Source organism: Ochlerotatus camptorhynchus, unplaced genomic scaffold (assembly GCF_037179485.1).
Source record: "Ochlerotatus camptorhynchus isolate MF236.1 unplaced genomic scaffold, CSIRO-AGI_Acam_v1.1 ptg000298l, whole genome shotgun sequence".
Classification (NCBI taxonomy): Eukaryota; Metazoa; Arthropoda; class Insecta; order Diptera; family Culicidae; genus Ochlerotatus; species Ochlerotatus camptorhynchus.
In genome coordinates, this window is record NW_027040786.1 from 1006949 (window position 1) to 1221888 (window position 214940).

At 39.2% G+C, this 214940-nt stretch overlaps 4 protein-coding genes across 5 annotated transcripts; 3 read left to right on the top strand and 1 right to left on the bottom strand.

Moving 5' to 3' along the window:
- Nucleotides 1-21708: 21708 nt before the first annotated feature.
- Nucleotides 21709-23450, top strand: LOC135706934 (uncharacterized). Its single transcript, XM_065228618.1, has 7 exons — nt 21709-21736; nt 21804-21944; nt 22004-22102; nt 22162-22293; nt 22468-22692; nt 23029-23133; nt 23196-23450. Exons 1-7 carry the CDS (start codon nt 21709-21711, stop codon nt 23387-23389), a joined length of 924 nt encoding a protein of 307 aa, XP_065084690.1. The 3' UTR covers nt 23390-23450.
- Nucleotides 23451-23916: 466 nt separating this feature from the next.
- On the top strand, nt 23917-25385 carry LOC135706936 (uncharacterized). The gene is made up of 3 exons (XM_065228619.1): nt 23917-24265; nt 24332-24681; nt 25374-25385. Exons 1-3 carry the CDS (start codon nt 23917-23919, stop codon nt 25383-25385), a joined length of 711 nt encoding a protein of 236 aa, XP_065084691.1.
- A 12025-nt stretch (nt 25386-37410) lies between these two features.
- Nucleotides 37411-38299, bottom strand: LOC135706954 (uncharacterized). Its single transcript, XM_065228643.1, has 2 exons — nt 38144-38299; nt 37411-38087 (listed from the first exon to the last, which is right to left on the bottom strand). Exons 1-2 carry the CDS (start codon nt 38211-38213, stop codon nt 37411-37413), a joined length of 747 nt encoding a protein of 248 aa, XP_065084715.1. The 5' UTR covers nt 38214-38299.
- Nucleotides 38300-56491: 18192 nt separating this feature from the next.
- LOC135706940 (homeobox protein Nkx-2.1) lies at nt 56492-178500 on the top strand. Of its 2 annotated transcripts, XM_065228628.1 has the most exons (7): nt 56492-57614; nt 57782-58020; nt 64043-64093; nt 94323-94477; nt 116171-116266; nt 167451-167537; nt 177534-178500. In XM_065228628.1, exons 1-7 carry the CDS (start codon nt 57337-57339, stop codon nt 177999-178001), a joined length of 1374 nt encoding a protein of 457 aa, XP_065084700.1. In that variant the 5' UTR covers nt 56492-57336; the 3' UTR covers nt 178002-178500. The 2 variants fall into 2 exon arrangements, with proteins under 2 accessions (XP_065084700.1, XP_065084701.1); XM_065228629.1 differs by lacking the exon at nt 64043-64093 and having other exon boundaries at nt 56494-57614.
- Nucleotides 178501-214940: the final 36440 nt, after the last annotated feature.

Sequence of the window (214940 nt, forward strand, 5' to 3'; positions counted from 1 at the left end):
TGAAACGCCGTTAGATTTTCTTCGTCCTACGGATAAACGTAGAAAAAGGGGATTCGCTAGGAGCGCTTCTTTTGTTTTGAGAACAATGAGCGTAAATATTCTTATAATGCGCTCTAACAGGATTTATGTTGTAGCTAATGAACTAACGCATCGGAACAAACCCATTATTGATTTGTGCACGGTGAAATCATTGATATTATTGATCTTTTCTGATCGATAGAACGGAAATGGGCGATTACGACGAACTAGCGCTCTACCCTGTCAGACGCTCTGCAGAATCCAACTCCACCTTGCGTACTAGAGCATCTCCACCGCTGTTTCTAAATAAGTTTTGGAAACTCAGTCAGCATGACTTCCGCCTGTGACCAATGCGCTAAACCAGTTAAAGGCGACGAAGAATCCGTCTCCCGCATGGCTGTTTGTGGCAGGATGATTCACCTGAAATGCGGCGGCAAAAAGTTGAACAAAGCATTTTGAATATTGTGGATATTGTTCACACTAGCCCGAACTTATTTTGGATGTGCAACGAGTGCGCGAAGCTGATGAAATGTGCTCGGTTCAAAACTGCTGTTTTGTCGTTTGGTAGTGCGATTAATTCCTCGATTAATTCTACAATCGAGAGACAGGAAATTGCACACACTGAGCTTAGGAAGGAAATGACTAGGACAGCAGATCACTCAGCTGTCGAAATGAATCGCATTGACAACTTCAACACACTTGGGTTCCGGCGATCTTATGCGTCATCCGCCATTAAAACGGCTCCGCGATGAAGGCTCGCTCACCAGTAAACCACTTGTTGGTGGTACTAAAGCAGTAACGGATGACAATGTCTTTACCGAGGTCCTTACTGTCCTTGAACCCACCGAGCTGTTTTGGCTGTACCTTTCTCGTATACATGTACAGTGCGATGATCCGATGATCCGATGCTAGTTAAAAAAGGACCTAAAATCAGCCGTATGAGTTTTATATCGTACAAAGTCGGATTGGCCGGCAAACTACGCGAAGTTGCTCTTACATCGGATAAATGGCCGAAAGGAATTTTGTTTCGTGAATTTGAAGACGGTTCAAAAGCATGTAGATGCCTCATTTGAACAAGCCGGTCATCACGATCTCTCCTGTTCCGGGACCTTCAGAGTTCTCAACTAACATCTCCGAACTAGACCCAAAATGCTGATTCAGAATTGAAGTCCTTGAACCACCTGATCCAGTCGCGCTAGCTGTTTCCCGCCATCAAAGTTGTTCTATTTCCTGCCATCAGCGTCGTTCTGAACCTACGGTTGAGTTCGGTGGTGGGATCTCCCAACCATCGTCTTCAGGCAAGTATGCATACATTAGTTACAGTAATTTTCCTGATCAGCTTCCGTATTCCAGTGCAATGCCTCAAGCATCATCCAGTTGAGAAGCACTTCTGATACTGCTCATTCACAACATCCGCATTACTGTTCGAACAATCCTAATTCATCTCCGGGACGCACAATAGACCGCTCTTTGAAAGCTCCTGCATCCTCCAGCCAAGTCGTGTCGATTCCTGCCAGCGCTCAGCATAGTCGTCCTGAACCTGTGGCTGGATATGAATCAGGAGTCTTCCATCTTGCCTCTACAGGTAAGTACAATCAATATATTGACTATTCACTGCCTGATGCCAATAAAATTTTCAGCAATTCGGACTATCCCAACTAACATTTTCAGCTTTATAAGCCAACTTTTCCAGCGTTGTGCTGTAAAGTAGCTGAAACAAAGCTGCAGATACAACAAAAAGCAGAAGCTAGCAAAATTGTTTTGGAGAGCGTTTACTCAACTTTTTCACAACCATTATTCAATTTGTCAGTCGTATGAATAACATAACCCAATAAACGCTAATGTCACTTCTATGCAAATATTAATCAACTTTCATCTTTAAGCTTCAAAACAAAGCTAATAAAGCGAATATATTACTCATTTGATGACTTCTACACAACCAACCACTCTTGCTGAATAACATAAACATCAATAGTGCTTTTTCAACAACTAAACAACCTGTACTCAACTAGTAAACTGTGTTAGTGCTACTTTGAAAGTTATTTTACAGTCAACTAGGTTTATTTTTAGATTTGTGTAGTTTTACCGCTTTTACTCTGCTCCTTTACAAAGCTGAATTAACAAGTCGAGAAAAGTGGTTCATAAGCACTATTATAAAGCCTCTACTCAGCAATCTTGTTGTAGAAGGGCATGTAAATTTGTTTACGTCAGTTCAAAGTGTTGGCGTAGCGAAGTTGGTAGCGTCAAGGTTTGCCAATACGGTCATCTCGAGTTCGATTTCAGGTTCCGGTGCAGGTTAAATAATTTGGTGGTGTGCCAAAGATATCTAATTAACAAGATATCCCACTAATCAATTCCTCATACAAGGCATATAGTTACCACCCTTATGTGATCGCAGTGCTATCTGTTGAGTGCGCATTGAAACTATTGAGAGTTCCCCGTAAAATTTACCACCAGGGCTCAATAACTGACAGATGTCAACGCGGACGTTGATGATCAGCCGAGGGAAGAGGACGATATCATCTTGCGATAGCAAGATTCTTACTTGTTTGTGATTGCTTCGATTTTCAATCATTACCACTTTAAACGCAACAGAAACACTTGAAAAGACAATCACACATCCAAGCGCGCATCATGATGTGCTTGTAATATGTTTTGCTTTCGAGCAAAAGAGTTTCCAATATACCACCGGTATCAGTAAGATGCAAATCTCTAATAGTAATTGATGATTTGTGGAGCTGTTATTCAACATAATCTTAATAAGCATATAAGTAAACATGGGAAAAACCTCTTCCCTCTCTCTAAAGAATTACTCCACTGCCACTGGAAATGCAACGTATCTACATCATTGCTAAACGTAATAAAATATGCCGTCTTCTTTGGCCAACGCAGCACGCATTCTATTCAAAAAATACGTTTTAATCTCGGTTGGAATAAACATTACCTTCCTATTTTTTTTAACGTATAATGTATTTGACAAAGCCGCCAAATTGAACATTCTAAATTCGCTAATTTCATTTTAATTTCACCCTTCTGTATAATTACGGATTGGTGAAATGGGCTTCAATCTTCATTCGGAGTTTTTCCTTGTGGCCATCAAATTCATCGTCTTGTTCCTCGGCGGACCTAAGATGCATTCGCGCCCTGATTCGCACTTTTTTACGTGCTTTCAAAAACGGGCTAATGCCATTTATTCACACAATATCCGCAAGATCCAGAATGCACAAGATCTCTCCCTCCATGAAACTAAACTTATGTGGTCGATCCGCGTATCTCCCATACAAACTTTCGAGAGATGGTCCACCAATGGCTGCCTTCTCTGCCACGTCCTGTGCCATCTCTCGCATATCTCTCTGAATGAGCAATATTTCTTCCCTGGTCAGCCTTGCTAATGACATGCTGACCAGGTTCGATAACTGCAGTATAGACTTGATGTGAAGACTTACGTTACCATACACTGCTTCGATTTTCATCCAGAAATAATCCTGGAAATTTGTTGTGTGTTTAATTTATTTTCAAAAAAGCTGAATAAAAGCTTACCTCATCCATTTCTAAAAAAATCAACACGGATGGACGGACGGGTTTTGTTCTGCTGCTGTCCTGGCTGGTGTAAAATAATTCAGTCTCAGGTTCACCTTGCTAGTTTTATAATTTTATTGTAAATAATTAAGTCTGGAGCAGAAAAAAACAGTTTCAGGCTTTTTCAGTGGAGTGAAAAGGTAAGGAAAATTCATCATGTTTTACGAATATCAGTTGCTGTTTGCCAATAAGAGTAAAGAGTAACACCAACAATCAATACGAAACTAACGATTTTAAATTGGCTCACCACTTTAGTAGCCTATTGGTCCCAAGCAAACGATTAACGTACCCTATTCTAGTCGAAATTCTAGTACTACGCAATGTTTGTTTTGATTCGCTATGAAAGTTTGACAGATAAAATGAGGGGTTATTGGTTTTTCCTATGTTTCGAGGGGTGATTCGACAAGCTTGGGACCCAAGATAGTACCAGAGGTGAGCCAAAAAGTTGAGCACGTTTCTTCGGGACCTACTTGTCTTAGAGTTACCTCTATGGTAACACATTCGTCGTAGATGCAAAGCTACTGTTTATAAACATAACAATCGAATACTTGATCGAATGTAGACAATCATAGAAGTGGTGTCAGAATTAATAGAAAATTCTGGTGGAAGTGTGATTGGAGTGTGTCGAACTGTGTTTTTGGAGTGTTAAACACAAGGTGGCAGAGTGAGTTACCCCTTGCTTGAAACTGTAACCGTTATAAAATCGTAAAAATTAAATTTTAATTAATCAAAAGTTAGGCCCTTTTCAAAAGTTGGTCGTGAGCAAGAATAATAGCAGGAATTGTGAAAAAATGATAGAAATATTTTAGACCGCCAGGTTGTATGAAAATGCCCCATAGTGGGAGGCTCGAACAAAATTTCTCTAAAAACTTGTGTAAAGATTCTTATTTGACTTAAGCGCCACTAACGGCGACCTCTCCACTTAAAAACCCTCTTTGACAACATGATGGCGCTGGCGTTGCACAAATTACACTAGACACTAAGTGCCGGTAGCGCCAAGCGGCAATTTTCAACAGAAAGATTTATCGATACTAGCGCCAAATTGGTCGAAAGTGGACAATTTATAAAGGAAATCAGGAGATGCTAGCGCTACGTAACGGTGACGTTCCCACTTATCTTTACACAAGTTTCTGGTGGAAGTTGGACGTCTGTTCTCTGTGGTAAAATAAACATAATAAATTCCTCAAAAAAAAAAAAATGTGAACAATGTTTAAACTGGCGTCAATAGAAAGCTGTGTAGTGATTATTGGATAATCGGGTAAAGGTTGAGTAAGCGCCTTTCAAGTTCACACACAACTAAACAGTAGGATAATTGCTGAATAGAAGCGTAAATAGATATGCAATAAGAGTTTGTCCCAACCGTCACAGTCATAAGTAGCTGACTAGGTTCGCCATATTTGCTTGTATAGAGGTTGAGTAAAGGTTTCCTCATATCGTGTAACATTTGAATACAGCTTGAGGCTGTATAAATGAAATGAGTAAAGCGTTTAAATTGCGAAAATTGTTAGTTGAGATGTTAGTCATTGTGATGATGCCTCTGTAACTCCCAATCCTGGGAATCCCAAAACGCGCCGTATAAAGCCACATGGAAGCCAGCAATCCCTCCGTATTATTCCTGCCATCAGCAACTTTCGCCGTCATAGTCGTTTCGGACCTGCTGTCGGATGTGTGATCATCTAAATTGATCAATTGTCCTGTGCAAAACGTGGCTCGATGCTCGAACGCTTTCCAGTCAAGTCTTCGGTACTGACTGCGAGGTCCATCGTTGCGATCGGAATCCTAACAACAGCCGTAAATCTACTGGTGGAGGTGTCCTTGTAGCTGTCCGAGGCGGGTTGGAGGCAAACGCCATCGAGAACGATTCATGAAACTATGTGGAGCAGGTTTGAACAGTCAACAATAGGGGTAATCGCACACTATTTCTATGCGCTCTGTACATTCCACCTGATCGAGTCCGGGACAATGAACTCATCGGTACTCACTGTCGGTCAGTTTTCACAGTTATCAAAAGTGCCACTCCAGTTGATGAGATATTCATTCTGGGTGACTTAAATCTGCCAGACGTTTCGTGGAGTCCATCTCATAGCGGATTCCTGTATCCAGATCCTAATAGCTCTACATTTCACGCAGGAGCTATTAGCCTTCTCGACAACTACAGCGCAGCAACGCTTTCTCAAATTAACCATGTAGTTAACGAAAATGATGGTAGTTTGGACCTCTGCTTCGTGAGAACTCAGGGCAGGGCTCCATTTATTTCTTCGGCTCCTTGTACACTAACTAAGCTAGTTCCACATCACACTCTTCTAATTGTCACTGTTGAGTACAAACTCGTGCGTGATTTCGACGATTATCCTGTTGCGGTTTCTTATGACTTCCGTAAAACTGATCACCGTAGCATCATAGATGTATTGCCTAGCATGGTATGGGAGAACATCCTTGATCCAGATGACGTCGAGGCTTCAGTGCAAACCTTTTCGCAAGTCCGGAAAATAACTCACCACAAAGTTTCTCACCCTCCCTGGTAAACGAGAGAGCTCCGTAGGTCAAGTCAATCAAGAGAGCAGCATTGGAAAGATTTGCGAAGTATCGAACACTTCCTTTGAAACTACATTATGTGAGCACCGACAAACCGACATGAATGATCATACAAATTACAAAGAAATTTCTAATCAAAGCACAAAACTGATATCTGCCACCGTGTTCGCGGAGAATATTTATCCTAGCCACGAACACGCGTACAAAACTTATTAGTTGGTTCGTGTCTAAGCTATTTCGGACAAATTATTTTTATCTAGATAAATTTTTTCTATGGTTTTGACAGAAGGGATCACTGCACATTTGAATCGGCCGTTATGGATTCTCGATCAAGAGTTAAGTTTAAGTTTCATATCGGTTTGTCGGTGATGTGAGGCTGAATCACATGTACCGGCGAGTCAGTCGTGAATGCTTTCAAGTTTCCAACGAGGCATCCAGCGGAAACTTAAGCTACACCCGAAATGCTTTTGGAACTACGTGAACGAGCAACGCAGGGAGTCCAGCCTCCCATCGTCTATGGAATTCAACAAAGAAGTTGCTGCCACCGTTCAGGATATATGTAGCCTTTTTTCCGACAAGTTTGCCAGTGGATTCACTAATGAGGTACTAACTGACGACCATATTACCCTGGCTGCTAGCAACGTTCCAGTAAATGATCAAACGCTGGGTGTAAATGATGTTAATGCTGAGATGATTTCCAAAGCCGCGACTCTGCTCAAGTCATCCTTCAATCCTTGACACAGAGACATTGAAGAGAGAAGAGACATATTGCTCACAAAAAGGGAAGGAAACGAGCTGTGGATAACTATCGAGGAATTCCATCGTTAAGTCCCGTATCGAAGCTACTCGAGCTAGTGATTTTGGAACCGTTGCTGTCCCATTGCAAGCAGTATTTGAGTGCTGATCAACATGGGTTTACACTGTCGACCGCTCTACAACCACCAACCTGCTGTGTCTCACATCGTATATAACCGAAAGCATGTCGGATCGGGTTCAAACGGACGTTATTTATTCAGACCTATCCGCAGCATTCGACAAATTAAACCATGGTATTGCGATTACTAAACTCGGCAGGCTTGGTGTATGCGGTAATCTTCTGAGTTGGTTTCGATCGTATCTTACCGGTCGCCAACTACAGGTTGCCATAGGAGATTGCAGATCAGCAAGCTATACCTCAAGGAAGTCACCTGGGACTGTTGATTTTTGTACTGTACTTCAACGACGTGCATCTGGTCATCGGAGCTCCTCGGTTGCAGATGATCTAAAAATTTTCTTACAAATCCGGTCCATTGCTGACTGTCACTTTCTTCAACGTCAGCTGAATGTATTCGCTAGTTGTTGAAGTTTAAACAGAATGGTAGTGAACCCAGCCAAATGCTTCTTCCTTTAGCGGAAATGCCTGTGTCATCGGTGAACAAAGATTTGTGGCAATCCTGAGACAAATCAGGGAGGTCCGAAGTGAAAATGTTATACAATATAGGCACAAGAATGCTACCTTGAGGAACTCCTGCTCTAACAGGTAGTCGATTAGATTTGGAATTTTGATAATTTACCAGTTAAATAATTTTGAACTAGTTTCATAATATAAAAGGAAAATTAAACTTTTCAACCTTTATGCTAAATTCTGTCGAATGCTTTTCTATGTCTAGAAGAGCAACTCCAGTTGAGTAGCCTTCAGATTTGTTTGAACGAATTAAATTGGTAACTCTTAAGAGTTGAATGCCCATGGCGAATTCCAAACTGCTCATCTGCAAAAATTAAGTTCGTATTGATGTAAAGCATTATTCTATTTAAAATTATCCTTTCAAAAAGTTTACTTATTGAAGAAACCAAACTTATTGGACGGCAGGTAGAAGCTTCAGCTGGATTTTTATCCGGCTTCAAAATTAGAACAACTTTTGCATTTTTCCATTTATCAGGAAAGTATGCCAAATGGAAACATCTGTTAAATAATTTTACCAAGATAGACAACGTATTCTCTGGGAGTTTTTTGATGAGGATATAGAAAACTCCATCATCACCTGGAGCTTTCATATTATGAAACTTTTTAGTTATAGACCTTACTTCGTCCAAATCAGTCCCCCAGGAATCATCAAAAATATTTTCCCGAGACAAAATATTCAGATCAAATCCCGAGCAACCTGATTCTCAATAGGACTAGTAAGACTAAAACTGAAATTATGGGAACTCTCGAGTTGCTTAGCAAGTTTCTGAGCTTTTTCCAAATTTGTGATCAAAATTTTACCACCTTTTTTAAGCGCTGGAATAGGTTTTTGATGTTTTTTTTTTTTATAATTTTTGTGAGTTTCCAATAGGGTTTGGAACTCGGGTCTAATTTAAAAACATTATTTTCAAAAGTTTTGTTCCTCAGGGCAGAGAATCGTTTTTTAATTTGTTTCTGCAATTTCATTTTTGGTTTGCAAAGGAATGTTTGGATCGAAGTTAAATTCCATAAATGGTAATTGAAAGTAGAGCTGTTGGGATTACAAATTATTTCTTGGGATATTTCAAAAGATACTGGAAGGTGATCAGAACCGAAGTCAGCATGGGTAACCAATTGGCTACAAAGTTTACATGAATCAGTTAAGGTGGTTCGCTGTGAGATCCTTATTCTCGCTACCACTTCGAAACTTTAAGTGCACAAATATCAGCATCCACGACACGTACTACAATGAAACTGTTACTCCACGTTTGCTGCACTGCAGCATACATGCAGTAGCAATTTCAGGTGAAATGGAACTCTAATTTCCGAGTTTGGTGTATTTGAAAATTGGAGGTGGAAGTGCATTTGTGGACTCTACAAGGAATCACCTTAAGACCAAATCAATAGTTGTGGGATTTCTTGCAGAAGAAAAGCATGTTGGGCTGTTTGGATATTGAATAGTGTAATAACCTACAGAACAATCATCAAACAGAATATTACCACAAACGAAGTGACAGACTTTGGTGACTAACCTGCTATTGTAATTTTTCAGTGTACCACATGGCAACACTACTACTGGATTGAGCTAGCATTTTCATCAAATGTACTAGAATGTTTTGGTTCTATCTCTTTCACTCTACTCAAAACTGGAATGCATAAAAAATGACAAAATGATATACACTCTTTGTACACTGTCAAAGAATCATTGTACACAAAATCAACTTCGTGCAAAACCAAAACAAAAATACTATCCCATCTGGTGGATGATGGCACATGCTTCTAAGAAAATTCTATTACAGCGAACCACATTATTTTAATTGATTTCTTCGCCAGTAAGTCGTCTGTCACTTCGTTTGTGATATTACCATTGGTATTAATTAATCATGTTTTGTTGTTTTTGACATCATCCACATCCAGAGGGCCAGTCACTTCGAATGTATGGGAATGGTAGGAAACCATTTGGAAATGCATGAAAATTTTCAGTTTTTATTCATTGTCGTCTTTATGGGGAGTTTTAGGTGCACAAAAATTGCACGAGTACATTACTATGGTGATAAGGTAAACACTCGTTTATTTGTTTCCTTCTGTGAAAGCATGTTTAGTCACAAATCGTGGATTTTCTGATATTCTCCATACTGCAAAAATGATTTTCCTACCACTGAAGGGGCGACATCTCTCGGATCTTCAGTATAGCTACTACTCAAATCATATAATTAAGTCACGAAAATATTATTCGCAAATTTTACTCCAGTTTGAATAACATCAAACATAGAGTTAGATTTAAGCATATCAGAAATCATGTCAATTAATGTCTTCTGTAAAAATTCCATTTTAGGGGCAGTAATTCCTAAGTCAAAATTTTCAAAATTTCCGTTACAATTACGTTGGTTACTATTTTGATTTCTACCTACTGCAATAGCAGCATAGGTAACTCCGTTAACTCGCTGAACATTGTAGGCAACGAGGGGAATAGGTGTAGATGAAAAATTTGAAGCAGGGGTGATATTTGTACCTATGGGTACGAATGTAGAATTTGTGCCTCGCTGACCGTTGTTAACAGCAGAGTAATTTGTACCTGGTCGGAAACGTGGATTTGAACATTTAAATTTCTTAGGATCTTCCTTCACAGGACAGTCGTCCGTTCCATGAGATGAATCACCACAATTCATGCATTTAGCTGGCATGTAGCAATTTTTAGTTCCGTGACCCCATCCCTGGTACTTACGGCACTGGGTGAGGTTTTGGAAATTTCCTTCAGTCTTCCTGAAGTGTTCCCACTTTACTCGGACATGGAGCATAAGGCTCGCTTTTTCTAAGGCCTTAAGGTTGTTTAGTTCACTAGACTAAAAGTGAACTAAATAAAAATCATTAGAAATCCCGGTGCGCGAATCGCCAGGACGGGATTTCATTTTCATTTTGATTACTTGGAGTGACACAACTCCAAGTAATTTTGCCAGTTCATCTTTGATCTGATCCAGGGATTCACCACTGGGCAGTCCTTTCATGACAACCTTGAACACACGTTCATTTTTGGTGTCGTAAGTAAAAAATTTGTGCTGCTTCTCAGCAAGATACTTGAGAAGACATTTAAATCCGTCTAAGGCATATATATTCGACGTCCAATTTGTAGTGAAAACTTAACTTTCACGAAGTTCAAAAGTTCTATGGAAATCGGAAGTGGTTATCACAATAGGAGGAATATTTTCCTTCTTGGCATTAAGCCGGTAAAGTTTACTAGAATTTTTCTTGGATGATGGATCATTCTCATCGTCCGTGAGCAAATCAAATTGATTACTCAAATTAATTTCATCAGAAGGGGGATCAAGAGATTGCCCCTTTCTTTTGCGTTTAGGCACCATGGCGGCAGTAATTTTTTTTTATCCAAATCGACTTCCAAGCAGATTACTATAAGAATCTGAAGGATCGAAGAGGAATTTTCCAAATCGATATTCAAGAAGGATTACCTCGGGTAGAGTCCAAACAAGGATTGAAGAGGAATAAGAATTGAACAAGGTAGAAATTTTACAGGTTGAGCACTGAAAAGTGCTGTTTAAATTTGTTGTAGCTTTAGGTAGTAGTAACACTTCCTTCAGCAAAAAGCAAATAGATCCGCACGGCAATGGAGCACGATGCGGATTCAGCAAACTTTTTACTGATTTGTCCAACTCTTCCTTGTCCTTGGGTTCGTATTTTCTCAAAGATGAAAATAGAATATCACCGGTGATCCAAAGCCTGTGAAACAAATTGGTCATAAGAGGCTTCCCTGGAAACTTTACGAGTTCGGTGCTCTCTAAATGACCTGATATATTTGTTTCTTGCTTCTAATGCTTCTTCTGAATAAAGCCCCATATGCAAGTCCATCGAAGCAATAATGTCAGCACCATGGATAAAGTTCTTCGAAGAGCTGGACAGTTTCTAAAGTGTACTGTTTAAAGATAACTGAATCGATGGCAAAGCCACATGCCAAGATAACACTGAACCTTTCAATTAATTCCTTGATTATGCCTGTGATCACAGCCACTTCAGATGGACTCTCGAAAAATCGACGTGCGGTGTTTGCGTCATTCGTACTATCGGATCCTTGTTTAACCGTATCTACTAGAATTCCCAATTCCCGGCGAAGTTGTTTATGAAGTACGTGCTTCCGCTCACTGTAGTCATCTTGCTTGGCACTCCATTTATTGATGTTCATTTTGTAAGTAACATGTAATAAGCACTCGAAAAAAAGATTTTTTTTTAATGCAGTACCGGGATACTATACGCATAAACGGATGTATTTACTGGCCGTTTGATTGCAGATGTAACTGCCATTTTAGATGGTGTGGCTCCACATGCACAACATGTAGCCATGGATGAAGTCTCTATCAACATATTTCTAGCTTTTCCGTCAATCATCGTCATCAAAAGTTTGTGGTGTATTTTAATCGAATGCTCGTCATTAATCATGCTAATTGTTGGATTAAGCGTTGCTATTTGATTTTCAATATGATCTTCTTCCTGTACCAACGAAATTTTAGTTTCTTTAACAAACTGAATCCTTAATGGTTTACAAAACCGCGTGGATGCTGGAGCTGAGTTTGTCCCTAAAATCTCAGATCCATCCAACTCCCTTAGTTGCAATGGAACAATTGCCGTTAGTATCATAGATCTGTCACTAGAGTTTTCATTGTTGAAAGCCTGCTTATAAAGGGAATGTCCTCCACTGCCATTGCAACCCCATTTATGCAAAAACTCAAATTCGTTTATTGAGGTTAGGATCCATGGTTTGACCTTCTATCAACGTTGTCACTAAGCGGTTTGCATCAAAATTCAGCAATGGTCACCTCTGCACTTTCTTCGTTGATAGTAATTTAGTCAGAAGGTGGATACGATTTTTTCTTTGCATCGAGAATATCATGATACGATGGGAAAATATCACCATGATGGTGTTTCGCTACTGATTTGATCAAACAATACTGCGCTCTACTGAGATCTGCTTCAACGGTGCAACGGTGCCGAGAGAATTGAATCTGTTCAACACCGCTTTCTTCTTTTTGCGTTGCGTACATTGCCTTGGAATGATCGGTTTCGATTACCCAGGAGACTTGAATGTTCAACCCCGGCCGCTTCGTAACAACCTTATGCTAAGACTACCTCCACATCGCCCAAATTATGGAGCAAACGGTGCGATTTGCGGACTGCAGAGAGTATCTAACAGAGTTGAATCTGTCTTCGACTTTCATCTCTCCCGTGATGCGCTTCGTCGAAAGTTTTCTTCTGCTTTCGCCGGCAGGAGTAACTGGACTATAAGATATATGTGTATTTTTATGCTATGACCATGGTTGGATGTATTTGTTTTACTATAATTGATAAGGTTAACATCACAAACGAAGTGACAGACGACTAACTGGCAAAGAAATCCATTTAAATAATGTGGTTCACTGTAATAGAATTTTCTTGGAAGCTTGTGCCATCATCCACCAGATGGGTTAGTTTTTTTGTTTTGATTTGAACAAAGTTGATTTTGTGTACAATGATTCTTTGACAGTGTGCAAAGAGTGCGTATCATTTTGTCATTTTTTTATGCATTTCAGTTTTGAGTAGAGTGAAAGAGATAGAACCAAAATATTCTAGTACATTTGGTGAAAATGCTAGTTCAATCCAATAGTAGTGTTGCCATGTGGTACAACCCAGTAGTAGTGGTGTTGCCATGTGGTACACTGAAAAATTGCAATAGCAGGTTAGTCACCAAAGTTTTCGAGCCGCTCCGTCTGTCACTTCGTTTGTGGTTAACATCATTGGGGCTTCATCCAGCCTGTTGATGTAGAACATCAATAAACAATAAACAATAAACAACAAACAATAAACAATAAACAATAAACAATAAACAATAAACTCTGTTTTAATATCTTGTTTACAAAACTAAACCATTTTGACAAATTTTAAAATTCTTCAAGTGCCTATTCACAAGTTTATTACTCAAAAATCTCCCTATTTACTCTGAGAGGCTACAATTAAGTAGCCTGTACTGCTGATGTTTACTAAATTCTATGACTCTCTGTGAGTTCTCTTTCGATTTTTGTTTTGATAAAAAAAAATTATACATAAATAAACAAATGAAAATCCTCTCAAATTAATACAACATAACGAGCATAACGAGCTGCAGAGAGTAGGTATGAATGACAATAAGCGTAAAATAAAAATAAACTACCCAGTGATCATTGAGTGCGCAAAAAAGGATAAGCAGCGCCACTCCAGATCGGGTGAGGAGTGTGCCACCATATATAGGAAACCGTCGCAAGGCATCCTCTCATCGGGTGTCGTCGACATCATCATCGTCATCGTCATGGTCCAGGATCGGCACTTGGTATGGTGGCAGCCGCACTACGTCGAATGTTTCCGTTCCTAGTTGTTTGGCTGCGGAGAGAGGAGAAGGTAGCAGCAGCATGCTACAAAAAATCAAACTCCTTAAGATAAGTACTGTTGACCAAACCCATCATCCTTTTCAGATGACAAATCAGGAGTGTGAAGATGAGAGAGAGAGAGAGAGAGTGCATTTTGAGCTGAATACAAGCTACCGTAGATTGGTACCCTCAGGTGGTGTGACATTGTCATTAATTTAGGATTTTTTGGATTGGTTCTCATACGGTACATAATTTTCTATCAGTAACTTATTACGTGTAGATAAGCTATTGATTCAAATTTGAATCAAACATAAGAATAACTCCAAACGACGGTACCGCTGAATGCCAAAGCGGAACGGTTGATCCCATTCATCATTCACTTGGGCTCTCCACCGACAATCAGCTGGACCATATTGGCACGTTGATGATGGCGACCCAGTGACGATAATGATGACGATGACACTGATGTTACGATGAGATCAGCAATGTTCCTCACTGAAGTGTCGACGAAGCACGCCAATACTCCAGATTAGAGCACTTCCCGCTCCACCACCTTCCTTCCTAACAAACAGCGTCCATCCATGGGTTGGTAGGTAGCAATTCCTACAATTAATGAGTGCTGTTCTTCTCGCTCGCATTCTTTCCGGCGCGGTGACCGCTCTTCTGATGGTGCGACGTTGGTCTTTCGATGAGAAAAGGGAAATCCTCATGACTGCACTTTGTGCTGGAAATAGACGAGGCTACGGCACTCAGAGATAAGAGCTTTTTACGGTTTAGCTTGTTTATTTGAGATTTCCAGCGTGACGGACGGACGGACGGATGGGTGGATGGATGGCGAAACGAGTCGCAATGAATTTGATTTCTTACTTATGCAAATTTGAGACACTCGAGAGACGCACAAACCGGTAGCGTCGATAAACAGCAAATTCCGCGACTTCAACCCTCGAGTGCAATTGACGTTTCGACAATTGCTTGCAAACGATACAACTCTATGATATATATCTATACCCCGGAATCACGTCGCACTGACTTGTGACATGGTTGTAAATATTTAATGAGAGCATTTGCAAATGTGTTTAGGCTTACCAAGCTGTTATGATGAGTCTCTAGAACTTAGATGCTGATTCACTACACGGATCTAGTTTGAAACAACCAACAACAGACTCAAAATCTTGTCGACATTAGTTGCTTTAAAGTCACGTGTTTATTTGAATCAAACTGCTTTATTTTTTAGCTCTATTCCGCACAAAAACGTGAATATATCCACCTATGGTGAGATATGACCTTTCTCACTTATTTAAATTTCGGCAAAATTGCTCAAGTCCTTGAATGCGGAAGAGTATGATAATTTATGAATGATATTTGGTCAGGAAACATTCGGAATATGCCCGGATCTGGCCAATGCGATTGATGCTGCTCGAAAACATGGCACGGATGATCATGAACTTGCTTTTTTCTGCTTTAACGCAGGGGCGCAGCGTGACTCGGTGACACCCAGGGCGGATGGTTTGGGTGTCACCCCTGTCCGTCAACTATTTGTGTTCACTGAAAAAATTGCTTCTTATCATTTATACGAAAGTATTTAAACACTTTTATCCATTTATCAATATTTTAAAGGGGTAAAAGAAAGTTACCCGTCCTAATTTAGTAAATGTTAAAGATTGTACATCTATGGTTCCCAGTCTGGAGTAGGCATATACTCTTTTCAAACATTCGCAAAATTGAAATTGTTAAATCATAATTTTCATAATTATTCAACTTAAATATACCACAATTATTACAAAAATTATTTATGCATGAATTTATGGAAATGAATCTTACAAATAATGGGTTGTTAAGAACCATTACCCTTCAAAATAATTGCTTTCTCCATACATTTTCGGAGAGAGGACCATATTAGAACCTTTTTACTTATGGTTTGAGTACTTTAATGGTAATGGTTATGGTAGTCAGCAGGCATGGAAAATCATTTACATTCATTTGCCTCTAACTTTTTTCATCAACAGCATTCCGCAAAATGATGTAAATAGCTTTTGTAGGTTTTGTTATTAACTACAACTTTTGGTCATAACTCAAATCTGTATCTCTTATGCATAACTAATAGCAAAACCTACAAAAGCTGTATACATCATTTTGCGGAATACTTTTGAAGAAAAAAGTAAGAGGCAAATGAATGTAAATGAATGCACGAAATTAATGCAAATGATTTTCCATGCCTGGTAGTCAGCAAGGTTCATCAATAGTTTTGTATCGTCGGTCAACTCTACGTGGAATATATCGCAAATTGGTTGCCAATAAATTACTGATTACCATTTTGCGATATATTCCACGTAAAGTTGACCGATAATACTAAACCATTAATGGACCTTACTGGATACAATAACCGGTACCATTAAAGTTCTCAAACAATAAGTAAAAATGTTCTAATATATTCCTCTCTCCGAAAATGTATGGAGAAAACAACTATTTTGAATGGTAATGGTTCTTAACAACCCATTATTTGTAAGGTTCACTTCCAAAAATTTATAATACATGAGGTACATGTAAAGTTCCATAACCATTGCAGTTAAAGTTTAGCAGGGATTATAAACAATTTTTAACCATTTTCGGTAAGGTCAAGTTATGGTTCGCGTTTATGTGGGACACCTTCCTATTGATGAATTTAAGCAAAGGTAAAACCATAGAGGTAACTCTAAGACCACTGGGTCCCGAAGAAAATCATTATTATTTTTGGCTCACTCAGTACCAGAACAACGGTCCCAAGCAGTCCCAAGCTATTTCACTCACCCCTGCATGTTCTGCATGAATCCACACACCCCTGATGTTATCTGTCAAACTTTCATAGCGAATCAAAACAAACATAGTGTAGTAATAGAATTTCAACTAGAATAGGGTACGTTAATCGTTTGCTTGGGACCAATAGGCTACTAAAGTGGTGAGCCAATTTAAAATCGTTAGTTTCGTATTGATTGTTGGTAAAACCAACCGGTGGAAACTAACGATTTTGAATTAATCATGTTTTGTTGTTTTTAACATCATCCACATCCAGAGGGCCAGTCACTTCGAATGTATGGGAATGGTAGGAAACCATTTGGAAATGCATGGAAATTTTCAGTTTTTATTCATTATCGTCTTTATGGGCAGTTTTAGATGCACAAAAATTGCACGAGTACATTACTATGGTGATAAGGTAAACACTCGTTTATTTGTTTCCTTCTGTGAAAGCATGTTTAGTCACAAATCGTGGATTTTCTGATATTCTCCATACTGCAAAAATGATTTTGCTACCACTGAAGGGGCGACATCTCTCGGATCTTCAGTATAGCTACTACTCAAATCATATAATTAATTGGCTTACTACTTGACGAGCCTATTGATCCCAAGCAAATCGATTAACGTACCCCATTATAGTTGAAATTCTAGTACTACACTATGTTTGTTTTGATAAGCTATGAAAGTTTGACAGATAAAAAGAAGGGTTCGTGGATTTTCCTATGTTTCGAGGGGTGTATCGATTAGCTTGAGACCAAAGAGAGTACCAGAGCTGAGCCAAAAAGTTGAGCACGTTGCTTCGTGACCTTCTGGCCTAAGATTAAACTCTATGGTAAAACTGGCCATGCGACACCTAGTTTTCAGATTTGCAATTACAAAGCTGATGATGTACTAAAAAATATTCCATACGATTTGACAGGTAGCAAAACGTCATAATCATTTTTCACATCATTTCCATCTGCTGGTCGACCGTCACTTAAATTCATCAATTGGCGAATCAAAGCAAAGCCAACACTGGTCATGCGACACCTAGTTTTAAGATTCGCAATTACAAAAATGATGATATACAATAAAAAATGTCATGCAATTTGATAGATATCAAAACGTCATTTTCATTTTCACCCACTTACCCTCTTACCAATCGTCACTTTGATTCTTCAACTCCTGTCAAATTTTCTTTTGGGAATAATCCTCAAAATTTACTTGTCCGTTTTCTTTTTAGCTGCGTACCAGGCTTCAAAAGCAAAACTTTCGTTACTTCTGGGACCATGAACAAACAAATTTACCAGAAGGAGTACCTACGAAAGAGACTATTGCCTCTTCTGGAGCAGCTAAGGTGGATTGCCCAAATGGCGTCGCAGTGGTTCCCAAGTGGATGAATCCGGCCAATACGTCGTAGCTAAGGCCAATTGAGGAATACTGGTCGATTTTGAAGCACATACTGAAGAAAAAGAGTGGAACTGCAATTGACCTGAAGGATTTCAAGCGGAAATGCTCGATTACTTTTTCGAAAGGACGTATCAGCTTTTGTAAACAATACATTTGATCGTCGATTTAGCGTATCAGGTAGCTCGCACACGCATTTTCAATATGGCTGCCAATGATCTCGTTTTTGAATGGTCATGTGATTTTATGTGTCGCATGATGAGTTGTTGCTTATACCAGTTTCCGACCACTTCCCGGGAATGAATGAAATTCTATAGGTGTCCGTCTTGCCTCCACTTCCCCTACAAGAGGCAGATTAGTTTATTGAAAGCTGGTACACTGAACCAAATTGTCCATACATGAATGTATGATTATTGCTTCACTTGAGCCCCATACGGATTATTTTTCTATTTGAGACAGATTATCATTCTCTGATTCAGCTCTCAAAGCACAGAAGAACCAACAATCAATACGAAACTAACGATTTTAAATTGGCTCACTAAAGGGTGATACGGTCAAAATTTGGTCAAGGGAAAACGCGTGTAAATCGGTGAAATCGTTTATTTAAAAAATCAAATTAAATTTCTTTTTCAAGTTCAATTAGTATAAAATTCAGGAAAAATATTCAGTTAGGCTTCCGCTTTTCCAAATCCGAATTGTCGGGCCTTACGCTTGACCCCTGCCATCAGATTTTGTACAGCCACCTTGTCCACCTTCTTCGCCGCAGAAAGCCAGTTTGCCTTGAACTGCTGATCGCCCTTAGCAGTTTTTTTGGTCTTCTTTAGGTTCCGCTTGACAATAGCCCAGTATTTCTCAATTGGGCGGAGCTCTGGCGTGTTGGGAGGGTTCTTGTCCTTGGGAACCACCTGCACGTTGTTGGCGGCGTACCACTCCATGGCCTTTTTTATCATAATGGCAAGATGCCAAATCCGGCCAAAACAGTACGGAACAACCGTGTTTCTTCAGGAAAAGCAGCAGACGTTTATTCAAACACTCTTTCACGTAAATTTCTTGGTTGACAGTCCCGGAAGCTATGAAAATGCTGCTTTTCAAGCCACAGGTACAGATGGCTTGCCAAACCAGATATTTCTTTGCGAACTTTGACAGTTTCATGTGCTTGAAAACATCTGCTACCTTTCCCCTTCCTTTTGCCGTATAAAACTCCTGTTCCGGAAGCTGCTTGTAGTCGGCTTTGACGTAGGTTTCGTCGTCCATTACCACGCAGTCAAACTTCGTCAGCATCGTCGTGTACAGCCTCCGGGATCGCGCTTTGGTCGTCGTATTTTGTTTATCATCGCGATTTGGAGTCACTACCTTCTTGTAAGTCGATAGCCCGGCTCGTTTTTTGGCTCGATGCACGGTTGTAGACGATACACCCAGCTTATTTGCGGCATCTCGGAGAGAGAGGTTAGGGTTTCGCTTGAAACTACCGGCAACTCTCTTTGTCGTCTCAGCGGCTTCCTGTTTTCGATTTCCCCCCGATCCAGACTTCCTGGCTGTCGACAAACGTTCCCCAAACACTTTAATTACATTTGTAACGGTTGATTTGGCAACTTTTAGCGATTTTGCCAACTTTGCGTGCGAGTAGCTCGGATTTTCGCGATGCGCGAGCAAAATTTTGATACGCTGCTCTTCTTGCTTGGACGGCATTTTGACAACTGAAGAGTGAATTCCAAAATCAAAATAGGAGCAACATTCTACACACACACACCTTCAAAATGAGGGGTGTTCAGGTTTTTTAAATGCAAAATTGAAAGAAATACGTCAAGTTGATATTGACCAAATTTTGACCGTATCACCCTTTACTTGACTAGCCTATTGGTCCCAAGCAAACGATTAACGTACCCCATTCTAGTCAAAATTCTAGTACTACGCAATGTTTGTTTTGATTCGCTATGAAAGTTTGTTCCCCATCAAACAGTGGATTCACCGGTTTGGACTCGTCATACACGGAATCGAACCCAATCTCGTGCTGTAGGAACTTGTGCAATTTCGAATGTTGGCTCGGGTTGTTTGTGGCCTCGAAAAGCAGTTTGAAAATGTTGTCCAAAATCTGCTGGAACGAGCTCATCAGCTAGTTGGTCTTGAAGATATCACTGGAAGATAAATTTGGTTTGTTAGAATCGTATTGCTTGAAACAAAGGACCTCCCTCCCAGTAACTTACTGAAGTCTACGAATTTGAATCAACCAGCGGATGTTTTTTGATTACACGTTTCTGTCGATGGCCAACTTGGCCAGTTTGTACCACTCCACTCGTTCGGCGACTTGCCGTAGTACGAAAGGGGAAGTTCTGCGTTCTGGTACTTGTGGTTCGCGAATAATCCACGGGCACTGAAACATTCGAATCAAATGGGAACAAAACGAGTAGATAATTTTTTGCCACATGAATCCGAAAACTTTTTTCTCGTTCGCTTTTTGGTGACACTCCCCGTGGTATGCGAAAAAATGGTAAGGCCAAAACGCAATGGGAAACCGAAACGATATGAAAATGAATCACATGACAGTTGTTGTATGATTTTCGTTATGGGGTTCACTTGGATGATTTTAGTTCATTTCTGTTCTTGAGTTCATTTATTGTTAATACCTTTCAAAATTTGAACGGTACTTCATTAAGTGGTTGATATTTTCTTTTATGATATGTATGATGCATCATCCCATTTAATGTCAATTATCAGTCAATCGGGTATCTCATATTTACGACATGGTAAATTCGCTCAGTGTACATATAATGGTTGATACTGGGTGGAAAATGCGCTGTGGCTTTTTGCATGTTGAATATTAGGGCAAAGTACGTAAAGTTGAATTGATGACTGAGTACTGTTGATATTTCAAAGAAAAATATTGCTTTGAAAAATCGCACCCTCAAATCTTAAGTATTTTTATTTTAAACTCAACGTTCGCTAACTGAAACATGCTTACTTTTCTCTAAGCTAACGGTATTCGCTAATTAAAGTGCATTTCAAGAGCAAATTTTCATTAGGTCGTAAGTAACAATGTAAACAAAAACGAGATTTACGTGCGATACGATAGCTCAAGCGTACATTAATGTGGATTTAAATTTTCATGGTGATGTTTTGATAGTAAAACATAAAATTTGCACATTGAAAAATCGACTTATGCCACACAACCATACAACAATACTACTTTGCGACATTGGTCGGTTTACCTGTAAAAAGACTTATGTAACGCTCATAACGTCTCATCGTTTTCGACAATTTTATGTCAAAACGTCTTATAAACGAAATTCGACTTAAGTCACCTGTCAAAATCAGAAGGTAAATAGAGATTGCTGAAGTGTGATTGTGTCTGTGATTTATTTTCATCAGGAAAATATTTTGCTATGGGAGCAATTTTCCTGATGAAAACATTGTGCATATACGTATACGCGACGTCGCTCAACATAGTTTGTGTACGATAAACTTCGGTAATCTCTATACTCTGGTCGATCCAATTAAAATGTCAATTTCCTCTTGCTGATGCAGCTACTCTTTGCCGTCATCCAGCTGAATAAATCCGCCACCGTGAAACGACACGGATCAATAGATTCAACTGTTTTTTGACCGTCAACAAGAATGGACGGTGATTCGTCAGCTCAGAAAGGTAAGCTTGACTGTGTTCTCTTGAATAATATATTATCTAGTTTTCAAATTCATTAAACCTATTTTAGTGCCGTTAAATCGTTCATTTGGAGCCGAGTTCAAGAAATTTCTATTGAAGCCTTCGTGCACAGTAGCACAAACCGGCATCCTCAGATCGGGTTCGCGGTCGGATGCTAGTTCTACGTTTTCTGATATCGAAATAAGAAATAGTAAGTTGGTTTTCATACCCTTTTTAATATGTAAGTTAATGTTAATGCACCTATTTTAGGTACCAATGCTGGATCATTTGGTTCGGAGATCGTCCCCAGAGCGGGTTCCCGGTTGGATGCAAACCGTTCTGTGATTTCTGCTATCGAAACAGGAAATGGTAAGTTGATTTTCATACCCTTTTTAATATTTTAGTTAATGTTATTGCTCCTATTTTAGTTCCCAATACCGGTTCATTTGATTCGAAGATCATCCCGAAATCGTGTTCCCGGCTGGATTACAACCGTTCAATAACCGGACTCGAAGAAAACATCAATAAGGATCATTCTAATGCACAGTCTGTTCAAAAGGGTAAGTGTTGATACTTTTATATTACATTTTGTGCTTAACCCATGTCATGCTTTAAAAGAGGAGAGCGGTTTCACATTCTTTGAAGAAAAAAGTACCGTCAAGTCGCCATTCACCGTGCCTAAACTTTCCTCAATTTCTCGTAACAAATCATCCTAATCATACATTTTTTTTTAGCGTCGTTGAACTATCCATTCAGTTCGGAGTTTCATAAATCGCTGTCTAGTTCTACGCGCTCGGCATTCCAGGACTTGAGCAGCATTGAAACTCCAAAATCGCTGTCTAGCTCTACGCGCTCGGCATTCCAGGACTTGAGCAACATTGAAGCTCCAATGTCGAATTGGCCTGGTAAAACAATAGCTAATGAATTGAAACGATATGCAGGTCGCATTGTTGAAAAGGGTAAGAGTAGTGTTTCAATTACATTTATTATGTCGCGCTCTAAGGTGGGCGGGGGTGATAAAAGATGTGACAAGAAATGCACTAGGTATTGGAAAAAACGTGGGTGTTAAATATTTTCTCAATTTCGCGTGGCATAATTAATGCATAGTCTCTATCTCGGCCTCTGTACCCCGTTCAAAGTACAGCCTATATGCGATATATGTAGAGTATCTTGATACCAATCGTCATCCATATCATTTCCAGCGAAAGTTACGTGATATAGGTTGTTGTGTGAACGGGGTATAAGATAAATACAGTATTGCATATTAAATTTGAATCTGACTAAAACATTTCCAGTGTCGAGTGGTTCATTCAAACCAAAACTTGAAAAATCCAGGTTATCCTCTATTAAACCTGCATTGAGGAATCTCAGTAGGGTTAACACTGAATCTGGTCGGAAAGGTAATTTTTTTTTTTTTTACATTACTAATATCTGGCAGAATATCTAATGTAGCCAATTTCAGTGTCGTTCGATGGTTTGTTTACGTCAGAACCCGACAAATCCTTGTCAGTATCTACGCGCTCGGCAAGAGTACGTTCGCAGAACTTTGAAATGCGTCATGGATCCAATTCTCGTCGCCTTGCCTTGCCTGGAGAGAAAATCGTGAAATATTCGATATCACAGCCGGCCTTCAAAGTACGGAGAGGTAATTATTAACACTCTCCTTTTTATTATTAGAACCACATTAATTAATTAAACATATTTCAGCGCTGTTCACTACCAACAAAAGTACAGTTGGTTCAACACCTAAACATGTTGACCATGATAATTTTTTGTCTGCAAGCTTAGATGTTTCCTTCAACCAAATCGTCACATCAACGCCGAAACACTTGCCGAAACCGTATATGGCTCCTATCGATTACTCAATTAAATCGTCCACTGAAGCAATGGACCTATCAATAAATAATTCAAGCCCAAAAGCACTATGTTTGGTACTACCAACTCTGCACAACACACCACAGCAAGTACAAACCTATATATCTCCGATAGACTTGCGTTTAATCAAAGCCAGCCCTGTTTTGCCGAACGCACCGGAATGCACACGGAACCGAGAATCATCAAATCTTTCAAATGTTCACGGAAATCTTCAAAATTATATCTCTGAAGAGCAATATCCTTCGGAAAACAATGATGGGCGGAATGATGTCCGCAATCATGCACTTTGCTCTAAAAACAATGAAGAGATGTACGGCGCTCTCGAAAATCAAAACTTTGAATTGCCCATCGCTTTGGAACACAAAGTGATGCATGTTGACAACAACGAGATGCATAGTGATGATGAAAATGTTTGCTCTAAAACAAGCTCCGATGATCCTGATTGGAATCCTGACAACAACACTTTCGATACTAATGAGAGTGCGGATGGTGATCCTACATTGCTCAATGATTTGACTATATATGAATATTTTCAAAACTATAACACAATTGTCAGTGATAATGAACTTGACGATGACTCGGATGGTGAGGTAGACAAGGCACGTAAACGCTTGGCTGACAACAAAGATATTCATTTGCCACCAAAGCGATTGCGAAGTAAGTGGAAATGATTTGATTTAAATGTATGCGTATGAGTAAAAAAATATTAATTTGTAATTTCAGGCGAACCGATACAAAATGATATACAAATGGACAAATTAACTGGAAATATAAGTATTCAGGCGGTAGAGAACATGGAAAAAGAAACTGTTCAAATGAAAGTTTCTAAGACTCGACTCAGAAACTTAAATAAGTGTCAAAAAGAGAAAGGCCTCGAGTATACTCGGCAGGACGGTAGGATCGTTCCCGCCCGAATGATTAAGCCTTCTTGCAAATGCAAGCTTAATTGCGGCAGAAAATACCCGGACACTATTCGAGCGCAGCTTTTGAGAAACCTACTCAAGCTGAAAACATCAGGTCAAAACCAATTCATTGCAAGTCACATGTCAGTAAAAAAAACTGATCGTCCAAAGGTAATTTCCACTAGATTTTGTTTTGAAATACCTATTTCTATTTGAAACATGAAATTTAATCTTGGTAACAGGTGCAACAATTAATTCATTATGATTCGACATTTGGTTCTAGATACATGACCAAATACAGTCAAGGTTAATAGGGACCGAATACACGTAGCATATGGGATTTGGAGCTAATTTGGGGCCAATTTTGATTGTGGGGAAACCTAGAGATGACTTCCTGATGTCTTTTGGAAAATTGATTAGCGGATTTTTAGCCACTCTTAGGCAAAGTTTAGCTTTTAGTAGGGCACCAGCTGGTCTTCCGGAAGATCCGGAACAACCGTAGAATTTATCAATTAATGAAACTGGTCCTAGAGCTCCGCGGATTTTTCGAAACCATTTATAGAATATCTTATTAGAATTAATTCAGAGTTTTAACCGGAATATAGATCCTTGGAGCCACGGGGTAACCCTCCGGAAGATCCGCAACAACCACAAAAATAGTCAATTCGTGAAACTGGGCCTAGAGTTCCACGGTTTCTTTTTTTGAAACAAGATATAAATGTCCCATTAGAATGCACCCCGATTTTTAACCGGAATATGAACCTTAAGGGAGGATACTTTGGAAGATCCGGAACAACCGTAAAAGTGATCAATTCGAGAATTTGGTCCTAGAATTCCGCGTTTTTTTCCGAAACCATTTATAGATGTCGCATTAGAATGACTTCCGGGTTTGACTGCAAATAAGGACGCTGAGTGCCACGAGGTGACCCGAGAAGTGACCCACCCCATCCAGAACAACCGTAAAAGAAGTCTACTCGTGAAACTGGTCCTAGCGCTCCATGGTTTTTCGAAACCACTTATAGATGTCTCATCAGAATTAATTTGAATCCTGATGAATGTGGGCGTCTTAGTGGAATACCTGTATAATGAGAGAGAGAAGGATTAGTAATTTCCATTAAATTCCACTACCTTATTTGCTTATCCTTGACAGATACGCGTATTTCGTCTACAATGTGCAGACTTCTTCAGTGTCTTGTACTAATACTCGAGTTTTACTACAAGACACTAATACTCGAGTATTAGTACAAGACACTGAAGAAGTCTGCACATTGTAGACGAAATACGCGTATCTGTCAAGGATAAGCAAATAAGGTAGTGGAATTAAATGGAAATTACTAATCCTTCTCTCTCTCATTATATTAATTTGAAATTTAGACCGGAATATGGACCATGGGAGCCATAGAACAACCTTAAAGTTGGCAATTCATGAAACTGCATCTAGAGTTCCTCGGTTTTTCGAAACCACTTATAAATGTCTCATTACAATGAATTCGATGTTTATACCGGAATATGGACCCTGGTTGTGACGGGAAGATCCTCCAGACGATCCAGATCCAATACAACCGTAAATATTGTCCATTTGTGAAACTGGACCTAGAGCTCTGTGTTTGTTTAGACATTTATGGGCCATGCATTAATTATGTCACGCCTAATTGAGGAAAATTTAACCCCCCCTCCCCTCCCACTTTTGTCACGTTTTTCCTATACCTAATGCATTGCTTGTCACTATAGATGACTCATTAGAATAAATTCAGAGATTTGACTTAGGATTTGACCAGAATATGGACCAGATGATCTGAAACAACCAAGTGTTCTTTATCCAAGATCCTGACTGTCAGTGGGTGCAGAACAAGTAACCAACTTATTTGGGTCAATTTTTATAAGTTCCTTCCCAGTTGCCTTGTTGTTCTCTTCGGAGTTGGTATGTCTTATTCGTCCACCGTAGCGATAAAGCCGTTTCTCCTGCTCGCTTGGCTCTCTGCCTCTGAGAAATTCAGGTGTTCATCGTAGTGCTGCTTTCACCTTTTAACCACCTCAAAATACCTCCATCTTTATTCCTACACCTGAAATCGGAAATGGTCGGGACAAAAGTGGCATTATTTTTAACGTTGCTCGTAATCATAACAAAATTTATTTTGTTTGAATCTATCTCCCGTTGAATTTATTGATTGTCATGTCGATCAGAAATTTTGTTGAGGAAATATGACCTACACACCCTATACAGTAAACTTACTGCTACGTCTCCTTCTATAGATGCTGACAGGGCTGAAAAAAATCACTAAAATTCATCAAAGTTCACTTTGGATGAAACATTCATTTCATAGTGAATGCAGATGATTTTTTCAACCCTGGATGCTATACAACACAACATAACGTATTTTTAATATCATTTAAAGGTGGTCAATTCACGACGTGCGTATTCTAGAGAATACTATTTGCCTGCGGTCGAAGGACCAGTCAAGGTCTGCAAAGACATATTCATGGCAACTTTGGACATTCGTGACAGGAAAATTCGTACAATCGCTGCAAAAAAAATCGCCGGTGCTGGTATATCTGCTGACGATGGTAGGTTGAAGAATGGATCACGCTTGACCGTCAGTACAGAGCATATGCAATATATTAAAACACATATATTATCATTCCCGGCTTATACGAGCCACTACGGTCGCGCACGATCTGATCGTCTTTATCTATCAAGTGATCTCAATGTGGCAAAGATGCATCAATTGTATCAGGAAAAGTGTTCCAGCGATGGCTATGTACCAGTGGCCTACAACACATATAGAATTATATTTAGTTCTATGAATCTGTCTTTTCGCAAGCCAAAACAGGACACGTGTGATCTTTGCGATAAACTGCGCATTGAAATTAAATTGAAAACGGATGAAATTGAGAAACAGGAGATAGAAAACAAACTGGAAGAACATCAACAGGCTGCTCAACGGGTCTACGAGGAGAAGAGATGTGACATACGACGATCGAAGACCGATTCCACGGTTCGAGTTGTGTCTTTTGACTTACAAAAGCAGCTTCCAACACCCCACCTAACATCAGGTAGAGTGTATTATAGCAGACAACTTTACACATTGAACCTCACTATGTTCGCGAGTTGCCTGGGAGAAAATGCTGCTTTTTGTTATTTGTGGGACGAAACAAAGGCCCGCAGAGGGTCGCAGGAAGTCGGATCCTGCCTTATAAAGGATTTGACATCAGTGCCATCTTGTATAAATCATGTAATCTACTACAGCGACCGATGTGGTGGTCAAAACATGAACAAAAACATCGTGTTTTTGTTCAGCTTTTTTGCCGAATTGTTTGGCGAGCGTGGCCGATCCATTACTATTGAACATAAGTTCATGTGCACTGGACATTCGCATATGGAGGTGGACACAATCCATGCAGCCATTGAACGATCAAAGAAGAAAACGTCCATAGACATAGAAACGCCTCGTGACTGGGCTATTTTCATAGCTTCAGTTAGACGGTCCATACCTTTCAATGTTATCGAAATGGATCAAGTGGAGTTCAAATCAATAAAAGATTTATCTAGCCGTTATAGAATTCCTCGGCGAACTGTAGCTGGAGACAGTGTAAAATTCAAACAGATAATGGTATTTAAGTACTCCACTGACCATCCTAGAGTCGTTCTATTCAAGTATGACTTATCTGAGGAGCAATATCATTCAATGGAGCTGACAACGCAGGAGAATCACCGTAATGCTGAAGATTTTGTACTAAGTCCAATCGAAACACAGCCAATACCGCTTCCGGCAGCAAAACTGGCAGATCTAAGAAATTTAATGCCGTACATCAAACAAAAACGCTACTATTCTGCTTTTTTGACAGGCCTTCAGGAGCCTAAGCGAGGAAGAAAACAGAAAATCGGCATTGAAGATCATTTTGATTCGGATTTATATGACTTTGAAAGCGATGCCGAAAACTGATGTTAGCGTTAAGTTACTACAACAGTACATACCTAGTTGCTTGTTGAAATCTAGTAAATAAAAGAAATGCGATAAAAATGTATACAACGTCATTCATTTTATATTTCTCGTTATTTTCACAAAGAATGTTAAGGAAACACTTTATATATTATCAGTACAGTTGAAGCCCGGAATAACCTGCTAGCGTTCGGTCTGCCTCGTTCGGTCTGTTGAACATAGTGTCGAGAGTAGTGCGCTATAATCGCACAATGACGCGCTAACGGACCTCGAAAAGCCAAGTCAGTTAAGGCACAATATCACTTTCTTTTTCTTTTCCCTTTTCTAATGTCCATTGGTCTCCTTCTTTCAAATTCTTTTTTGCCGGTGGAGGCATTTCCGGAACAACCTCATCCAACCCCAGCAACGCGTTCTTAAACTACTCGTCCAAGTGGATCTCAATATTTTCCTTAATCGCGTTTTTGCTATTTTTCGGTTCGTGCCGGTTTCAGTTTTGACAAATCCGGTTTCGAAGAAGTTTTCTTCGTCGCAATCAACTACACGATGTTCATGGTTCTGCGAAACATAAATAGGAATGCCAACAGTCTCGCTAGCACATGCTTAAACTTTCTTGAGGTCCTAAAAGAAATGTTTCAACAAATTGTTCCATGGCAAAGTTCGCGTTGGAGGAATAAATATTTTTCTAGTTATAAACTAATAAAAAATAAGAAAAACGCTAAATTGAGAACGTCCAATCCGATTCAAGTTTGAGTCCATGCAATTTCCGAAATGTGTGGATAGCCATCTAGATACTAAGCTGACTACCAACTGGAGCACCATGAAAAACGCCTTGCTCAACATATCCCAGAAGTGAAGTGGTTCAATTTCCAAAACATCTTTTCCAACGCACATAGAAGCCCGATCCAAAGACACCAATTAGGTGCAGCATATCATCGGTACTATCTGAAAATAGATGTTTTTAATTAGGTCTAGGTTTTTAGCCAGAAAAAACTGCAACATACCGTACACAGAAAAAAAAGTTGTTACTTCCAAACAGCCATTTGATGTAATATTGTATCTGCTTTATTAATTATTTCATTACATCATTATTTGATACAACAGCTTGAATTACGTTGGTCGATATTACATTTTTTTTGCTGTGTACGAAATTCCCAGCATAACATCGAATCTTCAACAGGATCCTGGTTTTATGTTGTGAACAGTTGAACGGCTGACACCACTGATGGTCTATCTCACCAAAAGATCTATATCAACCGAACCATTTTCAGTCTCCGTGGCATGAATCAGAACGATCTAGGGGTAGATTCAATTGAATCTACAAAAGGAACATCACAAGCAGCATCTTACGATGTGTACAAAGGTCCCTGATGGATATTTACTGGTTCACTGCACAAAAACACATAAAACAGTTACACAACAGTTGTCGCTTGAAGGAAACACAAAATAAAACAAAAATGAGCATAATTTTTATGCTAAAATTCTTTTGACGTAAGTAACATTTATTTTTTTTGTGTTTAGCGAATCGACGAAACCAACATGACGTAAGCAACATGACAGCTTACAAAATAACGTAACCCACTCAACGTAAGTAACATGTCAGTTTATAAAACAGCGTAACGCCTAGACGAAAGTAACGTGCAACCTATCATAGTGACTTATGAAAAGGTCGTATGCGCGTTTGGTGAACCAATACGTCGAATAATCTTATTTTTTACAAAACTCATATTATGATCAAACTTAATTTGAATATTTACCACAGCGATGCAAAAAAATAGCACAAATTATCGTTTAGAAGTATTTAGTTAATATAAAATTGATTTCTTTTTAAATAGGAATAAAAATTAGTTCTAAAATCATCGGAGCCGATTTTCTCAAGTGAGTTGAAATGTTACTTACGACCTAATGAAAATTTGCTCTTGAATTTCATATGTCAGACGGTTTGTCAAGGGTGCACGACGTTAGGCATACGGTCGTTAGGCATACGGACGTTAGGCATACGTACGTTAGGCATACGGACGTTAGGCATAATGTACGATAGGCATAATGGACGTTGGGCATAAAGGACGTTAGGCATAATGGACGTTAGGCATAATCTACCGGATGAATTCCAGAAGGATGATAATGGAGACCGTCTATTGATTGCTGACTTCGGTGACAATAATGAAAGAGCCTTAAATTTTGGAACTCATGAACGACGTCTTGGACAGGCAAAGTATTCCCTAATAAAAATAACCATAAACGAACGATAACCCAAATCATTGAACTATTCCACAAATGGTTTGGATGATACCCAGAACACGTCGTTAAGCAAATTAACCATACAATTTTTATTAGGGTTGGGTTACAGATGGTACGTTTGCACAGTTTGTTTCGGCAACTCGTCACTGTTCATGGAAGTATCGCTCCTTTACATCAGCAGACGGTTCCGCTAGTTTTCATTCTGATGACAACAAAATCAGAATCGTTGTATCGAAAAGTATGGCAGGAAATCCTGGAAGCAGCAGGTATGTTTTTTTGTTGTTGAATGAAAAACCACAGAATTCACCATTCTTGATTTCATGAGCTGTTCTTTGGCATCATATTTTATTCAACCTTGGCTGTTTTTTTGTTATTGAATGAAAAATCACAGAATTCACCATTCTTTATTTCATGAGCTGTTCTTTGAGGAAAACCTTTTCTTCTTTGACTTTTGCAATATGTGTGTAAGAATATATTACAACAAATGTGTGATTTTTTTATTTCTAGATGCGATTGATTTCAAGATATAGTTCAAAACTAAGCTGAGTTTTCATTGTAAGATTACTTAACCACTATCGCTACTAATCATGGATCTAAGTAAATATGTAGATACGTCACTTATGATATGATAAATAATGGATTCCAAACTGTGCTTATTAAATAAACTATGTTTGTTTAACTTGTATCATTTTTTATTCAACGCTAAGCCTAATTTAAGCATTGTTTACAGGTTTACAGGTTAAGCAGGTTTCTAGAGTTGCACAGCAGCAAGGTATTTTATGCCTAACGTCCATTATGCCTAACGTCCATTATGCCTAACGTATATTATGCCTAACGTCCATTATACCTAATGACTTTATGCCTAACGTCCATTATGCCTAACGTCCGTATACCTAACGTCCGTATGCCGAACGTATTTATGCCTATGGGGTACACTCGTTTGTCAAATGCATTTATCGTGGTGCATCTGCTTTTTTGTTATAATTTCGATACTGTACAATTTAACTGACAATTGTTTCAGCTAGCGGGCTTTCCGTTAAAAAAATTTCAGTTAAAGGTCCCACACGAATTGCCGGTGAAAAAGTGACGTCATTTGACATTGGGCGCTGGAAAACTGATCGTTCGCGGACCGCTCCGCCCAAGTAACGATTGCAATTTTTTTGCGGCGACTGACTACCCAACAAACATTGAATGTTTAATAAGAGCTTATTCAGGCAAAAATAAGCTACTTCAGCTAAAATATGGCTTATTCAGCTGTTAATCAACTCAAATTGTTTGTTGGGTACGCGGTCACCCATGTTTTCATTTCGTTCGTGGAAGTCGTTTGTTTTTATCCGGGCCGCGAAATTGGCCTCCGATGGCCATCTTCGGGAGTGAATGGTCTTCCGACGGGACCAAAGACGGAACGTGTCAACCAGAACATTTATACTCAAGGTAACTAAATTACTTTTCAATTAAAACAAACAAACAATATAATTTGATTATTATTTTTTTTCCTTGATTTGTTTTCCGTCGATCTTGTTTTCCGTACTGAGCACCAATGCTACCGACGCCAGGACGGCAGCTCCCACACCTGGATCCTACCTATCGACCCATCAACTCATGAACCGCGGACCAACGGCTTCACTTCCCTTCCGAAGGAAGGCGTGATCAGAGATGTTGATAATTTTTGTAAATATTTTCTTTCAGCTGGCTGCTTTCTACTATTCTGGTTCTACGGAGCTGGAGCTAGAAATTTGGATATGGAATCAAGGTATGAATCCACGATAGTAATTTTAATGTGGCCGCCGCGAAATTGGCCTCCGATGGCCATCTCCAGGAGTGACGCGTTTTTCGGGGTTAAACCTAATAAAATCTAATCAGTTACTAGATACTTCCCCCACGGCACCCGTGATAGGCCTGAACCTGAATGATGAGGTATCACCAGGAATATCGTCTGATTTTGGGTAATTTGTAAGTTTGTATGTTATTATTGTTAGTTTAAGATATGTAAATGAAAAAAAAAATCAAATATTTTAGTTATAAGAATTATTGTTGTATGAATATATAAGAGATTTTTAAATAAAGTCATGTGAAGGGTTCAACATTATTTACTTTTTATTATTAAAATTGCAGAAAGAAAGAAAATGGTGGTTCACAAACTACAGCCGCCGGGTAGCGCGCCGGGGCAGCGGGGGGCGGACAAAGAGTGACCAAAGCGGCTTAAACGATCAGTCTTTTGACAGGTATCGTTTTCGCCTCACGCGCTCAAATGTTGCAAATATGCGCGCCAGCGAAGCGGGGGCGCACAAAGGGCAACCAAATGCGCCACGGGGGCGCTCGGCCCAAGTCCACCCAGTCCGCCAGGCGGTCCGTGGACGCGCTGCTGGTGACTCGCCCGCTGTATGTGGGGTCTTTCACAAGGGCGTCATGATAATTTTCACGGTTTGCCAAAGGTAGCAAACACTCACTATGACACTGTTTAGTCCAATATAAATCAGATAACTTATATAACTTATATAACTTATAAAGTCTGAGCTCTGTTTCGGAAATTTTCCAGATCGTCTACTTAAAAAGTTCTATAAATATTCCTGATAGGACTTCGGCATATGAGAACCATTTCCGTCATATGCGTCAAAAACAATGAAGATAAGCTGCTATATCCAACATTCATGCAACAAATTATTTGCACACGTTCTTAATTGGCAATCTAACGATAGCATAAAGCACCACTTGTGGCAAATCGGAGAACTAGAAAACTGATGATGGGTATCATAATTTTGCACGGCGAGGTATGAGAGAATAGGCGAATCCAATAGAAACTAAGCGATCGTTTCAGTCTCTGGTGGTGAATAAGGGAACCATCAAAAGAGTGATGATGGCTGAAATTTTCGCCGTGTAGCATAGGAAGAGGAAAATGTTTTTACCTTTTCTGATTAATTTATCCATCGCAGGTGCTTGTAATCATCAGTCACATGGAATATTTTGTTTTCTGTATCGATTTTGCAGTGATCCGGCTGGTGCTTTCACATATTTTTGTTAAGAAAAGTGAAGATTTATGAAACTACCACAGCGGTTATGATGTTCCGGATTTCTAATGTGGTGTTATTTGAGCTGTAAATCCGTTCAAATATGTGAAAATGATTAAATAAGATCCCTCCCGATGGAAATATGCAAGATACGCATAACAATATGTGTTAATTTGAGATGTAAAAAAATTTAATTTTGATGTAAACAAACGGTTTGGTTGACGTTTCCTCTTATAATCGCCTAGCGCACTCTACATTGGCGGTGCTTAGAAACAGCCTATATTAAAAACGCTTTTATTTAACAAATAAAGAATTTTCTCTACATTTGGTTGTGCATACGAGGTTAGAAAAGTTTGAATCTAAAGATCTAAACGAAAACTAAGAAAAAAATAAAAATTTAAAATTATACGTCTATAAGATAGCTTTTGAGGTTTCTTCCTCCGTAGCAGCTTCACAGCAAAAAAATAATTTTGATATCACATCAAAGTGGATGCACTTCAATCGTATCAAAAATATGGTGTCATATTACTTGCCAAAAAGGACAAAATTTTCATTAATACAGTGCATGAACTGACGTTACACCACAGAGAACAGACATGGAGGCTCGAACAAAATTTCTCTAAAAACTCGAGTAAAGATTCCTATTCGACTTAAGCGCCACTAACGGTGACTTCCCCACTTAAAAACCCTCTTGGACAACATGATGGCGCTGGCGTTGCACAAATTACACTAGACACTAAATGCTAGTAGCGTCAAGTGGCGATTTTCAACAGAAAATTTATCGATACTAGCGCCAAATTGGTCGAAAGTGGAAAATTTATAGAGAAAATCAGGAGATGCTAACACCACGTAACGGCGACGTTCCCACTTATTTTACACAAGTTTCTGACCGAACTTGAACGTCTGTTCTCTGTGGTTACACTGCTTTTACTGCATTTGTTTATTTTTGTAGCCATAAAAATTACATGAGATTTTCGACATGATTGAAGTGCATCCTCTTAGATGTAATATTAAAATTTATTTTTTACTGTGTTTGAAAAAAATGACAAATATTTTTTTCGGATAATAAATGCTTTTCAAGATTTCTTTCCTATACCTCAACGTGCAAAATTTTGAGACCATCATCATTTTTTAATTCCTTCTATTCGCCACGAACGCTATCGTTAGCAGGGGTTTGACATATAGTTGAATACACGTACTCAACATCAAAACAACAAAACATATCATGGTACCGCTGACAACGTTGCAGATGTTCGGTACGAAGCAAACTTAAGGTGTTTCGCTGTGAGATCCTTATTCTCGTTACCACTTCGAATCTTTAAGAGCACAAATATCAGCTTCTACGACACGTGCAACATTAAAACTGTTACTCCATGTTTGATGCACTGCAGTAGTCATGAAGTAGGAATTTAAGGTGAAATGTAGCACTGATTTCCGAGATTTGTGTAATGGAAATTTCGAAGTGGATCTGCATGTATAGCCTACATGGTGGCCATTTCACAGCAAAAAATAAATTTTAATATTACATCCAAGAGGATGCACTTCAATCATGTCGAAAATCTAATGCAATTTTTATGGCCACAAAAATAAACAAATGCAGTAAAAGTAGTGTAATGTCAGTTCATGCACTGTATTAATGATAATTTTGTCCTTTTTAGCAAGTAATATTACACCATATTTTTTACACGATTGAAGTGCATCCACTTTGATGTGATATCAAAATTAATTTTTTGCTGTGTTTGTGGACTCTACAAGGAATCACCTTAAGCGATATGACAGTCATATCCATCCCCTGATCGTTAGATCACCAATTAATAATTGCAGTAGGCTGCGCGTCCGATCAAACATGACGTTGATTTTTTTCTCTGAGTTTTTTTTTATGCTTATTTGGTTATTAATCCGGTTAACATTTTCAAAGATGGCCAAGAACGCGATTATCCGTTTCAAAAGGAATCAAACCATCTATGCAGAAGAAGCCCTGCGAGAACTGCATCCCATCCCCACGGGATACTGGCTGTACTGACTGTGATTTGCCGCTGACATACGGTTTCGAAAAAGAAGAGGAACCTTTATTGGAACGAAGATATTCCATTTTTCGTCGTATTCGCGTCAAGAAATTGCAAGTTACTGGACCTGATACTTGGCTACCTTCACTCGGATCCACCAATCGAGTCTAAGGGAATCGAAGGATTTGTTGACTGGACGAGGGTTTGTGGATTTGCCAGTCCCTTGTCACGTGATTACAGACCAGATGGCCGTTTTGTCCAAAGGTCTTCAATGAAACTGATTCACCCTGCTGCAAAAAACCATCAGGCATAACTTTACAACCTGTAAAGTATCTGCAGACATTGGTAATCCTTGCACTGATGGTGGTACGCCTTTCACATCACATCACATCACGAGCTAAATTAAGAATGCAGTTATAAAAATTCTACGGCGGTTTCGGAAGACTGATTTAAAGGGGGTATGCCAAGTTATGCCGAAATAGTAACGCACATCAGGTTTAGACAATTTTCCACTTTGGATTTAAAATATTGTTCAGATTTTTTGGATTTGCATTCCATCTTAATAAATAGTGAATTTGTTTTTTATCCAGGACAGAACCAGGTCCAAGCCAGTGCGAAACCGAACTTTTTGTCAGTGAAAACCTGAACCTGGGGTATGTTTTAAAAACAAACGATCAAACGTTTGTCAGAAAACAGACAGACACAATCTTGATCCCCGATCCAGGTTGGAACTGAATCAAAAACAAATCCGGCATTAGGCAATCTTCATGACCTTCCAAAAAATTAGGGAATCATATTTCAATGTTTTCCAAATAACTGAAAATTCCAACATAACTACATAACCAATCCAGTTCGCCACCGACGCATCGACAACGATGCCGAAGCGGGTATTCCTACAGCTTCCCCATGCCTTCAGGGGCAGAGTCACACTCCGTCGACGATGCGTTATTGCGTTTTCCCCGTCGTCGTCATCATCATGTGATCATCAGCGCTAAAAAGACAAACAATCGCGTTCCGACTACCGATACGAGCACTGCGTCGTCATGCTGTCGAAGCTGCCGCCGCCATTGTTTCAAGGGTAAATATTGGAATGTAGCAAAAATAACAAACTACTTGAATACGCCAAAGCTGACTTTCACGTGAAAAACGAACTAATAGGTACCTACCTAGTGAGAGTAGCAAAAGGGGGAAATGTTGGTTGGTGCTTCTTCTACATTGGCTGATGGCTGGCCGGGGGATGGGGCGAACGTCTGATCGAAATCCCAATTACGCGCACGTTTCAGCAAATCGAAACAGGGGTTGGCCGTACTATTTTAATATTAATTTGAAAAATATCATTTTTATTACCCGCCTGTGTTTGTTATACCTCCTCCTACACTCCCTTCCATAAATAGAGAAGTAGCAATGAACGACAACACAAATGGCAAACCTGGTGAGCGTGTTTAGAAATAATTTGGCAGGGAAAAAAGTAATTAACATTCAAGTGCTGGACAAACACAAACAGTAGCAAATAGCGAAGGAAATATTGTCTATTTGCCGTCAGTGGTCGAATTCGTAAACAGTTCGGTTTAGTTTTCGTGCATCGATAGCGCACGAATGGTTATTGTATTTCTGATTGATGTAACATCAACAGTTGATTGGTAGAATATAGCTAAATATCAATTAAATATAAACTTTTGCAAGTTCTAGTTATTATAAAAAAAAAAACTATTCAAATCGAACCTTTTTCCGTTCAATTTCCTTGGTCAAGAACGATGGTCTTTTTAGAATAGATTTCACTTCGCTGTCTCTTACTATGCCTACCGGATCCTTATCCCTGCCTTCGAAAGTTCTGATTTCTGCTCCGGTGTCCTCCAAGCAGCTAACGGAATTATTAAGTGTCTCCTGCAATCGTCGAACAGTATCCTCATCGGGGATCAACTCTCGTTCTGCGTTGTTTAGTTCGACTTCCTTCTGTTTGAGTTTTTCAATTTCCTCTTCGATCTCTGCCATCTTCAAAGAATGTAGATCCTCATCTGGGTCATAAACTATGTCCAAGTTTTTCGAACTCTTCGCAACCGGACTGTCATCAGCGTTCGCGGCACGTTTCAGCTGAATCAGACAACGATCCATTGAGAAATGTTTGGCAAAATGGGAGGAGAAATCGCAAAACTCCTCTCGATCTCGCCAAATGCTTAGTTTGGCATCGCGCATTTGACTGTATTTATCGGCAAGTTGGACTTCTTGCTTCCTGTACAGTTGCTTCCAACTTTCGAATTGCAGTTCCACCATAGATTCCTGGGCTTTCATCGAGTAGTACTGTTTGAGGTTATGTTCGTAGTCGGTACGATGTTCCTCTAGCTTTTGGGTGCTTTCGTCCAGCAACTGCTGCAAGCGTGTGACTTCTGTGGAATATGGAGAAATCCATTATTTGATTCTATACTCATCTATCGAAGATTACCCTCATTGTTGGAAGATTCAGCATCCATGTTAACTGACAGGTTTTTCGTTTGTTCCGACGGTAAACACATCACGGTCACGTCGAATTCCCAACACGTGCTTTGAACGATCAACTTTATGAACGGAAGAAAGCACAGCTCACTTGATAGAAATACAACTGAATTCGCGAACGGAAACGAACAAAATGAACAGGTAGGGGAAATTCTTCTCTACCCGATTGTGTTTTAGGTTTGCGAATGTAGGTTTCGGTTCGCGAGAAAATGGCCTTACAAGGTTTGTTTACAAAATGGAGATGAGGCCTTTCAATGGTTGGTCTTATATTCTAATACAGCTACAGTCAACTCTCCATTTCTTGTTGTTATATATCTCAGTATTTCTTCTTATCTCCCCTCTAGGTTCCAATACAGTTTGTACTTTATTGGTGGTAAGCTATAACTCGGATTATCTTTTAATACCGAGTTTATTGGGTTGATCTGAAAAACGTTTTCTAAGTGTCGTGTTGATTAACTCTTATGTCGACATCGAAACAGTTAAACATGTTTGATGGGATAATACCGGTTGGATTTTACCACAATCTTGATAGAGCGAATATCTCGATCATTGATATGTCGGGTACAAAATATATCTCCATGTATCGATGAAAAATCTAGTTTACTTTTCTTTTTCTTTTTTTAAAGTATACAATCGAGTTTTGTTTTGGATACGGAATAAACAAATAGATCCAATTTCAGTCCTACTAAGCACAATCCGCGCTTTACCTCTCTTTTTTGAACGGGTTTGATCAAAAAATGGAATATTTCTGTCAAAGATGACTTCTAAATTTATGCACCTTTCCATACGTACCGTTGAATAGGATAAAGAGTCACAAATTGTTGAGATATTGTTTAAAATCTAATTCTTTTTTTTTTGTCTCTTTATTCAGGAGATTTTTAGTCGCAGGTAGAAAATCTAATACTGCTTCTTGATTCTAAATTCGTTCTACAAGTTTCAATTCCGTCCTAACGCATTGGAACACCATTAGATTTTCTTCGTCCTACGGATAAACGTAGAAAAAGGGGATTCGCTAGGAGTGCTTCTTTTGTTTTGAAAACAATGAACGTAAATCCAGAACAACATGTGAAAAGGGCAAACAAGCTTTTTGTAAACAAACCTTATTATGCCCTTTTCTCGCCACCCATATGACACGAACGGAAACCTTTAACATCACCGGGTAGGGGACACTTTCCCCTTCCCGATGATATTGCTGGTTTGCGTGGGCGACCCTCGGTTGGCGAGAAAAGGGCCTAAATCGCAACTCTCCTGACCGACGCATAGCTTGATATAAAGAGAGAGAATGCTCTTTTAGTATAAAAATGGTTTATACGTGACATAGCATAAAATAGAAATATACCTGAAATGCATACGTACGATTTATTCAGAATGCTTTTATGGCTTCTTTTTTAGTGCGTGATCTTAATTTTTGTTTACATATAAAATAAAAGCTAGTTATGAAGAATAGTTTATTCATTGTGACTATGGCATGACCAGACACTCCCGGGTAACTAGCTCAATAGCATGAGACCCCTGAACTGTGTCGCAGGGCCGGCATGTTACTGGGTATTCGGAGGGGCTACGCGGACAAAGTATGAAACACAGGAAGATTCACATTTTCTAACACTTTTATTTGCCCTTTTCTGTGGCGTGTGGGTGTGGGTTTTCACATATATGTGGCGTGTATGCGATGGTTTAAAATGTTACGGTACTCACTGTTGCAGCAGATTCTTCTTCGGCGTCGCGACGCTGGCGTTGGCCCACACGGCTGCTCCTGCACTACCGTGTGGCCGGAAACTTGCGGCGCGGGCTGCAGACAGTGTTGTTGTCGCTTTGGGAGAATGGCGGATCTGGTGGCGTTCATCAGCCACATACGGCTCAGCAGGCGTTGCTGGCTCGTTTGGCTGGCAGGCGTCTTCCGTCGTTGACTAAATCTGCTGACCGTGGCATGGCCACCTTGGTCGAGCCGAGACGGGACCCTCCTTGGCAATTAAGGCCACCGGCCTGAGGGAATCGTCCCTGACGGACGATCGAGGATCATTTACTATTAGGCTCGGAAGCCATCTTGACTTCCGAGCCGAGCCGTGTAAAACCGTTTTGCTTACGATACGAGGTGTACATTAGGGTGCTTCATTCTGAAAAAAGTGATGAATTTCTGATGGGCCACCCTCCAGTTCGATTCATAGCCCCAAAATATGAACCTGTGCAAAAATTGGTAAAGATTGATGAAGGTTTAGAGGTCGCGCCAATGATTTGAAATTTGTATGGGAATTACTATGGAAGAATTTAAAAAATCGCTTATATCGCTATAACTTTGCTTCTACTTGTCCAAATGTCGAAAAAATTTAGTATGTTATTGCTATGGCAATAAACAAAAAGCCTACAGTTGCTACGCTCAGTTTTGCAGCGTATCAAGAATTATAAAAATGTGAAAAAATGGCAAAATAGGGTAAATTGACAGATGAATATGTACAAGGCAACAACGCCAATTTCATCGCAACAACAACAGGCTTGTTGATCATTGTCATGACAACCACATATTTTTTTTTTTTTCAACGTTTGGACAACTACAACCAAAGTTAGAGCAATGTAAACGAAAATCAATAATTTCCCATACTAATTCACCAAAATCTCCATACAAAATCCAAATCATTGGCGCGACCTCTAAACCTTCATCAATCTTTACCATTTTTTGCACAGGTTCATATTTTGGGGCTATGAATCGAACTGGAGGGTGGCCTATCAAAAATTCATCACTTTTTTCAAAATGAAACACCCTAGTGTACATGTTGTACAAAAGCACAAGAAGTCCTGAACGGAGGTAGGCTTTCCAGCCCAAACCCCACAAGGGGGGGGGGGGGGGTTGTGTTATATATGCACTACACTTCACAATACCGGTCTACACGGAGGCCTGATTACTACTGCCAATTAGAAGGTTTTTTTCTTTTACAACATGGCCACTCGCATGCCTTTTGCCGATCATTCTCCATTTTTAGCTTAATTGTCCTCCCTTTAGTATCGTTCGAGTGTTTTTGCAGCGGTACTAGCCCTCTCGCTCCTGTGTGTTGCCTTCTGTCTTTTAAATTAAAATACGTGAATTTTCCAAACAACAACAACTCATACAAACGAAAATCCACGGATTGTAACCAACTGGTTACATCATAACATAACAGTTTCTTTAGAGTGAACCAATAAACTAATCAATCACAACTCCCAGCACAGATTGACGAATCTACAGAAATTCCACCACGGCCTGGCCTGAACGTAGCTTGAGATCCTTGTTGAGATCAATACCAAGGGAAGATGTAAAGGTTCTGTTACACGGTGAACTTCAATATGTTCTCGCCTTCTACCGTGGAGCTAAGGACTGCGAGGTGCATTAATCGTGGATGCGTTGGACCTACGAAATCAAAAAATCATCTCAATTACCTTACCACAACAGACACTCATTCATAAAACTTACCGAAACCTATCAGAGATAAACTTCTGCTGATGCTTAATAGAAATCTTGTTTGTCCTGAACATTCTGGACCGAATAGCACAACTTCCATGTGTCACGCTTCGAATAGAGCCGTCAGTCGAAAAAAAACTTTTCTCCATATCCCACCATATGCAAATAGGCTCGAATAAGATCTATCCCACTGTCCATCTCGGTGAAGCTGGGATACATGGCCACCAATGCGCTCATGCTCCGGTTAGATTCCGGATCACTTTGTTGCCGGTTACGTTGCTGTTGCTAGTTGACTTGTTATATTTTTTCTCTGATTTCGGACGAGTTTGGCACTTGGTATATACACAGAATAAATTCTCCGTCTTTATTAGGTTTTGCACCGTCGGGGTTAACCTCAATCTGATGACAGTTTAGTGGTACTGTTTACGTGGACTTAGCCGATTTTTTGTTGGGTGGATTTTCTCGATAATTTTTCAGACTGCAGTGAGATGTACACAGCATTTCTGCAATGTTCACGAGCAATATCCTTGCAACGCGCTGTTCCTCGACAATTTTCAAGTTAAAATTCAGAAACTTTAGAAATTTTTTTTTTCGAAAAAACGACTAAGTGCTTGTAAACAGTACCACTGAACTGTCAAAAAGGTTCAGCCGTTTAACACTGAGTTCATTTGTGACGTCACGCTGCAGAACCTAATTCGGACTTAGCAAATTTTAATCGGAATAATGTATATATATTGGTTAATCGTAGAATGCTTAAAATTTATTCTTGTTTCGTTTTGTAATTTTTTTTAGTGTACCTCGCACAAATAAAGCCCTACAGTAAAAGTATGGACGACTGTCACCACAAAACTGAAAAAAAGCTGTTCCAATCGAGCAAAGCAGTGCATTTTAACGGTTCGATTGGAACAACTTTTGACAGACGTCCATACTTTTACCACAAACGAAGTGACAGACGACTAACTGGCGAAGAAATCAATTAAAATAATGTGGTTCGCTGTAATAGAATTTTCTTAGAAGCTTGTGTCATCAGCCACCAGATGGGCTAGTATTTTTGTTTTGATTTGAACATAGTTGATTTTGTGTGCAATATGATCTTTGACAGTGTGCAAAGAGTGTATCATTTTGTTATTTTTTTATGCATTTCAGTTTAGAGTAGAGTGAAAGAGATAGAACCAAAACATTCTAGTACATTTAGTGTTGCCATGTTGTACAATCCAGTAGTAGTGGTGTTGCCATGTGGTACACTGAAAAATTGCAATAGCAGGTGCGTCACCAAAGTTTTCGAGCCGCTCCGTCTGTCACTTCGTTTGTGCTTTTACTGTAGGGCTTTACGCATAACTGGTTCCAAACGTAAACAAGCCATAAGAAACCTACAGGGTTTGTTTACGTTTGGAACCAATTTCATACAAGAATGATCAGTAGGCTGATTTGACAGCACATTCACCCCAGGAACCTATACGTGGACGTTGAAGGAATTCCTGCAATCCGAACTGATCATGCCGTAAGAAATCAGCGAAGAATTGGAGAGTGTTGCTTTCGATTTTGGACAAGAATCCCAAAACTCGGATCACCATCAAGGAGCTACTGGAGACGGAATGGATGACGCAGGAAATCAATTCGTCATAGTTCAATTTATCCAAAATCACCTCCTGCGAACCTTCTATATCTTCTCCAGCCAGACGGGACTGTCAACGTCACCGCACTGCCTTTCGATGGTGAAGATGACCATGAGCATGCCCACATGGATGAGCATTTCCAGCCCAAAACGCAAACCGGTTGGACATGAGTGTTTCCGATTTGAATGAAACATTTCTCACGTGTTCGCTGCTACTAATGGTTGCATTTTTCATTTAAATATGATTTTTTCCTCCAGAGTAACTTTTAAAAAGGGCGTATTAAAAAATGGATTATTTTTTTTTTTCAAAAAATCGTAACTTGAAAACTATTGATCTTATCAAAATGGCATATGAGAAGAAGTTTTAGGTAGTTAAATTATCTTTGCGGAAAATATGATACTTTCATGGACCCCGACGAGATGCTGGGTAGTGGTAGTGGATCCTGTAACAGAGCTGTGCGAATCATTTAGGGAAAGATATTTTATTTAATCTGCTTCCATTTGTACTTACTTAGTGGTGCCGGTGGTGTAGTGGTAAGCGTGATTACCTCTCACCCCAGCAGGCCTGGGTTCAATCCCAGTCGGCGTCGCGCCGGGATTTTCTGAGGCAAGACAAGCCACCGAGGATGACCTTGAAACGAGGAAAAAATTGGTTAGGTAGGGGAAAGGTAGGTAATGTCGGCCTACATGTCCCTAATTTGGGCCCATCGCTAAAAGTCTGCTATTTATCAATTTTATCTAGATGAACGCGTCATTAGGACGGTACTAATAGATATTTTTGGTCGCTATTGAAAATTTAGTCGATTGCTGAATTTATGTATGGGCCCAAATTAGGGACATGTAGGCCAACATTACCATTTCCCCTAGTTATTTTTTTTATCTACGTGACTCCTAATCTTTTATTCACTGTTCTCTAATTTGAAGTGGTTAAGACCTAAGGGAAGAGGTGACAATACGGGGGCGAAAATGAACCACTTTTCTGTCAAACGTGAACCAGCTCCTGATTGGACGATTTCATGTGCGTAAGATAGAGATAGAGATAGATAGAGATAGAGATAGAGATATAAATAAAAGAGGAAGAAGCCAATTGTCACCTCTTCCTCTTAGGTTAAGACTAGGATTATGATGCATGGTCATGATCGGTGTTATTGCTTGATTTTGTTGCGAATGAATCCGTTTTTGACTGACAAAGGGGGCACCCTTGCAGGGTGTTCCTACTCTCTGAAGGGTTTAAAGATCGGGACCTTACAATTACCTTACCTTACGCGATAAAGACAAGAATGACAACTGTATCACTAACATTTAGGCTCTAAAAAATTTAATTTACATCAATTACCGTGCTTCGGAATTTCGATTTGCAAATCCGGTCTCAACAATCCAAAAGTTACTAGCTATTGGGGCAGACCAATGAAACAACAGCTTCTCTGTTCTTGTTCTTACTTTCTGCACACGATACCTCTACACAATTCAAGAGTTTATTGCATTCTAAATCTTGTATCCCGATCAACAAATCATTCGTTGTTGTTTCCTATTTACCTTTCACCATACATCCCACACCACTATCAGTTTGCGTCCCATCTTCGACCATCCAAACATCCCATTCATTGACGGCAGGCAAATCTTTACAAATCCTTTAACGATGCCATTAATCACTGTCGGATCTCTCTCATCGTACATACATATATATCTTGTTGCCCCGGATTGCACTTCAAATGTGGCATGTAATCGCTTTTGTTGACATCGTTGTACTTGGGTGTTAAATGAATTTAAATGCGTTTAAGCAGTAGGTACGTACGTATAGAGATGTCCTGCTGTTGTGTCTGATCTGGTGATAGGTACATAGCTTGGCCGTTGAGCAAAAATCAGACATTTTGAATACTAAACTGCCTTCAGCTGTCGCCTTGTCGTGTTTGATGTTGAGAAACCAGCATGGTGGAAGCATGACTGCAGTTTGTAACATATTTTCAGCGGAGCCAAACGCAAGGCTGATTCAGTCGTTGCGTTGAAATTGTACTACATTTTACAGGAAGGGGACAGGCCACTTCAGTGGAGAACAATGGCACGTAGTGGAAAAAAAAAATCCTCGATTTTCAAGTGCGCTAATCTCGATTTTCAATCGGCTTTCTAGCTGCGCGCTCGAATAACGAATGGGTCGGACTTATTGTGCAGAGAGAAAAAAAAATCAGTCAGCAGCATGTGGACCATTACGTACTATATGAGTTAAGTGGGCTGCAGAAGCGAGTGGAGTTTTTCCTCCCCTTCGACTGGTCACAAATCGACAGCTGGTCTGTTAGGAAATGGTATTTCTTTTTGTTCTCCTAAATTTATGGGAAATATGGTCGAAATTACGCGGAGAAGCCGTTTGGGGTCAATCTGTTTCGTTTTGATTTTGGAAAAGGTTGCGAATTGGATCAACTGGAACGCAGCTTGTTGTTGGGGAAAATCCTTAATGATCTGGCTACAAAATATGCATATCTCATGCAAGCTTATCATCTACAAGTATCCGTTAAAAAAACATACAAAGAACTACTGGTGTCGAGTGGGAGTGCGGGAGGTGCTCCCGACATCAACGCATCAAAAACCGACTTTTCAGTTTCAACGTAAAATTTTGCATGCGAAATACCATCAAAATCTGCAGGACTTCATATTCAGATGCCTGCGGTATATAATTCATGTTTGATGGCCTCATAATTGAACCTCGAATACTGAGCTGTACAAACGTTGATGACATTATAACTCGATGACAACAGACATTCGAGAAGGTAACCTTAGTAAGATTACCTTCTCAAATGTCTATTGTTACCGACTTCTAAAATAAAAATATAATCACTGCGCGTCTCTAAAACCATTTTAATAGTTGAATTGTACTTACTCTGAAACAAAATTTATTTGATAAGGCTCAAACGAATTAACTTTACAGAACCGTCACTATATTACAATACATCTTAAAACTATAGTTAAAAGATACAACACAATAAACACTTTAACTTCCGCTATCCAAAAAGCCTCCCCCGTCAGAACTGGAGCCTTCCAGTGGTTTCATTGTACGGCAGTTACGCCATCCAGAGCGCTTCCATTGCAGCAATGGACGCAAAATGTGGTCAGCACTCATACACTTATCACTAAACGGTTGCTTTCCAAAGTCGACGACGCATCGTCCGAAAGAACTGCTGATGAGAAACAACTGCTGATGAGAAACAATGAGGAGGACCACACAATGGTTGCTGCCCTAGAAAACAGACGATCGCGTCGCATACATCGAGAGTGACGTGCTTTTGTCGACAGCCTAGTGAACGCTGCACTACGTTTTTTTCATCAGGAAAAAAAAAACTTCATAGCGGAAAATTTTCCTGATGAAAAAAAATCACTGACCTAATCACACTTTAGTAATCTCTATTGTGTGGTCTTCCTCATTGTTTTTCATCAGCAGTTTTTTCGGTCGATGCATCGTCGACTTGGGAAAGCAACCGTTTCGTGATGAGTGTGTGAGTGCTGACCACGTTTTGCGTCCATTACAATGGAAGCACTCTGCCCCCCGTTAGCGATACTGCCATACAATGAAACCACTGGAAACTAAAGAGCCTAAATTTATAAAGAGGCGACATGTCAAAATTGGAACAATCGATTGTCTGTCAAAGTCATAGGAAAAGTCATTCCAATCGAGCAGACAGGTCAAATTGATAAGATGTCTCTTTATAAATTCAGGCTCTTTACTGGAAACGGCTCCCGTTCTAATGGAGGGGACTTATTTTATAGCGGAAGATAAACTGTTTATTGTATTGTACCTTTTGACTATAGCAAAGATGAATACTAAGATGAAACCACAGACAAACAGACATAACACATTGAATATTTTTCACTGTAAAACATCGTCGCTAAACATTACCGCCATCTGTTGAATACACTGTGGTGGGTAGTACGCTGAACAGATGGCGCTAGTGTGTAAACGTCAAATGCAAGGGAATTGAGTATGCGCGCCACAGGTGGCGGTGCTACCAACTACGATACTTTTAAATGGACCGTTAAATGCTTGTTCGATAAAAAACTTGCGAGAGTTATGTCTGTTTGTCTGTGATGAAACGGTCGGAAGAAAAACTTTCAATTTTAGTGTCCTCTTTCACGGTCCCTTTCATCCAATGAATACCCCCAGTATGCAAGGTAATTTTGTGGTTTTGCTGCCCCCTCGGTACAGATGAAATTTTGGGCGCTTTTTTATCAACACAATCACACCAAAATCAGAGATGTCCCATTTTTTTGATTATTCGATTAACAACTAATCGATTATTTTTTGTTCGCTGTGCTGTCATTTTTCCACCAATGAGAGTGCAAAACTTGTTTGAAACGATCGGTGATGATCCTCTGCAGAAGTAAATGCTTATATCGGCATGATATAACTGATTACAAATATTTTACTGTTTGGTTCGTTAATCGATTAATCGATTATTCGAATGAAAATCGGCCATCACTAGATGAAAGTGAAACGTCATTTCAAATATAAGGACCGTACATAAATAATGATACAATTTGAAAGGGACCGGGGCTAATCACAAATTACGTCCCCACGGTAACTGAAATAAACACGAGTGTTCACCGGTTGACTATAGTTTTAAGATATATTGTATAGTAAACAAGAATCCTCGGCTCTGTTAAGTTATTTCGCTTGAAGTTTATTATATAAATTAATGACAACAAAAATAAATTAATTTTGAAGGACACTCTACAAAAACTACAATTTTAAATTAGACAATAAACAAGTAATGTTTCCAGCAGAGTTTTTCCCGAGAACATTTCTCGCCTAACTTTTCAAAAGGTCCTAAGTAACAAAGTAAACAAATCGAGTTTATAAATGCACATTGTAACATTTGTACCTAAGAACATTATGCACACACACACATTCAGATTAATGTCAATTGGATTGAGAATAGAAGAACTATAACAGTGATGATGGTTTCAAAATTTTCCACGGGAAAGTATACGAATGCAATCTTAAAATGCTTTTATTTTGCAAATGGAACATTTTATTTAAATCTGGTTGCTGCTACAGTGGTAGAAAAGCTCAAATCTATGTGTACACCTAAAAATCTGAAAAGAAATTAATTTTTCTGTATTATTTGTCTATTGAGTAGTCCTTAAGTTTTCTACTAACATAGCATCAACCAGATTTAAATAAAATGTTCCATTTGCAAAATAAAAGCTTTTTAAGATTGCACTCGTATACCTCACCGTGTAAAATTTTAAAACCATCATCACTCTCATAGTTCTTCTATTCTCCACGAGTGCCAACTTTGATTTGCCAATACACCACTATATGCGCTAGGTGATTATGATAGGAAACGTCAACCAAACCGTTTGTTTACATCAAAATTACAATTTTTACATATCAAATTAACGCATATTTTTATGTATATCTTGCATATTTCCATCGGGAGGGTTCTTTCTTTATTATTTTTCACTTATTTGAACGGATTTACAGCTCAAATAACACCACATTAAAAATCCGGAAGATCATAACCGCTGCAGCTGCGCTGGGACATTTATATAAATCTTCACTTTTCTTAACAAAAATATGTGAAAGCACCAGCCGAATCGCTGCAAAATCGATACAGAATACAAAATATTCCATGTCGATGATAAGGCATTTTACGAGACAGATCGAGTCAGCTGATTTTATTCTGTTTACTAATTTTGACATTTACCTGCGGGCCGAATATCTTCATTCGCAACTACACGGCCATCAAAAGTGACTCACGGAGTGTGTTTAGCTTGCCTACTTTTGGGTAAATCCGTGGCAAGCCCATACACTCGTGAGTTACTTTTGTTGGCCGTGTAGAGAATCAAAACAAAAATATCAGACGTAAACAATAACAATGCCACGAGCGGCCCGCTAGGAACTGTCATCAAAACGTCTCGTAAAATGGCTTATTATGGATAAATTAATCAGAAAAGGTGAAAACATTTTCCACTTCCTATACGCCTTTTTAATTTACCATCAACGTAGAGCGCGCCACGCGAGTTCGAGAAGAAACGTAAACCAAACCGTTTGTTTACATCAGAATAACTGTTTTCACAACGCAAATTAAAGCACTTTTTTAACTCAACATCTTGCCAATTTCTATCGTTAATTGTCTTATTGTACGATTTTCCACAAATCTGAACTGATTTGCACCTTAACTATTCACACACAAGAAATCCGGAAGATCATAACCACTAAGGCACTTTTCTAATTTTCCATTTTTCGCAACAAAAATATTGCTGAACACCAGTAGGATCTTTTCAAAAACGTAACAGAATTAAATTTTTCAACTGTAGATTAAGTTTTGCAGCATCTTAAATGAATCAATTTATCACGAAAAGTAAAAAAGTGTTCCGCTTCCTATGTTTCAAGGAAAAATTTATGCTCACAACACTCTTTTTGACGTTCTCCTATTCACCACCAGAGGTTGAATCGATCGTTTAGTTTCTGTTAAAAAGGCCTATTAAAGGTCTTTAAAATTTCAAAAGTTGATTTGGTTTAAAATAGTATCAAAAAAGATTTTGTCAATCTTCAACCTCGTTTTTCTCGAAAAGAGTGAAATGTTAGATAGGACCCCTTGAAAAGTTAGGCGAGATTTAGATTATTTTCAGTAGCTTTAAACGCTGTCCAGACTGGAGAGTTATAACATGTTATAACGGTTGTCAAATAATTTTAACACAGGAACCACCATCAAGATAGCGCTATAACATGTTATAACTCTGTAGTCTGAACGTACTATACACTCAGAAATGTAAGAAACGGCTAGCTCACTGGTACTCTTACCTGTCTCTAGGGCGGCTCATCCACTTATTCGGAGGACTCACAACCCAACACTAAAGCGAAGTGGACAACACAGTTTCCTAAGTCGACATGCATGGGCTCGTGTAGTTGGAAAAGAATAACATACAAAATAGATATCATTTTCTTAAATTTTATTGAGGGACATATCACATAAATGGGATGGTACCGGTGCGGCCGATCTGCAACGTTGGGGCCCTTGGTTACATGCGGAGAGATAGGAAGGAGGGTTCTGTTTCATACCTGTTGCCCTGCAGGGGCTTGGAAGGAAGAGTAGAGCTGTTCGAGGTTAGGTGCTGTCTCTCTACCTTAGCCCGCAGACGGATGGGAAACTCATCGGCATCAGTAACAATAAGCGGGGGCGAACCCTCCGGACCTCACTGTACTTCTGCCTCAGAAACGTCCGTTTCACCAAACCGAACGCGTGTGGTACAACGATAGTAAGGGGGTCTCGTTGGCCACTGGCTAGTAGGGTGTTTCATTTTGAAAAAAGTGATGAATTTTTGATAGGCCACCCTCCAGTTCGATTCATAGCCCCAAAATATGAACCTGTGCAAAAAATGGTAAAGATTGATGAAGGTTTAGAGGTCGCGCCAATGATTTGGATTTTGTATGGAGATTTTGGTGAATTAGTATGGGAAATTATTGATTTTCGTTTACATTGCTCTAACTTTGGTTGTAGTTGTCCAAACGTTGAAAAAAAAAATATGTGGTTGTCATGACAATGATCAACAAGCCTGTTGTTGTTGCGATGAAATTTGCGTTGTTGCCTTGTACATATTCATCTGTCAATTTACCCTATTTTGCCATTTTTTCACATTTTTATAATTCTTGATACGCTGCAAAACTGAGCGTAGCAACTGTAGGCTTTTTGTTTATTGCCATAGCAATAACATACTAAATTTTTTCGACATTTGGACAAGTAGAAGCAAAATTATAGCGATATAAGCGATTTTTTAAATTCTTCCATAGTAATTCCCATACAAATTTCAAATCATTGGCGCGACCTCTAAACCTTCATCAATCTTTACCAATTTTTGCACAGGTTCATATTTTGGGGCTATGAATCGAACTGGAGGGTGGCCCATCAGAAATTCATCACTTTTTTCAGAATGAAGCACCCTACTGGCTAGCCCGTCTCGTACGTCGGAGATCAGGATGATGGAAGGGTCTTCGTCGTGTCGTTGTACCGTTCTCCTGCACTTCTCACGCGGCCGGGATGTGGTTCTCCGTCCTCAAAAAACCTTGGGGCACTTGATCTTGGCCGGTGGAACCGGAGGCGTATCGTAGTCACGTGTTCACCCAACCTACGACGCGGGGATGCTTCTGTTCTGTCCCGCCGGATGCTCTAAACTTGACTGGCGTGGCTGGGAACGGGTTCAATGTTCCGGAATACGTGGGGTAGCCGCACTGTCTGACCCGGAACCACGAGGATACTCAGAAGGCGTCCGTTCGTTTAAAACTTGAAGCAGCTGGCGCCTGCCGGTAAAACGCGGCTACCACGCAGCGGGTATAAAGTGGCAACTGCTGGCCTTGTAACACGGCTGGTTCGGTACCAGGAGAAACTCGCTGATCGTGTTCTTCACCGAGGTCACAAACGCGGCGGAATACACTCGCGGTCGGTCTCAAAGACCTTTAATTTTCCGCACTAGAAAAATACTCCAGATTTTACACGGTCCTTGACGTCTTCACTGGTCGGGCATCCAAAATCCACTGCTTGATCTCCTTCTTTCCTTCCTCCTCTTTCCTTCCTCCTCTTTCCTTTCTCATTATCCATTATCTCGATCTAGATGCGGCGAAATCGCTTTTCGCCCGAAGCGGTGGAGTAGCGATTATCCATATCCTCTCAAATTCGGCAATGATGAGGTAGAGATGCGAACAGTCCAGGCGTTAGTAAATTTTAATAAAGGGTGATACGGTCAAAATTTGGTCAATATCAACTAGACGTATTTCTTTCAATTTTGCATTTAAAAAACCTGAACACCCCTCATTTTGAAGGTGTGTGTGTGTAGAACGTTGCTCCTATTTTGATTTTGGAATTCACTCTTCAGTTGTCAAAATGCCGTCCAAGCAAGAAGAGCAGCGTATCAAAATTTTGCTCGCGCATCGCGAAAATCCGAGCTACTCGCACGCAAAGTTGGCAAAATCGCTAAAAGTTGCCAAATCAACCGTTACAAATGTAATTAAAGTGTTTGGGGAACGTTTGTCGACAACCAGGAAGTCTGGATCGGGGGGAAATCGAAAACCGAAAGCCGCTGAGACGACAAAGAGTGTTGCCGGTAGTTTCAAGCGAAACCCTAACCTCTCTCTCCGAGATGCCGCAAATAAGCTGGGTGTATCGTCTACAACCGTGCATCGAGCCAAAAAACGAGCCGGACTATCGACTTACAAGAAGGTAGTGACTCCAAATCGCGATGATAAACAAAATACGACGGCCAAAGCGCGATCCCGGAGGCTGTACACAACGATGCTGACGAAGTTTGACTGCGTGGTAATGGACGACGAAACCTACGTCAAAGCCGACTACAAGCAGCTTCCGGGACAGGAGTTTTATACGGCAAAAGGAAGGGGAAAGGTAGCAGATGTTTTCAAGCACATGGAACTGTCAAAGTTCGCAAAGAAATATCTGGTTTGGCAAGCCATCTGTACCTGTGGCTTGAAAAGCAGCATTTTCATAGCTTCCGGGACTGTCAACCAAGAAATTTACGTGAAAGAGTGTTTGAATAAACGTCTGCTGCCTTTCCTGAAGAAACACGGTTGTTCCGTACTGTTTTGGCCGGATTTGGCATCTTGCCATTACGGTAAAAAGGCCATGGAGTGGTACGCCGCCAACAACGTGCAGGTGGTTCCCAAGGACAAGAACCCTCCCAACACGCCAGAGCTCCGCCCAATTGAGAAATACTGGGCTATTGTCAAGCGGAACCTAAAGAAGACCAATAAAACTGCTAAGGGCGAGCAGCAGTTCAAGGCAAACTGGCTTTCTGCGGCGAAGAAGGTGGACAAGGTGGCTGTACAAAATCTGATGGCAGGGGTCAAGCGTAAGGCCCGGCAATTCGGATTTGGAAAAGCGGAAGCCTAACTGAATATTTTTCCTGAATTTTATACTAATTGAACTTGAAAAAGAAATTTAATTTGATTTTTTAAATAAACGATTTCACCGATTTACACGCGTTTTCCCTTGACCAAATTTTGACCCTATCACCCTTTATGTGCAAACGAATATGCACTATTTTGAGCTTTGAAAATTGTCATTATGATGTAAACAAACTGATAGGATGAAAGTTTTCTCTCAAAATCGACTAGCGCACTCTACATTTATGGTGCATTAAAGGAGCCTATTGGCAAATCAAAGTTGACACTCGTGGAGAATAGAAGAACTATGAGAGTGATGATGGTTTCAGAATTTTTCACGGGGAGGTATGCGAGTGCAATCTTAAAATGCTTTTATTTAGCAAATGGAGCATTTTATTTAAATCTGGTTGCTGCTCTTTCCTATCGAAGCGAGTTTTGCTATACATAGCCGGTCACAGCTTCTTACACCCCCCTCTTCCTCCTCAAATTCTACGTCATTTATGAATGTTCCTTTATTCGATCTTTCTCCTAAAAGGGAGCAGGCTTCGATAGGAGGACTACCCGCGATAAATTTCGAAACGGTTCACCATAATGAATATTTTATTCATAATTTCGATGTTCATTCACATGACAAATGCTCCAACACTAACTTGGCGAAGCAATTAGAACTATGCCTCAAAAGCCGTAGTGAACCGTATCGGTTCACGAAACCACGCGGTTTAGGTTTCTCATCGTCGGATTATCGAGAGTGAGGTTAAGAAGATGCTGTTTTAAAGAGAATCGGATTACCGAAAGGATACTGCACTGAAATTCTGGTGCCACAAATTTCTAATCCTACGTAGGGTCCGTTAGACTAAAAATCGTAGCATCGTTTCTCGCTGACATCGCAATATCGCTAATGACGCCGGAAATCGCTTCGCGCGCTTCGGTTTAGTGCAGGTGCCACTATAAGTGAAACACAAAAAACAACGCCCCCTCCTCCCACCATAGCAGACAGTGCCACTCAATACTCCACCCAGTCAACCTCAATGGAGCCGACCGATTTCAACAAATTTGAACGCAAAGTTTCAAGAACTGCGCACCGAATTCACAAAAGAATGATACTAATATCCAAATGTAGTACATCCTCGAGGCTTCATTCGCTGAAAAACGAAGCGCCGCTAAACCTCCCATAATAAAGCCATTATTAAAAAATTGAAAAACTCCTGCATACACTTTCAGGTAAGTAGCAAGGTAGGTAGAAGCAAAACCAACCATCACATCGTCAGTCAGTGTTTCAGTGAAGAGTATCCACGGGCAACGGGACGCGGTGTACCTACTCCGTTCAGCTAAAGATGTAAAGGCGTAACAAAAAAGATTCAACTTCATGGCTCTGTGTTTCTCTGTCTCAGTCTCTCGCTTAGCTTTGGCTCTACGTCCACTGGTCGACGAAAAAGAGTGGCCACTCCAAAGCTCGCTAGACCGCGCTGAAGCGTACTTTATTGACACCTAGTTTTCGTTCATATCTCATTGCTTGATCGCCAGTCATCCGTGCTTCCTTCCATCTTTGCGCGCTCAATGGCAACCATGGATGCCCACCATAATCATCATCATCATCACCACCAGTCCAGAGCAGAGCGTGGCAACGAGTTCCGGCCATGGCACGACGACGACGACGATGACGACGACGTTGAAGGCGACGGTACAATGCGAGGAGAATTCCTATTACCCAGCGTGGACATGGACAAGCAGAGAAGTGATGAAAGGAAGAGGATGGACTTGTGGGAGGAGGATCCCGGTGTATTCGCCAGTGGCCGAGTGGTTCTAAAGTCTTTTTTGTGCTGACGCTGTTGAAACTAACTTGTGTACCTTTCGTTGCTCCGATGGTGCTCATTACTGGCCTGTGGTCGCGCTCACCACTTCCTGCTTTGCACCCTTCCGTCAGTGCTTCTTCAGTATCCATGTCCGTAATAATGTGAATGAGCCTCGCGTGTGAAGAGTCCACTTGAGTATCCTTTTTCACTTTCACCGCTGGACCAACCGACGGGCGAACGGACACGCTAGTGGTGACCTGATGGCTCCGAGAGTGCGAAGTGGTTCCTCAACGTGCACCGTCGTCGTCTTCTTATGAGGTTATCCAACAGCTGTGAGAAATTCCATTAGACAAGTTGTATGAAATTGTAATTAAAATATTAGCACTGAAAAGAGTGCCGGTGCCTCTTCCTGCTACTGCCCGGATGCCTGGAAAATCAATAAATCGACCTCTTGACTCGTTTGCAGTAGCAGCGCTCCGCAAAAAAAAATGCTTTATTTTCTACTTTCTGCTCTCAAACGGTATCGCGTCAAAGAAAGGAAAACAATAGAGACGAGTGAGCGCAAGCAATTGCAAAATAAGCTTCTTCTTACTCGCACCTACTCGTAGCTCGGCTCGACTCGCGCCTGCTCACTATATGCTATTCAGCCAAACTGTGTGACAACGACGATGACGGGGGAGAGCTTTATTGTATTACTCCACTTACACACTCTTGAAAAATTGTTACTGCACACATATTTCACTCTTCACAGTCGCATAAATCGAATCATCATTGAGATCACACAGAAAACCCACTCATGGCGCAAGCGAGTGAGCAGGATGGAGATCTCAAGCCGGTGCAGACGCTCAAGACAATCGCGCTTCCTATGCTGCATCGCAGCACAGCATCGGTCCAAGGGGGCGGGAATGCGGGGGTGGGTTTCAGAGAGCCTACACAGAACAGAGAAAAGAGCGAACACAAAACACAATAACAATTTTTGGTTGGATAGTTGTCATTGAAAAGACACGCCTCTCGAGTGTCTTGATAAGGGCACTCGAAAACCAATCGGATGGTTAATAAGAGTGGCGAGAGAGAAAAATGAGAACTCGTAGCATATGCGGGAGCGAATGCTTGGTTGTGTGGGTTCCTTGGTGAGCAGAGCGAGCGTGCGTTAGTGCAAGTAAATGATCAATGGCTGAGAGAGACGGAGAATCAGTGGATGGAAGATGGAACGGGACAACTGATGGCACGGTGGGCGTGGCCCAATATGAACAGTGTGCGTGAGTTCAAACGCAATGGATGCTTCAGGTTCGCGGAAGCTGGGGTGAGAATGAAATAGGGAGTTAATGATCAATGAACGCCGGAAAAGATGCAACGCTGTGGAATGAGTCCTGTGTGCGATAGTATTGGTTTGAAGTCGTAAATCATCTGGTTGAGATGGCCTCTGAATGATGCGCGCTTTCTTTCGCAACGTAAGAGCACTTGGGTAAGAGCGAGCAGGCGCGATATCGAGCGATACAGGAATGAGCAGCAGTAGCTTGTGTTTTTCTTCACTTCCCTTCAAGTGCACGGCATAGAGTTTCTAGAGGGCTATCAGATGCAATGGTAAAAAGCATACTCGTCAGTATATTGTAGACCTCTTAATACATTTGACGGATCCGTGTCGAGTGGAGTATTTTCGCGCTCTCTCACAGTGTGGCGGAGTGTGTTGTTACAAACCCAGGTACCCGGGCTCTGAGCTTCTGCTGTGTGGAGTGTGTTCTGTGCCGTTCTCGGCGGGTCTTGAGTTATCGTGAAACGCCGTGAATCGAGTTGGTCTCGTGTTTAGTGTCGCGCGCGCGTGTCGTTGTGCAGTGCCCCAAAGAGTGGTCCATTATCATCCATCAATCGGTTATTTATTGTTATTATTGCCACTAGATTGCAATTGCCAAGTCAAAGAGCGACCCGGTCGTCACACGCGCGGGGGACTTTCTCGAGTGGGAGACTTAAGTTCAAGTGCTGAATTATCGTAACTCTTCGTAGTGAGTGTGCGGTTCCTGATGTATTTGTCCATTTATTATCACGGTAGGATCCTTGATTGATACTTTTGCGCGGAGAGAGCAAGAGTACTCGTGACCAGTGTTTGCTTGTTTTATGTTTCCTGAAACATGCTCTCAGTCAGCGTCTGAGCAGTTGCCCCAGATTCAAGGATTACCAAGTCAAGGTCGGTCCTTCAGTGAAGTGCTCGTGACTCCAGAACTTCCCAAGCTTGAACCTGATGACTTCCGAAAACGATTAGGAACCATTTGAGACATGACCCGACAGTGAAAGTGTGTAGATAACTCTTTAAAACAAAACAAAAATACAGTGTATATACTATTATCGTTGGTGAAAAGCGTACCCGTAGAGTAGCAAACCCAGTGATTGCCAGTGTGCTCCAGTGTTGATCAATTACGCACGGTACATGTCCACCACACTTTCCAGTGTATCTGGAGTGTATCCAGAAGATTCAGAGCAAGAGCATGGACTGTTACCCGATTTAAATGGAGTGGATCTGGTTATGAGCTTGTCGCCGAAAGGAAACCATCATCATCACCATTTGACCAGTCTACAGCACCTGCAGAACCTTCAGCACAATTCTCTACACAGCCATTCGACGCCTTTTAGCGTCACCGACATCCTGAGTCCAATCGAAGAGTACCGCAAGCTGGAACTCAGCGCCAACCCACCGTCCCCATATAGGTTAGCATCATAACTCTACGGCACCTTAACTTCCCCATAACACCTCTCACCCCTGATCGCTTGCTTAAACTGTATCTACCTTGCTCATCCACCATTTCTTCTTCTAAATGCATCATCCAAACGATCACCTGATCCAACGACACACTAACGCGTAGATCCAATTCCAGCGGCGGGAGCAGCGTAAACTCGCCCAGTGCCCTCGGTTCCAACACAGTGTCGGTGTCGGCAGCGGCCGCAGCCAGCAGTATGGCCAACCCGTACGCAATGGGTCCACTGTACCACAGTCCGGGCGTGCAGAGCTATTGCGGTCCAACCGATAACCTCTCGCTGGCCGGCCACTACACCGATATGCGCAACTCGGCCGCCGGATGGTACGGCTCAACGGCCAGTGATCCCAGATTTGCAAGTGAGTAGCATTTCAATTATGTTGTATGGGAGATGTCCACTTGGGAATTTATGTTACCGAAAATGTGAATCTGGGGGGGGAGATGGGCGAGATTTAGTTTTAGATGTTTGGAGAACCTGGTTTGGTGAATGTATGAATATTTATGAGCTCAAAGTTAATCCCAAAATTATAACATTTCGAGCAATTGTGAAGATGTGCAATAACAGTTTATGATCCTTACATATAATAAAATTTTACTTACATTATTGATTTCGGCCATTTCAATATTAAAATCATAAGCTTATTTTTCTGAGTTGGTTAGAAATGCTATTTTTCTGTATAGAATCTCACAGGCCATCATTTAGATTCAATTTAATGGAGTTCAATTATTGCGTTGAACTACGTTCAATCGAGGGGTGCGTTATTCCCAATTTGAATGCGTGGTTGAGATTTTTTGAAATAATACGTAATTTTTAATACGTTTTTTACACAGTTTTGTTTACACTAAATTCTGTTTTAACGCGTATGGGTACTGTATTTTTAATATCACCAGATTTTTCTATTTTTTTTAATGACCAAGTTGTCTTAAATTTGGTTGAAAATTGAGATCACGCGATCAAAAATAGAGACGAAAAAAAAAATCGTGTAAAAACACGTAAATAAAGAGTATTTGAAATCATCTTGATTGAGATAGGGGCTGTCCATGTCCATATACCACGTGGACAGTTTATGAGAGGATTTAGACCCTTCCCCTCCCCCTACGTGGGTCAGCCCCATATGCGCATTGTTCTCTAGTTTGCGTTTTAGAAATGTAGCCAATCAAAATTACTCACTTAGGGTAGATGTACCACTTATGGCTATACGTTCCTGTTATGGTGTGTTCCAATTATGGAATATGGGATTTCTTTAGGTCATAATTGCAACTCACCATAATAGGAACGTACACCTACCCTACATATATTTTATATTTCTGTCATCGTTTATTTAAAATTGGTTAAAGATACGAAGCTCCTTAAAAATATTGACATAAATTGCGACTGAAATTAACAAGAAGACTTCTTGATAATTTTTTTTGTTCGTTTTGATTTTTCTAAAAGTATTGTAAAAATATATAGAAAATTAAAAAAAATATTTTTACATCAGATTTGACTAGTGCCCTCCACGATCATCTAACATTATTACTTTGTTTCTAACTGGATGTAATATTTAATTAAAAATGAAAGTGTCCGAAATTTGAATCGTCCGAAATTTGAATCGGAAGGGTATAAAAATAATTTTTCTATCTCATCATGTATCAAAGTTGGATTTAAACCAAATCCAAAAGTTTACATTTTACTGTTTTGTAATCCAGGGATCGAATTCCATACACCTAAGAAATGAATTAAAATCCGAACATTTCTTATAAAACGTCTACTTTTTGTATGAGCTGTACGGATTTCGGTCCTCCACGGATCTTGTTCAAGCAAAATTTAAGATAAATTATCTGTGTACCGAATGCGTGATAATGTTTGCACCATCGTACAAATAAGGTTCCCGTGTCACCTGTGCGTACAGTGCAGGGTGGCAAGTGAACCAGGAAAACAAGGAAAATGTCGGGAATTTTGTTTTTCCAGGAAAAACCGGAAAAAAACCGGGAATTTTTAAGTGAAACCAGGAAATTAATAATTTACAGATGCATTTCGGTTTGAAATGATGACGTTACTATTTATGTGTGATGCGTGCAAAATAATATATCTGTATATTGCCAGTTCAGAGAAAATTAGCATTTGTCGTCAAATTTGACTACCGAAACTGACAATCGTCACTGACAGCTGCTTTTGGGATTTTCGAACATTGAACCAAAATCGTTCCTTGACGACCGAGTTGTAGACCTTGTTCGCATGACAACACATCAAATATGAAAAGAAACATTCAAAACAACAATTCAGGTGGAAGTTCGCAAGATAAGTTGAAGAAATTTTGAAATATTTGAATAGAAAACTGCTTTTCAGCGCACTGGCAAAAGAAGATCCTCTAACCAACCTATGGACTACTACACTATTTCATTTCATGAGGACACCATCTCCACAATTATTTAGTATATTTTAGTGTTACCTGTGGTTCCAGTATAGCCTGATTGATACAATTGATAATCCAGCGGATCGAGTCGATTGCATCAAGAGGGTTCGATCTGTTTTCAACCGAGGCTTCGGATAATGATAGTTATTATCCGGTTGTGATTATGTTTGACAGCTGCGGATGTTGCTTCTTCTTATTTGTGAAATGTCGATGCATGCTAAGATATATCCGGAGAACTTTGAGATTAGGGCGTAATTGTTTTTGTAAAAAAACACGCCAATTTCTCGTGAATAAAAAAGAACAATATCGCGAACAAACTATACTAAATGATAGAGGAATAATTCCTCTACCGGTTTGTGTTGTTAGTTTTTGAGATTGAGCTTCAATTCGCGAAAAATCGGCAAATGACGTGTTTGTTTACAAAAGCAATTACGCCCTAATCTCAAAGTTCTCTGGAATATGTGAATCAGCAATATTCAATACACTTTGATAATCGAGCAGAAAAGCATCAGAGCTTTCGTTGCTGCTGATATGACAACGCAACTTTGCTTTATGTTCTCAGGCTGTGTTCCAATTGGTGAATTTTCACTTAAATTTGACACTTCGAAAAGAAATTAAGATGTTCAAAAATCCCTCTGTTGTTGACCTTCCTATTTTCGAGAAGGTGTTTGTAAAAATTGATTCCTAGTCGGTACAATAGTAGGTTTATTTGAAAAATTTTCTTCTGTCAAATTTAAGAGAGAATTGACCAAATGGAACACAGCCTCAGTACAAACACGATGCAAGCTCATATAAATCAGTGCACGGTCCCTAACCTCACAATTTGGTCTTGTTGTATCCCTTTCATTTAACACCAAATTAAAATGATGGCAACAGATAACTATGAATGTGCACCGAAACAAACCACCCGAAATTGTCAATTTTGGCATCTACGTGCACTGATCTATCACAAATCTTGCTTTCGGTGCTGGATATGTACGTGATTGACAAGAAAAAGTGCGAGCTTTCATTAGATTTCGTTGTTGAATGAAAATTGTTACCCTTTTTTACTACTCTGAACGCGATGCCTCCGGCAAAATGTCTATCGGAAAATTGGCTATGTTTGAAAAATCATTGCTCTACAAGTTATCGATGGATTTTAAATCAATTGATACCGAATAAATTTTTAATGTATGTTGTTTCAGATAAGGCCATTAAATTTGAAATTTGCCAATAAATGGCTGATTTTTCAAACATTGCAAGTTTGCCGTTACACATTTTACCGAGGCTTCGGGTTCGAAGTGTTAATGACATATAAATGCCAATATCGCCAATAAGGACCAATGTACCCATTTAGTTAAACCAGGATTAAGGCTTGAGCGGAGGTCAAGAAATTGGCCTTAAGCCGCTTGATCACAGTAGACGTTAGCTTAGTGGAAAACCTTGGGCTGAAACAAATACTCAGTTAATGGATATGTATCTGTCAAAATTTAATTCCAATTTGTTGACATGGTCCACTCTGAATGCCTTGGTTTTCTTTGCATGCACGTAACCTACAGCTCATACCGTAGTAGGCTGTGTATAAAAGAAAATGATTTACTTAGTTTGACAGTTGCACCATGACGAAGTGGCAGCGTATTCGTGATTTGTCCCACGCGCAAATTTCGCAAAAAGACATTTCAATCGACGTGGGAGTGTCATAAGGGTTTTAGACCGAGAAAAGAAAGGACAACTATCCGCGAAGGTGGCCACAGGTCGTCCGAGGTCAGCTCGTGTTCCGCTGCAGGGTTATCGCTGCTATCAAAAGGAAGATTCGGGTGAATCCAGTGCGTTCAATAAGGAAAATGGCAAAGGAACACGGGATCAGTGACTCTACGGCACGGAAGATCGTAAAGGAAGATTGCGGGGCGAAGTCGAGGGCACGGAAAAAAGCTCACATGATTACCAACCGCATCCAGGAGCTACGACTCGAAGGATGCAAGAAAATCTTGCACTTCCTTAAGCGAAAAAATCCGGTAATTCTGTTCACCGACGAGAGCATGTTTACCGTCGATCCCGTATCGAATTCCAGAACCGACCGGTATAATAGTTCTGTTCCAGTAAAAGACGTGGCCGACGAGCACAAGAACGTGTATCTGACCAAGCATCCTGCCCGGTAAATGGACCCGGTGTTCATTCCAGAAGGCGACAGGGTCAACACGGAGGTCTACATCGGGATTTTAAGTAAGTATGTTCTTCCGTGGATCAAAGCACAGTACGGTCCGAAGCCAAATTTTGTATTTCAACAAGATGGGGCTCCGTGCCACACCTCGAACCGCACTCAGAAGTGGTTGCAGGAACATCTTCCGTTCTGGGCGCCATCCAGCCCCGATCTTAATCCGCTGGATTACTCAATATGGCGCGTCATGAAGGCCAAGGCCTGTTCTAAACGCCACCTGAGTACAGCAAGCCTCAGACAAACATTGACCCGTACCTGGAGGGAAATGGATCCAGACTACATTATTAGAACCTGCCGTACATTCCGGAAGCGTGTGGAGACCGTGATTGCAGCAAGTGGAAACTCGATCGATGATTAACATAGTTTAAGACTCTGGAAGCATCCCCCCTTTGAATAAATAAAAAAAAACTCGAAAACGAAATTTTTGAGAATTTTTTTAATTTTGACATTGCATTACGCATACGGTAGACGATTATATTTTGTCATTTAGGTGCATTCAGTCATTGAGGTGTTTTTAGTCTTTCTTAAATCGTATTTGTTTTTATTAAGGTAGTTATGGGGTTTAATTAGTGATTTTGACTATTTTGAAACATCAGTATGCGCCATAAACAAAAAGATGGAAGAATCGTTATAAATTTTGAATCGTAAAGACTCTGAAAGACTTGAGTTCAAATCTTATCCCGGCAAGTCACAAGTGACCTAAAATGTGTTAAACAAAACAAACAGAACTTGAAGTCAAGTTGCTTTCATTTAAAAAGTCTTGACTATGAAAGCACAATCTGATATCAGACTAATGTACCAACAATTTAAATCAAAATGAATTTTCATTATGATAGAAACTGCAAACTTTAATATCGATTTGCTTTCATTTTGTTAACCAACTTTGTTCGGGTAGCTATTGTTCAATCTTAAATATAAATAAAAACATATCAAAATGGTGAGCCGCAACACCGATACCTTATTTGTTTATTTGTTAATTAATATTTCAACTGACGATTTATGTCTAAATCAATAAAACTTAAACTATTATGATCAAAAAAAAAGAGGCCAAGTAGTCGATGATGAAACACGTCAGCTGATAAATTGAAGTCGAACACACCAAAGAAGTATAGTCGCTATATTCATAGTCTGGCGGATAGAATCTCGGGAACCAATTGAGCTGTCAAATAGCGGAACCAATAAAGAAAATCACCACCAACAACAGAAAAGAGCACATACGCTATTGCGAACAAAACTTCGGAAACCCTTTTCTTGTGACTCAAGGCTCACCTACGCAAACTAACACCACCTTTGGGCTAGGGAAAGTTTCCCCTATCCGATGATGCTGGTAATTTGCGTTTGATTTGCGAGAAAAGAATAATCAACGTTTTGTTTATTAAAGTTGATAGTACCTTTACAATTGTTGGTCAACAATATTTAAACATTTTGCCAAAACACATTGGCAAAACTCTGTCAAAATATCAAAAATCTTGCAAAACAGTAAGTTTATCTTTTTGTCAGAAACTGGTGGCAGTGGCATACTTCCATCCTTGTTCGTTCACGTAAATCTATGTCTTTGTTCGTTGAAAGTAGATACATTTTAATAGAACTCTACTATGCCATGTGAAAACACAGATCAATGTAAAATTGAAAGCAAATGAATGGATTGTTAAATGTTTTCGTGTCAAATTAATATTTGATTGCTGTATATTTCAACTTAGGCTGGGAAATACATCAATGTAGCACATGTAAATTTACAAAGTTTATACTGTGTAGAATAAAATTACTTCCTGTTTTTTCGCCTACTAGAATACCAACACTACTGGCAATACGATATGGATGAATCCTCGAGAATCTCAAGTATGTAAATTCCATCCTCGTATATCCTCGTACTCATTGTACAATGAAGACCATTTTCACTTCATCGATGACAATAACGTTTTGTCTGTTATATTAAATTGATCACTTTGTGCCAAGCAGTTTTTTTTCCAGGCGTTTATCAAATATATTGTATTAACAATATGGTCCACTTTTTTGTTTTCTCAGCGACACGACTTTCAGACAACACTAGCACCCTTGCGTCAAGAAAGGCAGCTAAAGTATTAAAAAAAATACGAGGGATGCTTCAAAGCTTCATCAAAGGAGTGAAACCAAACTAGTTTTAAAAATTATTATCATATTCCAATGGGCGTCTTCAAATGTTGTCAACATGCTGATCATTTTTTCCCGATTTTAATAAATGTATTGAAATTGATTTCTTCTAGTGTAATAATTGCTATTAACAGACCCCTGGGATGTAATCGAACGCTTGCTGTCGACCTTTACTGGCGCTAGATGATGTTGCATTCTAGTCCGCTGCTGAGTTGTTTATGTCATATATTTGCTTTAATGTAATTCGTAAAATTTTGATATTTGTTGATGTCCAAGATGTATTTTCGCTGATATTTAAAACGTTTCTGAGTTGCAAAATTATAAATAGGCCATTATGTTGAATTAAAAAATAAAAAGATACAAGCAACACAAATTTCTCTTACATTCAATGTAAGGTTGGATTTATTACATCCTCTGCATATGTTTCATACATCAAATGTAATGGCAGTTTTTGAATTGGACTGCAGCGTATAAGTAAATTTTTTTAGAATACATAATTTAGTATAAAACCTTCACGAGATGATTTCACAGACGCAATGCATTTGGCGAAACAAACATAGATAGAAAATAAACTAACATAAAAATTACAAAATTATTTTAAAAACCTTCCGTCGATCACATTATAGAATCTGATCATGTTGCGAAACATTACAAATTCTACATACTTTTCATAAAAATATGTTATATAATCTTACGTTTCCTGGTTGGGTGTATAATTCTGAAACTGCTTTAAAATGTTTAATTTGAATTAAGGGATAGAATAACGTTTTGATCTTTCTAAACGAAACGCTAATTTCACTGGATTTTCTTATGAAAATACTTCGCTGAATGCATTCAAACGATTCTTTAGGCTTTCAGCTTCAAATCGATTATATTTTTACCACTGAGAAAAAGCAATCTAGCAGGGTTTTCTTGAAATACAACACACGCACTACAAAATGCTGCTGATTTCGAGTTGCCGATGAAAGCACAGCTGTTTAACACGCAGCTCAAACAGAAAGGTTACCTAATAAAAAGATGTTGTCCATAATAGTCGCTTTAACTAGAGAAGATTGAGCTTTGTAAAAGCGTGTGAAAACAGGTTCTGAAAATTCTTTCGATTGAAATTGTTAGAGCAGCTGGCAGCAAAAGATTGTTAACAAACCAATACTGCAAATGTGTGCGTTCCTTAGAGAAAAAGGCTATAGAAAAGATGGGCACTGCTTAAGTTGCTGAGAATACGTAAATTCCCCTATTATTCTAATTTCCGAAAAAAAAATTCACGTATAAAAACATTTTTTGTAAGTCATCATGGCATAAAGTTGGATTTAAAAAAACACAAAAAATCGACCTTTCGGTTTTGCTGATGGTCCAATTTTTTTTTCATGATGAGATAAAAACAATATTCTACAAGGAAGGACAGATTGTGAGGCTATCCTGAGGCAAATTGACCTGAATGTTCAACCCCGACCGCTTCGTAATAACCTTATGCTAAGACTGCCTCTACGTCGCACAAATTATGGAGCGTACGGTGCGATTTGCGGACTGCAGAGAACATTCAACAGAGTTGCATCTGTTTTCGACTTTCATCTTTCCCGTGATGCGCTTCGTCGAAAGTTTTCTTCTGTTTTTCGCCAGCAGGAGTTAAGATATTGACTATAAGATATACGTTTTTTAATGTTTTTTTTATGTTATGACCATGCTTGAATGTATTTTTTTTCCATAGTTGATAAGGTTTAAATCATTGGGGCTTCATCCAGCCTGTTGATGTAAATAAATAAAATAACAAAATAATAACAAAAATAACAAAATATTTCTACACGTAAATTTACTCAAGAATCTAAGGAAAAAACTGATTTCCTTGGATTTTTGATAATTTTCCCCCATGTTTTTATGAATATAAAAACGTGCCGAACAAAAAAAAATATTTTCGGGCCATTATCTTAGATTTTGAATTAGGTGCAATTAATTGGACCATGGGACTACAGGGAAAGAATTTTGGGGTGATGCGTTGACCTGTAGAGCGGTGAAACGTCATCACTGCACATTTTGGAACGCTGATGATGAGCTTATTGCGGCGGTACCAATCCACAAACAAATCTAGCAGAGCTTGAAGACGATGACAATCCTCAATCGAGTGAACTATGACGTATAGATTAAGATCATCTGCATAAACGAGCTTGCATTTGACTCCCAACAAAGCTGCTACATCATTGAAGAATAACGTAAACAAAAGTGGACCCAGGCTACTTCCCTGAGGTACTGCAGAGGTGCTGGTAAACGTAGAAGCGACACAAGATCCTAGTCGTACCCGAAGAGTTCCTCCACTCAAGTAGGAATGTAACCACGACGTAAGTTGCTCAAACGCTTCTAGTCGGGAAAGCTTGCATAACAAAACCTTCTGGTCGATTTTGTCGACTTGTGCCTTAGCCTCCATGTACCGATCTACCGGGAATAAATCCATGCTGGTCAGTTAAAATGTAGTTCTTCGAGCGATTCAGGACAAATTCGCTCAAGATGATCTCAAACAGTTTGGATGCCGTCGAAAGACTGGTGATACCTCGATAGTTCTTAATATCCCGTTTATTGCCAGCTTTGGAAACAGGAAACATATACGACTGCTTCCACAATGTTGGGAATTTTCCCTGCTTAAAGGATGCATTAAATATGGCTGCTAAAGGTTCTGCCAAGGCAGCTGAGCAACGGCAAAACACCACTGCCGGAATTCCATCTGGACCAGGAGAGAGTGAGGTTTTCAGTCTCCTTGCTTCTGAAAGTACCATATCCCGAGTTACTTCGAATGTGCTCAGTTCCACTAAGTCACTAGGCGCATCAGAGGGAGCAGATTCAGCTTCAACATCACTTGTCATATTTTTATCGAAGACAGATGCAAAGTGTTTAGGAAACATCTCACACGATTCGCTAAGAAAAGTGGACTCTTTCCCATTGAGTAGCATGTTGGACGGTATACTCGAATCTTTCCTTTTGCTGTTGACAAAGCTCCAAACATTTCGGGGGTTACGCCGCAAATTCCACTGGACTCTGACGACGTGTGATTTGTACAAGGTACTGTTAAGTTCAATGTAAGCGATACTGGCACGCTTCGTGTCAGCTGTTCTGTGATTACGTAGTTTTCTCTGGACTGCGTTACGCTCACGCTTCAGATAATAGAACACCTGGACATCACGCAGTTCAAATGGAAAGGTAGCCGAAAAAAAAGAGGCAGCCGACAATATAGCCACACTCATCTGGAGTTTGGAGCCTTGTAAAAACGTTTTCAAACCGTTTTGGACAATTCTGTGGTATGGGCAGCAAGCAGCAAATAAATGTAAACAAACAAACACATCATATATGTGCGTGATTCTGAAAAATTACTAATAGAAGTACGAAGGTTGCTTAGATCGATGAGAATACGTAAATTCTCCAATATTTTTTATTGCGCAAACTTGATTTTCTATGGATTAAATTCGTTTTGTGGATCACGTGCAATATATTTATGGGTAATGCGTACAATTTCAATGCTTATTCTTTAGAAATTCAGCAGTTAATTTTGACAATTGTGTTGCAAAATTTTACATAAGATTTGGATCTTATTGATTTGATCTATAGATAACGCACTAATTTTTAGGTTTTTTAAAAATTTATTAATGTTATATTCAGCCGTAGGCTGGTTCATCACTACACACTTAGAAAAATTAATGTTAGTTTAGGTGCTCTGGGACTGACATTATTTTGACATAAAATTGAGTCATAATAGACGAGAAATTCAGCTCAACTAAACTTACTTTTCGTCGAGTACCGAGCTTTTCAGGTTCGGAGAACTTAATTTTACATAACATGTTTGCTTACGTCTCATCCCTTATGCCAAGGATGGATTCCGTCACGTGTAAGATTACGTATTTCTAAGTGTGTACATTTTTTTTACGGATTTTCACCGTGGATCATATGTGTGTGTTTTAAGGGGAAGCTAACCGGCCCGAAAATTAAAAAAAAAAAATCAGTGCGTCAAAAATTACATCAAAAAAATATTTTTCCTATCTTATCATATAAAAAAAATTGGACTCTCAGCAAAACCGAAAATTCGATGTTTTGTGGTTTTTTGAGTCCAACTTTATGCCATACTGACTTATAAAAACTGTGATTTTTTTTTAGATTTTTGATTTTTTTTTCCAATATTTTTAGAAAAATCAAATCGTATTTTTTTTTCGGAGCGGTGAGTTTCCTGTTAAGGTTCGTTTTATAGTTTTTTAGAAACATCAATTATATTCTATATGCAAACATATATTTTCCGATAAAAACCAAGGTTTGAAAAATAAATAATATTTCAAGTCTTCTGATTATTTTACAATTTTAATACATGGAAGAGTTTTCAAGAATCCAGAATAAATTTTTTTTTTAGAATCTGAAACGTTACATGTGTCAAGAATCACAACTTACAGAAACATTCAAAATGCCAAATGATTTAACAGTTCTATTATAATATATTTCAAATATTTGAAACATAGAAATATGTTATGCTTATTGCATATCATTTTTTTTTACAAGATATTTGGTTCGAACCAAATTTGAAACTTTAGGACATTGACACAAATTTCGATATTCCGCTTCCATTTGGGATTGTGCCACCCTCTTATGGCACCTGGAGCCGCTGTAAAAACTTAATCTTAATCTATGAGATCTTATCGCATTTTCGATTATTCGGTGCTACATTTCATTGCCAAATCCAACAGATGTCTCATTGGTGCTGGAAGAACCTAAGCTTGGAGAAGTTTATCCAAAATCGCTTCCTGAAGTTCCATCGAGTTCGTCACCAATTGACATGGTCGGAAGAAATTTCGGAATAAAAATAGTTGGATTTAAACTAGAAATTTAGAAGAAAATCTAAATTTTACCCACATTGCATCCGGTTGTAATCCGAGTAGCCCACTACCTTTGCAAAAAGTTACAGCAACTTGATTATTACGTAAATAAGTCGTATAGAACTTTAAACATCCCGCTTCCGACAAGCTCTTGCTGTGGAAAACGCTGTGGCAAATTGATAGCTAAATCTATTATCTGACTGTCAGATTTTCCGCAACACATCACTAATGTCCCTAACAGATTCAATGTGTTATGTCTCAGAAGTATATTAAAGCTGTCAAACCCCCTGCATTCATGTTGAATCCAACATGTCTTCGATTTTAAAGTTCTGGGTCTTAAGGGTTTGATGTTTTTGTTCTGAGACCTACTCTGAATCAATGTTAAAATTAATAAGATGCTTAGATATTCCACTTTTCATATGGTTCCAGAAGGGTGTTCAGCAATGGGCCTTAATTTATAAAGAATTGCGTGATGTCAGTTGCATCTTTAGGGATGGATCGAAAGCATAAGTACTGTAGTTACAAAATAAATCATCATACACCCATATAATTTTTCTTTGGAGCTCGATATATCAGGTAGATTCAAACATACAATAATGGTTTATTCTGCAATACTTCTGTTTGTTTTTCGCTAAAACTGTGCAGGTATAGAATATTCAATATATTGTATGACTTTCTCAATCATCATTTATAAGTTGTAAAAGGAGAATTTTGAGTTGGACAAAATAAATCAAACGCCTGATTTCTCATTGAAAATTCTTGTTTAATTCAACTTTCAACTTACATTTTAACACTCTCAGTATTTGGTATGACCACCCTTTGCTTTCAACACTGCTTCCAACCGTCTTGGCATACTTTCGACGAGGTTTTGTAGATATCCTGAATCGATATTCTCCAACACTGCTTCAAGTGCTTCAATATATTTTGTTGGAAATCGATGCTTTATCCACTTTGTTGTCCAAGTAAGACCACAAATTCTCAATTGGGTTGAGATCGGGAGATTGGGGAGGCCATTCCAGCGTTTTGATCCGATTTGATTTGAAAAATGCCGTTGTTTTCTTCGCTGAGTGCTTTGGGTCATTATCTTGTTGGAGAATGTAATTGGATTCCAGGCCAGTTTTCAGTAGCGAAACTTCCAGATTTTCACTTAACAAGTCAATGTACACATCTGCAGTCATTATTCCCTTTATATGAGCCTAGCTCCCAACACCACACCACACAAATGCTCCCCATACCATGGTATTTCCGCCTCCGTGTTTAACCGTCTTTTGAATGTATGGTTTCTGAAGAGCGTCACCAGAACCTTGCCAAACCCTTGATCGCCTTTTCTGTCCAAATAACTCAAATGTGCTCTCATCCGTCCACAGAACTCGTTTCCAGTCCACAGTCATTCCAGCGTACTTTTTAGCAAATTCCAGTCGCTTCCGTTGGTTCCGCTTGTTGATAAAAGGACGCTTCGATGTCAAACAGCTTTTAAGCTCATTAAGTCTCCGGCGAACAGTACGTCGACTTACATTGAGATCCATCGATTCCACAATATGCCTCGACGAATACTTCGGATTCTGCTTAGCCATTCGAACAATTCTGATGTCATCACGATTACTTGTCGCACGATGACGTCCTTGTCCGGATAAATTCCTCACAATTCCTCGTGTTTCGTACTTTTTCTATTTGAGCTGAACAGCTCCAACTGAGATCGAGTACTTTTCGGCAATTTTCCGAAAAGAAATTCCTTTTTCACGATCGCGAATCACCAAATTTCTAGCATCGAGCGAAATCTGCTTTCCCGACATTTTTCACTTTTCAAATGACGCAAACAAAACACAATGGTGCGATGCGCACGCTTCCCCGAACAAGAACTGTCAAATATTACGCCGCGATGCCAAATCTTCAGATTTTGTTTTTATTCGATGGCTGAAAAATAAAATCTTAGGAGTGTATGATTTATTTTGTCCAAGCACAAAAGTGAGCATATATTTAAATTTGTAACAAAAATAGCAGAATATTATAACAATTTTCATTGAGCTAATTGAATGCACCATGAGAAATACTTGAACTTTTCTGAATATACTGCTGAAATTGCATGCAAAATAGCAAAAATATGATGTAATGTACTTTTTTGGGTTGAGCGTATAATTTATTTTGTCCAGTACTAGATAACAAATGAAGTTTTTAATCCATCCCGAAACTATATAATCAATCCCAAACATATAAATGCATAATTGAGAAAATTTTGATTAGAGATTTAAAAAATACCTAAATAAATTGATGTTGATTCGAGGGGCCGCAGCAATTTTTGTTATATTGTGTAATAAAGGTATTAATCAGACTTGGAAGGGATGCTATCTAACATGAAGCTTTATAGTGTGATAATTTATTAGCTAGAGAAAGGTCTGAAAATGGTAGGTTGATAGTTCCTACCCTAAGACAGCAAAAAAAGGTTATCTTCCATTTAATTCCACTTAATTAATTTTGGTATCCATGACAGATACGTATTTCGATTACAATGTGCAATCTTCATCAGTGTCATTCCCACTAAAAAACTTATCAAAATATAATCCCTTAAGTACTCATCCCCTAGGTAAAAAAGTCAAGATCATAGGTATAAAAATGAAACTACAATGTGTAGAATCGGAACCTACCTAACTAATAAAAAACCAAAGATTTAAGTAAACTAAAGTTTACTTAAGTTTACTTAGTTTACTTAAATTTTTGGTTTTTATTAGTTAGGTAGGTTCCGATTCAACACATTATAGTTTAATTTTTATACCTATGAAGGGGGTTAGATTTTGATAATTTCTTTAGTGGGAATGACACTGATGAAGACTGCACATTGTAGTCGAAATACGTATCTGTCATGGATACCAAAATTAATTAAGTGGAATTAAATGGAAGATAACCTTTTTTGCTGTTTTATTTAAGCATTCCGCTAACAACCCAATTTCATTATTTCATTAGTTCCTACCCTCTTCAGACCTTTCTCTAGCTAATAAATTATCACAATATAAAGCTTCATGTTAGATAGCATTTCCAACCAATTCTGAAAATCGTAAACTTCACGTATGAAGCCACATAAAAACACTTTGAAGGTAATAGTGTTGAATTTTAGCTAGAACTGCTTGCTTTTTTCAATCAACAACCTCAACAAGTGCAACAAATTGAGTTTTGATGAAAAATATTAAATATGATAATATTACGCAATATATTTAAAATTTTCACTGGAAATCATATAAAAATGGAGCCTGTCTTACGTTATATTGCATAAGGCTTTGACATGAGATTTTTCTGAAAATATATCACATTTAATGTAATTTTAACCCAAAGATCATTGGTAACCAAAATGAGATAACAAAATATCGGTTATCGAGATGAACTAAATAAAGCCATGAAGAAAATATTCCATTCCAATCACATACTCCTAACTGGAGCACTGACATGAATACTTTCCCCCATCAATCGTGAATGCCTTCGCTCGCTGAATGGAAAGCATCATTGGATCACTGGATTTGATTTTTTCTATCGACCTAATTGGAGTACATACCCCCGAAACAAAAAGGAAAAGAAATATGTACTTCAAATGGAACCGATTTTGTTTACTGCCCAATCTGTAGATAGCAGCCATCAGCCACCCGAACCCATCTATTTCACTAATTTACGGGCGACCGCACAAAAGTAAAGGTATGACGCGAGCCTAGCCGATTTACAGAACTGAAAAATAAAAAAAATATAAATTATTATTATGAACCCTGAATCTCAGGCAGGCTTGACCCGCACTCGTTTGCTCTCTGTACAAGAGGTGGGGGTACTTCACAACCAAGTCGATAGCTTTATTCGCTTTTTTTCTATGCTGTTGTCTGAACAAAGGTTTCCAGCAACACAACATGAAATGCGTTTCGTTTGCGCTGATAAAAAGATTCGGCAGAATGCGAAGAATATCAATATCACACATCTATTTCTGGCCAGCAACGCAAAGCAAAGCCCGGTAGTCACCCCACAAAAAACGGATAGAATGGTGCTGCTGAGCTCATGTTTTGCGACGAGGCGAGCGGTGGTTGAACGTGAATTGAATGGTGCTGAAATTGGAGATTTTTATTACAAATACCAGATAATTGTCTGTGTACGGTTCTCGAGTGTAAACAGCAACCACCAGACTCAGATCTAAAACTATTTCGATAAAACCAAAGGCGGCTATGGCGGTCTAGTAGTCGAAACAAAAGAAGTTGAACGGGAATCTGATTTGGGCTGGAGATTGCTACTTAAGCACAACAATACGAGAAACATAACGAATAAAGGAAAAAAGTATCCGATTACCATACACGCACAAAGCAGAATGCTATTAAGAAGTCAAATTTAAGTTAATTTCGAGCAAACAGAAAGTCCTGGAAGAATGTTGGCAGGCACATTGAAGGAGAGGGATATTTGATACGCATTGGCTGAGGATATGGAAAGAAGTGAAAGTTCTTTCTGGTTGAAACGGAATATGTTTTGTGTGGTACTGTTGAAGTGATTTGAATTGGCCACAACGGGAGTTGTCGGAGGCAGCGTCGGGAAAGAAATCGGAGAACGTGTGAATAGTTGTGTAAACATACTTAATTGAGCCACTTGGAAGGTGACGAACGAGTTATTTTGCCTTCCTGTTATTGTCATCTGCTTGATGGTGGCCTTTTTTCTGTTTGTTCCTGAACTCCCATTGATCGGGTGTTCTTAAAAATGTTGGCAGTATTAAATAGATATTATTTTAAAATACCTAAATCTGCCGTATATCTGTTGAGTGCATCTCTAACATTGTGGTTCTCTGGTTCTGTCCAAACATCTACTTCTTACGGCAGCTCTGACAAATCTAAATTTAATTTTAAATTTAGTCCATTAACAACTAAATTTAAAAATAAATTTAGATTTATTATTATTATTTTTTATAGACCGCATTTTTAATTCAATTTCAAGCTAGACAAATGGAACTCGTTCTTATGGTTTTAAAACATTTCCTTAGTTGTTAATGGTAGACTTCCTAAGCTTGTAACCATTCTTACATTCGTGTATCTTGTGGTACGCAGTTTTAATCTAAAAAAATCCTTGACCGATTTCGATAACATTTTTATTAACTAATCTAAGTTGAGATGTATAGGATAATCTTGCTGAAAAATTTATTCAACTATTGTAATAAGTGACTAAACCACCCATATCGTTAAGCCTAACTAAATCAGTCACATTATTTCGAAATGGTGTTATAGTCGAAGTCGGAAGGAATTTGACGAACGAAGAGTCGTAGCTGGTGAAATTATTACGAATCTGACTCCGACTCCTAGGTTATAAGCTCGAGTTTAGAATAATTTAAGATCTTCATTTTATGAGCTAAATTATGAAATTCTATTCAGCACATCGCAACTTCTTTACTCTTGGAACAACTGGCATGAGAAATGGTTATACATTCTTATGAAAACTATTTAATTTACTGCTACTACTATATTCAGGCTAAGGACGTGGTGTTTTGTGTTGTACGAAGAAGTAGTCTCCATTCTACTTGATCCATAGCTGCAATTAGCCAGCCATGCCATCTGCGAAGGATTCACAGCTCGCCTTCCACCTAGTCGATCCACCTAGTCACTATCAGGATCCATTTTCACTGGACTCGGAGGTGAACCACCGTCTGGCTGAAAATCTCCTTAATAAAAAAAAACCAACCAACCAACCATTTTATGGGTCGTTCTCCGACATACTTACGTCGTGCTAAGCCCATTGTAGCCACCTGATTTTTGCGGGGTGGACAATGCTCCCGATGCTTGTGGTTCATTTGCCTACTCCACGTTCCGTCTTCCATCTGCACTCCACCGTAGTTCTTACGCAACACCTTTCGTTCGAAAACACCAATATTTGATCCTCCATGTTGATCCTCCACGAGCATAGTGAGAAGAGAATTGTGCTGGCCGATAGGCCGCGACTTTATATATTTGTTGGAACTCCGTTCATAGTGACTATGTGACTACTACTAGGTTTCATATAGGAAGCTTGTTTAAATATAGTAAGTTGAGTTTTTGAAGCGTTGGGAGAAATCTTCCATTTTTGTAAATAAGAAGAGAAAATATCTAAACTTGTATACAGTCTGCTGCAAATAACACGACGACTTCTTCATTTAGCGGAAATGCCTGTGTCATCAGCGAACAAAGATTTGTGGCAGCCCTGAGGCAAATCAGGGGGGTCCGAAGTGAAAATGTTATACAATATTGGCCCAAGAATGCTACCCTGAGGAATTCCTGCTCTAACATGTAGTCGTTCAGATTTGTTATTTTGATAATTTACCTGCAGAGTTCTGTCAGTTAAAAAATGTTGAACTAATTCCATAATATAGAGTGGAAAACTAAACTTTTTCAATATAGCAATCAAACCTTCATGTCAAACACTGTCGAATGCTTTTTCTATGTCTAGAAGAGCAGCTCCAGTTGAGCAGCCTTCAGATTTGTTTGAACGAATCAAATTGGTAACTCTTAAGAATTGATGAGTAGTTGAATGTCCATGGCGAAATCCAAACTGATCGTCTACGAAAATTGAGTTCGTATTGATGTGAAGCATCATTCTATTTAAAATTATCTTTTCAAAAAGTTTACTTATTGACAAAAGTAAACTTATTGTATGGTAGCTAGAAGCTTCAGCTGGATTTTTATCCGGCTTCAAAAATGGAACAACTTTTGCATTTTTCTATTTATCAGGAAAGTATGCCAAATGGAAACATCTGTTAAATAATTTTACCAAGAAAGACAAGGTACTCTCTGGGAGTTTTTTGATGAGGATATAGAAAATTCCATCATCACCTGGAGCTTTCATATTTTGATTTTGTTTAGTAATAGATTCGTCCAAATCAGCCCCTCTGAATCATCAACAAATATTTTCCCGAGAGAAAATATTCATATAATCCCGAGTAACCTGATTCTCATAGGACTAGTAAGACCCAAACTGAAATTATGGGAAATTTTACCACCTTCTTTAAGCACTCGAATAGGCGTTTAGGTTTGGAACTCGGGTCTAATTTCGAAACATTTTTTTTTAAATTTTTATTCCTCAGGGCAGAGAATCGCTTTTGAATTTGTTTTTGCAAATCTCGCCAGATAACTTTCATGGCAGGATTGCGTGTTGTTTGATATTGCCTTCTACGGACATTTTTCAGACGGACCAAGAGCTGAAGATCATCGTCTATTATAATTGAATCTTGAATCGCATCTTTTTAACCTCGCATTTTGGTACTGAGGCAGCTCTTGCTTCAACTATAGAAGTAGTCAGAGATTCAAGCGCATAATTACCATCATATTTGGTTTGCAAAGAAATGTTTGGATCGAAGTTATGTTCCATAAATGTTCGATATTGCTCCCAATCAGCTCTATGATAATTGAAAGTAGAGCTGTTGGGATTACGGGAAGGTGATCAGAACTGAAATCAGCACGGGTAAACAATTGGCTACAAAGTTTCATGAATCACTTAAGATCAAATCGATAGTTGACGGATTTCTTGCTGAAGAAAAGCATATTGGGCTATTTGGATATTGAATAGTGTAAGAACCTGCAAAACAATGATCATACAGAATATTACCATTGGAATTACTATTATTCCATGAGCATTATTCGTTTGCACTATTTGCTCATCATATTTTTCAGGTTTTCGATGCCATTAGATTACAAGTTTAAGATATACAATCGCTGTTCTAACGAACACGCTAAAAGTAACTAAGTTCCCCCAAAATTTAAAGCAACACAAATGTGAAAACCTACAACAATCAAATTCTTCAAAGAAGATGAACAGCAAATAAACTAAATCGCTTGAAATTGAAAGTAGATCGTCATTTTAATACTTTTATTACAAAGAAGAACTTTCAGGCAAAATACTGAAAAAAAATCTAATCTAATCTAACACCAACACAGCCAGTTCATGAAAGCATCCTGGAAAATGATAGATATACCTCCATCCTTTTTCTTGTCTATTTGGCATATTTTATACATCAGAGATGCGCAAAATATATCAAAACGGTCAGGCCTACTGTGCAGCATTTAAGGGGCAAGATGATTCAGAAACATCGGGCCTGTTTAAATCAAAGATTTAAACACGATGCTTCAGAATCCAATAAATGGATGAAACGTGGACATCTCGTACCGTAAGTTCCGTTGTTATAAATGATTGGTCGTTGGGAGCATCTAATCTAAAAAAAGTTAAATTATGCTCCATTTTCCTCGAGTGGTTGGGACATTAGCACTAGCTCTTGTCTTAGCCCTATATGGCTTATGGTTATAGCGCCATTATTCGCTTTCTGAAAAGAAAATGTGTATAAACTTAAAAAACGGGTCTCTTATCAATCTACATGAAACTCACGCTTAAACTCACAATCACTCGCAAACTTTTCCTTTTGTGTGTCTATATTTACCGTAACTAGGGATAGGAAAGGAAACGTTGATGTAGTACTTACTCAACGAGAGGCCACCGAATTAGTGACACCCTCATAAGTACTACGGAGTTAGGGACGTTAGGGTACGGTATTATATCAGGATACGCCTCAACCAGGCGATACAACCTAAAGCGTATGATTGTTTTTTTTTTATATGAATATGATTGTTTTTTTTTTAGGAATTTGATAATAAACCCACGATCTTATGCACAGTAAGCAAACGCAGCAGCCGCTAAGCTAGCCGAGTTCCTCAATTTGTTTTCTTAGTACTTTATTAGTGAAATTTATATGGAGCATAATTTTACGAGCTAAATAAATAAAAAGGAAGGATCTCACCCGAATAATGAAGCTCCGGAATAAAGTTCAGAAAAGTTTCTTGGATCTTGATTTTGGAAAACCGCTACTCGTTGCCAGCCCTCGGAAAGAGATGCATGCGTTGTGATTATCAGACCTGTGCTTTCTCTACTGATCTCTCCATGCTTCTGAATAAGGATAGCCTAAAAGCAAACAAGAAGCGCTCATTTCCTCTCACACTCGACTTCGTATGCTTTTTCTGCTGGAGAGATGCGAGGCAAGTGTGTGCGTCGTTCTACCATGTTATACATAAAAATCAAGGCAAATGCTTGCTTGTGTAGGTGAAAGCACAGACAGAATGTGCGATGCTCATGAACAGATGATGATAGGAAATGGAACTAACATTCATTGTAATAGATTTTTTGGTTTGCGTGTAGAATCCCGATGAAATTCATTGAGTAAAACCCTGGTTGGAACATTTTAACGCAACATCCGAAGAAGTAATATACCTCATGTTACCGGTTTACAGGGAACTCCTACCAACGTACATAGGTGGCAAATAATATTGCCCTAATATTGGCAAAAGCTGACACAGGGGTGGATGATTTGCTTTCTTTTCTGAAACAAATCTCTCTTTCGGGTTTTTTTTTCGCGTGGGACAATCTCCACACTGAGAAGTTATCAATATTCCGATCACATACAAGCGATTTGCGATTGTAAGCTGATTTGGGACTGATGTTTGTATGTTGTAATATTTGCTTACTTCGCAGTTGTGGGTCACCCTCTGCACTGTTTATTCAGAATATAGATTGATATGAATCCATTACATTGGAATTGCTTATGTTTGCAGTTCTTCCATCCTAATTTAAAGAATGTCTTAAATGCCAAAATAACATTGAATGTACCAAATGCCAAACGAAAAAATGTCTATAAAACACCGAATAACCGTAACCATTTTTATCAGGGAGATACGAATCAGCTAACAGCTGAAAGTCTCTATAATAAAGAAATCAAATCAATCAATCATCAGGGGACTGATCAGTGAAAGATGAGGATACGTCTCATTTTACCTAAAATACGACTATTTTTCCACGCAGTTCAACTATTTTTTTTCCTCTGTTCGGGACATAAACCACTGCATGTTGTATTACTCACTATTGAGAGATGATGAAGTAGTCGGTTTTGATACAGTTTTCATTCATGCCCTCATCGCAAGGAATCGATTCTAATTGAAAAGTCCCGCTATTTATACCCTTCACTCCGGAACACCCTCCAAAGGCACGCCCCTTTGTCAGTCAAATTGGATTCCTTAGCAACAAAATTAAGCAATGAAACCGATAATGAACATGCATCAGAACCCTAACCACCTCAATCTAGGGAACAACGAATACAAGATTAGGAATCACATAGATGAAGACTATAACTAACTCATTTTTTCCTTGTTTCAAGATCATCTTCGGTCCAGGCAACCCGAGGACTAAGATTTGTTCCTTTGATTACTGAAAAATCCTGTTCCCCTAGTTTGAAGTAGTCAGGACTAGGAATCGGTGGTAGATCTTACATCCCGTAACGTACCACGAAAAGGCGATAGTTGTAATGAACGTAATGAAAGTACTCAAATACTGAAATTTATCTTGACGCACTTTATTTGCTAAAGTACGACTGTAATAAAATGGACTTAAAAGTAGCAGGGTGTATTGAAAGTAATAAAAGTTGTAATTAATAGAATTAATTCAATTATAGTGTAAGTGCACCTGTATGGCCATAGATTGCGAATTTGGCCAAACCTCAGCAAAACGATTGAATCAGAATATTCGTACGTTTTGTGGGCGATATGTATGTGTACCCCAATGAATATGATTTGAATCAACAATCTTTAACAGAACTCAAGTCCTCAAACTTGTAAAAAACGTTAAATATCGCCAAAACATGGTCAAAATAGGAGCATGGCCAATATAGATGCGTTTCCCCTGCCTCTTGTCTGAATCCGAATAGACCTGGTACGAGAAACGGCAGAAATATTCGGTGGATCTGGCTGGTGTTGTTAGTTTCTGTGAGTAAGATAGCGTTTGCCACAAATCTTCGATTGAAGTGGTTGTTCACAAAATCAGATACGTCGATTTAAATAGTTACGCTTGAGTTAAATTATTGGATTAATTCAATGGAATTAAATAATTGTGATATTTTTTATTTCAGATGTTTAAAAACTCTGCCTTGAAGTTTAAGTAAGGGAGAGTTTACTGTATTAGGAAATGTCCTGGGATATAATCCACGATCTTCTGCTGAGAGTGCAGAAATGGTTGCTCTTAGGACACCGAGCTCCTTTCTCATCAAAACCACTACGAACGACGAGCTATTCAAATGAAATCGATTTCAAAAATCATGTGGTCGTACATATGGTAAGCAGGTGGTCGGAATTAGAAAGCGAAGCAAAAAATAATCAATTTGAGAAATCGATGCGACCCTCGCTACAATGTGAAGGAACCTTGGATTGAACTTACGATCTTCTTTACATCAAGTAAAAACGGTCGCCATTAGGCCTTCGAGTTTTTTATGTATCAGAAAAGAAAAAAATGCAAAAGTGAACTTGACCTCTTCCGATTTCGACCAAATTTGGAGAAAAAGTTATTTTAGTCCTAATTTTTAAAATCCATATTTTTGGGCCGACCGATCAGAGGAGCATTTTCACATTTTCGTGATTTTCAAGAAAGCACTACTTTCTTTTATACATATCTCCGGAAACAATGAGGCTACAGATAGCATTCGGTATAAGTAAAAGAATTAGTCAAAAATTCTAAATATTTATCTATTATGTCTACAGTGTTGCCAAATTATTTAATACACATTTTAAATCATCAAAAGTAAAACGGATAAAGATTTTTTTCTTTTTTACCCTTTCTTATTAATACATGAAAATATTAAGAAATTTTTCCTGAAAACATCGTCATAGCACAATCAGCATTTCCATTATTTATGATTGCTAAAGGGTGTCCACAGTTAAATTGCATATCTTAAAAAAAAACTGTAACATTTTGCTCTTTGGGTTAATTTTAATGAAATTTTGGGTTAGATGGCCTCAGCGTGTATTGTTTACACTGCGTGAGTTTCATTGTGAAATTTCTAGTAGTTTTGAGAATAGAGTCGAAGGAACAGTGCGTGCGCGAGAAAATTTTACACACTCACCTCCACAACCCCATCTATCGCACCGAGCCATCGCAAAGATGTTGGGGATCCAACAACCTACACGGTAAAAAAACATCATGTTCATGTAAAGTGATTTGCTGTTGAATTTGTGCAAATCCCTTGGAAGCACGATGAAATCAACAGCAAATCACTTAATTTTAGATTGTATTGCACATCGTTGTTAATGTGCTGTGCTTTGAACTCGAAATGTCAAGTCTACTGATATTAAAAATCCATAAATTTAACTTTAACTAATTATCCTTGGATTTCATGTTTGCTGAAGAGACGAACCAGCCAACGGCTGAAAGTCTTTATAATAAAGAAATCAATCAATTAATGTTTGCTGTGCATGGATTTAAATAATATATTGCCTTGTTCATACTGCAAGCCTTGTTATATGTTATTCAGAATATGACTACCCAGATCACGTGTCCAAGTGATATTGAACAACATTACAAGGCTTGTAGTAGAAGTAAAATTGAGCAATCAATTTGATAAGTTTGACAATGTTTCGCAATAGAACTTATCTGAATAATACACTATTATTTATTGAATACAGCAACAATTTCGTAATACTCGCGCTCTAGAATGTAAAATTATTTCGGGTGGAATTGGATAATTATCGCTTTCTTGCTCTTAATTATTTTGTTGTTGACTTGCCATCTTCGCGAGTAATGTTTGGCATAAGCGTTTTTGACATTTGCTTCCAAAAATCAAAACTAATCAAATACAATGGATGAAAACAGTGGTGCCAATTCAAATGATAATCATTTTGATATAAAGGTGTTATACAGTACATGTTTTTCCACGACAAATCACTTTGTTTCAAAACGCGAATCACTTGAAAATCAATGATAAATCACTTTGATTCGTACTGCCGCATGACAGACTGAGTCAAGTGCGAGAGTATTTGGATGAGTTGGGACAATTTTTCACCGTGTACTGTTTCTCCACACTGCTGTATCATGGACGATGAAACATACGTAAAAGTGGACTTCAAACCAATTCCGGGAAACCAGTATGTGACTGAGAGAGACAAGTTCGATGTTTCAGACTCGGTTTCAGAGTCCCTCAGGAAATAGCAAGTGTCGAAATTCCCCAAGAAATTCACGAAAGATACTGGGCTATAATGAAGAACGAACTCCGTAAACATCCTAAAGTTGTCGCTACGGAGCAGGAAATGCTGAAATCATGGTTAAAAGCAGGAAAAAATATCGATGCAACCGTTATATAAAACCTTGTGGGTGGAATTAAGAAGAAAGTTCGGGCATTTGGTGAAATAAAGATACGTAAACCAAGCCTACATATAGTTTTAGATTCCCTGAAAATTTCATGACAATCGGTTTGGAGACTTATTTTCGGCGAGTACTTCTAAGTGATGCAATTTAACTGTGGATTAGTTGTGGATAAATTTGTAGAATTTCGATAAGTAGTTCTAAACTATAAAATCGTGAAACCCAGAATTTTGTCAGTTGAAAGTTCGGTAAAAAATACCCGAAGTTTGTGACATTACCTAAGCGTAAGTTATCGTTCCATCAAGCGTATCGATTTCCCTAAATCAAATCAAACCGGTCGTCCATTAAATGCCCGCAACAATTTCGACCCTAACGTCCAGAAGTTCATTATGATTCCAACGCTCAATCGAATTTTTATTGTTTCTTTTCCCTGGAAACAAGTCTCCTTCGGGGCAATTTTCCGTAACCACATCAACACCCTGCCGGCATTTCCCCCTCGCAGCATAGCTACCAACCGATAATGATGCGATGATCGTCCTCACACATAATTTAATCTTGGCAATGATATTAACATCAGCAACAACAAAGGACCAGTTTCCAAAAAGAAAGAGGGAGGGAGGGAGCCGAATTGATACAAATCTTGCACCACTCCAAACTGTGCGTTTGAGGCGTCCTTCGGTTCCGGTCGCAGTTTTTTGTGCATGCTATAGACAAGGGTAATCGGAGACCATTCGTTGCAGGGAAAATGAGGGTTCCGGTGACGATGTTTATATGGAGGAAGCAGCGCCGCATAAAGTGATAGAAATAATATTATTCCAATATAATAATTCAGTAGGCTGTTTTTAAACACCCGTGTTTTCACGGTTGAGAGCGCGAAACTTCCCTGAGGCGCTTGTTTCGCCGCCACCGCCGCCGCAAGAGGGCTCTGATTGGTGTTGTTTGTATACAACAGCTTGCCGAGTGTTTGCAATGACGACGAGCGACCCCTAGGCGCTAAGAGCTAACATAACCAATTTGTAAAGATAATAATCCGATAAATGCAGGTTTGCAAAAAGGTGGCAACCTTCGGGTTCGTTGTGTTGGTAACGGCCTCTATCTTTGATCGATCGAGATTGATTGAAGCCTTGAGACAAGAGCAGTGTAGCAGAAATTGACCGACCAGGTAGACTGGCACCCCAGCAACTGTCAAAACACGTGCAAAGCTTTCTTTGGGAGTTTTTCGAAGAATTTCAACTCTTTATTCCGTTCGAAAAGATCGTTCTGTTGTTGGGTTGCTTTTTGTATGAGTTAATATGCGACGGTTGTTTATTCGAAAAACACCGGAGCTCTGAGAAGCGAGAAACATAGCAGAGATGAAGAGAAAAAAGATCTCGTAATCAAAACAATACCCCGAGAGATATTTTATTCATATTCACACACATAATCATCCTCACGTTCGAGACATCATCACATCGGCCGTCGTCGTAGCTTGATGGACAATTGTTTATCTTTCAAAATCAGAAAACAGAAATAACACTGAACTGAAGGTTGAGGCAAAAGCCTGTTCGCCGTCGTCCCCATCAGCTGAGTATTGTGGCGGCGGGTTGAGGAGGTCGGACAAGTCCGGCTGCACAGGCCAGGTAAAGCTTGAAATAATAAGACAAATGCAGCAACAACAAAGGAATTCCTTGGTTCGGTGGAACGAGGAAAACATCTACTCCGAGCCAGTCAGGTTGGATGTATGGTGGACAAACGAAAGATTGCAAGATGAGTTCAGCAGCGAAACGCAGCAGCACTCAGAGATGATTTTGAATGAAGTTATGGCAATTGTTACAGGTGCTCTGTGGCACTGCCGTTATGACGGTTAGTAATCATTTAATTCAAATTAGATACTTTAATAATATTGATTTAACAACGAGTAAAATGAACAGGACATACCTGGAAACAACACAGAGACTCCAGGTGGGTCACAATAAACACGATTTCTTATGGCAGCAGAACTTTTGTGTCACCACATGGTAAGACATGACAATAAATCTTTTACTTCAAACAAGTAAAGGATATGGTTTTCATTGAGATTGGTGTTGTCGTGCAAAATTTTCATGACATTCAGGTACATGTTAGGAATTAACATAAATATCGTTAAGCTGTAGGATTGCAGTTCTTAAACTTTTGTTGATTGAACACAGATGATGTAAGGGCAAAATGGCTATGAAATACCAAACATTTAAGGCATTCTAAAATAGTAAAATACGATAAATTGCGCTAAAACGCCAAATCAGTCCAAAGGCGGTGCTAAGTGTGTGAAAACAGTCTGAAAATACTATAACAGGTATCGAAAAACATGAGTAGTATCAATACGACATAAATGATTATAAGCTAAAAATAATTTCATATGAATATGATAACATATGGAATATACCTTGTTTGGACAATTCGCTGAATGACGAATTAATAGTCTTCTTTCCTTTATTTAACGTCGGTCTCTGTTCCGCAATCTAGTGCCAATCACCGACGGACATCGATTGCCATCCATTGACGGCAATCGAATGTGCAGGAAGGCAGCTTCCACACCTGCGTAGGATATCGCACCCATTCAACACACATGGGCCGGGCCCAACGGCTTTACTTCCCTTCCGAAGGAAGACGTGACCAGAGATTTTTATGCCTCAGAAAAATCCCACCGACCTCGGCTGAGAGACGAATTAATAGCATAGAGGTAACTCTAAGACTAGAAGGTCCCGAAATAACGTGCTCAACTTTTTGGCTCAGCTCTGGTACTCTCTTCGGTCCCAAGCTAATCGATTCACCCCTCGAAACATAGGAAAAAAAACAATAACCCCTAATTTTATCTGTAAAACTTTCATAGCGAATCAAAACAAACATTGCGTAGTACTAGAATTTCGACTAGAATAGGGTACGTTAATCGTTTGCTTGGGACCAATAGGCTACTTAAGTGGTGAGCCAATTTAAAATCGTTAGTTTCGTATTGATTGTTGTTAATAGTACCATGCGGTTTTTTTTTATCTGTGCATAAAACTCACCACTCCTATTTCACTAAGATTTATTCCACTGTACATGTAGAATAACGACTATGATTGAGGTGAATTGTCACATACACCATTACACAATAACGTGTTAAAACATTTCAGTACACGGTTAGAAAAAAGTACCCAAAATTAAGTTCTTTTCACTCATCTCGGCACTATAGTGCAGGAACGCAAAAGTAGGTAAAGCGGGTTAAAATAAATTTCATTTACTTGTGTGCAATTCGTATGGAATTTTCCACTGGCTTTTTAACCAAAAGTAAGTTAGTTGTACCCAAAAGTAGGTAAATATGATTATACTCAACGTTGGGTTCCCACACTTTACTACCCCTGTTGGGTGGTTTTGCTCCTCCGTTTTTGACAACATTAGAAGGAGAAAAGGAGACAAACTAGTCAAAAGTAGGTAAAAGTGAAGTTTCCGTTGGGTACTTTTTTCTTACCGTGTATGTTAGTAACGCACCAAACGATACTCGGAATCAGCACTTAGTAACGGTTTTTGTTTTGTTCATAATTGATGTCCGTAGCGGAAAACATATTCTTCACATTCTTGTGTTTACTTGTCTCCAATAATTGAAAATGAAATCAAAAGTTCATCGGAAACGGGGCAAAAAAGCAGCTAAGAGGTATGCACTAATTCATCATTGTGTTCATTATAATTTTATGACTGAATTTAAAAAAGCCGTATCAGTTGTTGTAAACGATGTTTGCAATTTGATTATTCGATTCTTCGCACGCAGCGTAAATAATTACGTTTTTTGGTAAACTCAGGTAATTATGACAGATTCTGACGCAGCACGGTATACTCTATAGAAGGTGAGATATTCCGGTAGATGTCATTTGAATGGTGACGTCGTTCTTATCTTTTGCGTAAGCAAACGAAAATATGAACCAAGTCGATATTTTTAATTTAATCTTTCAGGCATAACATTTGATAACGGCACAAAAGCATTTGTAAACAAACTTTGTAAGGCCCTTTACACGCGAACCAAAGTACGCCCACGTAAACCAACAACATTATCGGATAGGGGCAACTATCACCTTTCCGATAGTGGCATTGGTTTGCGTGGGCGTACTTTGGTTCGCTTGTAAAGGGCCTTAGAAATTGTGTTTACAAATGCTTTTGTGCCGTTATCAAATGTTATGCCTGATTTTAAGAATGAGAGCCTTTTACTGAACATAATGAAGTGATGTTATGTGTCTGAAACGTATTTTCACTGTGAATTGCACCTTCAATCTACTGAAAGATAACAATGAGGTCATTTTTCGACATTTTAACTTGATGTTTACACCCAAGAGAATATTACTTTGATTATGTAAACCATTCTGACGCAGCAGGTTTATTTCTTTTTTCATTCGTTTTGTTTTCAAAGATCAAAATGTCATGATTACCTGTATTGCTTAAAAATTTCATTACGCTATTTAGAGATACGGGATTAAATAGAGTCAATGCTCCTTATTTGGGCCTATGAAAAATCACAAGAATTATCATCAAATCTGAGTTTTAGCGATAGGCCCAAGTTACCCTAATAAAAATTCGTCAAACCACAATAAATAGGGACATTTTGTGTTACAGGTATACCTCGATATAACGTAACTGTCACTTTTGACTTCCATCGCAGATTTCTCGCAAACGATCATTCAAACAAGCAAAGTAATAACACCATCGGACAAATGAGATAATCACTCATCTATTGATAATAATTATGTGTATGATTCAATTGTTATTAGGGAGATATTGACGATGGAAGTCAAAAGTGATAGTTACGTTTTATCGAGGTATACCTGTATTCAAATTTTACGCACTTTTTGGGCTTTTAACCCAAAATCTACCGATTTTTTACCGTGTATATTTTCCTGAAATGATCATATTTTCCAAACATCATACGTGGCTTTGATTAGAGGTGACGTTTTCGTGTTATTATTTTTTAAAAAATGTCAACAACGCCATTTTGAAAAGTTTTGCATGATCCAAAATGGTCAAAGTTCAGATCATAAAGGCCCACCCACATTAGATCCGTTTGCGTTGCGTTGACGTAAATTTGACAGTTAGACAATAGATTTAGCTGTCACTTTGCCGCAACGCTTCCGATCCGGATCTAATGTGCGTGGGCCTTAAGCGAACGATGACCCGCGTTTACTCAAAAACAATTAAACAATTTTGCTTATGTCTGGAGGTCAGGAGGCGTGTTGCTTCTGCTAGCATGTCAAAACATCATGCCAACGGTCGCCTCACGCCACACGGCATCGAGATAATTTTTAGACATATGGGAAATGGCTCTAATGTTGGTCTATGGATCTAAGATTGGGCCCATCGCTAAAAATCTGCAATTTATCAATTTTATGTAGATGAACGCGTCATTGGGACGGTACCAATGGGTATTTTTGGTCGCTGTTGAAAATTTAGTCGATTTCTGAATTTAAATATGGGCTCAAATTAGGGGTATTTAGGCCGACATTACATCCATTTCCACGTGGCCGCCAGGTCGGGTGAATTACCCTGGGCCATATAAGCCTCACTTAGATATCTGCCGGGATGAAATGGGCAGTCTATGTTAAGAGATACATGTTTACAACATCCATTATTATTTTTACACGAGACGTAATTCAGCTTTGACGTGTCCCATGGAACGTAAACAAACATGGCATGTAAAATTAAGTGTCCTGAAACTGAAACAAATGCAACACGACGAAAAGTGCGGTTGATTGAATTGATTTTCTCGTCCTTTTGAACTGATTCTTATGTCAAAAGGGCCGCTTGCATGTGTAGATTTCAGGGCACTGAAATTAACATGTTTTTTTTTTCGTAGCGAGTATTTATCAATTTTATCTAGATTAACGCGTCATTGGGACGGTACTAATGGATATTTTTGATCACTATTGAAAATTTATGTATGGGCCCAAATTAGAGGCATTTAGGCCGACATTACATCCATTTCCTTTATTACTTTCCAAAAAGGACAAAATTATCATTTTTGAGTCGGTTCACTTAGTCCTAAACAGAGTAACGATATTTGGGGTAAGACAGACAGTGGGGGGTAATATGGATAGCTGATTGTTTGATGGCTTAACTATTGAATAATAGGCTTTACGACACATCCACTCATAGTTTACAATATTTAATGCATTCCAGAATATCCTACATGTCACGGGAGCAGTAAAATGTAAAAATATAGTCAAAAAACAAAAAGTAACAATCGAGCAGCGAAGTGATGTAAATTTCAGTGTGCAATTCTTAAGGTTGTAATGCACCAAAATAGTAAAATGCTAACAACATTGTTTGATATCCTGTTCCTGGTTCACACAGAAAAATATCTGAATTTTAATTGTGATGTGAACATTAATTCACGTGAACTTGTATTTCATTTCACGCAAACGAGCAACTTTTTATTTACCTTGATTTATTTTCCATGCTGAGTACAAATGCTACCAATGCCAGGGAAAGGCTGCTCCCACACCTGGACCCAACCTATCGACCCATCAACTCATGAACCGGGGACGAACGGATTTACTTCCTTTCCGAAGAACGAGCAACTTGTAAGCAATGTTATTTACAAAGATGGGCTTTTGACGGTCCATTCATATGCATCATATTGAACAGAAATTTATACAATTTTTTTGAACTACTGTATTGTAGAAACATTAAATTTACACGACTGTCACCCCCAGCACCTGTTTGTTTCATTTTTGATTAAAAAGAAAGTGTTAATTGTTAAGATCTAATAATTGGTATTGGTATACAGCCAACTCTCCATTTCTCGATCCTCTATATCCCGATATTCTTCTCTTTCTCGATAATTTAAGCCAGCGCTTGCCAGGACTCTGAATCTCAGCAAGGATTTCATTCTAGCCCAATTTTATTCACCATTATGAATTTTAGTGCAGAATAGATGAGAAATAAACAAAATACACCTTGAAACATGTTAATCGATCAAAGATACATTTATTTAAAAAATCAAGTTTAAGAAGGTTAGCCAGGCCTGATTTAAGCACTTCCTTCAGATTTCCGCACATCCAGTTCTCTATATCTTCATATTCTTTCTATCTCGATCGTTCTCTACGTCGATGATCAAATAATATATTCTGGAACATATAACTCTCCATGAGTCGATGGAAAAATCTACTACCATAGTTTTTTCTACGTTTGAAGTAAGCGATCGAGTTTTGCTTCGGATACTGTATAAACAAATACATACACTTTTTGAATCCGATTTGTTCCTGAATGTAGGCTAATAAATTTCTGTTCTGAATGTCGATCTCTCACTGTTTCGATGGTCCCTTCAATATCTAGAAATGGAAAGTTGACTGTATGTATTTTCCTTTAGTATGAGCATATTGTTAGTAAAATTCTTTATTAATTGACGATAACACAATTACAATCCTAAAGATATCCGTTTCACCCCGATTTCCCTTGTATTTCCACATATTTGAGTGCTTATGTTTATGGTTATCTTTATTTTTGAGATTTTCAACCGTAGGCTGGTTCATCTCTCAAAACCTATTTGAGGATAATTTTAGTATGGAAAGTAAATTTTTTCTCTTTTTTGTGAATGCTAGGTATTATCAATACATTCAAAATTTAGAGTTTCATTTACTCTAACATATCGTTTTCTCATTTTTAGTATAATTCGTGTCCCAAAACGGGTGAAACCTTACAGGGAACGAAAAAAAAAAAAACTAATAGGCCGAATTTTCATATTTTTGTGTACTGTGCATTTGTGTTTGGCATAGACTAACCAGTACTGGGAAAACGAAGACAAATGCCCAATTTAGTAACAAAATATATATTCCGAATTTCAAAATGTTATGCAGTTCTAAGAAATCCAGCATGAATTGTGAAAAGTGAGGAAAAATATAAATTGTTATATAAATTTTGAACTGAGTCCAGAATTTTGTTTATCGAGATTTGAAACCATTTTTTAAATAATTTCTAATCTGGAACTACGAAAAATACTCCAGATGAAGTACGAGGAGATTCGGAAGAGAATTTGTAGTTAATTCAGAGGTTAATTTCAAAGAGAGTTCTGAATTGAACTCCAATGTGAATTTGGGGAGGATTTCAAGGGAATTGTGAGGCAGTTCCGAGTAAAATGTCAAGATAATAGTTACGATAATTTTACAAGGATTATAGATTGATTCCAGGTGAATTTAAGCAGAAATTTAAGAGTATTCTGAAAACAATTCAAACGACATTCTAAGGATAATTGTAAAGTAATACTGAGGAGAATTCCAAGTAAATCGATTCATGAGAGTAGCTACAACTGTTTTGTTTGTATTCCTGAAAGGGTTGCAAGAAAATTTCGAGAAGTTTTTCAAAGAATCTAATTCTGAGGGTAGTTTCAAAGGATTTCTAATGGTGATTCCAAAGGAATGCATGAGGATTATTTCTAAAGAATTACTAGCATTTTTTCAAGAGATTCTGAGAAGGATTCCAAGGTATTTCAGAGGACAGATCGAAAGCAATTCTCAGGGGAAATCCAAACACAAACTGAGGGAAATTTCATAGAATTTCTGGTATCATTACTATATAATTATAACTAATTATAAATATTGTATAATTATAAATTTGAATCAAACTGAAATGAGTTCCTACGGAATTCTTTGAAGAAAACCAAGGTATTTATTTTCAGAGATATACCAATGGATTGGTGAGGATTTTCTACAGAAAAATAAAAATATAATTGTCGAGAAACTTGAGCGAATTCTAGTGATAATTATTTGGAATTCTTAGAAAACTGTAAAACGAATTTCAGAAGTTTTCAGCAGAGTATTATCAGATTGTTATCAAGAAAATATCAGAGAATATCAGAGAGATTCCCAAGATTATTTTAGGGGAATTTTTGAAAGAAATTTATGGGAATTCTAAGAGGACTCTAAAAAAAACTATTGAGAAAATGTCAATGGTAGCGGTGTTAGTGGTGTAGTGGTAAGCGTGATTACCTCTCACCCCAGCAGGCCTGGGTTCAATCCCAGTTGGCGCCGCCGGGATGTTCTGAGGCATAACATCTCTGATCACGCCTTGCATGGAAAGGGAAGTAAAGTCGTTGGTCCCCGGTTCATGAGTTGATGGGTCAATAGGTAGGGTCCAGGTGTGGGAGCTGCTTTCCTGGCGTCGGTAGCATTGGTGCTCAGAACGGAAAACAAGATCGACGGAAAACAAATCAAGGGAAAAAAATGCCACTGAATTCTTTCGAATAGGTTTAAGCAAATTTTCAAGATTATTCAAACATAGAAACAAATTCTAGATATCGATACATAAACCAAACTCAAGATCCAACATTTGAAAATGTTTTCAAGATAGTGGCTTTGGAAGAAATGCCTCCCTCTAGTAAACTTTCACGTCTGTACCCCTTAAAGAAGATGTCTAACTACGCCAATGGCATCGTGTTCCGAAAAATCGAGAAGCGTCATCCTCAAACGGCATTGGTGAGTTTCACCTTACCACGAGGAGAAGGAGGCATTAGATTGATCGAAATCAAACCACAGTGCGTTTTCATGATACAACTAAAGCAATACTTCGAGGAGAACACCACACGGCAGTTTGTGCTGTTGAAAACCATATTATCAAAAAAAAAAAATTTGAGTGATTAACTACACCCCCCCCCCCCCTCCCCCACCAATCGTAATAGCAACGACCGGTGCAAAACCTGGTTGCTTACTAAAATAGCAACGCCAAAAGTTGTTAAACTAGCAGCCTGAATAGCAACGCACCGGTTCTGGGGGTCTCCAAGCCATTTTTTGCCTTTTTCTCCATTTGTTTTTATTTTTTGTTATTTTGGCGATTTTGTAGGGTGGTTCAAAGTATAGATTTAGAATATTTGATCGATTAAAACTGCTTTCACGGCAGCACTATATCTTCCAGTATCCTGTATTTTTTTTCTTCGCGCCAAACACACCAATGTTGCCTGCTTGCGGTTTGACCAATACAATTGGCACATTTTTTGGCGTTTAATGAAGTTTACAGAACAAAGCCTGTACATGTTTAGAATCAATAACCTAATTTTTGACTTTTACACAGATTTGCCAAACAGAGAGAATTTAGTTGAAGTATTTTTGCATCTTGAATTTCAGTTGTTATTCTGAGTCAATCTTAAAAATCCCTGTATTGTTCATATTTTCTGAAAATTGTTCTATCTTTGAATTACTTTATTTAAGTGGGGTTCATCACATGAACATTGTTTTGAATTTCCTAAAACAGGTGTAAGAGTTGCTATGATTTTCAAAAAAAAAAATATCCAAGCTTTATTATTTATATTAAAGACAAAAATGTAAATTTGTGAGGTAAATCGTATCAATAGTTACTGAACCGACATTTCCTACCGACCACCTGCTAGTCCAGCCATAGCATAATGATGTATGTACGCTCACAGCACGGCAGCTTCGCTTAAACTGCGCAAATATTTTACCGCACTTTTACGTGTGTGTATTTAAATACCTGGAATGGCATATTGCAATTGCAATGCATGGTGCTGATGCAAACCCGTGCATTGCTCGGGTTGGAAATCATATGCAATCAATGGTCACGGTAGCGAAATGATGGCGTTTACTAACCGACTCCACAACTTTGTCCCCTTCGTTCCGTTCGTTGGTGGCGGTTGTTGTGGAAATAACTTGCGCAAAGGTTGCAATCTCGTTTGTTGAACTGTCGCCAACAATTGCCGCCACCGTGCTGGGCAGCAATCCATGGTCGATGTACAGTTTTACAAATTTGCTTTTTAAAAAGGTGTTTTCGGAGCAAACTTAACGGTTTCCATGCGGAAAGTCGGCCAAGTTTGCGCTTAATGCATTCCATTACGAAACAGATTGAGTCGTGAATCGTTAGGTTTATGATAGGTGTTTTTTTTTAGAAATTCACCCGATCTTTATAATAATAGCTTGTTCGTAACAATTAGAGTATTATGCTAGTTATAACCATCAATACAACAAATACCGTGACCACAGACCAAGAATTGCTGCTGACAGCTCACAAAGCAATCTATTTAGCATGTAAACACAAAGTATTCCTCTTTTCATTGAGATGATTCTCCGGAATCATGATAAATCATATTTCGTTCCAGCCTCAAAAAGTATTGAACTTATTTCTTTTCACGCTCCACACTGATGGTTCCTGTCAGCCGTCATTTTATTTCTGCCAACCGATCGTACCTTACCTTCATCCTCCTCTTGATCCATTCCATCACACGAAGCGACGCGGCATAAATTAACGGCAATTGCACATGGTCTAGGTACCATGGTAGGTACATACACAATTTATGGCAAACTTGGATTCCTGTTCGCCTCCGCTTTGTGTACCTACTCGATGGCAGCTGGGCCCCGGGATGAATGTAGAGGTACAGAGATGAATAGAGCTCAAACCGAGGAAGAGAAACATATAGGCCGAACGAGCGTGAACGATAAAAAAAAAATCAAAGTTTACCAAACACTCGAAAAAATAATAATGCAAATTTTCCGAATCCTCACCGCTGTGAACCCGTGTTTAGGGATTGGGCCGATTTGTAGGCATACCGTTTAGTACGTATATGCTTCCCGCTAGCTAGGCGGTTACCGTAGATTGCTGCGACAACAGTTATATAACATTGATTTACGTATGCAATTTTCCAACAACGACGACGTCAGCTGCTACTGCTAAACAAAGCAAACATGGCGGATTTACCTATGCAAATTCTTGCCCTTCGACACTGCCTGCTATGCTGTGGGGGGAGCGATCCGCAGTCTGATACGGTACAGCTACATATAGTAAAGGTTGACAACTTAAAGCATACTTGATCCCGGAAAAACCGTGAGAAGTGTGTTACTGGAATGATCTCACAAGATCCCACTTTGCAGTAATTAGAAAATCTCACCCATTCATCCGTGATCATCCCGCTAACTAAGTCTACAAGGTTGATTACTAACGCTAATCCGTCTCCATTCTCTCTTTCTTTCTTTTTTCTCGCACAGTATCCCGACTGATGGGTGGCTCCGCGGGTGGTAGCATGGGGCATGCAATGTCCAACATGGGCAGCCTGGCGACGTGTAGTATGACGGATACGAAGCCAATGCAATTCCCGCTGGCCCAGCGACGGAAACGGCGGGTGCTCTTCACTCAGGCACAGGTTAGTAGAACAGGACCGTAAAACGAAGATCCGCTACTGCTACCGACGAACCGTTTGTGGACTAATTTAGGGCGGTTTCTTTGCGCGATTGTACCCTGATTTACGCCGGTATTATGTTTTCGGTTAACCAGAGAGGAAAGACGATTTGGTAGGGCGGCGCAACGGAACGGAAGAAAACGCCAATTTGGCTGATCTGAAGTGGTTTCAACAGCAGCCTCTCGTGTTTGTCCTCGTCAGCATGCGGGTTCATTGATTTTGATTTTTGTTTTTTAATATGCTTGGAAGTGTTTTGAACGCGTTGCATAGACGGCTTTTTAGTAATGTGAGGATGTGGCTTTAATTCGATATTAAATTCAAGAACGAAACATTTGAATTATACATATGAGGTTTGCAAGAAAGGAGTTACTCTATATTTTTATTTATTTTTTTATTATTATTATTATAGTCACTTTAACGCTCTTGGGTCATTCGTGACTTGTCCGGGGGTGAAATTTGAACTCGTGACTTTGGTGTGACACGTATGGATGCTAACCACTACGCCGGGGTCGCCCCCTGACTCTATATTATTGATTAATCCATTTTTCAAATGATTTAAAAATAACTCCTCCGTTTACAAAAAATCATATGGTGAATCAATCCTAGGTGATTATTTTATTTATTTATTAATTTTGTACGGTAATCATTCACTCATTGGGTGCTTTTTAGTTGAGAGTTCGCAAATTGGGTGACATCCCAACTTTAAAGTAATTACTGCGTTAGAAAATTGTATCACACTAGACATGACATTTTATTGTTGTTACTTGGGAATCTTGAGTGAGCTGATTTAGCTTAGCTTAGACTGACTGCACATATCTATGGTTGCTACTCCGTGATTTATCAGAACCAGCGAAATTACACAATGAGTCAACTGAAAGAGGTTGGGAGTGACCTTCCATTCTCATTGTACAAGTTTCAGTAATTCCAATTTATAAAGATCAATAACGGTGCCGGCCACGTCCTTGCAATCAGATGGTAGTTTTGGAAACCGTGTTTACCTCTGTGTCCCCACACAGGTCACAAGGGGAATATTTTGTTAGTAGGTTGGGTTCATTGGATCAGGATTGACCTTGATAAGTGATGCGATTGTAATTTTGATATAATGTATTGATTTCGGAAATTGTCGCGAATAAGACTGGAATGACTGTAAGGCAAATGATTTGACCCTATCAACTCAGTAATGAAAAGGGGCATTCTGCTAAGCAAAAATGGTTGGCCAAGACAATCGAACCCCTTGCATAACATAACATTACATAACTAATGTCCGGCGGCATGAAGCTATTCAAATGAAATGATGTCCCGCGTAAAGCTTGTCATATTTTACAGAGAAAAACATTTTTTCGCCATTTCAACCGAGTTCTATCTCACTAACGATTGTCTACGTACGGGCAGTGATGCAAAATATCATGACCCTCACGTGACACTCGTCTTCGCATCAACTGACTATCGCTGACAGATCGTTTTGTCACGCAGTGAGAGTTAGAGCCATGGCAAACAACAATCACCAGTAATGGTCGCTGCTTATAAGCAAAACGTTACACTCGCTGCTGATGATGAAAGCACTACGAAAACAGTGAAGACTACTGCAGTACGATCATGAGAAAAAGCGAAATGACAGAAGAAAATGAAAACAATGCCTTCGCATTCCAAGTTCGTCTCGGCAGGCGCGACTGTGTGAGTTACAAACAAAGCAGGCAACATTAAACGGAAGTTGTTGGGCTCACTCACCAACACACTCACATAAGCAAGCAAAGCAGCAACTGCTTCAAAACGAGCACAGATGAGTGTCGTGATTGTCGGGAATGACCAGATTGGTGATGGATCACAACAGAAGACGACATTCACCAGTTGCTTTTTACTTCTTTCGTCAACTTGATGGATGGTCATGGAGAGAGCTTCGACGAGCACATTGATATGAATGTACAAAGCGTTACTACCATCAGCTGTTTGACGATCGTGATTGTGATAGGTCGCAACTCTGCGTACAGGTGACGACGGTCATAAAATGAGTATGAGCATGCGCATTAACAACCATACAATTCAGTAGCTGCTACTCAGTGATTGACAAAATCTATCCAAATTCGCACGAAGAACCATGTAAACAGGGCTCGGTATTAGCAATTCATTTTCAGTGTCAAAAGTCCAGTAAATCATTACTTTTCAGGTCAATAACGGCGCAGGCTACGTCCTTACGATCGTCGAGTAGGGAAAGGATTGTTAGTTTGACACACGTTGCTAATAGAGGAAACTCATGGGGCATCGTGGATAATCAATCTTCAATCTCAAAGGAATTCTTCGGAGATTTTCAAGGGTATTCTGAGATGGATTTTTGTTTTGAGAATTCTGAGAAAATACCATGGAAATTCTGAGGAGAATACGAATTGAATTTCCAATATAATTCAGGGGAGAAGTCCAAGATTATTCTAAGCAGAAATTCATGATATTTCTTAGGTTAATTACATGGACATTCTAAGGAGAATTCAAGTAAATTCAAAATAGATTTATGGGAAGAATCTTCATGGAAATCCCGGAAGAATAATTAAAAAATCAAATATAATCTACTTTCACTAGTTATGTTTTATTAATTCAAACGTGAATTATTTACATACCATTTACATAGTTGAAGATGATTAACTTCCGTTGCAGTACGGTAGTGTGAAAATTGTGTATAGAAAGTTGAAAGCGAGCAAAGGACATTTTTTTGGAAAGGTACGAATCAGGTAGGTGCTTACGTCAGATGGCGATTTGAGTGTGAAACAATTGATAGAAATGTTTCCGCACATCGAAGGTACATGAGGAAATCGGCGATCATCCCTTTTTCCAGTGTGGTGGGGTGAAACACCTCTCACTATCCCTCATTAAGGGATGAGTTTGGTAAAAGGGATGCTCTACCCAGTTCGTACCTTCCTCAAAATTATTTTTGTTAAGCTTGTTTTAAAAGGAAGTTCAAGAGAAGTGGAATAATTCTTAAAAAAGTTCTTGAGATCATTTTGAAAAAAAATATGTGAAATATTCTAATGAAATTATCAAAGTTATATAAAAAAATTTAAAGAAAGTGGAATAATTCTTAAAAAAGTTCTTGAGATCATTTTGAAAAAAAATATGTGAAAAAAGATTTCAACGGCAGCATCAAATTCAAGATCTTCGGATAAAAAGGTTGTCGTTGTAATGATCTATTTAGCCCTATTTAAGCTGGTTTATTTTGGTTTATTGATTTACACATTAATTTTAACGTATATCACTCAATCAGTAACATTTAAAAAAAAACTTTGGGAAAATCCGGAAATTGCTATTTAAATGAATAACGCAATCAAAAGGAAATGATTCAAATCTATTCAAATGCTCTTTATAAAAGATTCCGTTGAGAGTTTCGATATAATTAGAGAAATTCATGAAATGTGATTTTAAGTTCCATGACAAAAAACAGTTTATTTCAATATTAAACCTTATTTGAGTTTCTGATTCATCATATAAATGTCACTATTGGTTACTTATTTATTATTTAAAAGTCACTATTTGGTCACTATTTCCGTAATTTTAGTCACCAAAGTCACTACTATTATATCTCATCAGCACTACCAGCCCTGCGTTCAGACTATGGCTGATATCAGGTAATATAGGCTATCTTGCAATGAGCATATACGTCAAATTTTCACCGGAAATCGTAGATATGGCTTTTGATATAAAGATAGCCTATATTACATGATACCAGCTATAGTCTGAACGTACTATTAAAGTGACTATGATAAGAAAAAGAGCAATACAAATTATTCGTCAAACACTCATCTGTGTTCAAGTGTATCAAGATCCAGGAGTAGACACCGATCCTCATAAGGCAGAATGAGCTGAGCACGGTTGCGAAGGGCATAACGAACGAATTTCCTTTATACATCTTCAATCCTCGCTATCCAAACCGCTTGGTACGGGCACCATACCACCCGAGCAGGAACGAATATATCGATACCTTAAATTGGTATGGATTAACCATACATAAGATGAAGAGCTTTGAGTGGGTTGGTTTATTTCCTTTAAATTCCGTTATAATTGCTTATCTTTTGATAGATACGCGTGGTGTTGAGTACTTGGCACTGATGAAGTCTGCAAGTAGTAGACGAAATACGCGTTTCTGTCAAAAGATAAGCAATTATAACGGAATTTAAAGGAAATAAACCAACCCACTCAAAGCTCTTCATAAAGGGATTCCGTTAAGAGGTTCGACAAATTAAAAGGATTACTTACATAAGAGTTATTTTCTCCTACTCGGGCACTGCGCCTAATTCCAGGATTGATTGCATGAGAGAGCAATACAGAGCTTTAAGGCAGGTTAGGTCACGAACCTCGTCATCTTCTTCTTCATCGCATTTCAAGCTTATGGTTTATTGGATATTAGCTTATTGCGTGCTCTCAACTTAGTGTTCTAGATGCATTTTCACAGTTATTAATTAAGAGCTTCCGATGCCATTTTTGCATTAGTACAATTGTGTGGCAAGTAAAATCATAATTCTGCCCAAGGAAGTCGAGAAATTTTCCAACCCGAAAAATTCCTAGACCGAACCGGGAATCGAACCAAGCCACCTCCAGCATGGTCTGTAGCTGCGCCTTTACCGACTGAGCTAAGGGAGGAACCTCGTGGGAGATCTTAAAGATAAAACCGAGTTGCCTGTTAGCTTTGGACATGATGTCCGAGCTGTGTTGCTCAAATGTTGATGCGAAGTCAAGCATAATTACAAAGCCGGTGGTGTAGTGGTAAGCGTGATTACCTCTCATCCCAGCAGGCCTGCGTTCAATTCCAGTCGGCGGCGCTGGGATGTTCTGAGGCATAACATCTCTGATCACGCCTTCCTCAGGAAGGGAAGTAAAGTCGTTGGTCCCCGATTTATCAGTTGATGGGTCCATAGGTAGGGTACAGGTGTGGGAGTAGCCTCCCTGGCGTCGGTAGCATTGGTGCTCAGCACGGAAAACAAATCCAGGAAAAAAGCATAATTACAAGGACATAAACTGTGTCCATGTGCTGCAGAGGTTGATTATCGATCGTATAACCAAATGCAATTGAATTCTACGATGAAGTGTGATACCTAATATAACATTTGGGAACACTCAAGATTAAAAAATCATAGAGCACCACTCTTCAAAACTGTCGATCAGTTGCTGCAGCCACAAGCAAACAGCGAAGCAACGCACAGTCACGTAAATCATGACATATTTCGATTTTTCTTTGAGGAAAACATGTTTGTGAAATAGTACGATTGATCTAACCCGATTTAAAAAAAAGTATAAGCATAGTTTATTATTGGAATTAAACAAAACTATGTTAAAGAAATCAAAGCCCTCATGCATATGTTTTTATAGTATTCAATTGGATGAAAATAAGCCACAGTTGATCTGACGCTGCCTATGAGTTTCAGCACCGATTCCTTGTCGATAATTGTGGCCACTTTTGTCCGGTCTTTTTCAAATTCTTCGACTGAATTCGCTGCGTTAAAGTATTTCCATAGATATCCCTTGGAGGGACCCAAAAAGTTTCGATTGACCGGGCCTCTGGACTTCGGAGGATTCATCTCTTTTGGCACGTATAGCACATTGTTTGATTTGTATCAAGCTACCGTGTCTTTCGAGTAGTGCATTGACACCAAATCAGAACAAAATAGAATGGGTCATCATTTTGACGGATTGTGGGCCGCAGACGCCGATTCAAACACTCCTGATCGTAAATGTCAGTGTTCATCGTCTCCTTCGTCACAAATGGCTTTGACAACTTGCCACACTCACATATCGCTTGCCAAACCATGGCCTTCTTACCAAATTTTTCGGTAAAAATTTACTTATCGTCATCGTCAACTTCCTGACCATCACGGACTGTGCAGTATTGGTCTCCCGGAAGCGTATTGTAGTCAAATTGGACGTTCATGCCAATTTTCCACACAGCAGGTTGTCATATAGCTTCCGGGCCATCGGTTTGACGGATGCGGCTTGTTTCTGACTCCGTTTCGGCTTCTTCTGTTTCTTAAACGTTTTTACCCGTTTCTTGCCGTGGCACGGTGGACGTTACTCTTCGATGTTCTGAGTTTTTTGGTCAAATATCGAACAGATTCACTTATTGGCGAAAGCTTGATGATCTTCTGGTCCACTTTTCGATCCCGGTTTATGGTCAAATTTCGATGTGTCCTCGAAGATAACTTTTTCACCGACCTTCCGATGGCGGTCTGGACTGCTCCGATACTTACTTCCTCCATTTTCGCCAATTTCCTTACTGATAGGGAAAACGCCTCGCATTTTGTTGATTTAAAAAAAAATGCACTTTTCACACTAGCTTGCTGAGCAATAAGTAAACAACAACTCACATCGATGGACAGCTGATAAACTTCATCGGGGTAGAAATGGTAACGAGTTGAAAGTATGCTTATACTTTCTGGGGCACCCTATATTGGTAAGATAGGATTCAAACCAACAACGAATGAAGCTCTGAGGCACGCCAAGCTTTGCCAAAAGTATTGCGTAGTCAACCCAGTCAAAATCAGCCCCAAGATCCGTGTACATCACGTCTAACTGTCATCCAGCTTCAATATTCCGTAGGCATGAGCAGATGAAAATAAGAAATTTGGTTGAAACCGATCTCTTGGGGTGAAAGCCGTGTCTTCAGAACAGGCGCAAAGAAGCCTCATTTGTTGAACAACTTTGATAAATAAGTGATAAGTTCAGAAGAGCATTTCTTCAGTACGCAAGATGGGACCCCGTCAGAATCAACAGCAATGGAGAATTTCAGCTTCCTGATGGCAGATTCGACGATTTCAATAGTAACCGTGATAATATTGAATTAAAGCACATCGCTGGTAAAGGGTGATACGGTCAAAATTTGGTCAAGGGAAAACGCGTGTAAATCGGTGAAATCGTTTATTTAAAAAATCAAATTAAATTTCTTTTTCAAGTTCAATTAGTATAAAATTCAGGAAAAATATTCAGTTAGGCTTCCGCTTTTCCAAATCCGAATTGCCAGGCCTTACGCTTGACCCCTGCCATCAGATTTTGTACAGCCACCTTGTCCACCTTCTTCGCCGCAGAAAGCCAGTTTGCCTTGAACTGCTGCTCGCCCTTAGCAGTTTTTTTGGTCTTCTTTAGGTTCCGCTTGACAATAGCCCAGTATTTCTCAATTGGGCGGAGCTCTGGCGTGTTGGGAGGGTTCATGTCCTTGGGAACCACCTGCACGTTGTTGGCGGCGTACCACTCCATGGCCTTTTTACCGTAATGGCAAGATGCCAAATCCGGCCAAAACAGTACGGAACAACCGTGTTTCTTCAGGAAAGGCAGCAGACGTTTATTCAAACACTCTTTCACGTAAATTTCTTGGTTGACAGTCCCGGAAGCTATGAAAATGCTGCTTTTCAAGCCACAGGTACAGATGGCTTGCCAAACCAGATATTTCTTTGCGAACTTTGACAGTTTCATGTGCTTGAAAACATCTCCTACCTTTCCCCTTCCTTTTGCCGTATAAAACTCCTGTCCCGGAAGCTGCTTGTAGTCGGCTTTGACGTAGGTTTCGTCGTCCATTACCACGCAGTCAAACTTCGTCAGCATCGTCGTGTACAGCCTCCGGGATCGCGCTTTGGCCGTCGTATTTTGTTTATCATCGCGATTTGGAGTCACTACCTTCTTGTAAGTCGATAGTCCGGCTCGTTTTTTGGCTCGATGCACGGTTGTAGACGATACACCCAGCTTATTTGCGGCATCTCGGAGAGAGAGGTTAGGGTTTCGCTTGAAACTACCGGCAACTCTCTTTGTCGTCTCAGCGGCTTCCGGTTTTCGATTTCCCCCCGATCCAGACTTCCTGGCTGTCGACAAACGTTCCCCAAACACTTTAATTACATTTGTAACGGTTGATTTGGCAACTTTTAGCGATTTTGCCAACTTTGCGTGCGAGTAGCTCGGATTTTCGCGATGCGCGAGCAAAATTTTGATACGCTGCTCTTCTTGCTTGGACGGCATTTTGACAACTGAAGAGTGAATTCCAAAATCAAAATAGGAGCAACATTCTACACACACACACCTTCAAAATGAGGGGTGTTCAGGTTTTTTAAATGCAAAATTGAAAGAAATACGTCAAGTTGATATTGACCAAATTTTGACCGTATCACCCTTTAGTATCTCTGACAGCTCCATTCCCTTATGAACGGGTTGTGAGCTTGACAGTATTTTCTAATAGTTTTAGATCATAACTGCTTTAAGTGCCGTAATTGAGCATTGGTTTTGAAATAGCTCCACTTAACGGGACAAAATCGGCTAATGCGTGGTTCGAAATCATAATAAAATAGACCCTAGTAACGTCTATTGAGGGAGGCAAATAAAGAAACAGCCAATCTCTCAGGGAGAGTGAGTAAACCAGCGTATCGATGATGAATGCTTCCGGGTTCGAAAATCTAGTCAATCGTCGTGGTTTGTGCGATGTAAGGGTCTCGGTGGCCTAGTAGGGACTACTTTTGCAACCTGAGCAAAACATCGGGGATTCAATTCCAGGCTCCTTTGCATTATAGGGTCGTTAGTATCTTATCGCTTTCTGTCTTAACATGGCATAAGATAAACCGTAGTTTGATCAGTGTTATTCGCGCTACTATTCTCACTCTCCATAAACGATGCAGCTTTTGTTCTACTTGTTTTCTGCGCATATGATGTTACGATTTTCATGTGCTTCCTGTTAGCTCATTCATATAGGTCTGCAAGGTCGCTAAAGTGTTTGTCTCCCTCACACACATCACAATCAAAAGGTCACTTACATCGAGCAGGAACGCAATATCATGAAACATCCTTCCACAGGCGTTCCGAGAATACAAAAGCCGATGCACACACATAACTGTAACCACAGATGTTCTCAAAAGCTATAAAGTAGACCCTTTTCGACGAAACTCAAAAAAGGGGAGGCATGAAGGTTCCGTTCTGAACCCGGTGAGAAGCGGAGATACGAAAAGTAGTGGACAAGCTACAATCAATCGGCTGAACTCTCTAATTAATCTACTAAATAGAGGCAATTTTCAGTATTAGATTTATTCCTGATGTCACATTCTATGGGGTACTTTCATGCATGCTGGTAAGCGGTTGTTGATGCTAACGGGGGTGGTTTCTGATTGATGATGGTGATGACGGTGGTGGTGGCTGGTCTGAAATGGTGTTTGATGATGGCTACGAACTGTCGCCAGGCGGTCGTGGCAAAACACCCGACTACTGAACAGTGAACGAACGGTATTGGTCGGTTTAACCACACGGTGCGGACTACGCAATGGCTGTTGTGGTGAGCTGTCACATCGGGTAGAGCTACAGAATGGCTGCTTGTGCGAACTACACGAAGTGAATAGCCGTGCACGATGGCGACTCGAGCGGCCACGATCAAACTACACTATCCGCTGCTTACCGGGGGCATTACTATCAAAGAGTAGTCCAAAACGAAAAATGAAAAGGCCCACTCGTTGGACCTAACCACCATTGATTAGTCCCCAATGTGACGTCATCTACTTTTCCTCTACCGTTACAACAAAACATCTATAGGAATTACCTATAAAATGCTCAGTAAATATTTAAAGTACGCTCCCTAAAATAGAGAAAACTGTACATTAAGCATTTGAAAATGCTCCTTAGTTTGCACCATTTTGAAGTGTAATTGTACCATATATCATCGGAAAAGCTACTGTAGAAAGGTTAATAAGTACCATGAAATCAGCTGAAATGTTCAGTAAATCATTGTGTGCATTTGTTATCGATTAGCTATCAGTTCCTGCACGGGTAGACAATAACACCTAAAAGAGTTATTGAATTGGTATTAGAAGACCTTCAAAACAACAAACCATGATATTCTGGCAGATAAAAAAGCGTCTGTTATTAAAATAACTAAATTATTTATTAGTGTCGTTATTCGTAGAACATTTTTGAGCTATTATTTTTGGTATTTTACCTCTTATGTCATCCTCACTAATACCATATTAAGGTTGCCAGTTATGCTATTTCCATACCTGAATTTGGTATTAATAAGTTATTTTTTTCCTGCTCGGGTAGGCAAACTTATTTACCTAAAACATTAATTGGACATTAGTGGATCAGAACAATGATTTCAACTTGTCATGTCTGCTAGTGAAAACTTAATCTAAACCCAATTTTTAATTTTCTATTACAATTATGAACAAGAGAAACAGACACCTGTCTCAGGAGGGTTGTTAAAGATCACTTTTGTAAAATTCTCGCCTATTTCAGTTTCATTTGGGTTGTTGAAATAGTTTGTACCATTCCATATACCCCCAAACAATCAAGATTTTGAGATTCTTTCTATCCATTTTTAATTCGATCATACATAACCTTACATCACTGGAACGGGACATCGTGATCCGATCCAATAGGGATAAACAATTTCGAAGAACGAATCTTCTTGAACAAATATTTGGGCAACTTTTTCTTTCTGTTGTTTCTCTTACTACTCCATCCCTCTGTGGCAGGCAGGGGCAGAGGACGACTACTGTTGCTGTCTTCGAGTTTAAAGTACCCCTCATTCTGTGTCAACCGAACTCGGAGGAGACTCCTGTATACGGTCTGGATCAAGCTTCTCGCTGCTGGCTGACTGCGTCTTTCGCTCTCTCTCTCTCTCGGTATATTTGTAAATACTTTTATGCATGTTTCATGTTCGTTTTCCAAACACTGGCAGTCGTCAAATATTTGAGATGAGTTTCTGTCCCCCCTGCGAGATGAGGGTTTCAGCAGCGAGTCCCCGGTCTGTTTAGTGCTCCCGTCATCGACGTCGTTGCCGTGATTGTTCGAACCGCTGAACGGGAGATTTGTTTTCCAATCAATTGATTCTTATCCTAAAAACAAAATACCCAGCGGATTGCGAATGTCAATCGGACAAATCAGCGAATATTGATCTTCTACCGGTAAATAAACTTGGAATTTGGTCACGTTGTGGAAGCGTGCTCACACTTGGCAGGTATCTCAATATGCAGGTATTTGGCCAAGCACACCTGTTTGACTGGTAGCGGTTGTCATAGTTCAATATTATCATTATTAGCTAACGGTCCGTGCCGATGGTGTGCCTATTTAAATTTAGGCGCGTGACAACTGATGAATTATGTAAAATGCTTGGCTTGGGAGCTCCTGCGGATTGTATGGTAAAGGTTGTACGTGTGTAGACATCCAACTTATACTTATGCTTATACTTAACTAACGCGCCAGGATCGAAGGTGTATTTTTGTTTTATTTTGGAAGTATAAATACTCTTCAGGTATCCATTTGATATGTGAATGTATGCATGCGGGGTATATTATTTATTAAGGCGACCACATAATGCACTTGTATCCGAGCAATAACGAGTATCTCGATACCTTAAACTGGTATGGATTAGCCGGACATAAGAGGTAAAATACAAAAAATAATACATACCACACAAATGGTCCCACAATACCATTCCAATACCAAATTAAGCAAATGTAATATCTAAACAATACTACTCAGGAAATCTTTTGATATCAAAATATCAATTTTTGTTATTTGCAAAGTATTTTGCATGCAATTTTTGGCATTATTCTTTGGTATTTTACCTCTTATGTAAGGCTGATCAACACCAAATTTTGGTGTCAGGTCAGAACTCATAAGCTATTTTGTCCTGTACGGGCAGCAGCCGTTCTTGAAATGGGTCGCTAAATTTACAATAGAAGTGTAACATTTCATCTCCAACGCCAAATTTGTTGCATCTTTTGATAAAAACAAATCTACAAATTGGTGCAGACCTTCCCAATTTTAATGAAAATAAAAACTCTTTTTATGGATTGATGTACAGTACTTGTTGGCTAACTGGGATAAAACCGTAGCCCAGTTAGCAAATTTCACTCGCTAACTGGGCTGGCTTGTCAAACGTCAAAAAAACACCGACGGGAGCTTCAATGGATTGTTTGATCAACGTTAAAAAAAAATCATGTGTACTGAATTGATACAGTGTAAAGTTTGTTATTGTTATTTTCACAGCATTCAATCTTGCTAGTTTAGTACTTTTGCTCATAACGCTTTTAAGTCTTGATTTCAGTGTGAAATGAAAATAATTTCAAATTTATTTACATTATCACTTAATATTCCATTCGACTGCCCCTCACCAATTATGACAACTAAATGTCAAACTAAATGGGACGACTATTGTTGACGTATAACTGCTCTTTAACTGGACTACAGCCCAGTTAACGAACGCCCAGTTAAAAAGCAGCCCAGTTAAAGATCGCCCAGTTAGCGAACAAGTACTCTATACCTAAACAAATACGTTTCACAAATGCACACAATACAAATACAAATACAAACAAATACATTTTTGCAGTGGTATTGAGTACTTGGCTCTGATGAAGTCTGCAAGTAGTAGACGAAATACGCGTATCTGTCAAAAGATAAGCAATTATAACGGAATTTAAAGGAAATAAACCAACCCAATCAAAGCTCTTCATACATTTTATCTTTTAATATATTAACTAATAAATAAACGCGAAAGTTTGTACCCGAACACTAACCTTCTTTTTTTGGATCGACTAAGAATAGATTGGTAAAGAGAAATAGTGGGTAGGTTAGCAAATGATACGCCAGTGCAAAGTCGGGGAATTCAGATAGTCTTCTAATATAAAATTTCATATGTGGCCGACTCAACTCCACTTACATTTGCCAGTTTCTATTGATATATGGCATCTATTCTACAGCTCAGCATTTAAAATTCCGCCGTATTTAGCTCGTATTGATTCTGCATCTATGTCGCTGTTGATCTCATCGTCTGGCGCTATCTATCTGGAGAGATATTGGAAACTTCCACCTTTATCCACAGCTTACCTAGCTACCGTAAAGTTGATACGGCCAGACAAGACTCCATTACGCAACACTTTGCACTTGAAAGCCTCTTACCGCTCTTCGGTGAGGTTGATGATTACATCCGTGATTGAGTCGATTGAAGGCTTCATCGTAGTCAATCAATATCATAGGAAGATACGAAGCGTATATAGCAATAGGGTACGCCCAAGATCTTCCCGTAATGAATCCTGAGGCTCCTGTATTCAATTCACGATACATAAGCACAGAAAAGTTACAACAATACGCAGTTACATGATGTGTCACCAATAGTCACACACACACACACACACAACCAGATACAGGACCTTCACTAAGATGGTGTGCAACAAGTTAGCCGGAAAAGTAGCAGTGTTCTAGATATTGTAGAATAATTGATGTAACATTTGCGTGGATAGAATTCTTGGACATTTGACCTACCTGAAATATTGAAAATTTTGAAGGGGATTTTATGAAGATATTTTATCTGCTTTGGAATAATTGCTGATCTACCTGTTATCTTCTTAGAATATTTGAGAAACATGATATTAATGTTATTTCAAATAACAGACTAAAGTGGTAATTTTTATACGATAGAGAGTAGAGTTGATAGTTCCGTTAGAGTACGGCAGTGTGAAATGTGTATAGAGAGTAGAAAGCGAGCAAGGACAAGTTTGAGGAAGGTATCAATCGAGTTGATCATCTCTCTTTACCAAAAACCCCTGTTGGAGAGGAATGGTGCGGGGTATCTCCCCCGCCATCACTGGCAAAAATAGATGATCACCGATTTGCTCATGTACCGACGATGTGTTTGAAACAGTTCTATAGATTGTACCGCACTCAAGTTGCCATCTGAAGGGAGGCATCTAGTCGTAGGTTTGGAAATTGCAGTTATTGTTACCTCTACCACGGTGTGCTCCTGTCATCGTCAACTTGACGATCTCGAGGAGACACGGGAAGGGTAGTTGCTGCTACTGTACCTTTCGACCAATGGCAGTAATTGATGGTAAGCTCCCATCTAGAGTTATGTACTTTATTTAACTATTTTGTTTGTATTACTTCTGCGTGAAGTTAACGAATCACATAGTTGAAGATGCTAATTTCAAATAACAAGATGAGGAGATGAAAGTATACAGTTGATAGTTATGAAAATTGTATATAGAGAGTAGAAAGCAAGCCAGGACAACTTTGAGGAAGGTACGAATCGGGTTGATCATCTCTCTTTACCAAATTCCTGAGAAGAGAGCTGATCAACCCGATTAGTACCTTCCTCAAAGTTTTCCTTGCTCGCTTTCTACTCTCTATACACAATTTTCACACTGCCTGGTCTATTGAAAAATCCGGAACATGCGCAAAAGTGGTAAATTATTTAACTGGTCCTATAGCTAAATGATTTTTTGTGCATTCATTTGTGGCAAATATGCAACATATTGATCTTCTTTGAGATCCCGAACATCCGTTAAAGTGGTCAATTCATGAAACTGGTTCTAGAGCTCCTTGTTTTTTTTTTTTTATACAAGCACTTGTTGATGTATTTTCTGACTGAATTTGGCATTAAGGCCAAATTATGCACCCTGGAGGCCACAAACAGGTTGTCCAGATGATCCGGATTATCCATAAAAGTGGTCAATCACGCTTGCGACAACGTATGAAAAATCCGCGAAGATTTTCATATATTTTTGGACAACTTTGCTGTGACCTTGGTCATCTGAACAACTTTTCAGTGAATAGTTATTTCCCAGAATGCCAAAGTCTTGAGATATGATACATGCACAAGCTCTTACATACACTAGCACCGTAGTAGGTTCCACACTTATTGTCCATCATTTTAAATGTCTTGGTTAGCTTACCAAATATGTAGAAGACTGTATGTTCCTAGTAAGTCACGATCTTGTGATAAAGCACATAGTAAATATCACATATCAAGAACAACATGTGAAAAGGGCATACAAGCTTTTTGTAAACAAACCTTCTTATGCCCTTTTCTCGCTCCCCATATTACACCAACGCAAACCATTAACATTAGCGGGTAGGGTAAGCTTTCCCCTTACCGATGATGTTGTTGGTTTGCGTGGGCGACCCTCGGTTGGCGAAAAAAGGGCCTACAAAGGTTTGTTTACAAAAAGCTTGTATGCCCTTTTCACATGTGGCTCTTGATATGCAATAGCACCATAGAGGTAACTCTAAGACCACTGGGTCCCGAAGAAAATCATTATTATTTTTGGCTCACTCAGTACCAGAACAACGGTCCCAAGCAGTCCCAAGCTATTTCACTCACCCCTGCATGTTCTGCATGAATCCACACACCCCTGATGTTATCTGTCAAACTTTCATAGCGAATCAAAACAAACATAGTGTAGTAATAGAATTTCAACTAGAATAGGGTACGTTAATCGTTTGCTTGGGACCAATAGGCTACTAAAGTGGGGAGCCAATTTAAAATCGTTAGTTTCGTATTGATTGTTGATAGCACCGCGTAACGCAACTAACCTGTTCTTCATGTGAAAACCGGAAAAAAAACATTGTTGAGGACTGTATTTTCCATGAAAGTCAGGTTCATGAGGTATAAATAGCACATAGTAAATCTCATATATACACTTACGCTGCCTGGTGACTGAACTCTGAACTTATATGTGCACCACCCGAAAGACCTTACCCAAGTAACCAAAAGTTCCGATAAAAGGCTATTTGTGGCTTAAGCAGCTTGGTTGGTCTATAGAATTCTAAGCAGCCTCATTTTTAAGTCGTTATAAGAACTTGAAAGTTCCGGTATCATAATTGAAGAGCATTCTAAGCAGCTTCTGGCGGAACTTGAACGGAACTTTAAGAAAATATTAAAAAAGGTTTTTGTCCTCTACACCAAAATTCTATATTTAGTTCGCACTTTTATGAAAGTTATTTCTAAATGCAGGTATTAATGTGCATTGATTTATCAGCATTAGTAGTAGTAGAGAATTGGAGCTGTTTGAAGAATTTAAACCCAGTCCTTCTGCGTGAGAGTTCCAGCACGAACCACTGCGTCATCTGAGATATAATAAAGAGAGCTGTTGTCCCGCCTACTGTTGGAGTTTTCAGTCCAGCTAACTGACTTGAATACGAAGCACAACACCTTGATGAATTTTAAATTGGTGTTTGCCCGCATCGTATTCCACGCAGTGGTTTGCGTTCGTAGATCGCATGTCGAAAACACGGGTTCGAATCCAGGAAATTACTTTTTAATTTTTTTTATGTTTGGATAGAATGTTGATGCACTGCAAAAATATAAGAATTATGATTTATTCGGGCCACTGATCATTTCATAATTACGTACATTAAATTTTGTTACTAATAAAGACTTGTGCGGATTGCTTCATGTGGCTTGAAAGTTCTGTCAGAACTTTATTGGAACTTTATGGAACTTGAAGGTTCGGTCGGAACTTTATTTGAACTTTGCGGAACTTGGAAGCGATTTTAATCGTTGAATGCGGAACTTTTGGTTGCTTGGGTAGTCACCTGAAAATGTTTGCCTAAGACAGTAACTTCCTATATCGCCAGGATCACGGGGTATTCCATTCTGGAACCAATTAAATCTAATCCCACATGCTACGTGTATTCCATTTACGCGATTCACTCGTGTAATTGGAATAACTCTAGAACAACGTACTGCGGACACGAGACTTCTGTTGTGGCGACGGTGTGGCATCATACAACATGCCAAAAGATCATGTGGATGTAATGTGGCATAAGGCGAACCTCGACAAGCCACTCCGCCGCCATATCAGAAAATATCTTGACTAACATCATGTTTACGTTCGCCACATGCAATGTTTCAGCATAATGTTTTGACATGCCACATCGCCGCCACAGTAGTGGGGCAGCGGGTGTCTGACATTAATCGAGGTGCCCACTCGTGTGCATGTTTTGCGGCGTGAGAGGAATGTTGTCATGATGTTTTGACATGCCTGCACAATCCACACCATGGACAGTGGACGACGCCTCAACATCCCGACCGATTAAGAAAATCCAGTCAAGAACATGGGGGGTACTAGCCATTATATTTTGTTGGAAATCCTCTGAAAAAGTTTTCAGGAATATAGTATTTCAATGGTTATACTTCTTAAGAATATATGTATACGCAAAATTAGGAACCTGGCAATACAAAATCTCCCCCAATAACCCACGTTATTCGATGTAAAAAGTTAAGGTTCACTTTATCCAACAGCCTTTGACCATCCATATTCAGTGTCATTACATGTTGCTGAATATGAACCATTCGCCAGTGTTATACCAACAATCAATACGAAACTAACGATTTTAAATTGGCTCACTACTTGACTAGCCTATTGGTCCCAAGCAAACAATTAACGTACCCCATTCTAGTATAAATTCCAGTACTACACTATGTTTGTTTTGATTCGCTATGTAAGTTTGACAGATAAAATGAGGGGTTCGTGGATTTTCCTATGTTTCGAGGGGTGCATCGATTAGCTTGGGACCGAAGCTAGTACCAGAGCTGAGCCAAAAAGTTGAGCTCGATTCTTCGGGACCTTCTGGTCTTAGAGTTACCTCTATGGTTATACTGCGATACGCAGATGTATCATGAACAGAAACTAACGCACACAATCCATGCAGAATGCTAAACACGAATATAAAGATTCTTTCGATGATACCGTCAGTAGTAAATCGTTTGTGTGAACGTATTTGATCATCGATGAAGCAAGATTTATTTTCTCTTATTCTTTATGTGCCATGATTCGTCATCTCGCCGATACAAGGAAATCAGTCTAGTTTACTGACACATGGGGGTCCAACGGTTACGAAAATACACGTGAATTATTCAGTGAACAGTGAAAACTTCAAACACTGGGATCTACTATGGGAAAACATATGTTTTTGTTCATATCTATCTAACAATTCACCACATCACTATGCTTTTAAAAATGAAAGCATTGATTGCAGCAAATTTCCTCAGCTACAACTTTGTTCAAACCCACTTTTCAATCAAATGTAAGGAACAAAAGTTATTGATGATTCAAGTCACTGATGTCTTATGATTATGCTCATTCAACTGTTCAGGCAACATTGGTGTTTTCTGCTGCGAAGAATAGAGCACAAATTTCATGGCTACTATGTCACACTGTAGAATACAGTGTTGTCCACAAAACAGCTGCTTGATCATGCGATAAGATTATCAATCTCTTAAACAATTAATTAAATTTGACATTTGGCTGGAAAACAATATTCCACAAAGTTGTAGCTTAGAAAATTTCCCGTAAGAATGGTTATAGAAATTTTTAAAAAAAGAATATGGAAAATGGGTAGAAGACAATGAACAAAAAGTTTGGTTTCCCCATAGTAATTTCCATATAAACTTCAAATAGTTTGTGCCACGTCAGTTTCTTACCAAATGAGTTTAAATTTTGGGAGGCTAATCAGAAACCTGATTTGAAACCGTTTGAGCACTGTGGAGCGAAAATTTCAAATTTTGCATCAGTCTAGTGATTATCTCTCACCCCAGCAGGCCTGGGTTCAATGTTCTGAGGCATAAAATCTTTGATCACGCCTTCGGAAGGGAAGTAAAGCCATTGGTCCCCGATTCAAGAGTTGATGGGTCGATAAAAAAAAATCTTTTTTCAACGAATTCAGTATTTTTTATTAAAAACATAATGTTTATTCTTCAAAAAAAACGTCGATGAATATTGGAGAAGGGGCCCTGGTCAGCTGTACGACGCAAATTAGTCGCGATGCTCTCACAAGAGCGCTGGACGGCACTGAAATCATTCTCATTTTTTGTTGAACACCCGTTAGGTACCAAAACTGCATTACAGCGGGATTTCGATTTTGACAACACAGCTGGTTCATCTCAAATCGTTGGGGGATATGAATAAGCACTAGCTAAATGTATTATTTCATCACATTTTCAAAAAACGTTGAAATGCTTTTTATGAATTAATTTGATATTTTACAAAATATTTCGATAACTGAATAATAATATCAAAACAAGGTTTTATACCACAAGCATACCGAAATCTGGTATCATACCACATTAAGAGATTCATTTGTTATCGATTAGCTATCGGTTCCTGCTCGGGATGTGGCACTACCCGAGCAGGAGAAAATAACTTATGAATCTCAAATTCAGGTATGATAATAGCATACCTGGCAACCTGAATATGGTATTGACGTGCCTGACATAAGAGGTAAAATACTAAAAATAATACCTCAAAAAAGTTCTACGAATAACGAACTAATAAATAATTTACACGCAGAAAAATTGATTGTTGTTTCAGGGCCCAATGTACTTTTTTATTGATTCAATCATATTGTATCACTATTTCAACAAAACATATTTTTTAATAAAAAAAATGGTTTATAAAATCAACAAACAGATTATTGACTCTACAACCGGTTTGAGGATTCAAAAATATTTTTTTTTTAATCAACCGAATAATATATTTGAATCAATACCAATAATATATTAGGCCCTGGTCAAAAATATATCCATTTGAATTTAAAAATCATTTCTCTGCGTGTAGTTATTATAATAACTGACGGATAACAGACGCTTTTTTGATGCCAGAATACCATAATTTGTTATTTGTAAGGTATTCTAATACCAATCCAATAACTCTTTCAGCTCTTATTGTCTAAAAACTGAAAATAATGTTTTGTTATTTTGATATTTATTTGACATTTTATAAAATATTTCGATAACTGAATAATATCAAGCAAAGCTTTATACCACAAGCAAACCAACATAATGTATCATACCACATTAAGATATTCATATGTTATCGGTTAGTTATCGGTTCCTGCTCGGGTATTATTGCGCAAAGGCAATAAGTAAGAAAAATGGCTCAAGGATGATTTGAAAACGCTATCTCGATATTTCACTAACTATTTAGGTGATATTTCTGATACTTACGGTGTCTTTCAAGATGCAGAGACTCTCGCTGGTCTCATACACGCCTGTATAGTGGTGCAGCGTTATGAAATGTGCGGTGTGACGCGATAGAGCAAAATTATATTCTAGCGTTTTACTCCGGCGACCATAAGAAAGCTAAATATGGTAAAATTTTCCTGTCCTAGAAAGTCGTGTCCCACAGTGTAACCAGTAACATGGATTCATAACTAGAAGATGAATCAGGACAAAAAAAATACTTTGAACATTCAAGAAGAAATAACTTCGAAAACATTCCGTCTTTGTTTTCGTTTTTCGGCAGCAGAAGCACCGCGTTTGCTCACGCGCACCAGCCAGGGTGACATCCACTTAAAATTAAAACGAAGCAAATATTTAAACAATAGCACGTCTCGTTCGTCAGTTCGGTTCCGTCGTTGCCGTCGTTTTGGTTGCCGAGTTCGTCAATTTCCAGAAGCTAAGATGTTGACAGTTGTTAAAAGGTGGTTGATTAATAATCGAAGCCATAAAAACAACAAGAACGCACTGGGTCCCTCTTGCCTCATCCCGCCACGTGTTTTATTTCTACCGAAAGTGAGGCTGTACTACTATTAGGTACTACCGCTTCGAGCCAACGACCTTGAGTTCCATTTGAAACTGGCTGAGCTCTAACTCGAGGGAGCCGTGTTTGCACATACTTTCATTTGTTAGTCCCTGTCAGCTCTTGGTAAACATCATCCTCCACCACCACACAGCGACCATCGTCATCTCCGTATAGTCAATTCATCAAAATTCAATTAATTCCCTTCCCCAGATAATTACTTGACATTTTAGATTGTTTCATTATGGAATTAAATTTCATAGGTCACCTCCCTTCAGTTCATCATATCGTTTGAAATGTTTGGTCATATTAAATCCTCGTAAATCTGTCTCTCATCTATCTTGGTAAGGGGGAGGGCTGCTTGCCAGCATCAATGTCAGGAATATTCGCTACTCGACAATACCCCAGCGCCGTCGGGTTCAGCCAAGTTTTCATTATTTATGGTGATGACGACGGCTACGACGACGATGATGACGACGACGATGACGATGATGATGATTTATTTGCACAGCACACAGCATCCAGCCGGGACGACGGACGTGGCGGACGGACGGTTTGCCTTGCCAACGACTACGTTAAGCCATGCCAAAATGACGAGGTCGACGACGAGATGGTGGATTAAATTTACCATCGCATCCGAAAGCTGCCGCTATTTATGTGCAGACTGGAGAGCATGTTGGAAAATGGATTATTGTTATTATTATTACATAAAGTATAAATAAAATAACATTACATACACACGAGAAAGTCTACAGTAGCAGCAGAGCGTTTCTCCTGACCCCATTGCATCCCTAACCAGCTACCGTATTTCGGGAAAGGAATCCTTTTTCCTTTGGAAGGGAACCCTGCGGAAAGCTGTGACACACCGGAGGGACCAAGAAACATTTATATAAACAAAAAGTTGGTCCGAAAAAAATACACTCGCTTGGGAATATCTATTTACAAAGCACTTGAGTTGAAATGCCAAGTTTCATCAACAAACTAATATAGCAAGAAAGGAACCAGAAACGTTACTGCTTGCTCTTGATGCAGAGCCAGAGGCACGCGGTGGCCATATTGGTATTGGTTGTGAGCCGTAGCTAAGGCAGGTCCCTATTGACACACAAATACCACATCCAAATGCAACGAACGAAACGACAATGGCACATCACCAGACGAACGGAACGAAATGAGTTTATTCTACACGACGACGACAACGACGGACCGGACCGACTCTGGTTGCTCCATTATTGGTTCTAACCTAACCTCATCCGCCATTCCGTCCACGCAGAAGGATGGAATTTAATTTCAATTTTATTAACGTTCAACCTATTTTGTCTTTTGGCTGAAGCACAGTCTCATTCTCCGTTCTCTGTTGCAGGTTTACGAGCTGGAGCGAAGATTCAAGCAACAAAAGTACCTGTCAGCGCCCGAACGGGAGCACCTAGCCAGTTTAATACATCTCACACCCACCCAGGTAAGTCAACACAGAATGGGAACTGGCTAATTGTGTATTCAAAAGACATCTGGGTAGGAATTTTCGATCAACTGTGGTACAACCTGATGTGGACGGTTGGTGAATTGTGGATAAGTAATGGGAAGGAAAACTACCATGGAGCTCCATGGTTTCGCGAGCAAGCCGGCGTTATACCTATGGCAGATATGGCTGTACTAACGTTGTACTTCTTTAATCTAATACGTCGATTGTGGTGCTAGACTAAAGGAGTACAACCCGGTACTACAATCATGTCTGTCACAGATATTACTCAAAATTTAATTGAAGTCTTCGATACAAAATGATACAGAGAAAAGCAGTTAATACCTTGTACAGATATACATTACCACTGTAGGTACTCCTTTAATCTAGCACCGCAATCGACGTACTAGATTAAATAAGTACAACGGTACTACTCTGTAACTTCTTTTCCTTTATTTAAGGACAAGGTTGATAGAATTCACAAATGGCTCGGGCTCGGTAGCTTAATGGTACCCGTTTCTGCTTACTGTGAAGAAGGTCGGAAGTTCAATCCTTCGTCCCCTTCCTTTCAATTTGTGTCACTATTCATTATTATTCTATCCCCATTGCAATTCTGTCAGCAACGCTTACTGAACGTATCCTAACCTTTACCCTCCCCACTAACATATTTCCAAGCCGGCGCCGGTGGTGTAGTGGTAAGTGTGACTGCTTCTCACCCCATCAACTGTATTCCAGATGCACTTCCACGGTTATTAATTGAGAGCTTTCTATGCCAACCAATGCATGAATTTGTATATTGTGTGGCGGCAAGCACAATGATATTCTATGTTCAGGGAAGTCGCGAAAATATCCAATCCGAAAAATGTCCTGGTCCGAACTGCATACTTGGGTAGTGAGCCAGACACCGGACAGTTTTTATCGCAGTTCACTTAAATGAGTGATTTTTTTCATGAATCCGATTTCATTGGAATGAGAAATTTTCAAGAATCAGCGTGAGGAGTAAAATAGAACATTTAACCTATTTTTTCGGGGAAATTACCAGAGTCTGATATTAGCTAAAACTCATCATGACACATAAAATCACGTGTGTATCGAAAGGCAAGAGCAGTGGCGGTCGTATTGATTACCTCAGGACCATATTGGACACAACCGGATGCTTCCTGGAAAGGGATAACAATTTAATACAAAACCAATGTTATACCTCTAATAGTTCACATTTTTACTGGTTTGTAATGCAGTCGAAATTCACTGGTTGGGCTACCACCTCGACCCAACTAACGAATTCGATTTGTTAGGTGGGTCTAGTGACAGAGGGCTGCAATTTCTTGAGGGGTAAAGGGTGGAACGGTCAAAAATTGGTCGACTAAAATTTTGTGTATTTTTTTTTTAATCGTCCACTTAAAAAACTTGAACACCCCTCGTTTTGTAGGAGTTCGTTAATTCTCTTACGCCCGTTTCGTTAAACTAGTTTTCGTAGATAAAACATATTTTTCGTAAAATGTACGAAACATTCGTATTGCCTATCCTCTGACACAATGCTAATATTACATTTTATTTGTATAATACACGAACTAAATTTCGTGTAGAACAGCACATTGTTACTCTTCTCACCTTCCTCTCGCTCATTCAAATTTCTGTTGCTCCTGTTGCTGATGGCAGTGAAGTGATGGTTGGAAGTGGCATTTAAATGGAGGACCAGAGGGAAATTACTAAGCACGGCAAAAGTGGCTGGCCGCCTAATATGTAAAGTGATAAATTGATTGATATTTGTCTGATTTTGCCCTCGACGATAATACGGAGGGCCAGAATATTAATTCAATGAATAGCTGGAAACAAGCAGAAGAGGTACGTTCGTACAAAATGCCTTCCTACATGCAACGATAACCAGAAATACAGTTACAAAATTTGCATTGCTCTTTGTATAATTTTCGTAAAATGCACGCATTTACATTGGCGTAGCTAGAAAATTTACCTGTAGGGTCAGCCTACAACCTACCAAATATCCAGTGAACTTTACTAATATCTTGGACTATATGGAGGTCTTTCGAATATTTCCGGATGTCTAGAGAAAAATCTACAAAACTTAGGTTTTACTAAATTTCCTCAACTTCTACGAAATTCCCTGAATTTATTCCAAATTCCATATTTTTTTCCATTTCTTTAAATTCTACAAAGACCTATGAAAATCTTTGCACTTCTGGAAAGACACCTATGACATCTAAAAATATTCTTGAACACTTAGAAAATTCCTTGAATTTAGCGAAGTTCCCATAACCTCCAAGAAGTTCATGGAGCTTTTTTGGTGTAAGATCTCTGAAAAACTGCAACGAAGTTCCCTAAACTGAAGCGAAGATCCCTGAAGTTCTTAGAAGTTTTTTGAACTATGTTTAGATATTTTAAAAAATTCCCTGAACTTTTTCAAAATTCCTTACACTCATATGAAGTTTTTCGCAGCTCCTCAGAATGCTACGAAATTCGAAAATCTTCATATCAATAAAGAGCTTCCCTAAAATAAAATAATGTTCCTTTAACTTCAACGAAGCTCCTCAAATTTAAATGAATTCTCTACTTCTACGCAGTTTTCCAAACTTTTCCAAGTTCCTTTTTCTACGAATTTTTCTGAAGGTCGATGAATTTCCCAGAATTTCTACCAAGTTTACTTAATTCCTACGATTTTCCGTGAACTTCTGTTTGTAGTTTTACGAAGTTTCCTCAAGTTAAAGAAAAATTCCTGGGCTCATGGTCAATGTGTAGAGCCTGAAGACGTCTTATTGCCATCGATTTGATATAATATAATTTCTCAAAAAAAAATTTCTAGTCCAGAACATAACAAAAGTAATCAACATTAAGGACTTTAAAAAATCTTTGTTGGTGGTCCAATTTTATTAATCAGTGTTAAATAGTAGCATTGAACTTAACAAGCGTGACAAAATACCGGTGAGTCAAAAACAAACACCAAATATTCTGGAGGGGGCTTGATCCCCCTGGCACCTCCATTAGTTACGTCAATGCGCATTTACTTTTTGGAGTATACGAATCTTTCGTACTTTTTTCCATACACACGAAACATTCGTATTTATTTTACGAATCATTCAATCACAATCAGTAGCGAGTGTGGTATTTTCAATGAAACTAGGTTCATACAATGTACGAATCTATTCCGTAGCCGATAACAACGAATGGATTCGTGAATCAAACGAACGATTTCGTTATATAAACTAAATATTATTTTCAGTGCATCATCAAGTTAGCCTGGATACAACCAGGCATGGAAAATCATTTGCATTCATTTCGTGCATTCATTTACATTCATTTGCCTCTAACTATTTCATTCCGCAATATGATGTAAAGAGCTTTTGTAGGTTTTGTTATAAGCTACAACTTTTGTTAACAAGTCAAATCCGTATCTCTTATGCATGACGAACCAGAGCGAACAGAAGCCACTACTGTTTTTAAGTGAATGTATTTTACATTCACTGAAAACAGTAAAAATTTCTGCCCGCTCTATTTTGTGATGCATAAGAGATACAGATTTAAGTTATGAGCTAAAGATGTAGCTCATAACAAATCCTACAAAAGCTCTATACATCATTTTGCGGAATGCTGTTGATGAAAAAAGTTAGAGGCAAATGAATGTAAATGAATGTATGAAATGAATGCAAATGATTTTCCATGCCTGCTTACAACACGATATAGCTGCGTAGTCTAAACAAAGCAAACGATTCAAATTCTAAAATTAACGTCACCGATTCACTCAAATTGAAGCTCGAGTCAACAAATCAACAAATTAGAGCAGATACATTTTTTTGATAGCATAATTAACCTAAATTTTGAAGCCTTAGCCAATTAGATAGCGTTTTATAAGAGTTTCGGCTGTGTAGCAAGTTGAAATTATAGATACCAGGTCGGACTCGATTATCGGTTATTATTCTTTTTTTCATTCTTAATTATTGAATCTTAAACCATTCCCAGAATCTAGTACCTCAAATTATATTATGTGAAAATCCATCCTATTATAAATTGAATTCAAGTTACAAATATGTTAATAAAACTCATTCTTAAAATTGAATAACAGTTTGAGCTTAATCAAGCGAACATATGTTTCTTCAGCTCAAATATGGTTAATTCAACTTTTAACCGAGTTTTCGGTTTTAACCTTTGAAATTATTTGACCTTTCGCATAGCTCTCCTCAGAAGTCCATTGGAATTCTCCTCAGATTACCTTGGAATTCTGCTCTGAATTTTCGGGAAACTTTCATAATAATTTGATTAAAATTTTTCAGCATTTTTCTTTATTTACCTCAGAACACGATTTCTTCAACATTTTTCTCGGATCTTGCTTAAAGTTGTTTTGTGAATCTTGTTCAGTATTCCTTTGAAATTATTATCAGAAAACCCCCTCACAATCCTCAAACAATTCTCATCAGAATCACCTAGGAATTCTCCTTGAAGTTCTCCCCACTACTCCCTTGTAATTCTTCTAAGAGTGTCAGGACTCAATCGTATTCTTAGTAGGATCTTTCATTTTCGTAAATTTCGTTTTCGAGTTTCTTATTTATTCAAAGGGGGGATGTTTCTCAGAGTCTTAAACTATGTTAATCATCGATCGAGTTTCCACTTGCGGCCTCCACACGATTCCGGAATGCACGGCAGGTTCTAATAATGTAGTCTGGATCCATTTCTCTCCAGGTACGGGTCAATGTTTGTCTGAGGCTTGCTGTACTCGGGTGGCGTTTAGAACAGGCCTTGGCCTTCATGACACGCCATATTGAGTAATCCAGCGGATTAAGATCGGGACTGGATGGCGGCCACACATTCTTCGCCCAGAACGGAAGATGTTCCTGCAACCACTTCTGAGTGCGGTTCGAGGTGTGGCACGGAGCCCCATCTTGTTGAAATACAACATTTGGCTTCGAACCATACTGTTCTTTGATCCACGGAAGAATATATTTACTTAAAATTTCCGATGTAGACCTCCGTGTTGACCTTGTCGCCTTCTGGAATGAACACCGAGTCCATTTTTTTGCCATCGGAAGCCACCAATCCAAACACCATAACGCTAGCAGGATGCTTGGTCAGATACACGTTCTTGTGCTCGTCAGCCACGTATTTTACCGGAAGAGAACTAATATACCGATCAGTTCTGGAATTTGATACGGGATCGACGGTAAAATGCTCTCGTCGGTGAACAGGATTACCGGATTTTTTTCGCTTAAGGAAGTTCAAGATTTTCTTGCATCGTTCGACTCGTAGCTCTCGGATGCGGTTGGTAATCATGTGAGTTTTTTTCCGTGCCCTCGACTTCACCCCGCAATCTTCCTTTACGATCTTCCGTGCCGTAAAGTCACTGATCCCGTGTTCCGTTGCCATTTTCCTTATTGAACGCACTGGATTCACCCGAATCTTCCTTTTGATAGCAGCGATAACCCTCAGAACCCGAGCTGACCTCGGACGACCTGTGGCCACCTTCGCGGATAGTTGTTCTTTCTTTTCTCGGTCTAAAACCCTTTTGACGGTCCACCGGGACACTCCCACGGCGATTGAAATGTCTTATAGCGACATTTGCGCGTGGGACAAATCACGAATACGCTGCCACTTCGTCATGGTGCAACTGTCAAACTAAGTAAATCATTTTCTTTTATACACAGCCTACCACGGTATGAACTATAGGTTACGTCATGCAAAGAAAACCAAGGCATTGTATGCACAGGTGAAACGGGAACCTTATTTGTACGATGGTGCAAACATTATCACGCATACGGTAGTTCCACAACCGACCGATCGTCATGCACATCACTGGGGTTTGATACGTATTTGAACAACACACCCTCACGTACCTGAAAATCGACATGTTCATTTGGTTGCTCAGAAACCTTTTCAAGCAAATTTTCATTCCACGTCTGAGCTGACTCAATTGGGTTTGGGTTCGGTTTATTAGATATGATGGAAGTGGACGGGAAAACAGTAGCAACCGCATTTTCATCTCCTATAGCCACAGCACCTGGATCAGCAACAACAGAACCAACACTGCGGGAGAGCGCGTCCGCCATAACGTTGACTTTGCCCCGCCGATGACGAATAGTCATATCTAATTGTTGTAAATGCAACAATGCGGAATCGGTGATCACCGTAAAATGTGAGCCCTCGATATAGCCTTTGAAGGCTTCAATGGAAAGAAGAGCTGTTAGCGCTTCTTTTTCACAAGCATGATAATTCTTTTGCGGCGTTGTCAGCTTATGTGAATAGAAGGCTATCAGCCTTTCAAAAACATTCTGAATCTGCGTAAGGATCCCTGCAACTGCCACATCACTGGCATCAGTCTGTATAGTAAATTCTTGTGAGACATCAGGACAGGCGAGGATCGGTGCTGAAATAAGCTTCTCCTTGATTAAATTAAAGACCAAAAACCCGACTTTTTGTTGTACCTTTGGGGAAAGTGTGTATGGATACTGGCGAACAGGAGGTTTTCCCTTCCATTCGTCCGCTATTTCAATATGGTGTTGGATTAGAGGTGTCATGGTCAACCTATCTGAGCAAGCCCCTTGAAACAGCTTTTTAATTTCTTCAAGCTGGACGAGTTCAGAATCACTGAAGTAATTTGATCTGGTTCGGCCCTAAGAGGAGTCCTGTCATCTACTGTGGCACAATTCTTAACGGTTGGCCAGATTCGAATTTCGCCAAAAGTCCAAGCCGGGTATGCAGTCAGCCGACAAAGTTCTGACTACTAAGGTTTGAATTATCTTGATAGGCACAGCAAAATTGAACGAAATGGACAGCCCAAGTAACAATTTTGGTTTTATAAGGGTTCTGTAGACCATCATTTAGACTTGTAGCATGCTTTAGAACCTCCATTAAACTTGCAATGTTACTTGGGAGTTGACCTAGAACTTCTAATTCTGACCCATTTGTGGAACGAATCACTGTAGGGCGGTCTAAAGCTTTAAGCACAGACAAACAGACATAACACTCACAATCACATTCATCGCAAATAATGTTTTAGTTGGGAATGTGCTTGCATTTGTCATTGTGACGCCACTGAAGCATTGAGCAAGCCACCACATTTTGAACTTATCAGTGATGCCAGTTCTTTTTCACGTCTAGTTAGTAGATGTCAGCTCTTGAAAACGATAAGTGGTCAAGGCATTCCACTGGAGACACATACCACATCTGACGAATACAGAGTTGTAGCCGGTGCCAGTGATGTAGTGGTAAGCGTGACTGCTTTCTAACCCCAATGTGTCCGGGTTCAATCCCAGCCGAGGTTGGTGGGATTTTTATGAGGCATAAAAATCTCTGGTCACGTAAAGCCGTTGGTCCCGGCCCATGTGTATTTGAATGGGTGTGATATTCTAAGCAGGTGTGGAAGCTGCCTTCCTGCACATTCGATTGCCGTCAATGGATGGCAATCGATGTCCGTCGTTGATTGGCACTAGATTGCGGAACAGAGACCGACGTTAAATAAAGGAAAGAAGAATACAGAGTTGTTGAATATTACATCAAAACTGCTGCAGATTAGTCATTCGGTTCCTAATATTACGTTGTACGATGTACACAGAATTCGAGAACAAATCATGTTGATGACTGTAATATTCTATCAACTTTTACCAGTTATTAATGTTCAATACTTCACCATGAATATCATTGATTGATACATATTATTTATTTTTTTCTGTGTACACATTAAAGTGATGAGCGGTGGTAGAAAGGGCACTTATAAGTGATGCATTACCTCGTTTAAAAACTTGTTTCCTGCAAAAGAAAAAAACACGATAAGCAAATACAACAAATCCCTATAAAAAAATCTTATCTTCTGTGAATTTTTCCTACGGATCCGTATTTCTGCAGAATTCAATCAATTCTATAGATCTTCGGAAAATTTCATAGAACAGACATCACTGACATCCATCTGTTTTGTTTTTATTCAACACAGCTGCCGCATTGACAGAACGAGGGAAAAGCAACTAGTGAAAAAATTTCATGCACGAGGGATGCTCCGGTTGCAAAACAATGTTTGGGAATGTGGATGATAGATGGTGCTAGTGCGCATGCAAAATACGCTTGACGATATTTTTTGAAGAATTTTCTTCTAAGAGTTATGTCTGTTTGTCTGTGCTTTAAGCTTCTGGTTGTTTAACTTGCGAAAGACTTTTTCACTGATTAGGGTGAGTTGGCTACCAGAGTCCGATAACCCTTAAGAAGGCATGCCATAGATTTCGATTTTTGCATAAGGTATGTTATCGTGGGTATCGACTAAGGAAATATTGAGAACCTGAGATTCCTCATCCGTATATAGATCTCTCTGAACAGGTTCCCAAAATTCCGGAGGATAGAAATGTGACGGCACTGGATTTACGTGGAAATGGTCGGCGGTCTGCGATTTTGGACCGTCTGCAAGCCGTTTTTTCGGCAGTAGGACTATTTTGAGTTTCAAATCCTTTGAATCCACAAACCAAGCAAAGGGAACCTACACTGTTCTAACGAATGTTTTGTTTGTCGACAATAAAGGCATTCATAGCTACGAGGAGGTCGATGTGTTTCAATAAGGGTTTTTAATGTTCTTGTAGGTTTAGAAGGACCTTCCTATCAGGTTGCTTTGGGAGTCCTGATGATGGAGGATTGTTCGATTTTTTGGGATTTCCTTCTTGAGGTTAGTAATTATTTGATCCCTGCTGGTTTGATTTAAAAGGAAGACGGTTGTTGGAATTCCTGGGATCACCTCTTTATGGTTGAAATTCCGTAACTGAATTGGTGGGGTTCTCATTCCAGAAATTTTTAGCATACAGTGAAAAGTTTGACGCATCAATCACGTGCCCTGCTTCTAGGAGATTTGGAAGACTAAAGATTGGCTTCCAAAGAAGCATTTTCTTATAGTCCGATCTCATATTCCTTTTGAGGATATCCAGCTGTTCCACATCGCTCATGGGTACGATCATGGACCTAAATATTCTCTCCATATCGTAATAATACTCCTGGAAAGTTTCATTCCGCTGCTGGCGGCTTTGGTAAATCCTTTTCCGTACCAATGAATCTAATTCCGGATGAGCGAAGGTTCTTTGAAGCTCATTGACTTGATGTGTCCAGTTGAGTGCTGGTCCACAGAACAGATGAAACGCTGAATCAAGTAGCTCAGCCTCAGAAGTCCGTTTTGATAAGGCTAGTTTCGAAACTAGACCCAGAAATTCATTCAGTTTGAGTCCCTGATTAGTACTCGCGTATTTCTCCAGTTTCCACTTCGAAACCGGTAACGATTAATGACTATAGTTACCTCGCGGAACGTCAACTGGAAAAGGGTAATATCCCGGCCACGGTCCAGCTGTTGTCACCAAAGGATACCCTGCTGAAGTAACTGTCACGGACTCCGAAACATCCGGAACTGGTACTGGTCCAAAGTATGGTGGAAAAACTGATCCTAGGAACCGAAGAAGACACCCAAGGAATTGTCCCCAAAGGATACCACCCTGTACTGACAACAGTCGGAAACGAATGTTTCGGAATAGTACCCGTATATGTGGTGGTACAACTCGTTACTGTGTGGTTTGAACTAGTCGTGACCTGCGAAGTCTGATAATGATTCTCCCGGAAAGCAGATTGAACTTCTCTAAAACTCTGGAGTGAATAAAGTTCCTGCTCTAGTGTTATAAGTGCTTTCTTCACATCACCGGTCTGTATTCCTTCCGGATTATCAGGGTCCAACAAGCCTAACCTGAGTAAATAATCCATAATCCTATTTTCTTCTCCGGTGAGGGGTTTTTTTGTTACATTCCCTACTGGTGACTAAACAGTAGTCTCCACCGATGGATTTCCTGTTTCATCAAGGTTGCCCAATTCATTGTCCTCCAACTCGTTTGTTAGAACTGTCCGCATTCCATAGAAGTATCTATTTAACCGAGACAGAACCGCTTCTTGTATTCTACCGATTTCGATTCCATCCTCTTGCCTAATATAATCTTCTAAAAGAATCAACCGACTACCTATATGCAACAATATAGACTGACATCAAGGTGGCACACCCTTGGATGAAATCCGAATCGTCTCAAATTCAGTATAATGACCCATTCAGCCCAATCCGATTCGGCTATGTGACCTTATAAAAATCCATGACTCTGGTACTTTGTATATTATGGCGCTTTACAATCATAAGAGGACTCGATTCTTTAAAAAAAAGTTATTCAAATTGATTCTAAGTATCTCAAAAATAACGTGATATTGCAATAATTATGTTTACTAAATACAAAAAAACCGGGAATATTTTGTCATATGAACCGGGAAAACCGGGAAAACCGAAAATTTTGAAATGAACATTTACTGGCCACCCTGTTCTTTGCACATAATATATTATCTGTTTTTAACTATTGTTAACAAAAGTTTGCTTTCCCCTTGGAAACTTCGTATCATGCTGAAAATTTTGGGAGTTGTTTTGCAATATTTAAGTGAAGAATTATCGCTTACTCAACGTAGATTGTTGATAAATACCCAACGACTTGTAGGAATACAACGCAAGGTGCAAGTTATTACATTATATCTTTGAAAAATTTGATTTAAGTTCATTTTTTATTCACGCTCATCAACCCCACGACAAACTAAATCGTCACTACAACTAAGCCATCACACCTACTATTACGATAGGGAGAGTAGGCGTTCAAGCGTGCGGTGCAAATTAGCGACGCTGTAATTTATTTGACAGCTCATTTGAGCGGTGACATACGGCTGGGCTGGATCAGTTTCGATTTCCCAAATAGAAGGCAAAGGAACCGAACCGAACACCGCTTCGTATTATATTATAACCGACACACAAAGCCAAACAAATCAAACAATAGCCAAACCACCGCCCACCCAGCAGCAACAACAATAATCACTCCTCAACAGGATACGAAACGAGACGATTAGAATCGATTAACCCGAGAGGAATGGGTCTCGCTTGTCAACGCCAGTCGGCTCTGGGAAAATAATTACACCCGGGGCTATCACACAACTCCGATGATGCCGTCGTCGTCGTCGTCGACGCCAACCCGTGTTTGTGAAATTGGCGTGGTTTTGTTTACACGCGAGCGTTTAAATATTGCACGCGTTATTATTTCCAACAATAGAGGGATAACTGTCAAGCCCACCATATAAGAGGACGTTTTCACTTTTTTTTTTCCTGCTGCCAACCATCAACAGCGGGAGAAAAGCTTCCTCGTTTTCCTTCCCGGACACACTGAATTGGGAAAATCAACACATATCCACGTGCGCGTGTGTGATGTCCTTATCCGACGGCATCTGTTGTTGTTTTGTTGTTTGTGTTGTTGTTGTTGTTGCTCCTGCTGCTGTTAGAGTTTGCGAAAACACCGCATGCTTCTGTTTGACATCGAACGTGTCCGCGTTAAATTTTAAGAATGCCAAAGATATTTGGTTTGTGTCGGAAGCAAGGCGAGAAAGGTCAATTCCCAATCGAAAATTGTACGCAGAGTCGGTTGGGGTAGACGAATGTATGCGAACGATATCGATGGGGGAAAAAACTTTAAATTGGAAAACGTTTTCCGGTGAATCAGTTCCGAATGGGAAAAAAGGGAATGCGATTGAGAGGGAAATAAAAACAGATAACGGAACGGAACGGGATACGTTTTCCAGATGAATGGAAATGCCATCACAAAAGGAAAACGGGGGAGATGGGTTGGAGAACTGTAAATATGGAATGAAAGGATTATGATTCAATATTTCTACAAACGAGCGTTTGGGAATTGGGAAATCTTCGGATAAATTTTTGATTATTGATGTATGATTTATGATTGAAAGCAATCAAGTTCTACATATTTCACATACTCTCGGATACTAAAACGGCATTTTGATCTGATTTTTCAATACAATTGTAAGAGCTTTCTCAAATCTAAAAAGAGAAATGCTGTCATAGGACATTACAGAAACTGACCGATCTGACTATACATTGGAATTGAACGGCCTATTTAAAATTAAAGTTACGAGTTGTGTTCCAGACACTACCGCATTATACGCGTAGGACTATGAGATTGTCTATCTTCTAAATGTTCTCTTAACGTTTCAAAAGTTCTCTTCGGAAAAATCTTGAAATTAACTCCACAATTCTCTACCAATTCTTAATAATTCTCGCAAGAATTCGACTCAATTTTTCCCCATAATTTTCTTTTATATTCGCTATGAATATTCCTCCAAATTCCCTACCAATACTCTTTAGAATAACCCTAAAATATTCTGCAGCATTGCCTTGGAAATAAGGCCTGTACTCGAAAAAAATGCACCAGACAAAAGTGTTCGCCAAAAAATTATTTTAAGTCGGATTTTCTTGAAACTTTCAGGGAATGAACTAATACATATGGATTATGTTTCGGCATAATTACTTTATTCAATTTCCTATCCATCGCTGAAAGCCCGCACTTTTCCCTTAAGACCCTTCATTACATTTTGTTCAATGGTGGAGCCGACCTTTTTGGTCACTTTCATCCATTCTTTCTTCAACTCCAACGATTTTCGAACTTTGGCCTTCATTATGGCCCAAAATATTTCCACCGGACGAATCTCTGGTGAATTTGGGGGGTTGGCGGTTTTTGGTACAAAAACAACGTTATTGTCTCTGTACCAATACAACGTCGACCGCGCGTAATGGCATGATGCCAGGTCCGGCCAAAATAATGTCTCACCTCCGTAAGACCGCAGGAAGGGCAACAGACGCTTCTGGAGGCACTCAGTGCGGTAAATTTCGCTGTTGATGGTACCCATTGTGATGTACAGTTTACTCAGTTTACCGCATTGGCATATGGCCTGCCAGAGCAAGTATTTTTTGGCGAATTTGTCCACATTCTTCTTCCTTATGTCTTCCGGAACATCAAACCGTGATTTGGCAACGTAGAACGCCAGCCCCGGTATCTGCTTTGCGTCTGCCTTGATGTAGGTTTCGTCATCCATAACCACACACGTCGGTTTCGTTAACCACTCTCGATACAGCTTCCTTGCGCGGGATTTGGCTGCCGTGTTTTGTTGATCACGCCAGTTTGGTGCCTTCCGGACCTTGAATACACGAAGCCCAGCTCGTTTCATGGTTTGCTGAACGAACCAGGCGGAACACTTTGCCTTCAGAGCCGCGTCACGAATCGAAAAGTTACGCTTGAAATAATCCAACACCTTCCGGGCCTTGGCAGGGTCAGCTGTCTTCGATTTTCTTCCACTTCCAGCCCGCCGCTCGGCCGTCTAGGACTTCTTAAACGATTTTACCACCGGAGACACAGTTGTATGGGTGACTCCCAGTTGCCTTCCGATCCATCTCATGGTCGCAGTCTGATTTTCCATGACGGCGCTTCTTCTTGTTTCGATGACATCTCAATAACCACTGATCCGATTGTTATGAAATTTTGCACATGTAAACAATTCACTCCAAACTAGTTATACCCAGATTGTCATCAATTTTTACCCACGGATAAAAAAGTTACACACGAATAAAAATTGTGCATTTTTTTTCGAATACAAGGAACTATCGTGGGATTCTCCTGTAAATTTCCAAGGAACTCTCCTCAGCATTCACTCAGTATTCTTCCAAAATTCGCTTGAAATACTCCTGAAAAATGTCCTTAGATTGTTTTCAGCATTTCCTAAGTATTCAATATAAAAAGTCAATTGAAATGCTTCCAATACATCTATGATATTCTTCGTAAAAATTCTTTAGAATTATCCTCGTAATTTCGTTGACATTGTCCTTCGAATTGAAATTCTCTCGAAATAATGATTTCTTTTGCAATATTTCCCATTTTATTATTTATATGAATCCATTACGAACTCATGGAAGGATGACTAAAGAGTTTTTGGGCTCCCTTTTAATACTTGTTAGAATGAGCGTGGAATACGCATCAAAATGTGTTTGGAACTATTTTCAGATTTCCTTACGAATTCTCCTCAAAATTCCATTAAAATTTTCTTAAAAATTTGGTAGGAATATTCCAAAATATTTTATGATTTCTGTTGAAATTCTCAAAATAATGTTCCTGGAATTCTTGTCAGAAGCTTCAAGTCAGACATAACTACGTTAGAATTTATCTTAAATTATTACTTAAATCTCCCCTTCTAGTTTACAGCTCTACAAACAGCTTACAAACTTTAGAATTACATTAAACTATTTTGATATTCAGTACTTACCTTACCAATCAGGCTGTAAGTGCTAGTGTCTTTGTTTCGAGTATTTTTTAGATTATCGTGGTTTTTTGTTTAGTTCCGTAAAAGTGTAAAAAAATGGCAGGTAATGTTCGTGAGTGTTGTGCAGTTTTCTCCGTTGTCAAACTCCCTAGTAGGCAGAGGTAGGACAGCTTACTGTAGAACGCAACAATCCACCCCAACGAAAATTGTAAAAACCCGCCACCAGATGGACAAACAACTGCCTGTTGGCCATTTTGAATGGAGGATAACGGGCACGACAAACTGGCGATGAACGACGAATGGCCCGGGTCACTGGCCGACAGCCTGGAGCAGTGACCCAATGACTCACTCAACTTTGAAATTAATAAGCACTGATCGTAAGACCACCAGCGAAAACGGTTCATCAAGAAAGCAAGCCAGCTAAATTGACGCAAGTAAGAGTGGAAACAGTGAAAAAGTGTGAGGAGAGAGTCAAGGACAGCAGGACCCCGCTGTATTTAGTACAGATCACCTGTACGCAGTGAAGTTCCGGTAGACGTACCGGAAGGTTACACCGTCATTGCCTGCCGGCCGAGTTCGTCACCAACTCATAGGCCCAGGAAGTGTAACCTGGTGCTCGTCATCACCACCCCGTACAGCAAGCGCGCGAACGAGATACACGACGAGAAAGTGGAGAGGAAGCGGACGTCGACCGAGGACAAGCGGTCGACAATCGAAGACACATAGTGGAGGTGTTGCGAGGGGCCCCGACGAAGAAAACAGGTCAGATAGATTGTAAGAAAGTGGGAGAATAATTACTTATTAGAGGGAGAATAAAAGTTCAGGATCTTTATTCTTGAGTAGTGAAGTGCTTGTGGAGTTTTTTCTGTGTGTCACGTGCGATCATTCCCTGCCCGCGTAATTGCAATCGGTAAGCGTGCCGACCCCGAGGCCATTGGAGTCAGGGAGTCTCGAAAGTGCTCCTGACTGAGGTGGCTGACACTTACAAGACTAAGGCCTTGTTGTCCTCTGCTGTCCGAAGAAGTCGTCCCAACTCTACTCGATCCATGGCCACACTTAGCCAGGCTCGTAGTCTGCGAAGGGTCCACAGGTAGCCTTCTATTTGGTCGATCCACCTTGCCCACTGCGCTTCTCTCCTCTTGTTGAATCTGTTGGGTCGCTTTCCGGAACCATTTTCACTGGGTCGTCGTGCGGCATTCTTACGACGTGCCCAGCCCACCGTAGTTGCCCATTTTTTGCAATGTGGACGATGGATGAATCTCCCATCAGCTGGTGCAATTCGTGGTTCATTCACATCCTCCACGTTCCGTCATCCATCTGCACTCCACCGTAGATAGTACGCAACACCTTCCGTTCGAGGACCACAAATCAGCGTCTTGTAGATAGTCAACTTCATGCGGCTTCGAGTCCAAAGTAGGCCTGACTCCCTGCCACAATGCGTCTTTGAATCTCTCTGCTGGTTTCATTTTCGGTTGGTTGGACTTCCTGAAGATCGTGCCACTCGTGTTTATCCCAGCTCTTCTCATCACACCTTCTAACGCGATGTTAAATACCAGACACGAAAATCCATCACCTTGCCGTAACCCCCTTCGAGATTCAAAGGGACTCATGAGTGGCCCCGATACTCGAACAACGCACATCACTCGATCCATCTCGCCTTTACCAATCGCGTCAGTTTATCCGAAAATGCGTACTCTCAGATTCCGTTTGAATAATCATCATCAGAATACTCTTAAAACTAATGTCAGTTCTTTTCAGAGTTTTCATAGAATCGTGGTAAGAATTTCTTGGTATTATCAAGAAATTCCTTTAAAATAACCCTCAGAACTCATTCTCCTCGAAAGCTGGGATGAATGACAGTTTGGTTAAAGCTAGTTACATAGTTTTCTTTATTAAAATACTAGTCTGTTGGGTTAAAGTTCCATTAAAAAGTTCCTTTAAAATGATCCCTAAAATTTTCCTGAATTTTTCCTCACAATATCCAAGAATTTTTTCTCATCTTTATGATGAAATTCTAATCATAACTACTATACAAATCGCCTAAAGTTCTTCTCAACAAGCCCTTGAAATTCTTTTCAAAACCTGTTTGGAATTCTTTCTCTAAGATCAACCAAGTCCAAGAGCCTTAACAATTTTCCAGGTTTTTAAGTGATTCGGAATAACTGTCAATTTTAAAAATGGTCATTGAACGCTTGCAGGAATTTTTGATATCAGTATATTCCAGATATACTACAAATTTAACCTTCAACTTAGAATACTTTAATTCAAATTTATCTCCGTTTACCTTTAATTGTCAGTCACATTTGTCACAAAAACGAACCACAGCTGGCACGTACGTTTTTGCTCTAGCATTTTTGGAGTCCTGGCGATGCGTCTAAGCTCTGATATTGAACGTATTTTCCACGCATGGTTCCTTTTTTACCACTATATATATGTTTCATTCTTTCTAAGAGATTTCAATTTCTAAAAGATAACACATAAATTTATACAGATTTATGGCATGCTCCATTTTCACGTCCATGGCTGCTTGAAATCTAAAATGAAAGAAATTTCGAATCCTACTATCAATGCAAGCTGATATTTGTACATACTTTAAAACAAAAATACTACATTTTACCCATTGAGAATTGCATGCTTGTGCAATCGGTGACAGTTATTCTGAATCACCCTGTAGAAACAGGGTAGAAGGCTATGAACAAAAAGTTTTGCTTCCCCTTAGTAATTCCCATGCAAACTTCAAAAGAATTGTGCACAGTGTTGGTTCCATAAAATGCTATTCGATTAATAGGTTCCGGAGTATAGGGATTGTGATTTTTCTTAAAACATCATGATATCTTTTCCAAACATTATTTATTTGCCTAGCAAGACAACCTAGATTTCCATCGTATTCTGTCGTCCATACATTGCAAGAAGGCAACTTTTATAGCATTTGCACGTGGATGCGCCTCTGACCTGGAACATGTACTTGTAACCATGGGCACTCAATATGGCTACAATCTTACTGTGACATTCACCGTAAAATGGTGAAAGAAGTACCTTATTGTACCACTTAACGTTTCAATCTCATAAATTATTACAAACGGTGATCGATATTAAAGCACCTAATATAATAGCTACCTAAGAACAGCTATGAACCATGCAACGGCGCCATTCCATGTAAAGCAAAAACGAGCCATGGCAACGAATCGTATCCTTTCCAGTTCGCGTATCATAATCCGGAAAGGCCCACCGGATTGAAACGAACCATCCGAAGAACCGGTTGGTAGTGAATCGCCGCAGACATGCCTGGAAATGATATTAAACATCAAAGAAACGATAAATCAGCAAATTATCGTTAATTATTATGTCTCCATGGCTCTATCGCTCTCTCTTTCTCTTGGTCTCGGCATTTTCTCCCAGTAGACGGAAGGAAAGATGCTACCAGACATCAAAAGCCCGCGGCTCTCGCTCATCGCCCACTGACTCGAGGTTGAGTTGAGATCGGTGAGATGGACCCAGCCGCCAGTGACGGGTTGCTATGACAGCCACATTGTGACGCCATCTTTGCTGTTAAGCACCTGCCGCCGCGCTTGACAGTGACACATCGAATAAGTAGGCGGTAGCGGTCGATCACGGTAACTGTTGGGTAATTGCCGTTTTTTTTTTGGTAAATATCGAATTAATTGCTTTTAATTATAATTAAGCGATTACCAGTTTGAAAAAAATGCCGCCGGAAGGCCTTCGAAAGATGCAAATCCCCACCACCAATGATAGTAGCGGTAGATATTGAACTCACTTTAGTTCATCTGCGTGGGAATATCACAGAAGGGAAATCAAGCTTGGAATTTTGCAATTTTCCTACCAAGACAGACCAACAAATGGGAGTATTTATTTTTCATTCCGTTTCGTTATGAGTTTTTCGATTTGCGGATTAAAAAGGTAATATTTTTTCAGCCTTTTCCTCACTTTGTTCCGCACGTAAGTTTCGCAAGACGATACAAGACGGATGGTAGGGATTAGTGGTTAACCAGCAGCAGTAGCAGGTACAGTCTCGGGGGTTGGTTGTTATGGGAGAAATAATTGCGGGTTGCTTTGTTCAACAAGTGCACCAACTGTTTTCACTTTTTTATGATTTCTATTATACGTTCCATTCTCGAACGTCAAACATTTGTTACGCCTAACCTCATTTACCAGGACGAGCACGGTTGGTTTGTAATAACTTCATCGTTCACTGAAAGCCTGTAATTAAGCTATTATACAGCCACCATCATTCTTGACGTGAGGATGGTGGCTCTCGGCAGAAATTAATTGATATTAATCCCGACTTCCTTCCTTAGCGCTCTATTCTTCACGCGGCGGATAGTGCCAGCCAAATGTTGTTCTTCGCCTGGAAACCGGTTTCCTTCTTGAACCCGTTCGTTCAGTTTTCTTTTAGCGGTCCAAAAATATGCCCTCTAATCCGATAGGAAAATAATTGGTTGTCTATTTTGCTAACGGCTTAAACGGAGAAATTCTTCAATGAACCTAACCATCACCGGGGCTGGCAGATAACCAGTTGGGCGTTCGTAGGAGGCGAAACAACAGAAAATGTAGGATTTCATCTCGGCTCGCAGTAAACTGTTATTGTTTGTGTTTGAGCTTTTTGCTCATTATTTTAAAGGATTATGAAACTGACTCGAAGTGAAGCACATCTACGGGTTGCCATGGAAAAAGGGCACGTCTGTTTTTGGGAAAATCTCACACCATCGTTTTTAGGACTTCCTTAAATATATATTTTCGCTTCAGTTTGCAAAGCCTAAAGTCATTTCCGTCTCAAAGAATGCAATATCAATGATGTTGTTTTAACGCATTGTTGATTGTGGTAACATTTTGAAAGAAGTTTTGGAATTACCAGCCGAAGTGCATTTGAACAACAGATTTTTTTTATTTTCAATGCCCTATGAAACAACAAAGTTTAACACTAAACAATTTACTGATTCAAATTACCATTCCGTGATTATCACACACTATAACCACCCTCATGCTCGCTGTTTGGGCGTGTAGGCAAAACTTTTCAATGTGTAAAACTATCAAGTGCACGCCAAGCCACTCCAGCATAGATGGATGAACCACAACTACACACCCACACACACACACACACTCACACTAACAGGTCTATTTGCAGCTTCATCACAGCGTTGTTTAACAAAACATGTTCAAAAACACGCCAAACTCCCACTCCATCGTTTGCTTGTTTTTAATCCAATTAGATCTGCATTTTTGATTTAGAAATGTTGTATATTTGTGCTACCTACCGCCGGCCCTAAGCTGTGTTCAGTGCACAAATGACGACGACGACGACGTGCCTGCAGAGAAAAATGAAAAAAACTGACCGTTTAGTATGGCCAGCACTTGAAATGGCATTATGTGTTGAAATTGTGTACGCCAAGTGTGGCTCCACTTTTAGTATATTTTTATACATCCTCACAGTAGTGCTTTTATGCTTTGAGTGTATGCGTGAGCGTCACTTAATCGTTGATAAATGATAAATAACTGTCAGGAAAAAATATAGGATTTTATCAGTTTTCACCTCCGGTAATGCAGCGGTGTGTGACATTTAGAAATAATAAATATCAAGAGGGTGGTCACCAGGGCTGTGTAGTTGGAGGCGAAGTCGTGGAGTCAGAGATGATAGTAAAGTACCAACTCCGACTCCGACTATTCTGAAAAATAAAGTTAGGCCGACAACATAGTAGAAGCGATTCGATGCGATAGAAATTGGCAAAACGAAATGAAGCGGCAAGCAAAGCAACCTATGACATAGTGGAAGCGTTTTTGAAAACATTACGTAGTGCAAAATATTTGTTCAAATTTGTTTCAATTCAGAATGGATGAGGAATATTTCGCTTCCTCAAGCACGATTAATTTCGTAAAGAACAACAAAAGAGAGTTTGTAGTTCACCCGATCAATCGAAATAGAAGGCGAGATGAGGTGTTGTTCAGATTGTACGAAGATCTTCGTAAAAATCCAGAGAAGTTTCGGTCTTACACAAGAATGGATATGGACACATTCGATCTGCATCAGTGTTCACTCGGCTGTCGACAAAAGCAGGCCACTCTCGATGTGTGCTACGCGATCGTCTGTTTTCTCGGCAGCAACTATTGTGTGGTCTTCCTCATTGTTCTTCATCAGCACAGTTCTTCCGGTCGATGCGTCGTCGACTTTGGAAAGCAACCGTTTCGTGATGAGTGTGTGAGTGCTGACCACGTTTTGCGTCCACTGCTGCAATGGACGCGCTCTGACCTTCGTTGGCGTACAACAATTTGCCATGCAATGAAACTACTGGAAGCGGCTCCAGTTCTGATGGAGGAGGCTTTTTGGATAGCGGAAGATAAAGTGTTTATTGTGTTGTACCTTTTGACTATAGTTCTAAGATGTATTGTATAGTGACCAAGAATCCTCGGCTCTGTAAAGTTAATTCGGTTGAGCCTTATCAAATAAATTAACAAACAAAAAAAAAACATTCGATCTGATTTTGAATCTAGTGACAAACAAGATTATCAGTCCACTTGCGTTCGCAGGCGTCAAAACACAACACGAACAGCTCTGTCGCTTTGCTGAACGCTGCACACCTCTTCGCATCGCTTTCACTATGATAGGTTTGGGCAATTCCCATAGAACGCTCATAGAGGGAGCTTTCACACAAGCGCTTCGCTTATTGCCAACGCATCGAATCTCTTTGAATCGCTTCTACTATGTTGTCGGACTTAGGCTCGGACTTCAAGTTATTCCACGAGACCTCGAGTTGAGTATGGACTCCACTTGGATTAGGAGTGTGTTCAATTCTTCGTGTGACAATTAGCTTTCGTTGAGAGTTTTATGAAGATGCGACTTCATGCATTTAACATTCGCCTCTCAAATTCCACCATGGTGTGGCGCTTTAGGAGAATTGAAGCTCCAGAAAATACCACGTTGCTGACAGAAATCGTTCACACGGTTTAGTTCAATTAGTTCGGTTAGTTGTTTTTCAGCAGCACGGAAGTAAGTCCCGTTGTCAGAGAATACGTTCCATGGATTTCCACGTCAGCCTACAAATCGGTGGAGTGCCGCTAGGAAATCCTCAGTAGCCAGTGATGTCACCAGCTCTAAGTGTATAATGTATTGGTGACCAAACATACAAACAAGCAGACATATGCTTTGATCCGTGCCTTACCACGTCCTACCTTAATAAGAAATGGACCTGCGTAATCAACGCCGGTTCTAGCGAAAAGCTGAGCTGCTGTCACTCCACAACTCGGAAGACCTTGAAGCATTTCGCGTTCCTCAGCTTTCTTTAAACTAACTTCCCCTTGAAGATGCAATCAATTTCTTCACGGTACACTACTCGCTGAACGGAAACCATCAATGTCAACAGGGCTTCGTTGTGTTCGACGTTAGTCAGTCTACCGCTTCTGCGATCGACCTGACGTTTATTCGCTCGACAGTTAAAGACAAATCGGTTGATGTAAGCGAAAATCCGTTGTAACTTCCGGAAATCGCTGCATGTCAGAATACCATCATACGGTTCATTAACTGGTACTGCTACTGTTACTATTTGTTCAATGGCCTGATCACCAACTGCAACAGTTTCTACTTCATCATCATACTGGTTCACTATAGTCTATAGTCTGGAGAAGTTCAGGGCCATCAAAGTTTATTCTTCATCAAGTCTTTTGGGAAAACTCCACGCGAAACTAAATCTGCCGGGTTTGCCTTGGTTGACACATACTGCCACGAATCACTCGGAAACAGTTCGCGTATCTTCGTCACTCGATTCCGAACAAACACTGAAGTTTCTGATTTCGTTTTCTTCAAGCAGCACAACACTATTTTTGAGTCCGACGAAATGCTAAAATGGCTCCGCCAGCAAAAGAGCTGCACACAACTCCAACCGCAGTATTCCCATCTCAGCAGCCTGCGCTTCCGCCGATTCTTCACGCTGTAACTCCTTAATGGGAGCCACTCGTGACTTTTCGCATACTAGACGCACCTCTGCAGTTCCGTCGCTCTTTACTCTTCGTAGAAAGATGCAGCATCATCTACCGTAACTCGTCACGCGAACGTTATGCTACTGATGCTACCAAGTTCCAATCGAAATCTTGTCCAAATCCGGAGCTGATCATCGGCAACAGGTTCATCCCAAGTTGCTTCATTACCCTTTTGGCGATCACAACAATCGGCGCCAGTAATCCTAACGAGTCGAACAACTTGGGAAACCGGGCTTTATCGGGAATCCCATTTTTAGCAATTCTTCATTGTTCGCACCGAGGGGGGCGACACATCTAAATCTCAATTCTAGATGCTCAACAAATCTCACACTAGCGAATCAATCTTCGAAAAATCTTCAATCATTTCTCCCATCTACTTGCATCGTCCATCATCTTTTTGCAGGAAATCTTCAGAATCGTCATCAATCTTCTTTCTATCTACTCAGTGTGCATGCAGTTAACCACAGCAAAACACAATTTTTCCTGCATCGTAGATTGAGTCGCCCCCCTCGGTTCGCACACCACTTGTGGAGTTCAAATCCACCTTTCGAAAGTAATGCAATCAAGTCATCACGAAACTGCTTCGCTTGCTCTAGTGTGTCAGCGCCAGAGAGTACACCATCGATATAAAATGGACTTTAGACAAAAATCGTAGGTATTTTCGGTGTTCTTCGTAGAACATTTAAACATTTTAGGCGAAATCTCAAAAGTATGTCGAAACCCGACTCTTGGACTGTTGGGCCTTTCAATAACACATCGTTCTAGGACAACTATGTAATGCTCTTCGCCGAGGCATCGAACACTACTCTGAGCTGTCTGGCTTCATAACGCATTGATGCGGAAGGTAATAGCCCAAGTAACATTGCTAGTTTTATGGAGGTTAACATGCTACAAGTCTAAATCATGGTCTACAGAACTCTTATAAAACCGAAATTGTTACTTGGGAGGCGAACTACGTACATTTGGCCTCGTCATCGGGTACAACTCGGCAATGACCTAGCGCGAGGTATTCCACGTACATTTTCTTCATCTTCTGCATTCTGTCCAATTGCCTTTCTAAGGAATCAAATCGTTTCTTAGCTTGCTTTCTGGATTCACCAAGATCTCCAACGTTTTCACGGAAGGGCATCATGCCGACGTTTCTAAGAAGTGTTGCTAACATTGTTCGTCGCACGAAAGAGCCGAATCACCCTCTTTCATCAATCTTCCAAAACTTCCTGATCATCTCATTCAGCTGTTCGTTGGACGCCTCTGTCGAAACAGCCTGACATACCTTCACTTTACTGATCCTCGAATCGCCGCCTACTGGGCCCGAGACCAGCCAGTCCAGGAGGCTTGCTTGCAACACAGTCTTAAACGCTGTCCAGACTGGAGAGTTATAACATGTTATAACGGTTGTCAACTAATTGCAACACAGAAACCACCATCAAGATAGCGCTATAACATGTTATAACTCTGTAGTCTGAACATGTTATAACTCTGTAGTCCCAGGAGGCTTGCTTGCAACACAGTCTTACCTGCGTCGAAACGGCAGTCAAGATGGCCGAAATGGGTTCCCTCCAGCAACGGTGCCAAATGACTGTATGATCGCCCAATACAACGGTATGGTGAGGCATGCGATCGGCGAATTGAATGGACAAAAATCTTTTGAACGACAGCAATATTGTGCCAGCTGCGGAGGATTTTTGTTTTGTTTTACAAGTTTGCTATGCAGAACGAACGATAAAGAAAAAAAAACACGAACCACAAGTTTGAATCCCGGTCTTGCCAAGAGTCTTCTGGGATGAAAATTTTCTCACTTTCCCTACGTTTTTCTTCAGGTACCCTTGCCAGTCATTGGTGCCAATTGGTATGGACTTGGATGGGAAATCCACAGGACTTTATAGGGATGCCCATACAAGTCCCTGGGAGATGTCGATACGAATTAACCCCAAATATTCCATCAGATCTGGATCGATGTACGATTGCCTTAGCGAAACAGTACAGGATTTATAGGAACAGATCAATGTTATTAGAAATGCAATTAGATTCTATTCCGTGAGTGCACCCCATCACCAATGATCCAAAGTGCATTCTTCTGTTACACGAGCTCGTCTCATAAGGACCCGGTGCCAATTGTAAGGCCTTGCTCAATCTTGAATGTTTGATTCGCGGGAGAGGAGGTTTCGGTTCCGCATGACGACACTAAATAATTTGATGTTCGACAAGATCCAATGAATGTGTGGAGATGAACAACAACAACTACAGGGTACTGTCTGCAGTTGAATTGCAGATGCGAAGCATATCTGGATCGCGTATCATTTCCGAAGTATGACAGATATGAAGTGGGGGGAACATTTGTTGGTTTTCACTTGTGGCACATTGGCCACTGATTTTGATTGGTGGTACATTGTGGAAGGTATCACAACTGCAAAGGATCATGAACTGGGTAGGTTTGAACCTGTATAATTCGGTGGTGGTAGGAGTCATCATTATCAGCGGTACGATAGGTTTGGGTGATATCTTCGAGGTCACGTGTTTCTGAGTCGATCAGAACTGTTTCGAGGATCAGAACTTTTGCCCGTTCGAGTTCTGAGTTTGATTTTATCGGGGAGCATTTTACTGGCAGCTGGTGAAAAGTTTGTCCACCATCGATCAGGCTAGAGCTTCGTTTCTGTACACGTTTCTTGTGGCTGGGTCGCATAGGTTGGATTGCTTCAAGTTCCTCTTCCACCGCCAACTCCACTCTCGTTCTAATGAGAATGAAGCTTAATGTTTGCCATGAACTAAACGATCAGCACAACGCTTGGCACAGCTTTCGGCACAGCTTAATCTCTTGGCACAGATTAAGGTGTGCAGAGTTGAATACCCCTTGACTTAACCATATTGTTAATGCATAATAAAGGGTGTATTTGATAAAAAATGGCTCACCAAAATTAAACCGATTATCGGATGTTCTTGAAATTTTCAGGGAATGAAAAACTACTAATGAGTTATGAATCAGTCTTCGGAAAATCATTCTCAAATCTCATTCATTGAGTCTCCCTGCGAGAATAAACTCGCGTGCAAATGCGGCAAACAAAATTTACGCTTGAGATTCTCATGCATATTCACGCACTCACACTCTCAACGGCGAGAAATCATTCCAGTTTTAAACTCATAAAAACCTCTCAAACGTCAATTGATATCATGCCTATGCATTAGAGTGATGCAAAATTTGAAATTTTCGCTCCACAATACTTAAACGATTCCAAATCGGATCCCGACTAACCTCTCAACATTTGAACCCATTTGGTGAGAAACTGAGATGGCACAAACCATTTGAAGTTTGTATGGGAATTGCTATGGTAAAACCAAGATTTTTGTTCATGTCTATCTAATAATTCAACATATCGATCTGCTTCAAAAACTTTCAACTGTGCTTGTAGGAAATTTTCCGAGTTATTACTTTGCTGAAGACTACTTTTTGATTAAATGCAAGGATCGAAAGTTATCAATGGTTCAATGCGCTGATGTCTTATGATCATGCTCAATCAACTGCTCAGCAGGCAACATTGGTGTTTCTGGGGCGTTGAATAGGACACAAAAATCATGGCTACTATGTCACACCGCAAAATACAGTGTTGCCTACAGAGCAGCTGCTTGATCATGTCATAAGTTTACCATTCTCTTAAATAATTAATAACGTTTTCCAGTATCGTTTTACATAGAAACGATCTTGAGCAAAGTTGCAGCTGAGAAAATTTTCTATAAGAATGGCTATCGAACTGTTTCGCAGCTCAATATGGAAAAATACTAGAAGGTAGTGAACAAAAAGTTGAGATTTCCCATAGTAATTTACATGTGAACTTCAAATGGCTTTGCGAAGTCTGTTTCTAACCAAATGAGTTGTAACTTTGGGAGGCTAATCAGGACCCGATTTGAAACCATTTAAGCACTGTGGAGCGAAAAAGTCAAATTTTGCATCAGTCTACTATGCATGTTGTGTTAGTTTTCCAACCCCTGATGCACAAACAATAGTAATAACAATGAATAACGCCAAAATATAAAGCAATGAATTTTTGAACCTGAAAACTCATCGGTGATTTTTGCGACGTTGAATTTTGCAAGGCAAAACTCATAGGCGCATAAACTCATGCATGAGATTTGAGTTTTTGAGTTTGTCCAAACGCAGGTTATGATTTACAAAATTTGTTTTATTCAATTTCGTCTCCCATCCCGAATGCTCGCACTTTCTTTTTCACTCCACCCATCAAATTTTGTACAACCGATTTGGTGAGCAACTTCGTGTAAAGTTTCCGGGCGCAGGTTGGGGCTTTTTGCACCTAGTAAACATGTAACACAGCACTAGACTGATGCAAAATTTGAAATTTTTGCTCCACAGTGTTCAAACGGTTTCAAATCGGGTCCTGATTAGCCTCCGAAAATTTAAACTCATTTGATAAGAAACTGACTTGGCACAAACCATTTCAAATTTATATGGAAATTACTATGGGAAAACAAAACTTTTTGTTCATTGTCTTCTAGCCTTTTTACATATTGTACTGTTAACAAATTCTATTACTATTCTTATGGGAATTTTTTATCAGCTACAACTTTGCAGAACATTGTTTTTCAGCCAAACGTCAAACTAAATAGTTATTAATTGTTTAAGAGATTGATAATCTTATGGTAAGATTAAGCAACTGTATTGTGGACAACACTGTATTCTGCAGTGTGACATAGTAGCCATGATTTTTGTCCTCTATTTACGCGCCATAAACACCAATGTTGCCTGCTGAACAGTTGATTGAGCATAATCATAAGACATCAGTGACTTGAATCATTAATAACTTTTGTTCCTTACATTTGATCGAAAAGTGGTCTTCAACAAAGTTGTAGCTGCAACAAGCTTAGCTATCATTTTCTAAAGTAGAGTGAACTGGTGAATTTTGAGATAGATATGAACCGAAATTATGGTTTCTCCATAGTAATTCCCATATAAACTTCAAATGGTTTGTGCCAAGTCAGTTTCTCACTTAATGAGTTCAAATTTTGGGAGGCTAATCAGGGCCCAATTTGGAACCGTTTGAGCAATGTGGAGCGAAAATTTCAAATTTTGCATCAGTCTACCCAGCACGCTTCATGGTTTTCTGCACAAAACTGACTGACACGTTGGACTTTTTAGCGACCCCTCGAATTGACATGTTTGGGCGGTTTTTGAACTGTTGCACCACTTTCCTAGCCATTTTACTGTCCATTGGACGCCTCTGGATTTTGATTTTAAGTGCTCAAAATTTTTTCACTGACAATTTCTTGTTTCGACGGCATAACTGGAACTACTGTATGAATAACTATGAAACTTGACAGATGGAACCAATCTACTATGAATAGGATTTACTCAAATTTTCAGGTTTTCACTCGTACGGTTCAAAAGTCACAGAAGATTTTCGGTGTGCCATTTTTATCGAATACACCTTTTGTTTGGTAAAATGTTACTCAACTGCGAGTTGGTTTTGATAGCCTTGAAAAACATTTGAGATGCCAACTGCTAAGCGCTCAATTTACAGTGTACTAGTCATCTTTCGTGTCACTGGTGTCACTAGTGTCGGGGAAAATCGTGTCTTGGGGATATTGTTAATTTATTATATTTGCAATCATTCTTTAAATTTGGTGATGAAGTATTGTTTACGACAAGGATTTAATTTTAATGTGCGTGGCTGGGTACCCAGCTCCCAAGTTTTCCAATATTCCAGAATTATACAGTTTTTCCAGATTTGCTATCAGACAAGATAGCGGCCATTTGTGGATTCTATCAATCTTGATCTTAAAGACTTAAAGGATTATCTTAGGAAGTTTGTTTAGATGATTATTAAGTTCAATTGGTCCAATCCAATACTTTTATAAAATGGTGTTTAGAGTTTAACTATTCAGCTTACGTTGTGGGTTGCGCATATGGTCGAAATGTATGAATTCGTTTTTTATTTGTCAATGCCTAAAACAGTTTTAGCAGTTGAGTGCATCTCGTGCAGCATCCAACAACGTCATCCCAGAGTGACAAATAGCCATTCAGTGAGCGTGGTAGATATGTCTGCAATTCATTGAATTTGCGTCACTTGAAATAAACTATACACTAGTGAGCGCGTTCAAGTGACACTTCGTTTTAGAAATTTAATTTATAATAAAAAAGTTTCTCCTCTCAACTTTTCCAATTGCGCTGATGTTGCCGCAGGCTGATATACCTATCTATCTGGCGCTTTGGTGTGATGACACATTGGGAATTGCCGCGAGACGGACTGGTGGTAGCACGTGGATAGAAGCAGAGGAATCCGGCGCATCCACGCTCTACATAGGTACATACATATATCAGCTGGAGCAAAAGTTGAAACTTTTAATGCTTGCGGATGTATGCATAAACGATATGCGGCCGGTAGTCGGTAGCAGAGCGATAACGTCCGGTCCGGGTCAGAGTTATATCGTATAAATTTAGAAAATAAAATATGGCTGCCAATTCGTTTTCGAGAGGGTCCACTTGTGAACGAGAGCGAGCGCGCGCGTTTGCTACTGCTTGTTTTTTTTCGGATGCACCGACTGGCCATCCTTCTAGGCAGTGTAGCCACATATACAGATTTTTCTGGAATGGTACTGATTTTTAGGCAATTTTAGATACGAAAATCTGTATTACAGATTACAGATTACTTCAAAACAATATACAGATTTATACAGATTTTAAGAAAATACCCACAGAAGCTTAAAATCGATAAACATGTGTGGAGCTTAAAATACGGATGTAAAATGTAGCATCACTGCTTCTAGGGATCAAATGTACAGATATTTTGCAACGTTGTTTTAATCAGTAATCCTGGCGTACAGGATCTTTAGGCAATGTTCCTTTTAACGAGTTTTATGATACTCGCAGTTAATCGTGACATTTCATACCGTCAGTAAATCCGTAGTATCACAATTCAGTAGAAATTGTATCAAAGAAGATGCATTTTCACCACGTCGAAAATATGCTCTAATTTTAATTGTCACGAATGAAAAAATAAATGGCATTCGGGTAGCGAATGCATTGGCATTAGATGGAATTGAGCACATCGATGTAAATGTACTTTTCATAATAACATGATTTCCATTAATTGTGTAGGGTTGTGTCACGAAATCCCAACAGTAAACAATTTTTTGGTAGTATTAGCTTTAAGCTAGAAATTCAAATCTATTTTATTATAACAAATAAACACTTTAGATTAAGTTTACTTACAATTTTAGTGTAGGAATTGTCAAACTGGAGAAATCTTATCGTGAATCCACGTTTCTAGGTTAGCTGTAAATATTAGTTCGTAATTTATTTTTTAAGCTCAAAGAGTTTTAGTTTAGCTACTTACAATAGCCTTAGGTTCGATTTTACTAGTTAAGACAAATTGAATAGTTTTAAGCACTAGTAGTAGCTAAGTTATTTATTCGAGTTAAATACGCCCGGCACTTCCCTAATCGTATACAATGGCTTTCGAACTGTTGTAACGATGACTATCGATTCACCGCTAGTTTTGACTTGTCACTTATCATCCATGATAAATCGATCGGATGCGGCCTGCTCGAAACCGTGTCGATCTACATAGGCAGCGTCGCTGCATCGAGGGGTGTTGTCGTCACATACCCCCGCCCATAAACCTAGGTGTTGTCCCAGATTTGCTGGAGGCTCCATAGGTTTACACAATTCTCCGACGTCCAACATTGCTAGCCTAACTACAGGTCGCCGTAGAACTCCACTCGCTGTTCGCACTAACGCTTGGCGAACTTTTCCATCACGTCCTTTGATGACTTTCTCCACCCGTGCACGGATCCATTGATTTCGCCCAGTCCCATTCACCACAAGAACTAGAAATCTCACTTCTAGCTCCTTGCCTTCCTCGAACCACTTGTATCGGCGGGTTATCACCTGCAGGTACTCCCTTATCCACCTCTTCCAAAACTCCCCGGTGATGAACTGGACTAGTTTTCAGCTACTACGGAGTGCTGCATGGCCACTGACGTCAGTTACTGGTTGGATTTTGTTACCCGTTGAACTGCCCAACAGAAAGTGGTTGGGGGTCAATGATTCTTGATCCGCAGACTCCAGTGGGATATACGTTAGCGGTCGGGAGTTGACCAAAGCTTCTGCTTCGTAGATGATGGTTTTCAGAGTCTCATCATCGGGTTTTCGAAGGGTGTCCAGAGCTGAACCAACTGCTTTCTTGACTGACCTGACGAGGCACTCCCACACTCCACCCATGTGCGGAGCTGAGGGGGGAATGAACTTCCAGGCAGCGGCCCACCTTGACTAGCACCGGTCCAAAATAATCTATCTCGACGTACGTGAATGGGCCTACAAAGGGTTGCAACTTTTGTTCGGGAAGAGGTGCCATTACTGGTGCTTTTGGGATGGTTTTGGAGATCTTGCAAAACACGCAGTTCTTTGCATCCTTCTGAACGAGAAATCTAAGTTTGGCCACCTCGAAGCACTGTCGCATTTCGTTCACCACTGTCTCACGGTTGGCATGACGAAATCGACGGTGGTGCCAATCGGTAATGAGATATGTCACAGGATGACACTTTGGGAGAATAGCAGGATACTTTGCTTCGAAAGGCATATATGTTGCGGCTTCAATACGACCACGCATTCGAAGAATTCCTTGCTCATCCATGAAGGGCTAGGTTTTGTAGATGGAGCTCAACTTGGACACGGTAGTGTGGCGATTCTCTGGAGTACCTCGAGTTTTCTCTAATATGGTTCTCTTTAGTAGAATTTCCGCCCTAGCTACCCAAGTAACCAACAAGCCCGTTAATCGCCCTTTTTGCTATATAAGGCTGCTATACGACTGATATAAAGTTCGGAAACCCTATATTTACCTTATATCGCAAAAAGGGCGATTATCGGGTAGTTAGCGGGCTTGGTGGTTACTTGGGTAGCTCTGAGTACCTTTAACTGTAGATGCTGTCCAATGTTCATTCGCCGCGAGCTGCAGATGAAGCGGATCACGTATGCTGTCGTTCACTGCAGCTTCTTCCACCGGTTGAACCGGGAATAATCCATCGGCGGTGTAGGATTCCAGTGCACCTGAACTCTTCGTACTTCTTCGTGGGTCGTCACTACTGGAGGCTATTCCGGTCAAGATTCCTCCTCGTAGCGTAGAAACTCGGTCCTTGCAACCAGGATCCTAGATTCGGCGCGTTCTACCATTTTGTGGCGACATCCGACACGATTTTCTTCGATGGGACCCAACTCAAGTCCTTTGGATCGCTCAGAGTTAGAATTTCTCCGATTCGAACCAACACAAACTTGTGGAAACACCGTAGTAGAGTCAATCCAGAAAAAGCGACGAGAGACCGGAAACGTCTGGTACCCTAGAACCGAAGCCAGGAAACGAACTCACAAAACTGCTGCATTCAGTTCGAGTCGTGGGATTGAGAGCGTCTTCAGAGGAGCTACTTTGCTTTTTGCTCCCACAAGTACCACCTCAACCCTGCCATTTTGTACCAATCGAAAGTATATGGCACATGAGTACGCTGTATCGCTGGCGTCCACGAAGGCATGTACTTACAGACCTTCAAAAGTATCCGGGAATGTTGAGAAGTAGCACCGTGGGATTTTTAAATTATCCAGCATCGGAAAAAGATTCACCCACTGGCGCCATCTTTGGTAGAGATCTTCGTTTATTTGTTCATCCTAGCCCGTTCCTGATGCCCAGGTTCCTTGGATAAGGATTTTTCCGTGAACGAGAAAGTGGGAAATAAGCCCCACTTGATCGAAGAGGCTCATAACAACCTACAACACTTCTCGCTTGGTGAGAATGTGTATTACATCAACGATAGTACCATAGAGGTAACTCTAAGACCAGAAGGTTCCGAAGAAACGTGCTCAACTTTTTGGCTCAGCTTTGGTACTCTCTTCGGTCCCAAGCTAATCGATGCACCCCTCGAAACATAGGAAAATCCACGAACCCCTCATTTTATCTGTCAAACTTTCATAGCGAATCAAAACAAACATACTGTAGTACCAGAATGTGGACTAGAATGGGGTACGTTAATCGATTTGCTTGGGACCAATAGGCTATTCAAGTAGTGAGCCAATTTAAAATCGTTAGTTTCCACCGGTTGATAGTACGAAGATCTTCTCGTAGATTCACCGTGTAAGTGGAACAATCTTCCTTAGGGAGCCACTTCATCCCAAGTACAGATTCAGAAGTGCCTTCTCTTTCTAGCATCAGATTCTTCGGTTCTTCGGCAGAAAGTTCTCCTATCTCACGAAGAAGTTGAATTGAGTTCGAGCGGAATTTGCGGATGTTGAAGCCTCCCTTTGCGTGAACCAGTATCACCTCTTTGTCGAACTCCGCAGCTTCTTCGACGGTCATGAAGCTGTCCAAATAATCATCCGCGTAATGGTTTTTGACTATGACAGCGGTCGCACGTGGATAGAGTTCGGCAAACTCCTGTGCATTGAGGTTTTTGACGTATTGCGCAGAAGCTGTTGAACAAGTAGCGCCAAAGGTTGCTACGTCCATGATAAAAACCTGGATTGGATCCGAAGGACTATTTCGCCAGGAAGCACTGCGCCAAACGGTCTTGGATACGAATCAACAGTTGGAGAAACATTTCCCTGATGTCACAACAACCGGCCACGGGAAACTGGCGGAAGCGGCCGAGAACAGCTGGTAAAGGTGTCAGTAGATCTGGTCTTTTCAGAAGTTTAGAGTTGAAAGAGACTCCATTCGCTTAAGTTTACTTACAATTTTAGTGTAGGAATTGTCAAACTGGGGAAATCTTATCGTGAATCCACGTTTCTAGGTTGCTGTAAATATTAGTTCGTAATTTATTTTTTGAGTTCAAAGAGTTTTAGTTTAGCTACTTACATATGTTGTAGGAAAATTCAATAGTTTTAAGCTCTAGTAGTAGCTAAGTTATTTATTCGAGTTTAATACGCCCGGCACTTCCCTAATCGTATACAATGGCTTTCGAACTGTGCGTAACGATGACTATCGATTCACCACTAGTTTTGGCGTTCCTCCTCATCGCTTGTCACTTGGCATCCATGACAAATCGATCGGATGCGGCCTGCTGGAAACCGTGTCGATCTATATCTAAGAGGAAGAGGTGACATTTGGCTTCTTGCTCTTTTATTTATATCTCTATCTCTATCTTTATCTATCTCTATCTCTATCTTACGCACATGAAATCGGCCAATCAGGAGCTGGTTCACGTTTGACAGAAAAGTGGTTCATTTTCGCCCCCTCTTCTTTTAGATAAAAATCATTAAAAATACCTTGATTTTCAAAACGGCCCATCAACAAAATTTTTCGAATCATTCATAGGCCCACATGCAACAAACAATTTCAAATCAAACGCTTGCGGCAGGGCCGATGATTTGTTTTGCATTTATTTGACGTTAAGCAAAGGCTTAGCAAAGGACCTGCCATTTCTGGTGACAAACATAACGGTTTTTGTTAAGCATAAGCATAAGCATTGAAACATTGAAAGGTTGGTTCACAAAAAGGCTTATTATTGAATGAAATAAATTTTTCATCGATTTTCATGTATTTTTGAAAAAAAAAACCTCTCTTTTGGATGCTGTGTACTGAGATACAGTTTTCACATTCATTTAAGTGCATCCAGCTATATGGAAAAATCGTACCCATAAAATACATAGAATAGCCGTACATCCATTCAATGTGGATGCAATTACGTTATTTTTTTACATTTAAACGAGTAAATTGTAAAATTGAATAATGAAGATTCTCCCTTCACACCCTTCCTCTCGTTATTAAATCTAACGAACCATTCTCACCGAATGGAACCTAATGAAGCATATCAGTTTCCACAGTAGGCGCTATTCACTGCTCCATTCGGGCTGAATAGGGAATATCGTTGTCGTCGACGACATTCATTCAATTCATGGTGCAGATATCTATAGGAAGCTGCTGAGATCTGCGCTCGCTGAGTTTGCAATGCAACTGACAACCGTATGATTACCGTTGATAATTACGACGATGATGCCCGCTGATGGGATAATGAGGTACACACATTAATACCAACTACCTGTGTGTCAAAATGAATGGAAGCAAAAATGTATGCTTTCTTCACTTACGTGAATTTGCAATGCTGCAGGCTGACTGGCAGGCTACAATCCCGACGGTAAATGTGAGATTCCATGCAAAATACATTGCGGAAGAACTGTGGCATGTGCGATGTCGTCTGCAAAATGGAGGCAAAATTGTTTGCGAAATTCAATGGGAGAAAATAATTAGAGTGGTTGCCACAGGTGAATGGGAAGCGCCCGCTGGCCGCATTTTTCTAAAGGCCAATGCCGGTCATACCTACGTATCTGGTCCCAGAGAACGAAAGTTTGTCGATGATGCAGATAATGACACCATTTGCTTACGACCGACGTCCGAGGTAGGGGATATATGGGATTGATGGCGCTAAGGTAAGTAGGTACCTACATAAACCTATAGTGAGACGGGTTCCTCCCTCTTAGCAGAGCGTAGCGCAAGAATAGACAGAAGACGAGGAGATGGTGTCAGCTTTTCATCCTGCACGTATGAGTGAGTACAGGAGAGACCACTCGTCTCGGCACTCGAGTGGCTCATAATAACTCACTAGTGGTTACTTTAACTATAATATATTTTCATTTCTTTTCAAATACACGTATTTAGAGACCTGCTCTTTTTACTCATTTTGCAATTTCGAAGTGTGAATGAGGCACTCACCAACCAGCAGCAGCATAACATAAGGCCACCGAGGATCCGCCGGGACTCCAACCAACGCGCCATCCTAAGGTTAAAGAGAAAGAAAAAAGAGAATATGAAATGAATATTTACATCGTATACCTACATTTGAAATCCGGATACGATCAACGGTTTGGTAAGGAGGCTGCTCGGGAAGGTTGAGGGATAGTTTGAATTGACACTTCAACAAAGTTTGCGGAAAACATAGAAAGCAGGGTTCAGAGTTCTTTTTTTATTTAGGAATATAAAACTAGTTGGATTTTGGATTGTGTCTTTTCCAGGAGCTAACATCAAATATTTACCAGAATAATATTAAGAAGAAGTAAGGTTCCTTCGACGCTATAAAAAATCTATTACAGATTAATAAAGTAATTACATGTTATAATGATATTTTGAACTTGTAAGTTTCTAGAAGAGGTTAAATAGTATATGTGTGACACATAAAACCTTTATAATAATAATAATTTGACCCCCATGGTCAACCCATCCCCCTTCCCCCGCATGCTCATAGTGCAGTTAAAGATTCTCGGTCCTACTCTCCAACTCGGCTATATGCAGCACACAGCTAATCGATGTCCAGACGGTGAGAATGCCAATAGTTTCATCGTCTGGGACGTTTTCCACATTTCACACAAGTAGATATGGGCCGTATAGGCTTATTGGGGAAATTACTCTAATGCTGGCCTATGGTCTGTTCTGAATTTTTTCGTAGAACAATGCCTCATCTAGACAATACAAATTTTTATTTTTGAATGCTAGTGAAACATTTCCAAAAAATGTCCTTTGAAATATTTGTATGGGCCCAATATTAGGGACACTTAGACCGACATTAGGGATTATATTTGGGATAGAACGTAGCTTCAAATAGATGCACTCCTTCATCTGCCTTCCTCCACTTCCCCCGTCGCAGCAGCAAGAGAATATTATAATCAGTTCAATAGTTGACCGCCGAACCAAACGGTCCGTCACACAGAGAAGTATTTGTGTCGAAAAGCTGGCCATCATTATTTTCATGCATCTTTGAAATTAAACTGGCTTGTTTTGTCATAATTACATATAGTATGGACTTATTATTGTTAAAAATTGGATTATATTCTCCTAGAAGTTATATTATTGGTTTTTTTTTGAAAATGAAAAAAGTGAAATAGACCTTTTCCGATTTGAACTATATTTGGTGGAGGTTCTTATTCGAGACCAACCAACAATCCAAAAGCTTGTGCCGATCGATCCACTTGAATGCCCAGTAAAGGAAAGGCTGACTAAAAGTAAATTAGTACGCACAAAAAGACCTGTAATTTGTGATTAATTAAGATCTTGGGGCTTCTTTAAAGTTCTCCGATATACGCTGACGAGATGAACTAGCCAGTGAACTAAAAAATTCGCTAATTATGTTAAAAAAATCTACACTGAAGTTCCCGAAATTTAAGTAAAGTTCTCAATACTGCCATGAACTTCGCTAAATGTTCCCACATTTTCTAGAAGTTCATGAAACTCTTCTAGAGATTCCACAATTTCTCCTGAAGTGAATCTCTGAGGATCTGAAAGAAATGGAAATGTCCGAAAAATCTTTAAACATCCCTGAACTTCGGTGGACAGGCGGAAGAACAGTTTCAAAAGTTTTCTAAAGCTTTCTTTATTTTTCTGCACTTCCATTAAATTAAATTTAAAGGATATCTAAATATTCCTTATTTTATCTTACAGATCATTGAATTTCCCCAAATGTCTGGTCTTTTCTAAAATTTTTGGAATATCCCTGAAGTTATTGGAACTATCCTTAAGATCTCTGAGCTTCCCTGAAGATTTTGAGCTCTCTTTTCCCTGAGCTCCTTGGAACTACTTCAAAGGTTTTACAAGTTTCTTCAAGTTCTCTGGATATTTCTGAAGAGTTCCTGACATCCTGGAAGTTCTCAGATTTTTTGAAACGTTGCTGCAGTTTTCCTGATGCTAATGGAACCGTCTTGAAGCTTTCCACGAAATATGTTAGGTCCCCGCAGTCTGTTCAAGAAACTTCCCAGAAATTAAGAAATTAACCAGTTCCTTTCATTTTTCAGAACTTTTTCAAAGTTTCTTAAAGATTCGTGAAGTAAATACCCAAGTAACCGATAAGCATTAAAATGTAGCCCTAGTTCTACTTTAAATCCGAATACGAAGCAGTCATTTAATGTATATGAAGCGTATATGCTAATAAAGAGCTGATATAATGGTAAAAAGGCGAAATAGTGGGCCTTTATAGTGCTATTATGGTAGTTCATTACGAGCACTGCTAATGCTTACTTAGGGCTGATGCGAGAAACGTCAAAAATTTTCGCTTAGAATCCCGGGCGAAATTGATACCTATTATTTGTATAACAATTGGGCTGTTTGACGCAACAAATACGACCCATTGGGCCAATGCCAAAAATAAGTAGACTCGTAAACGGAATAAACAATGATAACTAATGATTTCTTTCTTATGTTCAGATCGATGTTCAGATTCCTTTTGTATTCAGATTCATCAATTGCGTTTCATATTTATGATTACTGACATAGGGGCTTCCCTTAGCTCAGTCGGTAAAGGCGCAGCTACAAAGCAAGACCATGCTGGAGGTGGCTGGGTTCGATTCCCGGTTCGGTCTAGGAATTTTTCGGGTTGGAAAATTTCTCGACTTCCCTGAGCATAGAAGTATGATTGGACTTGCCACACAATCCATATCAATGCAAAAATGGTACAGGCATCGAAAGCTCTCAATTAATAACTGTGGAAGTGCATCTAGAACACTAAGTTGAGAGCACTCAATAAGCTAATATGCTATATGCATTAAGCTTGAAATGCGAAGAAGAAGAAGAAGAAGAAGAAGAAGAAGAAGAACTGACATAGATGCTATGAAACTTATCTGTCATGAGACTCAAACCTGGACATTTTGGAACAACAATAATGTGCCTGTGCTCCCTACGCTATAAATAATGATGCTAATTGCTTTGTAAATCGGCTTATTTAAGCACACATTTGGTGGAGGTCATCCACTTCGCTTTTTCATGGTCTCAGAACTCATCATCAAGAAGTTGTGAAGATCTCATAATTTAATTTAATGCATTCTCCTGCTGCAAGCACTGAATTTTATTTTCAAATTCATACATTACGTAAATCGAGAGCTTTAATCATGAGAATATACGAAGTAGTTAAACAAATCACGAATGCATCAATCACGAATGTTTGCACAATCATCTTTGTCAAATTTCTATGTTGGTGTTTGTGAAAATGTTTGAGAGACACAACTCACAAATACTGACTACATGGTTTTCCGTATAATGTGGATAATGTGCATGAAGCATTAGAAGTCCTGATTGAAGGCTTATAGCATTAGCAATGCTGATTAAAGGCTTCTCAGCATTAGCAGTGGTGTCTAAGGGTTTATTAGCACTAGTAATGCTGAAATAAATCCGATTAAAGACTATATACTAATGCTAATGGTTGCTTGGGTAACTGCCCTGAAGTTCTCTAATCATTCCTGAAGTTCCTACATTTCTGCTGATAATGTTCTTGAAATTAATGTAACTGTTCTAAATATCTCTGAACTTCCCTGAAATTTTCAGAACTACGAAGCTACAGGAGGTTTCCTCTAAAATTTCTTGGAAGGTTCTTGAAATTAATAAAACTGCCCTAAAGTTCTTTGAATTTTTCTGACTTTCTCGGAATTACCCTGAAGCTCCCGCATTTTTTCTGATATTCATTGAGCTATACTGAAGTTCTTAGAACTGTACAGAAGATCACGTAACTTCCCTGAAATTTGGTAACTTCTGTACATTAACTACAGTTTTCTTAAATTAATGTATCTGTCCTGAAGGTATCGTATCTTCATACAAGGGCTAGAAATTATCCTGACATCTGTGGAACAACCCTGATGCTATCGGAACCGCTATTAAACTTCCCCGAAATTCTGGATGATCTTGGAATTCTCGGAACTACTCTGAAGTTTTTGGAACTTCCTTGAACTGCCCTAAAGTTATCAAAAGTGTTCTAAAGTTCTCAGGTCATTCTTTAAGATCTTCAAACATACCTGAAGCTTTCTGAACTCCCCTAAAGCTTTTTGAATTTCCCTGACGTTCTTGAAACTTCTGTAAAGTTCCTGCATTTTTATTGAAGTTAATGGAACTGTCCTGGAGTTTTCTGAACTTACCGAACTTACCCTTAAAGATCTTTAAACTTTCCCAAAGGTCTGGACTTTCCTGAAGTTTTTTTTTTAAATTATCTGAGTGTTTCAGAATTTAAATATATAGAGCATGTTTTTACAAGCAATTTAAAAAAAACATCGATAAATTAGGTGAAATTTCATCAAACGATTTTTTTATCACGATGGTTGGAGGAGAAACATTTCAAGAGCGCCTATTAAAAATTGGGATTTGAAGAAAAAGTATTGAACGATGTAGATAAGTAGTCGTTTAAAAATAGCAAGCAAAGCAATTTGAATAACAGAGAAAAAGAACAAAACAATTTTCCATGAGCATTTTTACTAAAACGCTACATTCATTCCCTACAACTTCTTCTAAGACTAAATATCGATACAATGTATGGCTTTTTAGTTAAACATGTTTGTAAATGTATATGTGAAAACACGTCCTTTTTAAAAAGTAGACCAGGAGTAAAAATTGTCTCTTTTTTCCTAGATATTGTTTTCCGTTGATCTTGTTTTCCGTGCTGGGCTGGGTTTCTGCAAAACAAATTTATTTGCAATAAAGGAAAACTTTTGCAAGTCCTTTGTCATTGAGCAAAGCAAATTTTGAAGAAAATTTAAATTTTTACGACAATACTTTTTTTTTAAATAAAACATATCACCTTCATGGAAATGGATGTAATGTCGGCCTAAATGCCCCTAATTTGGGCCCATACATAAATTCAGCAGTCGACTAAATTTTCAATAGCGACCAAAATATCCATTAGTACCGTTTCAATGACGCATTCATCTAGATAAAATTGATAAATAGCAGATTTTTAGCGATGAGCCCAATCTTATTTAGATCCATAGGCCAACATTAGAACCATTTCCCCTATCAATACCAAATTTTGTCTGTGGGACCTCAAACTTCAATCCTTAGGCATTGATTGAATATATTTCAGTTATTGTTTTACCCCTTTGAACACATTATTGCACATATTTTTTCAAGTGTTTGTTTTCTTAATTTGTAATATTTTCTATCTAATTTAGGGGTGCAGATTATATCTGGATTACAAAATGAGTCTCATTGTGTTTTTTTTATATGCAATTTTGGCCATATAAGCGCATGCTGCCGGTAACTACAAGTTAGTGTTTTCACAGTGTATTTTAATCAATTTTGAGTTAGAAACATTATTCAGTTTATCTTTCTATGTTTTTTGAGCTGTACTTTTGAAAAAAAAAGGCGGTTTGTTCAAGAAAAATGAAAAACAATACCAAATCAAATTGTCCCACAGCGAAAAGTAACCGCAAGTTAGTCCCATTAGGAAAAAAGTAGATTTCATTAAATAAACTATAAAACAACGACAGAGCTACGTTTTTACGCTTCCTTCTATAGAATTAAGAATGTAAGATAGCATATTATGAAATTTGACTCAAGGCATATTCTGTCCACTTCCCTTAGAGTATCCGTTAGAACATGTCCGGATGTGGCCAATACAGTTCTTACGACCCTCAATATGACCGCCAATGAATATGGCTTTGATTTCTCATGTGATTTGATGTGTCAGGGTTGACTTTAACGCACCTCAACACCTTGCTGCGCAGTTGACGATCTCTGGTTCCAGTTTTTTCGTAGGTCCGCTGATTCCTTTCCACACTCAGGGTTTCCTTGTAGGTTTTGAGCACTCGACAAACTGTTGTTTTCGGCATTTTCAGCACTTTAGCCAGCTTGAAACCGGAGCACTCCAGCTTTTCCAGGTGTTTGCGCACAATATTTTTTCTTCTTTCGAGTTCCATTTGACGTTATTTCTGACCGCGAGCGACTACTTTGATCAAACTTGCACCAGTTGTTCTGTATTTTAGTGTAAACAAACCACTGTCAAAGATATTCGATTCCCAACACTAGAGGCGTGCTAGCGGCACGCGAGGGGCGTACCAATTTACTTTCAGTCTTTATCGCATGGTGGGATTGGCACGTATTTTAAAAATTCTGGTCAGAAGATTCTTACCCTTAAATATATGTTTCGCCCATTGCTCTGGAACCAGCGGAACGAATCCTAAAACATTCAATAACGTTCTTTGTGACCATGCTATCTACTGTTCAATACTGCGCTAAACTAATGCATCATAGTCATGGCATTGTGACTAACTTGCGGTTATTTTCCTCATTGATTTTAAATGTAATCGCAAGTCAGTTCCATTCAGATTTTTATCATAAAATAAAAGTTCACGATACGTTCACGTGACCAAAAGAATGCGATTTTTGCTGGCCTGGGTCAACGTAAGGAAGCGATTGTTCTTGGAGGCGTTGTAGTCCTTGATGCTGATCGAATTGTCTGGCAGCATGTAGGGGTTGGTGGACTTTGACAAGTAGTTCTGCTTGGAAAATGAAATCTGAATTTTTCTACCATCATTTCCGATTGGAATGTTGTTCAAGTGCTGGATGATGCGTTCAATTTGTTCGACTGCGATGGCGTCTCCCATCTGGACCATGGAGGTACCCTCTTTGGTCTTGAGGAACTTTATCCTGACAACATTTCCGTACAGGCAGAACAGATTGAACAGTTGACTGTGTTGTTTTCGAGTCCGGTTCCGGTCAGGTCAGCGGTGCGTCCTTCATCAGTCCGATGTGTGCTCCGGCAGGTGTGGTTTGCAGTTTTCCGACGGATGTGAAAAATTCGGTGCAAATCCGTTTCCTCCACCGGCTCCCAGAAGGGCTGGTTTAGGACCATGGTTGACTAATGATTGACGTTCGTTGTGCGGGGGTCGGCCTTCCGCCGAAGATGAAAGGATCGTGTAGCAACGGAGCTCGGAGACGGCTGCATCCAATGTGTAGTCCCAACTGGATTTCGCGTCATTTTTGAAAACATTGAAAAACAAAACAAGAACAAGAGCTGTTAAAATACCGGGTTGCCAATCAAGGCATTTTTCACAAGCAAACAAAAGTCAGTTAAATGACTTCTTGGCACCGCCGGTATAGCTGCGGCACGCTGAGGTACGCTGAGTAAAGAGCCTGAATTTATAAAGAGACGACATCTTATCCATTTGACAGGTCTTTTGCTCGATTTGACAGACATTCGATTGTTCCAATTTTGACATGTCGTCTCTTTATAAATTCAGACTCTTTAACGCTGAGAAAAAAGTTGGCGCAAAATAAGTGTGTAGAGTGACCATCCCTTGGGTGTGACTGACAATTCTCAGCTACAAAGTCATACGAATTTTAACGATATCTTTTGAAACATGCTCAATTACTACAAATTATTCTTTATCGGCCATAATAAATTATTTTTGAATCATCAGTTGATTAATTACTTATTTGCCTCCATGAAATACATATCAATTTTGCGGTCAGAAATAAATGTAATTCAATAGACATTGCTCCACGCTCCAACGATTTCATAAACCACAATGTTGTTGGACAAGTTTTTGGCAATCTATGTATCTAACAAAGTATGTATAGATTAAATTTATACTATTCATACTAAACCAAATACGACAGGGCATTAAGAAAGTGTTCTCATCTTCATTATAATGCTATCATCATCATCACCTTAACATCGCACACCTGAACAGCTGCTCTACTTTAATCCAATCACAGAAACATAAACTCCTACTGCTGTAACAGAAATAAAAGAAGGTTTCCCAGCAGTTTAAGAGCCTTAAAGAGGTTAGGAACCCATTTGCTGGGTGAGTCAGAAGCAAACTCAACAACAATTGCGACTTCCCGTCGGGTTGCGAATCATATAAGAGGACTTCTTGAAGCCCGGTCAGACAACTCTAGCGTAATATTTTTACAGCGATTGCGATTTAGTGTGAAGCCAACCAGAAGGTAGACCCAGTTTTTTTTTTTCATTTTAGCATGCCGCAAAAAGCAGCTTTTCTTGCAATTACAACGCAACCGTGATCACACAATAGGGTGAACCGCTGCTGCGTCTCGAGGATGCTTGTTTTTCTGTTCACCCTCGACTAGGCATGTATTTTTTTTCTACTTCCATATATTCCGTTGTTCGTCCAAGAGGATACCTCCTGCGCTTCATGGCCTGCTGAGTTTTTTTTTTATTTTTGGACCGCAAGCACTTTGTACATGCACGCGTGAAAAAGGAGTATAATAACAAAATATATTAATCAGATTACAGAACCGAGGAACATTGTTCGCCGGGCGCAGTAGGATTTCGATCGGGCTGGAATGGAATTTCAAGTGCCGTGGCAATCGGGTGAAAAGAAAATTTGCTTTGTGTTTTCTTTATTTTTTCATGAAATATCTATTTAAAACCTATTTGGCATGAGAAACAATCATCCTCGGGGCCAAAGGATTATATCACCTCTTGTTGTGAACGGTGACTTAGTTGACCGTCAAATAGGGCTTGTTCAGATTATCGACACCTTGAAACAGAAATATAAAATGCAGTTACCTACTGTTCTATTTCAGATTCCGCGGCGGAACATCTCAAAACTGAGTCTAACAAATGTTTGAATATGTGAGCAATATGATCGAAAACGTTAGAGAATTTGGCATGCGATATGCGGCTTTACGATTATCCTTTCCAAAATAAGACGTGACCAAAGGGCTGGACATTTTATTTCTAAAGCACCCTACAAGCCTAAATCATGACCCACGTAAAAGGCGTATGTAGAAACGGTGGATATAACTCATTTTAGCAAAAATATATTGGGTCAAAACCGCCTGAAAATTAAGGTTTAGAAGCAGCGCTTGCATTGGATACAATAAAATGATTATTGTTTTCATCCCCATCACCAGGATGCCATTGTTACTACAATGTCACTTTGAGCTAGCGAATCAAGTTGCGCGCATCTATCTTTACACGGAATTCCTTAAAAATTTATTTGGAAAAGAGTTCGTTTAACTGGTGGCAGGTGCTCATAATAAGTGTATTGAAGAAATTTACAGTTTACAAAAAAACATACACAGGTCCTTGAAGCCACGGTATAGATCAGCACCCCGGGCAAGTGAGACTTTTCAAAAAAAAATTGGAACCAAAGTTTTAGCTTCTTTTTAAACTTGTTGTGAACACTTGTGGTCTTATCTGTTCACATCACATTTTGGTCTAATATACTTATGATGATCATTTGCTACAAGAAAAACAAATTCTTTCCTAAATAATTACAAATAAAACATTGTTTCCCTAGTTTAAAGTTATGGATAGCTAATAAGTGCATCCATATGATTTTTTGTTTGTTTATTTATACAAGAGGTTTTCAGCCTAAAGGCTGGTTCGCCGCTGAGGGCATCCATACAACGTTCGAAAAAATCATGTAAATTTCTGCGAGATATAGCGCACATAAAATAAACGCTAGATTTGGCATACATTTACGCGATATTAGCAATATTGTATGCAAGATTGCAAACGATTTCGCTGTTTATGCCAAGTATAGCTCAAAATTAAACGAACGGAGATTTTACGCGATAGTTAAAATTAAGAATGTTTTTCTGTGTATGATGGAGATAACATCAATAAGTATTAACTGAAACTGTAATAAGTTTGTTAAATAGATTTATCAGGATAGCCTACATTTGTGATTCTTGAAAGAATAAATAAATGAAAGAAACATAAATCTTCGAGAGATCCACAAAAAATCTCATAGTGATAGCAATGTTTAAACTATTAAGCAGTGTTTTAATGATACGATAGTGGATCGCTAGCTTTCATGCTAATAAATACTGATTTTGTAGTCAAAAGTTGTAATACGTCATTTGGAGGACCCATAATGTTTTAAGTCAATGTGTAATTACCAGGATATTCAGCAGAATTTTCATGCACGTCTTAGGACCACCAAAATCATCTCAGCAGCAAATAGTTCGATTTATTCACTTTAATAAAGTGAAATCTGCTCTGCTACTTAAAACAAACGGCATCTCCATAGAAATCGGGTGACTTAAGTAACATCCAGAAACTTTTTGATCGGAAAGTGCTTACCAGAGATACCAGATTTACAGTCATATCTGTGATTTTACAGACTTTTATTTTTTTCGTTACAGAAATTTAAAGACTTTTCAGTTTTTTCACAGATATTTGCAGACTTTTGTAAACAAGGTAAAATTTCAAAATTTATTTGGTTACACTGTTTTACATCTTTAATCAAATTACACGTGCGATTCATTTTGCAACTCGCAGTAGAAATTTGCAAGTTTTCAAATCCACCACACGAGCGAGCTGTCACTGTTATAGACGCAATGTCATTTAAATAAGGTTCCGGCCAACAGGCAGCTTGCTGGTGTTAGAAGCAAAAATATTAAGAACATTGCTGAGCACTCTACGGACGACGTCACTCTACCATAACATTCCATACTGCGTACCGTGAGATTTACGTCAATGCCAACAGCTGTTTCGTGTAAAAAGATAAACATTGCAATGAAATACGAACACCAGTAAACATGTGCACATTTAACTAACACCAATAAGCCTGTTGACCCGGACCTTATATAAACGTCATTGTTATCGACGGTCATGGAGATTGCTGACGTTTATCGTACGCACACTACGTCGCGTATACGTATACGCAAAATATTTTCATCACGAAAAAAATCATAGCTGAAAATTTTCCTGATGAAAACAAATCACTGATAATCACATTTTAGCAATCTCTATAGTTGTAGAGATTATCTTGTATCTTTCTTTATTAAAGAGACTTTCAGCCATCGGCTGGTTCATCTCTGTATAGAGATTAGTGACGTTTAACGCACGCACACTAGCGAGTGCATCGCCGTGTAAAGTTGTTTATTATTTTCCTCTGGCTAACCTAAAAATGTATGAAATTAGATCTGCCAAAATGAGTTTGACAGCGATTTGTTATGTATATTCCTCTGATTTTAACTAACACGCTCTCACATATAGCACCAATACAACCGGACGTGAAAATCTCAATGGACCTGTCAATGTGTTGCCATGTTGTATCCAAAACGAACATTTTCCATACAATTTGACGGTTTGTTTGGATACGTCAACTCACGTTGGTCGTTCTAAAACTTGACTATCTATGGTCACTGTCACTGAAAAAGTGAATGAAACGGACAGTGTGTTTCCATCCTATTCCATCTTTTTATTCGAGAACATCCATCCCCGGATGCAGTCTTGGTTTGTGATGAACGAAGCAGCCATTTTCGCCGTTTTGCACCTGAATAAGAGTCGTAAAAATGTGGGAAAAATCGGGAAAAATCAAAGGAAACCCGAGAGAAAACCACGTAACGAACTTTTTCAAAGGTAATTGTTGAAATTATTTCGGAGGTCTTCAAAGCAACTCGTCTGTGTTCCCGATCAAGATAGCTCAAAGCTGTAATTTTATTTAAGGTTAGGATAGCAACAATATAAATTCATGTTTTCTTACATTTAGTCTCCTTACACAATGTACCAATGAATGTAACAAATAAAGAATTCAATTTTCTCTTATCCAGTCTAGAAATAAGAATATAAATCAAATAAAAGGTACTAATTTACTGTAGTATAATATTTACGTAATAATATATAATGTTGCACTCGATTCACCAGATAATGACAAAGCAATTCTACATTTGACATTTGTATCGTCTGACAATTCGACTGACATTTATCCTATATATTCTTCTCGTTCACGAATACTCTCACGCTGAAACAAGGGACCGCCCGGTGACTGCATTAACCACAACAGTAATAGTACGTTCAGACTACAGAGTTATAACATGTTATAGCGCTATCTTGATGATGGTTTCTGTTTTGCAATTAGTTGACAACCGTTATAACATGTTATAACTCTCCAGTCTGGACAGCGTTTAAGCTATACGTTAAGGAAAATCAATCATTATGTTGAGCTCCATGTGATTTGAAGTATCGCACGATGCATTTCGGCGCATGTCAGAATCTGTCGACTTTCCGGGGGTACCCGGTACATCTGAAAGAGGCCATTGTGATCATTGGGTCTGAATATGTCCACGATTGATCTTATAGTAAAATTCAGATGTTATTTTAGGTGTTTCATGATGAGTTTTTGATATATCAATTTTTGCGAATTCCCCAGTGGAATCTAGAATTCGGACCCATAATTCCGATCGGGAATAAAAAAAATAGCGATCTATGGGGATCTGAAAAACATATTTTGGAACTTGCTCCACTCAAATTGGATGCACGATGCTTCAGAATCTAATAAATGGATGAAACGTGGACATCTCGTACCGTACGTTCCTATTTTGGTAATTATATGATTATTTGGTTGTTGGAAGCATCAAAGCTAGAAAGGTTAAGTGATGCTCCATTTTCTTCTGACGGTTGGGACATGAGCACCAACTCTTGTCCTAGCCTTTTATGCACAGAACAGAAGGGGAAGTGCAAACAAATCGATGAATCAAAAAGTGGTTCGTTTTTCTGCTTAACAAGCAATGTGTTGTGGTAGCGTTCCACACGGGCTTTCTATGTGCACTCACACTATTATAGCATGCTGCCTATATTAACTGCAGGCAGAAGATGCCTTCTACCGCTAGGTGCGCTAGTGCTTGCAAATGACAAGTGAAGCCACTTTCTGAGTTCCACTCCTGTACTTTTATGGCTTATGGCTATAGCGCCATTACTCGCTTTCTGAAAAGAGAAGAGGGAAAGTAAAAGGAGAAGGACAAAGGGAAATGGATTATGTAAACTCTATGAACATAAACAATATTTTTGATTTGAAAAATACAATATAGAAATGCATAACGGCGTTGGTCACTACCCGAGTCTTGTCACTATTATCAAGTCATAAAAAGTAACAAGCACTGAAATGTAATCCTTTGATTACTGGAAAATCCTGATTCCCTAGTTTGAAATTGTCACGACTAAGGTTCGGTGGTAGATCCTATACCAGTAACGCACCAAAAAAAGGTGATCTCCCAACTTTACTGGTTTGAAAAGATAAAAATTTACAAACTGGAACGAACTCACCAAGTTTAGCCAATTGAACCTGAAGAGTGAGCTTCACTTATACGAACTTACATACATACATACAGTGTATTTCAAAATTGATCGTACAGCTGTATTTAAATTTTAGAAAAACGGCTCTAAAAGCACAAGTTAAAAAGATACGGCTCTGAGTTTTTGGCAGCTGACTCAGCATACCTTTATCAATTATTATCTCATAATTAGGCATATTTGGTTGATTTTACAAAAAGTTAGAGTAATTTAAGGAAAACACCTTTTACTTGAAGAACCTTATTTTCTTGAAATTAAATGAACATAACTTCTTGAAATTTTGCTCATTTTTAGCCGTAGTAAGGATCATTCATATGCCAATAATTTCACTTAAATTCGTCCACTAGGTAAAAAGTTGAGTGTTTTACTAAAATAAATCTAACTTCATATAGGCTCTTCCAATAAAGACCAAAACTATAGCAATAAATCAATAATCATCTGTTCAACCACCAGCCACGATTTAAAAAAAAACTATGCACTATGTTTCAAAAAATGTCCTCAATTGTCAATTTTGAAATTCACTGTAGATACATAAATGTACACACACAGAAAAATTTTCCGATCCCGTTGAGATGAGTCTATTGGTATATGCCATTCGTCTCTGCGGGCACATAACAGAAGGGGAAGTGCAAACAAATTGGTGAATCAAAAAGTGGTTTTTCTGCTCAACAAGCGATGTGTTGTGGTAGCGTTCCACACGGGTTTTCTATGTGCACTCACACTATCATAGCATGCTGCCTATCTTAACTGCAGGCAGAATATGTCTTCTACCGCTAGGTGCGCTAGTGTTCGCAAATGACAAGTGGATCCACTTTCTGATCCGAAGTTCCACTGCTGAGCTGCGGGTCTTCGAACAAAATTTTTCACATTCTCAATTTTTCAAGTGATACCATAGCCTTTCAGTACACCTTGGTGTACGAGAAAGGTTAAAAGGTTGGTATCAGCAAATTGTGTTATATTTAGCCAAGTTTTTCTCCCCCAGGTGTGTAATTATTTTGCAAAATGTAATGAATATGTTCCTTATTACATCTTATTTTAAAACTGTATTTGTAAAATAGTTACAGCAGTGTTTAGCGCCAATTCATCGTACTTGGCTTCGTTGTACAGTACTCTCCATTTCTCGATGATCTTTATTTCGATATTCCTTCCTTCCTATCTGAATCGTTTCAGCAACTCTGATCCTGATTCATCGACATTTTTTAAGCACGAAGCTTATAAATTGCTCTTTTGATTGTCGATTTCTCCATATTTAGGTGGTGGAAAGTTGAATCTCTCGTTCCCACGCTGCTGGCGTGCAAAAGGACCAGTACTAAGTTACTAACGGATTTCCACACTACGTGGCATATAAGATCGACTCAAATTTATGTTTAAATTACTCCAACTTTTGATAACATAGTTTACTTGTAGACTTAGTAAAATTTTCCGAGCCTCATAAATCTTTCCGAATATGACAAAAATCGACGAAAAATTTACTCATTCTAGAAGTATACACTTAAAGAATAAATCACATAGCCAATGGAAAATATTCATTAGAATTTCACATAACTTTCTTGTGTATTCATAATTGGGAATTGCACATCACATGAACCTTGTGTGTCAAATGAAATTTAATTTATAGAACTCATGTGATCACATGAATATTATGTGAAATTCAGATAGATATCATTGGTTTTGTTAATGGAAAAATATCATGTGCACTCCCAATGGAAACTACATGAAAACTTTTAACCGACTTTGCTCGGGTAGTGAACTTGGCTAAAAACTAGGAAGAATGGCAAAACATTGATAAAGTCTCCCACGAAGTCCATAAAAAGGAATGATGCGAAAAAGAAATATCGCGAATTGGTTGCCTGTAAATTACTGATTACCAATTCGCGATATACTCCACATAAAGTTGATCGATGTTACAAAGCCATCCATGGATCTTACTGACTACCATAACCATTACCATTACCATTAAAGTTATATAAATAAAAAGGTTCTAACAGTTATCTTTCCGAAAATGTATGGAGAAAACAAGAATTAGGAATGGTAATGGTTCTTAACAACCCATTATTTAGGTCAACTTAAAAAAAAAAACAACACATAAGGTTAAAACTTTATCACACAAACGTTCTTGTTAAGTTCCATAACCATTTCAGTTAAAGTTCAGCAGGGATTATAAACAATTTTTAACCATTTTCGGTAAGGTCAAATTATGTTTCGCTTTTATGCGGGACCTCTTGCTTCCGGTTAAACTTAACCGGAACGAAGAAGCTCAAGCTGAAGCATTTCCAACCACTCGAACATAAATTTCAGTCTACTTGAACCGAAAGTATGATTGTCGGAGGAGCCTAATAAACTAGGTACACCACGCGTGTGGAGATGGTGGCGCTGACGATTCCATCAAACACGTAGCCCTCCTACATTCCTACACTCGTTGGTCTCTGGGGCACTAATGAAATTAGAACACTTTGAAGCTCGTGAAACTTTTGCGCCCTACATAGGCAACACACTTGGCGTTCACTTCCGTACCCAGTGAGACATGTAAATGGTGTGGGGTGCGAGGTGTACACAAACGCCATGATACTCGAGAAGAAACGAAATGCTGCCGCGTACTGCACCGCCACAGTCAGTGTGGTGCTTGGCACTCTGCAGGTTTGCAAGAAAACATCGAAAAAAGTTCCTCCTCAACGCGAGTATGCACGTGAATCACAGAAAGAGGTCTGAAGATGGCTCTTTACAGCTCTTGCGCACACAATAAGGCGCGTCAACAAGAGGGAGTTATAAAGCTGTATTCAGACATGAACGATATTGGCACACGCGGGGCGGGATTTGCGTTGGTAAGAGAGAGAGAGAGAAAAGCACTGATTGTCTCCCTCATCCGCTCCGCTCAGGCACGCTCGGGTCTGAATACACCTTGCAACGCTCTCTTTTTTCCCTCGCGACTTTCAAACGATCCGCGCCATTCTCGTGTGTCTCTTTCGGAAACTGCTCTACTGCGGCAAATCTACGACAGTTACGGCGGACGATTCCCTTTGGTTTGCCCGTTTTCGACTCAACGTCTACTGGCCTTCTATGTTTTACTTTTTCCTTCGGCCTACGCCATCTTGTTTCCCTCGATTGCGTCTTCGCTTTGGTTCACTGCCCGCGTTCCTGATGGCTCTGGTTGAAATCAACATTTCCTTCTTATTTCAAACCAACCGACGGCGACGACACACCCAATCTGCTGTAAGAAAACAAGACTTATAAACCTGAAACTGATTTTTGTCTCTCTTCCCGTCTCTTTCTTCTTTTGCAGGTTAAAATATGGTTTCAGAATCATCGATACAAATGCAAACGGCAAGCCAAGGAGAAGGCAATGGCAGAGCAGAACCAGCATAATCAGGTTAGTATCGGTGCTTAACTTTGGATAATTAACTGGATGCTGCGTCATATATGTTGTACTAGACTGGCCCAAAAAAAAAGTAAGAGGTTGTATCCAAGACAACTCCGAAGATTTGACGTAGGATTACGTGCTCGGTATTATTCGGCGATTGTATTAGGGAAATCGCTTTTTGCAGGCAATCGGTGATAGTTTTGATCACCATTGCAACAGTTGGTCATGTGTGTAATTTTCAAAAGTGACCTATTTAAAAATGATAAAGTGTTCATTTTAGCAGATTCGTCGAAAAATTCCAATCGATTGGCTTGTTTGGAACTAAAATCCATCCGCTATTGACAGAGTTATAAGTAGTCAAAACCTGACCACTTTTAGTAACGCGGTCGATTTTGGTTTTTTGAATTTTCACTCCCAATATATTTTTTTTCCATTATTTAACGTCGGTCTCTGTTCCGCAATCTAGTGCCAATCACCGACGGACATCGATTGCCATCCACTGACGGCAATCGAATGTGCAGGAAGGCAGCTTCCACACCTGCGTAGGATATCGCACCCATTCAATACACATAGGCCGGGACCAACGGCTTTACTTCCCTTCCGAAGGAAGACGTGACCAGAGATTTTTATGCCTCAGAAAAATCCCACCGACCTCGACTAAGATTGAACCCAGACCCATTGGGGTGTTAGAAAGCAGTCACGCTTACCTCTACACCACCGGCGCCGGCTCACTCCCAATATGTTGCCGAAAGACTTAATCCTACGTCAAAATAAAAGCTCCAATTTTTCACATGCCAACCTCTAGGTTTGTGCCTTTGGGTGACAAAACCACTCTCTGCTATAGCTATAGTTTCAGCTCATTTTGTTGTAAGATGAGCTGGCGCTTTTAGTTTGAATTTTGTAAAATATATTTGGTTAAAATATATGAAAAAATGACACCCCTTTACTTATTCGTTTATTAAAAAGTTTTTATTTTCTCGATTTGGTAGAGATTTACATAGCTTGTAGGTTGAACAATGTGTAACAACTCTACTGAATACTATATCATGAATCCAGTTAGATTTATTGAGATATTCACTTTTGAATGCATATGAGCATTATGTATTTGAACATTTTATCCAAATCGTATATACAGGGTGTTCGATTCCTTAGTGCAAATAATTTAAGGGGCGATAGAAGATCATATTTGAAGTAAAAAATTGTTCTACGCATATGATCAAATCTCAAAAATTACTGAGTTATTGAACTTAGTAATGTTTTGGTCTATCTATGCTTGCCATAACTTGGCTCTAACTCGAGAACTATGCCATTGAGCACAACACTCCATTGGACTGCTTGGTAAAATTCGTACTTAATAGTGTCGTTTCTACTTAAGTAAGCTGTTCTATGAAAAAATGCATAAACTGAAACTTAAATGATTTAAGATATTATGGGTGTCTTGCAGTACCACTTCTTACTGCCTATATAACAAGTCTTAGAAAATATTGTGAAATAGTTCATGAAATGTCTACCCTATGTTTGTTGCACCCAGCGTGAAATAAAGGGTGTCCAACATTAAATAGCATCACGGAAAAAACGCTGTAGAAAATTACCTAGTTGACCGATTCTTTTCAAACTTTGAGACATTAAAAAATAACCCATTATTAAGCTTTTGGCATATTTATTTCATTTAACTTCAATATCATAACCGTACGCTCACACCTTACGCTTAACTCCACTCATTAAGTTCTGTACAACATCTGACTGCAGCTTCTTCTGTACGGAAACCCACTTTTTCTTCATGTCTTCCTCAAATTTGACCTCCTTGGGATGCTTCCGTAGTGCCTGCTTCATAATAGCCCATTAGTTTTCGATGATCCTTAGTTCCGGTCCGTTGGCTTCGTACCACTCCAGGACAACATTTGAATAGTGGCACGAAGCTAGATCCGGCCAGAAGATCGTAGGGTCCTCGTGTTGCTTCAACAGAGGAAGCAGACGCTTCTATAGACACTCCTGTAGGTAGATCTCCCCGTTTACAGTCCCGGGAGTCACGAACGGCGTACTCCGTTTGCCACATCATGTATTTCTTGGCAAACTTTGAAAGTTTCTGCTTCCTTACTTCCTCTGGAACATAAAACTTGTGCTAGGCGGTGAAGAACAATAGCCCCGAAAGCTGCCGGAAGCCCGCCTTGATCATCCAATAAGGCTTCGTCAGCATCTGGGTGTACAGTTTCCGGGCCCGTGACTTTCTCACCGTATTTTGCAGTTCGTCACGATGTGGAGCCTTCTGCACTTTGTACGTATGCAATCCCTCCCGGTCCTTGGCACTTTGAACGAAAGACTTGGATAGATTCAACTTTTTGGCCACATCCCTGACCGAAGCATTGGGATTCCACTTAAACGCTTTCAAGACACGCTTGTGATCCTGATCACTAATAGAACATCCATTCTGACCGCATTTCTTCTTTTTTTATGCTCAGAGTTTTATAGTAACGTTTAATCACACGACTCACAGTTGACTGCTCGATTCCGAGTTGTTTTCTGATGTTCCGATGAGAAAGTTTAGGATTTTCCAGGGGCTTGCGCAAAATCAATGGGTGACGCCATTTTTTCCAACTTTCGAAAAACTGACAACGATAAAAATAAAGTGTAAACAATACACTCTGAACTACTTCTACACAAAATTTCAAGAGAAAATACCCAATGGGTAGTTTTCTGCAGCGTTTTTTCAGTGATGCAATTTACCAGTTTCATTGTTGTATGTTTTCTGATATTTTCGCTTATGAAGATTGGAAATTATCAAAGAGGCAATAACTTTTGGTATTATAAAAAGAAGGTTACTGGAGTAGTTGTTAGAAATTTTACTTTTATTTAATTTACATAAAATCTACTCGAATGGTATGTACTGTTTTTTATCTTGTTCGTTTATTTGGAAGGCTCAATCGCGTTCGCATTACGGAGCCAATAATTAATTGTTCTTTGTTTGAAACAAAATTCACTTAATTCTATGTCTAGTAGGAGTTGGGCCGAATACTCGTGGCCTACCCGAGGTTAGAAGGGTACAACTTGAGCATTTAAAAAAATATATCCTACGCAAAATTAGAAATTAAATTGTTTAAGAAATCTTGAACATGAAAGTTTTTTTATCTAGATGCTGGAAAATAAATTCTAGATGATGGATTCAGCTCATTTGAAGATTATAACCATGAAAGATTCCTTTTCCAGGATAATTTAAATCAAATTAGGATTAGAATTCTATGTTGATTCTGAAAAGGATTCCTGGGGAGTTATGAGAAGAACCCCTTGTTGAATTGCAACATAACTCTGAGGGATTGTGTGGAGAATTTAAAAAGAGTTTTTAATTTAAATTAAAGGCAGTTTTTTCCTGAGTATAATTCTAAAGAAATGCTCATTTTAAATACAAGGAAATATAAGCAGAAAATTCTAAAAAGAACTCAATGGAAATTCTGGTTAATGTTTCAACGGAATTTAGATAATAATAATTGAGGATATTTTTAAGCCAATTATAAGAGGAAAACGTCAAAAGATTTTGAATTCCATAACCTTCTCAGAGTACTAAGACATCTCTGAAAAGAATGCAAAACTGATGCTGGAGGGTGAACCAAGGAAGTCCTGTAAATTATATCAAGGCAATTATAAAGACCAAATTAAGTGAACTGTTGGGAACAGTTTGAGAGAATGATAATGTTGTAGAGTGATTTCTATGTATTTCAGACAGTGTTAAGAGTTGTTTGCAGAGAATTCCTAGAATGTTACTGGAAAAAAAAACAGATTACATACCAAGTTTATACTAAGGGAATTCATTCACACCGTGGAATTGTACAAACCGAGAGTGGGCAAAGCTTGGAACAAATATGCGTTGCCTCCATGATCAAAGGCAGAAAGATTTTAATTTGTACAATCGACAAACCACCGGACAATAGTCAAGATGTAATCGTAATCAATGACCACGTTTCCTCCCTTAATGAGCTTTGTGTAAAGTATTCGACTGGTGACGCTCTGCTGGTATGTGGTGATTTTAACCAACCACGCATGCGCTGGTATTCAATTGACAATGTGATGTTTCACAGCACCCTTTTGGATTATGGATAATTTGGGCCTTGGCCAAAGGAAACATGTGCGCAGTCCGCTCGATCGCATTCTCGATCTTGCCTGATTGTGAGGCTAATGTGATTAGCTGCTCAGCTCCGTTGCTACCCGTTGACTCTCACCACCCCCCACTTGAGATCTCTCTACCCGCGCTTGTGGTGTGTGACGAACCGATTGAAAGACATGAGGAGCGACCTCTTAACTTTCGAATGATTGATTTTGCGGCCCTTTAGGACTTTTTGATAAACGTTGACTGGAATGCGATTTCTACTATCATCGAGGTCGATGGAATGGTGGAAATTTTTTGTTCCATTTTGAACGATTGTTTCGAATGTTCCACGAATTCGGCCGTCAGTTTCGCCCGGCTGGAATACTCTTCGTTTTCGAGGTTTAAAACGCACTCGCAATGCTTGTCCATGGAAACTACGTCGTCAACGAACGCCTGGCAACAAACGAAGTTTTCAATAAACCAGCAATGCGTAGGACCTGTTTTTGAATGCCATTCTCTACTTTACGTATTGCGTGTGCAAATGGGTCTGAGACGAAATCCACATGGTTTTTGGCGCTTTGTTAACTCCAAACGGAAAAGTGCAGTGATCTCAACGAATGTCTATTTGAACGAAACCTCAGCGTCAGCTACATGGTCATGCCAGTTCCCGCCTCAAACTTGGAAATCGATGAGGCCACCCAGGATGTTCCTACTGATTTTGTTCAGCTTGGACTATTTGCTGTAAATCCCAGAAATGGCTGCAAATAAGCTGAAACGTTCGTTTGTCTCTGGTCCTGACAGTTTACCTGCAGTTATAATATGTCGTTGTATCTGCCGCTTTAGCACAACCGTTGTGTCATATCTTCAATCGCTAGCTTCAGCAAGCAAAATTCCATCGCATTTGGAAGCAATTTTTTATGACACCCATTTTCAAACGTGGCAATCGTCACGATGTTGTTAACTATCGGGAAATCACGAGCAGTGTCTGTTTTTATCATTTACCATCACACGCAAGGGGCAGCGCTTCAACCCAGTGTAGATGATTTTTTTTTAATATCAGTAATATGAGTTCATTATATACATCAACGAATACGCGTTTGTTGATATTCACCACTGCTTGATTATCCAACCCAAAATTGTCAAAATCAGAAGCGATCCTCACAAGCAAGATAATCAAATTCATTTTGGGCAAAATGATTATTTTGAATAATGCCGATTCCAGAGCCTAAAACCTCGATATTATCATCAATTCAGCATGAGGCAATAATTTTCCATCAATCTGTGTATAAAAATCAACACAACACTTTCTACAGCTCTGTTTTTGTTTTACATGAAAATAATCATTTTGCATTTGATCCCCAAAATCATCCCCATCGAGATGAAGATGAATATTGATATTGACAACGGCGATAATAAACATCCAGCCACGAATGAAAAAAACAAATGTTGACTTCGATACCTAGAGGTTGCCTTGATCAAGAGAATGTGTTTATGTCAAAATTCAAATTCATGCAGGTAGTTGGTCTATCGGTAAAGGTTGTCTTCGTTTTCAGCTAAGTTGAGTGTAGAAGGAATGATTTGTATCAGCACTGATCACGAGTCTCTCAGCTGTCTCGTAATTGTTAAGGGCCACCCACATTAGATCCGTTTGCGTTGCGTTGACGTAAATTTGACAGTTAGACAATAGATTTAGCTGTCATTTTGCCGCAACGCGTCCGATCCGGATCTAATGTGCGTGGGCCTTTAGAGACGCAGCTGTCTTACCGCACTCATAACGAATATACGTTGTATCCGGGCACATGAACTCGTCTATGTTTGTATTGAAAATGCTATGTTAAATTATACGCACCACGGATACAAAGTTTATTCGTTATGAGTTAGGTAACACAGTAGGCAAGGAGGCAAACGTAAAAGCTCTATCCTAGAGCTGTACTAAAACATCATCCTTTGTTCGAATGAAACCTCAGACCATTCAAATCGAAACATCGAAATCGATTTTCCGAATGATAATTGCAACCGGATGACAATTGTTTTGTAATCAGATCATACTTTAACCATCAAATAACATACTCAAAGTGGTCATTTTTATACGATCGATGAGGAGATGAAATTATAGAGTTGATAGTTCCGTTAGAGTACAGCAGTGTGGAAATTGTATCTAGAGAGTAGAAAGCGAGCAAGGACAACTTTAAGGAAGGTACGAATCGGGTTGATCATCTCTCTTTACCAAACTCCCCAGTTGGCGAGGGATGATGAGGGGTATCCTTCCGCCACCACTGGCAAAAACAGATGATCGCCGATTTGCTCATGTACCTACGATGTGTAGAAACAGTTCTATTGATTGTACCGCACTCAAGTCGTTATCTGAAGGGAGGCATTTGACGGTTAGCATCTTCAACTATGTAAATCAGATCATGCTTCTCTCAAATACAGGATGAACATTGAAGGATGAGAAGCGCACGAACTTCAGTTGAAATAGGTAATGCTCTCTGTAGAATGATTGTCATCCCAAATTGAAATGCATATGGAATTGGTTCAGCCCCATAACGCAAATCATCCAAAACGAATAACGAGGTGAAAACATATTCATCACTAACAGAGGTGTTAACACCATTGGAAAAGCGTGGAAACAGAAGATTGTCTATTTTGTGGTAGAGAATGTTTCCTCTATCAACAAACGATTTTTGTATCCATTATGGAAAGACTGTTAACTGGTTTTCAATATGGAAATGTGAACAATAGAATTTCAAATCTAATTTACAGCATTTGCAAGTCATCCTTGTTTGTTTTACAGCAAATTTTCAAATAATTTCCAATTTTCCTTTATTTGGATGACAGTCATATGGATGCTCATCAGTTGTTGATGAATTCAACCATAAGGCAATCATTCGGAATTCGAAAGCATATTGTTAAAGGGCTTGAGCAATGCAATAATCATTCGAAGTATTGCGGATGTTCTCGTTCAGTGCAGTGTAAGAGAGGAGCGGTTTTAAGCCAAACTGCCCACACTGTACAAAAACATCCGCAATATTTCGAAAGATTATTGCATTGCTCGACCTTTTTAACAATACGCATCCGATTTTCGGATGATTATCTTATGGTTGAATTCGTCAACAACTGATGAGCATCCATATAACTGTCATCCAAATAAAGGATGATATTTATTTGAAAATTTGCTGTAAAACATCCAGCGCTCAGATGTCAACAATTAAAGAATAGGATATGCATCCGAATTTCGGATGATTGTCTTATGGTTGAATTCGTCGTCAGATGATGAGCATCCATATGACTGTCATTCAAATAAAGGATGATTTTTATTTGGAAATTGGCTGTCAAGCCGCTCAGAGGACAACAATTTACGAATAGTATGACATGTAAGACATACTTTTAATAAGATATTTAATTAGATTGTATATATTTCCATTCTGAATAGCTATAACCAACCATGGATTCAAAAATTCGCCGTTGGTAGAGGAAACTTCCTCCACCACAAAATAGACAACCTTCGGTTTCCATGCTTTACCCATGCTCGTACTAGCTCTGAGACCAATAGCTACACCGAAAATAGTTTTCATGTAGCTTCCATTGGAAACGCAAATGATTTTCATCCATAAACAAAATTAATGGAATTTATGCGATCACGTTAATTTTATATGATTTTTCATATGAATTTCATCTGCCTCATAATATTCATGTGATTTTGTGGTGGGTTTTAAGCTATGTGATCACATGAAAGCTATGTGAAATTCATATAGTTTTCATCCATTAGATATGTGATAAATTTTTTGAGTGTATGCTTCCACCTCGTTTGTCAGCTCAGATCAGCAAATGACGTTCGATAGAATTATTTACATCATCATTTTGAATGATTTCCGTTATGGGGCTGAACCAGTACCATATCCATTTCAGTTAAGGTTGACAATCATTCTGCAGGGATCATTACGCATTTCAGCTGAAGGCTCTATCCCTGTTCATAACATTGTTTATCCTGTATTCGAGTGGAAATTCATCGGATTACAAAACAACCCAAGTAACAATTTGGTTTTATGAGGGTTCTGTAGACCATGATTTAGAATTGTAGAATGCTATAAAACCTCTATAAAGCATGCAATGTTACTTAGGAACCGTGATCCGGTTGCAGCTATCGTTCGGAACAGCGATTTAGATGTTTCGGTTTGAATGGTAGAGGTTTTATTCGAACAGAGGATGGTATTTGTGTACAGTGTAGGTGATTTCTAGCAACACTGCGATCAAGATAGGCTCTGCTCGATTGGCTCTGGTTTGACAGTTCGTTTGGCTCAAAATCAGCAAGTCGCCCCTTTCTTATACTAGACCCTCTCTACTCTATCCCAGGAAAAAGTGGTCGCGCGCAGGGATATTTATACATCAGACCACAATAGACACAGAGTTGAAAAGTGCACTACAGGTACAGTGTGATCTGGGAGATGTACCAATGGCAATCCGGATGGAGAATTCCCCGCAATCAAAAAGGTGATGGTGGGCCAAAAGTAATGGAGGTAATCCAAAAAGAATCCTCAATCCTGCGACACAGCACTGTTGTGGCAATCGATAACGGAAACAAAGCGCAACGTTGCAATCATTGCAGAGCATTATAGATAGGCAGAGCAGGTGATGGATAAAGCATGTATGGTTGTAATACAAGTTATAGGTAGATACCCAATTCAAGAAATGGTTGCGAGCTCATACGAAGGTTCCGTGCTCACCAAAATTAATGGAATCTGCGTATACAGTTACTACGCACCTCCAAGATGGGCATTGGGGCAGTTAGTGGATGGACTTACTGAAGAGCTCATTGGACGGAACCGATCGTCATTGGAGGATATTTTAATGCTTGGGCAGTGGATTGGCGGAGCAGATGTTCCGACGGAAGATGGTATAGACTACTGGAAGCTCTAGCAAAGCTTGAAGTTTGGCTGTCGAACAAAAGCACCGTACTTTCTGTAGTTCGTCGCTGGTGGCAAGCATGAACTGGAGATTGTGTGCGAGTGGTACAGCCGGAGCGACCATCAGGCGATCCGGTATAGCATCAGCCACCGGAATCCTGTGATAATACGGAGGACGAGAACTAGCGGATTGACGGCGCCGGTGGTGTAGTGGTAAGCGTCACTACTTTCTCACCCCAGTGTTCCTAGGCTCAATCCCAGCTGAGGTCATTGGGATTTTTCTGAGGTGAAAAAAGCTCTGAAGTAATGCCGTTGGTCCCTGCCCATGTGTTCATGGGTACGATATGCACCCAGGAGCGATTCGATTGCCATCAATGGACGACAACTGTAATCAAATTGAGTTTTCATTTTGATGAAACAGCAGAAACTTAATTTCGAATTGCTTTCATTTTGATATCCGACTTGGCTCATGGAACCAATATCTTCACAATATTATGGTTACATCAAAATCACGACGCTCCATTTCAAGACAATAGGGGAAATGTCTCTAATCTTGGCCTATGGATCTAAGATTGGGCCCATCGCTAAAAATCTGCTATTTATCAATTTTATCTAGATGAACGCGTCATTGGGACAGTACTAATGGATATTTATGATTGTTATTGAAAATTTAGTCGATTGCTGAATTTATGTATGGGCCCAAATTAGGAACACTTAGGCCAACATTACATACATTTCACTTACATTTTAAAAACTAGAATAAACATAAATAATTCGGCACTGTCTATTATTATTGGGAATCATCTCTTTACAGTGCATTCCGTTTTTGTCGATTTGCGCTGAAATTTTATTGTTTTGTATTTCTATTTAATTCAGGAGGACATTTGCATCGATAATGTTGCTTTAAAATAAAGACACTTCATTATTATTAAACCTTGTCAAAATCATCAAATATAAAAAAAAATATTATATACAACGCCTTGTTCAGAGCACCCACTAATGCAGTTCTCGTTTTTCATCCAGTCAGCCAGCTCACCACGACGTGTGGCCGTACCAGTACTAGTTAAAGATGGCAAGCCGTGTTCCGGCGGCTCTAATTCAAGCGGTTCTGCTCAACAGCAGCAACATCAGCAGCAGCAGCAGCAGCAGCAGCAGGCTCAACAGCAGCAGCAGCAAGTAAGCGGCAGCAATAGTTCCCTAACGTCCAGCGGTGGCAGTGGAGGTGGAGGCGGTGGCGGAGGCGGTGGATCCAGTGTGATTCTAACCAGTGATTCTAACAATACCCACTCACCGGACACGCCCACCACAACGCTGCTATCGTCGTACAACGGTAGTCACAATGTGACCGGCCAGATGCTGCAGCAGCCGTGCAATAACAGTCTCATGTCCAACAGCCTGGCCATGGCGTACCGGAACCAGAACAACTTCATGGCCAACAGTCATCAGCAGCAGTGCGGCAGCTACTTGCCTCTGCAAACCCGAGCCTGGTAATATTAGGTGATTTGTTAGGTTTTTTTTAAACTTTCTTTAAGCATTCACGGATTCACTGCGGTGTTGACCATTTCTGTTCTCTTTGAAGACCACGTGAAACAAAAGACAAAATCAACTGTTAGCTCTCGAAATAGTTCGTTTTACTTAATTTTATAAATTAATATATTTTAGCTACGCTGTAGATTTGATTTTCTCATGCGTAGAGAAACGGAATACTTACTAAAATGAAAAGCTGTAAATATTAACATAATAGCCAATAAGACGATTCGAGTATCTGCATTTTACACGTCACTGACCGGATGATGGCTAAGCACGAATCGCGACCGGTCACTGACTTGAAGAATGGGAAGAACTATATGGAAATAACACTGGATTTGAAATTTAAGTACAATTGTTACAGTAGTAAGCATGTAAAAAGAAGAAAACATGTGGAACACCAACCGGCCGCGTACATCGACAAAATTGCAATAAAATTACTCATGTATTTTGTAAATTCCTTTTCTCGGAAAAAAAAAACAACAACATCCAACTCATTGTAGAACCGATGGGTGTCCTTCTATCGTTAAAACTGAGTTAGAGTGTCTAGAAATTTTCTCATTCTAGAGCACTTCTTAACTTAACGCGATAAAAGAACACTCCCAAACAAAAATGGCACCGACAAAAAGTAGTAGGCATATACAGCTCCCAAATGTCACCACGACAGGACGAACAAAACAAATCTCAAATTAATTAAAGTGTAAATAGCATTGAACCCGTTAACGTTTGCCAGCAAAAGAGACACGACCGAACAAAAACCAGAAAATAATTAAATTCAATCCGGAGGCCACAAAATTTAAAATTAATTCGATCCCATCATGCAGAAATCGAACTGGTTATCGCAATTGAAAATATTTGCCAATGCAGGAGCTCAGATTGCAGCATATTTGTACATATAGGTACTCAGTTTAAAAGCTTTTTTTCTTCCTGCAAGTAAGCCGACGGAATGAGCAAACATTGAAAAAAAATCAAATATTTATTCCCTCCCACCCCCACAGCTATAAATTTGCATACACTCACACACCTTCCCTTCACGCATTGAAATTGTATGAATAACTCAACCAGAACAACAACAACAACAAAAACAACAAACTGCTGCAAATGCAAATAAGCGGAACGCAAGTGTAATAAAATTCCAATGATATTAAAGGGATAAAAGCTTTTCGTCGGAACAAAAGTATTGAAATTTTAATAAACGAAAGTATGGTAAATCAATCAAATAAGAAAGTTATTTAATTTAATTCATATCTATAAGGGATAATCTAGTGAAACGAAGAAGATGAAGACAACAAGAAGCAGCAAAATCATTTAAAAAAAACTAAATACACCCTAAACAAGGCATGCGTTGCGGATAAGTTTGTATTAAATTTGAAAGAATATAGAATGTGGTAACTAAAGGCGAAAAGAAGTGAAATAAATATCAAAGTAATGATCAAGATGGTTGAAGATTTATTTTAAAATTGAGAAATTACGTCCTTAGTAAGAAATCTAGAAACGGATTAGGGTCTCAACTAGGGCCTGGTAACCATGACCCATGCTGCGTATAGGAATCAGAGATCGATGTATACCTTGGTCGTTTTTGACGTAGGACTACGTCTGTGATTTCTATATGGGGGTACACTTTGTGAAAACCGAAAATGGAACATGTAACAAAATTATGAATGATTTTGAACATCAATAACTCAGCTGCCCCTGGACCAATTTCAATATTTTTATCACCATTCGATCAGAAATTTCTACGCATCAATAGCAACGACTGATAATTTTCAACAACAAACTATTGAAAAAATTGTAATGTTCAATGTACAAATAAAAAGTGATAATTTTATCACTGTTTTCCTGAAATAAACGTTCTTCCCAAACCCTGTCGTCATAATCGAGTACCACTTGGTCGCACATCATTCTGCTTTATCCTTAAAAGGTATAGGTAGTCCACTCTTCTACCTAACAAGCAGCAATGACTGGTCGCCAAGCGTCTTCGCAAGGTTCTTCGTAATAACCGCCATTCGTCGTCTGGCTCACCGTGGCGGTGTCAAACGTATCTCCGGTCTGATCTGCGTGTTCTACTACGAAGGTGACTTTGAAGCAACAGAGACGCACTCTGTACGGTTTCGGAGGTTAAATAATCACCAACTTTGGCAACAAAACGGCCCTTTTCAGGACCAACAAGCTTATTACAGTAAAGAGTTGGAATAGAATTTATCTGTGCCTGTTAATCCATATTCAGAACCACACGCCCCCAACGACTACACAAAATGCTCTCCAGAGTTGTAATCTTGTAACCAAACTTGGAAGCAGAGGTGCAAGTGATTTTCATGGATACTCTTCATCAACTTTCTCTTTGGAAAAAATACTACAAATTTGGTACGCCTACAATTCAAAAATGGAAAGAGTTAAGATAATAGATGATCGATCAATTAAAAGAACTAAATGATCTTCACATTTGTTCCGTCCACTAGCGGTCCTACGACAAGCTTCCGTTCGTGCCCCTAGGCACAGACCCTTCTACTTTTTTCCTTGATTTGTTTTCCGTTCAGTGAGTACTACAGTGATACAAAATATCATGACACTCACTCGACACTCGTCAACGCATCAACCGACTATCCCTGGCAGAACGATTTGTCACGCAGTGAGAGGTACAGCCATGCAAACAACAATCACCAGTAATGGTCGCTGTTGATGATGTAAAGCACAACGAAATCAGTGAAGACTAATGCAGTACGATGATGAGAAAAAGCGAAACGACAGAAGAAAATGAAAATAATGCCTACGCATTCCAAGTTCGTCTCGGCACGTGCGACTGTGTGAGTGACAAACAAAGCTTGCAAAATTAAACGGAAGCTGTTGGGCTCACTCTCATAAGCAAGCAAAGAAGCAACTGGTTCAAAACGAGCACAGATGAGTGTCATGATTGTCGGGAATGACCATATCGGTGATAGATCACCACCGAAGACGACATTCACCAATTGACCACTTTGTCAAGCAGTTTTGGCGTGACTTTCTACCAGCGATTTCACAAAACTGGACCAACTAATTTCTATTTTTTTGTGAAACGCACAAATGTTGGCTACTTTTTTCGAGGTTCTAGAAGAAAAAATCTTAAAATAATGTTTCATTTCAAAGTTCGAGTGGTAGTAAACGTCATTTAATCTGCTCGAATGAAGTGGTTAATTGCATTTTACTTCTTTCGTCTACTTGATGGATGGTCATGGAGAGTGCTTCGACAAGCACATTGATAGGAATGTACCAAGCTTTACTACCATCAGTTGTTTGATGATCGTGATTGTGATAGGTCGCAACTCCAATACTACCGATGCCAGGAAGGCAGCTCCCACACCTGATCCCTACCTATCGACCCATTAACTCATGGACCGGGAACCAACGGCTTTACGTGATCAGAGATTTTATGGCTCAGAAAATCCCGGCGGTACTGACTGGGATCGAACCCAGATCTTTTGGGGTGAGAAGCAGTCACGCTTACCACTACACCACCGGCACCGAGCCTTGGTCGTGATTAGATGCGTTTGTTTTGTTTTATCTATCGTTAGAATTGCCGTTTGAATTCTTTCCAACGAATTCCAGTATCATTCTAGGATTAAAACATAGTTACGGGAATACGGGGTAAGAACGCCCGGCGGGAACCACATCCATATCCTCTAGTTTTTTATCAATACTTAATACAGAAAAGATTCTGAAACACCTTGTAGCCCCCGAACTAATGAAGCTTCAAAACAATAAATAAAAGCAAACTTCTCGTTCGGTGGGGGTTTCACGATCTAATTAATAGATCAATGAAAATGCTGAGGTTTTGACAGAACTATGCTGTGGCTACCACAGTATTTAACATTTGATCGTCCATATACAGTAGCGTAAAAAGCATGCTGTGATGGGTTCAAAACTTGACAATCTTTGAGCATCAAATAAAAGACTTTTTGATGAACAAACGATGTTTCTGACGTTTATTGGCACCTGTTTTCTTCAGTAGGCTGTACTGCTTCTGTGACTGACAAATGCATGAAACATATGAAAATCTACCATGTTGTGAAAAATGTAAACCAGCGGTAAGACGGGCCACTTTTGACGGGGTAAAAGCGTAACCCTTCTTTATCTCGAAATAACTTGAAAATGGCGTCACCCGAGAAGAAACGTCGCGAAGTGATTTTGCGCAAGTACCTGGAAAATCCTCAACTCTCTCATCGGGACATCGGAAAACAACTCGGAATCGTGCAGTCAACTGTGAGTCGTGTGATTAAATTCTACTACGAAACTCTGAGCATCGACCGGAAGGAGAAATGCGGTCAGAATGGATGTTCTATTAGTAATCAGGATTACAGGCGTGTCGTGAAAGCGTTTAAGCGGAATCCCAATACTTCGGTCAGGGATGTGGCCAAATGTTGAATCTGTCCGAGTCCAAGTCGTGCAGAGAGCCAAGGACCGGGAGGGACTGCATACGTACAAAGTGCAGAAGGCTCCAAATCGTGACGAACGGTAAAATACGGTAAGAAAGTCACGGGCCCGGAAACTGTACACCCAGATGCTGACGAAACATCATCATGGATGATGAGACTTACGTCAAGGCGGACTTCGGGTAGCTTCCGGGGCTACTGTTCTTCACCGCCCAGTGCAAGTTTGATGTTCCGGAGGAAGTAAGGAAGCAGAAACTTTCAAAGTTTGCCAAGAAATACATGATTTGGCAATTGACCTGCTCATGTGGCAAACGGAGTGCACCGTTCGTGACTACCGGACTGTAAACGGGGAGATCTACCTCAAGGAGTGTTTACAGAAGCGTCTGCTTCCTCTGCTGAAGCACCACGAGGGCCCTACGATCTTCTGGTCGGATCTAGCTTCGTGCCACTATTCAAATGTTGTCCTGGAATGGTACGAAGCCAACGGGTCACTTTCGTACCCAAGGACATGAACCCCCCCAACGCACCGGAACTAACTGGACTATTATGAAGCAGGCACTACGGAAGCATCCCAAGGAGGTCAAATCTGAGGAAGACATCAAGAAAAAGTGGGTTTCCGTACAGAAGAAGCTGCAGCCAGATGTTGTACAGAACCTGATGAGTGGAGTTAAGCGTAAGGTGCGAGCGTACGGTTATGGTACTGAAGTTGAATGAAATAAATATCTCAAAAGCTTACTAATGGGTTATATTTTACAGCGTTTTTTTTCCGTGATGCAATTTGATGTGGGACACCTTTTAGTTTTCTCCTTCACGGAGACGAATTAAAGGGAGAACAGGGCTGAATGCCTCCTTAATAAAAAAAAATCTCCAGCTGCATAAGGGTCATTCTGCGCCAAGTGTCCGAGGCACGTTCCGATTTGGACCAAATTTGGAGGAGAAGTTTATTTTGGACTAAATTTTTTTGAAATCCAAATTTCTGTGTCGATCGAAGCACTCCTCGGTCCAGTAGTTTCTTTTATCAATCTTCAGAAAAAATAAAGCTACAATTAACATTAAAGAGTGTTTTTCAGAGAAATTAGCTGTATCGAGAAAATTAGACAGGAAATCGAAATGCGAATTTGCAGGGCTGTTACAACAGGTAGGGATTTTGCAAATTCCGTGGATTTTGTGATTTTAGCGGATTTCAAACATTTAGTGATTTCACAAAAATTGCGGAATTCATTATATGCCGTGAACTATTTTCCTTTGATCAATTTTTTTGTGAATTTGGCTCTAGTTTTCTCAATTTTTTTCTGATTCAAAGCAAACACCCTACAAATAATCGATAAATTATCACAGTTCCATAAGTCACACCGGATTTACACGTAAATTCTTTGGGGTCTGTCCAATGTGAGACATTTGCATGATTTCTGTTTTATTTCCAATATGAACATAGTATTTTTAGTTGTCACATCATAAATGAATCGTATATATGTGACTAATTGCAATATATTCCGGATATTCTAGGCTCTCCAAATCATCCTGGAGTTCAGTTGATTTGTTTTACTAGATCCACCAAGACTGAAATAATGTCTGTAGTATCTAAATATGTCTAAACAGATCCATAGTGTCTATATGGATCACGCTCGACCTATTGCTTATACTTAGATGTTATAGGTTCTGAAATCGTTCTGAAGATCAAATTATTTGTTCTACAAGATCACCCAAGACCAGCGATCGAAATTCTCGCTCAGATGCAAGATAAGCTACGCATCACTCAAGCTGCGTTTCACAGAGCTGACAATCGACAATACTTTCATCTCCCATTTTACTCTCCCATCAAAACCATGAAAATATCGCTCTTGACAATTTTGATGTGATTTTTTTTTCTAGATGGAATTCAAGTGATTTGTTAATATATTTATGGAAGGAAGCTCAAGAAAAAAGCTTTAAAATTTGAAGAAAATCTAAGAATGAATTTGATGATTTCTTTGGATTGATATGCAGCAATTTTCTGTACTTTTATGTAGAAATGCGCAAGGAACTCCAAAAGAGAATCTCAAACTAATTTAAGAAGAATTCAGAAATAATTCTAAAGGAAATGCTTGAGAATATTGCAATAACATCGTGTCGAAATACGCGTATCTGTCAAAAGATAAGCAATTATGACGGAATTGAAAGGAAATAAACCAACACACTCAAAGCGCTTCATAAAGGGATTCCGTTAAGAGGTTCGACAAATTTAAAATATTGGTTAATTTTTAATTGATTGTCACACTAGTGCAACGTGGAGAGTGAGTTCTGAACTAAACTATTTACCCCAGGATAGGTCTTGTCGATCTGAACAACTTTACTGAAGACGGTAACCTTTTATTTAGTACACACACTTGGAAATTATTATCGTTAAACAGTATATTTTATGAAATGTTAAAAGTACCGATCGGGTTCGGTGATTTTTCACCGAACGATTCAGTATTTTTTAACGAACCGTTCCGTTAAAGGAGAATCGTCGTTTCATTTCATTGTGTTTTTTTTTTCGATCAAATTAAAGAAAATGCTCTTTGTATAATAATATTTGAAAGTTCTATTTACAACTGGAATTACGGAAATGCGTGCATTGACTCTGAACTCGGTAGTAAAAACTTCATCAGTCCATAGCAAAAAAACACAGAATCGTTGGTAGAGTCAGAAAAACAATAAAGGCCCAAACGCAATGTGGACGGAAACGGAAGGGAAACGGAAAGTTTGACAGTTGTCACAAAAGACATCAAAATGCTTAAGGTGATACTCTAAGGAAGCACTAGCGTGAAACTTCAAAGGCACAAATGTCAGCTTCCACAAAACATACAAATTTGAAATTGCTACTCTCTGTTTGTAGAAACACCGCAAACAAGGAGTAGCAATTTCAAATTTGTATGTTTTGTGGAAGCTGACATTTGTGCCTTTAAAGTTTCACGCTAAGGCTTCCTTAGAGTATCACCTTAACCGAAGTCGATTTGGTTCTAACTAGTTTTCAATCCGACAAGTAGGCTTACTCAGATCGGTCTTTTCCATTGCCGCTGCCGTTCCGCTTCCGCTGTCATTGTGCTTGGGCCTTAATGCTCATGGGCGTAGCCAGAGGGGGCAGCAACACAAAGGCTTTCGGTGAAATTGTGTTCGGTGAAATGGCATTTGGCCAAATTTTCCATAGTTAATTATTTTTTCGCCCCTCCCTAGCTCGATACCTGGCTACACTACCGATGATAAGTTTAAGGACACCCCAAAAAACCATGCACATATGTTTTGTTCAATTTTCGATCTCCAAAGGTTATTACATTTTTTATATGGACCTTAATTGTTTTTTGTAAGGCTCGTCACAGTTTCCAAAACCCCCCTCCCTTCCTAAAAGTGTGACATAATTAATGGACGATCCCTAAGTGTTCTACTCAAGGGGTAAGTCACTCAGCACATTGTGCCGAAATTATATTCGGCACAGTTTGGGAACATTCATCGGCACATTTTCATCATACCTTCGGCAAAATCTCGTAGGCATTAGATTGTTGTAAATAAAATGGGACCACTGCTGAACAACTGTCATTGAAGTTATTCAGAACATTACGTGCTGTTTGACTGTATGTTCAGGAACATCTTCTAATTGAACATACCAGAGGAACTCAGACCAGCAGTTCACTTATAGATCTAAATACGAAATGTAGGTTCCAGAGTGGGCTGAAGAGAAAGAGGCAGTTGATCAGACCTCATTAGTACCAAAGATAAATACTAAGATGAAACTGTCGGAAGAAAAACTTTCAATTTTAGTGTCCTCTTTCACGGTCCCTTTCATCCAATGAATACCCCCAGTATGCAAGGTAATTTTGTGGTTTCGCTGCCCCCTCGGTAGAGATAAAATTTTGCGCGCTTTTTTTATCAAAACAATCGCACCAAAATCAGAGATGTCCCATTTTTTTTATTATTCGATTAACAACTAATCGATTATTTTTTGTTCGCTGTGATGTCATTTTTCCACCAATGAGAGTGCAGCATATGTTTGAAACGATCTGTGATGATCCTCTGGAGAAGTTAATGCTTATATCGGCATGATATAACCGATTACAAATATTTTACTTTTCGGTTCGTTAATCGATTATTCGATCATTCGAATGAAAATCGGCCATCACTAGATGAATGTGAAACGTCATTTCAAATATAAGGGCCGTACATAAATAATGATACAATTTGAAAGGGACCGGGACTAATCACAAATTACGTCCCCACGGTAACTGAAATAAACACGAGTGTTCACCGGTTGTTAGTACCATTAATTTAAATAATGCTACTAATGCCACAAAACAAACTAAAGAAGTCTATTCATCACCCTCTATAGTCGGTCTCCAACAATGCTCCCCACCGGTTCTAACTCTTTCCGGCCGAAAGGCTACACTGAGGAAACTATCCCTTCTATTTTCATAAGCTGCATCGTATGAACACATACAAATATGCGCTCTATCCAATTTCATAGGTATCGTATGAATTCATACTCCATCTATAGCATTTAAAGATCGATACAACAAAAGGTACACGAAAAATATTTGAATTCCATAAATCCTTCTTATGAATTGTTTTGACGCAACTTATGTCAAAAAGTCATTAGACGATCGTATGAAAGGTAGTAGGTTAGTTCAAATCACAACAACAACAACAAAGATGGCGGATGCAGTTTCGTGACATTGTATAAGGCTTCGTAAAACTGTAAGATTAATAAAATTTACGTTATTTATGATTTTAATTCTATAGTTTTACATTTGCAGATTAGCTTCTAGTTCTTCCACATCCATAGCACATAGCTGCACCGACTGACCGAATAGCTTCCCCAATTACATCAAAGTCGAACGCTAACGGAACGAGAAGTTTGTTGGATCCTTCGAACTTCTTTCCAGTTTTCGCACCATCATAGTCGATTCTACACCGATTGCATTAGGACCTAAAAAATTAAGTTAATTGAATGAAATACGAGTAAATATATCCAATAAATTAAAAATGTACGACATACGAAATCAATAGTTAAATTCCATGATATCCATCATTCGTTTGTATTCAAACTCATAGTTGTATACGTGTAAAATCATACGATGGCTGGTTGAAAACATCTGACAGTTTTTCATGGTCCGATCGTATGAAATCCAACATAAAATCTTGTCGCAAAAAACCATACGATATTTTTATCAAATCTGATGGAATAATAATCTCAGTGTAGGTTTCTGGTCTGCATTTGCCTTTGGTTTGCCATTATAAAACACTAAAACACAGGACTTTTATTACCCTATGGATCACAAAACACCGAAATTTCGCACACTCGCCACTTCCCGCGTCATCTTCAATCCGATTTATCCTTGCGATTTCAAATCAAAACATTCAAAGTGTCAGAAATACCGAATTGCCTGGATGGGTGTTTTACAAACAATCGCAGCTTGCTCTATAGAGATTTTCACGTCTGATTGTATTGGTGCGATATGTGAGAGCGAGTTAGTGAAAATCCGAGGAAAATACATAACAAATCGCTGTCAAACTCATTTTGGCAGATCTAATTTCATACAGATTTTAGGTTAGCCAGAGGAAAATAATAAACAACTTTACACGGCGCTGCACCCGCTAGTGTGCGTGCGTTAAACGTCACTAATCTCTATGACCGGCACAATCGACATACTTGCGGCACACTGACAAAAAACATGACCCAAGATTGGTGTGCGGAGTGACCTACCATAGAGGTAACTCTAAGACCAGAAGGTCTCAAAGAAACGAGCTCAACTTTTTGGCTCAGCTCTGGTACTATCTTCGGTCCCAAGCTAATCGATGCACCCCTCGAAACATAGGAAAATCCACGAACCCCTCATTTTATCTGTCAAACTTTCATAGCGAATCAAAACAAACATAGTCTAGTACTAGAATTTCGACTAGAATAGGGTACGTTAATCGATTTGCTTGGAACCAATAGGCTAATCAAGTAGTGAGCCAATTTAAAGTCGTTAGTTTCCACCGGTTGGACCTACCCCTTGGTTCTACTACTACTTTTATTTCAAAATTTGGCCAACCCAATTCTGAGAAAATCAATCACGATTCTTCAGAGTAAATTTTGAAAAATATTGTATCTTTGGGTGAACTTTTAGCATACACAATTTGAAAATTATATTAAACAATTTGCCTACGAGGAAAGTTCCATTAAATACCTTTCAAATGATCGAAAGAGAACGAAAATTGACGTAACAACATTTTCTTATGAAATATTTGGGTGATCCTGTATACCTGCCCCATTACCGGTGCCGCTCAAAGGTTCACCGGAATAGTCCCCTCCAGCCTGGTTCGTATTGGTGCGATTTGCGTGTGTTAGTGAGATGAATTTTTGTTAGCCGTGAGAAATTTTTTGTTTGCTGCAAGAACTGTCATTCTAAAGTAAAAATAAACAACAGAACGAAAACAAACCCTACGCTTGCACGGTAACAGTCAAATACCATTTTATGAGTAAAAGATAAACCATTTTTAATAAAAGTGGCTTTACTCATTAATGAGTAAATTATTTTAACAGCAATGTGTTTCTGCTAACAGTAGCTAACAGTTACTACTTAATTGACATAATAAATTTCTCATTAATTAGTAGTGCCACTTTTATTGACAATGGGTTAACTTTTATTCATAAATGGGTGTTTGATTTTTACTGTGTACATGGCAGTATACGCTAGTGTGTGTAAAATTATATTATTAGATTAGTGTTCGTGAGATCCTGCTTGGAGAACTCAATGTTCTGACCACTGTCCACTACTCACTTTTATATTTTATAGTTGAAATTGAACTACAGTTGCAGCTACAGTTGAACTTGGCTTGCATCTTGATTTGCCAGCTTGAAATGCTTTTCAGGAGTTCGGTAAACGAGTTTGTAATTTGCAGTATGTTCAGTATTCGACTTCGAAGTTTGCTTCATTTTACAGTTTGTTCTGTAATTGGTTTTACAGAGTTCGTTAATTTAATAATCAGATTACCGTACATTCGTTAAAATTTAACCGAAGTTCAGTAAAGTTAATTATTTTTACCGAAAAATCTGTAATATTCTCCGTTTATCGATTTTTATCGGTAATTAATAACCGAACAAGGGAAACGTAGCTGAGTGTGCATATATTAGGTTAGGACACACAACTCAATATTAATGTAACACTAGCGATGCCTTGTGAGTGAATTCAGAACTAAACTTTTTACCATAAAATAGGTCTTGCTCATGTGAAAAATTTGGCCGAAGACAGGAACCTTCTATCTAGTCAGGATGTTAAGTTAGGGCACACAATTCAAAATGAATGTCTCACTAGCGTTGCCTGGTGAATGAATTCTGGACTAAACTCTTTACCTCAGGATAGGTCTTGTCCATCTGATCATCTTTGCTGAAGACGAGAACCATTTATATGAGCAGGATCTGTAGATAGTGTTATATATTGTGTATTAAAGACGGCACAACTTGATTATTTTTACCTTACCGCCATCTAGTGAGTATATTATGTCATAAACTACCCATAGTTTTGAAGTCTTTCTATTCTTAAATATCTTTGCAGAAAGAAGCAACATCCTATATGGTTGGGATCTCGTGATATATACATCTCTAACATCAAAACATGCCACATCATAGGTATATTTTTACAGTGATCTAAAAAAATCTGATGATGTAAATAAAAAGTCTGATCACCTTTTCGTGGTCGATCTATCACCGATTCCTAGTCCCGACTACTTCAAACTAGGGGAACAGGATTTTCCGTATTCAAAGGAACACATCTTAGTCCTTGTTACTTTTTACGCCCTGTTGATAGTGACAAGACTCGGCTTTGTCCACCGAGGATGATCTTGAAACAAGGAAAAAATGAGTTAGTTAGTCTTCATCTATGTGGTTCCTAATATTCTATTCGTTGTTCTCTAGTTTGAAGTGGTTAAGACTAGGGTTCTGATGCATGGTCATTATCGGTGTCATTCCTTAATTGTGTTGCTAAGGAATCAAATTTTTACTGACAGGGGCGCGCCTTTGGAGGGTATTCCAAAGCTCCGAAGGGTATAAATAGCGGGACCTTTGAATTAGAGTAAGATCCTTGCGATAAATGCAAAAATGACAACTGTAAAAAAATCGAATACTTCATCATTTCTCAATAGTGATGGAGTAATACGACATGCACTAAACTAAGGACACGGGATATACTACAATAGATAAAATTATTGGTCGCAATGGTGTTAGGTCCCGAACAGAGGAAAAATAAATAAAAAGTCTACTAATTTTACTTTTCAAATCATTTTAAATTTCCGAAATCCAATGAAATTTCGATAAGATACGGCAATTTGAATTTGGGGTCAAATTGACCCCAGGGTACAAACAACGTATGTACTATATTTCAAGCCAATAAATATTTTTTCAAGATATTTGGAGTAGTTTTCTAGTTTTTTAGAACTCCTGTGGACGCACCTAGTCACGAAAGAAAAGTTACAGCTTTTCAAAGTGGCCTGAGGTCAAATTGACCCCAAGGTTAAGGACACTATTGACGGAATCCATTTTCCATACCATTTGATTTACCACTTCGCAATTTCACGAGCGCACATCTTGCGATCTTCCAATGAACATAGTTGAAAATGAATCTACATGTCTACTTCAGAGAAGCAAGCATCTCATCCAGGCTTGCTGAAACTCCTCAAACTCACTGGAGGTTTTAAAACATTCGTGTCCTGCGAGTTTAGCCAGCCCTCACCTCGAGTGAGTGGCGGCAGGAATATGGAAGAAGTAAACAAAAACTCGTGAGGTGCACTTTTCAAGACTCTAGAGAACTATTTTGTTCGACGCAAGAAGCTCAGAGTTCACCCACGCTCACAAGCTCTGAAGCTCAGTGGAATGATTAAGCAGTAGGTATTTTACTCCTCAGAAAAATGCTACGCTCGGCTCATTTCAAACTCGCGAGCGAGGTTCCATCAAGCCTGATCTCATCAAATTTGGATGGCGAGATCAGTTCCAGTGAAAACGCCAAGTGGAGGGATTCCATGAACCTTCCCATTAAAATTTAATATTTGGCCGCCCATAAGTTCTGCATTTATATTAGGTCTGTTCCAGTTCTTGCTTTTCTGTAAGATTATGTACAGCAAATAGCAAAAGCATGTTCCCGTACCATGTTATTTTTGCACAGCAACTTACAGAAAGCTGCAGCAACCTTCAGCAAACGCAGAAAAGCAAGTACGGGATTTATAGAAATGCAAAAGTAGCATTTTGCCCCAGTTAGGTGTTGTATGCACTCCTCCTTACCTAAATTATCAATACAAAAAATAGCGAATGGTCATAAGCTCGATTCCCCCAGCTTGTCCTTGTAGCTTATAAGTAAAACATGCGAGTTTAGCATCTGATTGATTAATAATTCCAAAAAACTTTTTTTTTGCGAAATGAGCATTCAATATCGTGACTTAATAAATCCTTGGAACTATCAAAAATCTAGAAATTCATAAAAATTTTAGCATATAATATAATAACCTTTGTACTGAGCAATTTGTGTGATGTGTGTACCTCTTCAACTAAGGTCGAGCATTCGCCATTCTTTACTCAATTCATACAATCCAACAACCACACTACTCGGTTTTAATGAGGTGTTTTAGATTCATTGCTCTCGATTTAAACACCACCGTTTTGTAAGCCTCAACATCATTTTTAATAAAAAAAATTCGAAATCCTGACACCCCGACAAGCCAAACACCTCATAGCAATCACAGCGATAACGATCATCATCATTAAGATAAATGGTTCCTGTTTGAAATTCATCACGAAAATGTTTACAACGCCCAAAAACCACCCGCTCACAGCGTTTCTAAGAAATACAACGTCTTGATCTTTAGCTTCGCAAACGCCTCCTTAGATTTACTTGTCCCGACGACATTAATTTCCATATTCATATCCTCTCGCGTTTGGTTCCTTTCTGTCCCTTTTGTCACCGGCTGAAAATTCATCATCCCTATCGCAACGCCTGGATCTTTACTTGGTGTCACCCCTTTTCCTTCGGCTGCCACTCGAGATTCGCGAAAATTTGTCGTTGATTCCCCTCGTGCCATCCTTGTATGGCCCACTGTCGGCCGCTCTCAAGAGGGTATGAATTTTGAACATTCATATCTTGTAAGCTCTTCATAGTATTTTTTTTTTCGTTTTCCGTCTCCAAGATGTTGAGCTTGGCCCTTCTAGAACCCAACAGGGAGCTGACGACGACAGAAGAGCGGCAATTGGTGCAGTCAGCAGATGATGGAACATTTCGAAAGACCAAGCTTATGCAAAAATTCAGATCCACCCTTCGAAATTGTGCGCGGAACATCTCGAGTGTACAAGTTGTCGTTCGTGACTTTTCTTGTCTTTCTACGCTGCAGTCAAACTTTTCAAGCTGGCCCCGAGGGGGCTGAGGGATATGTTGGTATATGAGACTGAGACATTTAATGATAGCGACCCTCTCTCATACTCCCATTATTCACTATGTTATCGCGAGGCGTGCCATTTTTAGATGACAGTGAACGCTAATTGGTATTGAATAAATCAATTCAAAATCGCACGACTTACAGTATACCTACATATAAGGTAGAGTTTATTTAGTTCTGAACAAAATTGGTGGGCAATCACACATGCGTGGGAGGTAGGTATAATTAATGATTTTCCGTGTTAGTTCAGTTATGATGATTTAGGAACCAGTGAATAATAGTGCATGTTCCAAACATCACTGCTTTCTGAATGCTGTTCAGTTGTCTTCGCAGCTCCAGCTTTTCAAGCAAACTTATAAAGGTACGGGGAACAATTCCGGTCGTTGAAATCACTACCGAAACTACACCCACACTCTCCAGGTGTCACATCTGTTACACTCCTCTTTCAAATCGTGACACATAGGTACTTCGTTATCTTGGCCAAGAACGTTAACTGAACATTGTGATCAAACGGCACAGCGATGTCGATGAGGGTTACTCGCTTCATCATTTCGTCGTAAACCATAATGTCAGGACGATTGGCATTGGTGTACTTCTGTACTAATTCTACTTTGAACTTAAATAATTGACTTGGCGTTGTAGTCAAACCTCTATAAAAATACTTCCATAAACTCCATTGAAATTTGTATCTTACATACCTTATTATTTCTAGAATTTATTCTAAAATTTCCTCTAAACTCCTCTGGAATTTTCATCAAAATTATCGAATAAGTTCTTCAAAGTGATTGTATGCGGAAAATCTAGAAGAGACGATTGTTATTTTCCAAAGAGAGGACGAAGTATATGTTTTCCCGGTTCATTGTCGAAATTCACGGACTTCTCCCGGTGATTTAGAATTTTCGGCTTTTTCCCGATTTCCCGATTCACTGGTCACCCTGTATCCAGTATACAATAGGTCTTATCCTTCTGAATAACATTACTAGAGATGGCAATCTCCTATCTATACGTCATGAAACCTCTGTTGATGTGTTTTATGAAAGAGAAAACTATCAAAGTCGAGCGCTCTTTCACTCATCCGTTTCACCGAAGCTTGAAAGGAAGACCAAGCGATTGGACATTTGTTTGTGTACGACGACTGAGGTTCTAGAATGCTGCGAAGCTTTTCGACTTTAACAAAAAAAGAAAGCCAGCAGTCTCTTCGTCGCATCGATTTGGTCGATTGAAGCTGATATTGTGACGCCCTGCTCATTACACGTAAACCACAACAACCGAACAATACATCATGTGCGATCGAAGTTATCCCGCTGTGTAACAAACGGGAATCAAGAAGCATACTAGTAAATATATAAGAAAGTTTTTCATCTGGAACAAACTCATCAAACCTGTCATCATCGCTGTTCAATGGTGCGGATGTATAGATTATTAAATCAAATTGCTCCAACTCTTCATTCACTCGACTCAAAAATAATAGAAAACGACCCAGCACTCTCCAAACTATACCAAACGTCTACTAGCCATTTTGCTAAAAATCTCACCAACGAAGCTAAAAAATATACTAAACGTATACATTGTGCATGGATCCCAATCTCACACAATAACCACCGACAAACCAACATGAATGCCCACCATTTCACGCATATTTTCCTCCAGCCGATTCAAGTCGCAGATAGGATTAACCTTTTTTTCATTTTCATTTTTTATTGGCTGGCACTTTCATCACCAATCCCAATCATTCACTTCGATCAGCAAAAAGTCAAGCTCTGCATGATCGAACGATATCTATTCTTTTAATCCCGTGAACAAATATGTGGCTCATCGCACTAAACGAACAATAGATCAGCGCCGTCAAGGTCTTACCGGGTAGTTAATGAAAATACGAGAGCGTACCAATCACCATTGCATCACCAACATGAAAACAAAATATGTGTTGTTTAATATTTTATTTGATAAGGCTCAATCGAATTAACTTTACAGAGCCGAGGATGCTTGGTCACTATACAATACATCGTAAAACTATAGTCAAAAGATAACCAGTGCTGTGCATTATCATAACGGTTATTGTACCTTGACGGTCATCCTCATATAACCGTCACATATCAAAAATTGCGGTCAACTAGCATATCACTTGGAAACACCTTTACTTCACAAGACCGTCTTCATCAAAGCCATCCATGACAGTTAGATTAAATGACAAGGAGAGAGTAGCAAAATCATTCACTCACTGATCATCTCTGTTGAACATTTATAAGTGGGAAGTGAGAATAATGCTCCCTCATTTTCCTGTTCTTGCTTAAAGTTGTTAAGTATACATACATACATACATACAAAACATTTTGAAGAAAACGTTGGATTTTCCTTTTCCTTGTAACAAATAAATATGTGGGTGCTGTTACGTTACAATGTAGAAAAATATGCGTTTATCTTCAAAAATACCATTTCATAACTTGGCACTATCACTTTTTTTATGTTCCATCGGCAATATCAATTCTCTCTTACGTACGCGTCATTGCGTACGATGCTTAATAAATCTCAAAACTGACACAACTCACAATTGACAAGCTCACGAGAATTAAATAATGTCGAAACAAATAACTTACGTTTATGGTTACGTTTCGTGCGACAAGTGAAGCAAAAAATCTTAGATTTTTTAATTGCTCCGAAAAATTGCAAGGACTATCATACAACCAACAGCTGCGAAACCGAACTTTTTGTCAGTGCGAACCTCAACCTGAGCTAGGTTTTAAAAACAAACGAACAAACTGACGTTTGTCAGAAAATAAGCAGACCCAATCTTGATACCCGATCCAGGTTGGAACTGAATAATAAACGAATTCGCTATTAATTTTAGCGATGATTTATTGAAATATACCTCGAAATATACTGCGTTTCCTTACGGACTTCAAAGTAACGATTTCTTTGTTGATGGATAACAAGGGTTGCTTTGATTGTTGAAACCTCAAGTGAAGAAAATGTGTATTTATAATGCACCGTGCAATAATTCAAGACCAACAATTGCAAAAGCCTCAACTCCATTTTGTAAACAAACCTTGCAAAGCCATTTTGTCGCGAACCGAAGTCCGCCAACGCAAACGAACAAAATTAAAAGGTAGGGAAAATTCTCCTCTTCCCGATAGTGATTTAGGTTTGTGAATGTAGGTTTCGTTTCGAAGAAAATGTGTAAAGACTGCTAGGTTAAGGACAGCTCCAAGTATCAGCATCAATATCAATGGTGGAAATATTAATAGCGAATTCGTTTATTATTCAGTTCCAACCTGGATCGGGTATCAAGATTGGGTCTGCTTGTTTTCTGACAAACGTCAGTTTGTTCGTTTGTTTTTAAAACCTAGCACAGGTTGAGGTTCGCACTGACAAAAAGTTCGGTTTCGCACTGGGTTGGAACTGGTTCCAACCCCGATAATAAACGAATTCGCTATAAATATTTTAATATGGGTGATATTCAGCGTTGCCAGATATACCGATTTATCGGTATTTATACCGATTTTCGAACTAGATACCGATGTACAGATAAAGTTTCTCAGAATACCGATTTTTGAGTTTTTATACCGATTTATACCGATTTTTTTTAAATAATCAAAATAAGTATTGCCTGCCCGCGCTCAGAAATTCGGAGAAAATTATGGTGAGAGACTTGTATCTTTTTGAATATCTCAAATTTTTTTAGCCATTAAAATTCTAAAAAAAAATCAACCTCAAAAATTTCTCATGGATACTCTGCCGATTAATGTTTCAATTTTCTCACCGTTTTTGGCTACCCGTGAATCGATAAAGAGTCGATGGCTCTTTCTGGCAATTCAGGGGGAATCGAAAAATACTTTTTAAGCATTATTTAAGTTCCTGGATTTTCTTTCACCTTACATCGTTAATTATTTTACGATTCCTCTCGGAAACTTATTTCGACTTCCCTTGGAAGCTTCTTCATCCTTCGCTCGAATAGTTCTTCCATCTTCTCTTGCCAGTTTTTTCAACTTTCCCGGAACTTCAGGGTTGCTTCCAGATTTTGATTGCGGATCTACACTACCTGCAGGAACTTTTAAGAAGTTCTGAGTAAGTTTCGATCAATTAAAAAATGTTTCAATAACTTCTGTTGAAATTCAAAACCCGGAAATTTTAGGAAAGTCCAGTGAACTCCAGTGGACTTAAGGAAACATCATAAATATGTTGGATAATTCACAAGTCCAAAGAACTTCTGGAAAATTTAAAGGTTTTAAGGACAGTTTAGTTTCAAGAGAATTGAGAGAACTTTAGGAAGCTCCGAGAACATCAGAACAGATTATTAAATTTCAATGAAATCATTGAAATTTAAAAGGAGTTCCGAGAAACTCGGGCTATTTCCGAAAACTTCAGCAATGTTCCGAGGGGCTCATGCAAATTCAGCACATTGTGAAAATATTTTATGGAAAGTTCCGTGCTTATTAATGGCAGTTTCGATAACTTTTAAAAATTAGAAACATCGGGAAGATCAGAGAACTTCAATGCTGATGTTACAATAAATTCAAGAAAATTGCGAGAGCACCTAAGTAATTTCTTAATCTTCAAAAAAGTCTAGAGACCTTCAAAGTTGATAAGAGATATTCCGGTAGTGTATGTAAGGTAGCCACCATCCCTTCGAAGATCTTGTCTTGTATGTAGCTCCACTTAATAGCAAGATCAATTTGAGCTACCGATCTGAATTCACAATATCGCTGTACGAAGGGCCAAAAACGGTGGGGTGGACCCGTAAGCAGAGGCACTTACGCGAAATCCACGGGAATTTAAGAATCTCCTTCCAACGATACGATCCAACAAATCGAATAACGCAATTCGCAATACTTATTAAGCTTCCTACAGGATGGTTTGTTAAGAAGGGCGCGTCAATCTCCATGAAACTGTTGGAGTAGAATTCACACCATCACAATCGAATCGGTAGGATAAAGAAAATGATAGTGTTATTCCCTCCTAGACTCCGGTTGTCATACCACTCCAATCGTCCAGTTCCAGATCAAATGATACTCTGATGCTCCCTCCCAATCCAGTATTTATTTATATATATAGTAAATATATGTAATGGAGAAATGATATATATCAGAATACGTAATAATGAAATATTAATGATATATATCAGAATACGTAATAATGAAAATACATTTATATGGATACAAAAAACTGGTATTCCGCAATGAAAATAATAATTATTTTACATACAATGTCTCCTCAGCTCCAAATAAGGAAGATGTAACCCTGAAATTTCCAAGTTATATTATGCAAATAAATATTTTTAGCTAGAATGATACTTGATATGTTTGGGTTGTGTTATGTTGTGGGAGAGCTTGGGATTAAACCCATGATGTTCTGCTCATTAAGCAAAACCGATCCCTCTAAGGTTATCGAGCATCTCAAAACCAAAACACTAGACGGCAAAACATGATTAAGCCCTCACCTGGTATGTAATGAACAACAGAAATACGCGATAATTCATATATTTTCAGCATATGATGCAATATCACAGCTGTTGATAAAAGGAACGGATCCCATCTTATTTAAGACCTGGATGACCTGAAATGTGTGTAACCGGGTTAATACTTATTTAAATGTAATGTAATATTGAAAATGCGTTATAATGCCATGTAACAAGATACAATAAACACAAGATTTTTACGAAACAGATAATGAACGATTCAGATTTCTTTTCAAGCTGGCACTATGCTTCCCTGGAGCCGCTCATAATAGCCAACATTAAGAATTAAGTATTATAAAATGTTATTTACAATAATATTAAATGATGTAAAGTCAATAATGAAAGATATGTAGTACTATAAACACTATACATATACGATAACCAATAGCTAGCTTAGCTTAGATTGATTGCACTCCGTGATTGATCAGAATCAGTGAAATTGTACAATGAATCAACTGAATGGGGCTGGGAGTGACCGTCCATTCTCATTGTACAAGTTTCAGTGACTCTATATGTTGTAGATCAATAACGGCGCCGGCCACGTCCTTGCAATCAGGTGGGAGTAGGGAAGGAATATTAGAGTGACCTTTGTTGTTTGTGGGCCGTGTTTACCTCTGCACCCCAACAAAAGACACAGGAAAGGAGATTTTGTTAGTAAGTTGGGTTCGTTGGATCAGGATTCACCTTGATAAGTGATGCGACCATGGTTTTAAATGAATCAGTGTTATCATGCATTATACTTGGATTTGCCCGAAGCCAAAACCAAATGGTGTATTATTGGGCCTTATTTCGGGTGTCACTACACGGTGATAAGCAAGTGATACTCAGAATAAGAGCCGTGATTACCGTACAAATCAAATGGGAATCACTTCACCGTGACGACAAGTGACAACTTTTCACCGTGATGCGACACCCGTAATAAGCCCCATTATAATATAAATCTGAAGACGTTCCATCATCGAAATGCTGAAAATAAACTTAGAACATGAGCATGAGCAAAATTGATCGCCCGCGACTGCCAACACCAAAGAGCTAAAACCAATTCAAACAAATCAAATCAACAGACAAAACCAGGGTGAAAGCTGTAAGAGTGAATCATTACAGTATAAATCTAGTGATGTTCCGTCATCAAAGAGCTGGAAGAAACTCAAATAATTTAAATCAATAGATCCAGTCTGAATGAAGGCTGCAAAAAGAGAATAATTATACAGCAATGACCCCATTTTGTCAGCTAGCAAAGTATGTGTACCTATGTAGGGGGTATTCCCGATCTTTTTTTTTCAAAAAATCAAATTTTTTTTTTCACGTTTTTTTGTACTTTAGACTATATACTTTCATCCCCCCAAGCCGTTTTCCGATCAGCGAATTCGGTGTCCAGGCATAGCTGACTAATGGTAAGAACCCCCAAATGGTTTTAACTAAAGTCAAAACTTTAAACGCGTTTTTCTCGAAACCACATTTTTTTTATCGGGCGAAGATTTTTCTCAGAAACTATAAGAGATATTGACTTGAATCTTTGCGCATTTTGTTCCTTATTAAATTCTTTGGAGCTTCTCCCACTTTCAGCCAAAAATATTAACATTTAACATTGTTTGAAGCACCTTAAAGGTGCAAAAAAGCGGGCTAAAAATCGCCTGTTTTTTCATATGGCCGCCATTTTGTTAATTTGCAAGATTTTTTGCTGCCAACGGGAGAAGCTCCAGAGAATCTTATGCAGATTATTATTTCATCACGAAATCTGTTTCAGATGAAGCCGTTCCAGAGAAAAGTCTTCGCCCGTCCAGGCGTTTGCGGCGAACAGGGGTCTGTTTGCCACCATTTTGTGACGTCAATAATGTCTTTTTTTATGTCGAAAAAAATTTATTTGTAAACTTTAATGTTCAATAAACAAGAATCCCAAAGAGTTAGGCGCATTACTATTTATTTTCCTTGAAAAAAAATTAATTGAAAAACAGGCCGAAAAAAGGCAAAAGATTGGGAATACCCCCTTAAGCATTCATCTTGAAGGAGGAAGGTATGAAATTACAATTATGTGGAATTATTGAAAAATAACAGTCTGATGCGCGGAGAGGTTGACAGGATCGGGTCATAACTGTAATGTGAATATTAGGAAGATTTATCATCTATTTATTTATTTGTCGTCAATCAGTGTAGACCGTTTTACAATTGTTGTCTTAAGTGCTATTTTTACAATTTTGTCAGAATAAGAGCCGTTATATTTTTTATAATATGTCTTAAGAAAAAGTTAAAACATTACTTCTAGTTGACGTTATGCGTCGAATTAAAATATTGCTTTAATTTAGTTTTTGTCATTGTAAAGTCAATGTTATCGCAGTGCTTATTATATGTATCCATCATTTGGTTCAAGGGTCCAAATTTGGCATAATTCGTACGATGACGATTTGTAGCAAATATATTTCTGTTTCGTAAATGCCTAGATGGTGTATATAAATTTAAGGATGACAATAGTTCTATTGAATCAATTCGATGTGATACGATATCGTTTACGAAAGAAATCATAGCAAATTCACGACGTTCTTTTAATGTTTGGATATTTATGAGCATACACCGAGCTGTGTAAGATGGCAGAGGAAATACAGTCCAACCTAACTTGCGGAGTGCATACAATAGAAACTGCTTTTGAACGGACTCTATTCTTTCTTCGTGTGTGATTGAAAAAGGTGACCAAACTATGCTGCAATATTCTAATATCGATCTTACATAAGCAATGTACAATGTTTTTATCGTATACGGATCGTGAAAGTTATAGCAGAAACGTTTTATGAAACCAAGCATGTTGTTAGCTCTGTTAATAATTGTGTTATAATGATCGGTGAAAGTAAGTTTTGAGTCCAAAATAACACCTAGATCCCTGACTCTATCACATTTTTCTACGATCTGGTTTCCTAAAGTGACTGTTATATCAGGTAGCTTTTGTTTTCTACTAATGGTAATGGAGTTAAATTTTTTTATATTTAATTGTAGCAGGCTTTTTTGACACCAAGTATGGAATATTTGAATTTCCTCTTTGAATGTGATGATGTCTTTGGCATCTTTTATTTCCAAAAAAAGTTTAATGTCGTCAGCATATATTAAAACTTTCAATTTCTTAATAATGAAAGATATGTCATTGACGAAGAGAATAAATAAAAGTGGTCCTAAATGGGAGCCTTGAGGAACTCCTGAAGTGACATCAACGGGATTTGATATCTTTCCTTTGTATTTTACTATTTGATGACGGTCAGTTAAATATGATTCAAGCCACTTGAGGAGTGCGTAATGAATTCCCATTTTTTGAATTTTAAAAAGAAGCATGGGTATGTCAATTTGATCAAACGCTTTGCTGAAATCTGTATACAACACTTCTACATGGTTTCCGTTATCCATTGCATTCAAGGAATAATTAATTAATTCAAGCAAATTCGTAGTTGTTGAACGGCCTTTAAAGAAGCCATGTTGCATAGTAGTTATTCTGTTTTTAATTTGAAGAAAGAGTTTTTCATCAAACTATTCTTGAATTAACCTTGAAGAATGCTTGTGAATAATTGTTATACAGATAAGTTAAATTGATAAACTAAATGGTTCAAACAACAACTCCAGCCTGTAAAAAGCTGAAAATAGGGAATCTTTACAATGTGGATCCCCCACGGTCCTCTACTCAGTAAGCAAAAGCGGCAGCCACCAGGCTAGTCGAGCTGCTCAATTTAAATATTGAAACCTTATTTTGTGAAGTTCTTAAGAATACCGATTGAAACACAATGTAAACAAATAAAAGTTAAGAGTCTCATCCGAATCAAATGATTCCAAACGATACGCATTCATAGAAATTAAGTTTAAATAGACAAAAGTAGAAAAAAGGAACAATATCACCAAATCAGTCCAACTGAATCCCTTGCAAGCAGCTGCTTGGTGTAGTAGCTCCGATCATAGACCCGCCCTACGGGGATCAATCCTCTGGTCGCATGTAGTCGATTGCTCCATGACGCGATCACGAAGCGACCGCTCACAAAATCATACAACGCGTAAACAAACTGAAATCAAAAACTATCACACGCGACGCCACAAATTTCTGTACCGGGAGCACAAGCGAAGAAAAAAACAAACAACGCAGATAGCGACGCAAACATGATGCAACACGTTTTCTTTTTCGATTCCAAAACTTCTCGGAAAGCGAGAAAACCACCAATCACACACGTATAACCGTCCGGGAGGCAGAGTGCCAGCGCTAATCTGGCAAAATCAGCGAACGCACGCACAAAACAGAAACAAACTTATACACAACCGTATCCGAACAGGTTTGAATCTGAGATAAGAGATATTCCGGTAGTCCCATTATAATAAGGGAAGTTTCAAGTATTTCAAAGATCATCAGAATACTCCAAAAAAGTCCTATTAACTTAAGGAAAATTACAAGAACTTTTAAGAAATTCCTAGGAAATATGTACATTTCAGGAATGTCAAAAAAAAACTTCAGGGGCATTGCGGGGTCTCCAGGGATGTTTTATGACAATTTGGAAAAAAAAAAAATTAAGGATCATTAGAACATCCCCCAAGAGCTCTTTTTTCCGGAATTATCTCCTTGCTTCTTTCAACTGTTCCGTTAGCGCTCTGACTTCCTCCAGATTTTTTTTTTTCAATCTACATTAGGAAGTTTCTGCCAGCGTCTCCAGGACGTTTCTTCCGTCTTCTCCAGGAAGTTCAATTAAACTTCTTGCAGAAATTTCTTTCGTTCAGTTCTGGAATTTTTTCCAGTTAATTTTTTTACTTCTATTGGAAGTATTCTTTGAATATAAAATCCTATTTTATTCTGATTTTTTTTAAATTTTCGCCAGAAGTTTCTCAATTTATGTCTTGGAAGTTCCGCGGGTGTTTTTACGACTTCTCTCAGAACTTTCCTCTAATTTCCTCCAGGAGAGCTTCTTTCTTCTTTATCTGAATGTTGTGTTCAGCTTCCTCTAGTAGCTAATTCAAACAGTTTCGGAGTTTTCTTCCGAAATTTTCCGATCCTAGTCCAAAAATTAAAATTTTCGCTTTCAAAAACGGCGAAAATATAAAATTAATTAAAATTGTGAATACCGATAAATACCGATTTTTTAAAACTTTTGATACCGATAATCTTTAAAACATTCTGGCAACGCTGGTGATATTTGCGAATCTTATGCTTAGTCTGACAGTTGTTTTGTTTTTGTTGTTGACTATTGTTGGTTTTAAGTGTACATCTGAAATTCGTTTAATCAACAATTCAGTGCCAACATTTCAAAGGGGCGTAATTGCATTTGTAAACAATGACTTTCGTCTTCGATTTCTCGCGAATGAAAGCTCACTCATGAAAATGAATGACACCAGCAGGTAGATGAATGTTTGCTGTCCCAGCTAGCATTGGTAATTTGAAGGGGTGGGCTTTTATTTGCGAGAAATCGACGGCTAAAGCCATTGTTTACAAAAGCAATTACGCCCCTTTGAAATGTTGGCACTGAATTGATTTCGCACGAGAGGCAAGTCATGGTGATCTTGCTGGTCACCGCCACCGGAATCCGCTCTTTGTTTCCATAAATTCGGTACACGGCTACACTTCCGTTCCCAGGAAATAGTAGTTAATTTCCATGAATTCTTCATCGTCTGCGAACCAACGTGCTATCCTCCAATGGAACGGGAACCGACTGACTACGCTGCTTCTGTAAACGGTGTCGCAGAGTTATGGTTCCGTGGTCGTACTACGCTCGATTCGCCATGAGCCTGCAACTTGGATAGATTTGCTGCTGGGGAAACGTCCAGTGCCGTTTTTATCATCAAAAGCCGAAAACGAAAATCTAGGCAAAAATGATGACAAACAGAAAGCTGCAGTAAACATAGACAGCAAAGATAAAACGTCATTGAGTGTATGCGTTAAAGTTACACTGTTAAAAAAATTTACTTTGTTGATTTCCACTTGACAGTCAATATCATTAATATTTATACTAAAAACTATAATAACTATACCAATATGAGTAATTTCTACACCAAATATTACTTCAGATCAAGTTGTACTTCCCCTAGAATGACTGTCACCACTGAAACTGAAAAAAGCTGTTCCAATCCAGCAAAGCGGTGCATTTTGACGTTTCGATTGGAACAACTTTTTAAAGACGTCCATACTTTTACTATTGACAAATCCATGTTTCAATCGACCACCGTGACGCTGCAATCGCAGCGGTGATAAGTTCGAAATAATGTGTCAAACTGAATACATTTTTGAAATTTCAACCAAAAAACTATTATTTTCTATTTATTCTAGCGAGTTTCTGTGGAAGTCAAAACATGATCCGCGCAAAAAAGTAGTACTCGTAATAATGGTATATAATGCTGAATTTTATCGTGTTTTGTTTCGAAAATATCTTCCAAATAAACAAACATCATCCAAATCACCCGAATCGTCCACCGACTAAATCTATTGTCACTTAAAAATTAATTTCAGTCGGTGTATTAATCCAATGAGGTACAGAGAGAGGTGAAGCAGATCGTGAAATATGGTTGTATTAGTAATCCAAAAAATCAAACTAAACGCAAGTAGTGACGTCACTAATTGCATGTATCATACAGGGGTTTTACTCACACAACTTAACCGACTGCTCCACCTCGGTAATCCAGCTCATTGGTATTAATCAGCAGATTAAATCGTTTTTCGTCTGGTGCTACACCGAGCAATCGGCCTATTTAATAGTTTTTCGTCGATTGATTTAGTCGGCCAACTTTGTCTGTTGTTTAATCGGTAGATGATTTCAAACCTTAACATGTTTTCAGTAATTTATAAGTCTTGAAGTAGCTTTTTATTTAAGAACAATGCATTACAAAATAGTTTTATGCATTTTGTACAAGATTCATCCATGCTGACAAGAAATTTTCATGAAATTACATTGAAATTAAAAAATTTTGCAAACAATCAATGAAGTTTTCAAGGGCTGTCACAGACTTATCACCGTCGGTTAGTGCTTATTCCTGCCACCAGGCGCGCATGAGTTTAAGTTGGATTTCTCAATAGGGCTTTACTCACAAGGTTTGTTTACAAAATGGAGTTGAGGCTTTTTCAATTGTTGGTCTTGAATTACGTGTAAGCATTAAAGAAGGATGGGGTGCTTGCAATTTTATAACGATATCTTTACAAGAGAGGGACATATCTTATTTAAGGATGAAGAAATAAAATGCAGAATCCTGCCTTCCTGGCGTCGGTAGCATTGGTGCTCAGCACGGAAAACAAGATTGACGGAAAACAAATCAAGGAAATAAAAAAAAAACTTTTTTTCTGAAATAATCCTGAACTGTGGTAAACCAAGCTAATATTTTATTGTGTTTAACCTAAAGATATACAATGACTTGTTCAACAGTTCAACGTTTGATTACTCAGCAATAACACCACTAGCTACAATTCATATTTAGAGGGGAATTCTCATTGACGCAAGGATTTTTTTTTACGGATCCCTTGATACTTGGGCTTCGGTAATGTGGATACGATATGCGGACAGCATCTTTATTATTCGAGCTCAAGCGTCACGGTATCCGGAAAAATAAATAGCTGCAAAATCTCTATCGATGAATAAGCATTCTTGACTGCAGGTAGTACGTGTTCATGCAGATATGAATTCTCACAATAATAATTTCTGGTAAGACTTTTTACTTGATACATCCCAACTACCGCCTTATCCGTGATTTTGGAAGAGGAATGACCGTGATAACCGTATTTATGCTCGGAATTAGAAGACGGTCAATTTATATGTCTTTTTATTTTTCCTCTGTGATATTTTGGTACCACATGATAGATGTTAGTGATATTGCGAATGAGTGAGAAAAGCAAAAAAACGATTTCTCACGGTTGTTGTATCATACTGGTGAGAAGTTTTACGGAGAGAGGGTTCTCAATTGTTTTGATTATTAACCGTAGGAATCTCTTTTGTCAATCTAAAAGCTGTCAGTACCGTGATGCCACTCAGCACTGGGTACAACACATTAAACACTTTATCTTCCGCTACACCCAACCGGTGGATGTAAGATTCGCTTACAATTATGTGGGATTCATCATCAGAGGATGTAAGTGGAGACCGCATGAACCGAGGATGCGATATACCTAGCTGCGGTCCAATGCAAGAAAATTGGAGACCGAAAAATGTAGAGTGTATTAGTGAGCTAAATTTATTGTGTCGAAAAAAATAGGAAATTGGTTGCCGACTGGACTCGAACCACGAACGTTGCGATTATCAGACCTGTGCTTTCTCCACTGCTCTCTCCATGCTCCTGAATATGGATAGCCTAAAAGCAAACATGAAGCGCTCATTTTCTCGCATACTCGGCTTCGTATGCTTTTTCTGCTGGAGAGATTCGAGGCAAGTGTGTGCGTCGTTCTACAATGTTCTACAACGTGCGTCGTTCTACAATCTTAGTGGTATAGTCGAAATATCCACGCTAACACGAAATAAAAAAAGACAAAAAACCATTACATCGCTTGCATGGTCAATTCCTAACATTCGTTGCGATGTTCATGAACAGAGGATGATAGGAAACGGAACTAACATTTATTGTAATAAATTTTTGGTTTGCGTGTATCCAAAAAGCTTCCTCCATCAGAACGGGAGCCACTTCCAGTGGTTTCATTGTATGGCAGTATTGCCGCAATGGACGCAAAACGTGGTCAGCACTCACACACTCATCACGAAACGGTTGCTTTCCAAAGTCGACGACGCATCGACCGAAAGAACTGCTGATGAAGAACAATGAGGAGAACCACACAACAGACGATCGCGTGGCACACATCGAAAGTGGCCTGCTTGTGTCGATAGCCGAGTGAACACTCAGAACAAAACATTCTCAAAAACTTATTCAGAGAAATTAAATTATCGCACACGGGTTATACAACTCTTTAATTTAACGTGCAGCATTGATGCTTTAGTACATAAACTAGCATTTCAGTACATAGAATCCCAGAATTAGTAAAAGGATAGCAACAACAAAAAAAACCGCAAGGGGCCATTTTACCCCAGGGGTGCGTTATGGACTCTCTAACAGCCACACAATTATAAGATACCATTAAATTTTCTTCCATATCATTTTCATTTTTGCTTGGCTGAACTTTCATCACCAACGCCGGTCATTCAGTCCAATCAACCAAGAACCAAGCTCAAACACTGCATTATAAAACTTTTAAACGTTACCTATTATTCGAAGGTGGCTCATCGCACAAACCAAACGAGTTCATACCGGATAACAAAAGGAAATGTGGGAACACCCAAAGTGGTGCCATTGCAGCAGCAATTTTAGAACAAAACGATTGCAAAAACTAATTCCATCAGAATAAATTATCGCACACGGGGCTTGAAACTAAAAGAGCCAGTCATCGGTCTACAATAACACAACCGAAAAATAATCTGTCGAAACAACCAGAAAAGAAAACAAGCCAATTTTTTGTCTATGCTCACGATCTTCAATCTGGGTGAATAGAATTCCATATTAGGCCCTTTTTACATTATCGTAGGTAGATGCAAAATTTATTTGAAAATGAGTAAATGTCCAGAATATGAATAATATTATAATTACAAGAGTATTGAATGAAATTTTCAATATAACATGAGAAAGGAGCTTGTCACCAGTAAGTGGATCAGTCTAGATCATTGTTCAAAATGTTCGATCGAGATTAATAAGTTTCTATGGGAGCAATAAACAAACAAAATAGAGCTGGTCACACTCAAATCGGTTCTGCCTTCACCGAGAAAAGTAGGTGAGAATTACTATTTTACTGCGAAATTTTAATTTGTGGTCACATCCCCGGAACCAAATGTTCGATCGAGATTAAAGTCCATAAGGCTATATCAAATAAGAATACTAAGATGAAGCAGTCGGAAGAAAAAACTTTCTACTTTAGTGTCGTCTTTCACGGTCCCTTTCTTCCAATGAACACGGTATGCAACGATTCCAGATGCTCAGCAAATCTCACACTAGCAAATTAATACTCGAAAATCTTCAAAATCGTCATCAATCTTATGTCTATCTACGCAGCGTGCGCGCAGCTAACCACAGCAAAACACAGCAAAACACTTTTTTTTTCTTGCATCGTAGATAGAGTCGCCCCCTTGTGGTTATACTGCCCCTGTGAAGAGTTGACGTTTAGCGCTTTTTTTAACAAAACAATCACAAAACTTTGATGATATTTTCAAATACATCTAATATGTCTTGCCCCGATTCCTTTAAAACTGTCTCATTATTTATGAACGGCCCTTATATTTGACATTAGAGGTGGATATCAAAATGACGCTGTCTGTCACTGTCCTTGTGTTGAAGTGGGATCCAGAAAAAAATCATTTACATCTTTAAGCAGAGCTTTACATTGTTACAAACAACATTGTTACATGGTTACAAAATTCATGCACCAAGTGGATTTGCGAGTTTCTGGGTGGTGCTGTGTTCGGTCCGACAAAAATTAAAACTCTAAAAATATGTTGGAGCGTCTTTGTGTAAATGCAGCAATGGCAAAAAGTTAAGAGATATATTTCTAAATACTAGTACTCCTGCATCGATCCTGCTCCAGTTTGCACTTCTCTAGAGCAGCTGTGGGTCAAAATAACGACGCCTCGTAGATCAATAAGTATTGGCGCTATGTATCTACCTCCAGACCGGGAATCTGATTCGAGCAGCATTGCAAACCACATCAGTTCGATTGGTACCGTGTTCTCTCGACTAGAACAAAACGACCTAGCTCTGGTATTTGGTGACTACAATCAGTCTGGGCTCTCATGGAACGTTCCTGCAAACGATCTTCCTAGCATTGATGTTCTGCGCTCGAACATGCCCGCATCCTGCTGTGCTCTCCTTGATGGTTTCAACCTGCATGGCTTAATGCAAATCAACTCGATACTGAATAGCAACTCTCGGCTGCTTGATCTCGTTCTGGCAACCGAAGCTGCAGGACTGGAATGTTCTATCCTAGAAGCCCCAGAGCCTTTGATTGGCATCGGCACCAATCATCCTGCGTTGGAAGTTTCCATCAACCTATCTGTTCCTGTTCGCTACGATAACCCCCCTGATTTCGTCGCGCTAAGTCACTCGCTTGCCCAGGCAGATTGGCAGTTCCTTGACACGTGTTCATCTATTGATGAAGCCGTCAACTACTTCGCTGAGGTCGTTGGCCGGGCAATAACTGATTCTGTCCCATTGAGGTCCAATGCTCGACTACGGAATTTGAAGCGTCTGAGATTGAAGGCCCTCCGTAAATACTGTCGTACTCATAACCCATTCACCAAACGATTATTTTCAACAGCGAGCAACGAATATCGCACATATAACCACATTCTTTACAAGAGCTACACAAGGCGTGTGCAGGCTAATTTACGGCTTAATCCAAAGCAGTTCTGGTCATTCGTGAATACCAAACGAAACGAGGAGGGGCTACCAGTCGAAATTCACCTGGGTGATAGAATCGCCAGCAATTCCCTTGAAAAATGTAATCTGCTGGCAGAACATTTCAAATGCATTTTCAATGACACTACGGCTCCGTTGTCCCAAGTTGCTGAAGCGGTGAGGGACACTCCCAGTGATGCTTTCAATTTTTCGATTACCTCGGTTACAGTAGACCTCGTCGAATTCGCCATCAAGAAGCTGAAATTTTCTAATGCTGCTGGCCCTGACGGGATCCCCTCAAGCATCCTGAAGCGATGCTGTTCAGAGCTTACAACACCGCTTTCGAAGCTGTTCAATATTTCGTTACAGCATCGTTGGAAATCGTCATTCATGTTCCCGATCTACAAGAAAGGAGACAAGAGAAACGTCGAAAATTACAGAGGGATCACATCACTCAGTGCCTGCTCTAAAGTTTTCGAAATCATCATATTCTCTAGCTGCAAAAATTACATTTCTCCTGACCAACACGGGTTTTATCCCAAGAGATCAGTTTCAACAAATCTAGCTCCGTTAATTTCTTTATGTATTCGGAGTATGGAAGCTGGAGCGCAGGTGGACGTTGTATATACAGATCTTAAGGCTGCATTCGACCGGGTTGACCACTCCATACTGCTAGCTAAACTTGAAAAACTCGGTGTATCCTCGGGTTTAACTCGTTGGTTCAAGTCCTATCTGACCAATCGGGAACTTTGTGTTAGAATCGGATCAGAGCAATCGGCCTATTTTACAAACAGCTCCGGTGTTCCTCAAGGTAGCAACTTGGGACCATTGCTATTCTCGATTTTTGTGAATGAGGCCGGACTGATCCTCCCAACTGGTTGCCGATCATTCTAAGTGGATGATGTGAAGATCTATTTGATTGCTCCTAGCTTCGCCGATTGCTTGCGGCTTCAGCACCTAATCGATACGTTCGAAGAGTGGTGCTCAAGAAACTATCTCACGTTGAATGTACAAAAATGTAATATTATCTCATTTCATCGCAAGCTGAAACCAGTGCCATTCAACTATGCGATAAATCACCAACTTCTGCAACGTGTGGACAATGTTCGTGACCTAGGAATCACGCTGGACTGCGCCTTAACATTCAAGCTTCATTACTCGTGCATCGTTGCGAAAGCTAACAGGCAACTCGGGTTCATTTTCAAGATCGCTGACGAGTTTCGCGATCCTGCCTGTCTAAAAGCTCTATACTGCTCTCTAGTGCGATCGATCTTGGAATTTAGCTCGGTAGTATGGTGCCCGTATCAAGCAGTTTGGATAGCGAGGATTGAATTTGTTCAAAGGAAATTTGTTCGGTATGCCTTTCGTCACCTTCCTTTTAATGATCCTTCCGCCGTACGAAGATCGTTGTCAACTCCTGGGTCTTGAAACACTAGAACATAGGCGGACGATTAGCCAGGCCGTGTTCGCAGCGAAAGTACTTATTGGTGATATCGACTCTCCAAGAATCTTGGCTGAATTCGAAATCTACGCACCCGAACCAGTTCTTCGGTCGAGGAGTTTCCTGCATCTTGGACCTCGTGCTGCGAACTACAGCTTGCATGACCCAATAAGGTTCATGTCTGGGCGTTTCAACGAGTTTTACGAATTTTTCGACTTTAACTGTGCTGCGGAAACCTTTCGCCACCGTATTCAACGCAGACTCCTGAGAATACTTGATTAATGTTCGTTGTAATTGTATTGTATTATTGTTATCCATGTATTTCGAAAAGATATGGGATTTCTACGCCTTTTCTTGGCTTTTCCCCATCAGGCTTCATTTAGACACGTTAAGTCCTATGAAGAAAAACAAATTAAATACTTGTAGTTCTAGTTCCTCATTATGTGCTTAAGAGGTGGATAAATTCCTACGTTTAGCTATCCAATGAACATTTAGAATTATGATCCTGCTTGAATGGACAAATTTTTGATTGCTTGAAGTAGCAAATTATGATTTTTTTTTTTTTTTTTATTATAGTCACTTTAACACTCTTGGGTCATTCGTGACTTGTCCGGCGGTGAGATTTGAACTCGTGACTTTGGCGTGAGAGGTATGGATGTTAACCACTACGCCGGGGTCGCCCCCCAAATTATGATTAAATATTGAACATGGACCAAACTTTCTAATTTTGTGAAAGCACCAATCAAATTTTCGATTATGCTGATGGAAAGAAAATGAGGGGGCAATCCCTAGCAACCAACAAGCCTGCTAAGTAATAATTCGACTAATAATGCGCCAAAGCCCTATATTAGTCGTATGTTAGCTTTATATAACAATCCAAAACAGCGGGATAATTGGTTACCTCCCAAGTAACAATTTGGGTTTTATGAGGGTACTGTAGACCATGATTTAGACATGTAGAGTGCTTTAAAACCTTAATAAAAATTACAATGTTATTTGGGCTGGGATGTGCAATACATGCTTGTGAACGATTTCCAACCGGAGGTATCCCACTGCGATCAAGCGTTTGGTTAAACGTGTTATCCATAACAAATGTTCAACGGAGATGGGCTGAGTATTGAAGTGTGCACGGGGACTATATTTTATAACGGAGGATTAAAGACAAGTGTTTCATATGCGGAAATATCCCTAACGGTCAGTCCAGAGACAGACAGAAAAAATAACTAATAAGGGTGAGTAATTTGACATGTCAAGGAGAGGAAATGGAGTAAATTGAGGAAATAAGTTACTTCTACTGTATTTTAAATCAATATCAAGAAAAATGTACAAGAAGTTCACTAAACATCTCAACGTCTACCTCAACCATTCGGTCGTGTCTTGTACACAACCTCACCAATTTTTGATAACTTTTATACATCATTACCATTACCTTGGTCGTCCACGTATGATCGCTATAAAAAAGGCATCCATTCCGAAGCAAACGTATCTTCCATCTTCTGATACCAGATATGATTTAATGGGCCACTTCCCAGAATTTTAACCCCTTCCGAAAAAAGAACCTGCAAAAATCCGGGGTGCACATCGGAAACACATAAAAAATGTCTCAAATGCAACATACATCTGAACCTTCAGGTAAATCAGAACTGTTTCTAACGGGTGTTCAATAAAAAATGATATTTTTTCAGTCATATAGCTAGTAAAAAAAAAAATTATCAATGAATTCAGTATTTTTTATTAAAATATTGGAGAAGGGCCGTACGACGCAACTTAGTCGCGATGCTCTCACAAGAGCGCTGGACGGCAATGAAATCATTCTCATTTTTGTTGAACACCCGTTATGCCTTCCATCACAAGGAATAACTTACACGACTGGTTTTTGAAGAAAACCATATTCTTAAATATTTTTTTCAGGTTACTTGTACTTGTTACCTATTTACAGTTCATATAGTTTTCGATTTTATCATCACACTTAGAAAAAAAATATGTAAATTTAGGTCCACTTAGTCTGACATACACAGCAAAAAAATAATTTTGATATCACATCAAAGTGGATGCACTACAATCATGTCGAAAATTTCATGTAATTTTTATGACCACATAAATAAACAAATGCAGTAAAAGCAGCGTAATGTCAGTTCATGCATTGTATTAATGATAATTTTGTCCTTTTTAGCAAGTAATATTACACCATATTTTCGACATGATTGTAGTGCATCCACTTTGACGTGATATCAAAATTATTTTTTTGCTGTGTATACGAGCGTCAAATGATAATAGACGTGAAATTCAGCTCAATCTAACGTACTTTCGAACTTTTTAGTCTCGGAGCACTTAATTTTACATGACATGTTTGTTTTCATTTGATCCTTTAAGACAAAGTTGGATTCCGTCACGTGTAAAATTAGGAATGTAGAATAGCTTTTCAAGCAAAAAAAACGAGGGTTAAGGTTAGGGTTAAAACATTTAATTACTTCCGAAGTCAAAAATGACATCCGCATCCCAAAATTGACAAAATATGTGATTTTCAGCCGATTCTAAAACATTTTAGGTTCTATCCGACTTTTGTATGGAGGCCCGCCCGTGTGCGTCGTCACAACCATCAGAAAATGTCCAGGAACTGCATGACTTCTGACAGCAATTAATTTTATCGTTTCCCACATTCACACATCACCCGCCTGAAAATATTATAGACGAGGAAAATCATCCCTGGCCGCAATAGGGGAGAAAGATGCCGTCGGCAACCGCCTTAATTTCTCAACAATCGTCAAAAATCATAATTTGTTTTCCCAAACAACCCAAATCCAGCGCCAGGGACAATGCAAAGGGCGTAAGGCACAACGACGACATCTAGCTCCCACACCCCCTCCTAATTTGAGCTCAATCAAACAATCGTACGCTCCCGGCCGCCGGATCTCTGATGCTGGGAAGAATCACAAATTAATCGGCACCTGCACGTGTCATCCCTGAGGCGTAAGTCCTACAATCTCGACTTGCCGACGGAAGGCGAACCACGACCCGACGAGTTGGGCCACGTGCAGCTTGTTTGGAAGTCAGGTTAATCCTAATCACTTCATAACACAACCTCCGATCCGTGCCCTGCTGTTGGTTGCAATTTTCCGAAAATCACATCTCGAAATCAAACGGTCGGAGTTTTTAAGCCGCTTTCGTCACGTTTCACATTGAAACTACCTAACCAGGTAAGAAGAAATCGGACGCATCGGAAGAAATTAAATTAGCGATTCGACATACTGCCGTTAATCGCTTGTTATTGGAAAAGCTTCCCGACGACCGATGACGCGAGCAGCGCCCTAAATTTTCGCCATTCGCCGGATGATGGTCGATGGTGTGTATTAAATTGCCGTTACGGTTGCGGGTCATAGGATTTAGAAGAGTTTCACTCCCCCTCGTTATGAGCTCGCTCGTCACCAGGGCTTCGGGGTTGGAAGTAAAACTAACAACACCGGAGATGCTGCTGCTGCTCCTGCTTCCGTTTCTGCTGTTCTGGAAGCGAGGGTCGGTCGGATGAGTGGTTTGAATCGGTTGTACTGCATGAGGGTTGCGCTGCCAGCGGGCGATGATGATTGCTTCCTTATCTCTATTGTGAATTGATAATTTGTTTCATATGTTAGGATTAGTTACGTCGTCTTGGATCTTTGTGAAGGGTAAATTGAGGGTGTAGCTGGATAATTATGAATTGTTTATTTGAAAGAGATTGTTATGAGGTATTTGCAAAATAGCTACTTTATCGGGTACGATTGGCATTTCGGACATTTGGCATACTTGTCCAAGAAAAGTAGTTTCAATTTCAACCTATTCTTTATATCAAGTAT

Excerpts from the sequence above, each read along its gene's own strand:
- LOC135706940 (XM_065228628.1), top strand. The coding sequence starts at position 57,337 with ATGTCCACCACACTTTCCAGTGTATCTGGAGTGTATCCAGAAGATTCA. Across the intron at positions 94,478-116,170 it reads TGCTCTTCACTCAGGCACAG|GTTTACGAGCTGGAGCGAAG; the intron begins GTTAGTAGAACA and ends TCTCTGTTGCAG. Across the intron at positions 167,538-177,533 it reads AGCAGAACCAGCATAATCAG|TCAGCCAGCTCACCACGACG; the intron begins GTTAGTATCGGT and ends TTTTTCATCCAG.
- LOC135706934 (XM_065228618.1), top strand. The coding sequence starts at position 21,709 with ATGGACGGTGATTCGTCAGCTCAGAAAG. Across the intron at positions 22,294-22,467 it reads TGCACAGTCTGTTCAAAAGG|CGTCGTTGAACTATCCATTC; the intron begins GTAAGTGTTGAT and ends ATTTTTTTTTAG. Across the intron at positions 23,134-23,195 it reads CACTGAATCTGGTCGGAAAG|TGTCGTTCGATGGTTTGTTT; the intron begins GTAATTTTTTTT and ends AGCCAATTTCAG.
- LOC135706954 (XM_065228643.1), bottom strand. The coding sequence starts at position 38,213 with ATGTGTTTACCGTCGGAACAAACGAAAAACCTGTCAGTTAACATGGAT. Across the intron at positions 38,088-38,143 it reads TGAATCTTCCAACAATGAGG|AAGTCACACGCTTGCAGCAG; the intron begins GTAATCTTCGAT and ends CATATTCCACAG.
- LOC135706936 (XM_065228619.1), top strand. The coding sequence starts at position 23,917 with ATGTACGGCGCTCTCGAAAATCAAAACTTTGAATTGCCCATCGCTTTG. Across the intron at positions 24,266-24,331 it reads GCCACCAAAGCGATTGCGAA|GCGAACCGATACAAAATGAT; the intron begins GTAAGTGGAAAT and ends TTGTAATTTCAG.